The following is a 288,358-nucleotide window of genomic DNA, read 5'->3' on the forward strand; positions in this document are numbered from 1 at the left end:
AGACTGCATAAGATATTAGTGCCCTACCAAAACTGTTTGTCATATTAGTTTAGAAGTACATAATACTTGAGATTTGAATTTACATTGAATTACAGACAAATTAAACAGGTTCTGTTCGTCGAGCTGGGAGCTTTTTTTGCATCACTAAAAAAACGATAAGACCATAATCATACTACCAGCAGACAAAGGCAGAATGACTGTTATACTGGAAAAGTCAGACTACATATACAAAGCTGAACAACTACTTGCAGATACCATGCAAGAAAACCTCCCAGCTCAGCGAACAGAACTACAACGAGCACCCGAGCTACAAATCTTCTCACAAACTTTGAAATTAAACAGGGGTTTGTCTGCAGAGTTAGTATGGATGAAAGTCAGAAACAGGAAAGCAGCGGTCACTTTATTGAGAGTTTTCTACGGACGCCCCAATAACAACAGAGACACGGAGGAGCAGATTAGGATGCAGATTTTGGAAAGACGCAGAAGTATTTCAGGAAAGTGTTTGATAAGGTTCTCCACATTATGCAATTACAGAAAATACAGAGGCATGGGATTGAGGGTGGTTTAGCGGTTTGGATCAGAACTTGACTAACTGTAAGGAGACAGCGTGGTGGTTGATGGGAAATGTTCATCCTGGCGTTCAATTATTTGTGGTGTACCTCAAGGATCTTTTTTGGGGCCACTGCTGTTTGTAATTTTTATAAATGACTTGAATAAGGGCATAGAAAGATGGGTTAGTACACTTGTGGATGACACTAAAGTCAGTGGAGTTGTGGGTAGTGTGGAAGGATGTTGCAGGTTGCAGAGGAACATAGATAAACTGCAGAACTAGGCTGAAAGGTGGAAAATGGAGCTTAATGTAGAAAGGTTGAGGTGATTCACTTTGGAAGGTGCAACAAGAATACAGAGTACTGAGCTAATGGTAGGATTCTTGGTAGTGTGAATGAGCAGAGAGATCTCAGTGTCCATGTGTATAAGTCCTTGAAAGTTGTCATCCAGGTTGATCTGATTGTTAAGAAGGTGTACAGTGTGTTAGGCTTTATTGGTGGAGGGATTAAGTTTCAAAGCCATGGGGTCATGTTGCAGCTGTACAAAATTCTGGTGTGGCCACACTTGAAATATTGCGTGCAATGCTGGTCGCCTCATTATAGGAAGGACGTGGAAGCATTGGAAAGGGTGCAGAGGAGATTTACCAGGATGTTTCCTGGTATGGAGGGAAAGTCTTATAAGGAAAGGCTGAGAGATTTGGGGCTGTTTTCATTAGAGAGAAGAAAGTTAAGCAGTGACTTAATAGAAACATACAAGATGATCAGAGGATTAGATAGGGTGGGCAGTGAGACTTTTTCCTCAGATGGTGATGGCTAGTATGAGAGGGCACAGCTTTAAATTGAGGGGTGATAGACATAGGACAAATGTTAAGGTAGATTCTATACTCAGAGAGGAGTAGGGGCCTGGAATGCGCTGCCTGCAACAGTAGTAGGCTCGCCAACTTTAAGGGCATTTAAATGGTCATTGGATAAACATTTAGATGATAATGGAATAGTATAGGTTGATCGGCTTCAGATTGGTTTCACAGGTCGGCGCAACATCAAGGGCTGAAGGGCCTGTACTACGCTGCAATGTTCTATGTTCTATTTAAAATGGTTGTTGTCATAGGTGACTTTAATTTCCCTAATATTGATTGGAACCTCCCTAGTTCAAATAGTTTGGATGGCACAATTTTTGCCAAGCATGTTCAGAAAGGATTCCTGACTCAATATGTAGATAGGCCAACTAGAGAGGTGGCCATATTGGATTTGGTGCTAGGCAATCTCCTCTTCACCCTTTCTAATGCTTCCACATCCTTCCTATAATGAGGTGACCAGCACTGTACGCAATACTCCAAGTGCCAGCTGTCAGAACTTTCAGTGGGAAAGCATTTTAGTGACAGTGAACACAATTCACCGACCTTCACTATACTCATGGAGAGGGATAGGAGCAGATGGAATGGGAAAGTATTTAATTGGGCGAGGGGGAATTACAATGCTATTAGGCAGGAACTGGGGATCCTAAATTGGGAACAATTGTTCTACGGGAAATACATAACAGAAATGTGGAGGTTGTTTCGGAAGCAATTGCTGATAGTGCTGGACAGGTTTGTCCCACTGAGGCAAGAAAGGGATGATAGATTGAAAGAGCCGTGGGTGACAACAGATGTGGAACGTCTAGTCAAGAGGAAGAAGGAAGCTTACTTGAGGTTGAGGAGACAAGACTCTGGGGGTTACAAGGTAGCCAGGAAATACCTGAAGAATGGACTTAGGAGAGCTAGAAGGGGGCATGAAAAGGCTTTAACAGATAGGATTAAGGAAAACACTAAGGCATTCAACACTATGTGAGGAACAAGAGGATGACCAGAGTGAGGGTAGGGATGATCAGGGATAGTGGAGGGAACCTGCAACCTGGAGTCCGAGGAGGCGGGGGACATCTTTACTGAATACTTTGCTTCAATATTCACTACTGAGAGGGACCTTGACATGTCTGAGGAAAGCATGAAACAGACTGATCTGCTTGAACAGGTTGATGTTGAGAAGGAGAATGTGCTGAAAAGTTTGAATAACATAAAGATAGATAAATCCTCTGGGCCAGACAAGATGTACTCTAGGTTACTACAGGAAGCAAGGGAAGAGATTTCTGCACATTTGGAAGTGATCTTTGCATCTTCACTGTCCACTGGAGTAGTGCCAGATGATTGGAGAGGGGCAAATGTTACTTCCTTGTTCAAGAAAGGGAATAAGGATAATCCTGGGAATTACTGACCAGTCAATATCACATCTGTAGTGGGTAAAGCATTGGAGAGGATTCTGAGAGAAAAGACTTAAAATTACTTGGAAGACCGTAGTTTGATTAGAGATAGTCAGCATGACTTTGTAAGGATCATGCCCCACAAACCTTATTGCATTCTTTGAGGATGTGACAAAACACATCAATGAAGATAGAGCAATGGATGTGGTGTACATAGATTTTAGCAAGGCGATTGATAACATTCTCCATGGTAGATTCATTCAGAAAGTATGGAGACATGCGATACAGAGAATATAGAATTGGCTGGCCTATAGAAGACAGAGGGTGGTAATAGATAGAAAGTACTCAGCCTGGAGCTTGGTAACCATTGGTGTTCCGCTCTTTGTGAGTTTTATAAATGACTTGGATGAGGAAGTGGAAGGGTGGGTTAGTAACTTTGCTGATGACACAAAGGTTGGTGGGGTGGTGGATAGTGTGGAGGGCAACTGTAAGTTGCAACAGAACATTGACAGGATGCAGAACTGGGATGAAAAGTGGCAGATGGAGTTCAACCTGGAAAAGTGTAAAGTAATTCACTTTGGAAGGTCAAATGTAAATGCAGAATATAGGGTTAAAGGCAGGATACTTGGCAGTGTGGAAGAAAAGAGGGATCTTGGGTTCCATTTCCAAAGATCCCTAGTTGATTTGGTGGTTAGGGAGATGTACGATATGTTGGCTTTCATTAGCAGGAGGATTGGGTTAAAAGCCACGAGGTTACGCTCTAGCGCTATAGACCCCTGGTTAAACCACACTTGGAATATTGTGTTTAGTTCTGGTCACCTCATTATAGCAAAAATGTGGAAGCTTCAGAGACAGTACAAAGAAGATTTACCAGGATTCTGCCCGGATCGGAGGACATGCCTTGAGAAGAAAAGTTGAGGGACCTTGGACTTTTCTCATTGGAATGAAAATGGATGAGAGGTGACTTGATAGAGGTGTGCAGGATGATGAGAGACATAGATAGAGTGGCTACACAGAGATTTTTTTCCCAGGGTAGAAATGGCTATCACAAGGGGGCATAATTGTAAGGTGATCGGAGGAAGGTATAGGAGAGATGTTAGAGGTAGGTTCTTTACACAGAGATTGATAGGTGTGTGGAATGAACTGCCAGCAGTAGTAGAGTCTGATACATTAGGGACATTTAAGCGTCTCTTGGATAGACATAAGGAAGATAGTACAATGAAGGGTGTGCAGGTTAGTCTAATCTTAGAGTAGGATAAAAGGTCAGCACGTCATCGAGAGCTGAAGGGCCTGTACTGTTCTGTACTGTTCTATGTTCCATGTAAGTACAGAAAATCTGTCAAAAAGTCAGCAGAAAGATCGAAGAGTTTAATTTGTTTTTTTTTAATTTATTGTAACTCAGCTATCTTGTAAATGATTTAATATTTTCAGTGTAATCTTAGTCCTTGGAACAATGGTAAATTTCTTGCCAAATAAGTCAATGTGAAACCCTGTGATGTCAAATATCAGAGATAAAGACTTATGTTCTATATTGGAGTAGTTTGCTCACACAGATGACACAGCTTTTGAAGCAAAAGCAATAGGGTTTTTGTCTGTCTTGTCAAAAGCATAATGTGGAGTTGCTAGTGTTGGATTGAAGTGGACAAAGTCAAAAGTCACACAACACCAGTTTATGGTCTAACAGATTTATTTAAAATCACAAGCTCTCGGACTGCTGTTCCTTTGTCCTTATGAAGGAGCACAGCTCTAAAAGCTTGTGATTTTAAATAAACCTGTTGGACTATAATCAGGTATTGTGTGACTTCTGACTTTGCTCAAAGCAAGTTGTTTTTGTCGGCAAGGATTTGCCGACAGAGCCCACTTCAAAAATCAAAGATGTGTTGGTGGTCAAGTTGCTACACATAAGGGAAATCTCTCTTGAGCAAAAGCCTCAGCAGAGATACTTCTTCCACAAAGTTGAGCATATATGTCAACAGGAAGTTGGAAAGTCAGAGGCAATGGTCACAGATCTCTTTATCATGTGGGGGTCAGCATTTCTCTAACCTCCTTGATTTTACTTAGGTTGGGCTGGACTCCATGCATCCGAAGAAATGTACCTGGCTGTTATTGATTTTGCAGCTCCTTGTGCTGTTAAATACCAGTTCATATTGTCACACTACTATCACCAATAGGTGAAGGTTGTGGTCATGTTCTGCCTTTGTCTTACCGTTAACCACAATATCATCAACTATACAAATGCAACCAGTTACATTTTCAATAATTCCATCTGTGTGCTGCTGGAATAGGTCAAATTGTAACCATTGGAAATAGTACCATTCAAATGACATCCAAACCACAATGAGATCCTTGGATTCTTCTGCTAAATAGACGGACTAGTCATCTTTCCTCACATCCAGATAAGAAAAAAAATTTGCTCTGGAAAAATTAGGATTTAGTTCTTCCAGCATTAGTATTTTAGATGGACACCTTTTAAGAAAATGGTGCCTTGATTATAGGATACTCTTATAGTGCCATCTTTCTTTAAGGTACAGGTGCTGGAATCCACACCAACGTGTGCAGTGATCTAATTCCGAATCACACCATTTCATTCCATCTCATCTATTTTCGCTCGATGCTTCTCCTGAATGCAAATATTGTATTTCCTTAAAGGAAGAAATGACATTGCATCATCCTTGAGAGAGTGAGGACTGCAGATGCTGGAGAGTCAGAGTAGATAAAGTGTGGCACTGGAAAAGGCACAGCAGATCAGGCAGTATCTGAGGAGCAAGAAATGTCAACTGTCTTGCTCCTCAGATGGTGTCTGACCTATTGTACCTTTTCCAGCACCACACTTTATTGACTCATCATCATTGATATGCAACATTCCATCACCTTTAAAACTCAAAGCAGTCTATGTGTATAGATGTTAAAGATAGTTGACTCATTTACTTACTTGTGGTTTGCTATACCACAATGAGGTTGTTTGAATCTCAGGAATTATGCATATACCGAGACTATTCCATGCTGGAACACTGATGTCTACCAGGTTAAAGCTTTTGGCTATGAAATTTGACTATGCCAATAGGTAGAATTGTTGATCCATCATAAACTGTATGACAGTCTCTTACAGACTATACCATGGAGTGCTAAAGTATGTGCCTTTCAAGATGAATGATAATAATATGTTGCACCAACTCCTGTGTTGCTTTTAGCTTTTAGAGTGTGTCACCATGCCTTTTAATATTTGTGAAAGCTTCGTTTCACCATAAGCTTGTGACCTGGTGTATAAGGATAACAGTGGAAAGCTTGGTTAACCTCTGAAGTTTGCCTTTCATCTGAACCTCATGGTTACATTTAATTTGTGCGCCTCATTGCCAATGATATGGTATTGTACCATCTTGTGTTTCCTAGATTTTAGACTGGATTGGCCTTTGAGACTAGATTTCCTGCACATCTGTATCCAATGTTCTTTCATGCTGCATGCTTTACATATATCCAGAAAGGCTGGACAGTTTTTGTGTAAGTCCGACAATCTGTATCTGTTAGAGATTTTATTGGCTTGGTGCACTTTGCAGAGCACAGCAATAGTGTTGACTGAATCTAAAGAATTTACTGGTTGTTGGCCTACTAGGGTATGCCCATCCTTAATTAGTGCATTAATAATACAGAATAAAGGAGTACAGTGAAATGTTTAGCATGTCACCACACAAGGTGCCAGAAACCTAACTGAAGATAAATATTTGATCCATATTTGGGAACGTAATTGAAAATCAACTAGACAACAATTACTGTGTGTATAGATCTTTGGATCAACAGGGATAGGTCTGAAGTCAAAGTTAATCTATTATGGATTAAAATCTAAATTGTATCAGGTTAGAAAATCCATGTCTCTTTAAATAAAACCTGAACACATGCAGTTCAGATTTAAAAAGAAAATGGCAGTCAAATGCTCCTGATGGCATTGTTATAAAACTCCAGAAAAAAATACTGCTTTAAAAAATACTTTAAAGCAGCGTCCTACACTAAGACACCTTACCTATGTCCAGAGGCTGGTCAATGCTGCATTTTCTTCTGCAAATTTATGCAAAAATAGAGGAATACCAATATATTTGAGTAGGGCTGAAGGACCCATTTCTATGCTAAATGCCTATATGACTGTGGTATCACTCCTTATTGGGTGTGAACACCACACAGAGGCAGAAAATGCTGTTATTACAGATCTGCATTTCCTAAAGGAACATTTTTAAAGGGCCTAAAACTTGGTTAGGCTGAAGCAACAAGAAAAATAAAGGGAAATGCAATAGTACAGAACCAAATTCAGCGTGTAGCATCGACACAGGGTCTTTCAATAACCAGTGGAGTGAGTCTCACTTTCTCATGTTATCTCCATATGCCTGCAATTTTGCTCCTTCAATTTTCTTTTAAAAACTACATTAAATCTGTTTCCTTTCCTCCTTATCTTGCAATGCATTCCAAATTCAAACTGCACATTGCTTAAAAACGACTTTCCTCTTTTTGTATCCGATTACTTTTGCCAATCACCTTATATATAAAGCCTCTAGTTTTACATTTTTTTCCTAACAGTTTCTCTTAATACCATATCAGAAACCCTTATGGTCTTAAACACTTCTTTAAAATCTCCCATCGGCCTTCTCCACTCCAAAAAGAATAACCCCAGCTTGCTCAGTCCCCAGCTACATAAATGAAATTCCTACCGCCTGGGGTCATTTTTGTACATCTCTTGTGCACTCTTTCCACAACCTTCATGTCTTTCCAGAGGTATAGATCCCAGAAATGCAGCAACATTCCTGTGGGGACTGAACTCATATTTTACCTAAATAATGATCGCTTCCTGGGCTTTACAGGCACCAATGGCACCAGCTAGTTTGCCAGTTTCCAGTCCCTTTCCTGGTACCAGCCATTTTCTGCTAATACAGGCATAGGGTCAGAAAGATTTCACATTGCAAGTAACTGGTCAGTGTCATTAGAAGCCTAATTAATCCCTATCAAAGTTCACTTCCAGTTAACAATCGGGGCATTGTCGATGTCTGGAGCTGGAACCCAAAGGTAGGCCACAAGGCCAGCACTTCCATACAGGCCAAAAAGTCCTTCCTGACTGCCTACCATTGTGCCGGTACAGTCACAGGCCACTTATAGAAAGAGCTGTTCCTACCACAGCAGTGGTCTGGATACCTGTCTCTTGCCTAACGTTTTAATATGTTATTGAAAGTTACCATGCCATTTCAAAGCATCCTTCCAGTGACTTTTTATCCATCACACCTTGATGCTGCTGTCAACCTCCGGATGACCCTCCTGATTTCCGTGAGCCCTTCCGCAGCCAGTCTTAATTGGACACCCCTGTTTTTATATCAGTTAAGAGGTCGCATTTATCAAACTCCCAATGAGTGACGGTTACCCCGGGGCAGAGTTGCATCGATAGGGACGGTGGGGCAGGGTGCATTTTTGTTAGCGAGAAACCCACAACTTCTGTTTCTTGTCCCCATAGGGAAAGTCCAGTCCTATGCTTCTATTTCTACTGAGCAGGCTTGCTAATGACTTCTGTCATCTTCAAAAATTGAAGCACAAACATCTCCAAATTGCTTATGTGCCCCTGTCAAATTATTTCATTTAGCTTACTTGTCTCCTCTCTTTCAGCCTACCAACATGTGAACTGAACATGATGTGGAGTAGGATGCAGACTGTGAGGCTTTGTGTGAATTAGATTATTCACAGGGTGAAACAGGAGAGTGAAGAGATTACTAAAAGAAGAAAAACAAGTTGGAAGAAATGACCAGACAATTAAAGAGGCCAGTTATCATTTCAACTTACTTTTGCTAAAGGAATAATGCCACTTCTCTATTCAACACTTCTAATGAATTTAAAATGATATTGCAAAAATATTTCTGGAGTGGAGTTAACAACTATTGTATGTCAAAGCAATGGAAGAAAAAAATAGTTATGCATACTTTAAAAACCAGACTGTGGAAAGTAGCATTGAGTTTTATGAAATGGAGAGGATGCTCTGCAGAGCACACATCATAAAAATCAACAGCCCAGTATTGAACAAAATCTGAAGACTTTTTTTTGTTTCAGACATTAAGATGAATTATTGAGCATATTTATTGTTCTATTAAGCCCATAAATGAGGTTTCAACTCCATATTCTCATCTATCGTAAAGATATCTATTTCCAGGGTTTGTTGCTGAGAAATCGGTGGACTGTGTTCATTGGGTACCCATTCTTTTTGAATACGCTGTATAGGTGATTTTCCTCTGCTCTGCGTATTTCCTCTGTGCTCAGTGTGTGGTGGCTCATTGAAATAATGTTCTAATGCAGCTTCGTTTGTGGCTGTTGCGATGATTGCTTCTAAAGTTCAACATTTGGTCCATGTTATGGTCATTACTTCCTCGGGATCTTTACTTTGAGATCATTTACTAAACTGTCTTATTACATATTACATGCATTATCCATGGTTAGATTCACAACTAGCAAACTGTCCTGAATACATTCTATGAACACTTCCTTGTGGCTACCTCGAGATGAAAGTTAAAGTCACTCATGATTAATGTACTGTCTTTTTTTACGTGACCTGATTATCTCCTGATTTATTCTGTGTCCTGCAGAACACTTCTGTTCAGAGACCTATGGATTATTCCCTGCAGTGCCATTTCCCTTGTTATTTCTTGCCACCACCCATATGGTACAGCTGGGGAAAGGAGCAAGTCAAACAGTCAGGGCAGGCAGGAACAAAGTAGAGAACAAGATAAATTAAACTGAATTTATTTCAAAGCAAGAGGCCTAATAGGAAAGGCAGATGAACTCAGGGCATTAAGAGCATGGCACTGGGATATTATAGCAATTACAGAGACGTGGCTCAGGGATGGACAGGGCTGGCAGCGTAATGTTCCGGAATACAAGTGCTACGGGAAGGACAGAAAGGGGGCAAGAGAGGAGGGGGAGTGGCATTTTTGATAAGGAATAACATTACAGCTGTTCTTAGGGAGGATATTCCTGGGAATACATTCAGGGAAGTTATTTGGGTGGAATGAGAAATAAGAAAGGGATGATCACCTTGTTGGGATTGTACTATAGACCCCCCCAGTAGTCAGTGGGAAATTGAGAAAGAAATTTGTAAGGAGGTCTCAGTTGTCTGTAAGAATAATAGGTTGGTAATAGAACAAAGAACCAAGAAAATTTACAGCCCAGGAACAGGCCCTTCGGCCCTTCAAGCCTGAGCTGATCCAAATGTACTGTCTAAACTTTTCAGTCAATTTCTAAGCATTTGTAGCCCTTTGCTCCCCACCTACTCATGCACCTGTCTAGACGCATCTTAAATGTATCTACCGTGCCTGCCTCTAACACCTCTGCTGGCAATGCTTTCCAAACGCCCACGACCCTCTGTGTGAAGTACTTGCCGTGTGTATATCCCTTAAACTTTCCACCTCTCACCTTGAAAGCATGACCTCTGGTTATTGAATCCTTCACCCTGAGAAAGAGCTTGTCTCTATCCACCTGTCTACACCCTTCATGATTTTGTAAACCTCAATCAGGTCCCTCCTCAATCTTCCTTTTCCTAGTGAAAATAAACCTAACCTACTCAACCTCTCTTCATAGCTAGCACCTTCCATACCAGGTAAGGGATTTTAACTTTACAGATATAGACTAGGACTGTTATAGTGTTAAGGGTTGAATTTGTTAAGTGTGTGCAAGAACATTTTCTGATCCAGTATGTGGATCTACCTACTAGAGAAGGTGAAAACTTGACCTATTCTTGGGAAATGAGGCAGGGCAAGTGTCTGAGGTGTCAGTGGTGGAGTACTTTGGGGCCAGTGACAATAATGCTATTAGTTTTAAAATAGTGATTGAAAAGGATAGACATGATCTAAAAGTTGAAGTTGTAAATTGGAGGAAGACCAATTTTGACAGTATTCATCAAGAACGTTCAAAACTTGATTGAGTGTGAGTGTTCGCCGGTAAGGGACGGCTGGAAAATGGGAAACCTTCTAAAATAAGATAGTGAGAGTCTCGAGACAGTATGTTCCTGTTGGGGTGAAAGGAAAGTCTAGTAGGTGTAGGGAATTCTGGATGGCAAGAAAAATTGAGGTTTTGGTCAAGAAGAAGGAAGCACGTGTCAGGTATCGACAGCAGAGATCGAGTGAATCCTTAGAAGAGTTTAAAGGCAGTAGGAATATACTTAAGAGGGAAATCAGGAGGACAAAAAGGGGACATGAGAAAGCTTTGGCAAATAGAATTAAGGAGAATCCAAAGGGATTTTATAAATATATTAAGGACAAAAGGGTAACTAGGGAGAGAATAGGACCCATCAAAGATCAGCAAGGCAGCCTATGCGTGGAACTGTAAAAGATAGGGGAGATACCAAATGAGTATTTTGCATCAGTATTTACTGTGGAAAAGGACATGGAAGATACAAAAGTGGGGAAATAAATAGTGACATTTTGAAAAATGTCCATATTAGAGAGGAGATGGTGCTGGTTGTCTTAAAACATGTAAAGGTGGATAAATCCCCAGGACCTGATCAGGTGTGCCCTAGAACTCTGTGGGAAGCTTGGGAAGTGATTGCTGGGCCCCTTGCTGAAATATTTGGATCATCGATAGTCATAGGTGAGGTGCTGGAAAACTGGAGGTTGGCTAATGTGGTGCCATTATTTTAAAAAGCCAGAGAACTATAGACCAGTGAGACTGACCTCAGTGGTGGGCAAGTTGTTGGAGGGAATCCTGAGGGACAGGATTTACATGTATTTAGAAAAGTAAGACTGATTAGGGATAGTCAACATGGCTTTGTGCCTGGGAGATCATATCTCACTAACTTGATTGAGTTTTTTGAAGATGTGACGAAGAGGATTGATGAGGGCAAAGTGGTAGTCGTGATCTATATGGGCTTCAGTAAGGCATTCAATAAGGTTCCTCATGGAAGACTGGTCCATAAGGTTAGATCACATGGAATACTAGTCAAAGTACAACGGGATCTTGATCAAATGGGTCAATGGTCTGGGGAGTGGCAGATGGGACTTAATTTAGATAAATGTGAGGTGCTGCATTTTGGAAAGGCAAATCAGGGCAGGACTTATACACTTAATGGTAAGGTCCTGGGGTGTGTTGCTGAACAAAGAGATTTTGGAGTGCAGGTTCATAGTTCCTTGAAAGTGAAGTTGCAGGTAGATAGGATAGTGAAGAAGTCATTTGGTATGCTTTCCTTTATTGGTCAGTGTATTGAGTATAGGAGTTGGGAGGTCATGTTGCAGCTGTACAGGACATTGGTTAGGCCAATACTGTGTGCAATTCTGGCCTCCCTGTTCTGGGAAGGACATTGTAAAACTTGAAATGGTTCAGAAAATATTTACATGGATGTTGCCAGGTTTGGAGAGTTTGAGCTGAACAGGTTGGGGCTGTTTTCCTTGGAGCGTGGAAGGCTGAGGGATGACCTTACAAAGGTTTATAAAATCATGAAGGGCATAGGTAAAGTAAATAGGCAAAGTATTTTCCATGGGTTGGTGGAATCCAGAACTAGAGGGCATAAGTTTAGGGTGAGAGGTGAAGATTAGGGATCTAAGGGGTAACTTTTTCACGCAGTGGGTATTGTGCGTATGGAATGAGCTGCCAGAGGAAGTGGTGGAGGCAGGTCCAATTGCAACATTTAGAAGGCATCTGGGTGGGTATATGAATAGAAAGGGTTTCAAGGGATATGGGCCAAGTGCTGGCAAATGGGACTAGATTAATTTAGGATATCTGGTCAGCATGGATGAGTTGGACTGAAGTGTCTGTTTCTGTGTTGTACATCTTTATGACTCTATATGGATTTTGCATCTTCTGATCCAAGATAATTTCTTACTGTTGTACTTATTCCTCTTGCACTATAAGACTACCCACTGCCCTTTCCTTCTTGCCTGTCCTTTTTAAAAGCCTGAGGAGTGTGATAATCTCTTGGAGTAAAGTGTCCAGGTAACTTTCTCCCTCCCTGAAGTGGTACAATGTCAGTAGTTTGGACTGCATCTCCTCAGCTCGGGTCCAGTGTTTGTTGAGCTGCAAACAGTTTTCGGATGTGTTTCCTCTGTACCATCTTAGTGACCAGCAGTGCCCATGATACTACAGCAGGAACACATCACCCATCCAGCCATCATTGCTTACTTACTCCAGAATTATTAATTACTCCAGAATCCTTATATCTTGCAGTTTGTTGTAATTTTAAAAAAACAGTATTAATTTATAAGAAAACAGAGAAGAGAAAGACTAGAGACTTAAATGCAAACTGATGTTCTTTTACTTACAGATTAGAAACATTCATCAATCCTACTTGAAATCAGCCATGAGCAACATCACTCCACTGTTGGTCTCACTGCAGGAAGGCCTTTTATCCTCCTCCACTCATCTTTCATTCTGGAGATTTTACTTCCTGTGGTAAACCTTAACCAAAGCTCCTCTTTCCCCCTCTTTACTGAATCCCCACTTTGAAACAAATTCTTGCATATATTCAATCTGCTTTGAGGGAAGGAAGCCGCCATTCTTACCTGGTCTTACCTCCACACGCACTGCAATGTGTTTGACTCTGAATTCTGGGCAATTTAGGGATGGGTAAAAAATGAGGTCCGCAGATGCTGGAGATCACAGCTGCAAATGTGTTGCTGGTCAAAGCACAGCAGGCCAGGCAGCATCTCAGGAATAGAGAATTCGACGTTTCGAGCATAAGCCCTTCATCAGGAATAAGAGAGAGAGAGCCAAGCAGGCTAAGATAAAAGGTAGGGAGGAGGGACATGGGGGAGGGGCGATGGAGGTGGGATAGGTGGAAGGAGGTCAAGGTGAGGGTGATAGGCCGGAGTGGGGTGGGGGCGGAGAGGTCAGGAAGAGGATTGCAGGTTAGGAGGGCGGTGCTGAGTTGAGGGAACCGACTGAGACAAGGTGGGGGGAGGGGAAATGAGGAAGCTGGAGAAATCTGAATTCATACCTTGTGGTTGGAGGGTTCCCAGGCGGAAGATGAGGCGCTCCTCCTCCAGCCGTCGTGTAGTTGTGTTCTGCCGGTGGAGGAGTCCAAGGACCTGCATGTCCTCGGTGGAGTGGGAGGGGGAGTTAAAGTGTTGAGCCACGGGGTGATTGGGTTGGTTGGTTCGGGCGGCCCAGAGGTATTCTCTGAAGCGTTCCGCAAGTAAGCGGAAATGCATGCTGGCCAGCCAACAATGCCCACATCCCATGAATGAATTTTTCCAAAACTTATCATTATCGCCAAACATTATCACTCAGGTTATGTCTCCAATCGCACTGACTGTTACTCTTCATGTTGTCTCATGTTTAAGTATTCCTTTACCTAACCATTGTCTGGGAGATAGAAAAACTTTCCTAAAATATATATCATCCAGCTGTATTTTGATGTATATTGAAGTCAGCTTGGGACTGTCAAACCTAATCATTTTTAGCAATCATCTGCTCAAGCACATATTAAGTCTAATTGTTATCTGTCTTGTCTTCAGAATAGTAGTTAAAAGAAACCGAAATCTTAACATGTAGACAAGGACATCATAGGATTATGCACTTTTAAGGCTTCCAACTTACTGCAACTGTGCAAAAATCACTCCTTTTGCAGGATTTAATGCTGCAAGGATGTACTCAGCAACCCTTTTACTCACATTATAAACTGTTTCTTATTGTGAAAGACTTACTTCTGTTTGGTCAGCTGGATCTCAATGTGCAAACATCCGTAGCCAAGCTCCCGAATAATGTGGATGGATACAGTTTCTATTTGCCTGAAATACAGCAGTGTTGTCCAATAAACTCACCACTCACCAGATGCGGTGAATCAGCCAGTAACAAGTGGTGACCCGATGCTTGTCACTTTTCGAGGCCACCCAATAACAATTCAAAGTTGCAATAGCCAGTATGGGTATGGGTTTCACTTGCTTGACTGTTGTTGGTCTCTCGTCCCTAATTGACCAAAGAAGAATTGTTGTTGGATACAACTTCATTTATCAGAACGTGATCCAGTTTTGTGGTTTTGAGCAGTCTAGAAGCAGAGAGGCCCATGAGAAAAAACAGTCTACTTTTTGTTACCTCTTTTCTTCCTGTTCTCTCTGGGTGCCCCTAAAAAATGATACACTTAAGGGTAAGGGAATGCTCAGTAAAATGTAATTAAAGCAGGTTAGGTCTTCAGAAGGTCCAGTGATTCAATTGCTCTCAACATTTTCCTGAGGAATAAATTGGCAGAGTGTACTGGAGATGCTTAATGAAGAGCTGAAAATGTGTTGCTGGAAAAGCGCAGCAGGTCAGGCAGCATCCAAGGAACAGGAGATTCGACGTTTCAGGCATAAGCCCTTCCTGAAGAAGGGCTTATGCCCGAAATGTCGAATCTCCTGTTCCTTGGATGCTGCCTGACCTGCTGCGTTTTTCCAGTAACACATTTTCAGCTCTGATCTCCAGCATCTGCAGACCTCACTTTCTCCTTGCTTAATGAAGAACTTGCTTGTGGTTATCTGGTTCCTGGGGGCTTTCACAAAACAGTTGCAGTCAGTGAACAATGAGCAGATTTGCACGGCTGTTAATGAGGGTTAAAACTTATAATTTTCATGAACTTGAAGTGCAACAATATCCGGACATGTTCAACCTCTTCATAACAGCTTGGATGAAATAAACAATTAAAAGAAATTAGCATAAAAGGAAATTTTGCAGAAGATTGTCCATGAACTAGTAGCCTACTAAATGTCAGAGCTACATTTAGAAACAGAAGGTGACAAAGCATAAACAAGAAAAGAGTTAGAAATCACCTGACGAAGGAGCAGCACTCCAAAAGCTTGTGATTTCAAATAAACCTGATGAACTTTAACTTGGTGTCGTGTGACTCTGACCTTGCCCACTCCAGTCCTACACGTTTGATATTGTATAAGATACGTTTGCTTTGTGGGACAGTTGTATTGAAAAGCCTTTGCAAAGCTGTTTCCTGAGCCTAGCTGTCCGCATCTCAGTTTTAAGTGCTGATTGCTTAAAAACCTGAAACATATTTTATTTTACTGAGTATTTTGTGTCACCTGGTGAATATGGTGACCTGATTACCACAAGCTTGGCAAGCATTAAGATCTGCTAACATTAATAGACAGTCATCACCCCACCCCTGTCAAGGGACAGTCCATTCTCTAAGTCCTGAACGTTTCAGTGCAAGTTAGCAAATGCCAGAGAATGGCGTTCCCAGTGTTCATGGCAGTATTTCATGGGTTTAATTTTCCATTTTAGCAGCACAAAGCATGGGTGACCTTCTTGCTGTTTGTTCAGCCAGGACTATTCTACCCATTACACATGAAAATCAGTCCACAGTGACCACTCCTTCTTAGTTTGATTAACAAGTTATGCTGGCTTATCAACCTTCATTAGTTTCGAGTATGCAACCTCCCCAGTTTAATTACCAGCCACAGGATTGATTGAATTCCTAATTTCTATTACTAAGTTTTAATATTCATAATATTTCTAACTGAATAAGGTTGCCAGTTCTATAATCTCAAAGGATAGTACTAGTTAATCATTATGCAACTTTCAAGAATGAATAGGTTTAGAGGCTTTGAGCCCATCAGGCAAATATCAACCCTAGGAATTCTTTATGAATTGTATAGCATAATGTATCAACACGAAAACATGTTGGTTCTCTGTTGATTACAGTACAAACTACACAAAAATACTTTACGCATTTCTGAAAAATCATTGACTCAAAAATTTTTTCTGTCTCCACAGATACTGTTTGACTTGTTGAGTATTTTCAGCATTTTTGTTTTTATGGCATATTTTCAGCATTTGTAAGCTTTAATTTTAGCTGGCTTTCAGCTTCCTCACTTTTCTGATATTTTGAAGTTTTAAGAAGTTAGAAATTTCTTTTCAAACAATTGTGCACATTTTTGTAGTGCCCCCAATATCCTGCCAGACCTCCTTGTTTTGCATTTTTACTCCATCCTACTTCATTGTCAATTTTTGGTTAGCACCATAAAATATCAGAATCGAGAGTGTGGCCATCGATTCATTTCCAATGTTCCATCCAGAAACGCCGATTCTCCTGCTTCTCTGATGCTGTCTGACCTGCTGTGCTTTTCCTGCGCCACACTCTCGACTCTAATCTCCAGTCTCTGCAGTATTCACTTTCACCACAAAATATCAGGCCAACATAACTCATGGATAACCATCTGGATTCTTCAGTTTGGTTATTAAATAATGACTATAAAGCATGAAAGATCAGCTGAGGACATCCAATGAAGTAATTCTGTTTTACATTTCAATCGTTACGAAAATAAAGTTTGAGTACAAACAGCAGGCTGAATGGTCTCCTTCAGTACCGAATATTTTATGTTTCTATGTTCATAGACATAAAGCATTACAATTAGCCTTTGGGTAATGCCGGGTAAAGTTACTCACGGATTCTGATACTAGATGTCATTCGCACAAGTGCTCAAGGTTCGTCATTAGGTCTCTCTCTCTACCCCATCTGTGGTTGAATACCAATATTTTCTGTCAAGACTTGCCAGTGAAGTGTGACATGACATGGAGGTGATATGCTACTCGCAATTATGGAACAAAATCACAGTTAAGAGTCAAAATTCTGAAGAGAGTAAAAGCAGAAAATTGTTCATTTCAAAAAAAAGTCACAAGACATAATACTATTTCATCAATTTAAATTTACTAGTTTAATAATGATGCTGAGAGCTACTTGTTCAAAGTGATTTTACCTGTTCTTTTGTGGACTACTCACTTTACTTTTTCTTCTTCATTTTTTCAGTTTATTGCAAAATCCTAGTTGGGTTATTAAAAAAAGGACTAAGAACGCCTTCTGTTCATCTTGACTTAACATTATTTTTTGAAACCCTGCTCATGCCTTGATTGTGAATACCTTCTTGTCCTTGTGATGATGAGAACTGAATTTCCGTGCTATTCAGTCACTGTGACATTGAACAGATCCTGGGAAAAAAAAGCTGTCAAACCTGCTACCAGACAGCGAACATGGAGGGTTGAGGATTCTAGTTTCTGTGTGGTTACTGCTCAGATTTCTACAGTAAAATGGTCAGTATTTACATACAATAAAAGCCTTTTCCTCATCAGATTTAAGTTAAAGAAACCCTTCAGTTCAGAACCAGACAGTAGCAGCATTGTGGTGTGAAAATAACATTGTCACCATGTGTGGGGGGTATCAAAGGAGGTAAGGCTATGCATATAGATAAAAACAATGACTGGAGATGCTGGAAACCAGATTCTGGATTAGTGGCGCTGGAAGAGCACAGCAGTTCGGCAACATCCAAGGATCAGCGAAATCGACACTTCGAGCAAAAGCCCTTCATCAGCAATAAAGGCAGAGAGCCTGAAGCGTGGAGAGATAAGCTAGAGAGGGTGGGGGTGGGGAGAAAGTAGCATAGAGTACAATAGGTGAGTGGGGGAGGGGATGAAGGTGATAGGTCAGAGAGGAGAGGGTGGAGTAGATAGGTGGAAAAGGAGATAGGCAGGTAGGACAAGTCCGGACAAGTCATGGGGACAATGCTGAGCTGGAAGTTTGGAACTAGGGTGAGGTGGGGGAAGGGAAAATGAGGAAACTGTTGAAGTCCACATTGATGCCCTGGGGTTGAAGTGTTCCGAGGCGGAAGATGAGGCGTTCTTCCTCCAGGCATCTGGTGGTGAGGGAGCGGCAGTGAAGGAGGCCCAGGATCTCCATGTCCGCGGCAGAGTGGGAGGGGGAGTTGAAATGTTGGGCCACAGGGCAGTGTGGTTGATTGGTGCGGATGTCCCGGAGATGTTCCCTAAAGCGCTTTGCTAAGAGGCGCCCAGTCTCCCCACTGTAAAGGATCATACATCAGGAGCAACGGATACAGTAAATGAGATTAGTGGATTAGTGGATCCGCCGACATTTCCGCCACCTCCAAAAAGACCCCACCACCAGGGATATATTTCCCTCCCCACCCCTTTCCGCCTTCCGCAAAGACTGTTCCCTCCGTGACTACCTGGTCAGGTCCACGCCCCCCTACAACCCACCCTCCCATCCTGGCACCTTCTCCTGCCACCACAGGAACTGTAAAACCTGCGCCCACACCTCCTCCCTCACCTCTATCCAAGGCCCTAAAGGAGCCTTCCACATCCATCAAAGTTTTACCTGCACATCCACTAATATCATTTATTGTATCCGTTGCTCCCAATGCGGTCTCCTCTACATTGGGGAGACTGGGTGCCTCCTAGCAGAGTGCTTTAGGGAACATCTCCGGGACACCCACACCAATCAACCACACCGCCCCATGGCCCAACATTTCAACTCCCCCTCCCACTTTGCCAAGGACATGGAGGTCCTGGGTCTCCTTCACCGCCGCTCCCTCACCACCAGATGCCTGGAGGAAGAACGCCTCATCTTCCGCCTCGGAACACTTCAACTCCACAGCATCAATGTGGACTTCAGCAGTTTCCTCATTTCCCCTTCCCCCACCTCACCCGAGTTCCAAACTTCCAGCTCAGCACTGATCCCATGACTTGTCCGGACTTATCCTACCTGCCTATCTTCCTTTCCACCTATCCACTCCACCCTCTCCTCCCTGACCTATCACCTTCATCCCCTCTCCCACTCACCCATTGTACTCTATGCTACTTTCTCCACACCCCCACCCTCCTCTAGCTTATCTCTCCACACTTTGGGCTCTCTGCCTTTATTGCTGATGAAGGGCTTTTGCTCGAAACGTCGATTTCGCTGCTCCTTGGATGTTACCTGAACTGCTGTGCTCTTCCAGAGGCTATGCATATAGCCAAAGGAGAGAATGGGTGGGGCCTCATTATCTTTCAACATTGTATTTATCAGCACAGACAGAATCTTTTAAGTAAATAGCAATGTGAAATGATTCAATATCTCTCAGAACAGGGGTGGGACAAATTTTTCAAAATGTGACCAGGATGTGTTTCAATTTGAATTCAAATTACTGTTTAAAAATTCACTGATTAACGACACACCCTACTTTCCTTTCACGTCTTTGCAACGGGTTGCTGCGCAATGTGGTGCATGAGAGAAGAAAGGTTTCCTACAGGGCTATTGCATTATAATTCCTGGTGTTTTATTACCTTGGATCACTGCAGTGCAGGGAGATAGGGAGAAATCAGTCTTTTAATAAGGTCTGTACTGAAACGAGGAGTGCCTTTGTCAGCAGCTTTGAGAATGGGTATTTATAACTTAAAGGGACATTTTTGCTTTACATTGGTGTTTATGTCCAAGCAAGCATGCAATATAATAGAAGGTTGAGTGACACTGTTAAACAAGCACAATAATGTTGGACAAGCAGATATTTGGTTAAATCATTCCCTTTAATCAAGCTATGTAGAACTGATCTGGATTAAATGTGCAAGTGGGCATCAAATTCTAATGTATAAAGCTAGGTCTCATTTATTCCCATTACAATGAATCCTTGACTCAGGAATAAAATGCTTTTAGATTACTAGATTTCCACAGCAGAAAAAAATCAATCCATTCTCAAATTTCCATTTGTAGACAGTGGTACAATTTAGAGGACTGATAATTTTATTCAAGTAATTCATGTAAAAATGATTTGCAATATCTTTCTCTGCATGTCAGGCATTCTACCATCGTCTGTTGAAGTGTCAATTATTTGTTTAGATGAGTTCAAATGCTTATAGAAATGCTGGCCAAAATCTAAACGTGTCTAGTTTATTTGCTTTTCTGCATTCAAATATATATCCATACTAATTTTTATTTCATTAATTGCCCATGTTTTCATTCTGCATCACAGATCAAAGTGAGTTGATCAGATATATGTTCCATATTTTGCTATAAATAAATGAAGAAAATGTTAGTGTTAAGCACTATATCAGAGATTTTATAAAGAATTCAATGCCTGACTCTTATTGTTTAGTACAGCAAGCCTTCCTCAAACAGGGGTCAAGAGATAAAATTTTGGAGTCTTTTGGAGTCTGAGGCTCCAACCAAGTTATAACAGCTGTACCCCCACTCAAACAGGCTCCTGCTCTCATGGCTGCCTTACCCCATGCTTACTGAGGGGTCGTGACAGATTTTACTGCTCAATATGGGCTCACAGTGGAAATAAGTTGGGAAGCATGGCTGTACACCATTAGTAATACATTATAGGCTTGGCAGCATCCATTTATTGGGCATTATGAGCCCTTTATAGGTTTCAAAATAATGTCCGCAGCTTACACATTTCTGATGTGAAGTGTTCTGGTCACCATATTGGGAATGAGAAGTGAGGGCACATTGGACATCCACCAGCCAAGATGCACAGCTGGCAGATGATGTCATCCTAATCAACATGCAATGCTGATTCAACACCAGCTCTACCCCTTTGACAACTCACTCACCAGCTGCCATTTGGGCAAGCTACACAGAGCTGACCATAATGTCGAGCTAAATGAAAGCCCGTCCTTTACCAACCAGACTCATTTAAAGGGATCATCAACCACTTGCTGCTTTGTTTCTTCTACATGTTGCTACAATTCTACATGTTGATGGTGCTTTCAGTTGTTGTTTGAAGTTTCAAAAGCTCACAGGGAGTGGTTTGGCATGTGCTGAGGACTTTTGGCTGATTTGTGGAACCAATTGTTCCCAGTCATGGCTACACTAATCGGTGGTCTTCTTGGAATTGAGCATGACCAATGAAAGGGAGAATGAATAAAGGTCATATGAATTAGGAGAAGCTGCTAGGAGAGGAATGGAGAAAAGGGATGTTTACTGGTAGTCATATCTCCCCATGATGTTCAGCAGCATCCCTTTTCCTAAAACTTCAACGATAGCCAATATTTGAGTCATTTGCACTCTTATAAGGATATTATCGCTGAAATCTGGCAATTTCTGCAGCTCCAAACAGAGGGAGTGCTGAGGACTGCATTGCCGGTGTCCATGAAAGTGATTGTGGCTTAGAATCTTTATGCATCTGGCTGTTACCAGTTTGCTACTGCAGACATTACAGTTTGCAATGTGGAAAAACAGGTCACTGAGGGTCTCTATGGAAAGAGAAACCACTTCATTTTCTTCCCTCACAGCAAACAAAAGCTGGCAGGTGAGCCTGAGTGTTTTACATATTTTGCAGGCTTTTTGCAGAATACAATGCTCATCGCTTTGCTAATGCCTCACATCAACTCTAAAAGCAAAGGTAAAGATAAAATTGCCATAGCCTTACCAGACCATAGGGTTGTTCTCTCATGAGAGAAAGATGACTGATGGTGCTTTAGCCTGAAGGTCACCACACCTCAGGCAAGAGGAGGGCTTGAGATGGAGAATCCTTTATGGTAACCTCTACAATGTCAACTCTACCACGTAGCAGAAACCAAAATGATGCGCTCTTTCAATGTGCAACTGATGTGTGACCTGAGATAATGAGCCTCTTCCAGGCTGTACACGAAGAATTAAAACAACTGATAACAAACCCACCGCCCTGTGGCTGAACACTTTAACTCCCTCTCCCAGTTTGCCAAGGACATACAAGTCCTGGGCCTCCTGCACCGCCAACCTCTAGCCACATGATGCCTGCAGGAAGAACGCCTCATCTTCTGCCTTGAAACCCTCCAACCATATGGGATCAATGTGGATTTCACCAGTTTCCCCATTTCCCCTCCTCCCCAACCTTATCCCAGATCCAACCAACTCAGCATCGTCCTCTCGAACTGTCCTACCTGTCCACCTTCCTTTCCACCTATCCTCTCCACCCTTCTCTCTGACCTTTCACCTTCACTCCCACGTTCATCTACCTATCACACTTCCAGCTATCTTCCCCCCCGCCCTAACTCCCTCCTATTTATCTCTCGGGCCCCTTGGGCCACCCCCTCATTCCTGATTAAGACCTTGTGCTCGAAATGTTGACTCTCCTGCTCTTCGGATGCTGCCTGACCAGCTGTGCTTTTCCAGCACCACACTTAAACACTTAACACAAGTATGATACCAGTGTCCCCAACACCAATACTCCACATACCAACTATCTGATCATCTCTCTGTTACTGAGCTCTTCACCACATTATAAAAACAAAAGCAAACATAAAACATACAAGTTTAATACAAATTTATACACTTCTCATCCTAGCTGATGATTAAACTGGGCATATCAGATTCCAGTGAGACCTGGCTTGATAAACCATAAGTTCTATTTTTCCACTTTGTTAACCATGGAGTTTAGTCATTGAATAAAGCTACATAAGGCTGCCAATGTACTTTTAATATTATAACATAAAAGTTAATTATGCATAAGAAAAATAATAATAACTATATTACACTATTCAAGAATCATTGGAATAAATTCATTACAAATATCAGAAAGAAAGCTTTATCCCCTCTTCCCCAGGAATAAACTTACAGAATCTAATCAATCTTGTTCCCTTCACGTACCATGCAATATACCCCCATTATACATTTTTTTGCTGTTTTAAATCTATCTAAACCAAAGGATATAGAGTCATTAGAGCACAGAAGGATACCATTTGACTGATCGATCCTCTCTGTGAAATCTCCTGTCAGCCTTACTCTCCAACTCTATCCCTATAGCTCTTATGGCACCTGTCCAATTTCCTTTAGAAATGATTAATCATTTCCACTTCCAGCAGCCTCTCTGCAGTAAGTACCAGGTCATTACCTGGCTGTATTGAAATGTTCTTCCTCATCTTCCCCAGTAACTCTTTCCCCAAGCCATAAATCTGTGCTTCTCGGAGCTCATGCTATCGTCTATTATTTTTCTTTGTCCATCTTATCTGATCCTTTCATAGCCTTCCACATCTCAATCAAATCTCCCTCATCCACTTTTGCCAAGATTTTGTTTTATTAATTTATGAGGCATATTATAATGCATTCAAGGATAATGTTTCTTTATCCATCTTATGATCATATTTGGAGACTGTTTTTCATTGCATACTAGAGTCTGATGTGTATTTTATGACTATCCAGTGGTGTTTGAATGAAGTCATCCAACCATGATACAGTGTTTTAGTATAAAACTCTTTGGTAATTAGATGGAGTAATCTATTTTCAGTGATCTGGTCAAAATTTTCACTAATTGAGGTATCAAGCAATTACATACGGCCAAGTTTTTGTATCATGCAGACTGATTCCTTCTACTTTTTCAGTGAAAATGAAATCCTTCATACAGTTTCACAATGCTTCTCTGTTCTAAAGGCTCAACCACAGCAGCACCTGCACAGGACTTCCTGATGGAGCCGATGATAAATTGTCACATCGAGGATTTGTTTGAATTTGCATGCTAGGCCCATAAGCTGTCTTATCTTCACCAGTTCTGTTGTGTATGTTAGTTGATATATGTCACACGCAGAAGTCTATCACTTTGTTTATGTTGCCCAAAATAAACTACTGAGAAGTATGCACCTTGAGAATATCTGTATGACTGATATGAATACATATGATATACAAATGCATATCATTACATAAACAAATTGAGCGCCAAAAATAAGTTGAGAATAAATCTACACTTTTAGCAATTCAATTTGCTTGGTATGGATATATGTTTATACCCTCCAAATGGGGATTTCTCACCACCGTATCGACACTTATCCCAGTCACAAGGGCTTCAGTGCAAGCCGACAGAGCCATGGCCCAGGGTTAGTGTTGGAATTAAAATGGTCAAACCTGCATAGGTTCCTAATACAGAATATGAGTAAATTTTGAACTGCTTGTCAAACTTGGAACCTCACAAACTCCTGGAGTTATCTGGAATCCAGTGGGAAAAATCCTGGCCTCTATTGACAGGTTTAATTCCAGGTTCTTCTACTGAGCAAATCAATCAATATTAGTGCATTGAAGCACTAAGAAGCAGCCTGTTTCAGTTTTTGGATACCACAGTTACAACATAGCATTCATTTGGTTTTGAACATTGCTTCTTGGAACCATTTTGACTCCAACGTGACCACACTTACGTTACACTGAAAGAAGATTGTTCCTCATTGGATCTTGCTGATTAAATGGGATGAAAAATGCTTGAGGTTTAGAAATTATTTTGTGCAATGGATATTAATGACTTTGTTTAGTAGATTAATAGATCATTCATATTTTTGCTGATGATAAAGGCAACAATCTAATGCTAAAATCAAGAAGATAATCAGATTACTGTCTCATCGATTTCTTTAAATTTATTGTGGAGGATGTTGTGCTACTGCTAACTCAATAGGGTTTCTACAATAATAGAAATTGGATTTCTCAATAATAGAAATTGGATTCCTTTGGGTAGCTGAAAGTGTGACTCAGATTTTCACCATAATGGACAGAGCCTCTCCATTAAAAATCCTGTCTCCCTTCCCATTTCATCAGGCTGATGGATGTGGGGATTTACACTAAGATCCATCCATGAATAGTCCATGGAAGCTGCTAGCCATTGAAATGATCAGCCTCCTCTTTTCAAATCCGATTTTGGAATCACTGCAGTCTTGAACCCAGATCTGAAGATTAGATCAGATATGAGCAGGTTGGTTGTAAGGGCATTTGTTTTGGAATGTCAGAATACCCATTTGAAAAGCTAAATCACTCCTTTGGATATGATCTCAGGACACCTCGAGGATGGTCATCAGATACTGTCTTGTGGCAAGGTGAGGGTTTTCAGATACACCTGGAGGGTGAGGCAAGTTGGATACCTTTCAGTGGAGTCTCAGGCATGCTTTGGGAGTTTTAATGGCAGAGAAACGTGTAATTCCAGACCCACATTCAGCAATGTGGTTGACTCTCAACAGCCCTCTGGACAATTATGGATGGAAAATGAATGTTGTTCCTAGTCAGTGATGCCCACATCCTGTGAATGTGCATATATATATTACTGTGCATACCATAAACCCCTTGGAATGGTCAAACATGTCAAGTATCAATGGTGTCCAAATGCATTTTTCTGTTTGAGTGTGCTTTTGTCAATACAGTGTAGTCTATAATATAGAGTTTCATATACTATAACTTGTTTTTCTACTGTGTGTGGTTTTTGTGAGTTGGCATAGAAGGTGAAGGAGAAAGGGTGGTAGATGGAATTAGACACTAAATTAGAATGGGATGGAATGAGATATGGATGGAGGGGTATAGAATGGTATATCAGTTATGATGGAACATGGGGCTTGGCTACAGAGCTTTGGATAGTATGTAGGAGCATAGATGAGACAAGGATAGATGGAGGTGTGAGAAGTGTGGGCTGGAGGAGAAAAGAATATTTTATTCTTTTAGTATTTTTTGGACACAGCACTGGAGCCCCAAGGCAGGCTTTCCACTCTGCCCACTTTGAGAGCTGGCAGCCTTCCCAGATCTTCCTGAGTTACCCAGTGTGACCTTCCATCCGGCGCACCTCTTTCTCGACCCAAAACTGGGGAGTGCAGGCAGCCATTCCCATCTGTATCTGGGAATGAAAATCAGGGCCTTTCATGCTCAGGTTACAACAGTCTTCTATCAACTGCAGAGAAATATCTGAAGACTGCCACTCATACGTCAAGACTCATAACTTCAATACCAATTGGGAAAAAGAAGGATCACTAGACCTACAATGAGGTATGCATTAAGGCAGACAATTATCTCGCAGAAATTGGATCTTAACATCTAAGTTTTAAAAATGTATGCATTGCAATGATATTGAAAGTGAAATCGCACAATATTGATGCTAATTTGCCAATGCATGACATGAGTGATATTAATTGTCACATTCATGAGAGGTTGTCAGGCAAAATGAATTGCTTAGGGATAAATAATGCAATAACCAGGAATATGTGAACTGTATTTTTTTTTAATGAAGAAGACATGCAATCACGTTTCCCACTATGATGCCATTTGAAAGTATCTCACAAAATAAATACTCATGGTGTTGTTGCCAGTGAGCACTGAAGGGGCCCTAAAGGCTACCCGATAATTACGCTAATATCTTGCAAAGTTTTCTCTTTTCCTTGTTGGGTCAGAACCAACTATTGGCATTTGGATTCGAATGACTTCTGCTGCTCTGCACTGTTCCTTTTATTTCATCATCCTTCTTCCCCTCCAACTTGATGAGCTTAGTTTCCAAAGCATTGAAATAGGACCATATCTCATGCAGAGATTTACAACAAAGACTCGTGCAATATGTCCAGTGTCCAGTATCAGATAGGATTGTGTAAAAATTATGGAATAAAAGTGAAAACACACACGTAATTTAAATCATTTGAGTTATAGCTGAATAAAGTCACATTTTGTCAAAGCTTTTTGTCTTATATCTTCAGGCCAATTTGTAAGGAAAGGCAGCATTTATACTGTACAGGAGGAGAGTGTTCATTGGTTGATAATCAGACCCTGATTGATAAAAGAGTTGTCATGGAGGACGCTGCAGTTAATGATGACTCACAGTTAACTGCCATTTTAAACAAAAAACAGTTTTCTTCATATTCATTTTGTTTGCAATGAACAGAACCCTGTATATTAAGACAAGTACCTTCCAGTTAGGTTTGCAGACAAGAAGTAACATGTGTATACATTGCGCCTGTTTCAACTCAATAAAATAGTTGGCAGCTGTAGTGATTGTAATTAGGTCAGCCAGGTGGACCTCATAGAATATGAGTTCCCTAATTGGGGCTGTTAATCTGGTTCAATCAGGAGTCCTGGCTGACAGACATCAATAGGAGTGTCAGATACACTGTTCAGAGAGGGAGTTGGATCAGTGTCAAGAGCTCTTTACGTGTAAATAAAGAGTGACTTCGTGATGGGATACTGGTCTCTATGGAATAATTTCAACAGCCATTCTCTGGTTCATTCCTCAGAGCAACGCCTTAACCAGTCAGAGTCTTGGATTAAAATGTAATCAAGTTTGGTTGTTAACTGTCAGCTAACATTAACTGGTGCATTCTCCATGGCAACACCTCTACTAATTAGAGTCCTCTTGCCAACAAACCAGCCAGTGCTCCCATACTAAATAAATGGTGTTTTTCCCCTTACTTTGATTCTTCTCATAAATTGTCCTCATTGATGGAAGATGAAAGACTTTGACAATATCTGCCTTTATTGAGCATTAGTCAAGTTTTATAGTACCAAAAAACTATCAATGATTTGTTTCACCTTTGCTGGCAAGTTAAATGTTGGTTGTTTGATTTTTTTTTAACAATCGTATTACAGAGGCATTGAAGGAGGAACTAGCCAGAGAACAGGCAAATGTACTCCCGTGAAGTCAAAGGGTGGAGCTATGACTGAAGAACCCCGGATGTAAAAAGCTATAAAGGGTTAATATTTTTGACAAAAACAACAAAGCATATGGCGGATATGGAGGGCTTGATATGACAGAGTCCCTAGAAGAGTGAAAAACTGCAGAAAGGTTTTTTTTTAAACTACATAAATAACAAAAAATAATTAGGGAAAGAGCAGGGACCTTAAAGATAATCTCTTCATGAACAATGAATATTTTGCATCAATCTTCACAAGTTGTGGGTTTAGCAGCCTGAAAAGTGAATAAATCCACATGCCAACAGTACCAAAGGACTGGGGAGCTGCTAACTTTGTCCCATTGTTTAAAAAAGGAAAAAGAATAGACCAGGAAATTACAGGCCAGTCTGTCTAACCTCAGTACTGGGAAAGATTTTAGAAATAATCCTGAGGGACAGAATATAGTTGGGACTGCAGTTGGAGAGACATAGATTAATTAGGGATAGTCAATATGGATCTGTCTTGTTTGACAAATTTGATCAAACCTTCTTAGGAGGTAACTAGGAACATTGATGAGGGTTGATTTGCCTACATGGACATTTACAAGGTTTTTGATAAGGTCCCTCACAGGACACTGGACAAGAAAGGAAGAATCTAAGGCAAAGAGTCACATCAGATCCAAATATGGCTGACAGACTAGTGAGATCAATGTCTCTGTGACTGCAAGACTGTTTCTGGTGGAGTTCTGTAGGGCTTCAGGCTGGGGTCTTTGTTGTTTGTGGTGTGCATTAATGACCTGGACAAAAATGTTGGAGGTGGAGTGCAGGTATGATCAAGACATTAGCAGATGACACAAAACTTGGGTAGGGTGGTAAGAGCAGGATAGTCATAAACTGTAACAGATTATCAATAAATTGCTCAGGTGGGCAGAGCAGTGGCAAATGAAACAAAAACAAATTGCTGGAGAAACTCAGCAGGTCTGGCAGCATCTATGGAGAGAAAGTAAGTGAATGTTTCAGGTCCAGTAACTCTTCATCAAACTGTGGCAAATGAAACTCAATCTGGAAAAGTGTGAGATTAGATTCCCTACAGTGTGGAAACAGCCCTTTGGCCCAACCAGTCCACACCGACCCTCCAAAGAGCAACTCACCCGGACCTATTTCCCTCTGAATGATGCACCTAGCTCTATGAGCAATTTAACATGGCCAATTCACCTGACCTGCACATCTTTGGACTGTGGGAGGAAACCAGAGCACCCGGAGGAAACCCATGCAGACACGGGGAGAATGACATATTGCACTTAGGGTGGGCTAACAAGGCAAGGGGTTACACTGCGCTTGGAAGGACCATGGAAAGTGCTGAAGGTCAGAAGGACCTTCATGTGTTTAGTCACAGATCCTTGAACAGTGCAGGACAGGTAGATAATTTGGTTTACAAAGCAAATTGATACTCGCCTTTTTTAGCTGAAGCACAAAGACAAAAGCATAGAGGTCATACTGGTTAGGCAACAAATGGACTACTGGGTGTATTTCTGGTCATCATGTTATAGAAAGTATATGATTGTACTAAAAGCTGCGCAGAGGAGATGATGTCTGAAATGAAGGGTCTGTGCTATCAGGAAAGATTGAGAAGCTGGAACAGTGAAGATTGAGATGGGACTTCATTCAAGTGTATAAGATTATGAGGCCCATAGATAGAATGAATAGGCAGACATGTTTTTCCAATAGTAGAGGGGTTAATACCAGGAGGTACAGACTCACAGTGAGGTAGAAGGCTAAGAGGAGAGTTGAGGAGAGTTCTTTTCACCTGGAGGATGGTGAGAGACTGGAACTCATTGCCAAAAAGGCTAATTGAGTCAGAAACTCTTGCAATATTTATGCAGTACTGTGACAATCTGTTGAACTGCCATAGCTCCCAGGGCTTTGGGCCAAGAGCTGTAAATGGGATTGTTGACCGGTGTGAACACAGGAGGTCAAATTGCTACTTTTACTGTAGTGAATGCTGAGAATCTTGCAGCGCAAAAGGAGGCACCTTGACTTAATTGAACCATCCAATTCCCAACATCTCAAAAGGAGTGTTGACTTCATTCCAGAAACTGGTTGTACATGAGTTTCTAATCACTGACAGGGTTAAAAGTCTTCCAGCTGTCCCTACCCACGAACCAAGAGATTTGGGTTCAAGTCCCACCTTCTCCATGTTATGGACCAGGCCAGACCCCCCTCAAAATATTTCAAGAAGATAGTCCAGACCTTAACTTTTCTAGTTGTTTTAAGCAGGTGTACAGTGGATATTCCAGGAGCGATGCAGCTGGCCTAACCACTTTGTTTTAAACAAAACAGAATTTATTTGCAAGATTACCAAATAAAACACAAACAAAAGCGGACAGAATATAGAATAACTTAACTGTTTAAAAACCCAATCAATCCCATTGCAACTTAATAAAGCTGTTCCAATTGGTTGCAACATCTCCATAAAAAAAACCTCTTGACAAAAAAGGTAAAATCAAATACAGGTTCTTACAGGAGAGATATTAGAGAGAGAGAGAGAGAGAGCGAGAGAGAGAGAGAGAGAAGGGATCAGCATGGACCAGCAACCTCAAAAAACTGACTACTTGCTGAAACCAAATCGAAACAAACCAGAGTAAAGCTGAGCTGAGAGAAATAACAACTCCCCTTTCATTGTACAAGTGTTTTTTTTAAACTTGAAAGCCTTTTGCCTGAGACAGTACCTGTTAGCTCTAATTAAATTGGCCCTAAAATGCATCCAAACCAGACTCATCAGAATCGATACATGTATAACACCTCTGGAAAACAAATCAAGGAGCAGCATTGTCAGTGTTTTTTTTAAACGTTGAGGGTTATTGACAAATGCATTTCACTCTTCATTTTGGATGCTATGTTACATTTTGATTCTCTTGACCCCAAGCATACTAGTGACCTGTTATTATCTTGGGTTTTGGCACATGAAATCTTTTTTTTTACACAAAAAGAATCTTTTCACTAAGCCATCATGATGTCCTACGATCCAACTAGTCCCATTTGCCAGCACTTAGCCCATATCCCTCCTATTCATGTACATATCCAGAGCCTTTTAAATGTTGTAACTGTACCAGCCTCCATACTTCCTCTGGCAGCTCATTCCATACACGCACCATCCTTTGCATGAAAAACCTGCCCCTTACGTCCCTTTTAAATCTTTCCCCTCTCATCCCAAACCCATGTCCTCTAGTTCTGGACTCCCTCACCCCAAGGAAAAGACATTGTCTATTTACTCTATCCATTCTCCTCAGTATTTGCGCTCTGGATTATTCTTTGTACTTTTGCACTTTGTGCTATTTGTACTTTAGCTAACCTCAACTTATGATGCAATGGTCACTGTCCTCTAAAGTTGTTTTTGTTCATACATGGTGCATTGGACCTACATCATCCCTCAGAATGACATTTTTCCTTTTGGACTGGAAAATTGTGCAGATTTAATAAATTCTCCTGAGCATTCTGTAGAACCTCTTCTGCCCCTTTTTTTAAACAACATTCTAATTTAGATTAGCACTTGAAATGCTGTAGCACACAAGGATTTTTATATTATTCATTCACAGGGTCTGGGCATTGCTGGATAGGCCAGCATTCACTGCCTATCCCTAATTGCCCAGAGGACAGTTAAGAGTCATCCACATTGCTATGGGTCTGGAGTCACATGTGGGCCAGACCAGGTAAGGATATCAGTTTCTTTCCCTAAAGGGCATTAGTAAACCAGATGGGTTTTTCCTGACAATCAACAATGGTTTTGTGGTCGTCATTAAACTTTTAATTCCAGACTGTTATTGAATTCAAATCCTGCCTTGGCATGATATGAACGCAGGTCCCCAGAACATTACCTGGATCTCCAGATTAATAGTCTAGCAATAAACACACCAGGCCATCACCTCCCTTACACTATCACTATACCGGTATGGATTGAGATAATTGAAGTCCTTCAATGTGATTACTCTGAAGTTTCACACTTTCCATGTAACTCTCTTCGAAATTTGTTATTCCCTCTAATTGGTTATCTGATATTTCTGATATTTCCATTATGTTCTTTCTCTCCACTGTTGTGATATTCTCTTTAAAGCTTTCACTCCACTTACTTTCTTTTCCTTAAGATTTTATATCGAGGAATAGTAGATACCCAGCCCTGCCCTTTTTTGAATGAAGTTTCCATTATCACTATGACATTATATTCCCTCATGACTCCCTGTGAATGCAAAGTACTTTTTATCAGACTCCATACTTAGGCATACATTCACAATATATCTATTTCTCTCACTCTGCCATCTCCTAATGCTTAATAATTTCTTATTTCTTACCCAATTCTTTGTGCACTTTGCCTTCCTAATGTTTCCCCTGAACTCCTAAACTCCTGCCAGGGAATTTAAATCCTCTTTCATAGCACTAGGAAATCACTCACAGAGGTCCTGATCCTACTGGGGTGTAAACTGTCCAACCTTTAAGCCCCATCTCCCTCAGAACTGGTCCCAGTGTCCCAGGAATCTAAAGTCTTCCCTCTTGTATCATGTTCTCAGCCACACATTCATCTATTTGGTCTCAACGTGCTACCACATGGCACCAGGTGCATTTCAGAAATCATCATATTTGGGAGCTTGCTTGTAAGGCTTCTTTCAGGTTCTGAAAATCTCCATTCAGAACCTTATCCTTTTTCTGCTTTTCTCATTGGTGCTCAGGTGGACCTTGGCTATTGGCTATTTACACTCTTAATAAGAGTGATTATAGTATTCGGTGTTACTACATAAGGCAACACATCATCCTGGATTCACGTCTATGGCTGTAGAAACACATCTGTTCTGACAATAATGAAATTTCCAATCACAATTGTTCTTTATGGAGATACACGTATATTACATCTGACAGATTTTTACCTGTACCTCTACAAATGCCACCTATGATGTCCGTTGCACCTGATGTCGTCTCCTCTACATCGGGGAGACAGGACACCAACCTGCAGATCATTTCAGAGATCATCTATGGGACACCCGCCCCAACCAACCCCACCATCCTGTGGCTGAACACTTCAACTGCCCCTCTGAATTCACCAAGGATGTGCAGGTCTTGGGTCTCCTCCATCGCCAAACTCTAACCACCCATGCCTGGAGGAAGAACACCTCATCTTCTCTCTTGGTACCCTGTGACCACATGGGATTAATGTGGATTTCATCAGTTTCCTCATTTCCCCCCCCCCCCCACCTTATCACAGTCCCAAGCCTCCAACTCGGCATGGCCCTCTTGATCAGTCCATCATCTTCCTCATCTATCTACTCCACCCTCCTCTCTGACCTATCAATCTTCTCCCCCACCTTCATCTAGCTATTGCATTCCAAGTTACCTTCCCCCAACCCCACCCCATTCCCATTTATCTCTAAGCCCCCCAGCTCACAAACTTCATTCCTGATGAAGGGCTTATGCCTGAAGCATCAATTCTCCTGCTCCTCGAATACGGCCTGACCTGCTGTGATTTTCCAGCACCACACTCTTGACTCTGATCTCCAGCATCTGCAGTCCTCATTCTCTACTTCCTGCTACTTTTAGCACTAAATTGTAGTGATTTTACAAAACAAACCAGTCATGATTTCATTGAACAGTGGAACAGGCTTAAAAGGACTGAATGGTCTACTCCTATCCTTGGATATTAAAGATGTTGTGTATACTTATAGCATGCAGAATAAGCATGACTTATTTTTCCAACTGTCTCCTGTCTTCTGAACATTCTATTGATGCTTGGATGCAGTTACATGGACATCTTGCTGCACCTCAAGCAGGGGTATAATTTTCATGTATAAAGCAAGAGAATATGTGTTTATAGAACTGGGGCCTCATAACTGAGCTTAAGTCTATCTCACCTCACATTGCAGCTGGAATCACATTGCAGCAGTGCATCTGAAAACATTGGCTGCTTTATCTCTGATTTTATCTCAGGGTATTTTATCTCTGATGCATTCCATAAATAGCTTTATAGCATTGCTATAAGTATGTGTCTGTAGTCTATCACAACAAAGGTGTTAATTTCTTACAGTCAGTGCAAAGCATCACTTCATGTAGCCAAATAACAAAGGTGAAATATGATCTTCAGAAAGTTAAGCCTGTGTCTGATAGGGGATATCATGATGTAACAACATAAGATTGGATTTCCTTGAGGGTGATGGTGATTAATGTTGGTAGGAAATATATCAGAGGTGTACATGAGCAAAACTGATAACAATTGAAGTATAGTAAGTCTACATTTTAAATTGTCCTACTTAATAATTAATTTTGTTTAAATGTAGTTTACTCCATGGAGCCTCTTTTTTCAGTTTGCATCATCATTTTACATTTTAATGTCTTTTATGTGCTTTGTCAGCATCAATGTTGTATATTAACACAGAGCCACATATTGGAGTTGCATATCATTATAATGTATCTTCAGTTCACTCAGAATATACAGCTATACATGCCATAAAGCAGTCTTTACCAGCAAATTGTTTGAATATGAAATTTTTTTCCAATTCAATATTATTTAAAATCAAATTGCATGAAGAAACACCTTTATGACATAAACACGTTTCACATTACTGAGAGGTACAATGAAACATAAACCGAACATTGCTATTGTGGGCAGAAGTAGCTGGTTATGGTGGACAATGTCACCAATTATCGTGGATTTGGCATAAAAGTTCGATTGTGCTTTTTGGCTTTGGTAGCATCCACCACTGTTTGCCATCTGGCAATATAAAAAGTTGTTATAAAAGCTACAAAAATAAATGTCAGAAAGCAGTTGAGGTGGCTGAATTGTATTTTAAAAGAAGACCTCTTCCTCTCATGATGTCTTGTATTATGTGGTAGGGGCTTGCATCGATTTGGAGAAATTTCTGACTGTACGTGTAATTAAGCAAAATTTGATCCATGTCTCACTTTGTTTCCTATGCTGCTTAATGGGAAGAAGCGTCCTTGTGTAGTGCTGAAACTGAATGAGAATATACTTCTTCCCATCTGCCCTGGTGCATCACACTCGGCTTAATATTTCAAGTCATGTTCTTTTAATGTTTAAACTTGATGAATTATAAAGAACATCAGGTACAAGTGGTGGATTTACTCGGGGGCTAAGAAAATAGATATGACTAACAGTCCTGCTTGGAAGAAAAGATGGTTTTCTTACAATAATTTAAAGTTAAGACAGTGTTAGAGGTGGAAATTAATAATTTGCTTTGTCCAACATTAGAGGTGTTATTTTGGTTTAGTAAGTGATTAAAAATCCTATTAGCATGAACTTGTAGAAATTAAGGCAAAGATTACTGAAAACCCAACCAAAGGGTTTGGACAACTATCTGTGGCACAGAATTAAATGTTTTCTTCAAAGAGTGAAGAATTCATGGGAAGAAACTTATTGAGACAATTAACTGCTGTATGTAGAGATCAAAGCAGATGTGAAAAAGTGATGCAGCATTTCCTGATTGTAAGGTTACAAATTTTAAAAAATATTTTTTAATTTTAGCTGTAAAGCTGAAAAAGTTGGAGAGGGGCATCTGTTGGATAAGTTTGCAGAGAAAAATATGTCAGAGATTAACTTAGGGAAGACGTCTGAAGATCAGGCTTGGGGATCTCTCCTCAGCTTTTAACCATGGAATTATAGCATTATAAAACTATACAGCACAGAAGGAAACCATTTGGTCTCTTTTGCATCTGCTGGCTCTTTGAAATAACTATTTAATAATATTCTATCCCACTCTCCTGTTCCTTTGCCATATCCCTGCTGTGTTTCCTGTTCAAGTAATAGAGTACTTCTTCAATATATAGAGATTTATTTTGTTTTGTTTTTTGTCAGTTAAGATTAGTCAGTGCTCAACATCTCCAGTACAGTATTTCATCTTATGCATTGTTTTTTCCTGGCAAGAAGTATTGGAAGGAATCTGACTCTGACCTTAACATTAATTCCAATGGGAACCTAAGATTCGCTGAAAGTCATGATTTCTAGGAACACAGCCATAACTGTAACCGAAGACTTTCTGTAGGAGCAAGCATTACTTTAAAAATTAAATATAAAGGCTCTGTCAAATGATCTAACTCACCAAATCTCACATTGGCCATTGCAAAATGAATTAAACTGCCTCTGTTATTTCTGCAGTAGGACACTCTTAAAGTGAAAGTAACTCTGAGGTTTAATTCTGTCTTCTTTCTTAAGTCTTCTATTAATTAAACTGTGTTCAATCAAACAATATATAGTGCTGAACCATGCTTTTGTTACTTCCAGACTTCACTATTTCAGTGCTCCTCATTCTCCCATCAGAAACTTAAGCTTATCCAAAATTCTAGTCCTGCTATACAGACTTGTCCAAGCCCTATTCATTCACCATCCTTCTGCTCACTGACATGTATTGTAAATTGAAACCAAGAACTTTCAATTTAAAATTCTTAGCTGCAAGTTCAAATCCCATAGTGGCCTTTCCCCTCCCTACTATTACATCCTCCATCAGATTTACATCCTCGAGGAACTCGGTTTCCCTCCAACTCTTGCCTATTGGTGCATGGCCAACTTCCTTTATCCTCCACTGTTGCTGGCTGCATCATCAGTTGTCTAGACTCAACCAAGTGGTATTCCCTGATCTCAAAATCTTTATCTTCCCTCCATTGTTTTACCTTTAAAATGAAACCAAATTTCTTTGACCAAACATTTGGTCACCTACCTGAACATTACCTTCTATTGCTTGGTGTCAGTTTTTCTACATTTATACGTCTATGAAGCCCCATGGACTATTTTACTGTGTTAAAGGCACAATACCAATGCAAGCTGTTGGTATAATGTGGCATTGTTAACAATGCTTCACTGTAATTGGAATTAGCCTGTGCTGGGTATAATTATAATACCTACCTTAGAGGTGGTAATTCCTGTTGGCACGAAATGGCATTAGCCACTATTTTTAAAGCTGAATGTTCAATTGTTCAACATTGCATGAGATGAGATGGCTATTGATACCAGGCAGAGATACAGAGACAATGCAATCAATATCATTTGTATTGAACAGGCCATTGGACTTCTACAGATATAATTCCAATCACTGGACTTTTAGGTAGCAGCCTCCAACAGCCTCCTACAAGGTTCTGTCCTTTTGTGGATGTCTCCATAACATGGCCTTACAGAGAGGTGTGGCCCCTTGGTACAGTAAGGTCAATGAAGGAGACAGCTCATGGTGAGAGGAACAGGAGATAAGAGATGATGAGGAAGGTGATGCTGTTTAGGTTGTCTTGTGACACAATGATAGTGCCCTTACCCCTGGACCAGAAGTAATGGTTCAAGTCCCACCTGCTCCAATAGTGTGTAATAACATCTCTGAACAGGTTGATTAGAAAAATAGGAAAAAATAGAACAGTGCTTCTTCTGAATGAAGAAGCTGCCTCCTCCTTACACCCCTCTGGAAGAGGACGTCTCTCCTGCCTCTCATGACCCCTAACATTAAATCCAAATTAGCATTGATGAAACAAAGATCACCTTACTCTGGGTGCCAGGTCTCTTCCTCCCTGTGTCATCTCACTTACCTCTGGTGGTGATGGAAATGAAAATTCTCTTCACTCTGACTGCTCCCCTCACTTCCTCGCCCCCCCCCGCCCCCCCACACCAAGATACAGTCACTACTGTATCAATGTGCAACCATTTCTCCAACTCCATCAGTCAGCTTTATATGTTTAACTACATATACAATGTGTCTCAGTGATTAGCACAGTTGCCTCACATAACCAGGGACTTGGGTTCAATTCAACCTTGGGTGATTGTGTTTGGAATTTGCACATTCTCCTCATATCTGCATGGTTTTCCTTTGGGTGTTCCAATTTCCTCGCACAGTCTAAATGTGTGCAGTGTAGGTGGATTGGCTAAATTGCTCCACATTGTCCAGGGTTGTGTAGGCTTCCTGTCATAAATACAGGGTTATGGGGATGGATAGGTGATGGTGGCTTGCTGCAGACTGAATGGGTCAAATGGCATCTATCTGTACTGCAGGAATTCTATAAAAATGCAACGACCAGTCTCTATGCATCACAGGATTATTTCTTCTTGCAGTTATTCTGAAAATATGTTCAGACTTTCAGCACTGGATGGATAGTACTGGAAATGAAATTGATATTTTCCTCATGGTTACAACATAATTATGAGTGGCTGTGTCTGTACTTGTTGGCAGAGGCATTGTTGCCTCTTACAATATAGACCCTCTGGCAACAGTAGCACTGCCTCATGGTTATGTATACACTGCTGCCTTCCATTTCATTGAATTTGTAGAGATTTAAGAAAACCTCTTACATATTCAATAAAACTTGATTTATGGATCGTTGGGAGAAATATCCTGGAGTATCAAATGTTCAGATGTATTAATATCTAACAATATTGTAATTAACCTGACAAACGGTTTAACAATAAATTCTGGATAATATTTTAGCTGATTACATGAATATTGGTTTAATGACTGAATTGCACATCCATCCAACATTTGTTCAGCTGACTATATAATAGGCCCGAATGTGTCTTCTAAGCACTTTTCTGTGAATTAAATATTTAAACAAAGATCTCTGCTGCATTAGCACAAAAGTACATTTTCTGCAAAGAATACATAAAACCAACAACTTCTATTTATTTTGTGTATTTAACAAAGACAAACACTGCAAATCAGAAGAATTAAATTACTACACAAAAGAAGCAAAGGATTATGTGTGTAAAAAAACTCTACTTGTTAGCTGATTTAAAAATATGTGATGAGAGATTACATTTTTACATTGTAATACGGGATTTTCCCAGCTCCCTGACATCTTAGACTCGCTCTAATCCGCAAGCTAAAGTGTAATTACAGTGGGTAACTTTAGGTAAAACCCAGACTTCTACATTTTTGGTCTAGCTCTATCTGATTTGTTGGCTGTTCCTGCTTTGTGCTTTGACGCTCTCCACAGGCCTGTCCTGTTCCTCCCGTCCTTATACTGCATGACATCATCGGCTTTAAATATTCCAGCTGCTTTTTTTTCTCTCAGCGATTTTGTGCTCCACACAATGACCATGTAGAGTGAGCAGAGGAAACTGCTCAGCTCCAGACTTCGCCACCCAGTTCCCCAGGACGTGGCTAAAGAAAGCATCTCACTGAACAGACAGAGGGAGAGAGAGAGCGTGACTGACTGACTGACTCATATTACTACAGGCAGACACACGAAGAACAACACTGTTTGAACAGGCTCAGAAAAGCAAGAAGGAATCTCTTCTCCGCTTCAGAAAGATTTGTAGCAGCTGCTGTGAATTGAGACAGAGAAAAGGAGCAAATCTGTAAACTTGGGAGGAAAGTCCGAATCAGTGGACTATTGGAAATCTTGAAGTTGCTGCATCATGGCTCTCTCGACCCCACAGAATGGAGTGGACGCACACAAGGATCCTTTGATAGAGTTGTTTGTTAAGGTAGGATTTGCCAGAATCTGACTCTTTATTCCAGAAACAGCCAGCAGACAGCTGTCTGACAGGCATTTGGCTCTGCTTGTGCTCATTGCTTTTTCTCACCAGAATAAATCCATTTCTATATTAAAGTAAAGCTGATTCCTATTAAACCGCTGAACAACTGACTCGAGGTAGTTGTGTATGAAAAAGATAGAACTGTGTTCCAAAGTATAACGTTTTGTACTAAACCGGTTAAGAGTTTGAATTTAGTTCTATTCCTGGTCTGCTTCGTGTTGCTTTCATGCTTTGTTACAGTTGTGTGATATTCTCGAGCGTACGCGAAACAGTTGCTGGGCAGTGAATATTTTTTAATGCATTTCTCCACCGCTGCCAATTCATATCGACATTTAGAGAGAGCACGAGTGCCTTTGTGACAGTTTCTTTTTGTGTAAAGTAGTGTTTGGAACTCGTTGTTTTAAGAGTAATTCAGGCACTGGCTCGGAAACTTGTTCCCGCTTTGTGGAAACAAAAGTCATTGGTGACATAAGACCACTCCCCATTCGCCAGAATTCCTTTTCCACAACTGAAGCCAGCTAAGATCAATCTTAGACCAACTGAAAAGGTGTGAAAACGAAGCAGTTTTCCTGTGGTAGGTATGAATTGATCCACTCAGTAACCACAGAAAATGCCCTGTGTTAACCGCTTCCATATACCCAGGCTATGACTTCAGATTACATTATCTCAGCAAAGAAATATTTTAATATTTATATTGTCTGAGAGAGTTTTGGGTGTGGTTTATGATAGAAGGGTGCACCCAAATTACCATTCATAGGGCGGTCATAAGCAAAACGGTAGATTCTTTTCCACCCCCTAAGCAGTTTTTTAAAGAAGTTTTTTTGTTTTCACCTGAAATAAGTTGGATCACGAAGTTCTTCGTGAATCATGATCCGTGTGGCCTGCCGAAGGAAAGCAGTTTATCTGGGAAACTAACGGAAGTATCCGAGTGATTACACGTAACAGTCCACACACACCACTAAATCCACTCCCGTTAACTAACTGCTCCATGGTTCAGTGATGTATCTATTGGCCGGCGAATGAATCATGTGGCCTGAGCTCGTCTAAGTCATTGGGAAATATCTGATTAACTGGCACAGAAAGGGGAATCTAGATAGGTTTTGTTTTTATTCCTGATCCATCCAGTTCCCACTGTGCATTTGTGAGCATAAGGTGAGGTCAGATCTGGTTGCAATGACTATTGACTTATTCGCATTGATTATTGTTGTACCTTCTAACATCACCGGGATGTCCCACAGCCCTTTGCAACCAATGAGGGATGATGTTGGCACACGTGGGGGGCCAGGTTTAGTGTCTTGTGACGCAACGTGGCAGAAGATTTCTGCACAGCAAGCTTTCATAAGCAACAAAGGAATAAAAATAATCCAGCAGTTAGGGCCTCTGTTGTATATGAGACTAAGGGGTAAGTAGGACTGGTGGGGAGATAGATCCATAAAATGACAAGGGGAGTTAACAGTTAGAATGAATACCATCTACTCACAACCATGCCATCTACCAATGGTAGGTGGTTTGCCCTCCCATCCAGAGACTAATTGAAATAGTTTTGAGAAGATTGGTAGCTCAGGTTGAGGTTTTGGATGTAGGTTTGCTCACTGAGCTGGAAGGTTCATTTCCAGATGTTTCATCACCATACTAGGTAACATCTTTGCCTGAGGCCCACTGAAGATGTAGGGTGAGCAAACCTACATCCAAAACTAATTGAAATAATTAAGGGCTTTTCTCTGCCTCCCACTGGCCTCCACAACAGGATGGGGGAGGGGGGAGGATATGGGTGTGGTGGGGTGGAAAGAGACTTGACATTTCAGGCATCAGAAATGTGTGGGGGGGGAAGGGGGCTGAGAGATAAATACGAGGGTGGAGGTAGGGTAGGTGGGAAGGTGATATGTAGATGCAGATGAGGGGTGATTGTGATAGGTCAGAGGGGAAGGTGGAATGGATAACTGGGAAAGAAGATGGACCGGGAGGACAGTTCAAGAAGGCAGTGCCAAGTTGGGGGGTGGGATCTGGGATGAGGTTGGGGGAGGGGAGATGAAGAAACTTATGAAGTTGACATTGGTCCCGTGTGGTTAGCGGGTCGCATGTGGAAGATGAGACGTTCTTCCTCCAGGCGTCAGCTGCCTTGGATATGGCAGTGGAGGAGATCCAAGACTGGCATGTCCTTGGTGGAGTGGGAGAGGGAATTGAAGTGGTCAGCCACAGGGTGATGGGTTTGTTTGGTGTGTGTCCCAGTGATGTTCTCTGAAACATTCTGCAAGTTGGTGTCCTGTCTCTCCAATGCACAGGACACCACATCGAGAGCAACAGACAGAGTAGATGAGGGTTTGGATGTGCAGGAGAATCTCTGCCTGATGTGGAAGGATCCTTTGGGGCCGTGGATGGAGGTGAGCAGCGGTGTGGTTGCAGCTTTTACACCTCCTGCGGTGGCAAGGGAAGCTGCCCTCCCACACTTGCTCCCTTCACCTCCATCCAAGGCCACAAAGGATCCTTCCACATCCAGCAGGGATTTTCCTGCACATCCAAACCCTCATCTACTGGGTCCATTGCTCTTGCTGTGGTCTCCTCTACATTTGGGGATACAGGACACCAACTTGCGGAATGTTTCAGAGACTATCTCTGAGACATATGCACCAAACAACCCCATCACCCTGTGGCTGGCCAATTCAACTACCTTCCCCCCCCCCCCCCCCCCACACTCCGCCAAGTGCATGCCAACCCTGGGGTTCCTCCGCCGCCAAATCCAAGCCAGCTGACGCCGGGAGGAAGAACATCTCATCTTCCACCTCTGGATCCTCCAACCACACGGCATCAATGTCGACTTCACCAGTTTCCTTTATCTCCCCTTCCCCCATCTCATCCCAGATCCAACTCGACACCACCCTCTTGAACTGTCCCACTTGTCCATCATCCTTCCCAGCCATCCACTCCACCCTCCCCTCCGACATATCACCGTCAGTCCGCACCTGCATCAACCTATCGCCTTCACAGCTACTTCATCTCCATCCCCCACCCTCCTATTTTTCTCTCAGCCCCCTTCACTGCCCCCCCATTCCTGATGAAGGACTTATACCCTAAACATTGACTCTCCTGCTCCTCGGATGCTGGCTGAACTGCTGTGCTTTTCCAGCTCCACATTTCTTGACTTTCATCTCCAGCATCTGCAGTCCTCTCTCCTGGTTGCTGTAAAGAGACTGGCAGGTAATCCTGGGTGGTCTCCTGATAGACAGACAGTGGTGGAGAAAATGGGGCTTTTTGGCCCAAAGAAGGGCCAATCCCTACTGCCTGTCCTGACCAAGTAATCCTGTCACCTCCCCCAACTCTCCAGGTTTTGACTCTGTCCACCAAAAGTTACGGTGATGCATGTTCGGCACTGCACTCTCCTCCTCCTAGGTGTAGTCCTAATGGTGACCACCATTCCCAGTAGTGCTGCTGAGCTGATAGACCTATGATTGACCAGCAACTCCTGGACCTGGGTGATTGTCTTTAATAAAACTAGCAGCCCCTCTTCCGTGGTTACGTTAGAGCCCAGGTGTCTCTGGAAAAGGAGCTCACGGTATCCACCAACATCCTGGAGTCCCTCAGGGAGAGGTGGGCGCCGCGGGGAGTGGAGTGTATTATTTCCCCGTCCAATTCTATTTTGATTTAACCCCTGCCCTCCCCTTCACTGTTTGAGCTCACAGCATTGCCCTTTGATGTGAAGGGCACTGTTTGTCACTGGCCACCCAGGTGTTTCCTTTCTTCCTGGTGGTGGAAACTGAATAAAGATTTGTGCACATGTGTCTTAAAAAAAGACTATCAGCCATTAGTTGGCTGTTGCTGACAGAATGCAGCCCCTTGTCCCATTGTCCATTGCCGCTGTTATTTGCTGGTAGTTCGAGGAAGGGATGTTTTCCAAGTCAGGAAGAGGAACTTTGACTATAATGTGATGGATTTTTTTGTATTGGAGTAGGAAGATAGGACCTCAGATTTACATCTCATCTGATAGCTGGCACCTCAGATAATATAGTACCTCTTTATTATTTACTTCACAGATATATTAGACTGTACGTTCAAGCTTCAGCCTATGATCTTCTAATGTAGTGGAAAGAGTGCTGCTATATATCCACCTCTGCAACTGATTCCAAGTCTCTCCCTTTTCTCTGCTGCAGCTGGAACCCTTGTGCACGTTATTGTCCCTTCAATGCCCAGTTTAATGCTCTTAAAGCCAACTATCTCATGCCAAATGTTCACAAATGACAATTCATTTGGAAAACTACTTCAGCTCTCTTCTTCTTTTAAAAGTCTTGGAGCTCCATATATATTCTCTGTTTGACTGACTGACTGACTTACATTTCCCAGAAAGTGACTTCAAGGTACTGTATTCATCTTTTTCAAAGTTTGGATGAGCTCACAGTGTCCTAGCTTGGTATAGACAGCCAGCAAGTTAAGGCAGTGCTTGTTGACATCACTAATCATTTAGGCTGCATTCCAACTGGTTCACCGTCAAATAGTTTGCTTTCAGATGCTCCCTCTCTGTCTTCTGAGATTTCCTCTTTTGGTTCCCTTTACTTCGCTCCTTCATCCCAGCAACCAATGACTGACTGAAAGCCTTAAACCATCCTTTAAAGTACTTTGAGATTTTATTGTATCTTGAGTAAATAAAATTGTAATATTAAAAGAAAATAAGCCTTTAATAACCATTCACAGACTGAAGAAATCTCATTGATTTAAAAAGGATAGTGTCAACCTTGCAAATCCGAGGTAAAGTAGTGCTCAGTATATTCATTTTAAAAGTAAGTATTGGATGGGGAGGGCGCCATGATTTAAAGTGCATTTAAAATATTAAATCTCTAACTTACTATTTTATTAACAAAAGAATATTAGAGGTTCTTGTCAAACTGACTGAATTCCCTTCATTGTGTTTAATCAAAAGTAATGAGAGCGAGAAATTTGAAATTCATCTTGTCACTTCCCTAACTGAAGTCCATTCAGAATAACAAGACTAACATAAATCTGAATGAATAAGTATGAGATTTATATTCATGACCTTCAACATCACTTTAGAAATGGCTACTTATCAAAGTTTAAAATGTACTTTATTGATTAGGGAGACTGGGCAACATGTCTGCATACTAATGAATAATCTGTATTACCTTTGTGTCGTCAGTACATACATTAAACACAAATATGCATCCTTTGAATTTAGCTCCTTGTTTTCCATTTTTTTTGAGGAGAATAAAAATTGTAATGATAAAAGCACTGCAGCCTTGAAAATTCATAAATAGCAAGGGAACTGCACGTACTTCAAATACTGGCCCAATACATTTTCACTGATGTGTCACTTTCTTGATTTTTAATTTTTGTTCTACTTGTCACAGGCATGTCAATATTGTCTTGGCCTTGCCACAGTTACTGTTAATGTCAGCTGACACGATATCTGCCTACTCAGGTGGATGTAAAAGATCTCTCGGCATTACAGATATTTGCAAAGCATGGGAGTTTCCTCAAGTGTCCAGACCAACAATGATTCAATAACCAAGCCAATCAAAATAGAATATCCATTTCTTTTTATGTTGCTGTTTGTGGGACTTTAACTGTATGTAAATTAGCTGCCATGTTGCCATGTTACAAGAGATGATTACATGTCAAGTGTATTTCATTGTTAAAACACATTGGGGTATCTTATAACCATGAGAGATGTCATATAAATACGAATTTACTCTTCAAAAATAAAACCCGAACTCAAAATCTGAATTACGACTGAAGGATTTCAGTAGATCTTGAAATATGTACTTTTAAAATTATACTGACTCGTGCAGTGCAAATGGGAGAAAATGCCACATCTTTCTGCGGGCAGAGACTGAGCACATTCACAGGTGAAAGGAGACTCAAGGGCATTGAATCTTGGTGAAAAATTAAAAGATCCTGTCAGGCATGAGATGGTGAAGTAAAGGTGGAAAGATCAGTAAGTAGAAATATAATACTTTTCAAAAGAAGTGAAAAATAATGAGACCTGAAAATATATAAAATGTAAATGTCGTTTTAAAAACTGCTGCTGCAGAAATATTAATAGCTCTCATCTTTCCATACTCTTGTTCGTTACAAAATTGTTCTTTTCTATTCTGAGCAGGGTTTTGTAGCATTTTCATTGCAATCCCTGCCATTGTAGAACAGAGCAAAATTTGCACATTTTAAATATGTTGTGTAAATTGGTGTCAAAATTTTTGACATCTAAGCTTCCATCTATCAATGTAGATCTTTAATTAGGACCTGTAGAAGGAGGGGTTTGTGCTTATACTGTGAGCTTGATTGAAACTGGCTGTTTGCCAGCATTGAAAGCTAGCGTATTTGAGGCTTCATGGTGCATGTTGAAATATTTGGGAGTAAACCTTTGCACAGACATTACAAAAATGGAAGCCCTGTTTTAAGAGGCTTTTACTGCACAGGAAATGATAATAATATGCAGCCCGGAGGTTAAACATTTAAACTACGTATGGCAGTTTTCACAGCTTGTGCATTTTATATTTTTGGAGTCCAATCTAAAACAGATGGCACTTTAATAGTCTAGTCATTTGGCCAATTCACATCTAAAGAAAATTCTAGTGACCATATTTAAATTTGGTAATCTGTGAGCTTTCTGCACCATGAGAAAAAACTGAAACAATTTGAGTTCCATGCTTTTAGTTCAGTAATACCATTTGCAAAGAAATTCATGTTTCTTGCTGATTTATTTATCCTGCTTTGTAGTTTGGAAATTTGTTATGCAATTGATTTTATAATATAAAGGCAACTAGATTGTAACATGATACTCATTTGAAGTGATCTAGTACTCAAAGTAACAGTAATTCGGATTCGCAAAATGCTTCAAGATGACGTGGGTAGCTGTTCACTTCTTAGAGCAACTTAGTGCTTTCAAAGTGCCATGGACACTGTTTTGCAAGTTTCAGAATTTCTTCGCCCAATTTTCGAGTCTGAAAGGAACAAGGGTTAACTCATCAAAGGCCCTTAAATGGCTAATACCTTCTGTAGGATCTGGTCAAATCTGAATCATTTGATGAAGATTTCAGAGATAGAAAGAGAAAACACAGTACAGAACAACTTTGGATATCTGAACATCAATTATCCGAATTTCGGATTATCCAAACAAGATCTCAAGGCCCCGTAAAAATGGTATCCAAAAGCTTAGCAGGTCTGGCAGCATCTGTGAAGAGACATCCGAGTCAGTCACCGGACCTGAAATATTCACTCTGATTTCTCTTCACTGAGTGTGCCTGGCTGCTCAGCTTTTCCAGCAATTTCGGTTTTTGTTTCTGATTTATACAGCATTTGTAGTTCTGTTGGATTTTTTTAAATAGAAAGGTTAGTTTAACAATGTTACCCCCATGATTGAAAGGTTTGCTGCCTCTTTATTCAGTTTGATTATTGTTCCAGAGATGCATGTGATTGCCTTTTGACAAAGCAACTCAGCGTTTCTTGCCATCCAGCATCTCCCAGGATGAATTATGTGTGTTCAGGACACATGTAGATTGAGATGCCTGAATCTCTCCAAAGTGACAGTGTAGAATTCTGAATGTTCTGTCCAGAAAGCTCACCTGCTTTTGTTCTGTGCCAGATTCCAGTCACTTTGGCTCATTTTGTAAACTACTCCGAGCTGTCATTATTCAAATAGGAATTCATTGTCATCAGGTCAGATTGGAATGGTTTAGATTTTACTCTTGGCAGTAATTCAGAAAACTATTGTTGTTCACTTTAAAGAAAACAATTCACAGTCACTAAATTTTTATTCAAGTGTTGCCAAGAAAGATTATAATAGAAAGATCAGCAGATGTGACCTGGATAACAGACTTTTCCTTTTTTTAAATTTTGATTGAGTGATCAAACTGTGGCCATGATACCCTTTTGGTAAACACTGAAAAAACTGTGGGTGCTGTAAATCAGATACAAAAATAAAAATTGCTGGAAAAGCTCAGCGGGTCTGGCAGCATCTGTGGAGAAAAATCAGAGTTAATGTTTTACGTTCAATGACCCTTCCTCAGAACGTGCAAATCCACCAGGAGTTGGTCCACAGCAAATGGGACTATTCTGGTTATTCCAATATGTAAAGATCAACCGTAGCAACCTTTGTGCTGTGCAAATCCCTCCAAAATATAGGTAAACAGAAGTTTTGAGTATTACTTTATTTCAACTAGGTGAATGTGAATGCTCAAGGGATTCAGTCCCATTATTTAACTGGATTAATTAAAACTGTGATAAAGGGAGAGGGGATAACCATTCAATTCTTGTTACGATGATAATAGCAGTCTTGCTGTTGAGTCAGAAAAGGTTCTATGTTCAAGTCTATCTTCAGAATTTGAGCTCAAAAATGAAAGTTGTAACACCAGTACAGGACTAAGGGAGTGCTGAACTGTCAGAGGTCCTTCCTTATGGATGATATGTTAAGCTAAGGCCCCATCTGTCTGTTTACCTGGAACGAAACGTGATTTTTTTCTTCATAGTTTGTAAAAGAGTGAAGAGAGTTATTGTGACATCCTGGCCGATACATAGCCCTCAATCAACACCACAAAACAAATGACCACATTGCTGTTTGTGAGACTATGCTCAGTGCAGATTGGCTACTGCATTTTCGACATGACAATATTGAGTAAATGTGAAAAAAAATCTTCATTGGCTTTAACATGCTTGCGATATCCGTTGGTCAGGAAAGTGCAAGCCTTTCTTTTCATATCATGCTACGTTGCTTTTTGTTTTGAGATTGGACACAGTGTCCAATGTAATACCAGGTTTATTGAAGTATAATTTGAACTTGAATCTTGATTTTCATTAAAAAGTCTTAAAAAAAATCAATGATTTCCACCTCCTAGATGTGGCAGCAGCATACATTATTGTTATTAACTGCACCATTGCCTTAGACTGTGCATGGATCTGGGTACAGTGCCTGCAGGACTTTGCCATGGTGACAGCAGCCCTTTAATCTCTATTCAGCAACTATTATCCTCAGGTAGCCTAATAGATGTATGATGACTGTGTTCCCTGAAGCAAATATTTAATTCTTTGAATAGCTGGTAATTGAAAAAACAGAAGAAGTTCAGGTTCATTGTATGCATGTGTGCACATGACTACTCACTTGTTCCCATGTGGACATACATTATTAATTCAAGGGATCTAGTCCCATTATTTAACTGGATTAATTAAAACTGTGATTCGTGGGTGATTTTGGTAATTCATGATGTTTATGGATCAGTGGCAGTGATCTGAAGCTTACATCCAGCTGCTTGTTGGACTCTAAAACGTGATGGTTCAGTCATCGTGTAAACAGTTATTGAAAGGTAGTGGATAATATCATATTGCTGCAGGTAACCTTGTTGTGTAATCTATTTTTGGTTAAAGTGACAGTGAGCCAGCCATTGGTGTGTCAGCATATTTACCTACTGAACAATGAAGCCGTCAGGTCGGGGAGACTCAGGTTTGAACCGCAGTCTATGTAGAGTTCAGTTGATCTTGGCCTGGACAGCAGCAACAATGCTGCAATTAACTTCACGTGGCCGGGTCTTTGAATAGCTGTGCACTAAGGGAGAAAGTATCAACTGAGTGAGATTTTGCAGCTTTCCTGGATTTGGGTTGGTGGATGTTTGGCCAGGATGGTTGGTTCTAATATGGTCTAGCAGCATATCAACATTTTAAAAAATTTATTCTTTCATAAATGAAGATGTTCTAGCATGGACAACAATTGGTGCCCATTCTAATTGTACTTCAAGTGAGGGTGTTGCTACTGACCTTGTTAACAGGCAACCCCATATCTGTGAGTATTGAGTCACATAGGAATGGCAGATTTCCCTCTCGAAGGAATTGGTGAATCAGTTGAATTTTTACAACAGACGATAGTTTCTCAGTTACCATTACTGAATCTAATTTTATATTCCAGATTTATTAATTGAATTTAAATTCCACCAGCTGGTGTGTTGGGAATTGAACCTATGCCACCAAAGTATTAGACTGCAAGCCTCCAGGTTACTAATTTAGTGGCATTACCATATAGCACATGCTGACAAACTCAAACACAAAGGACCATTAGGATCAGATATTAGATATTTCAACAAAATAATTCCAACAAAATATCAGTGCCTTCAGGTGGGGATGGAAACTGTTTTTTTAAAGTGGCTTTGTTTTCTGCATTTAGTGATCTTGTTATGTTTGAAGTGTATATTGCAACCAGAACACTCTCTAGTTGGGGAAATCCATTAAGAAAGGCATTGTACTCCTGTTGATAATAGAGAACACTGATGGGAAACTCCGTCTATTGACATCTTGCATTTATTTGGCAACATGTAAAGTATTTCCATAAGTCTGCAAAAGAACTAGACTTTTTAAATAAGCATCTTTGTTTAAAGGAAGGTACAACTTTCAAAAACCTAATTGCATCCAAAAGCAACAGGGAAAGAAAATATTTCATCATTTGACAAATTGTTTAATTATTACTGATTTGATTGAATTTAATTCTTTATGAAGGAGACAAATAAATCAATATTTATATGTGATACATAATTCAATGGAGGCTGGTTAGCTTAACTGACTGACTTGTAGCTAAGAATAACGTCAAAAGTATAGGTTTAAATCCCGTCTTGCAGGGGATGGTGTGATATCTGCCTCCTTGTTCTGCCCCTAAGACTGAAAGGCAATGGTAATCCATCACTGAAAAGATCTGCCAAGAAAACAGATTAGGATGAAGATACCAGTAGATAATGAGCCAAGGACCTGTCTTTGGAGCGAACACAGATACTTGATCATACTTAATTGCGTGTGTTTGCATCTTTTAAAGAGGACAAGAGACCAAATTAATCAGACTCAAAATGCCGTGTGCTTACTTTCCATTTTGATTGCATTTTATGAAGTATGATGTGAAGATGCTGGTGTTGGATTAGGGTGGACAATTTATGAAGAATGGGAGAAAGTGAGACTTCAGATACTGGAGATCAGAGTCGAAAAGTGTGGAGCTGGAAAAGCGCAGTTGCTCAGGCAGCATCTGAGGAGCAGGAGAATCCCAGTACATTCCTTCATCAGAGTTGTGCAGACAGAGGCAATTATTTTCAGTCTAGCCTTCAACACCTTGTGTACCCACTTCCCAGTCCTCTGCCTAAGGCTCATCCAATTTTTTTCACACTTCTTCAGTATCTCATTAAATCTGAAGTCCAGTACCACATCCTACCCACCACCGTGAACACCGTTTTACCTCCATAACCTATTCTGCTACCTCCTACCACGTTCATCCATGGCCTTGTTATCTCTATTACACGTCCCTTGCCGGGTTCCCTTTTTCCACTGTTTGTTCATCAACTCATCTAAAACTCTGCTAAATAGATCCTCACCTGGTCCAAGCCCCATCTCACCATCAGGTCTACATTGTCTTCTCCTTTTACAATTATTGGCTCCAATATAAAATTCTCATCCTCCATATTAAAACCCATTCATTGCTTATCCCGCCCTTAACTGTGCAGTTCTTCCACGTTGCAAAACCGATCCCTGCCTCTTAATCTAATGTTATTTTCCTTCTATGACCCACCCATGATGTTGAATACCCTTTTAAAAACTCAGCTGTCACTATGTATTTCCCTCTCTGCTAATCTTGGCTCTTCTTAAAATGCAGCTTTTTAATCAAGCTTTTGATTGCCTCACCTAATATTTCCTGTTATGGCTCCGCATTTGGTGATGTCTAATTATGTCTCTGTGCAGCACTTTGGGATATTTTCCTGTCCTTTGGGACAATGTGCTGCAGGGAAGTGTGAAAGTACTTGGTAAAGAATCAGATTGATTTCATTCCACTGTGTAAAACTGGGTGTTGAAGAGAAAGATGGCTTAATCATGCTTTTAATGTTTATTTTCTGAATCAGAGAGTTTCCTCCCTTTTATATGCTTGCAAGTCTGTACACATGTACAGAAGTCAGGCCATCGATTTGGATCAATATTTGCATTCGTTGACTCATTTCTCATTCCCGCTGGGTTGGGACTGAAACAATAGATCAAACATTGAAAGGAGAATATCGTCCAAAGTTTTTGATAGATGCTGTACACCCAGTCTCATGTGAAGCAATTGTTAATAAGGCATTGTCTTTGCACAAGATAGCACAGTATGATTGGCTGTATTTCCATTTTTTTTGACCGCCATGCTTTCAAAGGAATCAGATCATTTGCAGAATTCAAAACTTGAAAGGAATCTTTAACCTTTTCATGTACCTGTAAGTGCTACCAACAACAAAAAACTTGCATTTATTTAGCACCACTAACTTGGTAAAGGATCTGAAGGTATTTCATGAACCTTGGACAAAAACTGAACCAAAATAAAAGCAAAATTATCCTGGGGACTTGAAACTCAGTAGGTCTGACAGCACCTATGGAGAGAAAGAGTCCGGTAAGGACTATCCAAAAGAAGAATCATTTTTGACTTAAAAACATTGCTTTTACATTTGTAAGTTAGGACTGTTACCATCTTGCACATGCGTTAAAGCCAGTGAGATGATGTCAGGGTCATGAGCTCGGTGTGAACATTATGTCAGTTTCCCATAATATGATAGGTAAGCAGATGTTGAAATCAATAGTTTATGTACCATTTAAGAAAAGTCTTTGTCTGGTAGCTTAGTCTGTTAGCAAACCAATTAACCTCAATATTACACTCCCACTTTGGTGTGGGCAGGAAGGCGAACGTGAGTCTGCTTTCTCACCAACTGAAGTGAAAACGTGTGAAGGAAGTGGGGTTCATCCTTTCGGTGAGGTTCCCTGTGCATGATCCACCACAACATGATACCCCTTCCTTTGTGACTGCCATCGTGCCTTCAAAACCTGTTTGTCTAATGTCTGTCTTTCTTTCTATGGTACTTTATCCCTGATTGTTCAAAAACCCTGGAATTACCGGAGTCAGGGATCCACTTGTCTCTTCAATGTATTCCCAGTAATGATCATCTGGTATGTACAAGAGAATGCTGCAGAAGCTCAGTAGGTCTAACAGCATCTGTGGACAGAGAATCCGGTTAATGTTGAGAGTCTCTGGCCAGAGCAGGATAGATAGATATAGAATCAGCTGAAACATGGAGGACAGCCAAGAGTATGGTGTGAACATCAATTTTAAAAGATTTAGTAGGTTCAGTCACATTGACTCCATTCTCAGCTTTGGGCTATTTCAGGATGAGGGAAGAGTCGCAATCTGATTGGAGAATGCAAAGATGGAATTCTGATAAAAATTAGCACATATTTGGGAGGTGACAACATTTTCGAGGATATTAAATAATAATTTGGAATTTAATTAGCAAAGGGAGAGGGAAAGGTTTGTAGGGAATAGGGAGATGGAGAATGTACATCTTTTGTAGAAGGGCAACATCATAGCAACTTTGAAGGAGAGAGGGGCACAGTTCGAGACGAGAGAACCGTGTACAATATCAGCTGGCATGAAAATCTGGTGGGAAGATGAGTGTTCAGCAGATCAGTATTAAAACATGGGAGCAGGAGCTGTCTCTTTTGGACCAATCACGCTTGGTTAGGACATGACAAGGAAGATAGGTGAAAATCTAGAGAAAAGTGTTTGTTCAGGACTAGAACAAGGTTGGGTTTACAGGCAACCCTGGAAGAACCTGGGTTTGATGGACTACAGAAAGGGAGGAACGTTGCAGAGGCTGATCACACTGTTGAATCTTAATAACAAAGCTAATGGGTTTCTTGCACTTGTTGGAGGCTAGTGACAGGACAGAGAAATTTGAGGAAATGATTAAGAGCAGAGAAAAGAAAGAGTTAGAGAATCTAATGAAGGTCAGGAGAGCAGCAAACCTATGGAGAGAGAAATGTGAATTGAGATAGAAGCTGAAATCACTAAGGATGAGAAGTCAGTTATCCCTTATATATTAAGGCAACAAAGGTCTAGGTTTCCCCCCATCTCATGTACAATTAGACTGTTGCAAGATTCCTTTCTCAATTGAGCCCCTCACCATTATTGCAATTTTATCATTGTTGAGATAAAAACAAAATATTAAAACTATGATTGATGGGATAGTGCATCACCTAGCTGAACTTGGAATGGAGGCTCAGTAAAACCTGATAATAATTGTAGTTTTCAGTCTTCATATGTCCTTTGAGTAATGCAGTGAGAAGTTTTGCTTGCAGGAACTTTAGATTAGATAATGTCACAGCATTGCAGCCCTGAGGTTTCAGCCCTCAATCCCTGTGAGCTCTGTTTCTTCTGGCTCACATCGGATCACAGAATTCTCTGTTTTTCTCTTGAGGTTTGGATTCCACCATTCAAATGGTGAAATTTGAATTCAATGAAAATCTGGAATTAAGAGTCTAATGATGACCCTGACCACAGTTGATGATAAGAAAAACTCATTTAATTCACTAATTTCTTTTAGGGAAGGAAATTGCCATCTATATCAGTCTGGCCTACATATGACTCCAGACCCACAGCATGTGGTTGACCCTTAACTGCACTCTAGGCATTTAGGGATGGACAACAAATGCTGGCCTAGCTAAAAGTACCCATATTCCATGAGTTAATATGAAACAAAAGATTTTTTGATTATCTGCTTTTCTCCTGGGACACATTGAACCTTCTAACTCTTACAGGGAGTTAATCTTCAAATATTTATGACTTGCACATCCAAAATATTTAGTGCAGATACTCATCAGCATGTAAAATCAAAGATTTATAAGAAATTCATGCACACAAAATATATTTTAGACTGGTCTGGAAGTGTAATCAGAACATATCTGTCATGAATGACCTTTCACCTCTCCAGAAATAAGCATAAACTAAAACTTGTACTTTGTTCTCATTAGTCACCTAACTTGAGTTCTGATCAATAGGAAGCAATCTCTTTAGAATGCCATGTACTGCATAGCAATTGTCCATGTAGTCAATATATTAAATGCAGAAATGAGCACCTTCCAAAAGCAGCAGTAGCTATCCTTTAACATATATTATTTTTGCTACTACAATTAGATAAAGTAAGAATTAAACTGAAATGACAGTGGTAATCAGTACCTAACCTATAATACTGATCAACCTATCAAGCCAGTTCCTTTAAAGTACTTAGTGGCCATTTACAACAGTTGGTAATTTACTTATTGAAGCAGAGCAGAAAATATATTTGTTTGGTTCTATGAATAATTTCATTTTAATTATATGCAATTAATTAGATTAATTCAACATGAGAAACAAGACACAGTGTAGTGAAAAAAATAGTTGCTGCAAAATTTACTGGGAGAAAGAATAGTTAAATGAACATTCAATTTTGATTATAGTATTTGGTTTAACATCTTTCCGCTGTGTATTCATTAGTTATGATGACTGGACTTCAAACAACATGAAGATTAGGTTACTGCTATATGTATTCATGGCTGTGGTACTCTAAAGCCAGTATGTCTATGGAGTCTGTAATTGTCCACAAATGTCTGCTTTGATAATCTGAAGATGATAGTGATTTTGTCAAGTTATAGTGCAGTTAGAATGAAAGCCCTGCTAATGTACAAGTAAAATGACAAGAGGGATCTAGACACTTTGCAATGTGCTTGCTTCTGTTTTAAGAAATTGATAGTCACAACATTTTGAGCAGAAACAACATAATGTACAATTGTGCCCATCCATGCACAGGATCTTGTACCTTCTGTTATACCAACACCCAAAGCACTTCAATATGGCAGCATGGCCAGACTGATATTGCCTGTTGAATTGATGTGTGACATATGTGCTTTACTGATAGTCTGCAGCATTTGTACACTGTTGTTAATTGCTTTGAAACTGCAAATCCCACAGCGTGTGGTTATAATTCCAGGAAGCAGAACACATCCTTGCTTGCTCCAACTCTATCAATCTGAAAGAAAACAGGATCCGTTGTAAGAAGAGAAAACTGCAGTATAGGAAAACAGAAATACAAAATAATCATAAGTCCCAGATCACCTGGGTGTTAATGAGTCATGGAGCAGATGTGGATTTGTCTGAGTATTTATTAACTCAGTGTTTCTAGACAAAAGGGAATTGTTTTGCTTTTTCATTCTGTTACAAAAAAACATCTACAGAGACTTCTAAGAAAGTCTGCTTACAGCCTCCCCTGTGGAATTCTCTTACAGACAGTATTATTGTCTGGAATAATTAAGTTGTCCTAATGAGGGGCATTCATTCAGGGAAGCCTAGTTATGTATGGATGCTAGGCCTCCTAACTCGATCCTAATCTGCTATTTCAAGCTTGGCATCGGTTGACCCTTTTCTTTTCTCTTCTATATAAAGACTATGTGTACGTGCACCCCATTTTATTGCCAAAAGCTAGGCACAGGCTTTGTGCCTGGAAAACTGCCATGCTGCTGTGATCAACTTTCTCATCCGCTACCGCCTGGATTGCTCGGATACATTTGTTCTTGGCTTGACGAGATGCCTGGATTTGGTTGTGGAGATGACCCTAGGTGCTCAATGTATGTGGAGGACAGTCAGCTTTTAATGCCTGGTAATTAGAGATAATTAGTTTGTTAACCTGGCACACTACATCTCATTTACAATGTGTGAGGTTACATTTTAGTTTGAGAGGCCGAAGTCTATTTTTGGAAGTTGTCCAAATTGTAACTGTGGCACCTTGTTCTCATACAGTCATGGAGATGTACAGCACGGTATCAGATGCTTCGATCCAACCCGTCCATGCCGACCAGATATTCCAACCCAATCTAGTCCCACCTGCCAGCACCCGGCCCATATCCCTCTAAACTCTTCCTATTCATATACCCATTCAAATGCTTGTTAAATGTTGCAGTTGTGCCAGCCTCCACCACTTCCTCTGGCAGCTCATTCCATACATGTACCCCCCTTTTTTTATAAAAAGTTGCCCCTTAGGTCTCTTTTATATCTTTCCCCTCTCACCCTAAACCTATGCCCTCTAGTTCTGGACTCCCCAACCCCAGGAAAAATACTTTGTCTATTTATCCTATCCATGCCCCTCATAATTTTGTAAACCTCTATAAGCTCACCTCTCAGCCTCCGACGCTCCAGGGACAACAGCCCCAGTCTGTTCAGCCTCTCTCTTATAGCTCAAATCCTCTAACCCTGGCAACATCCTTGTAAATCTTTTCTGAACCCTTTCAAGTTTCACAATATCTTTCCAATAGGAAGGAGACCAGAATTGCACACAATATTGCAACAGTGGCCTAACCAATGTCCTATATAGCCACATGACCTCCCAGCTTCTGTACTCAACACTCTGACCAATAAAGGAAAGCGTACCAAACGCCTTCTTCACTATCCTATCTACCTGCAACTCCACTTTCAAGGAGCTATGAACCTGCTTCCAAGGTCTCTTTGTTCAGCAACACTCCTAGGACCTTACTATTAATTGTATAACCGCTGTTCATTGTATGCTGCCTGAACTGCTGTGCTCTTCCAGCACCACTGATCCAGAATCTGGTTTCCAGCATCTGCAGTCATTGTTTTTACCTCATTAATTGTATAAGTCCTGCTAAGATTTGGCTTTCCCAAAATGCATCACTTCGCATTTATCTGAATTAAACTCCATCTGCCACTTCTCAGCCCGTTAGCCCATCTGACCAAGATCCCATTGTAATATGAGGTAACCTTCTTTGCTGTCCACTACACCTCCAATTTTGGTGTCATCTGCAAACTTACTAACTGTATCTCTTATGCTTGCATCCAAGTCATTTATATAAATGACAATAAGTAGAGGACCCTGCACCAAACCTTGTGGTACTCCACTGGTCACAGGTCTCCAGGCTGAAAAACAACCCTCCACCACCACCCTCTCTCTCTTCTACCTTTTGAGCTAGTTCTGTATCCAAATGGCTAGTTCTCCCTGTATTCCATGAGATATAACCTTGCTAATCAGTCTCCCATGGGGAACTTTGTCGAATGCCGTACTGAAATGTATGTAGATCACATCTACTGCTCTGCCCTCATCAATCCTCTTTGTTACTTCTTCAAAAAACTCAATCAAGTTTGTGAAACATGATTTCCCACGCACAAAGCCATGTTGACTATCCCGAATCATTCCTTGCCTTCCCAAATACATTCTGTCCCTCAGGATTCCCTCCAACAACTTGCCCACCACTGACGTCAGGTTCGCTGGTCTATAGTTCCCTGGCTTGTCTTTACCACCCTTCTTAAAACAGTGGCACCATGTTAACCAACCTCCAGTCTTCCAGCACCTCATCTGTGACTATCGATGATACAAATATCTCAGCAACAGGCCCAGCAATCACTTCTCTAGCTTCCCACAGAGTTCTAGGTACACCTGATCAGGTCCTGGGGATTTATCCACCTTTATGCATTATGTTCTGTTAACCATTTGGTATTAAGTGCTAGGGCTAGAGCTCATTGTTTCTTCTGGATAAAATACTGAAATTTGGAATGTTGAACTGTACCAAAAGGGGCCAACATTCAGCAGTTCCATTGCTTGAGCAACATCTACAACCGCTTTAAAATTTGTGAAGTTACACTTTTCAAGTGACTGAATTACAGTTTACCAGTTAAGAGCAAAGTACATGTTAATGATATTCAAATTGCAATGTTATTTCTCCCTCTCCTTTGCCTTCGGTGCCCAACGGCCACCTCACCAGAATTAGATGTAAATGTCTAGCTCTGGTCTGTGTTACAGGAAGGATATTATTAAGCTGGAGAGGGTTCAGAAGAGATTTACGAAAATGTTGCTGGAAATGGAAGGTTTGAGTTTTAAGGAAAGGCTGGACAGGCTGGGACATTTTCACTGGAATGTAGGAAGTTGAGAGGTTACCCTATAGTGATATATATATGAGATGAATGGCAGCTATCTTTTCCTCAGGGTGAGAGATTTCAAGACGGGGTGGGGGGGTGTCATATTTTTAAGGTGAGATGGGAAAGACTCTAAAAAGACATGAGGGATAAATTCCTTACACATAGACGTTTGTCAGTGGAATGAACTTCTAGAGGAAGTGATGGTTGCAGCTACAGTTACAATGTTTAAAAGTCATTTCGATAAGTACATGAATAGCAAATATTTGAAAGGATATTGGTCTTGTGCAGGCATGTGAGACTGAGTTAGTTTGGAATTATGGTCAGTATGGACTGGTTGGTCCAAAGGGTCTGTGTCTATGCTGTCTGACTCCATGACTAAGTGGTGATCCAATGGTTTAGGGATAGGCTAATGTGATTTTGGGGTACTTAGATTGAAATGCATAACTAGAGGGCATACGTTTAAGGTGAGAGGGGAAAAATTTAGAAGGGAGCTACGGGTCAAGTTTTTCACTCACAGGGTGGTGCGTGTATGGAATGAGCTGCCAGAGGAAGTGGTGGAGGCTGGTACAATTACAAGATTTAAAAGGCATCTGATTGGGTACATGAATAGGAAGGATTTCGAGGGATAATGGCCAAGCGCTAGCAAATGGGACTGGATTAGTTTACCTGGTCGACATGGACGAGTTGGACCGAATGATCTATTTCTGTGCTGTACATCCCTGACTCTATTGCTGAAGCATCCCCGAGACCTTCGGTGGATAAGGGAGGATTGCCCACTGGAGTCTGCTCAACCTTCCCTGGTTCTTTCCCAATCAATTGCCTGGAATAAAATTCTTACCAGCAGTCCATTAAAGATTTAGCACATTTATTTAAACATTTACTACAGCATCACAGTTACAGAGTAACAAGACACCAAGCTCTAGTCTAAGCAGAAGTTCTAAAACCTCAGCAGAGTAGCAGTACCAGCACTTACCAACCTCTCTCAGACTACTCTGAAAATGGTATTCACAATCTTTTAGTATTTATACAATTTTTGACCACTAAACATGTCAATCAAACTCATGCTGTTCAATGTGATGTCCTCCCCACACTCCTGCTGTGCTTGTGATGAATTTGTTAGTCTTTTGATCACATTACTAGATTAGCAATGACGAAGCTGCCCTAGTACTGACTCAGGTGGTGACATTAAGTGTTGATATCCTCTAAGGTTTGGTCACATACCCATTACCTCATTTCCTTTTTTGTCTTAAACCCATTCCTCATTGTTTTCCACCCCACATGCTTGGCCAGTAAACTCTTTATTCGAACCCCTATTGTCTTTCCTGGTAGGTACTTGAAATGATCTGTCAAAGGCTTTTGTTCCTCCTTAATGACTAATTAAGTTTCATAGCTGCCTGTTACCTTTCATTGTCAAGAGACCTTAACTTAATTTCACAGCAGTGAAGAGTTGTGAAATTAAAACCTTTAGAAGTAATGCACCATTAATTAGAATTATTAATTCTCCAAACACTGTCACAGTTTTACTGGACTGGGGTGCACAAAGTTAGAAATCACACCACACCAGGTTATAGTCCAACAGGTTTAATTGGAAGCACTAGCTTTCAGAGCGCTGCTCCTTCCACAGATGATTGTGGAGAGTAAGATTGTAAGACAGAATTTATAGCAAAAATTCCCAGTGTGATGTAACTGAAGTTATATATTGAAAAAGACCTGAATTGCTTGTTAAGTCTCTCATCTCTTAGAGTGACCATGTTAGTATCAGTTCTTTCATATGTAAATCGCAAAACTTTTTTAAAAAGTTACATTCTCAAGTGCACTTTAACAATTGGTGTCATGTTGGCCCAGATGAAGTATTGATGGTGTTAACTCTTTGTGAGGCTGTCTGTGCCACAATGGTCAGACTGATTCTAATCTAAAAAAATGGATTTTCAGAATCTTACATGCATTCATGCAGTTTTTGAGACAAGTAAATTGTAATTCTAAATGTACAAATTCACCCCACCGACTTTTATGAGTTTGTAGGGGGTTGGGGGAGTGGTTTGATGGGTATGTTATGAATGTCTGTGGGTGGATATGTTTTTGTTTAATTTCAGTTACTTAACACTGGGAACTTTAGCTATAAATTCTGTGTCTTACAATCTTACTCTGCATAATCACCTGATGAAGGAGCAGCGCTCCAAAAGCTAGTGTTTCCAAATAAACCTGTTGTACTATAACCTGGTGTTGTGTGATTTCTAACTTTGTACAGTTTTAGGATTGATTAAATGATGACGCTTAAAAGGTATGACTTCTCTTTCTACACCAGAGACTTTTTGGGCTGGTTACTACAGTTTGTTATTGATGTAAAATCTTTTAAGCTTTGTTATGATAAACAGGACTGTAGCTTAAGAAGGAGCCTAAATAAATCATGTTAGTTGATATTAATATTATCCCTTTGTTATTTTTGAGACGGTGTCTATTATTTTACATTCATACATCATAAAATTTGGCTTCTTTGTGACTAACCTTCTGCCACTAAAAAATACCAGTTCGGTGACAAAATAGCATTTGTGGCATACTCACCATTTTGGTGAGGGCATTGGAGGGTGGGTTAGCCCTGTGAATGCAGATGGGCAGCTAGCTCCAATGCAGATTTCACATCAACATTAACAGCAACATACTATAAGTGTCTTCTCAGCAGATACAGCTGTACACATGTTCAAGAACAGAAAGGATTCCTCACAGGGACTCCACTGTCCGCATTGTTTTGAAGGCATTAGTGTGTGTGCAGAAAACATCTGCCCGATGCAGAGTAGACACATCAGGAGAGTTATGATGAAGGGCTTATGCCCGAAACGTCGTATTTCCTGTTCCTTGGATGCTGCCTGACCTGCTGCGCTTTTCCAGCAACACATTTTCACATCATGAGAGTTGAAGATCTTACATTTCAGATCTATGCAGAGATGACAGAAGGCTGTATGAGTGTAATTTCGATGAGAGGGTTTTAAAATGTCTCCACCACTCTCTTCTTTCTCCAGTTTGTAAAGGCACAGGAGACCTAACTAATCAAGTATAGAGAGCATAGATCAGTCAGACATAGACAAACAAGGAACAATTGAACAGTACGATGATGCCAATTTGCATACTATTTTGGAGCTTATTACTTTTTTTTTTCTTGCTTGCCAGTGAAAAGCAGACAGAACAGGCATACTGTTTTGTGAGAATTGCCCTTGATCTCATGCTGCAAGATGCCATTAACAGCACGTGTGTCAATTTGCAATGCGTGAATTCTGAGATTTTCTTTCTTTTATTTCGCAGGATGTGATTATTGGGGGCTAGGTGTGGTGGTAAGTTAACCTCTTGAACCACTGCAGTCTATATAGTGTAGCCACAACTACAGTGTCATGAGGAAAGGGTTCGCAATTTTTACCCAGTACAAGTGAGGGAACCAAATTCAGAGGGGATTCCACACTGTCCAGCAGTTCACACTTTCCATCTGCCATCACTGCAAATCAGAGACTATCCTTAAGCAAACGGCTTACGCTTCCAATACCCAGCCTGTACTTATGTGAACATCAATCGTGCAATGGCACAGAATATAATACAGCACATAATTAGCATGTTGAAATCAAATGTCACTGCCTGGACAATTCTGGAGGAGCCCTGCAGTAATCAGCAAAGGATGTGTCGGGCTGGTGATGCAAGACTATGGTGGCATCATGGGGAGACAGGTCTACTCCCCAGCTCTGTGGCGACCAGCCAAGAAGCATAAAAAAAGAATGGAGGAGACGACCTGTCCGGCTAACTTGTCTGTGATCTGACTTGGAGTAAAAAATGAGATCTGACTTGGGTCAACCTTAGGTCTTGTTGACCAAGAGTTATGGACTTTACCTCCATCCTGTCACTGATTACCATCCTGTTGGCCATAATTCAAAATTAAAAGCCACCACAAAGTACCCATTGCAAATCAAATTTACAACTCCCACTAAGTTATGCTGCAAATTAGAAGAAATCACCCCCTTATGCATTTCCTTAATATAAGGCACAGGAGCAAAAGTTGGTTGTTCAGTCCATTGAGTCTGCTTCACCAGTTAATGTGATCATGGCCGATCTGAATAATCATCAACTGCAGTTTCCTACCATTTCCCAAGAAACCTTGATTACCTTACTGATTTAAAAAATCTGTCGATCTCAGCCTTGAATATAAGATCAAAGTTTATGAGAAGATTGGTAGCTTGGGTGCTCGTTCTTGTGGTTCTGTTCGCCGAGCTGGGAATTTGTGTTGCAGATGTTTCGTCCCCTGTCTAGGTGACATCCTCAGTGCTTGGGAGCCTCCTGTGCAGCGCTTCCATGAACACCAACTAGCCACGAAACGACACGACCAGCTATCCTTAGTAGCCACACACGCAGATGACAAGCAACATTAATTCGACTGGGACAACGCTACTATTATAGGACAAGCCAAACAGAGAACAGCCAGGGAATTCCTAGAGGCAAGGCAATCATCCACAGATTCAATCAATAAGCACATTGACTTGGACCCAATATACCGACCACTGCGATGGACAGCTGGAACTGGCAACCAGAAGTGGCAGATTCAAACCACTACAAATGCCGGAGGAAAGATCACAGAAGCGCTTCACAGGAGACTCCCAAGCACTGAGGATGTCACCTAGACAGGGGAAGAAATGTCTGCAACACAAATTCTCAGCTTGAATATAAGATGATAAGACCATAAGGTATTGGAGCAGAATTAGGCCATTTGGCTGACTGAGTCTGCTCCACCATTTAATCACAGCTGATATGTTTCTCCACCCCAACCTGCTGCTTGCTTTTGCCTCACAATCCTGGATTTCCTCATTCATAAAGAACCTATCTATCTGTTTTAAATACACTCAATGACTTGGCTTCTACACTCCTCTGTGCCAATGAGTTCCACAGAGTCACCACCCTCTGGCTGAGGAAATTCCTCCTCATCTCAGTTCTAAAGGGTTGTCCCTTCAGTCTGAGGCTGTGCCTCAAGTCCTAATCTCTCCTACCAGTGAAAACATCTTCTCAACATCTACTCTATCAAGTTGTATCAGTATTCTGTACGTTTCAATCAAAAGCCCCATGATCCATTTAAACTCCATAAAGTATAGACTGAGTCCTCAATCTCTCCTTCTATGACAAGCCCTTCATCCCCAGCATCATTCTTGTAAACCGCCTCTGGACCCTCCAAGGCCAGCATATCCTTCCTTTGACATAAGGCCCAAAACTGCTTTCAACATTCCAAATTCAGACTGACCAGACCCTTATACTTGCTCAGCTGTACATTGCTGATGGTGTATTCTAGCGTTTTGAAATGCTAACATTGCATGTACCTTTCCAACTGCCAACTGAACCTGTATATTAACCAGAATTCTGAAGTAGAACTCCGAAGACCCTTTGTGCTTCAGATTTCCAAATCCATTTCCCATTTTAGAGAATAGTGTATCTCTCTATTCTTCCACCAAAATGCATAACCCTACACTTTCCTATGTTGTTTTCCATCTGTCACTTATTTGCCTAATCTCTTAACCTGTCCAAGTTCTTCTCCAGCATCCCTGTCTCCACAACACTACCTGTGCCTCCACCTGTCTTTGTGTCATCTGCAAACTTAAAGAAAATGCTGTCAATTTTTTTGTCCAGATCATTTATGTATAAGTAGTTGTGATTCTCAACACAGATCCTTGCAGAACTTCAGTAGTCACCAGTTGCTATCCTGAAAAAGACCTCTTTATCCCCACTCTCTGCCTTCTGCCAGTCATCTAATCTTCTATCCATGCCAGTACCTTGCTCCTAAGACCATGGGCTCTTATGTTATTTACCAGTCTCTTGTGTGGCACTTTGGATTTGCAGAAGGTCTTTGAACAAACATATTACATCCACTGGCTCTCCTTTGCCTAACTTGCTCATTACCTCCTCAAAGAATTATAACAGGTTGGTCAGGCATGACTTCCCCCTGACTCAGCCTCATGCAAGTACCCGCAATCTCATCCTTTAATAATAGATTCTAAAATTTTACCAATGACCGAGATCCGGGTAGCCGGCCTATAATTTCCTGTCTTCAGCTTCCCTCCCTTCTTAAACATGGGTGTTATAGTAGCCATTTTACAGTCCTCTGAGACCCTCCCTAACTTCAGTGATTCTTGAAAGATCATCACCACTGCCTCCACAATTTCCTCAGCTCTCTCCTTCAGAACCCTGGAGTGTCGTCCATCGGTCTGGGTGATTTAGCCATCTTCAGACCTTTCAGCCTCCCCAGCAGCTTCTCCTCTCAGTGATGACCTCTACACTCACCTCTGGCCCAGAATGTCTTGATGTTCTGGGTATTCGACTGGTGAAGACTGATACAAAAGTACCTATTCCATTCCTCCACCGCATTTTTGTTCCCCATCACTACTACTTCAGCCATGTTTTCCTGTGGTCTAAAGTCCACTCTTTCCTCTCTCTTCCTTCTATATATCTTTTTAAAAACTTGCAATTTTTTTTAATATTGGTATCTAGCTTACCTTCATACTTCATCTTCTCCCCTTATTGCTTTTTTAATTGTCTTCTAGTGGTTTTTAAAGGCTTCCCAATCCTCTGGCTTCACAGTAATCTTCACCCCACTGTATGCCTTTTTCTTTTCCTTTCTTCTTTATGATATCCATGACATCCCTTGTCAGCCATGGTTACATCTTCCTCTCCTTAAAATGCTTATTCTTCCTTGGAATGAAATTTTGCTGTTGCTCCTGAATCACCCCCAGAAATTGATAGAAACATAGAAGTCCTACAGTGCAGAAAGAGACCATTTGGCCCATTAAAACTGTACTGACGATCCAAAGAGCATCCCACTCAAATCCAGCCCCCTACCCTATTCCAGAGCCCTATTTTTGCTATGGTTAGTCCACCTGGCCTGCATATCCCTGGATACTACAGACAATTTAGCATGGCCAATCTTCCTAGCCTGCAAGAGGAAACTGTGAAAAGAAATTAGAGCAAAAACTACAGAAACCCGTGCGGAGATTGTGCAAACTCCACACAGACAGTCACCTGACGCTGGACTTGAACCTAGGACTCCGGACCCTTAATGATTCACCTGGAGCCTGTCCCATTGGAATAGTTCCTTCCTTCCCCAGTACTGGTGCCAATGTCCCATTTCTCCCAAACTCATCTTTTGTTTATCTCTTTTAACTTTTTGACCCTGTGCCAATTTGCTTGTGGTTCCAATAGTAATCCGGGAATTGATACCTTTTTTTGGTTCCACTTTTTAGTTAGCCCTAGCTGCTCATATTCCTGCAAAAGAACCTCTTCCATCTTTCTACCTACATCATAGTACCAAAGTGGACCGTGACAATGAGATCTTTTCCCTCCCTCTCCAAGGTCCTTTGCAATCCAGATGAGGTATCCTAAAACTGGGCACTGGGGTAGGCAACACAGCCTTTGGGAGTCTCGATACTGGCCAGGGATTGAAATATCTATTCCACTGATGATACTATCCCCGATCACAACTACATTTTTCTTTTCTCCCAACCTGTACTATGGTGCTATTGTCAATTTGTTCATTCTTCTTACAGCACACACACTTAGCCACACAGGGGGCAAGAATTTCAAACCCATCAAGAGAAGTGCAAGGGCTGAGGCTCCTTCAGCACTACCTCCTGGATCCCTCTACTTGCATCACATGTAGTCACACCTTCTTGTCCCTGGTCACTGACTGAACCTGAGGTAGTTAATTAAAGAGGTGTGACTGCGTCCTGAAACACAGCGTCCAGGTAACACTCTACCTCCCTGATGTCTTGCACAAAATCAAGTTCATCACCTCTAAACTGGAGTTCCTCAAGCAAACAACATTTGCTACAGATGTGGTCACTCTGAACCACAATGGAGTCCACCAACTCCCACATCAAGGAGCTCCAACCCATTGCTACACCCTGCATCTCTATTTCATATACATAGCTTTTAACTTTTTTTTAAATTTCCTGCTGGTCTTTTGTTTGTAACCAATACATATTTCCCTTATTTACCTTCAGATTGAGAGTAATCTGTAATAGTCAAATTAACAACTTTACCAACCAATGAACTTATGATGATCCTGTGATGTCACCCTTGTGCTTAATGACCCAGCCTCGATAGCCCTCTGATAAAGAATGCCACAAATTTATTCGCCTCTGAGAGAAGAAATTCTTCCTCATCCCTGCCTTAAATGGGCAACCCTTTACTCTGAGATTATATGCCCTCTGGTTCCAGACTCTCCCAAAAGGGGAAGCAACTTTTCCATCTCTACCCTGTGAAGGCCCCTAAGAATTATGTATATTTTAATAAGGTTGCCTTTGATTTGTCCATATTGCAATTAGTACAGGTGCAACCTCTCCTCTTCAAACAGCCTGAACATACCCTGGATCAGCCCAGTGAACCTTCTCTGTACTGCCTTCTATGCCAGTATATTTTGCCTTTGCTAGGGAACCCAAAACTACTCCCTGTATTTCAGCTATAGCCTGACTAGTGCCTTGTATCATTTTAGCCAGATCTCCTTATTTTTATACTCCATTCCCATTAAAGTAAAGATCAATATTCCATTTGACTTCCCTACTACCTGCTGCATTTTCATGCCAAGTTTTTCAAGATTTATTCATGAGGACTCCCAAATCCCCCGTGCTGTAGTTTTCTGCAGACCTTCTCCATTTAAATAGAGCTAAAAATCACAACACCAGGTTGTTGTCCAACAGGCTTATTTGAAAGTACAAGCTTTCGGAGCGCTGCTCCTTCATCAGGCAGCTAGTGGAGTAGCTATTCCACGAGCTACCTGATGAAGGAGCAGCGCTCCGAAAGCTTGTACTTCCAAATAAACCTGTTGGACTATAAACTGGTCGTAGAGTCCTAGAGATGCACAGCAAGGAAACAGACCCTTTGGTCCAACTCATCCATGCTGACCAGATATCCCAACCCAATCTAGTCCCACCTGCCAGCACCTGCCCCATATTCCTCCAAACCCTTCCTATTCATATAACCATCCAGATGCCTTTTAAAATGTTGCAATTGTACCAGCCTCCACCACATCCTCTAACAGCTCATTCCATACAAGTCCCACCCTCTGTGTGAAAAAGTTGCCCCTTCGATCTCTTCTATGTCTTTTCCCCTCTCACCCTAAGCCTATGCCTTCTAGTTCTGAACTCCCCCCACCCTAGGGAAGAGACTTTGTCTATTTACGCTGTCCAGGCCCATCCTGATTTTATAAACCTTTACAAGGTCACCCCTCAGCCTTCAACGCTCCAGGGAAAACAGCATCAGCGTATTCAGCTCCTCCCTATAGCTCAAATCCTCCAACCCTGGCAACATCCTTGTAAATCTTTTCTGAACCCTTTCAAGTTTCACAACATCCTTCAGATAGGAAGGAGACCAGAATTGCACGTAATATTCCAACAGTGGCCTAACCAATGTCGTGGCTGAATGGAACATAACCTCCCAACTCCTGTACTCAATACTCTGAACAATAAAGGACAGCATACCAAACATCATCTTCATTATCCTATCATTGTGTGATTTTTAATTTTATTCACCCCAGACCAACACCGGCACCTCCACAGCATTTAAATAACACTGAGCTCCTCTGTTTCTCCTGCCAAAGTGCATAACCTCACATTTTCTCATCCCAAATTGAATCTGCCAAGTTATTGGCCACGTATTTAACCTGTCTGTGTACCTCTTGTCTCTGTTTTCCATGTGACTGTCTCAATATTTCTATGCAGTACCTCATGGCTGGTGGAAGGCCGCTGACCTTCAGTAAAGGAGACTTCAGGTGGGCTTGCAGGATGTCCTTGAGCTGAAGTGTTGAGTGACCCACTTCTTGCATGTGCAGGACCAGTCTATATTGGTTGGTTTCTGAACAATGGAAAGGGAACCACTGAAGTCGGAGAGACTGGAGGGTGAAAACACTCCTCCTCAGGCAGGACAGTAGTTTTGTTCCCCATGGAACTGTTACCAGACAATTTGACCTCAGCAATATGATTTGTTAGAGGATAGTTTTAAGACTGCTTTGAGACCCTGCAAGCCCCTTTTGAACAGTGGTACCTGTAGTCAATGTTGGCAGCTGTCCGAGTTTGCATGGCTGCATGCTGAGACATCAGCCATTAGGTACTGTGTCACTGTTGGATCTATAAATGTTCTCAAGAAGTTGGCAACCACAGCCACACTGCTCTAAGTCCTGCACAAAATCCTTGGCCATACTCCTACCAGACTCTTTCATGATCCTTCACATTGATCGCATGCCTTCTCCGTGCACAACAGATTAGTTGCTGATTAATGGTTAATGTCAGTTGAGATCATTGTTCTTCTATGTGCCCTCCTAGTGAAGATGCCCAATGCAGTAGAACAGGTGTGCAACCTTGCCCTTTCTGCTGTGTTGTCACATGAGCTACCCTCAACCCTGCCCTGGTTCAGGCCACTTATACCCAACAAGTCACCAAATGCAGATGCTGTTTCTAATCTACCCTGTAAAGTGTGTGCAGTGTTAATAACTGAGCTGGCGGCTGTGAGTGTGAGAGCGAGATGGAGTTTCACCTCCATCGCTGTTTTCCTGTTTATTCCACTGCTGCCTAGCCAAGTTTGAGTTCTTTGATTTCTGAAAGGAGAGAGGCACAGAAGTGAGGGGGAAGAGTGAGGAAGCAAGAGGTCCATTCTTATACTATCTTCAAGGTGTGTTAATAGTGAGTTTTATGTATGGATTTAAACTGTGTGCAACCCACAAAAATGAAAAGCTTAGAGACTGTCATTAGACTGTCTTTATTAGTATAACAGTTCTGTGAGAATATTTCTCCTTTTCTTGAGTCATTATGGACATGTATTGCTCATTATTGACCGGAATATAATGAGGGACAATTTTTAAAGCAAAGCATTAAGGGCTGATAATAACCAAAGAAACAAGTGGATAAGGTGGTCAGAAAGGCATATGGCATGCTTGCCTTGATCAGTTAGCTATGTAGATCTTTAGTTCGGCCACATTTAGAATATTGTGTCATTGCCACACCACCAGAAGAGTGTGGAGATTTTGGAAAGGGTACAAAGATGGTTTACTAGGATGTTATCTTGTTTGGTGGGTATTAACTGTGAGGAGAGATTGTCCTGAAGAAGGGTTACTCCCAAAACATTGATGATTTCTCCACCTCCTGATGCTGCTTGGCTTGCTGTGTTCTCCCAGCTTCCTGCTTGTCTACCTTTGATTCCAGCATCTGCAGTTTTTTTTTGTCTCTGAGGAGAGATTGGACAAACTTGGTATGTTTTTGTTTGAGTGTTGAAGGATGAAGGGTGGTCTGACAGAAGTTGACAAAATTTATGAGAGGCATGGATAGAATAGACTGTCTTTTTCCAGAGTGGAAATGACAGTTACTAGGAGGCACAGGTTTAAGGTAAAAGAGGGTAAGTATAAAGAGGTGTTTTTTACATCAAGGTTAATATGTGCCGAGAATGCACTGCTACAGGAGACAGAGGAGATGGATACAATAGCAACATTTAAAAGGCGTATTGACAGATAAATGAATAAGCAGGGGATAGAGGGATAATTGCAACATTTAAGAAGCATTTGGATGAGTATATGAATAGGAAGGGTTTGGAGGGATATGGGCTGGGTGCTGGCAGGTGGGACTAGTTAGAGTTGGGATATCTGGTCGGCATGGATGGGTTGGTCTGTAGGGTCTGTTTCCATGCTGTACATCTCTGACTCTATGATTGTGTCGAGGCAAAAGGTTGCTAGGTTAGAAATGCATCATCTGTCAGCGCAGTCTTGTTGGGCCGAAGGGTCTGCTCCTGTGCTGTGTTGTTCTTTGTGCCCCTTCTTTATTACCAGGTCAGTCAGGGCTATATTTTCCACATTCGGTTGTGTTGCTTTGTCACATGTCTTTATTAATTCACTTTTGATATTCCATTAATATTGTACCTATGGGCTGTGACTTGTAGTAATTGTTTGAGCTATATTTACAGTAGCAAACTGGAATATGTCATCAAAGTGTTTGATTGGATAACTTTCAAGTGGCTGAGCTTATAGTATCATTTTAAATCTGTTGCCCTTTTATGATCACATCGGAACATTTAGTTTTTCAAAAACAAAAGTTTTAGATTCTGTCTGATAAATTTCACATTTCCTTATAACTGTTTGGTAAGTAAACAATCACAGAGAGCGGAGGGGTGTTTACTATGTTCTGTCCCCGGGTTGCCACCTTGGAATAATACATTACTGGAGGCAGCTTCATATTTTTTGTCTCCTACTGCCCTACGCCTACACTCCTGTCATTTCTCGTCCTACATGTGTGCACTTGTTTGGAAAGTGAATAGACTTTACAATACCTGGTGTGAAGATTCTTCAAGGAATAAAAATTAATATCTAGGTCACTACCACAAGGAACTCTGGAGTAAATTCATAAGAGCTATTACAAAAAATGTTTTTTTTAAAACTAATCTTGAGATTCTTTTTCTATTTGGTTTGGAAATTAAGATGTTTGAAGGATAAGATTAGGGAAGATGGTTGTGTAATACCACTGGTCTAGTAATGCTTAAGGCCAAGGGTTCAAATCCAGCTAGATATTGGAATTTTAAAATTCAGTTAATAAATGTGGAATTGAAAGCTAATTTTGTTATCAATTGTTACCCATCTGGTTCACTAATATTCTTTAGGGAAGGAAAATTGCCAAATTTGCTTGGTTAAGCCTACATGTGACTCCATACCCGCAGTGATGTTATTGCCTGTTAAGTGCCTTGTGCAATGGTATTTAGGGATTGGCAACAAATGATGGCCTTCTCAAGAATAAATAGTAAAATAGAAAACATCATGAGGGACATGGATAGGGGTAAATAGACAAAGTCTCTCCCTGGGGTGTTGGAATCCAGAATTAGAGGGCATAGGTTTATGGTGAGAGGGGAAAGATGTAAAAGAGATCTAAGGGACAACTTTTTCATACAGGGGTTGGTACATGTATGGAATGAGCTGCCAGAGGAAGTGGTGGAGGCTGGTACAATTGCAACATTTTAAGAGGCATTTGGATGGGTATATGAATAGGAAGGGTTTGGAGGGATATGGGCCAGGTGCTGGCAGGTGGGATTAGATTGAGTTGGGATATCTGGTCGGCCTGGATGAGTTGGACTGAAGGGCCTGTTTCCATGCTGTACATCTCTATGACTTTATCACTCTTTATCACACTTCATTAGGGCTTGAAATGTTGAACTCTGTTTCTTTAAGCAGATGCTGCCAGCCTTGCTCAGTGTTTTCTCTTTTTAAATCAGCTTTCCAACATCTGCAGCATTTTGGTCTTACTAGACTGAGCTGTGTTCTTCAGTACGTACGAAGTCTCAGTTTGGATCAATTTAATTTCTGCAACAGAATTATCACCAGCAGAATCAACAATAAAATCCCGTGCTCAATGGGGATAGCCAGATGCTCTGCTCTATATTTGATACACTGGCACAAACAATGGGTGCGGAATTTCTCTCTCGTGTGTCAGCCCGAACATTTGGACCTTGTCTGCAATTTTTTCAATAAGTGCAATATTTGGCTTAGATCTGCTAAGAATCATAAAATCCCTACAATGTGAAGCAGACCATTTGGACCATTGAATTAACACTGACCCTCCAAAGCGCACCCCACCCAGAATCAACCCTCTACCCTATCTCCGTAACCTCTAATTCCCATGGCTAATCCACCTATACTGCTTCATCCCTAGACAGTAGGGGCAATTTTGTATGGCCAATCCACCTAGCCTGCAGATCTAGCAGCAAATTATAAATTCAGAACAAAGACTGAAACAACTTGGATTCTATAAATCAGAAACAAAAACATAAAATGCTAGAAAAGATCAACAGGTTTGACAGCATCTGTGGAGAGAAATCAGAATTATTGTTTTTGGTTGAATGACCCTTCTTCAGAATACAGGGTCAGTAATTGTACTTTTAAATACTATAGTCGAAAAATGTGGCACTAGAAAAGCACAGCAGATCAGGCATCAGAGAAGCAAGAGAGGTGACGTTTTGGGCATTCATCCTCCATCAGGAATGGCCTGTTGAAGGGCTTCTGCCCGAAACATTGACTCTCCTGCTTCTCGGATGCAACCTGGCCTGCTGTTCATTTCCTTTGCCACACTTTTTGACTCTAATCTCCAGAATCTGCAGACCTCATTTTCTTTTAAATACAATAATGTATCAAATGTCCCACTGGCCTCACGCACTGCAGAATGCACCAGACCTACAACATTGACCAACAAACTCAATCACAACTCATACCTGTCATTTCTAGCTTCACCTTATCCTCACATGCTGAGCACTGCTACATGTTTCACGTCAATATTTCATAACTTACACACACTGCCATTTATTAAATCATGGTAAAAGGATTGCCCAAACTGACCACACCAGTTTTACTCATATAATTCTGCTTCTCTTGTAGATGCGGTGGTGCATAACCAAAGGCAACCATCAATATACCCACCTTCAAATAGGGTAAATTCATATTTAGGCTCCTCCTTTACATGTGCTGTGCAGCAGAATTTCTAGGCCGTTAAATTTTATGAAAAACTTCCCAACAAGTGGAAAGAAGCAGTTGTTTCAGTCGAAACCAGTCTTTACGATGTTTTCACCACATGTGAAAGAAGCTAATGGTTGAGTAAGAGTAAAAAGTCATGTTTGAGTTAAGTCTAACTGCAATGAAAACTTATGAATAAATACTGTTTAATCATTCCCATGACATCACATGATGTGTTACTCACTTTTAAAGTTCATTTGTGAATTTTGTTCTGTTATATTTTGAAAATCCAGGTAGTGAGATGATGGCTTGTATTTTCAAACAGAGAGTCAGCCTCAAAATGGCTGCACATGTTCATTACAGCACACTGACAACTTTCACAGCACACCAATCCCCTTTCCTTTTCAAGTAGGAGCAAATTACTGCAGATGCTGGAATCTGTACTGAAAACAAAACAATGCTGGAAATCACAGTGGGTTAGGCAGCATCCATGGAGACCGAGCAAGCTAATATTTAGTGTGTTGATGACTCTTCATCAGAGCTGAGTGTTTTCACCTTTCCCTCCAATCCCACATTGGTTATTTTGTTTGAATTCTCAGTGCTTTAGTCACCAGTTTGTAGTTCCCTGAATTATTACGGAAAACAAATAACCAGCTAACAGTCAGACTAACACGTGATGTGGTTCCTAGTTATTTGTGAAACAAGGGTGTTTTAAACTTGGGAGCGTGTGATGGTGATCCTGGCAACAAAATCCGATCGCAAAGAGAAGAAGCTGCTCATCTGAGATATTCTAGGCAAAGACCAAGATCTCCAAGAACATGCTTTGCATTTTTCTTTTTGCCAAAAGACTGTGCACTAGCTGATATGTGCCCTCATGTATATGACAAATGTGGCATTATGATCAAAATGAAGGAAGTTTTCCAGGGAATCCTACCTTGACTTTGACAATGTATGTAAATGATGAGGATCTATCTATTGGTGGGAATCTGGTTAACTCACTTGGCTGGATCATTGGTTTGCAAAGCCGTGTGATGCCAACAGTGTGGGTTCAATTCTCCACCACCAATTTGAGGTTACCATGAAGGATGCTCCTTCTAAACCTCTTCCCTCACCTGAAGTCTGGTGATTCTCAGGTTAAATCACCACCAGTCACTTCTGTCTCTGAGAGAGCAGCCCCTATGGTCTGTAACGACGATGGTGACCCAACAGTCTATTGATATGATGTATCATTAAGAAAGACTGAAAGAAGACGCCAGACTAGAAGAAGCAGGGAAAGAGGGAGATCTCCGACCTAATTTGCCCAACTGTTGGGTGGGTGGGGCATTGGAGCTGGAGGCTCTGTGTTTGGAGGAGGGGATGGGGCTGGAGAAGGTTGTTGCTGGGAGTAGAAAAGGCTGCTCCCAAGCCCTGAAGGAGCGTTCTGAGGAGTGCCCACTTTGTCCCCTGATTTTAATTTTTTTTTAACTTCTCCATCCAACAAAGCCTCTATTTGGAGGTGCCCCACCCCCCTCCCCAGATCCCTGTGTGAGCATCAATGCTTCAGAGTTTCAAGCAACATCTACCCTTACCCTTAATGTAATGTTGAATCATAAATGATCGATCAGGAGGCTTGCCCCTGGAAAATTTGAGTCAATTCGACTGCTAGAAATTGTGGAGTCAGAATCCACTTTGGTCCTGGTCCAGAAGCCTGTGCTAAAATTCTACCCAATGGCTGCCTTCTGTGTTTTGATTTCTCCATGTCTGTAAGAGAGTGAAAGGTAGAATTTAATAGTCAAAAGAGTTTAGGCAAATGATCAACTGGCAGTACTTCAAGTCACCATTGGTGACATTTCCTTTTCCAGTATATTGTATATCCTCACTAAGTGGCAACACCTTCAGGTGTGTAAAATTCAATTTTGCACTTGATGTTTTCCTATAATTTTCCATCACACCTCGTAAAAGTCAGGCCATTCCTTTTCAAATGGACAGACCTGGACCCACAGTCTTTGCCAAATTGCTTCCCAGAAACACCACCAGAATGTGTAGAAAGTGTATTGAACTTATCAATTTTGCTTCGTGACTCCTCCTGAATGGGGAGAAATAGTGGTAAGAATGCCTTCATTCAAAAGTGATGAGTGGTAGATGTCCTGGTTTGGAACATAAACCGATCTGGTTAGTGATGACATTTAATGGTTGTATTAATGCTTTGTGGATTTGAAACATTATTAATAGCTACAAGCTTAAGGTAACTTTGATTTACAAAGAGTAATGTTGGAGTTCACAGCAAGCTAGTGGCAAATTGTAAGTGAGTTCTTATGAGGGATTCATTTCACTTGAGCTTTGAGCGTATCCAATGTCTGTAATTCACTAGCAGTCTTTGTAGTCATAAAAGATTTGGACTTAGTTCTGTAACAAGGTCCCATTAAATAATTTTCCTTTGCTGGAGGCAACAGCCGACTTGTGGGCTGAATGGTAATGAAAAGGTTTTATGGAGTTCTAACACACACGTTCCATTTCAAAGTATTGTGCTACACCTCAATTCAGTGGAACAGTTACGAAACAGCAAAAACCTTTCCATCACGATTCTCAGTACCATGTGTTATTTTTAACACTCCAAAATAAAAACCTGCCAGCAGAGATAATAATTCCATTGTGCAATCTGTGGGATTGCTGTTAGGGTGCACAAGGAATCACACTTATTCAGGAGTCTACATGCACAGAGTAATAACCGAATCCAGAACAGCCTAAACTTCAGGTGAACTAACGTAAATCCCTTTCCTTTCAGAATTCCACATCTCATTTACTCATTCCTAATCAATGTTAGAATGGAACTCTTTTCATTTTGATTACTTAGATTAGATTACTTACAGTGTGGAAACAAGCCCTTCGGCCCAACAAGTCCACACCGACCCGCCGAAGCGCAACCCACCCATACCCCTATATTTACCCCTTACCTAACACTACGGGCAATTTAGCATGGCCAATTCACCTGACCCGCACATCTTTGGACTGTGGGAGGAAACCACAGCACCCGGAGGAAACCCACGCAGACACGGGGAGAACATGCAAACTCCACACAGTCAGTCGCCTGAGGCGGGAATTGAACCCGGGTCTCTGACGCTGTGAGGCAACAGTGCTAACCACTGTGCAATTGTGCAGTTTCTTTTTTTTTGTAATTTCAACCAAAATTAACAATACTCAGAGAATAATCACAGACTGAGATTAGAATTTCTGAACACCTAAGTTATGGCTCAGAAAATTGTCAATGTTATATGGGCCCACAGTTTCCCACTTCAGCTGAGCCAACAAAATTTGAGTCACAAAATCTAAGAGGCGTTTTTGTTTGAAAAAACACATTAAGTATACACCCTTAAGTTACACTTTTTGTTAATTTTTTGACTTGGGACATTTCCTACTTCCTCTTACAAAAAGCTTACCTGTCACAAAGTTCTTTAAAGCTCACAGCATCCTAATAGATAGATTTACAGCCTCGAACCAACCTCCAGTCTCAGCAGAGAGGAACCTACTCACAGGGCAAGAGTTGATTTTGTAGAAATGTTTGACAGAGTTCCTCATGAAATTCTCTTGACCAAACTCCATTACTATAGAATATAGGAACATTATTAAATTGGATCTGGCACTTACCAACAAAAGTCAGAGCATGGTGTGTGATGGGCATGCACCCTGTCCCAAAACTGTCTAATCTGGAATGCCCAGTAAACTATGTTGGGCCCTTTAACCTTTTTACCGTCCATGAATGACTTTCCCAGCAAGTTTTTAAAACAAGGGTGGATCTATTTTCAGATGACTAGGTTTACACACCATGAAAAGGTCAGGATCACACCAATTTACTGCAAGATGATGTGGAACTGCAAAGTTGGCAGGACCAATGGAAGGTGCTACTCAATGCCAAAAGTGCTATGCCTTATGCACCACTGGCAAAAAAATGATCCATCAACCAGAACATTTTAAGTTTTGAAATCAAGTTCTCCAACAGTTAGCTGCATAACCTTACTTGGAAGTACAACTTGAAAACAATCTCCTATAAAATTTCATATTCAACAGATAATATCCAAAACAAACAGTATTCTGGGATTTCTGAAGAGGAATCTTTGGCATTGCAACAAGAGTTTCAGATATGGGTAACGAGTCTGGGTGAGTTACACTTCAGAGGGTCAGTGTGGACGATTTGGGCCGAATGGCCTGTTTCCACACTGGAGGGAATCTAATCTAATGTAAATGGTGGTCGAATATGGACGTTAGTCTGTGATATCTACACAACTATAGCACAATGGATGCAGATCTATGTTCGTTTCTGATATTGATATAGTGATTAATAGTAATCAGTCATTACAGAGACAGAGAGAGATAGCTGGTGGTGAGTTTAACCTAAAGGTCACCACCCCTCGGGCAATGGGTGAAGTTGACAAGTGGGTCCTTTATGATAACCTCAGCCAGTTTCGGAATTGAACGTGTGGTGTCACATCACATCACAATCCAGCTGTCAAGTCAACTGAGCTGACTAAAGGTTAATAGAAAAAATGCCTTTTTTTTTCCCAAAAGAGATCATTTCCCATCCACCCATAAGATCATAAGACTTAGGCGCAGAAGTAAGCCATTCAGCCTATGAAGTCTGCTCTGCCAGCCAATGAGATCTTCGCCATTTTGACAATCCCCAACTCCACTGTCTTGCCTTTTCAACCAAAGGCTTAGATGGAGCCTCTGTTTAATCTCATTCGAAAAGACAGCATGACAGCACTCCTTTAGTACTACCATGTCAGGGTTTCCGATTGATTTTTGTCTTCAAGCACTTGACTAGCTCAGATTTGAACCCGGAACATTGTTACTCAGAGGCCAGAATGCTACAGTTTGAGTCACTGTTGACTAAAATATCAAAGAGGAAATACCTGATTAGCAATCAGAGTGTAAACTCTTGCCAGTTTTCCTTCACAGTTTAATGACACTAGGACCAATTGAGATGGACCTGTTATTGCTGAATGATATCATCTTTGCTGTGTAATACTATAATTTAATGATTCTAATATGATGCACAGACACCTTGCAAAACTTTGGTAGCTTACCAATTCTGCTATTAATACCAATCAACCTGATTTATAGTCATAGAGTCATACAGCATGGAAACAGACCCTTTGGTCCAAGCCGTCCATGCTGACCAGATATCCCAACCCAATCTAGTCCACCTGCCAGCACCTGGCCCATATCCCTCCAAACCCTTTCTATTCATATACCCATCCAAATGCCTCTTAAATGTGACAATTGTACCAGCCTCCACCACTTCCTCTGGCAGCTCATTCCATACACGTACCACCCTCTGCGTGAAAAAGTTGTCCCTTACGTCTCTTTTATATCTTTCCCCTCTCACCCTAAACCTGTGCCCTCTGGTTCTGCACTCCCCGACCCCAGGGAAAAGACTTTGCCTATTTACCCCTATCCATGCCCTCATCATTTTGTAAACCTCTATAAGATCTCCCCTCAGCCTCCAACGCTCCAGGGAAAACAGCCCCAGCCTGTTCAGCCTTTTCAATAAACTATATGTGTTCTTGTTCATTTGTAACAAGATGAAGGGTTAAACTTTGTAAGCTAGTTCATAAACACTAACTGTTGGAAAGATAAACCACACCTCATATGCATCATGTCAAAACGAGTGACAAATTCTTGGAAGCTTGACAGCGGTTAGTAAAGGCGGAGTAAGAAAGATAACTTTTTTTTAAAAGAAATTGCCTTTTGATGCTTGGTCACATTTCAGAAAGCTGTACCTTTTTAAAAACAATCATTCAGGCCTGTGACCACTAAAGTTGTATCGGCCCTAAAACCTGTTTAATCAGGTGAAAGAGAGGCAGTTTAAATCTTTCTGTTGTCCCTGGAACCAATGGCATGAGATAGCCAGTACCTTATCACTGTTTGATGATGGTATAAAATTTTTGTCTTAAAACAGTGTCACTTTTTATTCTGTTAAAAACCACACAACACCAGATTATAGTCCAACAAGTTTATTTGGAAGCACTAGCTATCGGAGTGCTGCTCCTTCATCAGGTGGTTCTGGTATAGAAGATTGTAAGACACAATTTATATTAAAAGTTTACAGTGTGATGCAACTGAAATTATATATTGAAAAAGACCTGGATTGTTTAATTCTCTCATCTTTTAGAATGACCATGTTGGTTTCAATTCTTTCAAATGTAAATCCCAGAACTTCTTTTTAAAGTTACATTCTCAAGTGAACTTTAACAGTTGGTGTCATGTTGGCCCAGATAATGCATTGAAGGTGTGAGGTGCCCTGTGTGAGGCTGTCTGTGCCCCAATGTTCAGACTGATTCTGCTTCTCAAAAAATGGATTTACAGAATCTTACATGGATTAGGCAGTTTTTGAGCAAAATAAAATGTAAGTACAAATTCACCCCACAAATTTATATGTGTGTGTAATATATAGTGGGGTCACCTATAGTGTGACATGAACCCATGGTCTGGTTGAGGCCATCCCCATGGGTACCGAACTTGGCTATCAGCCTCTGCTCGTCCACTTTGCGTTGTTGCCTGTCCCGAAGTCCAGCTTGGAGGATGGTTACCTGAAGGCCCCTCCTTGTTTTTCGAAACAGAATCAGTCTAAACATTGTGGCACAGACAGCCTCACCCAGGGCACCGCACACCTTCAATGCATTATCTGGGCCAACATGACACCAATTGTTAAAGTTCACTTGAGAATGTAACTTCATAAAAATGTATTGGGATCTAAATTTGAAAGAACTGAAACCAACATAGTCATTCTAAAAATTGAGAGACTTAACAAACAATCCAGGTCTTTTTCAATATATAATTTCAATTGCATCACACTAAACATTTGCTATAAATTCTGTGTCTTACAATCTTATACTCCACAACCACCTGATGAAGGAGCAGCGCCCCGAAAGCTAGTGCTTCCTGTTGGACTATAACCTGGCATTGTGTGATTTCTAACTTTGTACACCCCAATTCAACATCAGCACCTCTGAATCTTGACATTTTATTCTGAAATTATCATATTGAAGAGCTCTTAAGTACTTTTGCCAAGATTTTCTTGATACAATATATTGACATTAATTTATTTCCTTGGTCCTGGGACTTGTTCGGTAAGTCCTGAATTTTTTTCCTCCCCCACTGCCGTTACTGCGACAAACTCCGATGAGCCTGTGAGCTATGCTGGGATATACACCCTGTAACTTCAGTAGTCATGTGATTGAAAACTCTGCTGGAAGGTTGGAGCCAGAACTAGGCAGAGATGCTTGCTGCTAAATCATCATGTACACAGTTAATGGATACTGTTTGTAGAAATGCTCTGAAGTCTGGACTGAGCTTATCTGAACAGATGGACCCATACTAAACATCCCTGCTTCTTTCAAAGAATAAAGTGACATGGGCCATAGTAGGTAGTGGTGTGTGGCATGCTATATGAACAAGTTTCACCATCATCAGTATTTTTGCTTTCAGTCTATTGTTCCCTGTGTTGCTATTGAAGAGGGAGAGCAGACAGTAGACAACTACCAGTTTGATGAAACATGGTATGGCTCACAGTGATATGAGGTCAAATTTTGATTATTCCCTTTTTAGGGAGACATCTATTGCTGTTATTTAATGTCTTGACATAAATTCCATAAAATTGCTTTAGATTTTGCTATATGTAAGTGGCACATTTGAGCTGTATGCCTGCATTTATGTTGCACTTCAGGATCCTCCCATTTTGTATCCCTTAACATAAAACTGAGATTACAGATTCCCAAGGGAGGAAATCATATAGCTACCCAGCACCATACTTTGACAGAGTAATATGCAACATGGATTGTAAAATCCACAGGAGGATATTAAAATATTTATGCATGTGAGGTCAGAAAATCAAATCACAATGTGATCAGGCCCTATCAGTCTGAGTCAGTGTTGTTCCAGCCTTATGTGGTTTTGACATAGAAGGTCACATGTCTGTGGTGTGCAGCTCAAGTTTGACCAAGAAAGGAAGAAATTCAGCTTTTAAAAATAATTCCAGCTATTGCTGATTTCTAGTGACTCAGGCTGGCTTAATTAGGTCATCAATGGAGAGTCTGAGAGTTGGCAAATCACAGGAAAAACTGGCACTCACTACCGACTATGTCTGTTAGAACCTCAAGAATAGTTATTAAGTCATCTGTCTGACTCAAGGTTTAGATAAACTATTCTGCCTGACCTTCAACACCTCAAAAATTAACTCTCCCAGCACTATTCCCGATCAGTTAACTTGTTCAGTAAAATCATCCATGGTTTGTTTTGACTTATTTTGCTTTATTCACACATTTTTAATTGTTTTTATTTCTTTTCTTCCACCGTTTTGAAAGTACACAATGCACAGTTAGGGTTGGTGCTAAATAGTGACAATCAACACTTCTAAATCTGGATTCTGAAGGCCTGACAGTATCTGTGAAGAGAAACAGAGTTTAAGTTTCGAGTCTAGTGACCCTTTGTTGTGCGTGTGTGTGTGAGACAAAAGGAGAAGCAGAAAAAGGATTGCCGATGATAAGCCAGACTTGAAATAAATGTTGAATTGGCACAGACGGGAAGTGTGAATAATGGAAAAAGGGTTAGCTGCGCTGGGAGCGACCCATACAAAACAGGAACTGAGGGGATAGGGTAGCTAACAAACATGAAGGAAGGTGTTTATGTTCTGAAATTGTTAAAAGTTAATATTGAGTCCTGAGGGCTGTAAGGTATTAAGGTAGAAGACGAAGGGTGTTATTTCTCCAGTTTGCATTGCATTTTGTGTTTATGACTCTGAAGTAGAGTTATGCACAGCACAGAAACAGCACCTTAGGCCCAGTCAACCTTGCTGACCAGGTTTCCCTAACTGAACTAGTTCCTTTGCCTTCGTTTGGCCCATATCCCTCTAAACCTTTCCTATCCTGACACCTGTCCAAATGTCTTTTAAATGTTGTAATTGTACTCACCTCTATCACTTTCTCTGCTCATTCCATATAGGCATTACCTTCCCTGTGGAAAAAGTTACCCTTAGGTCCATTTTAAATCTTTCCCCTCTCACCATAAACCTATGCCCTCTAGCTTTGGGACTCCTGTATCGTGGGGTAAAGACCTTGGCTATTCACTTTATTCATGCCCTTCATGATTTTATAAAGCCGCTATAAGGTCACCCCTCAGCCTCTTATCCAGCCTCTCCTTATAACTCAAACTCAATTAACAGTCTCATACCTCCTTTTAAAGCTTTTATTGCATCCTTTACAGTTCAACAACATTCTTCTTCTGAAGAAAAGTAACCAGAATTGAATGCAGTACTCCAAATGTGACCTAACCAATGTCGTGTATAGCTGTAACATGTCATACCAACTCCTGTACTCGGTGCTCTGATCAAAGAAGGTAATTGTACCAAATGCCGCCTTCACCACCTTGTCTACCTGTGACACCATTTTCAAGGAACTATGTACCTGCACCCCTAGGTCTCTCTGTTTGACAACACTTGCCAAGGCCTGACCATTAACTGTGTAAGTCCTGCGAACTAAAAAAGTTATCTAAAGGTTCACACTCTATTTATTATGATGTTTGTTTGAGCCTTGGCTCCAAACTCGATAGAAATATAAATATGAAGTACAGATGGAATGAAAATGAAGATGTGCACTTAAGTTGCAGACTGGATGTCTTGATCCACTTTATAATCAATGAACTTGGAAAAAGTGGGAACTGGGATACTGAGTTGGATGATCAGCACAGAAACAGCCAATGTTGATTGGCAAAGCAGACTTGAAGGGCCAAATGACCTACGCTTAATCCTATTTTCTATGTTTCTAATGAAAAATTTTCATTAATGACCAACGTAAGGGCCTTAATTGGCATCAGAGTAGGAAGGCCACCCATGAGCCTTCCTGCTCATGACTTAATCAGAGACAGAAAGGTGACAGGGTTACCAGACTCCTCACTTGGCATCCTCATGTCTGAATACATGGTCTTCCCCCTGCCCCCAGACTCCCCCTAGAGGATGGCTTTATCTAATTCCATCTCACTTTTACCATGAGTTTGTGAGGGTGTCGGAGCATCCGTGTCAGTCACCAATTTCTTCCACACTGCAGACAGGCACAAAACATAAATTGCCTTAAAAATTCAGACCGGCATTGTTCACCCAGACTATCTCTAATAGCTTTCATTTTCCATCTTTTTGGTATCAGTGTCTGGTGTGACCCTTTTGTGATAATAACTGTGGTGGTTTCTGAAAAACACCCATAGCAAATATTCTCCGAATCCTACACCACAGCAGATGGAAATATTTAATGTCAACCTGATGTCACGTGTCATTTGGGAGTAGCTGGCATTTTCTCAGTTTTCATAATTGTAGATTTGCAGTCATCAAAAGATGGTATCTGCCTATAGCGCAGGCAGTAATGGACTAGCAGACTTCTGCCAGGAATATATTTATTATCTCGAAATATTTTTCAGGATGCTAAACTAAGAAAGTTTATTTTTAAAAGTTTAGCTGGCAAGCCTTGTCTGCCATTTATTTTGGTATTTCCAGTGGCTATTTGCTCCATTAGTTTTTCATTTGGTTGGGTGTATTTCATCAGTCATCCTGACCCCACCTTTTTTTTCAATGAAATCACTGCTGACTGCTCAGAAGCAAGCAGACTGCTAGCAGCCATGTTTTACATGTGTTCCTGGGTCAACACTTAATACAGCACCCACAACTGTTTCTCCCTCTCTTTCTCCCATCTCTAGCTTTTCAGGAAAATACCCACCTTGAGTTTCCTATTCATTGGTTAGTGATTTACTTGAATCAATATTTGTTGTATTTGAAATAAAATTTAATGCATGTGGATAAAGTCAGTCAAAAGATTTGATTGTTAATCCTTCGTGTGCGCACATTGGTTTTGATAATGGTTTAAATACATTAAAAGCAGGTAACTACCCATTAAGAGATTGACATTCCACAGGCTGATACCAAAATGAAGGAAAGCAAAGGATGTGAGAGATTGTCTGTCTGGGTGAGCAATGTATGTCTTTATTTTTTTCAACGGTTGTTTTATTTGAGTGTCTGCAGTATGGAAGAAATTAGTGGCATTCTTTGACCTGAAGAACCTGGCAAAGGTTTATTTGATCCTTTGCAGACACAATATCATAGCCCTGAGGAAATGTGTTGTGGCTCATTCTCCCTCTTCTACATTGCTTTATTGCTTTTAACACTTAAGAAGTATTTATTGAGGTGTTATTAATTATAAATGGTGGAGTGATTGGTGCCTTAAGAGTTAACAGGATGTGCTGTCACCCGAACCCCTGGAGAAGATGAAATGGTGATTAACAACCTTCAGCTCTGTGAAGCATTTTCTTTCAGTTGAAGCTTTGCAGTGTTGGCTCCAGAAAACACTGGGTGTGTACCTTGTTCTGCAAATTATTTGAATTAAGAGTCTGATAGATCGAGTCTCTGATTCACATTCTGTGCCACGCTGTCTTGGAGGAATGTTATTTTTAAGCTGAGCGAAGGTTGTTTATTTTGAGCCCGTGCCACATGACTACTTAATGAATTTTTGTCTGAAATCGGAGCGTGGAAAGAAGGACTGAGCCTTTATGGCTTCTTACACACTGTTTCCCTGGGGTGGGGGGAGCTGGCAGCAAGGGGAAGGGCCTGTGTGACTAAAATAGCCAGCCTCACTTGTCTGCTATAAATCTGTGCCCTGAGACTGGTTTGGGACATGTCTTATTAATATTTAATCCTTTAATTAAAACTGTGACAGAAGGAAAAATCAGTAAAATCTGCAAATGACACACACTGGTCCATCTCATAACCTTCAGACTCGAGTCCAGTATGACCAGAATGTTCATTTCCAAGCATTACTAGCATTTTACTGGTTAGCTCATTGTGAACAGATACCTTTGTTCAGCAATTCTGATTGGGGTTGGGTGTGTGTTGTACAATGAGTTCTGCTGGTGTGGTTTGCGTTTCTCTGTGATACCCCTGTAACATAACAGCCATTGACACACATTGTCATTCATCCATTAAAATAAGGCTACTTGGCCACCTTATTGACTTGTGCTTGACTTCAGGCATTAGTACCTCATCAAAGATTGTTTTGTTTCAGAAGTGAAAATCTTCCCAGTCCCTGAACAATGTGGGCCAAGATGGGAAATCTGGGAAAGTTAAGTGAGAAGTCAAGTGGGAGCAACAAGTCACACTTTCCAGCAGAGTTTCTGTTGTTGAAATTCTCACTAGAGAGTGACAAGATGCTGAATAACAAGGATCATTGTTCATTCCCACCTTCAACACTACACTATTACTACCTAATCTCACCTAATTAATATGCATAAACTCCAGTTTGCTGCTTGCTCCCTCTGATCACTGAAGGCACCTGGGTTGGGTACTTGACTAGCAAGGGTTAGAAGGATATGCTGGCTAATGATGCTAGATTAATTTAGGATACCTGGTTGGCATGGACAAGTTGGGTGGAAGGGTCTGTTTTCATGCTGTACATCTCTGTCTCTATGACCTCCATCTTGGATACCTAGTGCCAACATTTCAGGGCATGTGTCACAGGAAATGACCACATGCACTCTGCATTCCCAAATATTGGCATCCCACATGGACTAGTCACTCTGCTCCCTTGTGGCACATCTTTGAATCACAGTACGCTTTCATGTGTTGATGCGGAATCCAAGATGCCCTGACACCTATTAGTGCAATGTTGCTGCAAGGACATGCTGAACGCAGGCAAATGCACCCAGCTAATGGACTGGACCAGACTGAATCTCAGGGTTATTTGCTTGCACTCTTGGCACTCACTCACTGCCTACCTGGATGCTCATAGCATACCTTTTCAGTTTATGATTTGCCCTTCAACCAGAGCATGAAGGCCCACAGGATGACTGTATTGCTGTGCCATTCAGCTCAGACACAAAGCCAGGCAGCATGTCAATTCTTCTCAGCAGTGGCTAGTCAAGGAGGTGGACAAGTTGCTGTATAACTCGTTAGTATGTCAATTTTACATCTACAGCTCCCTATGTGGCAAACACACGCTATGTGATTCAAGCAAGCAGCCGGCTCTCAAAGGCTAAGGGAAGGGCTCCTCAGTGAAGTTCAGGAATCCAATCATTGATCGGGGATCCCAGGAAAGTAAGTCAAGTGCAGCCTTGGGCATCAGTCTGGGTGCTTGGGCACTGTCGGGGATCTATACAGATGTCAATCAGGGGTCTGACTGTTCATTTGGGTCTATATAGCTGAGTCACTTAAGGGGATGGGCCATGGTCAGACTAGGGTGACCATCCAAAGAGAGGTAGAAGTTAACAGTTTGTTAGTGCTGCTGTTAAGAGGCTGGGGAATGTAATTATGGAGAGTGGAGGCACACTGCTGATATGCAGAGACGTTTACAATTGTGAAGGTGGGGTGTGGGGGCTCCCTCTATAATGGAGAAGACAATAAAGTGTGGGAGGGAAAGGCCTCATGAAGGGGAGGGAGGATTTGAGGAGGTGTGAGGTTTATAGGGTTGATAGTGAGGACTAGCAGGAAGGGGATGTTGATGTTTGGGGGTTCACCTACATGACAAGGTGGACCCTGGAGTGACAGTCCTAGGAATGTCCACTGCTGTCTTCCACCATCTTGCAAATCACAAGTCTGCAATAGGAATGAAAATGAACTGGGCAGGGAAAATGTTTTGATCTGAAAGGTGAGGTGGGGGAGGGGGCAGTGTAAATTCAAATAATGTGAAGCCCTTCAAAAGATATCACCAGTAGAGACACACCCATAGTCTGAAGCTAAACCTCCTCTTGATACCTGAGCACACATTGCGACCTTAGATATTAGTCTCACATGTGCAGTCCAATTCCTTGACCTAAGCCCCCCCGATCATTCCATGAAGGATAATGATTGAACCCCACTGAGATACAACAGCAACATCTCTGCACCTGGATAGATGGAGCTACATTGCCAAAGTTTCAGGCCCCTGTGCAGAGTAGAGTAGTTGCTCACTTCACTCCTTGGTCCATGGAACATCATCTGAGGATCAGACTGGATGATCCTACTACCTTCAAAATTGTATCTGTGACGACACAGATGATGGTGAAAGGTGAGCATATAATTACAAAATGGAGAATCAGTTTGCAACTAGGTGCCAACCATGTGTCCTCAGAAGGTTGTCGTCTTTTTTTCCCTCCAACATCTCAGAGTAGTCCTAACATCTGCACCTGAGGTGGAGGGAGCCTGCTCTTCAGTAGAGCCTGGTGGCTTTGAAAGATTGGTCAGGCAACCCCGGCGGCCATTTGTGTCCTGAGGGCCCAGACATACTGCATGTATCTTTGCCACGTGCAGGCGCATTCTCCTTGGTTTGAACTCCCATTAGCCTGAAGGTGACGGGCAGAGTGGAGTCAGCGACCTCTGGAATGTCTTGAGAGATGGCTGCAGAAGGCAGCCTCACCAGTTCATCCTATAATGCATCCATGATATCTTGCTCAGATGCTGTGAAAAGGGATGCCTATGGGGTGGGCCTCTTTACCATGGTGCTGATGGACATTCCACTGGCACCTGCAAGACACAAAAAGAAAAAGCATGACAACCAAGGGTTATAGGCTATGGCAGCTAAGAAACCCATTGAAGTGTGGTTAGTGTGAGAGTGGTACCGTAATGGACAATATTTGGAGGGTTACACATCTCCACAGGCCCTGTCCCAGTCTTGAACACCAGGCCAAGATCCTCTCCTTGCATGGGGTGAGGAACTTAATGGCAGGCATTGCCCACCTGCCCTAGCTTTCTCGATCCAACTGTAGACTGCTTTCTCTTTGGTGAGAGAAAAGAAGGGATTGACTGAGGCGAATATAGCTGGAAGAGTCATCATTGGTGGTGCAAATAGAGATGGGCCTTGAGTTTGTTTTTTCTTCATTTGTTCATGGGCTGTGGGCAGCATTTATTGCCCATCCCTAATTGCCCAGGGGACAGTTAAGAGTCAACCACATTGCTATAGGTCTGGAGGCAGTCACATGTAGGCCAGACCAGGTAAGGATGTCAATTTCCTTCCCTAAAGGACATGAGTGAACCAAATGAGTTTTCTTGACAATCAATAATGGATTTATGGTCGTGATTAGACACTTATTTCTTAAAAAATTCAAACTCCACCATCTGGAGGATGGCATGGTTGTATTCAAACCTGGGTCCCAAGAACATTATCTGGGTCTCTGGATTAACAGTCCAATGATAATACCACGAGGCCCTTGCCTCCTCCCCAATTGGTCAAAGTGAGTGAGTAGGCAGTGCAAAGAGTTAGTGCTGCAAGAGGCTCAGGTTGGGAGAGAGCGAGTGATCAATGTTGCTGCACTCAATAGTGAGAGTAGTATATCATGACCTTTAGTGGGAGGTGGGTGCAAGAGCAGAGAGGGAGAGAGAGAGACTGAACGTGAGGCAGCAGAGAGAAGATGGTGGCATGCCCTGGCAGGCTGGGAAATGTCATAGACCTCCTTTTGGTATTACTGGACATTCCTCTGGAGTGTATAGGCTCCATTGATCTGGGAAGCAACCCAGAGTTTGGTGCCATGTCTTTTTCTGGTCCTGGGGGGGGAAGGGATGCCCCTCTTCTGTACCATTGGCCCACCACAACTTCCATGTCGTTTTCTGCCAATTTCCCCTTGTTTGCCATCATTTTAACTAGAGAGTGGGCAGCTCAGGACACCCATGTCTGGATGTGTATGTGTCTTTCAAACATGGCACCAGTGCCAATAATGCAGGTCCATTCTGGGATATCCGGGTCATGGCGACAATGTCTGTCCAAGGGAGTGGACGAATTGTGTTAGCATCGAACAGGACAGGTGTGGTTAATGAGGCAAGTTTGGGATGATCGCACGAGTATTTGTTGGTTGGTTAGCTCAGCTTGTTGGTTGGTTAGCTCAGCTGGTTAGAGCGTGGTGCTAATAACGCCAAGGTCGTGGGTTCAATCCCCGCACTGACCATGTGCAGCGCTCGTCTCGTCAGCTGTGCTGTGCCAAGGTTTGTCGTGACTTGTGGGCGGGACGGTGGCACAGTGGTTAGCACTGCTGCCTCACAGCACCTGAGACCCGGGTTCAATTCCCGACTCAGGTGACTGTCTGTGTCGAGTTTGCACGTTCTCCCCGTGTCTGCGTGGGTTTCCTCCGGGTGCTCCGGTTTCCTCCCACAGTCCAAAGATGTGCGGGTCAGGTGAATTGGCCATGCTAAATTGCCCGTAGTGTTAGGTAAGGGGTAAATGTAGGGGTATGGGTGGGTTTCGCTTCGGTGTGGACTTGTTGGGCCGAAGGGCCTGTTTCCACACTGTAAGTCTAATCTAATCTAAACCCACTCGGCCTCAGAGAGATGCCCTTCATGGAACTGGCACTGAGCCAAAACGTTCTGTGTTCTATTTTGGCTAAGTGTCAGTTCCATCCAGTTCCATGAAGGGTTTCTCTCTGTGAGGCCTAGCGTGTTTTCTCATGCAATCATCCCAAACTTGATTAACCTAAAATGTCATCAGGTGCAGCACATTGTAGATAATATTACCAGGTCTCTGGAGACTGACTAGGATTAAAGCTGGAGAGCTGGTAAAATGGTGATGGAAGTTGAAAGAGACAAACCCAGTGATCTATTGGAGTCCTTCTGTCCACTTGCAGGGGCTTGTGACCCTCTTACCCAGCTCTTTATAAAATCCAGCCCATATGTTTATTGCTGAGGTGAAATAATTTCTGTAACACCCAATACATTTTGCACATTTGTATCTTCTACTCTTTGATGTCCTGTACCAGATGTGAAAAGTGACCTCCTCTTTGAAAGGTCTCGTCTCCTAGATGATTTCAGGTTTGTTCAGTCTCTCAAGAACTTTGTTCATAAAACACAGCTTCCATCAAATGCCACAGTCTGCTGTGTCTGGCACGTCAGACATTTTATATCAAGGCAAGAGAATGAATTATACTCTGAGTAAAGCTTAAAAAAAGGTTTTGGAGTTCATGTAGTTCATAATATCACAGATGTGCCTCCCATCCTGTTCTGCTCACACAAGTGTCTTATAGGATATTATCTGACAGGTAGACATTTAAGCAATTGGATAAATCTGTTACTTCCATCAGTGAATGTGTTCACACTAACCCACTAACAGTAGTAGGATATCAGAAAAATCTTTACGCCATCTGGAACAGATTTTTCCCTCAAAGTGCTGCTGTTCTCCTGGGAACAAATTCAGTGGAAGAAATAAGTCATTTGCTTTGCGTTTTACTTTCTCCTTTAATGTAAATAAAATGATTTAGAAATATCAGGTGGATCTGTGACATTTCAGGACCAGAACTAGCATGCTATAGATTATCACTGCTTGAGAGCAAATGCAGTGTAAAATGATGGGAATTTCTTGGTTTTTCTGTCCATCATATAATTGCAATGAAGGTCCATCATCTAGCAACCTTCTGGGAAATGGGGGAGATTTTGGTGCTTATTATCATTTCAACCCCTGCCCCATCCTCCACTGGCTGACACATAGATATTGTTTTCATCATGTATGTGAATTATTTGGATTCAGAATTTTCTATTGGAACTTGCAATTGACATCAAATTAGTAGGGCTACATGGAAGACTGCACCAAGGTAAAGGAAGAAATGAACCAGTTTGTAAAGTGGGTTCACAAATGTCAGTTCAAAATTAATTCAGCAAAGAGTGCATTGGATTATTTTGTTTAAAAAAACTTCTCATTCCTTGGAGGATCAGAAAATAAATAGTGAAGAGGACTAAAGAGATCTTGGAATACAGTGATATGTTATTAAAGATAGAAACATAAAAGTGTACAGAAAGGTTCTTGCTTGATGGAGCTGAACACCAAAGCAGAAAGCTAGTGTTGAAGTGTTAGTAGAATTTTGGTTTGATCAACTTTGTAGTGCACTGTGTAGTTAGTGCTGCTTTTAGATGTATGATACTAACAAGCCATTTTAATTTCTAGCACATTTACAACACAATGTTGACAAAAAACAAAGCTGTTCAAAAGAGAGACATGTTGCTGAAGCTTTTCATTTTGCCACATCAGGACCATTGCAAGAATACCAAATTTCAAATGTCACAGCAGTTTATAATATGGGGAAAAGGATATTAATTGATTGGCAAGTTGACTTTAATTGGTCTGAGGCATTACTGCCATGGACAAAATAACAGGAAGCTAAAGACTCCTTAAGTTCTCAATCAAGTCCAAGAAAATGGTGCAAGTCTTGATCATATTCCCTTTGTTTGCAGAGAATGGGCCCTTGCATATGAATGTAAATCCACCTCTAACAAGACACATTTGTTGCAGGTCAAAGGACTTTGTTCATGTCTTGTCATTTGTTTTGAATTACTTAAAAGCCTCAGGACCCTTTTTCTTTTAACCATAGCAGTGCCCCAGACACAGAGTTGACCTGCAGCAATTAGTACCATTTCCCATAGAATAAATTGTTGTCACCTTTTCAAATTTGGCACGCTTGTGTTTATCTTGTAGAGTACAAGACAAAAAAGATCAGCAACACTTCTGTTTTTTCTCAGCAGTATTCATGTTCCATGAGACCAAGCAGCTATTAATAACAAAGTTATTTTGACATTAATGAGGTTGATTATTGAGTGGAGTATAAAGGAATGGCTGTCAGGGAATCCCTATATTGTGAAAGCGGGCCACTCAGCCCATACCAATCCTCCAATGAGTACCCATCTCTGGAACCCTGGTAAATCCAGCGAGTCTGCACATCTCTAGACACTATAGCATGGCCAATCCACCATTCAAGCACATCATGTGACTGTGGAAGGAAACCCTTCCAGACAAAGGGAGAACATGCAAACTCTGCACAGACAATCACCTGAGGATGGAATTGAGCCCAGCTCCCTGGTGTAGTGAGGCAATAGTGCTAACCACTGAACCACCATGTTGCCCCTAATTGACTGTCTCCCAATTAGAGCTACCGTGCGACATGAATTTGTACTTCTTTGTGTCACAACCACTCTTGGCACTGCCTTACTTTCTGCGCAGCATTTCACTTCACATGTACTTGAGTTTATGGCGACAAAAAGCAATGATGTTGATCCCTGTACTTTTAAGCTGCTGCATGTAAACTCTATAGCAGCTCTTTCCTGCAACCACACCCCAAAAGACTTGCCAATCAGTGTTTTTCAAATATCTGGATCTTTCTAAAATGTTACAATTAAAGATGATTCCATAAAAGCTGGCAGGGCTGAATCACTCGCTGCCTTGCTTCTGGTTGGCTTGCAGCCATTGAAATCTCCACCTTGTAACTCATAGTCACACTCCATATCTTAAAGACAGCACAAAGAGACATAATGTCATGTACAAACGTGTATCATTGTTTAATTAATGTACCCCATTGCATTGTACAGTGGCAGACATTCTTGGGCATGTCTGAAACCTGCATTCTCAGCACAAGAGGTCTAAAGCAGACAGGATAGCAATTCATTCAAAAAAATAGTGGAATGGGATTTTAGCTCATGGTTTTGGAGATATTAGAGGGCAGAAATGTACATGCTTTCAAATTGTGAAGTTGATTCTGATTGCAAGTCCTTCCCAACTACAAGGAATCTGGTCTGCTTTCACCAAAATCATAATGCATATTCCCTGAACAAAGAGAATAATTTGCAGTTATCATGCTTTTGTTCTTGCAAAGAAATAATATTGCTCTGAATCCCATGGGCTAAGTCTTGTCTGTCTGTGCTCTTTACACTTCTCAAGGCTCTTTTGCAGAACAATTATTTGCTGATTCTTTAATATCTCCAGTGTACTCCCAAAAGGAAAGTGGGTACAAAACCTGAATACATTGTACATAGTTAGTGTATACTGAAAAGCTGTTACTCTTCTACGGTCAGCATTTGTAAGTTATGGTGCATTTTCAAAATTGTGAGATGTACAAGGTGCATGAAAAATAGAGGAACAAATTATAGCAGAGGTTGGAATCTGTACTGAAAACAAAAAATGTTGGAAATCACAACAGGCCAGGCAGCATCTGTGGAGAGAGCAAACTAATGCTTCAAGTCTAGATGACCTTCAACAGAGCAAGAAAAATTAAATGCAGTTTGCGAAGATATCACAATCCGCTTTTTACTCTGTGAATTTACACTTGTAATCTCTGCAAATTATTTGGTAAGTGAGGAGGTTATTAGTAGGATATAATTTTACTGGCTTCCTGTTATTATCATAATTCCACCTATGCCATTCGGAAGTGTCTTTTTACCCAGTATTATATTATGGGATTGCTTTTGCCTCTTCACATTTCCTGAACCTTATGGTCATTAAATAAGGATCTGCACTCAATATGATACGTGGCTTCAAAGATCCTTTGGAGTTATGGGTCTGGAATCTCAAATCTGTTTAGATCCATTTAACAAATATGGACTGTAAAATTCAAGAGTTTACCAGTACATGAATATATCATGCCACTTTACTATTCCAATACACTCTTTGGTGGACATACATAATCTTACCCCCTGATAAGCTAGAGATCATCCCTAATTTTTTGTGTCTTTACCTCACATAAAGTCCCATTCCCCAAACATGCCTATGCTCACTGACTTACATTGGCCCCCTAGTGACTCAGTGGGGGGAGCCAGAACCCAGGTTCAATTTAAGCCTTGGGTGACTGTGTGGAGTTTGCACATTCTCCGTGTCTGCGTGGGTTTGTTCCCAGTGACTGAAGATGCGCACTTAGGTGAATTGGCCATGCTCAATTGCCTATAGTGTTCAGGGATGTGTAGGCTCAGAACATTAGTCAGAGGAAGTGTAGGGGAATGGGTTTAAGTGGGATACTCTTCAGAGGGTTGGTGTGGATTTGTTGGGTGAAATAGCCTGTTTCCACACTGTAGGGATTCTATGAATTCAGCGATGCCTCACTTTAAAATTCTCATAATTGGTTTCAATTACCTGTATGACCTTGTCCCTCATTATCCTAGAAATCCTCCACTTCCATTACCCTCCGAGATATCAAATTGTGGCCTCCTGAACATTGCTGATTTTGATTTATCTCCCATAGATTGTCATGTCGCCTAGACTCTGAAAGTCCCTCCCTAAACCTTTCTGCCTCTTTACTTCCCTTTCTTTCTGTAAGCCTTTCTTTCTTTGATCAGATTGTGGCTAATCTGTCCTGATATAACCTTTCATGGTTCAGTGGCAAATTTGCTTCATAATAGTCCTGGAAAGGGCCTTAGGATGTTTTATATTAAAGATGAGCTGCTGTTACAAGGTCCACACACATATAAACCAAGTGATTTTATTTGATCAGTTATTGATAAATTCAACACTCCTTGTTCCAGCGTTTAGTATATTTGGTACAGAATTTATACAACCCGTGATGCTTAATGGCTTTGCAATTACTTGTTTGAATTTAGTAAACACTTTTCTGAGGTTGGGTGGTCATGGGGTGACATGAGGTGTAGGTGACATGAATGGATATTTGTATCATGCAATTAGTAACAGAGAATATTGCTGTGTATTCATTTTGGCATGATGTGATTCTACAACCTCAGAATCTGACAGTACCTGGTGAGGTTCCTGCAGATCTATGCTTTTATGCGAGTATCACCCAAGCAATTTGTAAGCTTACTCATTTAAGAAATGCAATGCCGAACGTTTGAGGTATGCCAATAAAAAAATTGAGATAAAAACTTCCCACAGTGGAATAGCCACAACAACAAATATGCTTAAAAGCGAGTTGCCTACTTTAAACCCTTTGCCACCGACAGAAGAAAGAACAATCTTCCAACAGAAAGGCCAGCTTCCTGCCACCTGCAGGTTGTTGAGGTTACAGAAAAATCCATTCTTGCAAGGGTTAAGTTGACAGTTTCGTGTGACAACTCCCTGGGTTTTCTTGTGATTTATATCATGGTACTTCAAGCCACACACACAAATCAATTACATTAAAACCTCAGCACCAGGAATTTAACTTGTGTTACAACGGACACATGGAAAGAGATATTGGCATCTAACTTCAGGGAGCTTTAAACATGGCCATAATGCACGCTGAGAGATGTAATACCAGAAAGCCCAAGAGTGGTTTCACATAAAATAGATTAAGTCAGGACGACTGCAATAACATTTAACCTTCACTTCAGTTCTCAGTCTTTTCATTTTGCCTCAGAAAAAATGGTGCTCAGAATAATTACAAAAGCAGAAAATGCTGGACAAACTTGACACGTCCTATAGTATCTGTGGAGAGAGAAACCGAGTTTGGCAGATTTGAGCTATATCACCTTCAGTCGAGACATCAGCTATTCCAATGGCCACTAACTTTCCCAGAGGAGAATTGCTCTCTGAACACCTCAGCTAGATATGATCACCTCCTGAAGATCCTTCTCCCATCTACTGCTCCTCCTTCTTTCAGTACTGCTGTATATTGCCTCTGATCATTTTCCCTGTCATGTTGTCATCCAAAGGGAATATAGCAATTGACGTATGGCTGGGAAAGTGCAATTTGTGTGGAGTCCTTGGGATCTGTGCTATACCACTCCAGATAGGCACCAGCAATTTTAAATAATGCCTGAAACCAAAGACGCTCAAAGATTCCCACATTTTCAGCAAGATTCAATAAAACTAATTTGTAGTTAACCTGAAAGTAACTGATATCAGATTCCTTTTGATAACACACGCGAAGGATACTACCATGTGTTCAGTTCTGCCTCTTTAAGAAGTAGCAATAGCTGGAGTGTTCATCTCCAAAATGGAAGCACCGACATTAAATCAGCTGCTACTACCATGTCTACCCTTAATGCGTCTAGCGATCCTGCCTGGCTATACTTTGGAATCTGGTGAAGTTAACACACCAAATGTTTGTATGTGTCACGGATGCAGTCTTGGAGGCAATGCACATCTAGTGTTTTATCTTGTGCTTTAAGCTAGTTCTGTCACCATTCTGGAGAATTTCTGGGTTGAGTTTGTCTGCATATGTACTGTCCCTGAGGCCGTAAGCTCCTTATTTCTAACTATGCTGTTCAACTCCTTATGCACTGTAACACTCCTTCACTGATATCAATAGGGAGTAGTTCTCAAATACGCTCTCTGGTGCAGTGTCTAGATCCTCTCTCTTCACATGCTCATTCTAGGTTAGTGTCTCCCTCTTTCTAATGTCTATTACATGTTACATCATTATTTACATTAATTTCAAAATATCACGTTAGTACTGTGAAAACAGGCACAATGGAGCTCAATATCCATTCAATTGGATTGTGACAGAAAATCCATCCAGTAATATGTGAGAAATGTGATGGGAAGCTAACATTATAAGCATCTTGCATCAAAAAGAGGATACATGTTAAGTGAAACAGGAGTCAGCAACAACTGGGCTGCAATAGCACCCAATGCCACAGTTATTGTGTGCTTACAATTGACTGATGCTATAACATTAAGCCAAATCAAGATATAGGTCCCACATTTTCTATTTATTGTCACCCTTTACCTTTAATAGATAAATTCTTACTTTTCAATTAACTCTGTTGAAAATATATATGATATATATCAGCCCAGATATTTAATCATCTGCCAACCCTGAATGGGTTAAGAATTATCCACTTACCTTTACGTGACTTCTGCATTGGAGATTCCGGGACAGGGCTTCCTGTATGGAATCCATGAATCTAGTGATGAAAAAGACCTTCATAGCAGCTTTGGCCTCCTTTTTGTTTAGCACCCTGTCCTGATTTTATAGTTTAAATGTCCAGTAGCCACAGTAGAAGGGTAAGTACATAAGGTGAGTGAGGGTGTTGGGGCAGATAAGATGCCATGTGGTTCATAGGGAAGAATTCCAGGCAGTAGAGTGCCAGGTGGGTGAGGTATATGGGATGCCAGGTAAATAGTGTAGCAGTGTGTCAGTTAAGTTGGTAAGAGTTTAGTGCCAGTCAGTGCATCTGGTCAGGGTGGCAGGGAGAAAGAGTTTCAGGTACACGATCGGGTGTAGGAGAACAGAGTGTATTGAGTCCAGCAGATTGGTGGTGTTGGTTTGAGTGAGTAAGATAACAGGTCTAATGGAACATAAGAAATAGGAGCAGAGGGGCGGCATGGTGGCTCAGTGGTTAGCACTGCTGCCTCACAGCACCAGGGTCCCAGGTTCAATTCCAGCCTTGGGCGACTGTCTGTGTGGAGTTTGCACATTCTCCCCGTGTCTGCGTGGGTTTTCTCCTGGTGCTCTGGTTTCCTCCCACATTCCAAAGATATGCAGGTCAGGTGAATTGGACAATCAAAACTCTCTTCACACAAGCTAGTCAGACACTTGAGCGTGAATCAAATTACACGGTGCTTTTATTGAGTTAGAACACCAGCCTCCATCTGCCAAACACTAAAACCCATAGTGTTTGGTACATTCATCAGAGGGAAATGGGTCTGGGTGGGTTACTCTTCGGAGGGTCAGTGTGGACTTGTTGGGCCAAAGGGCCTGTTTCCACACTGTAGGGAATCTAATCTAATCTAATCAAAGTAAGCCATTTGGCCCATAAAGCCAGCTCTACGATTCAACAAGATTGTAGCTGAACTGCCCCAGGCCTCAACTCTTTCCTGATCGCTTAGCTTATCGTAGCCTTCCACTCGCTCACATTTCAACAATCTGTCTACCTTCTTTCCAAATATTTTGAGTCATTTAGCCATCACAACTCTGAGGAAGTGAATTCCAGATTTTCACTACCCTCTAGAGAATGAATTACTTTGCATTTCAGTTTTAAATGGTTCTCCCCTTATTCTGTTACTATATACCTTAGTTTGACATCTTCCAACTGGTGAAAATATCTTCTCAACATTTAGCCTGTCAAGTTCTCTCAGAACCTTATGTTTCAATAAGATCACCCTTCCTTGGACTGGCAGTGGGGGATGGGATTGAGATTGCTTCGTCATGCTGTTGTTGAATCTCAGGTCTGGTGAGTTGTGCAATGGGAATAGGTGGTGCTTGTTGTGTCTTGGAGTTAGTAGGTAATGGGTTTCAGGTGGAGGGATATTATATCAGCATTTGGTGATGGGACAGTGTCAGTTCTAGTTGTGAGTGTGGGGGTTTCAGGCTGTAGAGTAGTCAGGGTTTTGTTTTATGTCGTGAGTGAATGTCTAGTCAGAGTGGTGTGAGGGATCGGGAGTGTATTTGGGAGAGGGGACAGTGGTGCTGTGTTGGGGTCCCACATGGTCCCAACTTGCAACTCCAGGATGCATTGTCCTGATATCAGTCTAGCCATTGGAATATCTTTGCTTATATTGTTTGCCTCCGTTAGATTGTGCTTTTGCATCTGCTTCTGAACAAACTCCTGACCTAATATCTCTTAATGTTGTTCACTGTTAAGTTCACTGCTTGCTAGTGCATTAATATAACCTTTTTTCTCTTGATGGGAGAGATGAGGATGGTCGTATAACCAGTGCTCGGTGCCTCTCTGCTATTCATATTAAACATGCAGTATCTCTTTGTCTGCTTAAACATTTGATTATGTTGCCAAACCTGTAGTCCAGAGGATCACTAACCCATGACAGGGACAATGTTGCATCTGATCCTACCCTATCCTGCCTTAGATAGTATCAAATAATTCAGCACATACCCACAGATAAAATGGGGGACAATAATAATCAGTATGACAAAGTGTTCATTGTCTATCACCCAACATGGCCTCCACTCTCTGGCCCATTCAGTTATGGCAATAATGTGTTATGGGTCTATGACCTTTGATACTGCCTAATGATCTTCTGCTGTATCGTGATGCAATAGGTTTAATCCTACAATACTGTATTGAAGACATTTTTGGTAAGAACTATCAGAAGAAAATATAATAAATCTGGAAGGAACAAAGTGCCCTTCACTAACACAACCAACATATGCTGTACCAGCATACTGCAATGGAAAACCGAGTTGTTCTATGGCACTAAGAATGTTTGTTTTTTTTGTTTCATTGTCCTGCAGGCTGGAAGTGATGGAGAAAGCATTGGTAATTGTCCATTTTCTCAACGACTGTTCATGATCTTGTGGCTGAAAGGTGTGGTCTTCAATGTCACAACAGTTGATCTGAAGAGGTAAGGTTGTGAGCGGATGTCCACAATATTTTTAGATTTTAGGCCCAAAGACCTGTGATATACATATGCTGCTGGTGCAATGGAAATAATTGCTACTTCTGTTGCTGGACAAATTAGTCAGATACTTGAGCATGAATCAAATTACACGGGGCTTTTACTGAGTTGGAACACCAGCCTCCATCTGCCTCTGAAAAAAAACTAAAAGACAATGTGAAACTAACCAATTTGCATTATCATCAGTTTTATCTGGGGTGGGATTTTCTCCTGTTCAGTCCAAATGAATTTCTTTGTTGTAACAGGTGATGTTTGCCTATTCCGAAAAGCACAGCATCAATGGACTTCCTTTTACAGAAGTTGCTGTGTCTTAATAACTCGTTTCTTGCATTACAAAAGTGGTTGCACCTCAAAAGTACCTCATTAGTTGTAAAGTGCTTTTTGCCAAACATATGTTGTGAAAGTTGCTATATAAATGCAGTTTTCTCTAGATTGTTCAGTTTGAATTCTGTCACACAGAAGAAATGATGCACAGCAGGGTTAATCCAGATATGCCAGGAGTTTTTAACCACCATTCTTATTTTTACTGGTACCACTCAACAAATGGCAAATCCCCTTCACACAGCTCAGTCCCTTCCAATAGCCTCATCTTACTCATTACAGAAACAAAATCTGATTTGAAAAGGAAGCTCTTAATTAAGAATGTGGACAAAATAATGGGTGGGATTTGTCAGTGAGTGGAAAATAATCTCCATGAGACTTGCTTCTCATGTAACTGAAATGATTCCTAAGTTAATTCTGTCAGTGGGGGTAGTTGAGCTGTAATTCAGTAACATTGTAGATTAGGGAACATCCTAAGACTACTTTGTACTTTGTGTTTCATGACCCAATATAAGCACTGGCTTTGTTTAAAAAAAATCAAAGTGTCACATTAACGTTTTAATATCTGAATTCTATCAGCAAGAAGAGAACTATAAATTGCTCTGTAATATTTATATTAATCAAATTGTTTGAATATTTTAAAATTATTTTTAAAGACTTCCCATTTAAGAATTACATCTTCCAATTTTTTTCATATGTTAAATCAAGGATGCAAGTTTGTTCTTACAATATCCTGAAGTGGATTAGCTGGCAGTACATAAGTTATTTATGCTTGCATTACATTATGCTAACAGGAACACAGCCTTGAATGCTAATTAAATCAGCTGATGGCAGCAAAAAAGATCTTCCATCTGGGGCGAATGTAGTACAAAGGAAGTAGTACAGTACGTAGATATTAATAAAATAGAGCTACAACAGCATACGATGCATTTTTGTAACTTCAGAGATTTCTATTAATTTATCATCGAAAGGTAACCGTTTCCTCACAACACAATAAATTACTTTAAATGAGTTGTTACTGCATACATATGGCTTTTCCCTGCTTGCTAATTTACCAGAGGTGTTAACTCAGTGAAAATAATGCCACCTGCATTAAAACAATAGACAAAAGAACACCTACCAGTATTCCCAACACTAATGTCTAGCATCTGATTAGTGACTCATATAGGTTTTGTGTTTCAGTATTAAGTCATATTTGCATTGCATTCTATGTGGGTTTTATGTCATTCCTAATAGTGGAGTCATATTTCAGAAAAATAAGTTTTTTTTTCAATGATAGAGCATTATTCTGTCCAGCTTTTGGAGTAGGTTTACTCTTTTTCTCTACATGAGGACATTGGTTAGGCTACTGTTGGAATATTGCATGCAGTTCTGGTCTCCTTCCTATTGGAAAGATGTTGGAAACAACGACTCTCTCACTCTGCAATACTCTCTGCAATATGTTGGGCTACTTCACAGAAATAGAGAATTTAAAGATAAAATGAACTTCAAATGCCAAAGCACCCACTCTGTGAAAAAGAATTGATTGCAGTTTTAAAAAAAAACTGTCTCCATTAGAACCTTGTGCAATTCCCACTGGAACTTCAAGATAACATTTGAACAAATAATTCCTTCACTGAAGAACAGTAACTTCTTCTCAATTACACCCTGACTCAACATTAGCTTGGTCTCTTTCCACAGAGACTGCTTGACTTTGTGATTCCCAGCATTTTATGTATTCTGTATAGATTACACATTTTGTAGTTATTTGCTCCTCTCCTCACCCTTACATGCTGGTATGTTTGTGTTATAGGATTTAGGATGGATTGTTCGCTTTTTTTAATTAGTTTCGGATTTTACTTGAGTGAGTTTACAAATTCGTTAATTTTAAATAGTTCAAAGATATGTGTCAGGCTTGACCTTAGTGCATCTTTAAGTTTCTATGGGGGGGGACAAAAAAAGTTTTTAAAAGTTCAAAACATTGTTATTACCAAACTCAGGACTAAAGAGGGAGAAATGTATTCATTGTTTCAGACTTGGTTGTAAACTCCCTCAAAATTGCTAAATAGTTTATCTTGCAATAATTTTTACTCCCTCTCTAATCTTCATGTTTGAATTCCCAAGCTTATATCTTTAATCAATAGGTTGTGATTTGAGCTATCTCATCCCTGCTGTTCAGCCTTGATTCCACCTTGTTCTATGTGTGTACAATATGCTGAACCAGTAATAAATGTATACAAGTACGAGAAATTTAAGAATGCAAAACGCCATTCAACCTATTGACCATGATTGGCCTAGGATACTAACTTTGCCAGTCTAGCATCTAACCATGCTACCATCACCCCATCCAATGCTATTAGGGACCTCTATGATAGAGCTGTATGGTTTGCTATACTTATGACAGAGACATATGATTTGACTTGATAGAATTATGAAGGTCCACTTCTGAATATGCTGGGATTTCAAATTGGGCTGGAAATTGGTCAACCCTGCCCAGTCTGGGTTCAACCAGTACAAACTTTGGTGTCTCCTGCTGTAGATGTTGTGCTATTTAACTACCCTGCCGTTTGGAATTATAGCTCTCCAACTCTGCCTATCACATTCCAGCTATATATTTGTCTCCACATAGAGATTCCTTCTCATGTCTGAGCTAAATTTAAATTCACAATATTTTAGGTCTGACCTCTGGTCTTATCATGCAGCTTTGTTAAAAATTTTCATAGGATATAAATGTGTCAGCAAAAGCTTTTAGTGCCATGGATTGTGCCTTTGTGACAAGAAAGAAACAAGTCCTGCGTAAGACTACAAACAGCGTTGACTGTGTTAGATTTGATTTTTGCTAAAGCCACAAAAGATGACATGAGGAAAACTTTGAATGTTCCTGAGTAAATGCTATTCAGATATTGTAATGTTCAATGGGTGAGGCAAATTCTTGTCCTGATTTTCCTATATTACCCTTCAGTGAACTGTGGATGTGGTAAATAGCAATGGGATTCAACAGTAGATCATAGATTATAGTTCTTGGTCACTGAACGGGCAAGACAGAGAACCCATTCATCAGTCTCCCAGTTCTGCAGTGTAAGGCTTTGTGCATGCACTGAGACCATCTGTTGCCTCGGATTCTTTCCTGTCATAAACACATCATATTTTCTCCTAATTGGAATAGCTGTCTAGTAAAAGCTGGACAAATCTCCAAATCTTCACCTTGAGCATGTGTTGCTCTGCAACCTGCTGTAAGGATTTAGTGTGATATTGGTTATAGCATTTCTGAAAGTATCCAGAAAGCTTTGAGATTTCTTCCCCCTGCAAATCTGTTAAGAAGGTCATTGAGTCTTACGGCCAGATTCCAACTGGAATTAAATAGCTCTTTAAGACTAAAGAACAAATCTCTGAAATGTAGCCCAGTTCCCTGATTTTTTTTTTAAGTTTGATTTGTTACATATTCATTTGGAAGTATTAGGGGTGAGTTCTGGCACACAATTTCATCATAGAGCTATCAGGATTGGACTGACCCTATCCTCATTTGTCAGAAATTGCCAGTTGTGGTTAGGTGTACAGTTAGACATTTTACCACATCACTTTTTTTGTTTCAGCTGTCTAGCCCAGTTCTCTGATATTTCATTGGCCAGGTTGCTGGGTGGGGAGAATGGGAGGAGAGGTTAACAACCTACTTTTATTTTGAATAGAACTTCAAGTAGGAATCTCTACATCAACCTGAAGATAAGGGGGTATTCCGATTAACAGATCATTGGAAAAACAGTGTAGCATTAACTCAGTGCTATACTGAAACTTTAGTCCGAATTTTCATTTCAAGTCTTGAGAATGGGATTTGAAGGCACAGCCTTCTGACTCCAGGACAGGAATGCTACACCATTCAACTCAGCATCAATCTACCTGCAACTTGAAATCTCTGTATTTTGCACTAGTCTGCATCTCCTTGTTATTATGGTTTTATAATACACTTTGCCTTCATGAGTTGTCCATATAAAAAAGTTTTTAAAAATCCTTTCAAATAGGTACAATTTTATATTAAATGTCATTCGTCTACTTTAAATTCTCAATGCTCACCTCTCATGCACTCTAGACAACGAAAGTTTTCAACAGCAATTATGATCCAATTAAGTTTCAATCATGGAAACTTTAGAAATTGCATTAGTTGGTCAAATTTGTATTTGAAAGATTCACTATGTCTATACCAGTATTAGAATACACAAATTTTACGCCAATTTTCTAGATAAAAGGAATTACTGTGGAACATTCAGCATTAACAATAAGAGTGAGCTAACAAGGTAGTTGAAATACTTTCCATGACACACTAGTTCTAAGGCAGTCAGAGACCTTATAAACTGCAAAGAATGTGTAACTTTCCCTGCTAGAAGTTACATGTTAATGAAAGGTAGCAATGTTATAGATCACCTTGTAAATGTTTTCTGTGAGAAGCATTTTTTTAGTTGTGGATTTGGTGGCATGACAACAGGGTGGAGCTGGAAAAGATGTTCCATCGAATCAACCCGAATTTTGCTGCCACTGAAACAAGTGAAGACATTTTTTGAGGGCTGTTTGTCGCTTACCCAGAGGCTAATATGTGAATTAGAGTTCACAATTCAGCCCAAACTCCTAGAGCATTCCTGAATGGCCTGTAAATTGTGGGTAATGCAGGAAACTATGGTCATTTATTTTTGATGTGACTTGACAGAAAAAAAGTGAAAACTGTCATAGTTGATGAATGAAATTCCTGTTGTTTCTTTCCAGAGTTTCAGGAAGTGTCTGTTCTCTTTAGCCGTGGACTACATTGAGTTCTTGAGTAAAGGTTGTGTTTTTCAAAGAGGCCTATGATGTTCCATTAACGTACAAATGTAGACGTTTTCCCTGCCTTAGTATCTGTTTCATGATACATTCTCTTCCCTTTGCTCCACAATTGGCAGCTGATTCTTCAGCTATGTAGGCTCTGCACTCTGGAATTCCCTCCTTACATCTTGCTACCATCTTTGTAAAACTTTCTTGAAAATGCCAGACTATTTGACTAAGCTTTTGGCCACCCAACATTTTGTTTCCTTCTTTGGCTGATCATTCATTTGAAACTGTTTGGCATAATTTTCTACGCTGGATGACCAAAATAAAGTTAATATGTTAAATTTAACACTGGTTGGAGTAGCAATGCTTAAAAGAGGGGCTAAGAGTCCTTGGGAACGTTATGTGTTAACGGTTAGGAGGAGCAACATTTTTCAGTTGCACACTTCCTCCTACTGCTAATGTCAGTGGAAGATTGACTAGGATTAGAAGGCAAGGGTATTATATTACGGCCGTCATGCCAATGTTTATTATAAGGAATATTGTGTGCATTTCAGATCTTGGGCCAGGACTTGTAATATTAGAAGACAAGACATGCTGTCATCACTATTGCCCTTATGTTGAAATGTAGCAGCTAGACATGATACCACAGCTATCACCTGGTACCTGGTTTATTGTGTGCAGTTCTGGTCACCACACTATAGGAAGGATGTGGAGACTTTGGGGGGTGCACAAAGATCTTGCCTGGATTGGAGTGTATTAGCTGAAAGGAGAGGTTGGACAAACTTGGATTGTTTTCACTAGAACGTTGATGCCTGAGGTGGCAAACTGATAGAAGTATATAAAATTATGAGAGGCATGGATAGTAAGAGTCCTTCTTTTCCCCACAGTGGCAATGTCAAATACTTAGGTTTAATGTGAGACAGGAAAAGTTTAAAGGAGATATGCAAGAAAACCTCTTTTACGCAGAGAGTGTTCGGTGCCTGGGGCATGCTGCTAGGGGAAGTGGTAGAAGCAGATATGATAGCAATGTATAGGGCATTTAAACAGATACAAGCAGGGATTAGAGGGATATGGACCATGTGCAGCATATGCGGTTAATTTAGAATGTCATCATTGTGGTACAGATGTGGTGGGCTAAAGGGTCTGATCCTCTGGTGTGCTGTTCTATGTTCTATGTATCATGCTCAATAAGAAGCTATTTGCAAACTGCCTGATATACAGTGGGAGTGAGACTAATCAAATTTCTTTTAGAATTGGATGAGAGATTACATTTAGCTTAATAGTGGCCCAAATTATCCGAAGAGAGGAATCACAGTTGGATTGCCGTTCCACTCATATATTTTTCCGCTGATACTGAGTTCTGCCTTTTTAAACAACAATTCTGATCCAGATTCCTTCAGAAGTGTGGAGTGTAAAATAACATTGTTTGCCCATACTGCAAGATAATCAAGGGAAGTCAAACTGTGCCTTCTTTTGCAGCAGTCAATGTGCTGGTGTCCTGAGATTTAATGTCCAGCTGCACAGCCACAATCTTTGGCAGCTGTTGTGAAATGGTAGGTAAGTTAGTGAGGGTGGGGTTAGCAAGGATGTTGGTTTAGGGTTAGAATGCCAGATAGGTAGGGTGCCAAGTAAATGATAAACTGTTTAGGGCTGGGTTGTGGGTGTTGTCAGACTTGCTTTGGTGCTGATAAAGTTTTGGGCCCCTGAGGGCGGTAGGCAATAGAATGGTGTTAGATTGGGTATTATCAGAGTTCCGAAGGTGTAACCGGTCAGGAGGTGGTGCTGGTAGGTGTGTGTCTAGTAAGTTGGAAGGCCAGCTTAACAGTTAGTCAAGATTTAGGCTTTGTTTTTAATTATCTAACATTTCAGAGGTACGTGTTAGCTTAATAGAAGCAGAGCCTTTCAAAATTCTCTGATATTGTGGGGTTTTTTTTGTCGCGTTTGGATGTAGGGGAATTACCCCGTGGAAACATCATTTTCATGAATGATTCTCCCAGATTCAACTGTGTGTGCAATTCTGAAAGATCCCAAAGTCCAACTTATCTAACTAGTGGGTGGCACAGTGGTTAACACTGCTGCCTCACAGCACCAGAGACCCCGGGTTCAATTCCCGACTCAGGGGACTGACTGTCTGTGGAGTTTGCACATTCTCCCCGTGTCTGCGTGGGTTTCCTCCGGATGCTCCGGTTTCCTCCCACAGTCCAATGATATGCGGGCCAGGTGAAATGGCCATGCTAAATTGCCCGTAGTGTTAGGGAAATGGGTAAATGTAGGGAAATGGGTGGGTTGTGCTTCGGTGGGTCGGTGTGGACTTGTTGGGCCGAAGGGCCTGTTTCCACACTATAAGTAATCTAATCTAAAACTATCTTGCCAAAGGAATATCCAGACTAATATAGATTATTGAGATGATGGGTGATGTTAATGATAAACTGTAGTCAAAGGGAGCAATTAAAAGGGGCACAGCTATAAATTGGAGATTTCTAGCAGCAATTATTTGCACTACTTGTCAGATTTGTCGGGGGCGGCATGGTGGCTCAGTGGTTAGCACTGCAGCCTCAGTGCCAGAGACCAAGGTTTGATTCCAGCCTTGGGTGACTGTCTATGTGGAGTTTGCACATTCTCCCTATGTCTGTGTGTTTCCTCCGGGTGCTCTGATTTCCTCCCACAATCCAAAGATGTGCAGGTTTGGTGAATTGGCCATCTAAATTGCCCATAATGTTAGGTACATTAGTCAAAGGGAAACTGGTCTGGGTGAATTACTCTTCGGAGTGTCGGTGTGGACATTTTGGGCCAAAGGGTCTGTTTCCACACTGTAGGGAATCTAATCTAATCTAATCTGTTGAGTATCAACTTTCAGAGCACATTACAAAAGTACATAGCATATGATTAAGTTTTTAACATTGGAATTTCAAGCTAGGCTTTTTTTCTACATGAATTTTAAGTTTCATAGCAGGATCGTCATCTGTCAATGCTGTTGTGTGCCAATCACCTCAAAACATTGTTTAAGAAATACGTGATTTTAGCATTTTAGACCATAAGACACAGGAGCAGAAATTAGGCCATTCAGCCCATTGAGTTAGCTCCGCCATTCAATCATGACTGATAAGTTTCTTAACCCCATTCTCCCGCTTTCTCCCGTTGACAATCAAGAACCTAGTGAATTCCACTGGTTCACCATTCTCTGGCTAAAGAAGTTTCTCCTTATCTCTGTTCTAAAAGGTCTTCCCTTTACTCTTACTCTTGTTTTGATCTTTTTTGAGTTGAGGGCAGTTAACAACCATTCCAATACTTTTCAGAATAGTAAACAATATTCAAATGTCAGGTGTTGGAGGGGATAATTTCATTGCAGGTGTTTTTCCTACAGTTGGTAGGAAACCTAAATGCTAAATCCATTAAGCAACAGAATATGAAACATTGCATATACATTTGTTTAAAAAAAACAGCTGCCATGAGATACAAGTCTGAAACACAACCTCAGAGTTGCAGCAAACTTATAAATTACTCGTGGGGTTAAGGTGACCTTGACAAACAACTGTAGCACATTTTATGGCAGCCACATATTGTACTTTAATAATTTGGAAAGAAAACAAAATGGAACAGCCTTATTTCTTCCTCCGCCTTCAATGTTTTGTGATTCCGTTGTGATAAACAAATAATTATGAGGTGAAAATATCATTAATTAAGAGGAACAGAAGAAAGGCTTTTAAATCAATAAACAAGGGCAAATTCTCAGACAAATTCCTGTATTATCAAGGGTTCACAGTGAAGACTAGCCAAGAATGTAAATTCTTCTCTGGACCATGGACTGAACAATGATATTACTTGGCCAAACTGGGCTAGGTTCCTGGCATTCTAATTATTCTTTAATGGTGTCTGTAATCATCCACAGTCCATAGCACATTCAGTCTGTTTTCATAGCTTTTAATAATTCAATGTTACATTATAGAGAAATAATCACCAGATTTATTCTAGTTTAAGACCATCTTGCATTCAGCAACTCATTGCAAAACTTACAAACTCACATCTTCAGGGAGGTTTGTGGTGCACTATTAGTGTCCTTACCTCTGAGCCAGAAGGTCAGACAAACATATCCTGACACACCATCTCAAAGGCTAAAGTATTTATCCAAACTGCTTGCTTAGTTGCAGTACTTGGTGGTGGGCCGTGGATCTGTCACATTGGAAAGAGAAATGGGCTGACTGTCGCATCTTGGTCAGGTAGCATCCAAGGAGCAGGAGAATCAACGTTATGAGCCTCACATTCCTGATAAGGGCTTATGCTCGAAACTTTGACTCTCCTGTTCCTCAGATGCTACCTGACCAGCTGTGCTTTTCCAGTGCCACATTTTTTGACTCTGATCTCCAGTATCTGTAGTCCTCAATTTCTCCTGACTGGCACATCTCCAAACAGGAGTGGGTTCCTCATTGGCTTCTCGCATATACTACGTTGAGCTGTTTATGGGACATTGCAGTATCCGTTAGAATTCATAACCAGAAACACTTACTATGCCCTTTCTGCGGTTGAACTCTATCAGAGACTTGAGGGATGAGATTGGTGTGGAGAATGCTGAGCTGCCTTGCCTTAACAGTGTACGATATCAATGTAGAAAAGGTAGATTTTGTAAACTCACATAAAATGAAAATGGTAAAAAGATTATTTTGATATCAGGATGTACATCAATGAAATAATTAACTTTTATGAACTGAATTTATAGAGTCATAGATGTACAGCATGGAAACAGACCATTCAGTCCAACCTGTCCATGCCGACCAGATATTCTAACCCAATCTAGTCCCACCTACCAGCACCCGGCCCATATCCCTCCAAACCCTTCCTATTCATATATCCATCCAAATGCCTCTTAAATGTTGCAATCGTACCAGCTTCCACCACTTACACTGGCAGCTCTTTCATACCTATACCACCCTCTGAGTGAAAAAATTGCCCTTCAGGTCTCTTCTATATCTTTCCCCTGTCACCCTAAACCTATGCTCTCTGGTTCTGGACTCCCCACCCCAGGGAAAACACTTTGCCTATTTACCCTATCCATGCCCCTCATAATTTTCTAATCCTCTATAAGGTCACCCCTCGGCCTCCAACGCTCCAGGGAAAACAGCTCCAGCCTGTTCAGCCTCTCCCTGTAGCTCAAATCCTCTAACCCTGGCAACATCCTTATAAATCTTTTCTGAACCCTTTCAAGTTTCACAACATCCTTCTAATAGGAAGGAGACCAGATTGTACGCAATATTCCAACAGTGGCCTAACCAATGTCCGGTACAGCTGCAACATGACCTCCCAACTCCTGTACTCAATACTCTGACCAATAAAAGAAAACATACCAAACGCCTCCTTCACTATCCTATCTACCTGCAACTCCGCTTTCAAGGAGCTATGAACCTGCACTCCAAGGTCTCTTTGTTCAGCAACGCTCCCTAGGACCTTACCATTAAGTGTATAAGTCCTGCTAAGATTTACTTTCCCAAAATGCAGCACCTCGCATTTATCTGAATTAAACTCCATCTGCCACTTCTCAGCCCATTGGCCCATTGGGTCCAGATCCTGTTGTAATCTGAGGTAACCCTCTTCGCTGTCCACTACACTCCAATTTTGGTGTCCTCTGCAAACTTACTAACTGTACCTCTTATGCTCGTATCCAAATCATTTATGTAAATGACAAAGAGTAGAGGAATCAAGCTGCTAATCCTAAAAGGTTTGAGAAATATTTGGAGGAGGAGGAATGGGGAAATGGAGGCCTTTATCCATGGTGAGTTAAAACCACTTGTAGTGGTTCTCGTCTTTGAAAAGCAATTGCAGGACAGTGGATACTTTCATCCTGTTACTGTATGTTTTTGGAACAAAACAGAAATTGCTGGAGAAACTCAGCAGGTCTGGCAGCATCTGTGCAGCAAAAGCACAGTTAATGTTTTGAGACCAGTGACCCTTCATCAGAGCTGTATTTTCTGGAATTGCTGTCATATGCACTTAAGACAGTTACTTTTTTAACCTCTGTTTTTAATAACCTATTAATTTACTTACATATAATTACAGTCTGACTGACTATTTACACTCAGTTTTCATTTTCGAACATTTTCAATATCACTTTGTTAAAGTTATTGTGATTCCAACATTTAACAATCAAAGATGAACAAGACTTATTCAAATTGAAAATGATTTTTCAGCCAATACTTCAGAATAGACGATGACCGAGTTGTTTCAACGCGTAGATTAATTGCAACATCAGTATATAATATTTATTGCTGTGAAGGCCTAAAACTCCACTGTGCAACAACTGTAAATATTTTTAACTAACTTGATTAGAGATGTTACGATGCATCTCTGGAGCAGGTTGGACTTCACCATTCTGGGCCAGAGGTAGGGCACTACTGCTGCAACGCAAGAGCCCCCGTATTGATTGATTGTATCATTGCTATTTTCTGTAAGCAAATTCATATTTGCTGGGTGACTTTAACCTAAATAACAACCATTCTGTTTAATTTCCAAGAGATGCTTTGTTTTTTTATGTGTTCAAAGGACTGTATTGGGTTATAAGGTAATAAAAGCAATCTCCACATCCTGGTATTTTCTCGAGTGCTGCAGATCTGGTTCAATGATTTAAAGGTTTGGCATTGCTTGAAGTTGGTCCTTTTCTGATTGAATTGCAGATGTCTTTGTGTTCTGCTCACTTCCTCTGTGTGAGTGCATTTCCTTCCAATAATGTTACAATAAGTTGCACATACCAAGATTCTGCTAAGTATATTAAAGTCTTCTATCAGAGAAAGGGTGCTTTTTGATCTCCTTGTTGCCAGCTCACGGCAGTACTTGGTCAGAAAACCATGGAAAGCATCAAAGCACTTAATAATTTCCTGTAATTGTTTACCAAGTTGAAACTTTCTCTCCAAAGATTGACCAGATATGGTTGGTTGACTGTTTACCAGTTGCCTGAAGAATATTGAGGGATTTTCCTTATGTGTTTTGATTAAATAATTTTAAGAATTGTAGGAACTGCATTTTCTGACATGATGTGGAAACATTTCTGTGTATTTGTGAGGACTTCGGATCCATAAGAAGTACAGTGAGGAATCTTATAATTTCTTTAAAGTGTCTGTGGAATTTTTAATTGTTCTTAACAATACTTGAAGGGGACGTCTGAGGTTTGCTCCAGCTGTAAATTGATTGATGTTACTGTTTTTGGTTATAAGAAATACTGGTTCATGCCGAGAGGTGACCTTGACCTGAAAACAATACTAAGAGGAAGGAAATTAACACCTAGAAAGCATGTGACCAGACACAAAGGAGAGCTATAAACAGAGGAGCTGGAGGATGAAAGCTCAGATGCAGACACAAAGAAAAAGTGCACAGAGGCTGAAAGAGGAGCATGCTGAACCTCTTTTGAGAGGAGGAAGCAAATCACTCTCAGGAAAATGTCAGTTTTTCTGATTGTTGGAAAAGAAAGAGGAATACTTGGATGTAATGTATGAGTCATCTAAAATAGTTCTAAAATCTGCAAATTTGTGTGAATAACTTGGGAGACCCTGAAAAGCTGAGTATTTTCCCAGAAATGGACCATCTGTGAACCAGAGTGTTATGTTGGTTGGTTGAAAAGGAATTCTGGAAAGCTCTACCAGTAATGTTGTGACATTAATGGTCTTTAAAAGTTTTACTACAAATCGTCATACTTTTTTGAAGCTTTAATGTGACTGCCCTTGTAAGATAGGGCTCCTGTGTTAGCCTGTGTGAATAAAGAACAGCACATTGTATAACTATACAATGTCAAATTTCTTTGGAAAATCATGTAGGTACTTTTTGGTTTTGTGAGATGAATCTTTGTTGGATTATTTGCCAATTAATTCTTTTTTAATTCCCATGTTTCTGAATCGTGTTAAAGTAAAAGTTTGAAAAAGTTGAATCCTGTTATCAATTTCTTAATTTGTGAGTCATTAAGTAATTTTAGTTTTTCAGGTTTATGATTTTCTCACCGGGATAGTAACAATTATATCAGTGAAAGATGTGCACTGTGTATTGAATCTTGGAACTGGAGTACACAACTATCTCATTAAGAGTTTGACATTCTCCTGAATGAAGATTATTGATTTCTTTTCATTCATTCATAGGATGTGGGTGTAGCTGGCTGGGCAAGGATTTATTGTCACCCCTAGTTGTCCATGAGAATGTGGTGGTGAGCTACCTTCTTGAATTGTTGTGAGCATCTTGTATAGGTTGATCCATAATGCCATTAGAGAGGGAGTTCTTCCTGAGTCATGGTTTTTGAAGGTACTGTGGAAGAACCTTGGTGAATTTATTTGGTGCTGATACTAAGCATTGGTGGTGGTGGTGGGAGTAGATATTTGTAGACGTTGTGCCAATTAGATGGGCTACTTTGTCATGAATAATGTTAAGCTTCTTGAGTGTTGTTAGAGCTGCAATCATCCAGGGAATTCGCAAGTGTTCTATCATATTCTTGACTTGTGCCTTTTCATAGAATCAGAGAATCCCTACAGTGTGGAAACAGGCCATTTGGCCCAACAAGTCCACACCGACCCTCCGAAGAGTATCCCATGTAGACCCGTTCCCCTACTCCTGTTACTCTACATTTCCCTTGACTAATGCACCTAGCCTACACATCTCTGAACATTATGCGCAATTTAGCATGGTCAATTCAACTAACCTGCACATCTCTGGACTGTGGGAGGAAAGCGGAAACTTTTGGATGGTGGACAGGCTTTGTGGAGTCAAGAGTTGAGTTATTGCAGGATTCTGAGCTCTGTTTGACTTGCTCTTGCAACCACTGTACTTATGTAACTCGTTCAGTTCTGTTTCTGGTCAATGGTAATCCTTTAAATGTTGATAGAGAGGTATTTGGTGATGATAATGCTGTTGAATATCAAGTGTAAATTATTAAATTCTCTCTTGTTGGAGAGGCTCATTGCATGGCATTTGTATGGTGCAAATACAACTTGCCACTTGTCAGCCCAAACCTAGATACTTCCTGCAAATGGGCAGGGAGTGTCTGAGGAGTCGTAATGGTGTTGAACATTGTGCAATCATCAGTGAACATTCCCACTTTTGACCTCATTTCGAAGCAGGCCACTCAGCCCATGCAAGTCCACAGCAACCATCCAAAGGGCATCCCACCCCGACCTAACCCCCATAACCCTGCATTCCCATGGATGGTCCACCTAACCTGCATATCTTTTGACTATGGGAGGAAGTGGAGCACTTAGAGGAAACTCTCGAAGAATGTGCAAACTCCACACACAGTCACCAAGGCTGGAATTGAACCTAGATCCTTGAGGCTGTGAAGTAGCAGTGCTAACTACTGAACCACTGTGCCACCTTAATGCTACCCATCATTTAATGTGGTGTCCTATATTTACCAAGAGCTTGATGGACTGTTTTGTTCAAATATGAACTTGTAAAAACAAAAACAACTTAAAATAACTTTAAAGAAAATAAATATGATAAATATAAAAATGGCAAATTATCAAATGGGACATGCTGTCTCAATAGTCAAGGTACATTTTAAAATATTTTTATATTTAATGTCAGGAGGATTATAATATGCTGTTCAGCCATTCTCTATATACATGTCTTGTTATTTGAGCAGAATTAATCAAAACCAGTTATCTATTGGATGAAAATGGTCACCTGGAAATTACAGTCAACAGTGTTCTAGTACAAATGCTTAAAACATTTATCCTAAATTCCCCCAGAGGTGTTAATATTTCCATTTAAATAAAGCAAAAAAGATTTTGGTTGCAGTACAATCATATGTATAAGAATAGCAATGGTTATGGTTTCCACCTTTATAATCAATATTCCTTTTGGGTTTCCCTTAAAAATTGCCAAAATTTTGTTGCTATCTTTTATGCTTTTTAATCTTTAAATTAATTTCTGATAAACTTATAACTTTCAACTGACCATGTTGCCATTTGTTTCTCTATGTAAACTTAATCATCTCATTTTCTACTGGTAGAACATGTACGGCACGGTTGGGCGGCACGATGGCACAGTGGTTAGCACTGCTGCCTCACAGCGCCTGAGACCCAGGTTCGATTCCCGACTCAGGTGACTGACTGTGTGGAGTTTGCATGTTCTCCCCGTGTCTGCGTGGGTTTCCTCTGGGTGCTCCAGTTTCCTCCCACAGTCCAAAGATGTGCGGGTCAGGTGAATTGGCCATACTAAATTGTCTGTAGTGTTAGGTAGGGGTAAATATAGGGGTATGGGTGGGTTGCGCTTCGGCGGGTCGGTGTGGACTTGTTGGGCCGAAGGGCCTGTTTCCACACTGTAAGTAATCTAATCCTGACAGTAATCTAATCGTGGTCTGTATATTTGTTCTTTATATTCCTGAGCTCTCCAGCTATGATCGTTTGAAGCCTCTATTGCTTTTCCTTCGTTAATTATTCTGATTTTGCTGACTTTTTTGATAGTTTATTATTCAAGTATAGAAATATGTTGACATATGATTTATTAATAGGTTTTATTTTGAAATGTGATTTGAACGTCAAAACTTCTTAGAAGCTTTGAACCTCTCCAAAGCTGAATTTGAACAGAGTAGAAGTTTCCTAATTAATGCCATCACAGATTAATTGTAGAAGAATATTGCATGTTACATGCTGTACAAGCTTATTTCATCTTGTAAAGAGTTAACAATAAATATTTGCTTATTAGAACATCCCTGTCTGAGGCTGGTACTAAACAACAAAAGATCCATTGTCAGACTTTAAGTTCACATGCATGGAAAAAAAAGACCAATTTTTAAATGCTATGCAGTCATGTCAAATTAGATTTGAAGAACTAGGAGCAGGGCACTGATTAAAGTCTTTAACTTGTCAGAATTTCAAATCAATGCACTTCAATTTCACTTTCTATTGCCAATTAGAAATGATCCTTTAGTTGCTGTAATTCCTCTTTCCCCTTCTTAAAAGCCATGCTTTATTGAACTGTACCATAATCACAAACAGCCATCGTTCCAGTAATTCCTCCACTCACTTAGTTTCAAGACACTGACTTCTGCTGGTGTCTGCTTACCTCCGCATCAGCGGAGTGCAAGTGTGAATCGAAGTAAGGAGTTCTGACAAGCTACCCATCTGTGAAGTATATCCCAGTTGAGGCTAAAGCTGCCTTTCCTGCAAGATCACATACAAGGAGTTTTAGCAGACCCGTTAAGTTGATTGAGGTTATCACTTTGCCTTTTTAGGAACACAGGAACAGGAGTAGGCCATTCAGCCCCTTAAGCCTGTTCCATCATTTTTGTGAGATCATGGCTGACCTTTGACCTAATTTTATGCACCTGCCTTTGGCTGATGTCCTTTAACACCTTTGTTTAGCAAAAGAAAATCTGTATCTCAGATTTAAAATTAACAACTGATCCAGCCATTTGTGTAAGAGAATTCCAAACATGTACCACCCTTTTGTGAATGGTCTGGCCCTAATTCTCAGACTGTATCCCCTAATTCTAGAATCACCAACCAGTGACAATAGTTTATCTTTATCACCCCGCCTTTTCCTGTTAATATAATGAAGAATTCGGCCAGAGATCCGGGTTCAGTTCCCGCCACAGGCGACTCTGTGTGGAGTTTGCACATTCTCCCCATGTCTGCGTAAGTTTCCTCCAGGTGCTCCGGTTTCCTCCCACAGTCCATAAATGTGCAGGTTAGGTGAATTGGCCATGTTAAATTGCCCATTGTGCTAGGGGCAGGGGTAAATGTAGGGGAATGGGTCTGGGTGGGTTGCGCTTTGGCGGGTCAGTGTGGGCTTGTTGGACCGAAGTGTGGAAACAGACCCTGTAAGCAAGTAATCTAAATCTACTTCAATCTCTTCACCTCTTTAATCTTCTAAATTCTAGAGAATTTTAGAGGCCTGATTTGTGTAATCTTTCCTGATAACTTAACACGTGAAATCCACCCATCATTCTTGTAAACTTGCATTTTATTTCCTCCAAAGGCAATATATTCTTTCTAAGGTGTGGTTCCCAGATCTGCTCACATTGAAGTTGACTAGAATTTTGTATAGCTGCAGCATATAACGTCTATGTTCTTGATTACTTCCTGTACATGTTTGTGACACTTTAAAGATCCATGTACCTGAACCTCCTAGTCTGTTTGGACAGCCACTGTATTTAACTTCATACCATCTAGAAAGTACTCGATCTATTCTTTGGTAACCTCACACTTGCTTACATTGAACTCTCTCTGCCACAGTTTTGCCCATTCCCTTAGTCTATTAAATCCCTTTGTAATTTTATGCTACCATCTACAATGCTGTCTAACAATGTGTCATCAGAAAATTTGGATAGATGACTTTCTATGCCACTATCCAAATTGCTAATAAATAATATGGATACTTGAGGCCTTGGCACCAATCCTTGTGGAACACCACTGGTCACATCTGTCCAATTTGAGTACCTACGCATTTTCCCTATTTTCTGTTGTCTGCCACTCAACCAGTTTCCCAGTGGCATTAGTAAATTTCCCTCCATTCTATGGGTTTCTATCTTATTTAACGGCCTCTTATGTGGGACTTGACCAAATCCCTTTAGGAAGGATGTTGTGAAACTTGAAAGGGTTCAGAAAAGATTTACAAAGATGTTGGAGCGATTGAGTTATGGGAGAGGCTGAATAGGCTGGAGCTGTTTTCCCTGGAATGTCGGAGTTGGAGGGGTGACCTTATAGAGGTTTATAAAATTAGGAGGTGCGTGGATAGGGTAAATAGACAAGCAGTTTCCCTGGGGTGGGGAGTCCAAAACTAGAGAGCATAGGTTTAGGCTGAGAGGTGAAAAACTTAAAAGGGACCTCAGGGACAACCTTTTCACGCAGAGGGTAGTGTGTGTATGGAATGAGCTGCCAGAGAAAGTGGTGGAGGCAAGTAAAATTACAACATTGAAAAGGCATCTGGGTAGATATATGAATAGGAAGATAAATATGGGCCAAATGCAAGTATATGGTGCTAGATTAGGTTCAGATATCTGGTGACCATGGGCAAGTTGGACCGAAAGGTCTGTTTCTGTGCTGTACATCTCTATGACTCTAAGTCCATATGATCAACATCTGTAGACATTCCTCTGTCTATTACCTTTAGTCATCTTTGTCCTGGACATTGGAAGCAGTACTCCCCTTTTATGTTTAGTAGTTTTACTGATTGACAATGGAGTATAAAATCAATGGGTTTAGAGGCTGGGCTGGGGCCACATAATGTTGAGTGGGTGGGTTTCCCACCACTATTCTGCCTAGCTTTGATTGTTAGAAATTTCACAAGACTCGAGAGAGAGAGAGAGAGAGAGAGAGAGAGAGGGGTGGGTGACCTGCTATCCCTTCAGCATACTGAGGCTGGAGATTGGCCAGTCACTGGCTGCTTAAGGATCTCATTTTGCCTATTAGTATTAGGACTAGCATCAGTGGGAGGCCCACACCTTGCAGAAAGTGTGGTTGTGTTAGTTATGCAGCAAAGGTAGGATAGGGGGTGGTTGCAGGTCATGGGCATAGTCATAGAGTCAGACAGAACAAAAGAGGCCCTTTGGCCCATTGAGTCTGTAGCTGTCCTATCTAAACTTATTCCATTTCCCACCTCTTGGCCCAGATCCTTGTATGTTGTAAGATTCAAATGCTCATCTACACACTTTTTAAATTTTGTAAGATTTCCTACCTCAGGCGACAGTCTGAGTGGAGTTTGCACATTCTCCCTGTGTCTGCATGGGTTTCCTCCGGGTGCTCCGGTTTCCTCCCACAGTCCAAAAATGTGCAGGTTAGGTGGATTGGCCATACTAAATTGCTCATAGTGTTAAGTGAAGGCGGAAAATGTAGGGGAATGGGTTTGGCTGGGTTACGCTTCGGCAGGTCAGTGTGGACTTGTTGGGCCGAAGGGCCTGTTTCCACACTGTAAGCAATCTAATCTAATCCTAATCTAATCCCTACTTTTCCTCCCAGGCAGTGCATTCCAGACCCCTCCGGGCGAAAGCCCTTTTCCTCAAATCCTCTTTAAACCTCCTGCCCTTCACCTTCAAACTATACCTTCTTGTTACTGATCCTTCAAATAAGAGGGACAGTTGCTTCCTATTAATCTTTTCTGTGCCCCTCCTAGTCTATGCAATTCAATCAAGTCCCCCTCCACCTTCAGCCTTCACTGCTCTTCAGGCAATAACCCGAGCCAATCCAGCCTCCAACCCAGGCAGCATCCTTCAGATGAATGTCCCCTGCACCAGTGTTGAGTATCTCTGAGGCTATTGTCTATATCATGGGTGCTCTTCCCAGGAGGCAAAGAGAATCTGGCTTGCTGATAGAGCCAAGAGCTTCGCGATACTTGGTGGAGCAGTGATATGCCTTTCTTGGGATCAAGGACATTGTGAATGGAAATCCCACTCCTTGAGAGGAAGGAATGGGTCAGACGTTTGCTCTAAGTGTAGGCAGGTTGGACCAGCTTAATTTGGGATTAAGGTTGGCATGGACTAGTTGAACCCAAGACCCTGCTCTATGACTGCATGCCGATGAGAACTGCAGCCAATCAAAAGCTGGCAGATGGTTTTGCAGACAGCATCACTGGGAGAGTGGTACATCCACATAGAAGCTTTGCATCAGAGATGGACTCAAGCCGCAGGTAACTAATGGTGGGGTGTATTTTTTTAAAAAAAGATTGATTCACGTGGTGTGGGCACTTCTGGCCAGGCCAGCATTTCTTGCCCCTCCCTAATTGCCCAGAGGGCTGTTAAGAGTTTGGAGTCACATGTAAACCAGGCAAGGTAAGGATGGCAGCTTCCTTCCCTAAAGGGCATTAGTAAACCAGAAGGTTTTCCCTGCCAATCAACATTGGATTCATGGTCAGAATTACTTTTAAATTCAGATTTTTTTTTAACTGAATTCAAACTTCACCATGTGACATGGCAGGATTTGAACCCGGGTCCCCAGAACATTAACAGAGCAGCGATTAATACCACTAGGCTATCATGTCCCCTTAGTCATGGGATAAGGGGTCACAGGAGAAAGTGAAGGTTCAGAGGCAAAGACAGGGGCCATCTTTCACAGGGTCCCATCCTTCCTGAGACTGAGTGCCCGATGAAGGACTCCAATGAGGGCCCATGGGACCCACACAACAGCTTCAATTGGTGGTGAGAGTAGCCCTACTTAGAAGTGGGAGGATGGGCTTTCACTTGACACTCTCACACCTGATTAAATGCCCATGCCACCACCAAACCTGTCTTGGTGAAGAGAATTATATCTCCTCAACTTTGCAGTTGGAGTATAAAACCCAAGAGTCGAGGATTGAGAAGCAACAGCAGTTTTAAAAGGGAGAAGAGCAGACAAAGGAAGCACATGGTGAGGACAGTGCAGGAGAGAGAGAGAGAACCTGCACAGTTACTGCCTTTGCTGTTTTTGAATTCATGTGTCACTGGACATCGGAGTGCATCTGGGAAAATTAACAAACAGTGAATTTCACAACTAATCTTGGAGGAACTGTTGGGCGAAGTTCACAGCACAGAATCAGATAAGTTAATTGTTGTATCAAATCTGCCTAAGAGAAAGGCTGTATTAGTGAGTACAGTGGGTTCTTTCTTTATTATATGTTTTTGGAGATAAGTCTCTTGATTAAACTTAAAATATAAGCCATAGCTATTAATTTAACCTGGGGCAGTGTTTGTAGAGGAATAAGACGGTGTTATTTTCTGGATCTGTAGATTGTGAAGGAGCAAAAATAGCCTTTGCAGTGATATGTACTTCTTGTCAGATGTGGGAGTTCAAAGAGAGTTTAAGGGTTACTGCAGATTATATCTGCCATAAATGTTGTTGGGTGCGAATCTTATCAGATCGAGTGGATCGGTTGGAGAGACAGATAGAAGTGATGAGGAATTTGCAACAGCAACAGTATGTGATGGATGGCAGTTATAGGAAGGGGGGAAAGTCTCAGATACAGTCACATAGATGGGTTAACTCCAGGAAGGGTAAGAGAGATAGGCAGCTAGTGTGGGAGTCTTTTGTGGATATACCCATTTCAAACAGGTATGCTGTTTTGGAAAATGTAGGGGGTGATGGATTCTCAGGGGAACGTAGCATGAAAAGCCAAGTTTCTGGTATTGAGACTGGCTGTAATACAACGAGGGGTACGTCGGCTTCCAAGAGATCAATTGTGTTAGGGGATTCTGTAGTCAGAGGTACAGACAGACGTTTCTGTGGCCAGCAGAGAAAAAGCAGAATGGTGTGTTGTTTCCCTGGTGAGGGGCCAGCAGGAGGTCATTGTCCACATTGGAACCAATGTCATAGGAAGGGAGAAGATTGAGATTCTGAAGGGAGATTATGGAGAGCTAGGCAGAAGTTTAAAAAGGAGGTCCTCGAGGGTAGTAATATCTGGATTACTCCCAGTGCTATGAGCTAGTGAGGGCAGAAATAGGAGGATAGAGCAGATGAATGCATGGCTGAGGAGCTGGTGTTTGGGAGAAGGATTCACGTTTTTGGATCATTGGAATCTCTTTTGGGGTAGAAGTGACCTGGACAAGAAGGACAGATTGCACCTAAATTGGAAGGGAAATTTGCTGGAACAGCTTGGGAGGATTTAAACTAGTAAGGTGGCGGAGTGGGGCCTAGGGAGATAGTGAGGAAAAAGATCAATCTGAGATGGGTACAGCTGAGAACAGAAGTGAGTCAAACAGTCAGGGCAGGCAGGGACAAGTTAGGTCTAATAAATTAAACTGCATTTATTTCAATGCAAGGGGCCTAACCAGGAAAGCAGATGAACTCGGCATGGTTAGGAACATGGGACTGGGATATCATAGCAATTACAGAAACATGGCTCGGGATGGGCAGGACTGGCAGCTTAATGTTTCAGGATACAAATGCTACAGGAAGGGTAGAAAGGGAGGCAAGAGAGGAGAGGGAGTGGCATTTTTGATAAGGGATAGCATTACAGTTGTGCTGAGGGAGGATATTCCTGGAAATACACCCAGGGAAGTTATTTGGGTGGAACTGAGAAATAAGAAAGGGATGATCATCTTATTGGGATTGTATTTTCGACCCCCCAATAGTCAGTGGGAAATTGAGAAACAAACTTGTAAGGAGATCTCAGCTATCTTTAAGAATAATAGGGTGGTTATGGTAAGGGATTTTAACTTATCAAACATCGACTGGGACTGCCATAGTGTTAAAGGTTTAGATGGAGAGGAATTTTCTGATTCAGTATGTGGGTGTACCTAAAGAGAAGGTGCAAAACTTGACCTAGTCGTGGGAAATAAGGCAGGGCAGGTGATTGAGGTGTCAATGGGGAGCACTTTGGGGCCAGCGACCATAATTCTATTCGTTTTAAAAGGAAAAGGATAGACCAGATCTAAAAGTTGAAGTTCTAAATTGGAGAAAAGCCAATTTTGACGGTACTAGGCAAGAACTTTTGAAAGCTGATTGGGGGCAGATGTTCGCAGATAAAGGGACGGCTGGAAAATGGGAACCTTTAGAAATGAGAATAACAAGAACCCAGAGAAAGAATATTCCTGTCAGGGATAAAAGGGAAGGCTGGTTGGTATAGGGAATGCTGGATAAGTAAAGAAATTGAGCGTTTGTTTAAGAAAAAGAAGGAAGCAGATATCAGGTATAGACAGGATAGATTGAGTGAATCCTTAGAGTATAAAGGAAGTAGGAGTATACTTAAGAGGGAAATCAGGAGGGCAAAACGGGGACATGAGATAGCTTTGGCAAATAGAATTAAGGAGACTCCAAAAGGTTTTTACAAATATATTAAGGACAAAAGGGTAACTAGGGAGAGAATAGGGCCCCTCAAAGATCAGCAAGGTGGCCTTTGTGTGGAGCCACAGAAAATGGGGGAGATACTAAATGAATATTTTGCATCAGTATTTACTGTGGAAAAGGATATGGAAGATATAGGCTTTCGGGAAATAGATGGTGACATCTTGCAAAATGTCCAGATTACAGAGGAGGAAGTGCTGGATGTATTGAAATAGTTAAAGGTGGATAAATCCCCAGGACCTGATCAGGTGTACCCGAGAACTCTGTGGGAAGCTAGAGAAGTGAATGCTGGGCCTCTTGCTGAGATATTTGTATCATCGATAGTCACAGGTGAGGTGCTGGAAGACTGGAGGTTGGCAAACGTGGTGCCACTGTTTAAGAAGGGCATTAAAGGCAAGCCAGGGAACTATAGACCGGTGAGCCTGACCTCGGTGGTGGTCAAGTTGTTGGAGGGAATCCTGAGGGATAGGATGTACATGTATTTGGAAAGGCAAGGACTGATTAGGGAGAGTCAACATGGCTTTGTGCGTGGGAAATCATGTCTCACAAACTTGATTGAGTTTTTTGAAGAAGTAACAAAGAGGGCAGAGCAGTAGATGTGATCTACATGCATTTCAGTAAGGCATTCGACAAGGTTCCCCATGGGACACTGGTTAGCAAGGTTAGATCTCACAGAATACAGGGAGAACTAGCCATTTGAATACAGAACTGGCTCAAAAGTAAAAGCCAGAGGGTGGTGGTGGAGGGTTGTTTTTCAGACTGGAGGCCTGTGACCAGTGGAGTGCCACAAAGATCGGTGCTGGGTCCTCTACTTTTTGTCATTTACATAAATGATTTGGATGCGGACATAAGAGGTACAGTTAGTAAGTTTGCAGATGACACCAAAATTGGAGGTGTAGTGGACAGCGAAGAGGGTTACCTCAGATTACAACAGGATCTGGACCAGATGGGCCAATGGGCTAATAAGTGGCAGATGGAGTTTACTTCAGATAAATGTGAAGTGCTGCATTTTGGGAAAGCAAATCTTAGCAGGACTTATTCACTTAATGGTAAGGTCCTAGGGAGTGTTGCTGAACAAGGAGACCTTGGAGTGCAGGTTCATATCTCCTTGAAAGCGGAGTCGCAGGTAGATAGGATAGTGAAGAAGGCATTTGGTATGCTTTCCTTTATTGGTGAGAGTATTGAGTACAGGAGTTGGGAGGTCATGTTGCGGCTGTACCGGACATTGGTTAGGCCACTGTTGGAATATTGCATGCAACTCTGGTCCCCTTCCTATCAGAAAGATGTTGTGAAACTTGAAAGGGTTCAGAAAAGATTTACAAGGATGTTGCCAGGGTTAGAGGATTTGAGCTATAGGGAGAGGCTGAACAGGCTGGGTCTGTTTTCATTGGAGTGTTGGAGGCTGCGGTGTGACCTTATAGAGGTTTACAAAATTATGAGGGGCATGGATAGGATAAATAGTCAAAGCCTTTTCCCTGGGGTCCAGGAGTCCAGAACTAGAGGGTATAGGTTTACTGTGAGAGGGGAAAGATATAGAAGAAACCTAAGGGACAACGTTTTCATGCAGAGGGTGGTACGTGTATGGAATGAGCTGCCAGAAGATGTGGTGGAGGCTGGTACAATTGCAACATTTAAGAGGCATTTAGATGGGTATATGAATAGGAAGGGTTTGGAGGGATATGAGCTGGGTGCTGGAAGGTGGGACTAGATTGGGTTGGGATATCTGGTTGGCATGGACTAGTTGGACCAAAGGGTCTATTTCTATGCTGTACATCTCTATGACTCTATGACTGTATAAGTGATATCCAAGACAAAGCCCGCAGCTTCATTCCTGATTCCCTGCAGTAAGCTCTGGTGGGCATGGGCTGGGCTGAAGTGGTTCCCAAAGCAGGACAACCTAGCAACTCACCCAGTCATAGGAATAATTCATCAGCGAATGTGCCAAATTCTGGTGGTCCAGCAAGGCCGTAGAAAGGAAAATCGCTGCTATTATATCTTATCTGATTCAACTTCCTCTTGTTAATCACTGCATTCTTTTAAACAATGGCTTTTCGGAGACCATCTGTGTGGTTCTGTTTGTGCACCTGCATGTCTTGATTGATGACTTTAAGCTGACTCTTGGAATGCTTTCTTTGAAAACTGAATTACTTCCCCTTTTTAAACATAAGCTGCCACAGTGCCTTACACCATGTCCCGTCTGATCTTTTTAAGAAAAACATATTATTGCAGGAGAGCGGTGAATCAGATCAACAATTGTGAATTTAAAAATTCACTGGGGAGACAAAGAGGAACAATTCATCAAGCAGGAATAGATAGTAATTTATTTTCTTAAAAATAACGACGGTAGCTCTCATGTAGCATGAAGCCAATAAAATTTGCTCATTCCAATTATACAACGTAACTGATTTTTCTTTTCCTTTTCTCAGTGCATTAAATAAATATGCAGATTTAGTTTCAATGTGAATATTTTGGCGCATTGAGTAAATCCCAAGTAACAAGATATTTGATTTTTCAGTTTGCCACATGAATGTGCTCATGATTATTGCTCACAATGTTCAGTATGTGAAAAGTGGTCTTTTAGTTTTGCTTTTACATTATGCAAAATAATTCTGGGGAACACAGCAGCAAAGGAACTTCCCTGTGTCTCTTTGTTACTCCCCTTCCCCCGTCTCCTATCCAAACACAGAGATTCGGATTTTTCTGATTCGAAAGGACAGTGTGATCTTGTTCTTTTTGTTTTAACAAATGGAGTTAATGGGGTGCTACCCTTTCAGAACTGTAATGAGTCAATTCATTGAAGTGATCTTGAAAATCATTATTGCAATAAATAGCAACACCTTTGGAGCAGAGCCTGATGAAATGCAGGCTGGATCTAGACCAGGAGCAGGAGCAAGACGGGGAATATTTAACCTAACAACGTTAAAAATCACACAACACTAGGTAATCGTCCAACAGGTTTAATTGGAAGCACACTAGCTTTCGGAGTGTCGCTCCTTCATCAGGTGGACTATCCCGAAAGAGCGACAATCCCGAAAGTTGGTGTGCTTCCAATTAAACCTGTTGGACTATAACCTGGTGTTGTGTGATTTAAACTTTGTACACCCCAGTCCAACTCTGGCATCTCAAAATCATAACCTAACAACAGCCTTCAATAAATATCATACACTGTCATTGAAAGAATCCTTACTGTGTGGAAGCAGGCATTTGGCTCATCAAGTCCACAGTGACCCTCTGAAGAGCATCTCATCCAGACCCACTCCCCTGCCCCTGTGATTCCCATGGCTAATCTACCTGGCCTGCACATCCCTGGATGCTAAGGGAAATTTAGCATGGCCAATCCACCTAACCCATACATCTTTGGGCAGTGGGAAGAAACGCACACACTCACACAATGTGCAAACTTCACATGGTCAGTCACCCGAAAATCGAATCCAACATGGATCCCTGATGCTGTGAGGCAGCAGCACTAACAACTGAGCCACCGTGCTGCCCTGCCTAAACAAGGATTTGTACTTGCATGTAGTAGACTTTAAGAAAGTGTTTATTCATGCATATCATTAATAGCCATCTGGCCAAAATGGAGCAATGACAGTAAGTTGTGAGATTTACCCATATCTCTATGTCGGGAGCAAACATTGAGCATCGGACAAGTAAAAGGACATCAGTCAGCTGTGTTTCAAGTGAAGAGAGGACTACGACAAAGTTGTGTACTGTTGCGAAAAATATTCAGTCTGGACACTGAACAAATATTCAGAGAATGAGATCTACTTCCAGGGGTCAAAATTGGAGGCAAGAGCATGAAAAGCTGTGGTATGTTCAGAAGAAGCCTGGCAAGGAATCACCGATCAATTAAAATCTGTAAGTTTAGAATGTACATTTAGTACAAATACCAAAAAAGGCAAAATCATTTGTAGTGAAAAGGAATACATTGGAAAAAATTAGGGATATTTGTCTACTTCGAGCAAGTGAGACCGGGAAAGGCAGATCTGATGCAAAATTTAGAGGAAGGATAGAACGTGCTAGAAGTAATTTTGTGAAGATGAAGCATACGTTAACGACAATAAAATTCAAACTTGTTCCAAAGGAAAAAAACTTGGGAGACGCTGCATTCTATCTACTTATTTGTCTGCCTCAGAAACCTGGTCAATAAGTGAAGATTGATGAGAAAAAATACAGGCTTGTCAAATGGGAATGCTAAGACAAATGCTCAAAATTCCATAAATAGAATAGAATCGAATGAAGAGGTTCTTGAAATAATAAAAGCAAAAAAGAACTCTTTAAAAGTAACATGCAGCAAATAAAATTTTACTATTTCTGCCATTTAGTCAGAACGGACAATTTACAATGGTCTTCTTTAGAGGGTGAAGTGGAGGCCAGCAGAAAGAGGGGCCCACCTAGTTATGGTTGGATGATGAAGATTACAGAAGATGGGTTATGATGGATGTATGAGAATGGAGCAAGATAGGCCAGTGTTAATACATCGTGACAGCAGGTTTCCAGGCAGGAGGAGGTATGAAAGCAACAATTTTAACTGGTGTACCAGTGACAACTGCTGATAACTGTAAAATTTTGAATCTCAAATAAAATTTAAGTTTCAGGAGCTTGTGTAATTTATAGGACTGACGTTGTATCTGGAGGCAACGGTATTCTATCAATGTAAGACCTGGGTTAATATTCTGCTGCACTATTCCAGTGCAATTCCTGTGACAGGTCGATCATGTAGATTCATAAGCTTTCAACTTCACAAAGATTTTCTGCACTGTCCCTGAATAACTCATTCTCTATCACCAGTGTATTGTCCACATCATTGCTCCCAGAAAGTGACAAGACCCCTCCATCTCTCTTTCTATTTCTGCTCGTCTCTTGAGTTTTCAGGTTTTGTTTTTGGTTTGCTTGCTTCTCTATTTCTCTATGTTTATGATCTTTTCACTTCTCCATCATTTTTTCTTCTTTTACTTCTTTAGTTAACTGGCACTGCTACCTTTTCCTTTGTCAGTTGCTGGTCAGTGAGAAGAATAGCTGATTGCTAATGGAGGGATCTAGCCAGTGTTGTAGGCAGCTTTTAAGTAATTTTGAGTCAGAGCTTAAAGATCAGCAGAGCACAATGTGAAGCAGTTGTGACCTTGCTTATCCTGTTTGTAAAACACAAACACAGATTTCCACCTAAATCGCAGCATGAGCATTCTGTTCCCTCGCTATGAATTCCATGCAGTATTCAGAATGTCAAATTATTTTGCTAATGAGAACTGATGACATTTTCTTTCTTTCTGAATCAATAGGAAACCTGCTGACCTGCAAAATCTGGCTCCGGGAACACATCCCCCATTCATAACCTTCAATGGAGAAGTGAAAACTGATGTCAATAAGATTGAGGAATTCCTTGAGGATATCCTGGCTCCACCCAAGTAAGTCTCACAGTTTAGGAACGCAAGCTTCTGCTTCCCAGAAATCCAGAGAGAACCACAGTGTCAGACTAGGTTTTATGGGTATTGCAGAAGTGTGCTGAGAATTTTGTGATTTCTAGCTGAAGTCCCTTAGCTATAGTCGCCAATTCACAACAAGCGAATAAAAAAACATTGCAATGAGTTTAAAACCTTTTAATGCCAAGCAACGAATTTTGTAAATACCAATAGGATATGCTTTTGTAATGCAGCTTCTTAATCAGGTTTAACTAAGTTGACCTGAAATTTAATTGCATCTATAAAAAAATGTTAATATTGACTGAGAGGAGGAAATAATTGCAATATTCATCTGCTACATGCATTTACAAGTATCAAACTCGACTCCCACACTGGAATACGTGTAGTAGGCTGACATTTTAAGACCTTACTGAGTGGGTGCAGTTTTGTTAAAAGTACTGTCCTTCAGGTGAGATCTGTTCTGTTACGGTTACTTCAGGTGAACATTAAGGATCCAACACTGAAACCTCTAGGAGTTTACTTTGCAAAATGAATGTTACATGTTTATTCATTCACAGCACACGAGTATCACTGCCTAGATCAGCATTTATTGCCCATCCATAAGTGCCCAAGAGGAGGTGATGGTGAGCTATCTTCTTGATCTGTTGCAGTCTAATGGTGTAGGTACACACACAACACTATTAAGGGGGGAGTTCCAGTGAAGGAATAGAAATGTATTCCAGGTTAGGATGGTATGTGGCTTGGAGGGGAACTTGCAAATAGTGATGTTCATATGGTATGCTGCTCTTGTCTTTCTAGATGGTAGAGATCAAGGTTTAGAAGGTGCTGTTGGAGGAGCCGTGGTGGGTTGCTGTAATGCATTTTGTAGATGGTACACAACTGCTGGCATTTGTGTCAATGATGGAGGGAGAGAATATTTAGAATAGTGGTGGCCAATCAAATTGACTTCTTTGTCCCGGTGGTATCAAGCTTCTAGAATCATGTTGAAGCTGTATTCATCCAGGCAAATGGAGAGTATTCCAATACTTTCCAGACTTGTACCTTGGAATCATGCCTAGTATGGAAGTTGTATTTGCCAGCTTTATAGCAGTCTCCACATTTCAAAGTGATACATTGGTTGTGAAATCTTAAGAAACATGAAAGGTGTAATTTAAATCCATATCTTTATTTTCTACTCCTCGGCAGTGATTTCTCCTTCATTGCGCCTACAAACACTTGTGTGTTATATTTGTCAATAGAAATATGTGTTGTCATTCCTCTTTCCTGATAATAAATGCAAAGTACTGTAGATGTGGGAATCTGAAATGAAAACAGCTAGCACTGGAGAAATTCAACATGCTGGCAGTGTCATTTGCTGAGTTTCTCCACACTTTATATTTAACTTCATGTGCCTATATAGTTTTAAGTGTTGGAGGAACAGTAACTAATGAGTCTTAACAAGAAAGGCTCTTGTCTTAAAAGATGTAATTGTTGCATAATAACAATTGGGTACAAGAGCAAGTGGGAGGGCTCTTGTTGCACAGTGGTGGTGCCCCTATCTCTGGCCAGAAGATCTAGGTTCAAGTCCCACATGCCCCAGAGGTGTGTCACAACTTGTCCAAACAGACTGGCTGAAAGAACTTTTAGCTAGTTAGACATTGTTATTAAGACTAGTAGAAGATGTTAATGACACATCTGTCCCCTTCAAGATCTGGAGCTTTTCTGCTGATTTCCCCAGTCAAAAGTGATATATAGGTATGGATATAAGATATAGATATAGAATCCCTACAGTGTGGAAACAGGCCCTTCGGCCCAACAAGTCCTCACCGACCCTCCGAAGAGTAACCCATCCAGACCCATTCCCCTACTGCTCTCCATTTACCCCAAACTAATACACCTAACCTACACATCCCTGAATACTATGGGTAATTTTAACAGGGCCAATTCACCTAACCTGCACACCTTCAGACTGTGGGAGGAAACCAGCAGATTAGATGGAGTTTAATGCAAACTATTACTTTAGACAATGTCCTGGTGTATCCTAGGGATGCATTTCTTCTCAAGATGCATTCGCTACCTCTGGCCTTTATCTTGTACTTCACAAACCCTAATAGTGAAGGACACGGTGGCACAGTGGTTAGCACTGCTGCCTCACAGCGCCTGTAGACCCGGGTTCAATTCCCGACTCAGGCGACTGACTGACTGTGTGGAGTTTGCACGTTCTCCCCGTGTCTGCGTGGGTTTCCTCCGGGTGCTCCGGTTTCCTCCCACAGTCACAAAGATGTGCGGGTCAGGTGAATTGGCCAAGCTAAATTGCCCGTAGTGTTAGGTAAGGGGTAAATGTAGGGGTATGGGTGGGTTGCGCTTCGGCGGGTCGGTGTGGACTTGTTGGGTCGAAGGGCCTATTTCCACACTGTAAGTCTAATCTAATCTAAAAAAAAGACCAGAGCCAATCTTCAAACATTTTTGTAAGCTTTTATTTATAAGAGTTTCATATTATAAATTTGCATCTCCTAACCTAGCTGGCACAGTTTCAGTCTGTTCTGTTACACCTCTTTTGTGAAAACCATTCCCAATTAAGCAGTCCATTTCAAAGGGGAGCCACTCAAATAAGTGAAAGTTTTTAACCACACAAATGATTAGTGGATGACCAACTTACTCTGTAGTCGGGTTTGAACTCAGAATCTACTACTGAGCAGCACAATCTCGAGCAATTGAAACACTCGGGCTCCACCGGCAACTACTCATAGGAGCCACAAGTGATTCCGCAGTTACCGTCCGCCATGTGCAAAGAATTAAATACATAAATAATATATAATTTTTGGCTGACTCCACCAGCTTCACATCTGTTAGCTCAGCCCTAATTGGAAGATCTGGAACCTTGACATTCCACTTAATCCCAAATCCAATCTCGCCTGCGGTGCTGCTAAACCTGTTTTTTTTAAAAAGGCAAAAACACTGTCATATGTCCTTATCTGTTCTTCACAACTAAAATCTTGGACTATATTTTCACCATCTCAAGAGTTGGCATCTCCAATGCATTCTTAGCTGAGCCCCTTCCTTTGGTTCTTCATCACCTTCCTCACCCAGGGTACAGTTCCATTCTTCTATTACCACTGCCATCTCTAAAATGCAGTGACAAACTGACCTGAGCATTTCATGCTGTCAAAATCTTTCATTACCTTGTACTGTGCTCACCCTGTGCTGGTCTGTTACCTGTCCTCGATCTCTTCATGTCCAACTACCGCTATGACTGACTGCCTCAACCTGTCCACCCCTCTCACCCATTCCAATCCCACACCCTCACAATGTGCAGCCCTCTGCTCCAATCCCAACCTCACCATCAAACCAGCAGACAAACGTGGGGGTGCTCATTGGTGGTTTGACATACCAACCTCTACACCACTGAAGCCAGGCGCCAACTCATTGACACCTTCTCCTACTGTCCCCTTGCCCATGACCTCATCTCCCATCACCAAGCCATCATCTCCCAGACCATCCACAACCTCATCACCTCAGCGGATCTCCCATCGACAGCTCCAACCTCATAATTGGGAACTCTGCTCTGCCCAGTTCTACCTCCTACCCAAGCTTCACTGACTGCCCAGGTGACCCATCATCTCAGACTGCTCCTGCCCCACTAAACTTATCTCTGCATGCCTTGACACTGTCCTGTTCCCCTTGGTCCAGGATCTCCCCACATACATTTAGGACACCACCCATTACTTCCATCTCCTCAATGATTTTCATTTCCCTGCCCCCCAACACCACCTGTTCACCATGGACATCCAGTCCCTGTACACATCCATCCAACATGACAAAGGTCTCCAAGCCCTCTGTTTCTCCCTCTCCCGCCAACACAGCCAGTACCCTTCCACTGACACATTTATTCGATTGGCTGAACTGGTCCTCACCCTCAACAATTTCTCCTTTGAATTGTCTCACTTCCTTCAGACCACAGGGATAGCCATGGGCCCCAGCTATGCCTGCCTCATTGCCGGGGAGGTGGAACAGTCCATCTTCTGCAGTTACATTGGCACCATCCCCCATGTTTTCCTCTGCTACATCGATGACTGTATTGGCGCCACCTCATGCTCCCATGAGGAGGTTGAACTGTTCATCAACTTTACTAACACGCTCTACCCTGACCTCCAGTTTACTTGGACTATCTCAGACACCTCCCTCCGCTTCCTGGACCTCTCCGTCTCTATTGCCAGTGACCGACTCAACACTGACATCAACTTTAAACCCATCGCCTCCCACAGCTACCTGGACTACACCTTCTCCCACCCTGCCTCCTGTAGAAATGCTATCCCATACTCCCAATTCCTCCGCCTCCTCTGCATCTGCTCCCAAGAGGACCAATTCCACCATAGAGCACACCAGATGGCCGCCTCCTTCAAAGATCACAATGTCCCTTCCCAAGTGGCTGACGATGCCCTCCAGCACATCTCCTCCATTTCCTACACCTCCATCCTAGAACCCCAACCCTCCAATTGCAACAAGGACAGAATCCCCCAGTTCTCACCATCCACCCCACCAACCTCTGGATACACTCATCATCCTCCGCCATTTCTGCCATATACAAACAGATTCCACCATGAGGGATATATTTCCCTCCCCACCCCTATCTGTGATCTGGAGAAACCAACCCCCGCCCCCCCAACCGGGGCTCCCTTGTTAGGTCCGCGCCCCCCACCAACCCTCTCCACTCTGAGCACCTTCCCCTGCCACCGCAGGTTTTGCACTTCTTGCGGTTCACCCAGTGTCGTAACTGGATCCTCCAACTACATGGGATCAATGGATTTCACCAATTTCCTCATTTCCCCTCCGTCCCCCCTCCCTCCAACCTTATCCCAGATCTAACCCTCCAACTTGGCACTGTCCTCTTGAATTGTCTTACCTGTCCATCTTCATTTCCACCTATCCAGTCCACCCTCCTTTTGCAATCTATCACCTTCACCCCCCCCACATGCATCGACCTATTGCATTCCCAGCTACCTTCCCCCCCCCCCCCAACCCCCCAGCACCATTCCCCACCCCCCACATTTATCTCTCAGCTCTCTTGGGTCACCCCCTCATTCCTGATGAAGAGCTCATGATCAAAACATTGACTCTCCTGCTCCTTGGATGCTGCTTTTCCAGCAACATACTCTCGACTCTAATCTCCAGCATATGCAGTCCTCACTTTCACCCAGTATTTATTACCCATCCGTAGTTGCACTAAAGAAACTGTTAGTGAGCTGCCTTCTTGAACCACTGCAGTCCAGGTGCTGTAGGTAGACTCACAATGTGATTCAGAAGGGAATTCCGGGATTTTGACCCAGCGGCAGTGAAGGAACTATGATATATTTCCAAATCAGGATGATAAGTGGCTTGGAGGGGAACTTGCAGGTGATGGTGTTCCCAAGTATCTGTTGCCATTTTCCTTCTAAATGGAATTGGGCATGGGTTTGGAAAGCACTGTCTAAGGATCTTTGGGGAATTTCTACAGTGCATCTTGTAAACAGTACACACTGCTGCTACTGAGTGTTGTTGGTGGAGGGGGTGGATGTTTGATGACATCTGCACATCTTTTCCAGTAGGCGTCTTTGGAATACAGTCAGGAATTTGTAATGTCTGGAGTTTTCAAGTTAACTTTACTCTAATACTTAAGTCAATGAATTGTTGGACGGTTCATCACAGACATGTAAAGTGACTAAATGCATGATGGGATATACTGAAGAATGCATTCCTAACCTGTTCAGTTTCTGAAAAATGGTACAACAGAGTTAAAGTAGTCAGTATAAGGCAGAAGGTATTTTTAGACCATCAAATTATTTTGATTCATGTTTGGGATGTTGGCCTCACTGGCTGGACTAGCGTTTATTGTTCTTCCCTAGATACCCTTGAGAAAAGGTGATGAACTCTCCTTTTGAACCATGGTAGCCCATTTGGTGCAGGCACACCCACAGTGCTGTTAGGGATGGAGTTCCAGTCCAAGATTGATTGCATGTGCTGTTCATGCATTGTTAGATCAATCAAGGAAGCCACTTACCTTGCACAGAAATAACACTAGCAAGAATTAAGAAGCAGTAACTCTTAGCAGCCAGATATGTGAAAAGATGACAGCAAAAGAACTTCGGTTAGCCAGAAGTATGACATGGTATTCCAGAGTGAACAGGCTGGTCCATGGTCTTTATTGAACATTACTGTTTGGTGCTTAATGTTATGAAGTGAACAAACACATTGACATTTGTTTGAATGTACTCCTGTTTGGAATGATCTTGTAGCGAGTCAGAACTGAAAGACTTTTATGATGATTGAATTCAATCTATAATTATAATTTAAGTAAAGTAATACATAGAAATAAGAGGAGGAGTAGGTCACTCTGCCCTTTGAGTCTGCTCCACCATTCATTATGATTATGGCTGATCATCCAACTCAATCGCCTGTTTCTGCTTTTCCCCTATATCCTTTGCTGCCTTTAGCCCTATGCGCTATATCAGCTCCTCTTGAAATCAAACAATGTTTTGGCCTCAACTACTTGAATAATGATTTCCGTAGCCTCACCGCTCTCTGGGTGATGAAATTTCTCCTCATCTCAGTTATTAGTAGTTTACCCTGTATACTTAGACTATGACCCCTGACTCTGGCCTCCCCCACTTGTATCTATGTTGTCAATGTTAAAATTTTATACATTACTATGAGATTCCCCCCCTTTTATACTTTGGAACACTAGGGAATATAATCCTGATTCAACCTCTTCTCATATATCTGTCCCACCATCCCAGGAATCAGTCAGCACCTTTGCTGCTTTCCCTCAAGCAAGAACATCTTTCATCAGAAAAGGAGACTAAAACTGCATTCAACATTCCAGGTGTGGTCTCACCAAGGCCCTGTATAATTACTGTAAGACATCCTTGCTCCTGTACTCATATCATCTCGCTATGAACACCAACATGCCGAATGTTTTCTTCACCACTTATTGCACCTGCAAGCTTCATTTCAGTGACTGCTGTACCAAGGACATCCAGGTCCTGGTACACATTCCTCCCTTTCCATTTATAGCCACTCTGGTAATAATCTGCCTTCCTTTTTCTGAACAAAGTGGATAATATCACATTTATCCACATTTCATTGCATCTGCTAGCCTGTCCAAATTGCACTGAAGGATCTCTGCAGCCTCCTCAGAGCTTATTCTCACACCCAGTTTTGCAAATTTGGAGATGTTACATTTTGCCATTGTCTTTCCGCCATCATCCCTTGCGTTCCCCAATCATTTCAGACTCAATTTGTGCCTCAGGCAATCTTTATTTCCTCTATTAAGACTCAGGAGCTTAAGTGCAGAATCAACCCCATCACTCTTCTTCATGATGAAGAATTCTATCATATTATGGTCACTCATTCCTAAGGGGCCTTACACAACTAGATTACCAGTTTATTCCTTTATCTTTGCATAACACCAGTCTGGGATAGCCACTTCTCACATTGATTCCTTAAAGTATTAGTCCAGAAAACCATCGCCAATACACTCCAGAAATTCCTCTGCTACAGTATTGTTTCCAATTTGATTTACCCAATCCATACGCAGGTTGAAGTCACCTACAATTACAGGCATTCCTTTATTGTTTGCAGCTCTAATATCTGTTTAAAGCTATTCCCAACATTGCCCCTACAGTGACTAACTTTCTCCAGGACTTACAGGACAAGAAGCCTCACACAGGGATACCAGGCGTAGCAACTTTTTCCAGCCTTGAGGTTAAGCACAGACCCTTTTGTGGCCTCTTTGGCCTAGTTTCACACACAGGCCGTGGCTTTGTTAATGAAGGCAGTTGAGTTAACACAAACAAACAGAATTTCACAGTAGCACTGCAGTACTTTCTGAAGTAGATGAAAGAACCTGCCTGATTGGAGGCCTGCTATGGTCTGTATAATGCTCTATTTACATTTTGTAGCACAATGCTAATTTTATATCTGATGCCAGAAAGCTGTTTGACAGTGTGTATATTGTCGATGCTTGACATAGATCATGTGATGTCAGTACTTACTATGATTAGTTTAAAATCCTCCTCCTTTTGCTGTAAATTCAAGACAGTTTTTCGCTCCTTAATGAAGTGCGGTAAACTCTGGCAATTCCAGGAAATGCTGGCACAGTTCAAACGAAAGCTGTTTTCACCAGCTGGGAGCAGGGAAAGGTCAGAGGTGAACCAGTGATGTGGCAATATCCTGAGATGGGAGTCATATCTCTCCATTCCTTCATCTGAACTAACAGTAACATCATGTCGTAGGCAGTCAGAGCTTGTCTGGTTATTTCATAGTTTGAAAAGTGGTTATAACTATCAGTGATGTAAAAATCTGATTAGATTGAGTTCCACTTAATGACTGGTTTGTCACATCCACCTACCTTGCAGTCTTCATTTAATCAGCTGTGTTAAATTCTAGTCATTATTTTTGCAGATGGAATTAAACTCCATGGCCCCTGAAAATGAGTGCTGGCTTGTTTGTGATGCAGGCCATAAGCAAACTACTTGCTGTCAGGCTCTTATCAATGATTGCTGCATTCATCAAGCACCTAGTGTGGATTGACAGGATGCATCACGGTGAGGTTGGTAGGGCAATATCATGAGAGACGAGTAAAACTTAAGCAAGGCAACATCATCGAATTGTTACGGTGCAGATCGAGGCCATTTGGCCCATAGTGTCTAAACCGCTTCTGTTACCGAATGCCAAACTCCTGCATTTTCTCCATATCCCTGCACACCATTTCTGTACAAAGGTATCTGAAAGCGGAGCTGCATTATGGCTTGACTGATGCAAGTGACTCTGCACCTCTGGAAAAGGAGGTAGAATGCAGATAAGGTGCAACATAAGAGGTCAGCAGGAACTGACTGCAATGTTCAATGACAGCAATCAAGCCATAAGGACCTGGGTGCAGTGCTGCAGGAAGTTCAGTGACTCATGATACTTATCAAAATCAGTGAATTTTCAAATAGCCCATCCAAACAGCTTCAAACAATACTCAATTTACCCACCTCCTGTGCTTACGTACCAAAAACGTACCAACTTTTACCGCTATTCTCAATGCACTTAGCATGAACATTACACCCTCACATCCCTGTCCTTTATCTCAGAGCTTGCAAAAGCAGAGGTAGCAAGAGGTAATGGAAGGGGGTGGTGCGGTTATTATCGATGATGAGTCTATGTTGTGGTTACATGCACAAACCTTTATGGTGCATACAAAGCTGAAAATGTGTTGCTGGAAAAGCGCAGCAGGTCAGGCAGCATCCAAGGAACAGGAGATTCGACATCGAATCTCCTGTTCCTTGGATGCTGCCTGACCTGCTGCGCTTTTCCAGCAACACATTTTTAGCTCTGATCTCCAGCATCTGCAGACCTCACTTTCTCCTGGTGCATGCAAAGGCTAATATTCGCCCCCTACACTTCTTTAGTAGTTAAGCGAAAGTGAGGACTGCAGATGCTGGAGATTAGAGTTGATAGTGTGGTGCTGGAAAGCACTGCAAGTCAGGCAGCATCTGAGGAGCAGAAGAATTGGCATTTTGGGCAAAAGCCCTTCATCACCCTTTAGTAGCTGTCTTCCATAAGCTATTACCCATTTTAATGCTCCTATGCACCACTATTCCAGGGACTGGAGGAAGACTGCTGACCTTCAATGAAAGCAGATTCTTTGAGGACAACCTTGCATCCATTCTCCAAGTCATGCTCCGTTTCAAAAAGGGTCTGGGAGTGCATTTTTATCGGGGAGAATTTTTCAAAGATGACAATTGTCCACCCATTCGAGGGTCTGTCTTTGTTTTTGTGCCTAGAAGATTTGTGCTTGCCAGCTATTCGACAATGGATGGCTTCACTGATTAACTTGGTCATATTCATTTCTGAGCATTTTACAGGGGCCATGCTGAGTCAGGAGGAACAAGAACTCCAATTTGTACCGAGCTTATGAACACTGAAATTAGTTGCCAGCATCCTCACTGTTTCTCTGTTGAACTGGTGTCTGCTAACACTCACCTTCAAGATTTGAAGCAGGTGTATGAAGTGTCACTCACCTATAGGAGCAGCATTCCAATGTGAAGCCAGCCTGTCAGGAGCTAATTCTGAATAACGTCATAAAACAAAATGACAAATGACATTTACAACAGCTTGATAGAATGTCTAACACGATATGTGCATTCTAATATAACTTCCCTTAAATCATAACCTCTTGATAGCTCAGAAAACTTCCAGCAGAGTGTCCCTCCCTAACAGCATTATGCAGGTACCTAGACCAACTGAACAGCAGCGGTTCAAGAAGCTAGCTCACCACCACCTTCTCCAGGGCAACTAGGGATGAATAACAAACACTGGCACAGCTCGCAATGCACATATCCCCCACACTAATTGTTAAAAAAGAAAAAAGTGACAGAATTCTGACAGTCTTGCAAGGAGTGAAAAATATTGTCCTCCTTAATAGATCAATTGTTTTGAATTGAGCTGCGATCATTAAAACACACATTTCGACATGACCGGAGCAATGCAATTAATTTGGTTTCTTGACAGGATTATTAATCATCACACAATAATGTTTCAGTCTCACTAAAGTGTGTGTGCGTGTGTTTAAACTTTGTTACTGGACAGTTCTGTGGGACAGAGATGTGAGTTAACTTTTGAAACTTGACATAGTTTTAAGAACTGGTTTAGCACTCCTAAAGGTAAAATACAAGTTCATTTGGGGGGAAAATCAGACCTGTTTTGAGTTCATTTGAAAATATGAATTATGAAGTTTGAATCTGCATAGCATTATAGGAAAAATTCATTATTATGTTTAAATTGGCAGACGTGCTCAAGAGGAATAAGGCAGAGCTGTGCTAGAAAATCTTCACAGTTTTGTCTGAAACATGAAAACCAATTTCTGTAATAGAACTTCAGTTTTTCTCAGCCTCAGAATGCCTGTAATATATAAATGCTTAATGATACACTACACAGAATCTATTTTCACCTGACAAAAACCAGCAACAAAATCTTGCTAGCTGTCCTTTTTGAAATTCAAAAGTAGCTCTATCACAGGATGTTTCAGAATAATCTTTCTTCCACAGTTTTGCTTAGAATTTTGGGATCTTTCCTATTATGTTGGTTGTTTCAAAACTTGAAAAGCTTGTGAGCAAACATTCTTAAAAATGGGCTGCGTGAGCACTCAGATCATACAACTATAATAACAGGGTTGATGTGCTTGTGTTCCCTTCTTACACGGTCTTTGTGCGTTTTTGTATGGGGATTTTATAGTCAGTGTTTCTTCTCTGTTGCAGCCTTTCTTAATTAGACGCAAGTGCACATAGCTCGCTCTGATTGATCTGTACAATTAACATCCACAGACAATCATAGAAACAGTCACTACAGAACAGCCCATTTATTTCCCTGCCATTTTTGCACACCACTATTCATCTTCCAAATGTGTCTCTGTGACAGCAACAAAATGTTGGAAGGCAACTGCAACCCTGCTCCGTTAAGTGCCTGGCAATGAAATACTACACTGCAGCTACTGCTGCTGATTGTCTCTGTCTCTATCTCTGGTTTCACATTACTTTAGGATGGGTTTCTTGCTCCTTGATGCGAAACGAGATTGTGCTGAAAATTGAACAATATTGAAACACAGTCACAGTATAGAGCATGGGTTAAATGCAGTGCTGAACTGTCCTCTCAATTAGCCTCAACTCCACTCCTACAACAGGATGAGATTTCTGAATAGTATGGAATGCACTCTGTGAGTGAGACTATACAGTGAGTGCCAATTAGCTCTTGCATGCAGTTTGTTTTCTGCTGTATGGTGTCTGGATGATAATTTTACAAGCTCATTTTCACACTTAACAACAAAGGAAATTATAACCTCATTTTCTTGCTTTCAATTTGAACCTAGGGTCCTGAGGGTAAAAAGCACAGCAAAACAGATTGTTACCACCTGTATTGCATTTTCTTTTCGGAAGGGTGAACAGATAATGATATCTTTTGACCTACCAGACAGTGATTTGAAAATGGACATTCAATTTTTAAAATTTCCTTAACTTAATATGTTGAATCCTTATATCAGTGTTCTATCAGGGATATTGACTAAGCTTCTTAGCCTTGTCACCTGGTTGCTGGTGTTTGTAGATGGGCTGTGTGCACTAAAACTCTGGTTGAATGGCAACATTGTGATGTTCTCAATGATCTGCAATTTATCTGACCTCTACAATACAGCACATGAAAGCCCCAAATTATACTTGTCTTTAAGGACGCTTCAGCCATGATGAAGCCAGTACTCCTTTTGGTGCAGTTTGTCCTTCTTAATCAATCAGCTTGTCTTTGCTGGGCTACCTGTAATCAATGTTGTTCTAGGATTTGACAGTGGACTTAAAACTTCACTCAGTTACTAGCCTCTTCAGTAATGGGGAGCCTTTGAACAACAACCAGCTGGTGTTTGGCTTTTCCAACTGCTGTTTTGTAGTCCCATCAGCAATCTGTTTCCTTTTAGTAATGGGAAGGGATTTACAGTGATAAATAACAACAGTTGTATTTTGTTACGGCTAGTCCCTCCATCCATGTAAGGTTCCCCAATTCATTACGGATCTGGATGATATACCTAAAATTCTTGTGCTTCCGGATGGGAAGGGATGCACTGGTTCCCTTTCTTTACTCATCAATCCCCTTGGTTGATTGCAGCAAGGCTGAATTAATAGAATCCTTCTGGATACCTTTCTCCAGTTCCCAAATTAACTTACATTTCAAAAAGAGCCAATTTACTCAAGTTTTCTTGTGTTAAAGAAAAAGTGAATTTTATTCATTACTAAACAGGAAAAGAAGTAATAATGCAACTCTCACGTGCACAGATTAGAAGTGAGAAGTGAGCCCTGTTAGGGTACAAGTTAAGATGTATGGATCAGCCACTGGATTGCTAATGAAGAATAGATAGTGAAAGGTTGAAACTGTTACACTGGAGGATGCTGGTAACTTGGTCATTGGTAGCTGAATAGTCGATTTTGAGATTCATGGCTTTCCAGGTTAGTGGAAATGCTTTTGCCTTGTTTCCCTTTTGTCCATGACTGGCTGATTGACCGACTTTTGACATTCAAGGTAATTGTTTATTTTTTCTCTTTCTATCTGGAGTGCGGGACTGTCTAGTGGGTGTTCTCAAGCTTCAATAATAACAACACACTGGTCCTCACTAGTATATCAGTACACTCATATACACAAGCCAGGCTTTGCAGTTGTTTCAATTTTTCTATTTTCTTGAGATGCTGGTGTTAGACTGGGGTGGTCAAAGTTAGAAGTCACAGAACACCAGGTTACTGTCCAAGTTTCTTTGAAACCACAAGCTATTAGAGCATAACCCCTTTGTCAAATGCTTCAAAAGCTTGTGTTTGCAAATAAATCTGCTGGACTATAATCTGGTGTTGTGTGACTTCTGACTTCTATTTTCTCGGAAAGATAAAGCACAAACATGTCTTTCGATTCATGTCCATTGTCTGGAATACAACCCACAGAAGATATTTTCCTGTTAAGATGAGGTAATGTGATTTCCTTGCACTCCTGTGTTTTGAAGTCTCTATCTTTTTGAAGCTTCCTTGATACAGTACAAGGTATGACATTGAGGTTCACAAAGAGAATTTTTCAGAGCTCCGTAAATTCCTTTCATAGAACTTACGTTATCAGCCAGGCTTGGATGTCAGCCTTTTTTTTGAGAAAGACATGCCTTGTCTAAAAGTTCAATGTGGTTAAGAACAATGACTGCAGATGCTGGAAACCAGATTCTGGATCAGTGGTGCTGGAAGAGCACAGCAGTTCAGGCAGCATCCAAAGTATCTATAAGCAATTTTGGGTTCTAATCTGTCATTGTGACAATTTATAAATCATTTGACTATATTAAACATGCAATTAATCCCAGAGCTCATCTTTTGATGTGAATCAATTGTTGTCATATAGGAGACGTTACTTAAGTAGGAATGATAGGATGGAATTCCTTCCTATTGATGAACTCTGCTGCAGTGCATTATGGTCCTCTCAGCACAACATGATGCAGTCAGTGGTGCCCTGCACCAACATTCTCTCTAAGTCTCATTCTCCAAGGTTCCTCTGATGTTTCGTGCATGCCAACCAGTGTGATCAGTGTGTTGACTTCTTGGAATTAAAAGTAAAATCATCTCTGAACACTTCAAGATTTTGATCCATAGCCACATACCATAATGAGATCCATTCCCATTTTATTACAAGGAGAGATTTTTAAAATATATATAAACAAACTGACCCACACACATTCATTCCTCCAGCCTTGAACAATTAGCTTTTTGGTTCTAAGTAGGTGTCTCTAAGTTCTGTCTATGACATCTTGAAACACAGTAAATTTCCTGGCGAAATGAGTGATTTGTGATTGGTGTCTTTGAAGGAAGAAGTTCCAGTCAAATAACCTGGTGTTCCGTGCATTTAACATTCTCACAAAAGTCATAGGTTATGATCAGCAACGACAGTGGTCTCTCTGTACATGTCTTGGACATATTTCAAGAGCGAGTTAGCAACAGCCAGTAATAAACTACGGCTTTCTTTCTCTCTCCTGTGGAATATGCTTTCTGATGTCTGTTTAGTTTTTGGGGAAGGACCTGGTTGGCCCCTCTATTTTGGATTCACCTTCAGGAAGGAGAACAGCTTCCTCCCCGATATCACTCATATTGCGACGTCCGTTTTAAATATTTGGTTAAAGTTTGGAGCTGTAGATATTTAAGTGGCATTCCACTTTTCAAAAGTTGCCTAATATTTCTCAGTCTACCTGTGACTCTCTTCTGTAATGGGTCTTTCAGTAGCATGGCTACTATACTGATGTTTGGCACAAAATATTCATACATTCCTGGGAGGAGCCTTTTAATTTCCCATTTTGTTGTAGGAATGGGGAACTGCGCTGTTTATCCTTGACCACTAAATTGATCACTTGGGCCTTAACAAACTTGCTATTTGCAAGATGGCTCACCAGGTCAGCTGATTGCATGTATTTGCAACAGGGTTCCAAATTGCTCGAAGTACTTTTCCCAAGTGTTGCTGTACACTAGAAAGTTATCTAGGTACACTTTGCGATTAGATAACCCTGCCAGTATCTGGTTCAGCAACCCTTAAAACATGGTTGAGACATTTCAGTATCCCTTTGGCTGTGGATATAACCCATCTGGCTTCAAAACGGTGGATATTTTATTTGTGTGGGCCGTCAAGAGAAACTCAGTATTGCTTGATTAAATCTATTTTGATAATGTAGGCTGCTACCCCTTCCCAGTTTATGCAGTCTCCCAGTTGGGGTTTCAGATAGTAAAAGGCTGTGGTCACTGCATTTTCAGTAGTCAATGCAAAGCCTATTGGAGTTAACAGGCCTGGGCACAAATCACAACTGAGGACCTCTAGCTCTGTTGCCGTGCTGGATCAGTTTGTGATCTGATATGTATTTAACTTCCTCCAGAATCTGAGATCACCTTTATAGAGGGGCCTCTCCCACATCTACACCATATCGATCTATGTGGTTCATCTAGAGTGGTTCATTCTGGCTTGCCTCTGTATGAGCTGTTGACTGCAGTAAGTGGTTTAACTAAATCTGCTCACTTCTGCACCGAGGTGGGTATTTAAGGAGTATAAATTTGTTGCTATTTCTGTATTAATTAGCCAGATTGTAGAGGGGTCAATGAGGGCCTTCCTTACATTTTCCCCCAAGTTCATTTCTACTGCTATCCTCATCTTCCAGGTTAGTGGCAATGTTAGCTGCTTGACCTTTCACGGTACAGGCATTGCTTTATTATATTGGCAAGACAAAGCCTTTGAATTTTTCATAACCTGGGGTCTTGGTCTGATAACTCACTTCCCCACGTATCTAGACTACTCACTGAATGGGACCTTTATGGATTCACCTGATATAGGTATGAGCACTAACCTGTAGTCTTCTGGCTGAAAGGTTTGGACTTTGACATGTCTGGCTCCCTTTTGTTTCTTCACTGAGAGAATTCCAGGTGTCGTTAGGCCACTTCGCAGACTCTCAAGACTGCTCTTGGGACTCTGCTGCATTGTATCACATGGAGATTCCTTGCTCTGGTTCCAAAATCCCTTCTGAGTGTTGTAGAGGGGCTTTTGCACATGGTGCCCATAAACTATTTCAAACGGATTAACAGATTAGAACCGGTAAACTCTTTTGGGTTCCCTGATGGTGAACAGTAGGAAATCTAATTCTTTATCCCAGATATGGGGGTACTCCTGGCGAGAGGACCTGAACTTTGTTTTTATGGTTTGGTGGTATCATTCTTGTTCCCCCATACGAGCAAGTGAGATGCTGAAAACTTCCGTTGGGTTACACCTAGGTTACTTAATACATCTGTTCAAATTTGGATTCTGAGCCAACCCCCTTGTGATTGCTGCTTTTTAAATATCTCCCCTAGATGTGAGTTTGCTCACTGAGCTGGAAGGTTCAATTTCAGACATTTCTTCACCATACAGTAACCGTCTCAGTGAGCCTCCGCTGATTTGAAGTATTCTTGACACTTTACAAATATGGCTTCCCATAAGATTCTGTTAGGTTGTTATTGAATTTGCATTGTAGTTTTTGTTTAACTGAGGTGACCCTCTTTATTTTGTTAAAAAACTTTGTGCATGTTTTGGAAATAAAAGTAAAAATGCTGATAATGCTCTGGGATTCTGACCTGTCATTATTACTTATATTTTGAAAAGTGGCTTTCTCTGGTCTCACCTTTTTAGTGCTCCCTAGTACAATTTGAATGTAATAGTTTCCACCTATGGCAGGTGAATCATACACTTCAAGTTGTTGTAGGGATCCAGCTTCTATTTTTAAATTGTCTTCATTTCAATCATAAATTATTCTAAAAATTCCCATTTGTGTTCTAATTAGTTTCTCTGAAGAGCAAGTCGTGCTTTTGCAGAGATTAATTACTGTTGAATGATATTGCAAATGTCAGGCTGAATATCTAGGTTAGCTAACTGTAGTAGTTCATGGGTAGTAAATGTTCCGAACTGTAAATGTGCTGTTTAAGCAAATTGGACAGAAGATGAAAAGTCAAGGTTGAATCCCTAGTCTATGCGAAGTAAGCTGACAGCAGCTGAGCTGGGAGTAAATGCTACAAATGCAATGAGATAAGTCCTGTCCACAGGAAAGTGGACATATCTGGGCAAAAGGACAAAAGTAGGAGGCCTTCTAAAAAGACTCAATGTGAGACTGAAGCAGGTATTGTTCTAATTAGGGTAAGATTCTAATTCTCAAAAAGGAAAACAGCCATGGATGACTAAACAGGGAAGTTGCAACATAAAGTTAAAAGGAAAAGCAACACAAGTAGCCATGATTCTGGCAAATTATAAAAAAGATCCAAAGAGCAGAAAATGATAACAAACATAGTAAGAACAATAGAAAGTAGTAGGAATGGGATATCAAAATAAAAACACTTTCTTCTAGTTACATTAGGAAAAGGTTCAGATGCAATCTAGATCCTTTAAAAACTAATAACTGCAATTTCAATTAAAAAGGACATAAAATGACCTAATAATAATAGAATGAACCTAATCAATCTAATGCTGAATCAGTGACCGGGATTTCCCAAAATTAACATAAACAACATAATGAAGTAAATAATGACACCAAGCAGTGACATATTCCCAGGATCACATGGTTTCAATCGAAAGGTTTTAAATGAATTGATGAGAATATTGCAGATGTCCTAATTAAAAATGTTCAAAGCTCTTTAGCTTCCAGGAACATTTTGTCAGATTGTTGCCAGTCACTCTGCCATTTAAGAAAGGTGGGAGATGAAAACCAATAAAGGACAAAATAGTTGGCCAGATGTCTGCTGTCAGGGTGTTATTGAAGTCCAGTTAAATTTTGATTAGTTGAACACTTGAAAATATTCTGCAGCAGGTATTTGTGAAGGGCAGGTTGAACTTGACAAACTTTGCTAATCATTTCTTCAACATATTGCGGACAGAAGAATGTCTTTGCATGTTATTTATATGGACTTAAGATGGATTTTATCAAATGCTTACTTGAAGTGACTGTGAAATACATTACTGTTCTCTCAGTTTCTCATTTTTTTGCCTCTAAATAGCTCTCTCAATATTTCTCTTATTTTCCTATTACACCATGTATTTGTATATTCTTTCTCTCCCTTTCTAATTTTGGGTGTCTGTTTTTGGTGCTTTCTCTATACTGATTTCTGAACCCTCTTTGCTGTAGGCATTCCTCCAGTAATTCTGGTTTTTAACAGTTTCCCTGTAATCGTTGACAGTGCTGTACCCTATCATTGTACATAGTGCTTACATCTTCATTCTGGAGACCCTTAAACAGCTGCTAGAGATTGCTGTTCAGTGCTTTGGGCCTCTGTGTAGCTAATTGCCACATACTTGCTGGTTAACACTGGGGACGTTTCACGCCTGACGCACCCGTAATCACAAGATTTAAAGCTGAGATCAGATCAACAAAAGAGATTTTCTTAACTTCTTTGAAGTACATTATTAGATGGAGCTGGAAATCATAACTAAAATTTCCACATTGTTAGTTCTGGTAAATGTAGTTCATGGTTTTGTGTGAAAAAAGGAGAATCAGGATAAAGAATTCACACTGTAGCCAAATAAGGCAGCATCCTGAAAACGACTTTAAAGGGATTTAAACATGTATCATTCCTGAAGTTGATTTAAACGTTACAAGTTATGAGTTTGAAGAGTGCACATAATTTCATTGTGTGCTGAGAATAGAATCCAAGTGTCAAAGCATGGATGGTGTAGAGCTCACCCGTAATTCATAGCCTTCTTTGCTAATTAATGGAAGGGCATGGGAATAAACCTATGGCCCTGTGTTTTGGATTTGACAAAGTTTGCTTCAGTCTCCTTTTTAATTCATTTATGGGATATGAGCATTAACAGGCAAGATCAGCATTTATTGCCCCTCTGGGTGGCCTGGGAGGAAGTGGTGATCAGCTACCTTCTTGAACTGGTGCAGTTCCAGGGGAGTGGGCATGGTCACAATGACATTAGAGAGGGAGTACCATGATTTTGACCCAGCGACACTGAAGGAGGATAATATATTTCCAAGTCCGGATGGTGAGTGACTTGGAGAAGAGCTTGCAGGTGGTGGTTTACCCATCTATCTGCTGCCCAGTGACCTCCAAGGATTCGGAAAGTGCTGTTGAATGTGTGTTTTTGTTTTATTTCTTGTTTATAGTACATGTTGCTGTCACTGTTTTTCAGTGGTGAAGGAAGTGAATGTTGATGGTGGTGGTGGTTAGGGCTGTACTGTCCTGGATGGTGTCAAACTTCTTGAATGTTGATGGAGTTATATGTATCCAAGCAAGTGCAAAGTATTCCATCACCCTTCAGACTTGTGCCTTGTAAGTGGTGGACAGGTACTGGGGCAATAGGAAGTCAGTTACTTGTTGTAGAATTTCTAGTTCCTAGGTGGTCATTATCTGGCATTTGTATGATATGCAGTTACTTACTATCTCAAGCCCAGAGTTGTCCAGATCTTGGTGCATTTGAACATGCATTGTTTCAGTATATGAGCTGTTACAAACGAAACATTGTCCAATTTTCAGTGAGCACCTACACTTCTGAACATTTGGTGGAGGGTTGGTCATTGATGAAGCAGCTGAAGATGGTTGGGCCAAGGACAGTACTCTGAAAAACTCCTGCAGACATGTCCTGGGATTACAATGTCTCACATTCAACAACCACAACCACACATCTTTCTTTATGCTTTGTATGACTCCAACCAGCAAAGAGATATCCCCCAATTGACTCCAGTTTTTCAAGGAGTCCTCAGTGCCACATGGTCAAATGCAGCATTGATGTTGAGGGCAGTCACTTTCACTTCACCCTGGAGATCAGCTGTTTTATCAAAGTTTGGGCTAAAACTGTGATGAGGTCAGGAGCTGAGTGCCCTAGTGGAACCTAAACTAAGTATCACTGATCAGCTTATTGCAAAGCAAATGCTGGTGATAGCATTGTCAACAACCTCTTCCAACATGATCAAGAGTAAGCTGATAGAATGGTAGTTGGCTGGATTGAATTTGTCCAGCATTTTGTAAACAGAACATACCTGATGGTGTGGAATGTTACCCAAGTAAGTGCTAATGTTGTAAGTGTACTGGAACAGCTTGGCTACAGACACAGCTAGGTCTGGAACACATGTTTTCAGTATTATTAGCCAATGTTTTCATGGTCTGTAGCCATTTTAGTTTCCATTGTCTTCAAGTATTTTTTAATATTATGTAGAGTGAATCAAATTTGACACTGGCATCTGTGATACAGGGACTTCTGTTTGAGGCCAAGATGGATCATCCTTCAGCATCTCTGGCTGAAAATGAATGCAAATACTTCAGCCTTGTCTTTAGCACTGATGCACTGGGCTCCTTCACTGTTGCGCATAGTAATACTTGTGGAACAAAGTGTTATGCTAAAAGAAATCCTATGCTCAAGGTTCTTTCTAAACAGTGTGCTCAACAATAACAGAACCAATTAAATGTGAACGATGCTCTGTGTCAGCAGCATTTTGCTCTTATTTATTTTGACTTTAGTGTAATATTAAAGATCAATTTAGATTTCATGGTCAGATCAGGCTTCTAACGTCCCCAGTTTGGTTAGGACATCTTATGATTTATTTGGTATGTTTTGTTTCCACATGAATAGTACCAACTTTTATTTATAAGCACCTTTTACTGAAGTTAAAAAAAAATCCTTAAGTGGTTCATTGAGCATAACTGGTTGTGAAGTATTGAGACGAGGTCAAAAAATACATGAAAAATCAGAAAAGAAAAGGTAGCTTTTTTGATTACACTGCTATCCTTAATAATTAAAATCAATATGTTATGTATCCTTTGCGAGATGTTAAAATTTCAACTGTCTAATGGCATCAGTATAATAATTATAATTTTATTGCCATGCCATATGTTGAAATATTGGTTAGATATGTGAAAAAAATGGCCATTGTAGTGAGTGAAGTATTTAAATTTAGAGGAAAACAAAAGGAGCAGGAAGGGATTAATGATAAGTAGCAACTTAGTGTTGCTGCTAGGCCTAGATTGATTCTTTGGGAACATAGAGTCGAATCCAATAATGGTAGCTGATTAATAACCAATCTGGAATTTAAAGCTAATCTCAGGAATTGTTGTAAAAACCTAATTGGTTCACCTACAGGTGATCCAGAGCTATATGGTGGACTCTGAGTTGACCTCTGAAATGTCCTAGACAGTCTGAGAGTTCATGAACAATTAGGGACAGTTGACAAATGTCAGTGATACCACTAGCCAGTGATACATGATGAATAACATGTAACCCTCTGAAACTAGATCAAGAGGCAGTGAGAATGCTAAGTTATGAACAGATCCATGTGACAATAATTAAGCTTCCCTATCAGTTACCTACTCAGAATTAGTTTTCAACCAATTTAGAGTCCTAGAGTCATAGAGATGTACAGCACACAAACAGATCCTTCGATCCAACTAGTCCATGCTGACCAGATATCCCAACCTAATCTTGGCCAAATTTGCCAGCAGTTGGCCCGTATCCCTCTAAACCTTTCCTATCCAGATGCCTTTTAAATGTTGCAATTGTACCAGCCTCCACCAGATCCTCTGGCAGGTCATTCCATACACGTACCACTCTCTGCGTGAAAAAGTTGTCCCTTGGGTCCCTTTTATATCTTTTCCTTCTCACCCTAAACCAATACCCTCTAGTTCTGGACCAACACCCCTACCCCCCAACCACCCAAAGGAAATTACTTTATCTATTTACCCTATCCGTAACCCTCATGATTTTATAAACCTCTGAGGTCACTCCTCAGCCTTCAGTGCTCCAGGGAAAACAGTCCCAGCCTATTGGAGCTATCCTTATAGCTCCAATCCTCCAAATCTTTTCTGAACCCTTTCGAGTTTCACAACATCCTTCCGATAGAATTGCACACAATTTTCCAAAAGTGGCCTCAAACATTTTCCAAAGAATCATTTCTCATGAGACCAGATCAAATGGACAATAAAGTGATCTCTCCGGAGGAAACAAAGCAACCCATCTCCCAATCTGTTATAATGATGAGCGTTTATGTGCACTTACAGATATTCAAAATACAACCATATCAGAAGTTAGAGATTCTAGACACCTTGAAGGATAGAATTACCTCCCTCACCATAATCTCTCCAGCCCTTTTTTTGTAATGACCTGAGAAAAGAACATGCATATCAGAAGTGAAAAATAAAGGTTGTTATTGATTTGACCCACTGACAACACAAAGAGTTGCAAGTGAGCATAATTCATATGACTTTTCTATTTTGATTTTTAAAATTGTTCTTGTAACATATTTTGACTTTCTAAATCACATAATTCGGGTTTATTTTCTTTTGGGGTGGGAGGAAGGACAGTTGGAGGTTAGAACAAACCTAAACCTTGCTGCCTCATGGAGTCAGAGCCTTTATTTCTCTTCATTCATAAGATTTGGAAGTCAGATTGCCTGGAATCTGCCAAAACTTGATCTGCATTACCACTAATAATTGTTTGGATTGTATGTTCTCAACTGGCCCCTTGTGAACTATACTCACCACAGGGTTGGGTTTCATACCAGTGCTAATAAAGCAAAGATAGACAGACTAACGCCAGTTTTTAATGAAAGTCAACTTGTGACTCAAATATTTCCACTGGAACCCCAGTGCTCCTCCTTTTGGTTTACACAAGGCCTCCATGCCAATCACTACACCTCACATCACCTCATTCTATTTCCTCCTACTTCCATTTATTAAAAATAAACTCCCAAAATATATTTAAAGCAAGTCTGTATGCATACTGTTAAAAACACACCCATGGGAGTTCAACAAAGCAAGACCTTATTGTGCTGGAACTCTGAGCACTGTTTTTGCATTTGTATTTTAAAATGTGAATTAATATTTAGTCTTGCACTGTTGTGCAGTTTTCTATCTGGTGGGAATTTATACACAGTGTCCATAACTGGCAAATGCAGTGTGAGGATAACAAACTCAAGCAAATATGTCAAATGGGATTTCACAATGACCTGAAGACCTGCAATAGATGTATTGTAGTTAACACCTATTCGAAGGTACAACTGATGAAAGAAAGCTTGGAGGCCAGGCTCAGTAAAAAGTAATCGAATTGTTGAGTTTGAGGTTGTGATGAATATTTTATTAGCCTAGTGGTTTCATATTGTTCCAAGTGATTTGTTAACATGTGAAATGAGTAACCCTGAATACAATGCCTATAAACTTGCATCAAACCAAGTGAATTGCTGTATGAGTTTTTAAATCTGCAGCCTGTGAAGGGTTAACACCTGCCCTCATTATGCAAGGCCCCAGACACACCTTTCAGGTGAACTAGTGATTTACCTATATTTCTCTTACTCCAGTCTACTATATTCGCTGCTTACAATGTGTCTCCTCTATAGTGGGTAGGGGAAGTCCAGACTGGATGACCGCTTTGCAGAACATCTACGTTTTGTCAGCAAAAATGATGCTGACCTTCTTATTGCCTGCCACTTCAACACAACACCATGTTCACTAGCCAACATCTCTGTCTCAGGCTTGCTGCAGTGCTCCAGTGAAGCTGAGTGTACACTGGAAGAACAGCACCTCATTTTCTCCTTGGAAACACTGCAACATTCTGGAATCCATATTAAGTTCAACAATTTTAGGGCCTGAACACATTTTCCCATGTCCCTACCCCAACCCCCACACACTAGGTCTTGTTTATCACATGGACTGTGACCACAAACAATCCATTGTCAACCATTAACGGTCCCCATTAGAGGCTATTCATTCTCCCTGGCTGACCTTTTGCTCATTCCTTTGTCTGCTAAACTGCTGTGTTTTCTCTCTCTTCTCTCTCTCTTCTTTCTCTCTCTCTCTTCATCTCCACCTACTGTTTACACTCCCCACCTCCATGCCATCTTCAGCATACAGTGTATACCAACCTGTTCTGAAGAAAGGTCACTGGACCTGAAAGATTAACTTTGCTTTCTGTTCACAGATGCTACCTGACCTGCTGAGATTTTCCAGCAATTTCTGTTTTGATTGTAATCATTTTTCTGTGGCAGGTCCAATTGTGTTTTCCACCATTGACTCCACCAGAATTTCAGGATTCAATTCAAGGTCACATGATTTACTGGGTGTAGAAGGTTACAACACCTTCAATGCCTACTTACTCCTGAAAGACTGTGTATCTGGCCACCAGTTGAAGGGAGTTTACTCTGATTTTGTGCCCTCTGGACACCATTTTGTCATCCAGGTCCCATTCTGTGAAAAAAATTAAATAGTTCAGCTTTTCCTTAGGGAAAAGACTGCTACCTTAACTTGAAGCTTCTCTTCCCACCCCATGGGAACCACCTGTACCCTTCTGACAGTCAGTATGCCTTGTCTCACAACACATAAATCTTCAGTAATATACCAAGATATTGACAATGCAGGCTTCTGGACATCAGAAGGCATATGAAAGTTTCGCCCAATGGTACCAAACAATCCCAGAATTGTTGGGGATCTGCCCTAACTGTGTCTTAGCCTTTTTCCGGTGTGTTTTATTGGACTCATCAGAAAGTAAGCGATGTGGACTGGAACTATTTCTTGTTAATCCAGTGCTTTCTATACGAGTAACTGAGTTAATTGCAAAAGCAGTCAAGAATACAAAGGGTACAAATTTGAAATCAACCAAAAAACCTGGAAATAATTGTCCTCAACATCCACCAGAATATGATCCAGAATAAGTCTTTTATTAAAAATCAAGATATCAACTGCCTCTGGAGATTATATTTGTGGCTTTGCAAACATGCTGATATTATCTTCTGGTAATCCAGTCTTGATTTACTTGATTTACTTTCAAGGGTTAGTTGAATAGAGTCAGTACACCGTTGAAGGCAACTGAAGGACGTGTTGTTTGACGCTGTCTACCACTTGTTAGGACATGTAGCTGACAAGCCTGGCACATCACATTGGCACTGAAATTGAAACATCACATCACTTAATTGTGTGGCAGACACAATATCTTTTTGGGTTTGGCAGCAACATTATATAAATGGAGAATACAACTTGTGATGTTACTCCATAGTAGCGCTGTGAAATAGCTTGCTATGAGCTTGAATTTAAGTTTGAAACTGAGCAGCCAAAGGAGCTCCCTTTCCTTCTGTGCCGGTTGAGAAATCAGCCTCCAACACTTCCTCTGACAACTCATTCCATACATGCACCACCCGCTGCATGAAAAAAAGTTGCCCCTTAGGTCCCTTTTACATCTTTCCCCCTCGCCCTCTAGTTCTGGACTCCCCTACTCCAGGCAAAAGACCTTGTCTATTTATCCTATCCATGCCCCTCATCATTTTATAAACCTCTATGAGGTCACCCCTCAGCCTTAGACGCTCCAGGGAAAACAGCCCCAGCCTATTCAACCTCTCCCTATAGCTCAAATCCTCCAACCCTGGTAACATCCTTGTAAATCTTTTCTGAACCCTTTCAAGTTTCACAACGTCCTCCTGATAGGAAGGAGACCAGAATTGCACGCCACATTCAGACATTGTTCTAACCAATGACCTGTACAGCAGAAATATGACCTCCCAACTCCTGTACTCAATATTGTGACCAATAAAGGAAAGCAGACCAAACACCTTCTTTACTATCCTATCTATCTGCAACTCTACTTTCAAGGAGTATGAACCTGCACTCCAAGGTCTCTTTGTTCAACAACACTCCTAGGACCTTACCATTAATTGTATAAGTCCTGCTAAGATTTGCTTTTCCAAAATGCAGCACCTCGCATTTATCTAAATTAAACTCCATCTGCCACTCTTCAGCTGATTGGCCCATCTGATCAAGATCCCTTTGTAATCTGAGGTAACCTTCTTAGCTGTTCACTACACTTCCAATTTTGGTGTCATCTACAACCTTACTAACTATACCTCCTATGTTCATATTCATATCATTTATATAAATGACGAAAAGTAGTGGACCCAGGCACCGACTCTTGTGGCACTCCACTGATCACAGGCCTCCAGTCTGAAAAACAAACTTTCACCAACGCCCTCTGTCTTCTACCTTCAAGGCAATTCTGTATCCAAATGGTGAGTTCTCCCTGTATTCCATGAGATCTAACCTTGCTAGTCAGTCTCCCATGGGAAACCTTGTCGAATGCCTTACTGAAGTCCATATAGATCACGTCCACTGCTCTGCCTTCTTCAATCCTCTTTGTTACTTCTTCAAAAACCTCAATCAAGTTCATGAGACATGATTTCCCATGCACAAAGCCATGTTGACTATCCCTAATCATTCCTTGCCTTTCTAAATACATGTACATTCTGTCCCTCAGGATTCCCTCCAACAACTTGCCCATCACCGACATCAGGCTCACTGGTCTATAGTTCCCAGACTTGTCCTTACCCCCTTTCTTAAACAGTGGCACCATGTTAACCAACCTCCAGTCTTCCAGCACCTAACCTGTGACTATTGATGATGCAAATATCTCAGCAAGGGGCCCAGCAATCACTTCCCTCGCTTCCCACAGAGTTCTATGGTGCACCTGATCAGGTCCTGGGGATTTATCCACCTTTATGTGTTTCAAGACTTCCAACACTTCCTCCTTTGTAATATGGACATTTTTCAAGACGTCACCATCTATTTCCGCACATTCTATATCTTCCATGTCCTTCCCCATAGTAAACACTGATGCAAAATACTCATTTAGTATCTCCTCCATCTCCTGTGGCTCCACACAAAAGCTGCCTTGCTGATCTTTGAGGGGCCCTATTCTCTCCCGAATTACCCTTTTGTCCTTAATGTATTTGGAAAAACCCTTTGGATTCTCTTTAACTTGATTTGCCAAAGCTATCTCATGTCCCTTTTTTTGCCCTCCTGATTTCCCACTTAAGTATACTTCTACTGCCTTTATTCTTTTCAAAGGATTCATTCGATCTGTCCTGTTGTTACCTAACATATGCTTCCTTCCTTTTTTTAACCAAACCCTCAATTTCTTTTGTCATCCAGCATTCCCTACACCTACCAGCCTTTCCTTTCACCTGAACAGAAATATACTGTCTCTGGACTCTCATAATCTCATTTCTGAAGGCTTCCCATTTTCCAGCCATTCCTTTACCTGCGAACATCTGCCCCCAATCAGCTTTTGAAAGTTCTTGCCTAAGACCATCAAAATTAGCCTTCCTTCAATTTAGAACTTCAACTGTTAGATCTGGTTTATCCTTTTCCATCACTATTTTAAAACTAATAGAATTGTGGCCGATGGCCCCAAAGTGCTCCTCCATTGACACCTCAGTCACCTGCCCTGACATGACTGAAAGTAAGCTTCCATGAGCCGTGGATGTGCAATTTGGATCTTGTCCTCACTACTTTCCTCCTGAAAATTGTGAGGATCCTGTTTGAAGGAAAGACTTCTGGATTTTGGCCTCTGCCATTGTTTATACAACAGCAGGAAGCTCTCTGTTATTGCTATAGATCAGGTCTATGTTTACAACTGGGACAGAGAATGAGTTTAGAAGGATGAGAGGGAATCTCATTGAAACTTACAATTGCGAGGCCTGGATAGAGTGGACATGGAGAAGATGTTTCCATAGTAGGAGAGACCCGAGGGTACAGCCTCCGAATGATGGGACAACCATTTAGAACTAAGATGGGGAGGAACTTTTTTTTTGCCACAGGGTGATGAATATGTGGAACTCATTGTTACAGAAGGCTATGGAGGCCAAGTCATTGAATTTTATTTAAGACAGAGATAGATAAATTCTTGATAAATAAGGGGACCATGTTATGGGAGAAGGCAGGAAAATTGGTTGAGAAGCATCAGCCATGATTGAACAGCAGAGCAGACTTGGGGCAAATGGCCTAATTCAGCTCCTACATCTTATAATCTTATGAGTTAACTCTTTTTGGAGAAGCAGACTCTGTGATAATTAACTTCAGAGAAATATGATTAAGCATGTGTGAAAGTGTTATGAACGAATGGTAAATTTTGCAGCACTGGAGTAGCCTCAGCCTTGGATCTCTAATTAGTCAGCAGGAGCTGAGTTTTACTTCACATGCAACTGCCATATAGACATTCTAATCTAGTAAAATGTTTGGCAATATTTGAATTTAGATAATCAGACATTAATACAGGAAATGCTACGCATGCATTGTCACATTGCAGTGAAATATCCTCAGTGTAGCTAAAACACTGACTACTGAATAGTTTTAAAAATGAATATACTTGAACTCGAAATCTATTTGGATATAAAATGACATAGGCTTAGTTAGGTAGAGGTTAGTGAATGGCATGTGCACAATGGTTCCTGACTACTAGTTCAATGAGATGTACCATTATTAGGGATGCAGCCATGGTCAAGCTTAAGTATTTTACAGTATGAGATTAAACAGGGCAACTGAAGATGTATTTCATTTTCATGTGAGGTTGTTGGGATATGTACGGGGAGCTGATAACTTTAAGTTTTGAGCTGAGGGTAGCCTGGTGCTAATTAGAACTGCACATCTAATTTTTTTTCTGAGATGAAAAGCACAACAGTAGTTTCCTGTTATTTTCCAAAATGGAGGATTTATGTCTTGAAGCAGTAACTGCTTCAGGCCAGTCTATTTAAGGTTTTGAACTGTTTGTCCCCTTCTGTTTCTTTCTCTTTCAAATTAATGACTAGTTCAAGATGAGAGACATTTGTCAATGGTGAGGATTATGTTGCTGCATTGGAAACTCTTGCAATATTAATATTGGGAAAGCTGTAGTATGCAGAGTTGTCAGCAGCAGATGTTGTTTGTACTGTCAGAATGAGTAATGTGCTACAATAATCCTCCTGTGAAAAAAAATAGTCAGCACTTTAGAGGAAGCTTGAAGTGCTGTTTCTAATTGTATCCATTCAAGAAAGGGAAAAGAGACATTTTAAATGAGGAAACAAAATAGTGTATGTCTCTGCTGTGACATAGGCTGCTTGGATGTGTTAAATCATGGAATTGCTGTTTTTTTGTCAATCTTCTTCAAATCAGGAGTAGGAAACTTTTTTTTTCACTCAAACCTGGTGACATTGTTCCATTGTAATATACTCCCTGAGATCTGTCTGCTGACATTACACAGTCTGGAGGATTGAGCCTGCTTGGGTTAAATGGCTCTGCATTCCCCTGGATGAATTTATGAAGCTACTTTGAGAACACAGTCAAAGACTTCATTAAGGTTACACACCCCCAAAAAGTGGGCAATTGCGAAATGGAAATCTGCAAAACATTTCATGGAGCATGCCATATGTAGCCCTTGATACAATTTATGTTTTATGCAATTAAGTTCAGCAGCTCAATAGAAATGAAATTACTGACTGTTCGGGAAATACCTGACACAAATATAAGAGATATTATATCATCTTAGGGCTGTAAAATCTCATGTCTTGCAAGTGCTTCAGCTAATCATGAGCTAAATCTGCTGTTTCTCCATTGGTAGCAATCCCCACTTTGAGTGAAAAGGTCGAGGATTCAAGTTTACACAGACAATTCACTGCAGTTTTGAAGGTGTGTTGTACTGTAAGGTGTACTGTCTTTCAGATTATAAATTAAACCAAAGCCCCATCTGCCTCTCAGTTGGCAGTAAAAGATGGTGAATAGGGAATTCTCCTAGAGATGAGCCAACATACCTTTGCCAACATTAGTGAAACAATTTTATCTGATCATTGTAACATTGCTGTTTCTGGGTCCGTGCTGTGCAGCAAATTGTCAACTGCCTTTGTGACATTACAACAGGGACTGCATTTCAAAAGTCTCTTAGATAGTAACATGCCTAGGGAATCTCATGGTTGTGAAGGTGCTAAGCAAATGGAAGTCTCAATTGCACCCCTCCTCCCCCAATTCTTACATCCCACATCTGAATTGCTGCTGATTTGATTTTTTTTAAAAAAAAATTAATAATTTAATATGACCTAGTTCATCGGGGTTGAGTTTTGTGGAAAATGGAGAATCAAGACATTAGTATAGTAGTTTAAGCAGCTTCTGTTTTGAGGGAAGATTGATGGTTTTTAATCTGGCTGATGATGCAGTTATACAGCAGATGGTGGCCTGCAGCCAGTACTTGCTGTGTATGCCTGCTCCCATGTGCTCAGAGACATGAGCACAATATTGTATACAGTACTAACAAAAAGTTTCAAAATGACCTCAATAAAGTTTGCCTTGCACTGATACTAACCCAGTGTTATTCAAATGAAAGGAAGGTTAAGTAGCCATAGCCTTACCAGAGCATAGGGCTGCTTTTTTATTAGACAGAGACAACTGGTTGTGCCTCAACCTGAGAGTCACCACGCCTCAGGGAAGGGAGAGGTTGAAAAGGAAAATCCTTTACAGTAACATCAGCTGTTGCAGGAATTGAGCCCACACTGTTGTATCACTCAGCATCAGTTAGCTCTGTTGGCTGGATGGCTGGTTTATTGCAATCAGTACTAAACTAAAATTTATCTCCCATTTTATGTGAGTGTTCTGTTTGCTGCAATGCAGATTTATGCTGATACCCTGGTAGCACATTGGGAAGCTACCTGTACAGCGTCCTCACTGTCAACATTCAAGAATAGCACAGCATTGCTAGAAGTGGCACAATATTAATGGATTTCTTTCTCGTTGTCTTCATTGTGCTCATAGTTCGTGTATCCTTATATATTGTTTCTGCCCTTGCTTTCCTTCATTTCTCATTTTAAACCTGCTATGACCCACATGCTATTCTGTGCAGCCATTTATATCGCTTCCCTGTATCATGCACCAAAGTTGTTCTCAATGTCACCTCTCTGGCTAATTTCTGGTTGTCTTGCTAATTGCAATGGGGCCAAATGATGTGTAGAAAAGATTTTTTTTTAAAATTACTCTTAAGACTAAGCTAAATACTTCTGATGTATTCTCGTGGTAACAGTGCCATGATCTAATTCCAGGTAATATGCCTCTAGCACTTCAAGATGTATTCCAGTTGATGTCTAGTTAGGAAGTAGGCTCATGGAACCATTAATGTTAAAGCAGCAATAATTATGAAATAGATTGAATCCATTTTGGAACATTGCAATGATGTTGCAGTTGCCATTGTTACATTTTGTTTGGATTTCTCACTTATTGTATCTTTTATTCCCAGGTACATGAAGCTTGGCACAAAGCACCCAGAGTCCAACACAGCTGGGAATGATATCTTTGCAAAGTTCTCAGCCTACATCAAGAACTCTAAGCCAGAAGCTAATGAAGGTGAGCAGCACATTTAATTTTATTCTTGGAGAGTTACATTCTTAGAGAAGCTTCTCTCCATTTTGGAGTGTCTGCCAACAGGCAGTGCTCATGTATTTTGGTTATGGATTATATTCTTCCATTTTAAGGGTGTGGATTCATGATTTCTTTGTGTTTAGCAAGATATCAGGCAAGCTGTGATAGAATACATTGAGAAACCAAGATGTTGGGCTAGGGCTCCATTGCAGGACAACACTAAGTTTATAAACAGTTAAAGAGAAGCTGGGTAAGTCAGGAAACTAACTGACCCAGAAGTGTGCTTCTAAAAGCATTTCATTTGTGCTGGAGATAACAACATGGAAGTCTGGAATTCAAAACACTGGACATTCTGAGAAAGTATAAGTTAGAATAAGATGTGTGTGAATGAGAATGATAGTTAGCCATGGAAAAGCCTGCACAGAGAACATCTAGCACAAAGCACACAGTCCTGCCTGACCAAGAAACTTTCCTGCTTGTCAAAGGCATCTTGGAATGGATGTCCAGATTGACTATCTATCTGTTAGGCTGTGTTCACCTCTGTGACCAACAAGACCTGAGGTAGGACTTGAACCTGAAATGGCTGGGCCACAGGTGGGATACTATCACTGGGACACAAGACCACCTCTGGCAAGAATGTAGGACATGTACCAAACCCTCCTCTCCCTTTGAATTAAACACTTCCACCACTAATGATGCTATTTCAGACAGCTTTGGAATTCTGCCTGTTAACTCTATTTCTCTCCAAAGCTTGACCTACTGAGCATTTCAAGCCTTTTTTTGCTTCAGTCATTCTTGTATATTATCCAGAAATGTGAGTTTTTCTAAGAAAAGGTGTCCATAAATGGAAGTTAGTTGCAGTACCTCATGCCTGCTAGTTTCCTTGCCTCAAAGGACCCCTAAACAGAAAGAAAGGGATTGTGTATTAATATGTCTTGTGTGTGTGGCAGAGGGACAAATATGCTGACAATAATTTGCCGAAACAAATATTCTTCGCTTGGCTAGCCCAAAACCACCAAGCTTTAGCTTTCCAACTCCTGCACTGTCCTTCTCTCCTTTACTTGAGTGGCTCAATCCTTATTCAGCAAGACCTGGACAACATTTGGGATTGGACTGATAGAGGCAAGTAATATTCAGGCCATACAAACGTCACGCTAAAGCCATGTCCGACAAGAGAGAGTCTAACTATCTCCGCTTGACATTCACTGACATTACCATCAATGAATTCTCCATCATTAGCGTTCTGGGTGTTGTCATTGACCAGACACTGAGCCAAGTTTAAAAAACTAAGTTTCAGGATGAGATTGACAGATTTACCAAGAATTATTTTCTGTAAAACGACTAAAAAGAAATTCTTGAACTCTAATAAATTTCATTCAAAATATAGTGCAAAATCCACATACCCATACCCTGTGCCCTCATCAGTATCTATTAGCTCCTTGTTGAAAAGGGAATTGATCTAAAGATCCTAATGGAATTGAAAACCGAATATGTTGGAAACATTCAGCAGATCTGACAGCTTTAGAACAGTAAGAATTGTAAACCATGGAGCCTGTAAACCAAAATAACCAAGTGGACTGAGTGAGTGCCACATTGAAAACTGCCAACAAAATTTCACGTTTGTAGTTTATACTTTAACTCAAATCAAAACCAGTTGAAAGTAAGCAGGAGTTAACAGGCAAATGATACCTCAATAAAAAGGTAACTGCATTTTAAATAGTAAATACTTTTAAATTACCATTAGCATTTACGTCAGTGCCTGCAGTCATCTGACACCACACGTACAGTTTTAAAGTTCTGTATCTCAGCCTCTGCTACATTGGACGACTTAATTTCTCATTCAACCGATTCACCACTGAAGTTACTTTCATGCCCACCAACTCTTTGGATTTATCCTCTTCTCCATATGTTGTCACTTGTAATGTCATCTGAAAACTGATGTCACCCAGCTCTATCTTACCACCATCCTCTTGACATTTCCATAGCTGCTAAATTACGAGGCTGTTTGTCTGACATCCAGTAGTGGATGAGGCAGCAATTTTCTGCAATCATCCTGGGGACATTGTGGTCATTGTTCTTGTTTTGTGCACTGAAATTTGTTCTCCAGCTCTTGACTTTAATCCCTCTCCCTGGGAGATTAAGATTAAGCTAGCGTTTGGTGTCATATTTGACTCTGAACTTGAGTTTCTGAGTGCACATTCATGCCGTCAGTAAGGCTGCCAATTTCTGTGTCTCAGATCATCTGTTGCTGAAATCCTCAATCCTGCCTTTGTTACCTCTAAAGTTGACTGTTCCAGTGATCTCCTAGTTAGTCTCCCATATTTGACCCTCTTCAAATAAGACATCATCCAAATCTCTGCTGCCTATGTCTCAAATCATTTCAAGTTCCATTCTCTTATCACTCCTGCACTTGTTGACCTACATTGGCTCCCTTTCAAGCAAGATCTTCATTGTAAAATCTTATCCTTGTTTTCAAATCCATCCATGACCTCACTCCTCCCGATCTTTGTGGTCTTGTTCAACACCACAAACCTCCAAGATATCTGTGCTCATCACAATCTGACTTTTTTGAATATACTTCATTTTAATTCCAACTCTGATGATCAGCCCTTCATTTGTCTATGCCCTAAACTCTTCAATACCCTCCCCAGACTTCTCTGTCTAATTTACTTTCCTTCCTTGGAAGCTACCTCCTTGACTAAGTTTTTCATAATTTAATCTACTACTTATTTATGTGGCTTGTTGTTACATTTTGTTCATAATGCTCATATGATGCACCTTGAGGCATTTTACTCTGTTAAAGGCTCTGTATAGATGTAAGTAGTTGTTCTTGATCTTTGCTTTCTGAAGTCATTGATTTATGCTGAGGAACAGTTCAATGGCTGTTGACATCTCTTTCATACAATCCATTTTGTTTGTAACATAATGTTAAAGGTTTAGATGGAGAAGAATTTAAGTGTGTACTAGAACATTTTCTGATTCAGCATATGGATGCATCTATTAGAAAAGATGCAAAATATGACCTTCTTGTTGGAAAACAAGGCAGGGCAGGTGACTGAGGTGTTCGTGGAGGAGCACTTTGGGGCCAGTGACCATAATTCTATTAGTTTTAAAATAGTGATGGAAAAGGATAGATAGGATTTAAAAGTCAAAGTTCTCAATTAGAAGAGGGCGAATTTTGACGGTTCTTGAGGCAAGAACTTTCAAAAATTGATTTGGGGCAGATGTTTGCAGGTAAGGAGACGACTGGAAAATGGGAAGCCTTCAAATGTGAGAGAACAAGAGTCCAGAGACAGTATATTTATTCCTGTTAGGGTGAAAGGAAAGGCTTGTAATGTAGAAAATGCTGGAGGACTAGAGAAATTGAGCTTTTCGTCAAGAATAAGAAAAAAGCATGTCAGGTAGAGACAGCAGAAATAGAGTGATTCCCCAGGAGAGTATAAAGGCACCAGGAGTACACTTAAAAGGGAAATCGGGAGGGCAAAAAGGGGACATGAAATAGTTTGGCAAATAGGGTTAAGGAGAATCCAAAGGGATTCTACAATACATTAAGGACAAAAGGGTAACTAGGAAGAGAATAAGGCCACTTATATGTGGAACCGCAGGAGATGGGGAAGATACTAAACGAGTATTTTGCATTCGTGTTTACTGTGGAGGATATGGAAAACTTGGATGTGGGGAAATAAATAGCGACCTCTTGAAAAATGCCCATATTACAGAGGAGGAAGTTTTAAAACGCATAAAGCTGGATAAATCCCCGAAACCTGATCAGGTGTCCTCTAGTACACTAGAAGCAAGGGAAGTGATTGCTGGGCCCTTTGCTGAGATATTTGTATCAATGATAGTCACAGGTGAGGTGCCAGAAGACTGGAGGGTCACTAACATGGTGCCATTATTTAGGAAAGATGGTAAGGAAAGCCAGGGAACTGCAGACCAGTGAGCCTGATATTGGTGGTGGGCAAGTTTTGGAGGGAATCCTGAGTGACAGGATTTACCCGTATTTGGAAAGACAAGGACTGATTAGAGATAGTCGACATGGCTTTGTGCACTAGAAATTGTGTTTCACAAACTTAATTGAGTTTTTTTGACCGAGTAACAAAGAGGATTGATGAGGGCAGAGCGGACTTCAGTAGGGCATTTGACAAGGTTCCTCATGGTAGACTGGTCAGCAAGGTTAGATCACATGGAATACAGGGAGATCCTGGCATTTGGGTCCAGAACTAGCTAGAAGATAGTGGAAGAGGGTTCATAATGGTAAGGTCCTGTGGATTGTTGCTGAACAAAGAGACCTTGGAGTGCTGGTTCATAGTTCCTTGAAAGTAGAGATGCAGGTAGATAGGATAGTGAAGAAGGCGTTTGGTATGCTGCCTTTATTGGTCAGCGCATTGAGTATAGGAGTTGGGAGGTCATATGGCGGCTGTACAGGATATTGGTTAGGTCCCCACTGGAATACTGCATGTAATTCTTCTCTCCCTGCTACAGGAAGGATATTGCAAAACTTGAAAGGATTCAGAAAAGATTTACGAGGGTGTTGCCAGGGTTGGAGGATTTGAGCTATCGGGAGAGGCTGAATAGACTGGGGTTGTTTACCCGGGAGTGTTGGAGGCTGAAGGGTGATGTTCCAGAGGTTTATAAAATCATGAGGAGCATGGATAGGATAAATAGACAAGGTGTTTCTCCAGGATGGAGGAGTTCAAAACTAGGGTTTAAGGTGAAGGGGAAAGATTTAAAAGGGACCTAAAGGGCAACTTTTTTACACAGAGGAAGTAATTGAGGTGGGTACAATTGCAACATTTAAAAGGCATTTGAATGGGTATATGAATATGAAGGTTTTTGGCATATATGGGCCAAATGCTGGTAAATGGGAATAGATTTATTTAGGATATCTGGTCAGAATGGATGACTTGGACACCTTTCTATGCTGTATATCTCTGACTCTTGAAGCCTCAATGGTGATTTTCATTATATTTTGTATCACTGCCAAGCCTCCTATTCATTTATAGATTATACTTTCATCAAAAATTGACAATTCCATTTGAGTTTATGGTAAACAATCACAATGTGAAATGATAGGTATTTAAGATCAGCAGCGATTTTAGAAACAGGAATGACAGAAAATTGGATGACAATTCTTGCTCATTGTCATGGTTCTCCAAACTGTTAAATCTGTACATCATCAACAAAACAGCAACCATTTTGTTAGTATAACATGGAAAAGCGATTAGTGAAGGTTTTGTTAAAGTCTGTCTTACGTGCCATAATGAGAGTTCCAGTTGACTAGGTTTGCTGAAAAACGTGGAACTGGATGTTTCCTGTAGGGTCTTGGATCCCGGAGTTGTACTGAAGTTGGGAACAGAAGTACAGGCTGTGTGGGGAATGGTCACTCATTGTGATTTTCCTCAGGTTAACCATTTAATGACCTGCGCCTGGACTTGTCATCTGATCAAACCCAGTGGGTGGGTTCTCCATGTTGGAGGGTCAATCAAGGACCTTCCAGCTTGAATTGAGGTGACAACAGGGTGACAGAGTGAAAGGGAGCTTGAAAATGGAGACCATGCACTTACAATAAGGTGGCCTGCAACAACTACAGCAGCTACACACGGGTGGGGGAAGTACTCTGGAATTTGGACCTGCAGTCTGCTGCGAAGAGGCTACTCTCAATACAACAGTGCTGTGTTATCTTTGGCAAATTGGACACTGACTGGTAAATCCAGCTGTGCCATTACCTATGTCCCTGTCTCAAGGTAGCTCCAGGGTAATGACCCAGAGATAAGATAAATCTGGCAAACCTGTCAGGCTGGGAGCATATTTTGTTGGTGCCTGTCTGATTGCTTCTGCTCCTTGCTCTGTTGAAGGCTCAAACTTCTGACTCTATTTTTCAACCAGACCTGACCCAAACTGACAGCCAGCCCAATGTGACTTGATGGCAATCTTAAACTGGTAGTTGTACTACTGGGCATCCTTAATGGGATTGTACACACTTGGTCTTAGAAGGATTACGGTAATGTTCACAGGAACACATCACTTCCCTTTCAAGTTGCACGTACTGTCCTTGCTTTGGATAAGTGGACTTGTTTATGTATTAAAAACACTTGACGTAAGCGCTATTGTCAGTGAAGTGGACAAAGGGACACAGAATTTGGGTCAACTCGATTTTATTAAAAACATCATGTGAGCATTTCCCAAATTGCCACAATATTTACTCTATATCCAGCTATATCTGTCTGAGAAAGTATATTACTTGCAATGATCCGCGTGTTTTGACTTGAGCCATTGTAATCTCCTTTCTCCCTGACTTAGAGCTGGCTGTCTCCCACAAAGGTGGGGTTTTGCAGGTCAGACGCAGGTCTTGTGCCTTCTTGGGTTGTCACTTTGCCTTCAGCCAAGAGTCATGTTACAAGTCTTCCCTGAGGGGCTTCACTGCAGGGGTGGCTTTCAGATGTCCGTTCTAATCCGCCCTTGCACCTGACCTTCCAGAATGTTCTGTGGTCTTTGGTCAATGTGGTCCTGAGTGCAATTTAAAGCATCCAATGTGATCATACCGATACCCTTAAGAGTTGCCATGCCAGGGAGGTATAAAGTGCACTGGCTGGAAGTTAAGATGCCCAGAGATTTGATTGAAACTTTTCCAATACACAACCTCCAGGCTGTTTGGAAATGGTTCCCAATGAATCTTAGTGACTTTTTAAACCTTGGTTTCCTCTGTTCTCTGTAGCCATGCATGCTGGTTAATTTAGTGCTGCCAATTTTCTGTCTGGCCTGATTTCTCCAGCTGTGGTTCAATTTAAAATGTACAATTTTTGGGACTGTGCTTGCCTCACCACACTTGTGATACCAATTCAGAGGCATCTCACCATTGGGTCAAAATCCCAAAGTTCTCAAGCCAAGAGGACACAGGAAGTAAATCCACCAGGTTCTGGCTGTTTACGAAGGAATGTTTACTGACCAATCTTTCATGGCAAGCCACGGATGGACAATCAAAGCTGGTCTTGCTAACGATACCTCACCTTAAATGAGTAAAAAAGAACTCATGAGAATTTAGAAGTGACAAATCTATCTTTGCTTACATGGATATGATAGATAGGTGTCATTGAGGTATTTGTCTTTTACCGACATGAAGTGAATAAATGAATTGCAATGAACAAACCTATACCAAAGTAAATTTTGGGCCTAATGTTAAGAAGATGGAGTGCAGGCTTAGGTGAGATGCTGAGCTGATGATAATGTAACCTGACTCTGAAGAGATCAGGGTGGTGAATTCCAGATTTTGCGTCCTTATTACTGTATAAATAAAAACATCTCCAAAAGTGTTTTTTTAACTAGAGTACAGTGATTCTTAGATTGAAAAAAGACTTTAAAAATTTTTGAGTGAATTAAATCTATTATGAAAACCCAAACTCATTGCCACAAACTGTAGCTTATTAAAAGCCACCAATCTTTTTTTCTTCTTAGAATCTTTGAATCCCTACAGTGTGGAAACAGGCCCCTCGGTCCAACAAGTGCACACTGACCCTTTATATCAAAGTGTGTAGTGGGTTAAATAATTCAGTCACTGGATTGAATCTGTGAGACTGATCTCATTGCCTTGCAGTCATTGGGTGACTTTTTGGAAATGGAGACAATGGAGTTATTGAAGTCACTTCATCCAAGTTCTGATTGGCAACAAGACCAACAGGGTTGGTGCAAAAGAAAACATTCCATCCTGTGGAGATTAGTCATTGCACAGCTGGGGCTGACAATTCAGGCTAGTCCTTTTCCACAGCAATAATGCTTGAATCCAGTGAAAGTGGACAGTATAAGCTCACTGTCATCTCATTAAAAATAATCAAAGGATATTTCTAGACATTGGAATATTGTTTCAAACCATTTGAGAGTCTAATATAGTATGGAGGAAATTGTGATTGACAGTGGGCAGCAGGTGCTTGTAAAATAAGGTGTTTGGCCTCCCCATTGCATCCCTACTCTCACCACCCCCGACCTCTCTTCCATAATATGCAAACCCAGTCTCCCACACACTCAGACCACACGACTAATGTCTATTGCACTGCTCTTTCATGACTGTCGCTAGGTTAGCTGTCAGGAATTTGTACTGTAAGAGACAGTGACCACCTACTGTTTTAAACAGCCAGAGAGATAACTTAACATTCTCCAAGGCACTGAATGTTTACAGACATTGCTAAGATTTTCCACTGGGAAGGACACATGAGAAAGAGTATAAAAGTGTCATTGATTAATGCTGACTTAGACAGTGAACCTGTCATGAACTTGGTAAGGGGGAGGGGGGTCATCTTTGCAGTGCCAGAGATAGATGCCCCATTCTCTGTCCACGAGCAAAATACAGTATACCCTTCAAACAGAAAAGGCAATCCAGAGAGGCAGGGAAGGCAAAGTGGCTGGGAACAGAGAGGCTCCGAAACCCAAGAGGGTGCAGTAGAACCCATGAGGGTTGGAGTAGCTCATGAGAGGTCATTGGAATTAAGTCAGCAGGAAGCAGTGGAGAATCTGAGATCGAAGCAGTGGAGAATCTGAGATCCAAGCAAGGTTTGCCAGCCCTGCAGGGGACAGAAAGAACCCTGTTGGGTTGGACTGGTTCAAGAAGCTGCAACAGAAAGGGTCAGGACAGAACACCAATGAGCTACAAAAAGCCAGGTTGAGCTTTAAAAGAATGGTAGGAATGTGTCGGGGAAGGTGAGAGAAGATTGAGAAGACAGTGATTGAGATATGATCAACAGAAAGCTTCATGATTAATGTAAAGGGTGACCAGAGGCATGCCAGACAGGACAGGAGAAAATGAATGTGTAGTGTCGCTTTATACAAGAACATAGGGGAGGTTGGTAAATATCAGAAGCTGCGTGTTCAACAGGTGGCAGTAGTGTTCCAGGGAATAGATTAGGGAAATCCCCTAATCAAACATAAGAGAAAAAAGAAGGGAACATATACCACAGCAAGTGTCTCTGCTGGAGATCCCCAGGGGAATACCAGTGAGGTAAAAGCAGAGTTGCCCATTGGGGCATCAAAGGAACAGACCTGAGTCTCAAACCTCAGTTTGAGAAGTTCAAAGAGAATAAGGTGCAGGATGCAAATTCTGACACCCTGTCAGAGATAACCACCAGTTTACCATGCACAAAACTAAACTGGTCATTACCTACCCCACTCCCTCCATCACACCCCACCCCACCCCCAGAAACCCCAACACCAGACCTACAAAGACATGGGGAATTTATTAGTTCATTTGGCTGGATGGTTGATTTGCGATGCACAATGATGCCAGCAGTGCAGGGTCATTTCCTGTACCCGCTGAGGTTGGCATGAGGGTCCCATCTTCTCAACCTTATCCTTAGCCTGAGGTATGGCAACTCTCACCACCAGTCATCTCTCTCTAATGAGAGAGCAGCCTATTGTTCCCTGGGGCTATGGTGAATTTTATTCCATTTCAGAAGGACTCTGGATGCCTCTAAACCTCAAGAGCTGTATTGGCTCAAGAAGGTGGCAAGTGGTTCTGTGAAGGAATAACAAAAGACCAATAAAAACCAAATTTGGAAAAGTGCCTGAATCTGGTACATGGATCATAGAACTTGACAATGGATGGTTAATGCCCTGACAAGTAGCACAGCTCAGGTAATAAGTCTGGCTGTCATTTCCAAAACTGGTTTTGAACCCAGGAAATGATGCAGAAGGTGAATGTCTGTGTGTTGTAGTGCCAATTTCTATATTATTTCATTTCAACCTTGCAATAACATACTCATGTAAACAAGGAGTAATATTGGTCATGTTACTACTTGTAAAGGGCTGGTATCATCCTTATGATAAAATATGTACTACTGATTTTAAAATTTGATTTTAAATGTTTCGTCCCCTTTCTAGGTGACCTCTTCAGTGCAGTGGCCGGAATATAGGGTCTAGGTCGATGTGTCTGTTGATAGAATTCGTGGATGAGTGCCATGCTTCTAGGAATTCCCTGGCTGTTCTCTGTTTGGCCTGCCCTATAATAGTAGTGTTGTCCCAATCGAATTCATGTTCTTTGTCATCTGAGTGTATGGCTACTAGGGATAGCTGGTCGTGTCGTTTCGTGGCTAGTTGATGTTCGTGGATGCGGGTTGTTAGCTATCTTCCTGTTTGTCCTATGTAGTGTTTTGTGCAGTCCTTGCATGGGATTTTGTACACTTCATCTCATGGTTTTGCTCGTGCAACGGACAGCAACTGACAACCGGAAGCGGCAGATTCAAACCAGTTAAATGCCGGAGGAATCAGCACAGAAGCACTTCACAGGAGGTTCCCAAGCACTGAAGATGTCACCTAGAAAGGGGACGAAACGTTTGCAAGAAAAACTTCCCAGCTCGGCGAACAGAACCACAACAAGCACCCGAACTACAAAGCTTCTCACAAACTTTGAATTTGATTTTAAATCTGATTTTAATACCTGGCAACTTCACCGACTAAAACACTGTCTTGAAATGGCCAGAGCAATAGCTAACCACACAGATTGGCTAGATTTTGTGAAATGAATGTTGAATAAACAAAATCATCTGAACTGAAATTAACTTTTTTTGTCAAAAGACACTGAAATTAGTCAGGCATGAAGAAAACCCTCAGTTCCTCTTTTGAATTACGCCTGTATGATCTGTTTGACATATTGAAGATGAAAGACGTTACCTACAATTATCAACCTTGGATACAAGGAATACACAAACTAACTATATTTCTGTGAGTGTGAAGTAGATTCATGACTGGACTCGGCTCAAGGAAGTGCAGTCTGACCCTCCCAGAAAGAAAACATACCAGTGACTGTACTGATTAAAAAGTAATTTCAAAGCACCAAGAACTCAAAGGACAAGGTATTCCCTTCTGATGAGAAAACAGGACATACTTTAAACAACTGTGGTCTCAGGTTAAATCCTTGCACCTCTACAGACACCTTGAAGATTTTAAACTGTATATCCTTTTATCTTCCTTTTGTACTGGGCCCTGTCTTTTTTTAACTTTATACTTGCAATTACATATGCCTGACATTATGTCTTTATTATTTTCTTATTAACAGATAACAAAGTTGCTTTTTCTTTCATTTAAGTGCCTTGTAATTGGTTCCTTATGGATCTGGTAGATGTTGGTCAATTACACTTTTACTAGTGAGAGGTATAGTGAGATGTGTAGTTAATAATGACAGATGGAGTTTAGTTGAATAAATGCGAAGTATTGCATTTTAGTTAAGCAAACAAGGGCAGGACTTATACAGTTAATGGTAGGGCCCTGGAGAGGATTTAGAAAAGATTTACCAGGATGTTGCCAGGAATTGAGGGCAGAGTTATAAAATTATACTGGATAGAAAGAGTATACTGGAGTGTGGAAGTTGAGGGGTGACCTTACAGAGATTTATAAAATCATGAGGAACATAGATAAGGTGAATAGCAAAGGTTTTTTCCCTAAGGTGGGGGTGTTCAAAACTAGGGCACACATTTTTAGGGTCAGAAGAGAAAGATTTAAAAGGACATGAGGGGCAACTGTTTTACACAGTGCTACCCTGATGCACTTTGTATGGTACAAACTGCCTCTAGAACATGCAAAACAACACTTTTCACTGTATCTCAGTACACGTGACAACAATAAATCAAACTCAAACTCAAATAATATCTAGGGGAGGGCACTACTTATGAAAGGTTTCAAGTGTACTGGTGGACTAAGTGTGTTCCTTTGCAGGGACATAGTAAGGCAAACATGAGGTAAACAATTTGTGATCCTCCTCAACAGATCCTATGCTTCTTGGATTTATGAATGAAAGATTTTGAGTTACTTTACACTAAGTCTATGCCATAAATATCAGTACCTCGAATGCCCCCTATTTTCAAAGAATCTAACTCCATTTTGTAGAATACTCCGTCTGAAGGATATGGTGATCGGAGGCTATCTGGTCAGATTCAGCTGAAGCAAAATGACCATTTTCTGACCTCAAATCTTGCATATCCAGGGCAATATATTCGGGCTGCAAATGTGTTGCTGGTCAAAGCACAGCAGGTTAGGCAGCATCTCAGGAATAGAGAATTCGACGTTTCGAGCATAAGCCCTTCATCAGGAATAAGAGAGAGAGAGCCAAGCCGGCTGAGATAAAAGGTAGGGAGGAGGGACTAGGGGGAGGGGCGATGGAGGTGGGATAGGTGGAAGGAGGTCAAGGTGAGGGTGATAGGCCGGAGTGGGGTGGGGGCGGAGAGGTCAGGAAGAGGATTGCAGGTTAGGAGGGCGGTGCTGAGTTGAGGGAACCGACTGAGACAAGGTGGGGGGAGGGGAAATGAGGAAGCTGGAGAAATCTGAATTCATACCTTGTGGTTGGAGGGTTCCCAGGCGGAAGATGAGGCGCTCCTCCTCCAGCCGTCGTGTAGTTGTGTTCTGCCGGTGGAGGAGTCCAAGGACCTGCATGTCCTCGGTGGAGTGGGAGGGGGAGTTAAAGTGTTGAGCCACGGGGTGATTGGGTTGGTTGGTTCGGGCGGCCCAGAGGTGTTCTCTGAAGCGTTCCGCAAGTAAGCGGCCTGTCTCACCAATATAGAGGAGGCCACATCGGGTGCAGCGGATGCAATAGATGATGTGTGTGGAGGTACAGGTGAACTTGTGGCGGATATGGAAGGATCCCTTGGGGCCTTGGAGGGAAGTGAGTGTGGAGGTGTGGGCGCAAGTTTTACATTTCCTGCGGTTGCAGGGGAAGGTGCCGGGGGTGGAGGTTGGGTTGGTGGGGGGTGTGGATCTGACAAGGGAGTCACGAAGGGAGTGGTCCTTGCGGAACGCTGATAGGGGAGGGGAGGGAAATATATCCTTGGTGGTGGGGTCCGTTTGGAGGTGGCGGAAATGGCGGCGGATAATACGTTGTATGCGCAGGTTGGTGGGGTGGTGGGTGAGAACCAGTGGGGTTCTGTCTTGGTGGCGGTTGGAGGAGCGGGGCTCAAGGGCGGAGGAGCGGGAAGTGGAGGAGATGCGGTGGAGGGCATCGTCGATCACGTCTGGGGGGAATCTGCGGTCCTTGAAGAAGGAGGCCATCTGGGTTGTGCGGTGTTGGAATTGGTCCTCCTGGGAGCAGATGCGGCGGAGACTAAGGAATTGGGAATATGGGATGGCGTTTTTACAGGGGGCAGGGTGGGAGGAGGTGTAGTCCAGGTAGCTGTGGGAGTCAGTCGGTTTATAATAGATGTCTGTGTTGAGTCGGTCGCCCGAGATAGAAATGGAAAGGTCTAGGAAGGGGAGGGAGGAGTCTGAGACAGTCCAGGTGAATTTCAGGTCGGGATGGAAGGTGTTAGTAAAGTTGATGAACTGTTCAACCTCCTCGTGGGAGAGCCGCCCGAACCAACCAACCCAATCACCCCGTGGCTCAACACTTTAACTCCCCCTCCCACTCCACCGAGGACATGCAGGTCCTTGGACTCCTCCACCGGCAGAACACAACTACACGACGGCTGGAGGAGGAGCGCCTCATCTTCCGCCTGGGAACCCTCCAACCACAAGGTATGAATTCAGATTTCTCCAGCTTCCTCATTTCCCCTCCCCCCACCTTGTCTCAGTCGGTTCCCTCAACTCAGCACCGCCCTCCTAACCTGCAATCCTCTTCCTGACCTCTCCGCCCCCACCCCACTCCGGCCTATCACCCTCACCTTGACCTCCTTCCACCTATCCCACCTCCATCGCCCCTCCCCCTAGTCCCTCCTCCCTACCTTTTATCTCAGCCGGCTTGGCTCTCTCTCTCTTATTCCTGATGAAGGGCTTATGCTCGAAACGTCGAATTCTCTATTCCTGAGATGCTGCCTAACCTGCTGTGCTTTGACCAGCAACACATTTGCAGCTGTGATCTCCAGCATCTGCAGACCTCATTTTTTACTCCAATATATTCGGGCACCTGTCAATTTTAGAAAATCTTCACCAGTGAATCCTATTGTGAAAGTATAGTTCTACTATTACCTCTTCTGCAGAGTGCAGCATGGGTACATTGCTTTTCATTATTTAGAGAATATAGTTTGCTGTTTTATAGAGAATGTTTATTAGCATATTCTGTTGCACTTAAGAGCAAAAGCTTTCAAGGTCATGCAACATTCTTTATCACTTCTATGTAATATGAGATTGACTCAATGTGAACTGCATCATGAAAAGTAGCAAATTAATGTTTTCATGAAACGTTTCAGCACAGACAAGCTGAATGCTTCAAATGTAATCTCTGTGGAAGCTGTCTTCCTCGAAGAGTTAGCACTTAGCCTAGCCTAGTAGCGATTGGCAGAATGAGTTCGCAGATTTGGCAATGTCAAATCCAGTTGCACGATTATCATATAAGTATTTGGTGTTCTAAATAATCAACAGGCATAATTTCAGTAATGATTAGGTCAAATTGCACTTCTGCTGATTCAAGTAGCCATTTTCCCTGTTCTTGCTGTAACCTCATCCAGTCCTTGAATCTCTCTGGGTAGATTGAGTGGAGTTGTGCAACAAACAGAGACAGACAGCTCCAATGTTGTACATTTTGTTCTGTTACTTTGGAGTTATTCTACTTTATGTCCCTTTACTGTTATCAGACCTACAAATGACATAATCGTCAGTATCAATATTCATGACATCAGTCACTATGGAGACTCTGGGAAGGGAAAGCGAATAAAATTACACTGACATGAAGACCCAAACTTTTTTACTGGTTCTTGTAAACAGAACCAGGAGGATTTCAGTTACGTAGATCTGACCTGAAAAATGGATGCTGCTTTCCTCACTTTCAGTCCAGTGGTAGGATGGGATAGTTTCTGAGCTGGGTGCATGGGAAGGCCTGCCTGAGGACTCTGGCAACTGTGTTTGAACTTTAAAGATCAAAATAAAACATTCCTCTTGCTCCCACCTGTTACTCCCTTCACTTTCCATGCCCTATCCATGCCAATCTGTGCCACCTATTGTCCTGTACCCAACCCCTTTCACTTATAAGGAGAGACTAGATGGGCTGGGACTGTTTATCCTGGAACATAGGAGGCTGAGGGGGTGACTTTTATAGAGGTTTATAAAATCATGAGGAACATGGGTAAGGTGACTAGTCAAGGTCTTTTTCCAAGGGTGAGGGGGTCCTAAACAAGAGGGCATAGGTTTAAAGTAAGGGGTGAAAGATTTAAAAAGGGACCTGAGGAGTAATATTTTCACACATAGTGTGTGTGCCTATGAGATGAACTGCCAGAGGAAGTGGTAGAAGTTAGTACAATTACAACATTTAAAATACATTTGCACTGGTAAAGAAGAGGAAAGATTGAGATGAATATGTGTCAAATGCAGACATATGGGGCTAATTCAGTTTAAGAAACCTGATCGGCATGGACGAGTTGGGTCAAAGGGTTTGTTTCCATGCTGTATGACTCTACACCTTTCTAAACCTATACCACATGCCAACCTATGCCTTTTATGCTACCCAGTGCTCCTATTAGGGACTGTATCAGAGGCAAATAACTAGGGCCAGGTGCTCTACACTTGGGTGTAGTCAGGAGCCAGGAGCAGCACTGGGACTAGCGATTTCTGTCCTTGCACCATCCCAATCCTGCCACCCCTTCTTCCCCCCACCCCCCCCCCCTCGCTTTGAGAACCTCTACCTCCTGTGCCCACCTATCTATACCCTGTTGGTCCCTCATGCTCCCTTAACCTGCAGTGATGTCCATGGCTCTGATGCCAACACAGTGCTAACTCATGGCCCCTCACCATTCTTTGTCATTCGTCCGCCATGTCAACTCACCTGTTGGGCCCTTCAACTAATCCCTTATGAAAGCAAATATTTCTGTTCTGTAAGCCATTCTAGTGATCCATCAAAATATTTGCTTGATAGGCACCCCATTGTTAAAAGTTATAGTTTGTGAAATCAGTCATGCACCATTTAGCCTATAATGGCTTATGTCAGTATTCATGCTGAAATACCTAGCATGTTTCTTTTCCAACTCCACTATCTTGAAATGGCTGTTCCCTGATAGCTATAATAGTTCCTCGTGAGCTTTGGCAGTCCCAATCATCGTTACAATCACTAGCAAATAATGAAAAGGGTCATTAACAGTGTTATCAAGCCACACATACTCAGCAATAATCTTCTCACTGATGCGATGTTTGGATTCTGCTAAGGCTGCTCTATTCTGCAGCTCAAGACGTTGGGCCAAACATAGACAAAAGAGTTGAATGCTAGAGGTGAGGTGAGAGTGACTGGCCTTAACGTCAAGGCTGCATTTCATTGAGGATAGCATCAGAAATCCTTAGAAAAGCTAGATTCAATAGGTATTGGGGAAATCTCGGTTCTGGTGGAATTGTACTGTACACAAAAGAAGATTTTTGTGGTTGTTGGAGATTAGTCATTTCAACCCCCGGACATCTCTGTAGGAGCTCTTCAATGTTCTGGGTCCAGGCATCTTGAGCTGCTTTATTAATGACATTGCTTCTACCATAAAGTCGGAAGTGTGCATTTATCGGCAAAATGTTCAGCACCATTTACAACTCAGACACTGAAGCAGCAATGTCCATATGCAGAATGCCCAAAACACACATTTGAGCAACTAAACAGCATGAAATATTTATGCTGAATGGCCTACTCCTGTTGCTTTGGTGTTAATGCACCTCCACAATGTGTTTTACATGATATAGCAATGCTTATATCATCTCCCAAAACACAAGAATGTGGATGCCATGTATTGAAGACTCCAGAAGTTGTTTATTATTACTGATATTTACGTATGACCATTTTATTCTTCAGATGCATAAGTACTTATGTAACATACTTAAATTTAAATTAGTAGGTTATAAACAGAGGAGCATGCTTCCAGTAGTGTCATGCTTTGAGTGATCTAAGATAAGATGGAATATGAGACTCTTATACTCTCAGATCACATATTATGATATCAAAAGCATATCACATAAAGATAGACAGACACACTGACCGTGAGAGATAAAACATAATCCACTTTTTCCAAACTTAACAACTTATTCTAGACATACGTGGTTGAATTCTGACACACATTGTACATTCAATTCTTAAGCAAACAGGTAAAACTGAGTTTACAAGACAAATAACAACTTGTTCTCATCGGATTGTGTACCCATCTGGAGAGCTGCGTATCAGAGCAAAATATCAAAGAGGAATGTGTGTGAGAAGGTAAAGGCATGTATCATGTGCTAGTGGGACCAGAAGTAGAAAGTTAAAATTGTGAATTTGTGGCTAAAGAGCTGAGATAGAAGAGGATGCTTCAGATATCTGGATCATTAATATCCCTTTGAGGCAGGAGGGACTTGCCCAAGAAGGATGGGTTACAAGAAAGTTGGGATAAAAGGTTCTTTATTGGAATGGCAGCTGGTGACAAGTGGTGTCCTGCAGGGTTCAATGTTTGGGCTGCAGCTGTTCATTTTATATATTTAATGATCTGGATGAAGGGACTGGGGGATTCTGGCGAAGCTTGCCGATGATACTAAGTTGGGTGGACAGGCAGGTATTACTGAGGAGGTGGGGAGGCTGCAGAAAAATTTACACAGTTTAGGAGAGTAATGAAATTCAATGTGAGCAAATGCAAGGTCTTGCACTTTGAAAAAAAGAATACAGGCATAGACTATTTTTTAAGCGTTGAGAAAATTCATAAAGCCAAAGTTCAAAGGGATCTGAGAGTGCTAGTCCAGGATTCTCTGAAGGTTAATTTGAAGGTTGAGTCCGTGATTAAGAAAGCGAATGTAATGTTGGCATTTTTCTCAAGAGGGTTGGAATATGAAAACAGTGATGTATTTCTGAGACTTTATAAAGCTCTAATTAGCCCCCATTTAGAATACTGTGTCCAATTTTGGGCCCCACACCTCAGGAAGGACGTACTGGCACTGGAGCATGTCCAGCAGAGATTCACGTGGATGATCCCTGGAATGGTAGGCCTAACATATGGTTGGCTGAGGATCCTGGGATTGTATTCATTAGAGTTTAGAAGGTTGAGGGGAGATTTAATAGAAACTTACAAGATAATTCATGGCTTAGAAAGGGTGGACGGTAGGCAGTTGTTTCCATTCGACAGGGAGACAAGGATCTGTGGGCACAGCCTTAAAATTAGAGGGGGTCAATTTAGAATGGAAATAAGGAGACATTTCTTCAGCCAGAGAATGGTGGGCCTGTGGAATTCATTACCATGGAGCGCAGTGGAGGCAGGACGTTGGGTGTCTTCAAGGCAGATGTTGAAAGTTCTTAATATCGCAAGGAATTAAGGGCTATAGGGAGAGTGCAGGTAAGTGGAATTGAAACACCCATCAGCCATGATTAAGTGGCAGAATGGATTCGATGGGCTGAATGGCCTTGCTTCCATTCCTATGTCTTATGGTCTTATGATTACCCCTAAACTAGAAGTCACTAATATCTTTGCAGGGAGGTTTGCTAGTGCCACTCTGGAAAGTTTAAATAGTGTAGTGGGAGTGTGGCAACCAGAGCAGTAGGTCAGCATGTGAAGGAGGTAGAGGTTAAGTCAAGTTAGATTAATAGGAAGAACAGGAAGGATCAGGTTAATGAACACTGGGACTAGAGGTCTGAAATGTATTTATTTTAATGCAAGGAGTGTAACAGTAAGGCAGATGAGCTTAGAACATGGAACTATGATATGGTAGCCATTACAGAAACTTGGTTGATAGAAGGGCAGGACTGGAAGCCCAACGTTCCAGGGTTTAGATGTCTCTGGTGTGGTAGAGAGGGATGTAAAAGGGGTGGAGGAGTTGCATTACTGATTAAGGAGAATGTCACAGCTACACGAAGAGAGGACATCTTAAAGGGCTCATCCAATGAGGCTGTATGGCTAGAAGTCAGGAATAAGAAAGGTGTAATCACTATAATGGGGTTATACCATAAATATTCCAATAGCCAGCAAGAGATAGAGGAACAGATATGTACGAGAGTGAGGGAAGATGTAAGAGCAACTGGTTTATTATAATGGATGATTTTAACTTCTCCAATATTGCCTAGGACTGCCTTCGTGTCAGGGACGTGGATGGGGCTGAATTTGTTAGGTGTATCCAGGAGGGTTTCTTGAAACAATTGTAGATATTACAAGTTGGGAAGGGACCACCTTGTATCTTATATTGTGGAATGAGAAGTGATCAATGTTTCAGAAAGGGAGCATTTTGGGAATAGTGATCATAGTCCAGTAAATTTTAACATAGTTGTGGACAAGAAGAAGACTGGTCCTCAGGTGTAAGTGCTAAATGGGTGCAAAGCAAATTATAACAGTATTAGACAGATACTCGAGAAAGTAGTTTGGGGTAGCTGTTTGAGGGTAAATTCACATCTAACATGTGGGAATCCTTTAAAGGCCAGTTGATCAGAATTCAAGTAAAGCATGTTCCTGTGAGGATGAATGATAAGGATGGCAACATTTGGAAACCCTAGATGACAAGAGTCAAAAAATAAAAGGAAGCATATGTAAGGTTTAGGAAACTGAAATCGGACAAGGCTCTTAAGGAATATAAAAGAAGAAAGAAAGACCTTAAACAAGGAATTAAGAGAGCTAAAATGTGCCATTAAATTTTCATGGCAAGTAGAATTAAAAAGAATACCAAGTCATTTTACATATTAGAGTATAGGTAGGGAAAGAGTAGTTGGTGAGAGTGTGTTGCTGGAAAAGCACAGCAGATAAGGCAGCATCCAAGGAGCAGGAGAATTAACGTTTTGGGCCGGAGCCCTTCAGCAGGTTTTCCTGATGAAGGGCTCCAGCACAAAACATCGATTTTTCCTACTCCTGGGATGCTGCCTGATCTGCTGTGCTTTTCCAGCAACATACTCTCAACTCTGATCTCCAGCATCTGCAGATCTCACTATCTCCAAAGGGAAAGGGTAGGACCACTCAAGGACATAGGCTCCATGCATAAATTCAATCCTGAAAATATGGGTGAAGTCCTAAGTGAGTGCTTTACATCAGTATTCACCAAGGAGAAGGACATGGTTGATGCTAAGATTAAGGATGGGTATGATGATATTCTAGGGGATGTTGATATTAAGAAAGAGGAGATGTTGGACAACTTGATAAACATTAAAGTAGATAAGTCTTCAGGGCCTGATGGGATCCATCCCAGGATACTAAAAGAAGAGATTGCTGGAGCCTTGACAGAAACCTTCTTTAGTCACAGTGGGATCCCAGAAGATCAATGAATGTTGTTCCTAAGGCAACAGAGATAATTCAGGAAATTATTGTCCACTGAGCCTTACATCAGTGATAGAGAAATTATTGGAGAAGATTCTTAGGGGCAGGATTAACTTGCATTTGGAAAAGAATGGACTTATTAGGGATAATCAGCATGGCTTTGTGTGGGGGTAATCCTGTCTCACAAATATGATTGAGCTTTTTGAAGAAGTGTCAAAGATGATTGATGAAGTAGAGCAGTGGATGTTGTCTACATGGACTTTACCAAAGCATTTGACAAGATCACACATGGCAGGCTGGTCAAGAATATTAAGTTATATGGAATCCATGGTGATTTGGTAATTTTGATACAAAATTGATTTGGTCATAAAAGACAAAGGATAGTTGTGGATGGGTGCTTTTCAGACTGGAGTTCTGTGACCGGTGGTATTCTGCAAGGATCAGTGTTGGGACCCCTAGGTGAAACTTTAGGTTGTCTGATTAGTAAATTACCAGACAACATGAAAATTAGTGGAGTTGTGGATAATGAGGAAGGTTGGCAAAGGATACTGCAGGTAATAGATCTGTTAGAAAATTGGGCAGAGAAATGGCAGATGTAGTTTAATCTGGAAAAGTGTGAAGTGGTGCATTTTGGAGGGGTCAAATGCAAGAAGATAGTATACAATAAATGGCAGGACCCTCAAGAGTATTGATGTGACAGAGAGATTGTGGGGTGCAAGACCATAGCCTCTTGACAGTGGCAACTCGAGTGGATACGGTACTAAAGAAGGTGTACAGCATGCTTGCTTTCATCTGTCAAGGCATAGAGTGGAAAAATTGATAAGCTGTTTAAATCTTTAATTAGGCCACATTTGGAATATTTTGTGCAGTTCTGGTTGCCACACTATAGGAAAAGATGTGGAGGTTTTGGGAAGGGTACAACAGTGATTTACCAGGACGTTGCTGACATTAGACATTACTTATAAGGAGAGGGTGGACAAATTTTTATTGTTTCTACTAGAATGTCAGATGTGTGAAGCAAGTGCTTTTTACATAGAATGTAGTAAGTGTATGGAATACACTGCCAGGGAAGGTGGTGGAAACAAATACAATAGCGATATTTATGAGACATTTAGACAGATGCATCAAAGGGCAGGCAATCGAGGGATATGGACATGTGTGAGCAGATGGAATTAGTTTAGAATGGCAACATGCTCAGCATAGACATGATGGGCCGAAGAGCTGGTTCCTGTGCGATATTGTTCTTTGTAAGGCACGTGTAATTAGCTGGCAATAGAGATTATAGCACAAGCTAAAACAGCGTGGCTTTGACACAACAAATGAAACCAAAGGTTGAAATGATGAAAGTGGAATCATTACAAGTGGCATTTCCTAGAAACTGATCTGGTTATTTGACAAAAACTCACATTCATAAAGCTGCTTTGAATAACTAAAACACCTGAAAGCAGTTCACAAGAGTATTATCAAGTAAAATTTGACATAAGACATATTACGACAGCTGGCTAAAAATGTGGGCAGGAGCTAGGGTTACAGGGCCATCTGTTATAGGAGAGAGGCACTGAGGTTTAGGGAGGAAATTTCAGATCCTGTAGCCAAATATTTTAAATGGGTTTGGCTTTCTACTACTGTATACTTCTCTGGAACATTTTAATGAATCAGTTACATATGCTGAACTGAAGTTTACTGTATCGTGTTTTCATTCCCATTTCGACAGCTCTGGAAAAAGGCCTGCTGAAAACACTGCAGAAGCTGGATGAGTATTTGAACACACCCCTCCCTGAAGAGATTGACGCTGACAGCATGGATGATGTCAAGGCTTCCAGCCGCAAGTTTCTGGATGGAAATGAGATGACACTAGCAGACTGCAATCTGCTGCCGAAGCTTCACATTGTCAAGGTACTGAGTTGTTTCACACTGTGTTTTGAACCAGTCAACCGTGCAGATGTGTACCAGGGAGGAAAGTATTTGGTGCAGGACCCGGTGATCCAGAACAACTTGGCACCTTGTTTCTCCTTAGGTGTGTTTGCACTCAGACTTAGCACTGCAGTGAAATGGTTTCTAGTACTTAGCCCTTCAATTCCTTCTGGCCAATAAGGAAAGATGAATCTAGTTTTTTTTTCAATAAATCTCATCAGCCTGCACTTTTCGTGGTCCATGCTTCATTCCTGGCAGTTTTGATCAAACTAGGAAAGTGTCATTGCTTCCAGGTTCAGGCCTCCCACTAGAACAGCAGATTGGGTCTCAGTGGTGCAACTGGAGTCCAATCCGCATATTTAAAGAGGAACTTGCTGGCTTGGTGTGGCTATCCTTACCATGGATAGCCAGAATAGGGTAGGAAAGTTTTCTTTAAGTCCCTTATGTTATTGTAACTGTCCCTCATCTTGTTCCCACTAGGCAGAGGGAGCTAAAATCAGGACCTAAATCACTGCCAATCAGTAAGTAGGGGACTTTTTTACTCTGGACCATCCTGCTTATCAAATAAAGTAAACAAGTAGAGAAAATATAAAAACAGATTAGTGATCCACACTGCGAAATAATTTGGTGGTAAGCCAGCAACGTTAACATTATTGCTATCTTTGTGAAGCATCCTTCTTTGCCCTAGCTATCACCATTGTTAACAGAGAACCCGAGAATGCAACGTTTTTAAAAAAAGTTTTGGGATTTACACATGAAAGTGAAACTATCACAGTATTCTAACAGATGAAAGGCTTAACAGACGATCAATTTTTCAATGTATAATTTCAGTTACATCACACTGTAAATTTTTGCTATAAATTCTGTGTGTTAGGATTGAGCCCTCCACTGTCACCTGATGAAGGAGCGACGCTCCAAAAGCTAGTGTGCTTCCAATTGAACCTGTTGGACTATAACCTGGTGTTGTGAAATTTTTAACTTAAATCACTCTGAGCAGCCAATATTTGAACCTCTCTCACAATTTGACATATTCTGCTTTTCTATTCTTTATATCAAAGTGAATAACCTAAAGTTTCTCAATATTATGCTTTGTCTCAATTGTTTGTCCAATCATTTAACTTGCCTTTTATCCCTTTTGCAGCCACTTTGTGTCCTCCCAACTAACATTGTTTAATCAGTGATTAACACTCTGTCCTGCTTTCTAAGTCATTTATAGAGCTTGTAAATAGTTCCGTAGCAGGCATAAAACACTGGTCCTTAACCAGACACCTGGTGTCTAACTGTTAGCCAATCCTCAATCCAGGTTAATGTTAATACATTATTCTCAATCCTTGTGCAAATGTTCTAATCATTTCTGAGCGAAGTAAAGAATGGACAATTGCAAATGATAACAAGGCTACAATCTCATCAAATAGCCCATATGCTTCCACTCTATAACCTAGAGATAAAATGAAAGTCTTGTAATCATTTTTCTTATACCCGTTATTTTCTTTCATTTTCTTCATCATTGTGACTTCTATATCTTTGCAAGTAGTTAGAATTGTGTAACTTAAGTAGAAAGTATATATTGACAGATGATGACATTAAAACTAAAATCGATGGTTCATTCAGTAATATTTCACAGTGCTCATCACAAATCAATAAACTGTTGAGAAATGCAAATTAGATTGAAACATGAAAAATGTTGTTTTGCAGGACTTTTTTTAAAAGTGCTCAGGGCTATCCTGATGATATGAAAAGATAATATATAAATACAAGTTCCTTTTTTTTTGGTAGGTTGTCGCAAAGAAATACCGGAACTTCGATATTCCCAAATCCATGACAGGAATCTGGCGATACCTGCAGAATGCTTACACCAGAGATGAATTCACAAATACTTGTCCTGGAGATAAAGAAATTGAAATTGCTTATGCAGATGTAGCAAAACGCCTCACCAAGTGATGTTGGACAAGGCCAGCACCAAGCATTCACTAACAGAAAAGCTTTTGTTAACAGACTACGCTTTACTTTTATTGCATGGTTTTGCAAGTTGTCAGATATTTTATATTTTCCATTGGATTATAACTTCAGGTATCTCAGTTCTTACTTTTTTATATATATATATATATATAAAAAATATATTTTAGGAAGGGTTTTCAAGGTTCAGTAAAACTAAGCAAGCAGTTGCCCAAGTGAGCAGAAGCACTTGGCAATTGATATCCATCAGATGTTGACGACTTGATATTGAAAGAAAAGATGTTATAGAAACCTGTGCCTTTAAGACCTTGTGCTGTGAAAGGTCATTCTATAAATATATGAAACGTAGCAAAAGAAAATTGCTCAGTTTTAATCATATTTACACACAGGTATCATAAATGTATTTTAGCTTCAAATAATAACAGACTAAAGTTGCCTTCTTAGCTAGTATCACATTGGTTAACAGGACCTAAATGTAAGTGCGACCATATAGTCAGCAAGTAACCTTGAAAGCCCTAGTTTTAGGTATTATGAAACAAATACACATACAAACACTGAACATAATAAGTTACAGTATTCCGCTGAACAGTTTTATCATTGTATTTATAATGCTGCAATAATCCTCAAATCCTCGACTGCTTAATCATAAGTAAATTTTCCCCATTTTCCATATTGTTAAACTTCATTCCAAACTATTGATACATTTTTATCATTTCCTTTTGTTTTATAGACATCTTGATAAGTTAACAAAAGAATCACTTTGCCCTGTATTCATATTATTGAGAGAAGGGTGGCTGAGCAAGAGATTAAACAAAATCAACACTGAAGTAAAAATTGTGATTAGTGGCTGTAGCGGGCGATGCAATAGCCAGTTTTATAGAATTTTTTTTATAAGTTTTTAAGTGGACATTATTGTTCTTACACAGATACACAAGCTCAAGACAATAAATATGGATTAATACATCTCCCTATGGTTTTGTGTAATTTAAAAAGACATTGAGTGGTTCATTTGAATACTTAAGGAAAAGGCAAGGCTAGTTTTACTGAGTGAATAGCTTCATGTGCAACATGTCAATATACAGAAAGAGATGATGCCACTTGTATCCTGGATTTTCTCAAGGGAAAGAAGCAATCTTTTATAAATAGTGCAGTTCTGCACAGTTGCTCCACAGGACACTTAGTGTCAGAAAATTCTGACACATGAATTTTCAAACTTGCCTTGCAATTCTTTGCAATTCTTCCTCATACAATTTATCAGAAACAGAACGCTAAATCCAGGAGTCAGTGGCAGTCTATGTCTGAGTTATGCTCAGTTCATGACTGATATTCAATTTACAATGAAGAAGAACACTTCCACTGATGATTGAGCAACAAGACAATTACATCCTTGCTGTAGAATGCAATATACCTGACAACCTATAGGGTACTCATTTATTAGTCACTTGGTAATGCTGTTGTGATTTATGAAAGATATATGTACAACCTGAAGTTATCTCTTGATTTAAGGCCATTCATCAGTGGCTTTTGAAGGATTTTCTGTGAAGATAAAGCTGCCATTTTTCATAACTAGTAACTAAGTTGCATTTTCAACCACATTATTCATCTCTTAATGGTGGCAGAATTACAAGTGATTAAAAAGGAACAAGATTACTTCAGTTCAGATATTACAGGTAAAAGTGATTGTTGCATCATTATATAAAAAAATACTTTTTTGAAATGCAGGGACAGTGAAGTTACACCACATTGGTTTTAATATACAAGTTTTCACATTTCTGACTGAAGAAATGAAATCACTTTTAAAAGCCAACAGAATTGTTGCCCATTTATGTGGATAACCAAAGTGTAGAACTGAAAAAGCTTTGTGGGTTTCATTGACCTGTGGTCAACTCATTCACTTTAGCTCACACACTTCTCCAGCCAATTAAGTAGAATAGTATTTGAGGGCTGTGTTAGAGAGTCTGCAGTGCAGATAATCACTTCTGCAGGTACCGATTGCATGGGGAGAGAAAATGGCACATCAAAGAATATTGAAGAAAGTGTATCCTTTCCATAAAAGGAAGCAGTTTACATTGAGTCCAAGTCCTTTTGAAACTAACATAGCAAGCTTACAGAAATTTCTGCCAAATTGTAAAAAAAAAACCCAATTCCTTTCCTTCAAAGGTGGTCATATTTTGTGTTCTGCTTTCATCTGATACCGAGCTGTCTTCATTGTAAACATATTTCCCAAGGAGAGAGAAGCAATGGGATATGTCACCCAGAATACTGAGTTCCAAAACATCATTAGATAATTCAAATAATTAGTCTAACATGACACAGTTTACACATGTTAGGCAAGCAAGCATGCCTCTAATTTGAATTTAGTTACCTCACGATGTAACAATAGTACCATAGTTCAAATTGAATTCACGTTGTATTTCTTTGGTTTTAAGCAGAGTAAAATTTCATAAAAATACAAAATGGCTGAATTAATCTATTTTACAGAGTAGATTAGATTCCCTGCAGTGTGGAAACAGGCCATTTGGCCCAATAAGTTCACCTCAACCCTCTGAAGAGTAACCCACCCAGACCCATTCCCCACATTTATCCTTGACTGATGCACCTAACAGTATGGGCAATTTAACCTGGTCAATTCACTTAACCTGTACATCTTTGGATTTTGGGAGGAAATCTGAGCACCTGGAGGAAACCCATGCACAAAATATGCAAACGCCACACATATAGTTACCCGAGGTGGGAATCTAACCCAGTTCCATGGTGCTATGAGGCAGCAGCATTAGCCACTGAGCAACCATGCCGCCCAGTGGTTAATTTTCAATGTGTTATGACTAAAATGTCCTTAAGAATGTCATGTCTTTCTAAGAAATGGTACGCAATGCAAATGTTGCCAAAAATTCTCCAGCTGTACATCATTTGAGCTGCTTAATCTCCTCTAATAAATGCTCATGTTTCTTCATTCTTTTATTAACACCATATTGCAAAAAGCAAATGAAAGTCATGTTCAACAGGTAATGTTTTATACCTATTATACTTGTCAGGAAGACCTGGAAAATCCATCCTGAACTAGAACCAAGGATAAATACATTTTCACCTGAGTTAAACTGAAACATTATAAAGTGAATTGTTAGTGTCAAATTGGATAACAAATGCATAGTTTCAGCAATATTTGTGATGATTTAAGAAAATCAATATTTAATATATTAGGTACCCAATTGATAGCACAGAACCTGAGTACTGCTTAAAAAGTTCAATTTTGTCAAAGCTTTTCATCTTTCATTTATCAAGGCAGTTCTCAAGATTATCAATTAAATGAAAAACCAACATTTATCCTATACAAGAGAGAATTAATCATTAATCCCAGGAGGTGCTCCTGTGAAATATATTTGAAGTGATTGTGCTTTCATTTCCTACAATGTTTGGAAGCTAGACAATGTAAATCTTCCATAAATGTGGTTTTGTAATTTGATTCAGCCCAGTTCAACTTTCTCATGTTCCAATAAATATCCCGCAAACTATTTGTTTTCCCCCTTTTGTAAATACCAAAAATTTGGTTCCACATAGCTACAGGATTGCTAATCCTGTGACAAGCCGAGTTTATTCCACATGTTCCAAGTTGAATTTGTGTTGCATTTCATTTGAGCATATAAAGCTTTGTGCAAATGCTGATCCTGGATTCATAACAAACTAAATACTTTTCCTGGGTGATAGTGACATCAATTCCATATTGCAAGCATTAATTCTTTGAGATTGTGTGTAAAGAAAAAATCTGTTCAAAAATTTGATCCACATTGATAACATGGTAATCAAAAACCTTATTTGCAAATCAAAGAAAAAAGGCTCCTTTTTATCTGATTATTAAGAATGACATTTTTGTGAATCGATGAATCATTCTTCAAATCACCGAAAGTACTATAAATCATGTCTTTTTGATTTCAAAATCTATGATACTAGGTTGCAATGAATCAGATGCCCTAATAGTCAGGTTAGGTAAATTGGCCATGCTAAATTGCCCATAGTATTCAGGAATGTGTAGGTTAGGTGCATTAGTTAGGGGTAAATGTAGACTAATAGGGTAGGAGAATGGGCAAGTGCCGCTGCTGGACGAGGTGCCGCCCCCTCCCGGGGATTACTCTTTGGATAGTTAGTGTGGACTTGTTGGGCCAAATGGCCTGTTTCCACATTGTAGAGATTCTATGATCATTTCCAATTCAACATGAGCTGTCTCAATTTTGTCAGAGTTACTGTATGCTCAGTACTGCTCATTTGTATCTTTTTACTGGATAGTGACCTGTCAATATTTATTGAATAAGGTTCTCCTGAAGCTATAAACAATGTTTTCAATATCAACATGCCAGTGAACATTGCTTTCAATAAATTTGCTTATAGACTGGAGTATAAAGGATATTTACACTCAGTATTTCCCACACAACAGTCAAGAAAAAAAATTATTAACACTGGAACAATTACTAAAATAATGCTTAGCACAAGGGAAAATCTAATCTTTAAGCATATCAGAAGACAGGGTCTGAGACCAACCAATATTGAAAGGAAATAAACTCAAGATTCTCTAAAGATTGGAATGGTGGGCATGTCAACTTAGTCCAGGCTTTCCAATTCCCATCTAATGCATCACCAGCTATACATTCCTGATTGTGAGTGAGATAGTAGAATCAATCCAAAGATCTCGGGGTCTAATTTTCACTTAATCTCTAGACTGATATTACTAGAAATCCGGCTCATCGCAAGGGATGTGAGTGCCTTCTATACTTCCAAACAGATGCTTGGTGAAATATCATTATGCCAATTAAAAATCTACAATTATACCTATGTGAAAATTTTTAATTTGAAACTAGGGTTTTTAGATTTGCAAATGAAAATAAAAATGTTTCCATTTGTCCAAAGTTCATATGACCTTAAATTCCCGACTCAAATCTGTGATAGTGTTCTTTGATTAGTTTCCAATAGTGTTGATAACCCAATGGAGAGTTTTATAGCACACAGTATTTTTATATAAGGAGAAGGGCTCTGAACCACAGTGCACTGTGTTTTCTTGGTATTTCATTGATCAATTGTGGCAGTTCCTGAAAGTTTACTGTTTCATGTGAAAGGGCTATAAATTAAAGTGCTATTACTTGGGTCAACGTTAATTGCCTATTCTCTTAAGTTGTTAAAAATTTGAAGTGGAACATCAGCAAATTTCTGAGCACATCAATCAATTCAAATTGACATTTGGCAAGATGTTGTGGTTGCTTTCAGTAATAGGACCACCAGCAGAATAACAATTGTGTTAGGAGAGAACCCAGGCAGAATTTTCTGGTCCCATATAACAACAAGAGGTATTGTATCTAGCTCCAACTATTAAAGAGTTAATGTCAGTTGGTAGAACTAAGACATTGGACCAGATTCATCCCTCCTGACGTCTTTGAAAGTACAATTTTAAATATGTTTTCAAATAAAAAGCATGTTGAAATAATGGAGATAATGCTTAGAATCCTTGTTACAATGTTAACTGAGTATGTAGTATAACGATGTTTCAGGGCAAACTATGACAACCTGTTCAGACCATACTGTTCTAATACCAGGGGATATTGTCCACTAGATACTGTCCTTTAGAACTAAATAATCAAGTAGAAAACTTTTTTTTGATAATGAACCAATCAAAATGTAGCTCATGGTTGCAATCACGTAACAAAAAGATGAAATATTGTAATTAATTCTAGGCTGCATCGTGAGAAAGTAATACATGATACTATTGTCAAAGATGATCCTTTAAAATTAGAAATGAATTGAATCATCTGAAATGGTTTTTAACACTATTATAGAGTCTTGAGTACTGATTGACAAATCCATGCACGTATGTAAATGTTACTACAGGACCATCTACTGTAGCTTTGTGAAAAATTTAATTCATGTATCATTTCTGAAGCACCTACCTCAATAGAAAGTCTCAGTTATAATAAATAATATCTAAATACAATCTACGCTCTCCTGAAACCTACACATTGGTACAAGTAATATGAAAATAATAATGTTTCCATATTCATTTTCCTTGCAGTTTATAAAATATATTATTATACTCAAAGTGAGTGATTGCCTACAGTGATAGGGTGATGCTTTATCACCAGAAATTGTGAAACTATCTGCAAAGTCATTAAAATAACACTGATTAAACTGAAACCAAGCCTGAGTCGTGTTAAACTAGAATTGGTGTGTCTGTAGATAGTTCACATTCTGGTAACCATGCATTCATGAGATCTTGGGATCACCAACCAGCCCAGTATTTATTGCTCGCCCCCTGTGGGCCAGAAGGCAGTTAAGAGTCAACCATATTGCTGTGGGTCTGGAGTCACGTATCAGCTAGACAAAGTAAGATCAGCAGTTTTCTTCCCTAAAGGACACTTGTGAGCCAGATGGATTTTCCCTGACAATGGATTTATGGTCATCATTAGACTCTTGCTTCTAGATACTTAGAGCTCCATTTCCACATTCCACCATGGCAGCATTTGAACGTGGGTGCCCGGGACATTACTGGATAATACCATGAGATCATCTCCCCTTTAATGCATTTTAGTAGCTACAAGCATGATCGACATCTTGAAATTGTACTCGAAATTTTCAAAATAAAGCTTCTATTTGAAGTTTTTATTTTTCTTTTCAAATGCACTGATTCTGAATGGATCAATGAACAATCCCAAACCAGCAGAGAAAATGGGTAGTTTTTGGCACATTTTGTTGATGATTGCACTTGCTGTAGACTATCTTCATTCAATCGAATTCCTGGATCTGCTCAATAGAACCAATAGAGTCAACAGCTTTGGTTTGGCTAATGAGATTTGATAGGAATTGATGCCTGAAAATGAACCCAAATTGATAAATATGGTTCTGTAGTTTGCAATGACCTTGAGATTGACAGACGATCATTCATCAAGAACAATGCCAGGGTCAATGAAGAACCTGGACATCCTGTGAAAGTAGCATCCTTTTCTCAGCTTTCTTAGTTTGGTTTACAATGAATAACCTTTGTTATATTTACAAAGCTTGACTGTTAGAAGTTTCTAACCACTGTGTTAGAAACATAAACTAACTAACTACTTAAAATGAAGAGGGAACATGAGCCTTAATCCATTAACAATGTAGACTTGTCCTTAATCATTTAGGATACATAGCCTGCCAGTACTAAAAATTACAGATTGGCAGATTAGTGTAACATTTGTTTTAGTTAAAAACAAAGCCTTGTATACAGTTTGGAGCCCATTGCCCCCTCAGGATTATTATTAGTTTCAGTCCCTGTTGAACAGTATGCTTACACTCACTGTATATTGAAAATATTTTACAGAAACACAAGTATACTGCTGGCAGCTGTTAATAAAATAAAATGTATATTTTCACATCCAAAATGTGTTTTCTGTAGCATTTGTATATATTCATACATTATTATAGAAATTAGTATTGGAAATTAATGGAGCACAAATTTGTTCTCATTTCAATTACTTTCAGAAAAAGGGTTGATTCATTTTACCAAGCTATAATAAAGCACCTGAAATCCAGTTTAATGTTCTTCTGTTAATAGGAACATCAAAGAACGATGATTATGTCATTTTGAATCTTGTGGGTTTCATGGGTGTGACTCCATAATTATACAGTGTAATACAACTATCCCCCAATTCTGAATTCACAAAAAATTGACATTTTCCACAACCATACCTGCACCCCCTGCGATAGGGAATATGCAATCTATTGACTGACTTATATGAGGCTCCTTAGAGGGCAGTAACATTACGCTTTACAAACTCATACAGTGCACAGGACTTAGACCTGCAGTGTTACTAGCCCCTGTATGTTTGCTATATATCTCCCTGCCCCAGACATTGCTAGCTACTTCATTCAACACTAACAATTTTGAACACAGAGGCCAAGAAAAAGTTTGACCAAATTGTGTCAGCAGAAATCATTGCCCTGTATACGCCTTGTTTAACTTGCTACGATATGCAGCAGCAGGTTCTCGACAGATGTTGATCTATGTACATGGCTTGTATTGCCATGATGTCAGGCATCACGCTGACACAGTTACATCTATGGCCAGACAAAGACTCAAACAATGTTTTGCAAGCCATTGACATTTATGCATGTGAGATTTTATAGAGAGTGCAATGTTACTGGTTGCCACCAAAGTGCCCTTAAAGTGATCTTCTGTCCCTCCCCTGCAACAATATCTCTGTGTTGTCCCAGGTACTGCAGCTGGGGAGGAGGGGTCCTGGCTCAGCATAGGAGCCCTTTGCTCGTTGGCAGTTTGTTCAGGGTGGGGAGTTTGTGACTGCTCAGGCCAGCTATGCTGAAGGTGTTCTTGCTAGGTACAAGTTGAGTTGGGGTGGGGGGGGGGGGGGGGTGGTGGCAGGCATGATAGAGGTGGAGAGTTTAGCCACTTGGAGCTTCTGAGGGGACTGTATGGTACTGGCCTGGTACAGCCCTGTTGTCTTGTAAGGAAAGGGCACCTGGAGTGAGGTCAAGGTTCCTGGATCCCCTGTTGCTCTACCTTTGGTTCTGAGGACCAACAGTGGGGGTAGTGAGGGCAGGTAATTGTGCATATGCAGCAGACCCTGAGAGTGCTAGACCTGGTTCTTCACATCAGCTACCAAACTGTCCATGGATCACATGCTTGAGATAACTGACCCACCCATACCATGTCCTGCTGCCTCTGAACTTTTCCTATTCATTGTAATTGTACCAGCCTCCACCACTTCCTCTGGCAGCTCATTCCATACACACACCACCCTTTGCGTGAAAAGTTGCCCCTTAGGTCCCTTTTATATCTTTCCCCTCTCTCCCTAAACCTATGCCCTCTAGTTCTGGACTCCCCCACCCAGGAAAAAAGACCTTGTCTGTCCAAATCCCTCATGTTTTTATAAGGTCACTCCTCAGCCTCTGACATCCAGGGAAAACAGCCCCAGCCTGTTCAGCCTCTTCCTATAGCTCAAATCCTCCAACCCTGGCAACAATCTTGTAAATATATTTGTTTGCTGCTCCTGTTCCTCCCTGTGCAGGTGTTGAAATTGGTGATTTCCCACACGACAGGATGCTGTCCTTGCTGAGGCTGAGCAGGTGCCTGGTCTCGTGCAGTCTACTGACTGCCAATGGACTGGGGCAGGTCTTTCTTGGTCGACTGCAAAGCTGTCACGGTGAGGTGCTCACCAGCTTGTGCTCCCACACTTTCGAAGCCTGACGTTTGCACTGAGGTGTCAGTATCTGAGATGGTGGGAGTTCCAGGAGACAGCCTTGCCAACACTCCCTCTGAGACTTATGAACTTGTGTTCCTCTGGACTCGCACATCGTTTTAGAGGCCATGGCAATCCTCCTGGGACCTACAAGAGGCAAAACAGCGAAGGTATCACGGCCAACGGTTAGAAGTAGTGTGTAATGAATGACACTCACAGAGGGGTTACTGTAAGAGTTACAGAGAACAGAAGGTGGTACCTACTTAGTTGGTGAGATGTGGAATATCTTAGCATCCCCCAGGAGTGGTCTTGGTCTTCTCCTAAGAGGCATAGGACTTTCCTTTGCAGGGTCTGAAGATATGGTAATCGGGTACCCATCCAACCACCTTCTCTCTTTCCACCCTGTTATGGGCTGTCTTTTCCTGGAATGAGAGAAAGGGATGGATGGAGTGAGATGAAAGTGGCTGTCACAGTTGTTAGTGCTGGTGCGGGTGGTTGAAAGATGGCATCCCAGGTAAGTGAGTAGGCAAAGCAGAGGCCGTGCCAGGTTAGTGGGCATGGGGATGTTGGAGGCTGAAGAGCTAATGAGGAAAGATGTTGCAAGCAACAGGGAAAATGACAGAGCAAGAGTCTTGGAGGGAGCAGGGTGCAATAGCGGGGATAGACTGAGTCTGAGGTAGCAGAAAGGAGAGTGTGATACTTATCCTGGCAAAGCAGAGAAATTAATTTATCTTCTTGAGGCATTGTTGGCCATTGCTCCACACCATAGATAGGGCACTGCCTTGGTTTATGCTGCCAGGGTCTGGTGGCATGGCTTACTGCCTGTCATCTGGGAAGAGGACAGCCCTTCTCTCGCCCACTGCATCCAGCAGGACCTCCAGGTCCCTATCGGAGAATCATTGTGCCATTTTCTCCTTCTTAGACATCGTTGAAGAGACTCATTTGACAATCAGGGCAGCCTTAGAATACCAGTGCTCATCTGGGTGCACAACAGTCTTTTAGAGGTGGCAAGTATGCCAGCGATACCAACCATTCAACAGACAGCTGGTGACTGGTTCCAGGAGTGGTAGAATGGGGCTAGAATTGGGTGAGAGGGGCACTCAAGGGATGGCTAGGTAGTTCGTGAGGCAAGTCTAATAAGATGCAGAGAGAAGCATTCTATAAAACTGATCAAAACTGACTCCTAGCCAAAACAACAAAAGATATAGTCCCTTTTTCCATGTTCAATCAGTTGAATGCTTATGTTTGAGATGCTCTGCACAGAACATGCCTTCAAACATAAGTTCTGATAGCATTGTTTGCAAATTTCAACAAAAGAGTTGAGAAGCATTAAAGATACAAACAAACTCAAGCAGAGAATGAGACGAAACGATAAATAATCCAAAGGATTAATATTTCCAAATATTCACAACAGAAGATATGAGCAACATACCTTGTCCAAGGGGAAATAGCCTAAGTAAAATGCTTTTGACACAAGAAAGATGAAAATGATAAGGTTAAAAAAGGTTTTTAAACAAATTAAAGTTCCAGAGATAAATGGTGTTTATACTACCTCGAATGCTGAATAAGTATAAATATGAAATCTGAGAGATGCTGACCATCATTATTAAAAGGCCATGGACACTAGATTGGAAATAGATTGGTGTTTATTCCAAGAGAGTAACAAAACAGACTCACAAAAATAAAATAAAAGTTATCATTAGGAACAAAATTATGGATCTTCCGTAAATGAAAACACAGCAAAAACCAATCGGCATGCATTCAGAAGGGGAAGTGACTGCCTGATCAACCTAATCTATTACTTTGAAGTAGTGACAAGCCATGTGGCCTGTGCTAGGCACTCTGTCATGGTGTACCTTGACTTCCAAATAACTTTTGACGCAGTTCCACATGAAATGCTCTTAGTTAAACGCAAAGATGCGAAGATTCAATGTAAACCCTGGTAATAGAGAAGAAACTGACTAAAAAGAAGCAATGATAAAAGTGCAGGGGTGGGGAGGGGGTCATGCTCATAATTAGTAGATTAGATTCCCTACAGTGTGGAAACAGCCCCTTTGGCCCAACAAGTCCTTGCTGACCCTCCGAAGAATAACCCACTCACACCCATTTCCCTTTGACTCATGCACCTAGCACTATGGGCAATTTAACATGGCCAATTCACCTGATCTGCACATCTTTGGATTGTCGGAGGAAACCCCCACAGACACGGGGAGAATATGCAAACTCCACATGAACAGTCACCTGAGGCTGGAATCAAACCCGGGTTCTGGATGCTGTGAGGCAACAGTGCAAACCACTAAGCCACCGTGGCATTAGCAAATCAAAATAGAATGTTAAAGGAGACCCAGGAGGTTATGTTTAATTGACTCTAAACGGAGTTAATGTGCCAATAACAAAACAAATGACGTGTTTGACTATAAATGTAACAAAATCTAAATCAAGGGAGACAGAGATGATTGTTTGCAGAGTGTTAGTCAGTCTGCATTTTGATAGTGCTCCATAGTGTATACCGAAGTACACTGACCCAGAATGAAAATAATGATGGAGTTTGCACAAGAATAAGACCAAAAAGAGTCTGGGTGTATAATTATTAAGGTGAAGGACAAGAGAAAAGTGGTTGCTAACTATGCCGGACTGAGAGCAACAGAGAAAAAAAAAGCATTTTAATTGAAAATGGGAAGATTCAGGTTATAGTTTATGAGGAAACCTTTGAAGATGGGAAGAGATATTGGTGGATAGATAGAGAAAATGCCAGAGAAAAGAACCATGAAGGTTAGAGATGTTCTTTCCAATGGTGAAGCAGGGGCAGTGGAGAGTGAATATGATAACCACAGAAGGTGCAAATTAGGTTGTATGACTGGAAATGATTGAAAGGATGGAGTGGAGAATGTTTATTGAAAGAACTGTAATCCAGAATATCCATGTTGAAATCTATGTGCTGGGGTCTGCAGAACAAATAGTATTCTCCAAGAATGGAAAATAAATGGATGTAATTGAAGCTAGGATGAGCATTGTTAGTGGAGATCCAGATGTGTTCTAAACTGTGTGAAATGCTGCTTGGTTTTGGAGAGTAATCTCTTAGCAAAAATTATTGCTTTGACAGAAAATTCCACTTCTGATAGGAAGACTATATCATTCCAAGTTGTTTTCTGACTTACATAAAGAAATAGCAAATATACCTTCAAGATTTTGCTTTTAAAAAAGTGCATGTTTACTGAAAAGCATTCCACTAAGGTCTATAATGACTTCATTCTAACTCAAAATTAATATGTGCTGCTAGACTCCAAACATTCTTCATATTGATGACCTGGGCTTTCTTTTTTTTTGCATAATTTGTCAAAATATTAATATAGCAGATGCTACAGGGAGTGCTTAACTGAATTTCAGTATTCATGCCAATAAGAAAGCTTTCTGAGGAAATGGCTAACCTGTTATAGCAGAGCAGCTGTTCATGTTTATTGCGGTTGGAGACAGTATTATTTCCAGTTTCATATGAAATCACACGCAAAAATTAAATTTAGCAACATGCACAAAGCTGCACAATCTTTTCTCGAAACATTGGTGATGATTGACTGCAAAATTGAATTCAGTTATTTTATGAAACACCCGAACTTTTCTGTTGCCTGGTCAAGCAAAAAGACATGAAAGCTCAGGGTGTTTGCGACATGAAGCTTTCAACAGGAAGGAAAGTGAATACTGATGTAGCAGTGGGGTTTCTGAAACACAATGAGACTCATTCATTGCAGTGGAACAGACCCAACTCTGTTCTATCAGTACAAATAGAGTACATGGGTTTAAGTGACATATTTCTTGAATTTGACGAACTCTGCAGTACAGAAAGACCAAAGTGGCTATATCACAAACTCAACGTTAGTGTAAATCACAATAATATTAATACAAAGGATAACTAATGGCAAATTAAAAATCACATTAGCTAAACACTCCCTACTTTATTTCAGATTTTCAGTATTTTTCGTTTGGCACAGTAATTATCAACTTAGTATGATTCCATAATGCCTGTCTCAGATTTTCCTTTACCTCCTCTAGATAAGCTACATCCCCAATGGCTGCAGCATGAGAGATGGAAAACAGCTGTAACTTAGTTAGTGGATCATAAGCAGCTCGTGGATCGCATACTTATAAAGGGCCTAACTGTCCCTTAGCCTTCAACTTGCTATATCGGCATTAATACATCACCCTAACATACAAATTTCATAGTTGCTGCCAGATGTTAACTTCCACGGTTAATATTGCACATCAATTGCTCATGCATGAAGTGAAAACGTTTGCAATTCATGAAGGATTGTTTGAAGGAAGACATAAAGCAACATGACTGCACATAATAATACCTTAGACATGAATCCTACAATCTGTGTGAAACATTGAACCCCAAATTGTTTCATTGTGATCCCCAAAGGCAAAATATTAAATGAGTTTAATCACATTTAGTTCTTTGTTCACAGACACTTTCAGAGCAAAAGATTAGAATAAATTCCCTACAGTGTGAAAATACGCCCTTCTGCCCAACAAGTCCATAGCGACCCTCCGAAGAGTAACCCACCCAGGCCCATTTCCCTCTGAATAATGCACCTAACACTATGGGCAATTTAGCATGGCCAATTCACCTGGCCTGCGGGAGGAAACCAGAGCACCCAGAGGGGACGCACGCAGACATGGGAGAATATGCAAGCTCCACACAGCCAGTTGCCCAAGGCTGGAAGTGAACTTGGATCCTGGTGCTGTGAGGCAGCAGTGCTAACCACTGAGCCACCATGCCGCCCCAGAGTCACAGAGCCTGATTGACCACTGTGTTCCTCAATCAGCATCTAACCAGCAATGACACTCTCTGCTGCTCAGCACTAATTTTGAATTAAGGTAGATAATAATAATTCTTTATTCTAACTTTCAACTCACACTTCATACAAAGATTGGATTCCAGGCGATTCAAGGAACCTTTTAGGCCTGAGTCATAGTTATAATCAATGAGCTATCTGGATAACATCAAATCAGATCCTTGGATTTAGAATAAGTCCCACATTGAGATTCTAGGAATGATGGCATGTCACTACTGAACCTTCCTCTGGTGATGCTGTCGAGGCCTTAGACCTGCCCTAGAGAAGGGGACAATGGCCTAGTGGTATTATTTTGAGACTATTAATCCAGAGACCTAGGTAATGTTGTGGGGACCTGGTTTGAATCCCACCATGGCAGATGAGTGGAATTTGAATTCAATTAAAAAAAGTTGGTAGAATCTAATGATGACCATGAATCAATTGTTTGAGACAAACCCATCTAGTCCACTCATGTCCTTTGGGGAAAGAAACTGCCATCCTTACATGGTCTGGCCCACATGTGATTCCAGACCCACACCAATGTGGTTGACTCTTAACTAACCTCTGGGCATTTAGGGATGGGTGATAAATGATGCCCAAATTCCATGGATGAATAAAGTAGTGTCAAAAATGTTCCGAGTGCTACGACCGAAAGAAATTTGTGAAGACTTTAATGATGGGGATCTCACACTATTTGGTATTAATCTACTCAGGCATCAAATTGACACCTATATATTGAGAAAGCAGCTTCTGATTGATGGCAAAGCGCAGCTCAATTGTAGTTGTGAAATGAACTTTATCCCCATGAAATTAAATCCAAATCAATGACAGAGTTTTGAATAGATGCTCATTTCTCTTTGAGAATGTTTCTTCCAGTACAATTTATTCCTTGCCTAGCTTTCAGCTTTGTCATTCTTCATGAAGCCCTCATTACACAGACTAAAATTAAGTGTTTGTCTCTTTATATGAATATGGCAATTCAGAAAGCTGACTCTTTATGGATTTTGGTAGCTTTATATTATGAAGGGTGAAAAAATGAGGTCTGCAGATGCTGGAGATCACAGCTGAAAATGTGTTGCTGGTCAAAGCACAGCAGGCCAGGCAGCATCTCAGGAATAGGGAATTCGACGTTTCGAGCATAAGCCCTTCATCAGGAATGAGAGAGAGTTTTCTATTATGAAGGGTGCTTGGGCATATGGAAAATCCTTGAAAAGCTGTGCCTTTAAAGCATTGAGAGTTTCCCAAAGAGAAACTAATAAAAACAATAAGCTAATGAATTATTATATTGCTGCTTATATCACAGCCTCTTTGCATCCATTCTCACAAATCATATTAGGATGGTACCAAAGCTTCAACACAGTGTTAATTGTAAATTATTTGGTTTTTCACAGAATACTTACAGTGTGTAAGCAGGCCATTTGGCCCATCAAGTCCACATCAACCCTCCAAAGAGCATCCCACCAGTCCTGCTCCCCCATCCTATCCCTGCATTTAGCATGGCCAAGCCACCTAGCCTTTGGGCTGTGAGAGGTAACCGGAGCACCTGAAGGAAATCCACACAGACACAGGGAGAACGAGCAATCTCCACACAGACAGTTGCCTGGGGGCGGAATTGAACCCAGGTCCCTGGTGTCACGAGGCAGCAGAGCTAACCACCGAGCCACTGTAATGCATTCCATGCTGATAGTAGGCATGATTTGGGATTTCAGTTGATCACGTATTAACAGACACTTAAAAAAAAATGTTGACAGATTGAATTAGGAGGTGCAAACTTATAATGTTTACTTCTGTCAATAAATACGAGCATCGACCTTCTCCAACTGGCTTTCCCGATAACAACTTGTGGCTCCTAAAAATATCCTTGGGTTTTAATTTACTTTTGATTGTGATATTGAATGTTGAAGTTAGATTATTTTTTATTATGGGGGCTGCTGTTGCCTCTCTTAGTGATGGTGGAAGGCCATAAACACTGCTTGCCAACCAAATAAGTTACAAGTATCTTGTTATATTTGTGTAAGGTTTATGAAAAGGTTTCAGCTGAAATAGGCTCTGCTATTTTTATTGATTAAAATTGTGACAAGTAACAACTTTTGTATCCAAGCTGAAGTACTCTGGAGAGGCAAACTCAATATTTTAGATTTATAAGCCATTTTTAACTCAGAGTTGCTTCAAAATAAAACTGATCATCCTGTCCAATTTTTAAACCTGTGCTGCTTAAAACCACTCCATTTATCATGCAGAATAATGGTGCTGTCACAAAACTGTGGAACAATACAATTCCCATGGCTACCCTAGAATGAGGAGTTGAAGATTTCTCTAAAATTCTTTACAGCTAAGATATAATTTGAATTGTAGTCATACAGGAAATGTGGCAGCCAATTCTGCATGGTAAGATTTCATAAAGACATAAATGGTCAAGTTAGTCATTCTTCAACCAGTACTTAAAGTGGCTATCAATCAGGTATTCCTGAAGAAAGGCTTATACCCGAAACATCGATTCTCCTGCTCCTTGGATGCTGCCTGGCCTGCACTTTTTCAGCACCACACTTTTCAACTCTGATCTCCAGCATCTGCAGTCCTCACTTTCTCCTATCAATCAGGTTGCCAGGGATAACTCCTTTGTCCATCTTGAAATTGTGCCAAGGAATCATTTGCACCTACCCTGACAGGATAAGTGGGAACTGGGCTTAATATGTCACCCAGATAATGGTACCTCTGACAATGCATCGCTCTTTCAGTAATACATTGAATATTGGCCTAGGTTACTCCCTCAGTGCTACACTGACCTGTCTGGCTCAGTTACGCCCACAGTACTATACTGAAGTGACCTCCTAGGTTACTCCCTCAAGTGCTACACTGTCATATCCAGCTCAGATACTGCTACAGTACTACACTGAAGTATTGGTCTAGGTTACTCCTCTAATGTTACACTCATATGTCTGACTCAGATACTGCTACAGTACTACACTGAAGTATTGGTGTAGGTTACTCCCTCAGTGCTACACTGACGTGTCCGATTCAGATTTTTTTAAATTTCAAAAATATACTTTATTCATAAATACTTTGATCTATACAACTGGACATGCCGTACATAAGTAAACATTCCATTTCTTTGCATACCGAAAGAGAGTAATCATTCCTATTTACAGGTCAGTATGATTACATTTTGAGCTGAGGCGTCAGTGGAGCCCAAATGACTACGTGGGCCCCTCTGTTCTTCTTAGGCAGGCAGATGTTACACGGTGGTCTTTCCCACCGCGCCTTGGCGGCAGCTGCCCCAAGCTTCGGCGCGTCCCTCAACACGTAGTCCTGGACCTTGGAATGTGTCAGTCCACAACACTCAGTCGGGGTCAACTCCTTCAGCTGGAAGATTAACAGGTTTCGGACCGCCCAGAGAGCGTCCTTCACCAAGTTGATCATCCTCCAGGCACAGTTGATGTTCATCTCGGAGTGCGTCCTGGGGAACAGACCATAGAGCACGGAGTCCCACGTCACGGCGCTGCTCAGGACGAACCTCAACAAATACCACTGCATTCCTCTCCAGACTTCCTCTGCATAGGCACATTCCAGAAGGAGGTGTGTGACAGTCACGTCCCCCCCGCAGCCGCTCCGAGGGCAGAATGCGGTGCAGATGAGAGTCCGGGCGTGCATAAAGGATCTCACAGGCAGAGCCTTTCTCACCACCAGCCAGGCCATGTCTTGGTGCTTGTTGGAAAGTTCTGGTGATGAGGCATTCTGCCAAATGACTTTGACAGTCTGCTTAGGGAACTGCTTGATAGGATCCGCCCTCTCCTTTTCCCGAAGGGTCTCAAGGACACTACGTGCTGACCACTTCCTGATGGACTTGTGGTCAAAGGTGTGTTTCTTTATAAACTTCTCCACGAAGGACAGGTGATACGGAACGGTCCAACTATTCGGAGTGTTCTGCGGCAGCAAGGCCAGGCCCATCCTTCGCAACACCGGGGACAGGTAAAACATCAGTACGTAGTGACACTTGGTGTTTGCATACTGGGGATCCACGCACAGCTTGATGCAACCACACACAAACGTGGCCATCAGGGTGAGGGTGGCATTGGGTGTATTTTTTCCCCTGTTGCCCAGATCTTTGTACAGCGAGTCCCTTCAGATCCGGTCCATCTTTGACCTCCATATAAACTGGAAGATGGCCCGGGTGACTGCAGTGGCACAGGTTCTGGGAATAGGCCAGACCTGTGCCACATATAATAGCAATGACAGTGCCTCACACCTGATGACCAGGTTTTTTCCCGAGATGGAGAGTGACCTTAGCTTCCATCTGCCCAGTTTCTGCCTCACTTTGCTGATATGCTCCTCCCAAGACTTGGCGCACGCCCCAGCCCCCCCGAACCAAATACCCAGCACCTTCAGGTGGTCGGTCCTGACGGTGAAGGGGATCGAGGATTGGTCAGCCCAGTCAACTCTTGCTTCGGTTTACCTTGGCCCCCGAGGCCCGTTCGAACTGGTCACATATGCACATGAGTCTACGCACGGACAGCGGATCCAAGCAGAAAACAGCGATGCCATCCATGTACAGGGAGGCCTTAACCTGCAGGCCCCCGCTGCCAGGAATAGTCACCCCTCTCAGGCTCGCATCCTTCCTGATGGACTCGGCAAATGGCTCTATGCAGCACACAAACAAGGCAGGAGAGAGAGGGCATCCCTGCCTGACTCCACATCTTACAGGGAAGCTATCTGTTTCCCACCCTTTGATTGAGACTGCACTGACGTGTCCGATTCAGATACTCCCACAGTACTTCACTGAAGTGACCATCTTGGTTAGTCCCCCAGTTGCCATTTTTGAGACTGTCACAAAAGCTGTTCCTTCTTCTCAAGGTTATCGAGTCCTTGACTTTTTTTCAGAGCGGTCATTAAACAGCCCAGGCTCCGAATTGGCTGAAGTGGTACAGAGATGAAAGGGTTTACTGAGAGGCTTTTTGTTTGCACGTAAACAGATGAGACTTTAGGCCAAGGCTTTTATGTTTAGAAGTAACCTGTGTAATCAAGGGGGCGTGGCCAGCTCTTTAGCTATGCAGTACAATTCAGTTCAGAACTTTAGTCCGTTCAGTTCAGCATTGGTATACATCAAGAGAGGCTGCTGGAGACAGTCAATTGAGACTGGAACTTCTCTCTCTCCTTCTGCCCTTCTAACTTTGACATATAAGCCTCTGTTTCAGTTTTCCTCTGTGTTTAAGGAATTTGTTTATTGGGACTGTTGTGTACTTTCAGAACAGTATAATTAAGTCTAGTTTGGATAGGATAAGTGAGATGGTATTCGGTATTCTGTTCTTAATATTTCATTCTGTAATTTTGTGATTAAATTTTTGTCTGTTTTATAACCTGGTAGTCAACCTCGCTAACTTATTCCAGGTAACTTTCACTGAATAATACACTCACTGAAACAAATAGCAAAGTTGGTCTGGACTGCTTAAGAATGTTTTGAGTGGTCTGGCCTAGTCCATAACAGAGCCATTGTGATAGCTTGATTTTCAAAGGTTAGTGATGATTTCAAATAAGCTAGTGATATAGAATTCAAGAAGGATCGAAAATTATAATCTCTGTCATATAACAGAAACTGTCTTTAATGTGGGGTCCTGTATGCAGTTATTTTTGTACTGGAATCCTTTAAATGTATGTCCATGATAGTGAGCTTGAATTAAGGGATTTATTAGATGGTTAGAGCTGGAACTTTTTCCAACAACTTTGAAATTATTCTCACGACTATTGATTAGATTACTTACAGTGTGGAAACAGGCCCTTCAGTCCAACAAGTCCACACCGACCCGCCAAAGCGCAACCCACCCATTCCCCTACATTTACCCCTTTACCTAACACTACAGGCAATTTAGCATGGCCAATTCACCTGACCTGCACATCTTTGGACTGTGGGAGGAAACCGGAGCATCCGGAGGAAACCCACACAGACACGGGGAGAATGTGCAAACTCCACACAGTCAGTCGCCTGAGTCGGGAATTGAACCCGGGTCTCTGGCACTGAGAGGCAGCAGTGCTAACCACTGTGCCACCTTGCCGCCCACTATTGAATGGCTCCCGAGGACTATACACAGTACGTACAGGGTGAGGAACAATGGAAGATACAAGGGGGTCATGGAAGTGGCACAGGCAAACTGGAATGGGGGGGGGTGCTGGGGTAAGGGGCAAAGTTTTTGAAGCTTTTAAGTATTGCAGCGAGCTGGGCTCAGTCTTAGTGAGCCAGTCAGCGGTGGACTTTCTAACCTCCAAACCTGCACTTGATATATGCTCCTTGACAGTCACAAGACGCACAGTGAGCAGAACCCCTGGGTCAAAAGTCAAAAGTCACGGCTAAAAGTCAAGTATGAAATGTGAGTGTCTAAAGATGTGTAAGTTGGGTACTCCCATGCTTTTGGAAAAGTGGAGCCTTTTGTGCCTGATCTTTGTTGTGAAATGAGTGTAATATTCATCAGTTTCAGGGACCAAAGTCTCATGCTGCATGGTTGCCTGGAAAATGTCCGACCCAACATTCAGGTCCTTCATATATTCGAGAAGCTAAAACCCAGTTTTGCTCCTGTTCCTGGGAATTGGGCAGGCTTCAATGGTTGCCAATGTAGGAACAAGTCTTTTAAAAACTAAAAATGTCTTCAGCTTAGTAGGGTTTTATTGATCCAAAGCCATACTCTTTAAATGTTTGAGCTGCCCCATTGCATAAGATTTTAATGTGGCCTGAGGCCTGATTTGGGGTCAGGCTCAAGCCACTTGGTCTCATTCCAAAAACTGGGCCAGCTAAAAGTCACTATCTTTGTTATTTTGGTGATCAACAGTGGCATCTTCTGGTTCTTTTCAGTATTGACACAAATTAAAATCTAACTCAGTTGTTTGGATGTAGACACTGCACGATGTATTATCTGCTTACTATCACTCAGAAGGCATTCCCTTTAGTGCAATTCCTTTTTTAGTATATGACCACTGACTGCATTCTAAGAATTTACCATTTTGGCAACAGGTTACCACAAGTTTATTAGTAACAGCATATAAGGCAATCGTTAGGATTTCTATTGGATAAACCAATTGTGATCACTCATTCAACTATCACATTTGGCTTATAATTTTAATGCAACATGTGTGATATTTTCACAGAAGTAAAATGAATTTCTTGCTATATCTCGAGTTTTAATGCAGAAACTAATAAACAAAATGAGGTTTTCTCAGACAAATAATCCAATACATGCAAGAATGGATATAATAAGGCATACACCCTTTTGTTTTAGAAGGAACAGTAAATATTGCCTTAGATGGGAATGAGGGTGAGAGAAAGTAATGATCAATTCAAAATATTCTGGCTGCTGTAATCTGAAACACAAAGAGAAGTAGAAATTGATGGAAAAGCATCTGTGGAGAGGAAAACAGAGTTAACATCCAGCATCCGATATCTCTCTGCTTCAGTCAAAGAAGAGTCAGTTCAGATTTGAAAGAGTTGCGAATCATTAAAGAGAAATTTGACATAGAAGCAAGACTGACATTTTTGAAGAATCTTTCATCACCACTAGATGATGCAAAACTAATTAAATACCTTTTTGAAATGCAATGATGGTTGTAACTAATTTCTAGCAAATGCAAGAGCAAATTTGCTATTTATGGGAGCTGGCTGTGTACAATGTAATAATGACACGATAATCAGGTTTGGTGATGATAATTGAAGGAGAAACATTGGTCAGAGCACTGAGGATAACTCCCCTACTCTTCAAACTGACCATGGCATCCTTGCCCAAGAGCCTTGGTTTATCATTCTCTCTGAAATACCACACCTTAAATGGTACAGCATCCCCTCGTGTGATACTGGAGTGTGAGCTTCAATTTTTCTGCTCAAATCCTGGAAATGGGACTAGAATATAAAGCCTTATTACTTAAAGGTAAGATTATCATCAACTGAGTTGCAGCCAATGCAAGCAAAAGCAAACCTGAATAAATCGGTTTGGCTTGACTACTCAATTGTGCCCCATAGAATTGGGAGGAGTCAAAGTTTGATTTTGAATAGATTACTTCAACTGGGGAAGTTGGCTTTTTTTGCTTATGTAATGTTAGGAAGGTTAAGATTTTATAAGACCATAAGACATAGGAGTGGAAGTAAGGCCATTTGGCCCATCAAGTCCACTCTGCTATTCAATCATGGCCAATGGACATTTCAACTCCACTTACCTGAACTCTCCCTGTAGCCCTTAGTTCCTTGTGAGATCAAGAATTTATCAATCTCTGCCTTGAAGACATTTAACGTCCCAGCCTACACTGCGCTCCGTGGCAATGAATTCCACAGGCCCACCACTCTCTGGCTGAAGAAATGTTTCCTCATTTCCATTCTAAATTGACTCCCTCTAGTTCTAAGTCTGCGCCCACGGGTCATAGTATCCTTGCTTAACAGAAACAATTTCCCAGCATCCCCCCTTTCTAAGCCATGCATTATCTTGGAAGTTTCTATTAGATCTCCCCTCAACCTTCTAAACTCAATCCCAGGATCCTCAGCAGTTCATTGTATGACTCTAGCTTGGTGTTCAGCAAACCCAGCTGGATGCATCTGTGTGTATCTGCCGATGAATACTGGAACAAGCTTACCTTTGGTGGCATGCTGTGGACGATCAGATTGCAATCATTCCCTGTTGTAGCTCATTCACAGTTATTTGGGAGAGATGTTGGAGAGTTTGTGTTGGCTATAAAATATCCCATCAAGGGACAGAAGAAATAATAATAATAAACAAAGTAACAACAAAATCTTACATTTTTGCAGTGCATTCAAACTGATGAAATGGTGCCTTACAGCATCATTGCAAACTAAAAATGACGCGCAGTCACATAAGGAGATGTTAAGTCAAATGACTAAATGTTGGTCAAAAAGGTGGGTTTTAATGAATGTCTTAAAAGGGGGAAGTGTGATAGAGAGCTGAAACCATGTAAAGAGAATATTCCAGAGATTGGGACAGAGGTATCTGAAAGTAGAATCAACAATGGCAGAGTAACTAACACCCCCCCAAGAGACCAAAATGAGATGAGTGCAGATATCTGAAGGGGTTGTAGGGCTGGAGGAGATTACAGAGACAGAGAGTGGTGGGCCGCATATGGATTTGAAAACAAGGTTGGAAATTGTAAAATTCAGACATTGTTTGACTGCAAGCCAGTGTAGGTCAGTGGGCCCAGAGGTGCTATAGCAATGGAATTTGGTGCAAGTTAAAGGATGAGAGGATGGAGGAAGGAAATGCAAAGAGGCTTCATAAAATTCATATTTAGTTACACTGTCATCATTTTAATATGTCTGATAATACTGTGAAGAATATTCAGTGTAAAAGCTTGCAAAGAAGCAACACATGATGTGCATTCTGCAACCTCATTATACTGGTTCTCAAGTGTCTTCATATAACACTGAATAGCGCCTCAGACTAATAGGTAAGCGGGATCTTGGGGTTAAGGTAGAAGATGATTGTGTTGAATGTGAGAGAATACAAACAGCTAAACCCTTGCTCCAGTTTTATTTGAGCATTTGAGAATCTCCTTCAACTCTTCTCCTCGTAATCTTGTGTTTCACCTTACGTAGGACAAAAACCTATCTCAGAATGTAAAATCCACAGAAAAAATTAACAGGGAAAATTATTTAATAATGTCTTGCCATGAAGATTGCTAATTACCACAGTGTCAACTGTGTCATATACTGTGGGTGGCTCCCCACAAGCTTTGAATGGGTCAGTTCACTATTACAACAATGTGAGAAGTTCAGTGTGAGAAGTTCAATGTAAACACAATAAATTGTTTAATTCCTTGTAACAAGCATCAGTGATTCACATGGTGTGCACTCAGCAATGTCTCTCTTCCCTTCTCTTGACAGGTAGAGTTGCTTCCATGAGGCAATTTGGCTAAAAAGTGTTAATGCTTTTGTTTACAGAGTTATTTTCTGCTTGATGTTCCATTGCTTCACATAACGAGAAGATGCTGTTATGCTGCAAGTGCTTGTAAGAGTGCACTTATAGAATGCAATGCAGGTTGGACATAGTGGTCAGAAATGGTCAATCAAAACGCCAATCAACTGAATCATACTGGCAGCAGAGATGCCATGGCAATGATGATTGAGAAGCTGTGAGCGTCATTCGTGATACATGACCTCCTGGTCATGGAAAACAGGATATCATTTACCAGCAGGGAATTTTAATATTTCTGAAAGTCCAATGGTATTCAACACAAAAGGACAGCTCCATACCATCTGTCGTCCAAGGGTCAAGTGGAAAGAACAATCCAAACCTTGAAAGCAGGCTTAAAGGAGCACCCTACAGTATCACTGGTTATCAAACTGTCCCGGTTCCTGCTTGATTATGGGACCACCCCACATGCAACAACAAGGGTAGCTCTAGCAGAGTTTCTGATGGGGTGAAGACTTTGCAACAGGATAATCCTGATATTTCCATCAGGATTTTTGGTATTTTTGGTAGTGGGGGAAAGTAGTGGTGGGAGGAGGGAGAGGGTAAGGTGGTGAAACAGCAGCAGGAATGCCATTAGTAGCCAAATGCATCTTCTAAGTGAGAGAGATAATCTAATTCATGGGATGAAGTTTGGTGTCGGAACCAAGAAATGGCCCTGCATGGCAACAAGGCAAGATTGATGTGAGGTCAGGTCCCATGACTTACAAGTTCTGAATACAGTCCTGAACAAACACATGGATCATTTGAAAGCTGTTACAGTGCAACCAGGGCAGGGGGAAAACATACCTGGATCCTCAGAACAGCCAGAAGGACAGGCAGAAACCGTATGTGCACCCCCTCTGTCCAGTGTCAAGGCAACCTCAGAGTGCGAGATGGATGTAGCCTTGATACCATTACTACAGGAAGAAGAGGAGGAAACTCTTCCAAAATGCTCCAGATGCAAGAGATGGGTCACAGTCTGCCATTCATATATCGCCCATGTCTGAGTCCGGGTCAGAGGAACTGGACATGAGGTGAAAACACCGCAAGTGAAGCTACAAGTGAAAGGCTAGGCCTACATCACCAGATTTGGGACTGGGGTGGGGGAGTATAGTAACTGGGACCAGGTTGAACTACTTGACTATGAGATCTTTGACTGGGATTGTTATCCTGGGCCAATCAAGAAAGACTTGGCTGGCCTATACAACCAGGAGAAAGGACACTGCTTTAAAAAAAAACCAGGAGATTAGAATCTCCTTAGTTGAGGACTGACTCTCTGCTGGCTGGCCACAGCCAGTGTACTGTACACTAGTAATTAAAGGGTGACTTGGTGATGGGAATTGGCATCTGTGCAGTTCTTCTGCCATAACTATTTGCTCTATCTATTAACTAACCTTTCTTGATTCATGCATTAGGATTCTCAGATTCCTCTGCGTCTCATAACCCGGAAATCTCTCATAATTGTGATAAAATTCTTCATTTTTATTCTTCCTGCCTAAATGGACATAATATTTTCCCGCATTATACACCATTTGCCGCCCTCCGGCAGGAGTAGCGGCTGTCGTCAGGGAGCCGTTGCTCAGGAATCCGCACCTCCGTGCTCGCAGGTTCGAGTGGCTGTCGGAGGGGAGGGCCGTGGCGGCGAGGGTGACCAGGGTCGGGGACGTGCTGGGTGCCGGGGGCCTGGGCTGGACGTTGCCGCAAGACATAGCGAGCAGGGCAGCGGTAGACGTCCGGTACGTGGCCACCGGCATCCGACGCCTTAAAACGGCGGTGCTCGGACCCGACGTAGTGCACCAGTTGGAGGACGCTCAGGTGTGCGGTGGGATCCCGTCCGCGCTCACCCCTGCCCGGACGGAATTTCACATCGGCCCCAAGGTCCCGTACTTCCCGCGGGAGCCTGTGCCCCACAACCTGAGCCACCTCCGAAATTTTAATTTTGTCCCCTTCAAGGACGTTAAAAGGTGTGCCCTATACCGACTGCTGCTGCACACCGTCCACCTCTTCTCCCTCATCCACCGCCCGGACACGCCCTGGCGTGCCCATTTGCCACCGGGCGGTGGGGATCCCCAGTGGAGGGCCCTCTACGCTGGAGTCCTCCCCCTTTCTCTCGGGGATCTGGGGTGGAGGGTGCTGCACGCAGCAGTCCCCTGCAACCGCAGATTGCGGTGGTTCACGGACTCCCAGCCCAACTGCTTGTTCTGTGGCGCTGTGGAGTCCGTGGACCATGTGTATGTTGGGTGTGGGCGTTTGCACTCCCTTTTTGATTTTCTTAAAAACCTCCTCCTCTGTTTTTGGTTGCACTTCAGTCCCACGCTCCTGATCTTCGGGCACCCGGTGCGGAGGAGGGAGGGCAGGTGTGAAGACCTCCTCGTGGGTCTGCTGCTGGGCCTGGCCAAACTGGCCATAAACAGGTCCAGGCAGCGGGCCGTGGAGGGGATCATTAGGGCCGACTGCCTGCCCCTCTTCCGCGGTTACGTTAGGGCCCGGGTGTCCTTGGAGAAGGAGCACGCGGTGTCCACCAACACCCTGGAGTTGTTCAGGGAGAGGTGGGCGCCACAGGGAGTGGAGTGCATCATTTCCCCCTCCAACTCTATTTTGATTTAGTCCCTGCCCTTCCCTTCACTGTTTGTTCACACAGCATTGCCCTTTGACGTGAAGGGCACTGCTTGTCACAGGCCACTTGGGTGTTTTCCTACTTTTCCTGGTGGTGGAAATTGAATAAAGATTTGTACACCTTGTCTCTCACTGTGTCTCACACCTGCGCACACACACCATGGGTGCTGGGGTTAAAAATAATAAGCACTACCGCAGTTAGGCGGTAGTGTGGGGGTTAGAAGAAAAAAAATATATAAAATAAAACAGAAGTGTCTCACACAGCATTGCCCTTTGTCGAGAAGGGCACTGCTTGTCACTGGCCACTTGGGCGAAAGAGAAAAAAATACACCATTTGCCACATCATTCCCATTCATTTAACCCATTTCTATATCTTTTTGTAGCATCCTTGCATCCTTTTCACAATTCACTTGTATACCTATCATGTTGTCAGCAAATTTAGTAGCTATTCTTTCAGATTAAATTTAATGCTAATTAATGCAAAGCATTTCATCATGAAAGGATGGTTCAAAAATATACATTTATTATGAGAGGGGCTTAAGTTGCTAAAAATAATGTTGATGAGGACCCAGAGTTTCTCTCTATGTATGAGCAGCCAATGTCTGTGCCAAGTTCATGAGCAGATATCAGGGAGAGGAGGATTTTAATTTGATCCAACTTCGTAATAAATTACTACTCAGTTCAGCATTTCAACTGAATTGGTCGCAATTTCAACTTCTTAGTGTAACTATAATTGTAAGAGGGACAATAAATGCTGTCATTTATTGCATGTGGAAACGTCAGTCCACCAGCTCATCTGCCTCACCTGGTACATTGCTACAGCTTTCCTTTCAGTGCTACCAAATGTAAAGAAATGGCCTCCAATTAATCAAATCACTCAGAATTGAAAACAATCTAACAATAACCACTAGATGTCTCTACAATACAGCCATGCTGTCAGTGGTCAAGTGTGCAGTAAGCTGGTATGGTAAAATCTGTAGATAAATTCCTTACATCAGAGAAGTTACAATTATGCAAGTTTGTCCCTAGAAAGACAGTCAAAACTGACTACTTGCAAAAGAAGTGAATGGGTTTCCAACTTTACAGAATGTGAGAGGTGAGAGAGAGAAATATTCCATTACTTAAATATATAGATGCATTCCTCTTTTAAGGGGCACTGATAAAAATAAGCACAAAAATGCTAGCTTTTTGCAAAACATTTAAGGCCCAACTGAAGCAGATCTGGAGTGCTATGTAACTTTTTAAACTGAGATATTTCCTTTGGAACCCTTCTGCCACTCCTTTCTTTCCTGGTATTTTGGAGTACATGCCAAATAGAGTGAGTGTAAAATGGGGCAAATCCGAAGGAATTGTGCAACACAAAATCATTTTCATCTTAACAGGAAAGATTAATCTTACCTGGAAAATATTTTTTCTGAACAATTGCTCTCTTTCCTGTTTCACAGGATGTACCACCATAGGAGGTATTCAGTGCTGAGGCATTTCATATATGAACAAATACTAGGAAAGAGAGGACACATATTAAGCCAGCTACAGTATTTTCCATTCGCCGAAAACATCTAGGAATGGGAAATTCAAAAGAAAACTCAATGGCTCAGTAACCTCTGTATTGCAGTTGTAACTGTGATGAAACTGTCTGCTTTTGCAGTCAATATAGCTGTGAAACTGACAGCAACTTCCTGTGCCTTCCTGCACCTGTGAAGCTAAATGTGGAAATCCTTAGGTTGCTGTCAGTCATTTTCTGCTCCTCCACATAATGTGCTATGTTGAAGCTCAATAGCCAGTTGCTGAAAGAAAACTGGGGTACAATATTTAATCACTTAGCAGTTCTTTTTATTTATAGAGACGTACATGACATGCTAGGCTCCTCCAACAGGAAATCACTCTTTCAGTCTGTTGCTATATGTGTACTTGCATGTATACTGAACTTGAATGCAATTAACAGAAATGATACAAAATTAACATTCTTTTGAAATCCCCAACGCCAATTAATTATAAATAGATTTATGCTTTTTACACTATTAGTCCTGGTGTTATTATAAAAGCTCTTGATTAAATGAGGTATAAATTGGGTTTTTACTGATGCATTAAGACACACCTATTTTCAACAACCTCTCTGTTCCAGGAAACATAGTTTTGTGTATTTGGAATGTCAAATTTAACCACAATAATGAAATAATTATAGATTTATAAAATAATCAAAGCATTTTTTAATGATAGTTTAGCTCTTACCTTAATCTCAGGTGCGTGTCCCAAACTTTACTTTGCCAATTATACCATGAATGAAAAGGGAAGGCTACGTTGTGCTTTTAAATTCCCGGTTTACTACACATGGGAGCTTTTCAATGTGATTTGCTGCATGACATGCTTGATACCCGAACTGATACTGAATGTCACCATTTTCCTTAAGGATACGCTGAAATGAAATTAACATTGGAAAAGCTGAAAAACACACTCCGTAACTAGTTTGAAATTTGTAGCAGCATTTTCAAAGTCAGTAGAGAGTGGTGTCACTGCTCCAATGACCATGAAATACAGGCCAATCTGCAAAAGCAAAACTTGGGTAAAGGTAACCTGCAACTTCAAGAATATAAAAAAAAGCTTACAGAGCAAACTCAATTCCTGGGCTGAGCTTTTGAATTGAATTGAATTGAATTTACTGTCATGTGTACTGAGGCACTGTGAAAAGCATTGTCTTGCGAGCAATACAGGCAGGTCACAGAGTTAAGTAGCATAGATAAGTAAATAATAGGTGAACAGTGGAATAAACAAAAACATAGGTACAGGCGAATGTTAAGAGTTTGTGAGTCCATTCAGTATTCCACCAACAGTAGGGTAGAAACTATTTTGAAACTGGTTGGTGGATGTATTCAGGCTTCTATACTTTCTCCCCAATGGTAGAGGTTGTAGAAAATCATTGCCAGGGTGGGATGGATCTTTGAAAATACTGGACACTTTTCCTTGATAGCGGGCCCTGGTAGATGCATTCTATAGATATGAGGTTGGCCTTTGTGATTGTCCAGTCCGAGTTCACCACTCTCTGTAACTGTCTCCGATCTTGAATGGTACAGTTGCCACTAAGGTAGTGATACATCCAGACAGAATGCTCTCAATGGTGCCCCCTATAAAAATTGGCAAGGGTATTTGCCATCATGCCAAATTTCCTCAGCTGCTGAGGAAGAAGAGATGCAGTTGGGCCTTTGTAATCAGTGCATCCACATGAAGAGTCCAAGAAAGCTTGTTGTGGATGACCACTTCTAGGAGCTTGACACTCTCCAACACTGTGCTGTTAATGTGTCGAGGGGTGGGGGGGAGGGGGGTGCATGAGTGACATCCCACCGAAAGTCAATAATGAGTTCCTTGGTTTTGCCAACATTAAGAGCTAGATTGTTCTCAATGCACTATTTTTCCAGGTCTTTCACCTCCTGCCTGTAGTCTGTTTCATCGCCATCTGAGATTCGACTGACTATGGTGCTGTCATCAGCGAACTTGAAAAACGGCTTTAGTCTGGTATTTGACAAAACAGTCTTGGGTACCCAGTGAGTACAGTAGGGGGCGGAGTATACCTGTGAGAGGCTCCCATGTTGAGTGTTAGTGAGGATGAAATATTGTCCCCAATCTTCACTGATTGTGGCCTGTGGGTCAGGAAACTGAGGATCCAGTTGCAGAGAGTGGGGCTTAGTCTGAGATCACTAAGTTTAGTAATCGGTCTTGAGGGGATAATAGTGTTGAAGGCTGAACTGTAGTCAATGATTCTTACATAGCTGTTCTTGGTGTCGAGATGTTCTAAGGAGGAGTGAAGGGCAAGAGATATGGAATCTGACGTGGATCTGTTGGTCCGATAGGCAAATTGGAGTGGGTCAAGAGTAGTGGGGAGGCTGGTGTTGATTAGTGCCATGACCAGACTTTCAAAGCACTTCATGACCACTGAAATTAGGGCCACTGAGCGGTAGTCATTAAGACATGCTGCATGAGCCTTCTTAGGCACAGGGATGGTGTTGACCCTGTTGTAACAGGGAGGGACACTGGCCTGCTGCAGAAGGAGAGGTTGAAGATGTCTGAGAAGACCTCTGCCAGTTGATCTGCGCATGCCCTGAGTGCACAGCCTGATACTCCATCTAGTTCCATCTAGTTCTTGAATTCACACGTAGGAAAACTGATCTGACCTCTGACGTAGTGACTGTTGGAATAGGTTCATTAAGAGGAAGCCTATGATACCATCTACATATAGCTCCCATGAGAGCTATTTATGATGGACAGGATCAATGGACGACTCCTGTTTGCAAGATCCTTTTTACATCAAGAACTGTTGGAGGGTCAGGATTCTAACATATTGGTGAGTTGACAGAAGGGCCTAGGAAATAAGGCCATTCGGCCCATCAACTCCACTTTGCCATTTAATCATGGCTGTTCGGCATTTCAACTCCACTTACCCGCACTCTCCCTGTAGCCCCTAATTCCTTGGGAGATCAAGAATTTATCAATCTCTGCCTTGAAGACATTTAACGGAGACATTCGACAGAAGGACAGAATGCAACAAGATGGAGGCTGAGAGCTTTATAACCTTGTGTCATATGCCATGATGTCATGAGTGTGTCCCTTAAAGATATATTGCCTGTCCACTGTGAGACACAACACAACACATGTCAACACTTCACATTTCATAATCCAAATCATGTAAAATACATTGACGGAAATGCCACCATGTTGGACAGAAATGGAAGAATGTTTATTAAAAACCGATTTAAACACATGCTAACTTAATCAAGAGGCAATCAGATAAAAAGAAAACACAAGGAACCTCATTGCATGATCCTTGGGGTTCACCACCAAGTCTGCAATATGGTTGAGATTGTAGTAATTCATTGGTGGTGCCTACTGCTCAAGCATGATCCCATCAATGCTAAGACCGATATTGCATGTATAATTCCCCCAGATTCCAGTCCTTGTGTTCCAGAATAAATGAATAAAGCATGATGTTTGCAAAATTAATCAGTTTTTCTCAAGTCCATTTGTAGTTGTGGGGTGGCTTTGGTTGCTATTGAAGAATGAAAATTTCAGGATCCTGCTCAAGTTCACATTTCTGAGGTACCTCAGTATAGCAGATCATGGTATATTAGGACTCGCGTGTATTGGAGAGTGCTACCCTTTCCTGATGTTTGAAGACATTGCAGAGACTTAGAAAGTATTGCAGAGCTAACCAGGTGCTAGAGAGGAAGAACTGTCACAAAGATCAAAGCTAAGTAAGATGTTAGGTAGTGGTAGTTTTACCAGAGACTGGTGAATCTTTGGCCAGAATTCTGATACATGTTACAACCTCATCCCTTGAATGTCTTCAAGCGAGTCTTAGAGCTGGTGCTAACTAGGACACAGATCACCTCTAGGTAGGCACCAGCTAATGCTTTATCGGAGTGGTGTCTGGGTTCTGATTGCGTGAGGGTTGGGGTGGTGTCACAGAGGGATTTTGCTAATGTTTTACTTCCCCAATTGGCTTGGGTTTTCATCTTGTCTGGCATTTCTACTTATTAGATGTGATTAGGAGTACATTGTGATATAGAGTGAGACATGTTGAGTAGACACTTGGTCTTTTCCTGACATTACTTGTATTCATTTTAGAATCTTTTTCATTGGAATTGAGCTAAGGCTGACAATCTGTGCTAATGTAGATAATTGTGGGACTCCTTGCACTACTGGTACACTGGTTCTGAATAGTAAGGTACAGCACATGGTCTTTTAAGCTATTCATTGAAATTCATCCTGGTGAAGAGGGTTCATTTAACTGAGTTCCTTAATATTTTAATCATTTTTAAATTCCATTTTAGTGGGATGAAAGATAACTGATATGCCTAGAAATTGAGTGCAGTTTTGGCCTTGATGCTGTAGAGTTATAGTCTATAATGTAAACCCTGATGTTCATGCTTAGAACACCACCATGGATTTCTTGTAGTTCTTTCCACTGCAGCCATCATGCCCTGACCATACTACTGTGGTTAACAGGCTGGATCATTAAAGAGGGACAGTAACAAGCTTGCTGTTTTTCAAAGATAAATCAGGTTGATAAGCATTGCCAGCACACTGTCAAACTTCAGTCTAGGTCACTGCAGTCCTCACCCTTGCCCACAATTAATTTGTAAATGAATATTACACATTAGTATGAATAAAAATGTGTGGTCATAATCACAGACTTAGTGTACATAAAGAGGAATATCACAATACATTCTTGTGCATTCGAATTGTTCTAGACTTTGCACAGGGTTTATGTTTCCTGTAAATGCCCAAAGCATCGATTCTCCTGCTCCTTGGATACTGCCTGACCTGCTGTGCTTTTCCAGCACCACACTCTTGACTCTGATCTCCAGCATCTGCAGCCCTCACTTTCTCCACAGGATTTATGTTGCAGGAAATGCACATTATAATGTGCAATTTGCTTCACACAGTGTAACACTGTCTGTTCATGCACAGTTACAAGATTATGTTATGCACTATTCAAACAGTTACTAATCATCATGATAGAATGGGCTAGATTGAGTTATTTTTGTACTATTATTAACCAGTTTGCAGTTTTGGAATATGCTATGCAGGGGTAAAAAATGGTTAAACTATCACATAAATAGATTGAAGAATGTAATAAGAAATTTGAAGAAGATTGAAATGTAAGTCAATGGTAATTTGTAGGAGAAAGTGAGGACTGCAGATGCTGGAGATCAGAGCTTAAAAATGTGTTGCTGGAAAAGCGCAACAGGTCAGGCAGCATCCGAGGAGCAGGAGAATCGACGTTTCGGGCATAAGCCCTTCTTCAGGAATGAGGAAGGTGTGCCAAGCAGGCTAAGATAAAAGGTAGGGAGGAGGGACTTGGGAGGGGCGTTGGGAATATGATAGTTGGAAGGAGGTGAGGGTGAGGGTGATAGGCCGGAGAGGGGGTGGGGGCGGAGAGGTCGGGAAGAAGATTGCAGGTCAAGAAGGTGGTGCTGAGTCCGAGGGTTGGGACTGAGAAAAGGTGGGGGGAGGGGAAATGAGAAAGCTGGAGAAGTCTGCATTCATCCCTTGTGGTTGGAGGGTTCCTAGGTGGAAGATGAGGCGCTCTTCCTTCAGGCGTCGTGTTGCTATGGTCTGGCGATGGAGGAGGCCAAGGCGGAGTGTCCTTGGCGGAGTGGGAGGGGGAGTTAAAGTGTTCAGCCACGGGGCGGTTGAGTTGGTTGGTGCGGGTGTCCCAGAGGTGTTCTCTGAAATGTTCCGCAAGTAGGTGGCCTGTCTCCCCAATGTATAGGAGGCTACATCAGGTGCAACAGATGCAGTAAATGATGTGTGTGGAGGTGCAGGTGAATTTCTGATGGATATGGAAGGATCCTTTGGGGATTTGGAGGGAGGTGAGGGGGTAGGTGTGGGCGCAAGTTTGGCATTTCTTGCAGTTGCAGGGGAAGCTGCCGGGAGTGGAGGTTGGGTTGGTGGGGGGTGTGGATCTGACGAGGGAGTCGCGGACGGAGTGGTCTTTCCGAAGACTCCCTCCACGACTTCCTTGTCAGATCCACACCCCCCACCAACCCAACATCCACTTCTGGTACCTTCCCCAGCAACCGCAGGAAATGCAAAACTTGCGCCCACTCCTCCCCCCTCACTACCCTCCAAGGCCCCAAGGGATCCTTCCATATGCGTCAAAAATTCACCTGCACCTCCACACACATCATTTACTGCATCCATTGCACCCGATGTGGCCTCCTATACATTGGGGAGACAGAACGTTTCAGAGAACACCTCTGGGACACCCGCACCAACCAACTCAACCGCCCCATGGCTGAACACTTTAACTCCCCTTCCCACTCCGCCAAGGACATGCAGGTCCTTGGCCTCCTCCATTGCCAGACCATAGCAACACGACGCCTGGAGGAAGAGCGCCTCATCTTCCGCCTAGGAACCCTCCAACCACAAGGGATGAATGCAGATTTCTCCAGCTTTCTCATTTCCCCTCCCCCCCATCTTTTCTCAGTCCCAACCCTCAGACTCAGCACCGCCTTCTTGACCTGCAATCTTCTTCCTGACGTCTCCGCCCCCCACCCCCTCTCCGGCCTATCACCCTCACCTTAACCTTCTTCCACCAATGGTAATTTGTAGTCAAGTTAACGTATACAGATGTCTATCAGTAGATTTGAACAGTTTCATTTCGAAAGCTGAAGTCTGCTTGTTTATTTGTGTAGTTTTCTGAAAATTTAATTTGAATTTGCTAACCCCTTCATATTTTGCTGCTTTAGTGGACCAATTTGCCTAGTTGGTGTACTAGCCTTATAAATAAGTGACAACTTATATTGTATAGAGTGAAGTTTTTTATTCATTCATGCTAATGGCTGGGCCAGTATTTATTGCCCATCCGTAATATCCTAGAGAAGGAGGTGGTGAGCTGCCTTCTGGTAACACTACAGTCCATGTGCTGCTGCTCGACCCACATTGTCATGAGGAAATTCCAGGGGTTTGTCCCAGTGACACTGAAGAAATGGTGATATATTTCCAAGGAAGAATGGTAAATGGCTTGGAGGGGAACACGAAGGTAGTGGTGGTCCCATGTTTCTGTTGCCCTAGTGTTTCTGGATGGAAGTGGTCATAGGTTTGCAAGGTGCTGTCTTAGATATCTTAACTAACAACCTATCAAATTGTATCCTGAGAAAGTGTTTGAGAAAGATAATTCCATTTCATCCAAGGCATGTTTTTGTGCATTTTGGGAGTACAACACAAAAGATTAAATTGGCAGATAACCGAAAAAGGTTGACAGAACCCTGCGGACATTATTAGTTGAGAACCTCACATCTTTAAAGTCAAACACCTTAGACTCCTCATTTGAGCAACAAGACTTCAAGCATGCACACTGAAGTGGGCCTTTAAATTCTTTTTGAGTTATAAAGAGATTATCTCTGTTCTCATCAGTACCTGTGAAAATGATTTTCCAGGAGAAATGAAAGGATTTTGGGAATCAATTAGTCAGACGAGTTGAAATTGAGCTAGAAACGTATTCCATGTTAAGTCAATCCAGTCACACTATTGGTTTGCTCACCCTGAGACTGGCAGGTCTTTCAATAATCTTGAATTTAGAGAAACTGGTAAACGTCAAATAGAATAAACTATGCAGAGGCATCTGAATATTTACTTCACTGACAAGAGTGAGAGAAGTTTCATGTTTGTTCCTGCAGTCGATATTTGGCTTTGAGGGTTGAATAAGTTGCTGTATTTATGCAATTAGAGTAATTATTTCAAACAGTAAATTGGCTGATATATTGCCTGCTGGCCCCCTGTGCATGTGAAGAAAGTCCTGTTGATATCAGCTGTCTGCAGCAGGTTTCACAATGTGTCTGTCAGTGTGCCACTGCCATCCACCATCTTCCATGTGCAGTAACGTCAGCAACAGAGCATGTACAAACTAATGTTGCTTCTGCTGTTTCCTCTCATAAGATCATAGAATCCCTACAGTGCAGGTCAAGACCATTCAGTGCATCGAGTCTGCACTGACCCTCCAAAGTGCATCCCACCCAGACCCAATCCCCACCCTAGCCGCATTTACCATGGCCAATCCACCTAACCTGCATAATTTTAGGACATTACACAGCAATTTAGCATGGCATTCCAGCATTTTTCATTGTTCTAATATCCAGTAATCTCCATGTCAGTGTTGCACATTTTGCTAAAATGATGGATCAGAACCCCCAAAGTACTGTGGATGCTGTTAACCCTTAATTCCAAGATGCATTTATTTAAAAGAGGCTGTTACATATACAGTGATTAAAGGTGTAACAAACATTGTGTGTGAAACTAATCAGATGTGTCTAAAGTATCAAGGAAACTCCAAACAGACTGGACTGTGATCTCTTGTGACTACAAAAATGAGGAGGTGCTAATTTGACAGCAACGTCTCAACAGCAACATACTGCTTGCTGATTATGAGCCAAGTTGCAGACACATTTTTGCAGGTCCCTTTGACTGATAAACAAGAAAAGGAGTAAAAAGCCAGTTCCAAGTCCACTGGAATGGACGAGAGGGATGAAACTCTCTAATATCTATCAGCCTGGATTTGTGTGTTAGCCCGTTAGGAAAGGTGCAGTTGAAGAACTGTCCCCTTGTCACCCCAGCATTACAGGTAAATATTCTAACTCCAAGTGCTGCAAAACCAATTAGAACAGAAACAGGATGTTGAAGGACACTCAGTCAGCCTGAATGCTGGAATTCAATTATGATTAAAATATAACAGGATTGCAGAATCTCAACCAATCTGCAAAACTCATGATCATGGACTTCAATGTTACCAGCAACCTCCACTGCTATCGTCACAGCATTAAACTAATCAGGGAGAAATCTATATATCTATTTTTAAAATTCTTATCTTTGTGGACTCCCTTCATTTCTGAACTCTGTGTATCGTATTATATTTCTAATTCTTATCACATTTATCACTCACTCTTTGTTGATTCAAGACAGCTGGGTTAAGTTGGCTCCTTTACATGATAATTTCAGTTGGATCTGGGAGGAAAGTAACCACAAAGGAAGGGATCCCTTTTAAATTAGCCTTGTCACAACCAACCCAGGGATGGATGAATACATTTAGGCTGACAGCTTATCCATGTTCACATGGGAACTTAACAGTTTGGGATATACCCCCAAAAACAGAAGGAACTGGGAAACTGTGCCCAGGCTCGGGTCATTACTACATACTAGCTAGCCATTGGGTGAAGGAGGCAATGGCTGTATGTGTTTTTGTGAATATGGCCTTACTTTCTGGCCCCTAATTGTAGATCCCAACATTAGAACAAGTTTGCTGCAAGGGCCATTTCCTCTCACTATTTTACATCCTGTAGTGTCATCTTCAAATAGGCAGCTGTTCTCCATTGCTTGAGAATGGCATTGGCTTTGTTGCTGCTCTCTATGCAACTTAGAGATGGTGTCTACATTGCCTCATACAAGATCATCACCTTTCTAATCTGCACAAGAATGTTAAGAATGCCCAATTTAGACATATATTTGTACAGAATGTTAGTACTTTTAGCAGATTTCCCTTGGCGTTCCCTTTTGCTTTTATATTCTTATTGTTTTGATGATGCACAGCATTCCAGAAGGTTCAGGAATAATTTTACTACCCAACATTACTACCCACTCCACTTCCAGCCAATCATTAGTTAAGTAACAAAAGGAATTGTTTATAGTACCAGCAAATGACACCTATTCAACATAATTGGCTCACCCATGCAAACGCTGAGGTGCAGAAAAAAAACAGCTTATCTCCAAACCACATCACAGGAAGGCTTAAAATACAGCTGAGAGATGCTGTCCCTATCATTAAAACAACACTCTGTCAACAATTGCTCTGGCCACGATACAGCAACTGCCAATCAAGGGGAATATTTTCCAGTGGATGGTGTCCTGGAATCTATTTGTGAAATAAGTAGCTTCCTTGCCTTTGCTCTTTTCATCTGCATCATCATTTACGTTGGGCTGTTCAAAGAGTTCTGCAATGTTTAGTTGCATTCACTATTGTGTTGGGCCACAGCATGACTTGATCAAGATTCAGTTAGGAATTATTGGCTTGATAAGAGAAAGAGGTAAAAACAATGACTGCAGACGCTGGAAACCAGATTCTGGTGGTGCTGGAAGAGCACAGCAGTTCAGGCAGCATCCAACGAGCAGCGAAATTGACGTTTTGGGCAAAAGCCCTTCATCAGGAATAAAGGCAGTGAGCCTGAACCGTGGAAAGATAAGCTAGGGGAGGGTGGGCCCTAGCTTATCTCTCCACAGTTCAGGCTCACTGCCTTTATTCCTGATGAAGGGCTTTTGCCCAAAACGTCGATTTCGCTGCTCATTGGATGCTGCCTGAACTGCTGTACTCTTGATAAGAGAAAGCCTAGGCATTGTCCCGCAGTGAGGGCATCACTATGTCCCACATCACAGGAGGTTGCCACTGTTTGTGTTTTAGTGAATCTGTCCTATAAGCGGCATCCGAGGCAGATTCTGGTTTCTCTCTGCCAAAAGTCTGACATCCTGACCTGTCTAACCCACCCCAACATCCACATGGTTCCAGTGAACAGATCGACCATATCCTTATCACTTGCCTAAATGGGTGTCGTCAGAATGATACTCAAAATGTTTGACACAGCCCAGGCAAGAAAGAAAATCTGTCAATCAAAAACTCTGGCACTGGATTTAGCATTCAATTCCCACCTTGATTGACTGTCTGTGTGGATTTGCACGTTCTCCTTGTGTCTGCATGGGTTTCCTCTGGGTGCTCCAGTTTCCTCCGGGTGCTCTGGTTTCCTCCGGGTGCTCCGGTTTCCTCTCACAGCCCAAAGATGTGCAGATTAGGTGAATTGGTCATGCCAAATTGCCCATTGCGTTATGTGCATTAATCAGGGGTAAATGTAGCCAAGGGAATGGGTCTGGGTGGGTTACTCATCGGAGGTTCGGTGTGGACTTGTTGGGCCAAAAGGCCTGTTTCCATACTGTAGGGAATCTAATCTAATCTATCTGTCCCATCCATTAGCAAAATACTGTGACTATATTAAGTGCCACCTCCAGGAGCCACTACAGGAAGTCAGTGATGTTACATTGACAACACTTCCTCACTGAGAATCTCATTGAGAAGCCATGGCTCCAATTCCCACAACCTCAGGCACCAAGTTGGAGCAAATCAATAATACTATCTGAACCTGCAGTTGCCCTCCAAAACAAGCATTACCTGATTTGAACACATGACTGTTATTTCTTTGTCACTGAGGCAATATCCTGGACCACTACTGTGGAAGCATTGCTATCGATCTCTGAGGTCTAGATTTTCACTCGTGATGTGGGTGGCTTCAGTCAGTAAACTTGTTCTATCCTACACTAGGTAACCTGACATTCAAGTTTCTTTCAACTCTCAGAGACACCTTCAGACTTTTTTTTAATGTTAATGAGCAGAGTACTTAAAAAAAACCTTCAAACCAGGACACTTACACAGAATTTACCCACCCTTCTCAAGTGCTTGTGTCTATTTTCATCAATTTGTAACTCAGTAGCAGCTTCTTAAGACCCCTGCAACAGCAGAAGTGGAGTCTGTTTAATTTCAGCACTAAATTCAGCTAGCTATATTGAGTTTGGAGCTTCATCCTTTGTGAATCCCCATTCCCCAACAGGCGACAAAATGAGTCTGTTAAAAATGGGTGTCGCATCCAGTTTGCAGAATCTTCCTGACTTCGGAAAAATCAAAACTTGTATTTCTGTATTCATGGGCCGAGATGGGGAAAACAGGTTCCCTGTTCAAAAACAGCTATCTTGCAAACTCAGTTGTGAAGTATGGATGTCACTTCGGTCCAGGGTGAACAGTTGACCAGGCAGCATTGTCTACTTTTCTTCCCATGCAATCAGAAATGCACTGCATTAACTTTAATAGTTTGAGGTGTCTAGAGTTGGCCCAAATTCATGCCGCAAGGCTTCAACTGGCACTTGAAATATTTTTAGGCTTCCAGCATCTGCAGTATTTTACTTTTATTTTCAAAAATCACTTGGTTTAGTTTACTCATGAATAAAAATGTGCAGTATACTGATTTTAATTTTCCTCAATGTTGTGTTGATAGACTGTGCATTTTACAAAAGAGGTAGGTGTGGATAACCAACCATTTTAACAATCTACTTAACTTGTAAAGAAAATTAGTCTCATGGCAGACACAACTGCAAGAGACATCTGCTTCAAATCCTGAGCTACTTATAGTAACTTAGCACTTCCATGAGCTATAAAATTGTGGAACATTTTGCAGCTGTTTAGTTAAAGATATCAATAACATTCTTGTGTTTAAAAGGTTGCCTAAATATAGATTGCAGCAATTTTATGCTTATTTGCAAAAGGACAATCTGGGCTGTAAAAATGACATTCTCTTAACATTATTTTAATCAAATAAATATTGGAATGATGATTGGAAACAAAAATTTACATTGACATAGCGCATCACAAGCACATGAGGTACTTTTGCAATATGGTCATGGTTGCAATATAGGAAATGTGGCAGCCAATTTATGCATAGCAAGGTCCAACAAACAGCAACATGATAATGATCAGGTAATCTGTCTCTCGGTGTTACTTGATGAAAATAAATTGTCAGGACAATCCTTCTGGCTGAAGTTGTGCCATGTGAGCTGCAATGCCTACCTGAGAAGGGTAGATAGGATCTCAGTTTAAAGTTCTGATAAAAAATTAGCAGCTTTGGGATTGCAGTATTCCCTCAGTAGTGTATTGGAATGTCAGGCTAGATTATGTACTCAGTGTTCTCTGATAGAATTTGACACTGTAATCCCTGCACCGCCACTCCCCCATCCCCACCCCACATAGGTAAGAGTGGCCACAGTTGACACCTGTACTGAAATAGGCATGTTAAAGCATCAAGAACACAGACATTGAGAAGACATTGTACCTTTTAAACTCACCCAACCACTTTCACATCAGATTCCACAAACCATCCTTTTTGCAGAAATATATCTAATTGACTGAAATGCAAGATAAACCGTTTTATTATATTTGCTTAGTAGCTTGTTGCACACACTTTAGGTGTGATGTGGAGGAGCCAGTGTTGGACTGAGGTGGACTAAAGTTAAAAATCACACAACACCAGGTTATAGTCCAACAGGTTTATTTGGAAGCACTAGCTTTCGAAGCACTGCTCCTTTGTCAGGACAGCTCCAAAAGCATGCGCTTCCAAATAAACCAATGGGTCTATAAACTGCTGTTATGTGAATTTTAACATGCTGGATAAACAAATTTGGCTAGTTCGACCTCTCCTATTCTTAACATTATTCCTCAAGTGTTATTACCTTGCAACTGTGGAAGTGTTCTTCCCAACGAAGTGCAGCAGTGTTCTGGTGCCTTCGAGTAAGCATTTCAGCAGTCTTTCCTCTTCCACTAAACACCTCTTAGTTCTTCATTTCTTTATGGAATTTAGAAGTAGTTAAAAAATTAATCATTTCAAATCAAGGTAAGGGACATTACCTCCTATGAATGCTCCCCAAATCATGTGGTATGATTAAGGACTCTCCTTCACATTTCCTTGTGTCTTTACAACAGACTTGGCTGCAAATGCAAAGTAGTATAATGTATTTAAATGGTCATTATTGATATTATCATGTACAATAATTTATAGGAGGTTCTGTAGTTCTGTAGTCCCTATCCTGGGCTAGAAGTTCCAGGTTCAAGTCCAATCTCAGGACTTCATGGCCATGGAATGGATGTCATAATATGGTCAGCAGGTCAATTATCAATCTTTGAATATTTCAATGGCAGATTGTGTGAGCAGCAGGGTTTCCTGGTCAGTTGGAACAATGTGGTAGCTGAAGCCCCACAGCCTCATCACTTTAAAAGATGTTCAGGTTCTTGTGATTAGCAAGCATCTCTCTCTCACACACACAAACAAAATCTGATCTGTATCATTTTAGGTATTGGCTTGGATTGAATAACTTCAGTTTTATTGTGGATATGTTGGTCAGAAGGCCTATAAAATCGATACTTCGACGAGGAAGATATTTCACCAAGTAACAAATCAAAACATCGAACTGATCCATGCTCCAGAAATCCATATTTTCTACTACTGTGCACTGGTAAGATCCTGTTGTGAAATGAACTGTGGCCAAACCAAACCAGACCAAACCAAACCAGGGAAGAAATGTAATGTTAGAGGGTAACTTACAAGCTTGTATGAATCCCTTCTAAAGAAAGAACTTCCTCAACCTGAATTCTAAAGATTTTATAAAGATTGTTATTTCTATTTCTTTTTGTTCCTAGTTCTGAAATCTGTAGCCAAAAGGTGTATAGTTTCCCAATTTTATGCTGCACTGAATCATTTCTTTATTCAATAAGTGTTTATTTAAGCTGTACTAATAAATATTGTAGAAGCCAAACTAAATGTTTGATTGAAATATAAAAATGCTGAAATAGATTAGCAATATATGTTTGACTTCTTGTTTCATGTAATTGTTCATTTGGTACTCAGTTCTCACAAAAATTTATAGTCAACCTACAGTTTGGAGACAAAATTCAGTGGATTTGTGGGAAAAAAATCCTCCAGTTTAAGAAAAGGTTAAGGGTTCTTACTTGGGCTTCTCCATTAGATTTTCCACTGTCTTGCTTTTTTTTCAAATATAAATTAGGAAATTGTACTCATATTTAATTGCTTCTGTTACAATTTCTGTACAAGTACGGTTTGAGGGAGGGGGTTTTGGGTGCTTTATGGAGGTCAGAGGAAATGATTCTGCATTGGAACGGCAAGTTCATTCAGCATTTGATCCATCGTTCCTGTGTTGGTTCAAAGGTATTTAATTCAAACCACTTCCTTGTTATTTCTCCACAAACTTGCATTTTTTTAAACATGAAATATTTATTCTATTCTCTTATGAAAATTAGTTTTCCATAGAATTCATACTGTGCGGAAACAGGCCATTCAGCCCAACAAGTCCACGAAGAGCATTATCCCTCTCCCCTTTCCCTGTAACCCTACATTTCCCATGACTAACACACCTAACCTACACATTGCTGAAAACTATGGACAATTTAGCATCACCAATTCATCTAACCTATACATCTTTGGACTGTGTAAGGAAATTAGAGCACTGTACAGACACGGGGAGAATGTGCAAACAGTTGCCTGAGGGTGGAATTGAACCTGAATCTCTGGTGCCGTGAGCTAACTTCATTTATTGTGAGCTAACCACTGAGTCACCATGCTACCTTTTTAACCTGCAAGATTAAGGCATCCAAATTTGGTCTCCAAAAATGCAGATTTCTCCAGCTTCCTCATTTCCCCTCCCCCCACCTTATCTCAGTCCCAACCCTCGGACTCAGCACCGCCTTCTTGACCTGCAATCCTCTCCACCCCCACCCCCTCTCTGGCCTATCACCCTCACCTTAACCTCCTTCCACCTATTGCATTCCCATTGCCCCTCCCCCAAGTCCCTCCTCCCTACCTTTTATCTTAGCCTGCTTGGCACACCTTCCTCATTCCTGAAGAAGGGCTTATGCCTGAAATGTCGATTCTCCTGCTCCTTGGATGCTGCCTGACCTGCTGCGCGTTTTCAGCAACACATTTTTAATCTCCAACAACGTTGGCAATGTGAAAAATATTCTCTGTAGCAACACTCAGCTTTTAATTCCTAAAACCAAGCCTGTGGTGGAATGCTCTCAAGAAGTGTGTTCCATATCATAACTCCCTACATTGAATCTCTCTTTAATTGTCCTAACATTTTTCAAGTACCTCTAACTCACCTGAAAATACCTCCCAGTTTCAAATGTTTAGAGATCACCATTGACCAGAGTTTTAAGTGGACAAGCCTTGTCAATATAATGGCTGCAGGAGCTAGGCAGAGGCTGGGTACTCTGAAATAAGTAGTCTATATCCTGACTGTTGAATGTTTTGTCAGAGCTCAAATAAGGAATATTCTCCACTCACCTGACTGAGTTCAGCTACAACATTTGAAAAGCTGATCATCCTCCAGGAGAGAGAGTAGTCTGGCTGATTATGCTCCTGGATTCAATATCCTCTTCGTCATCAACTTTCATGATGTACAGTTTTACTGCAATATCGTGCCAAGTTTAATTTGACAGTGCCTTCCAGTCCTGGGACTAATACCAGTGAAATGCATCAGATTAGCAATATAGTGGGAATATCATCAGCTCCCAAGCTCTTTGCTAAATTATAAAGCATCCTGATTTGGACACACAGTAGTGTTCCTCATACTACTTGGACAATATCCTGAATTATGTATCTAATATTGTTAGGAGATCAACATCACTAATAGGACCGCACATTTTTAAGGAATATGCTATGATCATCTCATGATATAGTTAGGAATGGACAATAAATACAGCCTTAACGTTGCCAACATCTTGATTAAATTTATCAAAAATCTGCATTGGCAGCCCTAACACATAAAACTGTTGTTCTGCTTTCTCTAACATTATTTAAAATTAGAAGCTTGTATTAACAATACATTCAGTATAAAGACCCATACTTATGAGTGGAATGGCTTCCAAACCTGAATGTTGGCTGATCTCTCGAAGTGTGGTCATAGTAAGGCAGGGAATGAGGTCAGTCATGAGCCAATGTTCCCCAATTTATTGTGGCTCCAAATGGGATACTTGAAACTGTTAAGCTCCTGAATCAGGAGGAGTAAACTAGTTCCTCTTGGTCATCCACCTGCTTCCCTTGGTTGTATTAATGTTCATTTTAAAAGGATCTTTTCCCTTGTGGATACCTTTCTCTCAGGCCTAAATGAACAATTAGTGATAAAACACACATGCACAGAGACTAGAAATGAAATATGAGTCCAAAAAGATAGAAGTTTAAAAAAACCTGATCAGTTCCTGATTTTTTTGTGTAGAGTGGATCGTTAAATGTTGCTGCTGTTACAGTAGAAGCTGCTGGTGATGGTGACATCGGTAGTTGAACAGGCAATTTCAATAATTCTGACATTGTAGACTGATTGTAATTCTTTTGTCCTGATTAGTTTCAATTAATTGGCTATCTGACTTTGAGCTCCCAGACCAAGAGAGATCCTCCTGTTACCATCTTTCTTTTTGATTGGCTTGCTGGCTAAATGGTTCCCAACTCTCAGGGTGAGGTATTGCTTTTCCCTTTTCATTACCTGCATCGCAGAGGTGTTAATGGCTGTTTTCAATACTGTACCCAGCACACTCGCCCACACATTAAGATGTCAGGCCACTACCACACACAGGCTAGCATTGAAGTTAGCTTTAACCCTTGTTTTTGCATCTCACTAAAAGGATAAAACGCAAACAGCTCTGCAGGATGTGGCTGCCTGTTCAAGAGGGTTGGATAGTCAGCATCTTGTATTCACATCCTTTTCAGACTTTCCATTTGAGGTTGCCTTGTTCTGCAAATGTTAAGGATTTAAGAATTTCTTCCTGTTCCTGTCCGAATTTACATCCACAGTCAGCTTGACTGTATCACTCCTTTCTTTAAAAATTGTATGCTGCAGTTAAAGTTTGGTTTGTCCATAAGTGACCTATTGTAATGAGCTGTGACAATGAAAATTGTCTTCTCACAATTGAAATGTTATTAACAAAGAAAATCATTCAAAAAATAAGAGAGACATTGAAAGGACATATGTGCTATTTTTCTTATATTAAATATTTTATAGAGATTTTCCTTATTGGTTTTCTCCCAGATGTTAGGGACACACATACATATATGTACTCCCCCCAATCACTAATTCTAATTGAGCATACAGCAATGAACCTTAATTCTGGAAAAGTATTCAAGAGAATCAAGAAATAGTGCCTGCCGATTCCTGTCTGGTGGGATGTTCTTCAGAGGGTTGATGCAGACTCAATGGGCAAATGCTGATTTCTGCACTATAGGGGTTCTATGATTCTATCTCAGGGCACCTTCCATGGGCACCACACAGTCAAAGATGCTGGCATCTGACATGTGCCACCCTCTAAGAATCTTGACAGCACATCTCCAATCCATTTCCAGGGCACGTCTGCACATCAGTGCTACATCTCAGGTTGCATGGCAACTCTCATTTTAATGCTGCAGCACGGACACTGTGTGCTTAGGGAACTGCTCCCAGTCATGGACCAGGTCAGGCTGCAACTCTGGCCTGTTCTCTTACTGTCATCATGCTCATTCACGCTGAGCCCACCTGGATGCCCTCAGCATTCCTACGTTGCATTGCCATGCCCTGCCTTTTTTCATTTTGCACCTGCAGTCAGAGATACCAGGCTCCTATTAATTCTGACTTGCTTTGCCGTTCAGGACAGACACAGAGCCAGGAAGTGTGTTTTGGTTGTTAGCAGGCCTCAGTCAAGCCAAGAGATTTCACCTTCAATAAACAAGTGAAGCTCTGGGCATCTCACCCTAACATAGGCTACATACCCTAGTGTAGAAGAGCTTGCAGATGGGTACAATTGACTTTTATTTCTTCAAATAAGACAGCAATTTCGGCAAAATTCCAATTGTTGAAGTGCTACATTTTGTTTTCAAGCCTTTTACAATGGAAGCTGGAACCATTAAAAGGCCTCAAAACCCTTTCAAAATGTTCAATAGTCATGAAAAAAATGAAAATGTAGCATACACACTTTGATTGCTAGTTGCTTGAAACTTAATTCACATGAACCTTAGTGCTTAAACTCTAGTTAGGCAAGTGAATCAACATTATTTGAGCAAAATAATAGAATATTGCATGAAGCATATCATAATATTTTGATTTATTTCAACATAAATTATTTTAGGAACAAATATATGTCAGGTCAATGAATCAAATCGGGAAAAAAGATTAAAGGGCTTTCAGGACAGATATTAAATTTACTGTCCAATTGGATTCTTTGATGTATGCCACACATCAGGCAAATTTGACTGAAAAATGTGCATTTTTAATATAAAAACAGGCTGCAGAATAAGTCTGGCAGCACCTGCAGATGTACAGGCAGAGTTAATATTTTGAGACCAATATGATTCTTCGTTGGAGCCCGAAAAACAACTTTTATCTCAGATCTCCAGTATTGGAAATACTTTGCCTTTTTGTTGTTCCCTTTGTTGGAGTCCCAGACAGACCAGAAAGTAAAGTAATGCTGATTTCACGTATTGACGCGGCTACATGTATAAAATGCAGTCACTTTGTGACAACTCATGCTCAGTCAGTATTAAATACAGCTGGAAACCATTTGACTGGTGTTACGCAGTTGCTTTGTGGTCTCAGTGGAAAAGCTTCTTCTATTGCCCACTTATGCCACTAATGGGAAATAGCATGAGACTACAGTTTTCACAACAGCTCAGTCAATCATAATTAATGTCCAAGATAATAAACATATAATTTGATGAGTTAAACTTTAATTACTTCAAGACATTTCAGTTGCGGATCATAATAACAACCTTCATCAGCTGCAATGAGGTTCAGCTGCCAGTTTAGTACGCATGCATTGTTGAGTGTTCTGAATTAACTTTGAGACAACCAGTGGTGTATGATCTAATTCATGCAGATTTGACTGGTGATTTCTATCTGCCCACTTCCTTGCTGTTTTACCTGGAAGTGAAATATGAACCACCCATTAACATATAAAGAGGGACAAGATAGACAAAGTACCAAACTGAAGACTACAACAGACGCTCTAACTAAAAGGAATTCAATCAGGTATCAATAAGAAACAGAACTTTACGCACAAATGGATCAGCCACCATAATAATGTTAAAGAAAAATCACAGTCAGGAGAACAAGTCAAAGAAAAGCTGGGATTTGGATAACTAGTAGTCAGTACAGTTACTGTTTTTTTCTCGACACATAACTAGAGCATATAGAACATAGAACATTACAGCACAATACAGGCCCTCGATGTTGTGTCGACCTGTGAAAGCAATCTGAAGCCTATTTATCCTACACTGTTCCATTTTCATCCGTATGTTTATCCAGTGACGATTTAAATACTCTTAAAGATGGTGAGTCTACTACTGTTGTAGGCAGTATGTTCCATGCCCCTCTCTGAGTTAAGAAACTACCTTTGACATCTGTCCTACATCTATCACCCCTCAATTTAAAGCTATGACCTCTCATGCTAGCCATCACCATCTGAGGAATAAAGCTTTCACTGTCCACCCTATCTAACCCTCTGATTATCTTATATGTCTCAATTAAGTCACTCTCAACCTTCTTCTCTCTAATGAAAATAGCCTCAAGTCCCTCAGCTTTTCCTCATAAGACCTTCCCTCCATACAAGGCAACATCCTAGAAAATCACCTCTGAACCCTTTCCAAAGCTTCCACATCCTTCCTATAATGTGGTGACCAGAACAGCGCATAATACTCCAAGCGTGGCTGCACCAGAGTTTTGTACAGCTGCAGCATGATCTCGTGGCTCCGAAACTCAATCCCTCTACCAATAAAAACTAACACACCATATGCCTTTTTAGCAACCCTATCAACCTGGGTGGCAACTTTCAGAGATTTATGTACATGGACACTGAAATATCTCTGCTCATCTACACTACCAAGAATCTTACCATTAGGCCAGTACTCCTTATTTCTGTTGTTCCTTTTCACAGTTTTCCACATTAAACTCCATTTGCCTTCTCTCAGCCAAGCTCTGTAGCTTATCTATGTCCCTCTGCAACTTGCAACATCCTTCAGCACTATCCACAATTCCACCAATCTTAATGTCATTTGCAAATTTACTAACCCATCCTTCTAGGTCATTTATAAAAATGACAAACAGCAATGACCCCAAAACAGATCCTTGCGGTACACCACTAGTAACTGAATTCTGGGATGAACATTTCCCATTAAACACCACCCTCTGTCTTCTTTCAGCTCGCCATTTTCTGATCTAAACCACTAAATCACCCTCAATCCCATGTCTCCATATTTTGAGCAATGGCCTACTGTGGGGAACCTTATCAAACACCTTACTGAAATCCATATACACCACATCAATCACTTTAATCTCATTTACTTGTTTGCTCACCTTCTCAAAGAACTCAATAAGGTTTGTGAGGCATGATCAACCCTTCACAAAACCATGTTGACTATCCCAATCAACTTATTCTTCTCTAGGTGATTATAAATCCTATCTCTTATGACCTTTTCCAACACTTTACCCACAAATTACATGTGTATCACACTTTCAGAATCTTGAGATTTCACAAAATGTTTGTAGCCTATTATAATCACCATGTTAATTTGGAGGAAGTAGCAGCCTGTTTGCAAACAGCACCATTTCCAGAAACAGCACAGAGAGAAGTGAACAGATAATCTGTTTTAGTTGGTTGGAGCATAAATTGTGGCCAGCAGGGCTATGATGCCCTTCATTGAGTACCATCAGAGTATTTCTTACAGTTAGTGGGCAGCACGGTGGCACAGTGGTTAGCACTGCTGCCTCACAGCACCAGAGACCCGGGCTCAGTCCCTGCCTCAGGCGATTATCTGTGTGGAGTTTGCACATTCTCCCTGTGTCTGCGTGGGTTTCCTTCAGGTGCTCCAGTTTCCTCCCACAATCCAAAAATGTGTAGGTTAGGTGAATTGGCCATGCTGAATTGCCCGTAGTGTTAGGTGAAGGGGTAAATGTAGGGGAATGGGTCTGGGTGGGTTGCGCTTTGGCGGGTCGGTGTGGACTTGTTGGGCCGAAGGGCCTGTTTCCACACTGTAAGTAATCTAATCTAAAATCTAATCAACTAGGAGGATGTAGGAGGTCTAGTGAGAGTTCTTGTGGTGTAGTGGTCCTGTCCCTACCTCTCGGCCAAAGCCCTTCCATTCAAGTGCCAGCTATTATAAAGTCTTTGAATAGGTTGATTAGGAAATATCCATTGGTGGTCTCATGGCACAATGAGTAACAATCCACCTCTGAAACATTAAATAACTCTAAACCCCAAGTCCAACCAACACTTCTCCCATAAACATTTGGTCAAGAAAAGTCTTGGAGTAGGCATTTAACAAATGAGGAAATATTTGCTAGCTATACCCAATGATATCTATCCAAACGGTCTTGATGTACAGTGGTAGTATCCCTGAATTTGACAAGATGATCTGAATTCAAGTTTAAACTGCTGCAGAGGGGTGTATTGTGACATATCTAGATAAAAATACTACTTTTTGTCCTGTGGTAACTCTGTATTACAACAAATTACTCGTACATTGCTAAATACTGAATTGTGAGGCTCCATCCATATTGGCATTGTATTGACAGGCAGACCTGATTTTTAGGTGCCTAGACCAATCTGAGAGCAAACTATGATAGTGTATGCACCATGCTATAGTCATAGAGTCATAGAGATGTACAGTATGGAAACAGACACTTTGATCAAACCCGTCCATGCCGATCAGATATCCCAACCCAATCTAGTCCCACCTGCCACCACCCGGCCCATATCCCTCCAAACCCTTCTTACTCATATACTCATCCAAATGCCTTTTAAATGTTGCAAGTGTACCAGCCTCCACCACATCCTCTGGCAGCTCATTCCATACATGTATCACCCTCTGCATGAAAACGTTGCCCCTTAGGTCTCTTTTATATCTTTCCCGTCTCACCCTGAACCTATGCCCTCTAGTTCTGCACTCCATGACCCCAGGGAAAAGACTTTCTCTATCTATCTTTTCCATGCCCCTCATAATTTTGTAAACCTTTAAAAGGACATCCCTCAGCCTCCGACGCTCCAGGAAAAACAGCCCCAGTCTGTTCAGCCTCTCCCTGTAGCTCAGATCCTCCAACCCTGGCAACATCCGTGTAAATCTTTACTGAATCCTTTCAAGTTTCACAACATCTTTCCGATAGGAAGGAGACCAGAATTGCACACAATATTCTGACAGTGGCCTAACCAATGTCCTGTACAGCCGCAACGTGACCTCCCAACTCCTGTGCTCAATACTCTGACCAATAAAGGAAAGCATACCAAATACCTCCTTCACTATCCTATCTACCTGCGACTCCACTTTCAAGGAGCTATGAACCTGCACTCCAAGGTCTCTTTGATCATCAACACTCCCTAGGACCTTACCATTAAACATATACGTCCTGCTAAGATTTGCTTTCCCAAAATGCAGCACCTCGCATTTATCTGAATTAAACTCCATCTGCCACTTCTCAGCCCATTGGCCCATCTGGTCCAGATCCTGTTGTAATCTGAGGTAATCCTCTTCGCTGTCCACTACACCTCCAATTTTGGTGTCATCTGCAAACTTACTAACTGTACCTCTTATGCTCATATCCAAATCATTTATATAAATGACAAAAAGTAGAGAGCCCAGCACTGATCGTTGTGGCACTCCACTGGTCACAGGCCTCCAGTCTGAAAAACAGCCCTCCACCACCACCCTCTGTCTTCTACCTTTGAGCCAGTTTTGTATCCAAATGGCTAGTACACTCTGTATTCCATGAGATCTAACCTTGCTAATCGGTCTTCCATTGGGAACCTTGCTGAACGCCTTAATGAGGTCCATATAGATCACATCTACTGCTCTGCCTCATCAATCTTCTTTGTTACTTCATCAAAAAACTCAATCAAGTTTGTGAGACATGATTTCTCATGCACAAAGCCATGTTGACTATCCTGAATCAGTCCTTGCCTTTCCAAATACATGTACATACTGTCCATCAGAATTCCCTCCAACAACTTGCCCACCACCGAAGTCAGGCTCACCGGTCTATAGTTCCCTGGCTTGTCTTTACCGTCCTTCTTAAACAGTGGCACCACATTTTAATCAGGTCAATGAATCGAATCGGGAAAAAAGATTAAAGGGCTTTCAGGACAGATATTAAATTTACTGTCCAATTGGATTCTTTGATGTATGCCACACATCAGGCAAATTTGACTGAAAAATGTGCATTTTTAATATAAAAACAGGCTGCAGATTAAGTCTGGCAGCACCTGCAGATGTACAGGCAGAGTTAATGTTTTGAGACCAATATGATTCTTCGTTGGAGCCCGAAAAACAACTTTTATCTCAGTCTTCCGACACCTCACCTGTGACTATCGATGATACAAATATCTCAGCAAGAGGCCCAGCAATCACTTCTCTAGGTTCCCACAGAGTTTTCGGGTACACCTGATCAGGACCTGGGGATTTATCCACCTTTAACCGTTTCAAGACATCCAGCACTTCCTCCCCTGTAATCTAGACATTTTGCGAGATGTCACCATCTATTCCCCGACAGTCTATATCTTCCATATCCTTTTCCACAGTAAATACTGATGCAAAATATTAATTTAGTATCTCCCCCATTTTCTGTGGCTCCACACAAAGGCCGCCTTGCTGATCTTTGAGGGGAAGTGAGATCTTTGAGGGGCCCTATTCTCTCCCTAGTTACCCTTTTGTCCTTAATATATTTGTAAAACCCCTTTGGATTCTCCTTAATTCTATTTGCCAAAGCTATCTCATATCCCCTTTTTGCCCTCCTGATTTCCCTCTTAAATATACTCCTACTTTCTTTATACTCTTCTCAGGATTCACTCAATCTATCCTGTCTGTACCTGACATATGCTTCCTTCTTTTTCTTAACCAAACCCTCAATTTTTTTAGTCATCCAGCATTCCCTATACCTACCAACCTTCCCTTTCACCCTGACAGGAATATATTTTCTCTGGATTCTTGTTATCTCAGTTCTGAAGGCTTCCCATTTTCCGGCTGTCCCTTTACCTGCGAACATCTGCCCCAATCAGCTTTTGAAAGTTCTTGCCTAATACCGTCAAAATTGGCCTTTCTCCAATTTAGAACTTCAACTTTTAGTTCTGGTCTATCCTTTTCCATCACTATTTTAAAACGAATAGAATTATAGTCGCTGGCCCCAAAGTGCTCCCCCACTGACACCTCAGTCACCTGCCCTGCCTTATTTCCCAAGAGTAGGTCAAGTTTTGCACCTTCTCTAGTAGGTACATTACATACTGAATCAGAAAATTGTCTTGTACACACTTAAGAAATTCCTCTCCATCTAAACCTTTAACACTATGGCAGTCCCAGTCGATGTTTGGAAAGTTAAAATCCCCTACCATAACTACCCTATTATTCTTACAGATAGCTGAGATCTCCTTATAAGTTTGTTTCTCAATTTCCCTCTGACTATTGGGGGGTCTATAATACAATCCCAATAAGGTGATCATCCGTTTCTTATTTCTCAGTTCCACCCAAATAACTTCCCTGGATGTATTTCCGGGAATATCCTCCCTCAGTACAGCTGTAATGCTCTCCCTTATCAAAAAAGCAGTGGCTCATAAGATCAAATGTAATAACTTTCAATGAAAGCATAACAAATCCTTTTCCCTAGTTGCAAAAGAATCATATGCAGTTCTCTGTAGAAATCTCTTATAACTTACCATGAACTCCAAAGCTTCCTAGATCATGCACTGTTACGCATCTTTTCTTTACAATGCAACCCACACGCTATCATTCCTGTTGCTTGATAAAACCTCTCAATTAAATTTGAAACTTCCTTTGATCCCAATTATTGGCAAAGCCACTGCAGGAAAGGACTTCTAGTTTCTTGAACCTGTATATTCAACCTTTACCTGTGGTGTTTTTGAGTGCATTTTCGGGTTCTTCAGTAGGGATTCTGATTACTCTTGTTTTCACCTGACTGGAATCATTCTTTTGAAACTTGACAGGCTTCCAAAACCCTGTTATGGTGAAAAGAAAGTGGGCACATGTTTCCTACAACAATAACAACTTGCACTTTACATAGCACCTTTTGGTTTAGTCAAATGCCCCAAGGTGCAACACAGCATTCTACAAAATGTGATGCACAGCCGCTTGGGAACTATCAGAATAAATGAACAAATGCTTGGTTAAAGAGGTAGATTTCAAAAAGTTCCTGAAAGAGGTTAAGAAAGGTAGATAGGCAGAGTGCAGTAGGGTAGGAACACCACAGCCCTGTATATTGGTGATTGAAAGTTATGGCCGTCTTTAACGGAAGCCCTGATGTGGAGGTGCCGGTGTTGGACTGGGGTGTACAAAGTTAAAAATTACACACAGCACCAAGTTATAGTGCAACAGGTTTATTTAGAAGCACTAGCTTTCAGAGTGCTATGCGCTTCGAAAGCTTGTACTTTCAAATACATCTGTTGGATTATAACCTGGTGTTGTGTGATTTCTAATTATTAATTGTGCACTTAAAAACAACCAAAATTGGAGGAACACAAATATGTTGGAGGTATGTAGGCTGGAGAAGAATGGACGGCTTTCACCTTTCTACACAAGGATCTCCAGGTCCTGTAGACCTTGATTTCTTTACTGATGAAGAATCTGTCTATCCATCATAGCCTTAGATATATACAAGTCTCTGTAGCAAGCATTTTCAAAGATTCACAACTCTCCGAGATATTAGAGATGTAAGAAACAACAAGGAATAATTAAAACTGACTGTTTACAGCTCTGTACCATCTGGTGAGTAAGGATGGCTTTGGAGTTTCCAGCTTTTGCTGTTGTGGAGATTCATGTGATGTAGATTTCTATATTTTGTCCCACATACTATATACCCACAGAGACGGATATCTTGAAGCTTATCAATTAACATGACATCTCAGACGTACATATACTGTCTGCACTATTGGTTTATTTATATTACTAACACACTATATGTATAGTTGTTTGACTATCCAAGTGATTGGCTGGCTATCAGTTCAACTGATTGACTGCCTGATGATTGTTGATCGCACAGTGAAAAAAATGAGCATTTTTCTTCTAAAGCATCGTATGTGGTGATATCATCTAACTGTCTGAAAGTTATCACACAGCAAAAATGAAAGATAACATGAGACAGAAATGAAACATTTTCCAGTCTCATTGTCAAAATTATGTGCTAGCTGCAGAGTTGAACAGGAAACCTGAATAAATGACAGCAGAAACTCTGTTAACAAAACTGTAAAAAGAGTGCTGCAAGCCAAATTGCACGTCACATCTCACTGAGGAACAGAAAAGCTGGACTGCAGAATATTGAAGGCCTTAAAGTCCCATTTTGAACCTACTACTAATGGCAATTACTGGCAGCATGTTTGTAACATCAGAGCTCAGGAAGAACTATTTCTAGAAGGGATAGCAAAAACATCAAAGTCAGAATACAGAATGTAAATATTATAGTGGACAACACACCAAAGTAAAGGAAACATGCCCAGTGTGGAGAAAGCAATCATCTAACTATCAGAAGCTGAATCACCTTGTACATAAGTGTTCAACTGGAAATCAATAAAGTAAGCCTTGAAAGATGGCAGCTGAAGAAAGTTTGGGTGATAATTAAGTCCATAAAACCATAAGAAATAGGAACAGAAGTAAATCATTTAAGTCTGCCTTGCCATTCAATAGGATCATGGTTAATCTGACATTCCTCACATCCACTTCCTGCCCTTTCCCCATTATCTGTGATTCCCATCCTGATCAAGAATCTATCTATCTGAACCTTAAATATACACAGTCCTCTGTGGCAGAGAGTTCAAACTCACAACCCCTTGAGAGAAAAAAACTCTTTCTCACCTCAGTCTTAAATTGGTGCCCCTTTATTTTGAGACTATGTCCTCTAGCCCTGGATGCCTTCTGGTCTATCCTGAGTACCAACATGGAGGAGCTGGAAAAGAAGAGAGTAATTGAGAAAGTGACAACTCCTACACCTGAACTCACAGCATGGTAGCAGTGAAAACACTTGGAAAGTTGAGAGTGTGTGTAGGTTCAAAGGATCACCATAATGCTTTGAACACATCTCACTACCCCATGTCAGTCATTGAAGAAATGTTGCCACAACCTTCCAAGGTAAATGTCTTTGCTACTCTAGGATTCACAAACGTAACTGAAGATCAATGAAGCACCAGTTTTTGACAACTAACTGGACATAATTTGGGAAGTGCAGATGGTTCTACATGTTGCTATGATCCCAGCTAATGTTACTTCAGGACATATCAGCGACTCAAATCTGGCATGACAGAATATTCATTTGTTTTGGTGATGTATTCTGTTAGTGAAAACCAAGCATGCAATACTCTAGATTTGATATTAAAAATGAAACGGAAGTTTATTATTCTAAGGAAATTATGATAAAATAGAATGACCCAAATTATTTATGTACAACACACGTTTAAAGATTTTGAATCTAAAATACATTCCCATTAATCTTAACACACTCCTTTACCGTTCTCATACCAGAGAAAATTCCCGTCTCTATCACATTTTTAGAACATGGATTACCTGTGGCTTTAACTCCCAGTCTCAAGAGTCTGATAGCCTCTTCCTTGAATCTTCATGCAATTGAGTTTAGACATTTTCAGCTTCAAATACCCTTTAGGATGTTAAATAAACACTTCTGATCTGGAACTTTCAAACTGAGGTAACATTTGATTAGGGACAGCCAGCACGGATTTGTGAAGGGTAGGTCTTGCCTTACAAGTCTTATTGAATTCTTTGAGGAGGTGACGTTTTCTCGTTGGAACGGCGAAGGATGAGGGGTGACTTGATAGAGGTTTATAAGATGATCAGAGGGATAGATAGAGTAGACAGTCAGAAACTTTTTCCCCGGGTACAACAGAGTGTTACAAAGGGACATAAATTTAAGGTGAAGGGTGGAAGGTATAGGGGAGATGTCAGGGGTGGGTTCTTTACCCAGAGAGTGGTGGGGGCATGGAATGCGCTGCCTATGGGAGTGGTAGAGTCAGAATCATTGGTGACCTTTAAGCGGCAATTGGATAGGTACATGGATGGGTGCTTAATCTAGGATAGATGTTCGGCACAACGTCGTGGGCCGAAGGGCCTGTTCTGTGCTGTATTGTTCTATGTTCTATGTTCTATTTCTAAACTACCTCCATTCTTCAAGAGAACAATCTTACACATCCAGTTTCAATCAAGACCTCTGCAAAACTCTCAAACTGAAGCAAAAAGATGTTTCCTAGCCATGTGTATTTTCCCTAAGACAAAATGTTCTGAATTCTACTTTCTAAAACAGAATGCATGACTGCTTACCCTGCTTGCTCAGAAAACTCACTCAAATGAAACAAAACCCCACTATACTCCAGAAGTTTCTTTAAGAAAATATCTTTTACAAATAAATTATTCTGACTATCGTATGTTACCTGTATTCTTCCAGAGCAAGTGAAAATACAAAATGAAATTGTGATGTAAGGTGTATGATTCATATATATAGAAATCATTAAACCTGTTCACACTGAAAACCTACATAACACCAATTCCAGGTTTGAAAGTCAAAAATAAATGAAATTAAAAAATATATGTATCATACACCTTACATCACAATTTCATTCTGTATTTTCACTTGCTCTGGAAGAATACAGGTAACATACGATAGTCAGCAATTTTTCTGGAATGGATGCTATTATGAATCATCTGCTAATCTATAATATGGAAATACAATGGAAAAAAATTATTGCAGACCATGATTAGAATCTATGGTAATTACTAGAGACAGTTCCCAGATGAGCCTGAAATGAATAAGAAAAAGGTGCATTCAAGATGTATATTGTTCATACACTGACAGCAAAAAGACTTATCTAGACCCTCATAAGGTGTGAGCTGTAGTAGAACTGCAGTAACCAGAAGTGAAGGTGGTGTAATGATTTGTTGAACTAGCGAACTACGTAACTAAGATCATTCTGAACATGTCATCAGATTGTTATCTCTATGCAAGATCACTTCTGAAGGATGCGCAATGGTATTGGGGCACAGAATAGGAAGCAGCCTTCACTTGAACCAAACATTAGTGAAACAACATTACTGTTGAGATACTGTAATATCATTGATGTAGTCACCTTGCAGTGAGACAGGACTTGGAGCAACCCTCGTGCACCAAGGTCAATCATATGAAGGGCTTTTGCCCGAAACATCGATTTCGCTGCTCATTGGATGCTGCCTGAACTGCTGTGCTCTTCCAGCACCACTGATCCAGAATTTGGTTTCCAGCATCTGCAGGCATTGTTTTTACCAAGGTCAATCAGTTGCACTCACATCCGGAGTATTAACATAAACTGAATAATGCTACACACAGATTGGAAAAGAGTGCTTCCTATTGTTTTTGCATGTGAGCATTTACTCAGTACCTGTTTGGGAGAAACAATGGGACAATAGAGTCCAACTACAAACTACTTCAGTACATTTTTCTGAAAATGCTTCTTCCAGCTTTAAAATAACTTAAATAATTCTGCTTTATTTGCGGAGATATCATTTGATAGTGGCATACAGCAAGGGAAGCAGATGAACATTGCTGATTTGCTGTTCAAGAGCTGTTCTTCTTCTGAAGAAAGTTAAGGATGCTAATACTATATGTGAAATCTTACAAATACAAGGAGAAGCAACTGCATGACATTGACTCTGAAATTCATTAACAGTGTAGGGACATTGAATCTGAAAGACAAACATTTTGCTCTGGTAAAGCACATGAGATGGGAATGACATTACTTGGAGAACGAACATCACACCTGGATCAAGCAAATACCAGGTGAACAGACAATACCACCATGGATGTTTACAACTCAGAAGACTGGAACAATGTAAAGATTATGTATACACTGCCTGTACAAAGATGGATGGAAGTGGGACAGACTGAAATTAATGAACAGTTTTTATTCATGAGTGTCAATCTATTGATTGACCATTTATCTTGGGTGATTTGTAGCTGCAAATGATAGTGCTTGTAAATTATTTTGTTTTTATGAAAAGGAGAATGTTTGGAGAAATATATTTTTAAGGACACTATACATTTTGAGTTTTCATAATCATGTGACCTCAACTGTAGATGATTTCAGTTTTAGTGAGAAAAGCTATAAAAGCCCACATGCACCAAGTCTGAGCTGCGTTGAAGATACTGATGATGTGGTGAGGAAAGCCAAAATTTCCTAAGTCTGCCTCAATTTTTACTTGCCCACAACAATGATACTGGAATTGGGTTGATTGAGGTGCCAGAAAAGCCATGGATTTTATTAACAAGACAGCCTATCACACAATGGGGAAATAACATTCTGGATAAATTCCAGACTACATTGCGTGGGTGATACCTATCGATTGAAGTTCATAATCATAAGATGATTGCTACAGATTTTTGTTACAAGAGTTAACATATTGACAATTTAAAATCACGCAAGTCCTTTGCACATTATAGATAACAGAATCGTAAGGAATTTTAATTATCATTCTGTTTTGTATAGTGAACAGATGAAATCCTTACTTCATTGTGAGACCATATAAAAAAGAATCTTTTGATGTAATTTCAATCTATCCATTACGAGAATTGAACACTGTTAATCAGCTCTGTATCATTCAAGTTTAGGAATGAATAAGTTGGAGTTGGATATTTGCTTTGGTCTTGGTAAAACTAATTAATGGGGGAAATGGTAAAGGAAATTAGAAGTACTCAGTCCTTTAATGTGGCTACTTTCATAATTTTCTATTTGAACAATTTTTGATATATCTGCAGTAATTTTTCTGTTGTACAAAAGCCTCTTAGGTTACCTGCAAAGAACCCAAAGGAGATTAAAACACGAATGAAAAGATCAAATGAAAAGATTAACAAACCTACCTCAAAGTGCTTATCTTTTAAAAGAAGTAAAAGCAGCAATTGGTAGAATTGGTAAAATATTTTGGATGAAATTAAAAGAACCAATCCTCAAGAATTTGTATTTACAAGGAATTTAGCAAACTGTTAACTGATAACAATAGGCTAAATAATGGAGAACTCATGCTGGGTTTGTTATACATGAGCGAATCAGCCGTATGTTTGGAAGAACTGAAAGAACAGCTGGAGTTGCAGATCTTTAATAATTGTGGGCTGATCTATGCCTCTCATCTTCAAAGTACCCATTATCTTTAAGAACTTGCTGCAGTTGCATAATTGAGAAAATGTTAAACATGTTGCAAAAATTAAGGAGAAAGTGAGGTCTGCAGATGCTGGAGATCAGAGCTGAAAATGTGTTGCTGGAAATGCTGCCTGACCTGCTGCGCTTTTCCAGCAACACATTTTCAGCTGCAAAAATTAAGGGGCAGTGTAAATACATTTTTAATGAGAAAGCTCCCGCAATACCAATTGACCTCTATAGCCCCAGGTACAATTTATTTCAGTGGTGGAGCCTCAGTTTTGGAGATTTTTAATTTATTTTCTTCTGTCAATTCCCTCCCTTGCTTAATCTCCACTTGCTTTCCTTTCATTACATCTCTGTACCTGATTTAAGCATTATTCTCCCACTTTGGTTCTTTTACAATCTTTAGATTTTCATCGATTCAGGTTATAAACTGTTGGTTGTGCTCTTTGTCCTGTTGGCCACTGCCCTAGATGACCTCACACTTCCAGCATATTAAGGTGCAAAATAGCTTCAAGCAGAGGAATTCAGGAAAGTCCCAACAGTTCATGTTACAAGATGTACTAGACCAGCTATTTCTGGTCCAATAAGCTAATGTTCCACTAACATTTTTACAAACTTTTCCTCCATTTTTTTAACCTGCCTTCTGCGATCACAGATTATAGTCACTCCAGTTTGCCTTATTATGATCCAGCATAGTGCATTGTATGACAAACCTTTTTGCCTTAGATTTGCAACTTATTTTAACTTAGGGACTTTATGAGCTGTGTGATGTAATCTGATATGTACACCTCCTTGGTGAGGGAGGAGAGTTTCATTAAACATTAAATTTTCAACACAACAGTTGGTTGAGGAAAATGTATTTATAGGATGTGAGGGCAAGCCAAATGATATCTTTCCATAATATAAAACTGATATAACATTTCCATAACTTCTGTATTTTTCATTATTTAATTGTTGCAAGCATGGTTGGAAGCTAGCAAAGAAAGAAAGGAAAACAGTGCCTTTTAGGACCACAGGGACTTCCAAAGCACTGCACAGATTGTTCTGCTATAACACGCGTTTCATTACTGTGATTTCACCTGAAAACAATTGACAAATTGGGGACATTGTTTCTAGGGCGCGAACTTCTAAAGCATGTATTGATTAAAACAGCATTCTGGCCCTATCAGTTTTCTTAGTACAACCATTACGGGATTTTCTTTTAACACAGGATCACACAAGTACAGAACTACCGTGTTATAGCAGAACTGACTGTATACCTAGTGAAGTACTTTGCAAATTAATTCACTGTTGCAGGGCAGGCAATGGTATTACTGTGAGACTATTAATCCAGAGCTGCAGGCAATGGTCTGGGGACCTGGACTTGAATCCCACCATGGCAGATCACGGGAGTAAGATTCTAATGATGACCACAAAACCATTGCTGATCATTAAGAAAAACCCAAATTGTTCACTGATGCCCTTTGAGAAGGAAACTGCCATCCTTACCCAGTCTGGCCTACATGTGACTCCAGAAACACAGCAGTGGTTGACTCTTAACTGCTCTCTATCAATTAAGGATGGGCAATAAATGCTGGTCCAGCCAATGATGCTCACATCCTGTGAGTGAATAAAAGAAAGTTGAAAAAGCAGCAGCCAATTTGTGGATTTGTGCACAGCAAGCTCCCACAAAAAGCAATGCGTGAATGGCTGTGGAATCTGTTTTGTGTTGCTGATTGAGAAATAGATATTGGTCAGGAGACTGGACACTGACACTTCTTTGTAATGATGTCATTGTAATAATGGATCTTGGGTGTTCATTCAAGAGAGTAGACAGAGTCTAATTTTAATATTTCAAGCTGATTAGCACAGTCTTTACCAGAGGTGGCCTATGGCTTGTGTGCATATCCTACACCTGGCATTAGGATACTCACTGGGTTTACCTGGCAGATTGCTACATTGCCAGTTAATACCAGAAATGGTAGTATAGAGTCCTTTTTAAGAGGATGTTTAAGTGTTTCATTTGTTCTCCATTATGAGAATCTGTATTGAAACCTTCCTGCTTTGGACCCAATCAGGGTAAATAAGGAAGACAACAGATCTCCATCCCAAACTACTCTTCCTGATTAAATGGGTTTCTATGGCTCCCAGCCTCTTGGGTGTTGATGGTGGTAGTGGTTTGGGGCTGGGTGGGGGTTGGGGGTGGGTGCATGGGTTGCAGAAAAGCCCGCTTACTTTGTCACAATATCCTGACCAAAGAGTGCTCTGTCTGTGTATTCCATCAATCTCCAAGGCGTATTTTATTTGCATTATTAATTTTAAGCAGCAACATTGGCAATAATTCCACCATCATTCTGGTTGTCAGGTTTCTGAATCCCTCTGTCACCCATATCTAGGTTTTATGGTTGCAGGCGTTGATATAAGGATGGGCTCATCCAGTATAAATATGCTGCTGAAGGCAAGAATCCACAACATGGTGGTTGATCATGATAGCCATGATTTGGAGATGCCGGTGTTGGACTGGGGTGTACAAAGTTAAAAATCACACAACACCAGGTTATAGTCCAACAGGTTTAATTGGAAGCACACTAGCTTTTGGAGTGACGCTCCTTCATCAGGTGAAGGAGCGTCGCTCCGAAAGCTAGTGTGCTTCCAATTAAACCTGTTGGACTATAACTTGGTGTTGTGTGATTTTTAACTTTGATCATGATAGTAGCACAGTGGTAAGCAACAGTGACCAGTTATGAAAGTATCCAAGATTTTCACTGAAAATCCAACAGCGCTGAACTTCAAAACATTGAGAAAACTAACAGCACCAATTTCTGTGAATAGGAATATCCAGATTAAACAGCCAGGAGGCAAACCTATCTTCTTTCTGCTGAAAGTTGAAGTTTCACAAGTTAGAAGTCCCATCTCTAATTTCCAAAAGAAACTATCAGCCTGCTTTTCTCTTTAACACTGAATGAACTTAGTGTTTAAAACACAAAAAAAACAATATAACCCAAAAGCATCAGCCTCATTGGGTTTGTTGAGATTGCCCAATTGTCTACCCAAATCTGTGCCAGAACAGAGAGAATTCTATGTGATGCCATATTTGGTACAAACACATTGAGTGGCAGAAACATGATAATACAGGCCTGTATTTCTTAAAGACACCATCTCAAAATTATTAAACCCTAATGAAAGGAGATCCAACAATGAAAAATAAAATTAAACAGAAGCAAAAGAGGAAAAAGCAAAACAAACAAGTAGAAGAAACAAACAAACAAGACCTATGTTCTACTTCAGTTAAAATAGCAGCAAACTTTCAATGAGAAATGGAAGTCAATCATCTCTTTATGTATTGGCCAGAGAATGATATCTTTACAGAACCACAACATTTGTTGCTTTATTTTTCAGATCAGATGATATATTATCCCAAGAAGAAATTTCTGAAATTCTTACTTTCTATCCACAAGGAGGGGCTTTGCAGAATGAATGCATCCAGTTTTTCTATGGAAGATCAAAAAGATCCAGAGAAGAATAGGAGTATTCTCAAAAATTGGCTCGTTTAGGAATTACAGCAAATTTTTAACTAACTGGCATTTACCGGACCGGGAATGTACCAGTTGAATCAAATATTCCGGTTGATCAAGAGAACCACGTAATCCATGTACATACACATACTATTGTCATTGAAATGTGATGCAAGGGGGTATACATATCACAGTTCAACTTTATTTACAGCATAATTTACTTAAATAAAGAAGCAACTTTGCCTTAAATAAAACTTACTGACAGGGAGCCTTCTCACTCACACCCTCAGCTGACAAATCAAACATCGTAGAAATCATGATAATACAATAAACATCCGGTATCTCAGGTGCATAATTTTTGCAAGCTTATCAAGAGTGCCAGTTCATAAGGTGCCAGTTAAAATAAAGTTTGCTGTAACTGCAAGATCAACAGACTCAAAATTGTAAGAGTTTCTTGGCAAGTTTGTTGCAAGATACTATAATAAAGGGTTGAATGTGATATCTCAGGAGAAGAATTCTCAGAGTACCTGATTGACTAAGTAATTAAATCTGCATCAATTAAAACATTCAAAAAGAATATTCTGGCAAGAAAAAGGGCAATCATAGAATCCCCACAGTGTGGAAACAGCCCAGTTGGCCCAACAGGTCCACACCAACCCTCTGAAGAGTATCCCATCGAGCCCCATTCCCCTGCCCTATTATTCTACATTTCCCATGCCCAATGCATTTAACCTACACATCCCTGAACACTATGGGCAATTTAACCTCACCAATTTACGTAACCTACACATCTTTGGATTGTGGGAGGAAGCTGGAGCACCCAGAGGAAACCCATGCAGACACGGGGAGAATGCGAATACTCTACACAGACAGTCGCTCAAGGCTGGAATGAAACCCAGGTCCCAGGCACCGTGAGGCAGCAGTGTTAACCACTGAGCTAATGTCATTGTTGCCTTGCTTGAAGATGGATGCCGGTGATTGCCAATAATAATGCATGCTTTAGGTATCGCCAACATTATTGCTATGGTCAGCAAAATTCACCCGACCAACAAGATCTGTAACAGATGTGGTCTTTGCATCTACTCCAAATCTATCCAGTATTCTATCACATCTGCAAAGCATGTAGCATCAAAGTACATTGAACATGCAAGTGCAGGAAATATGGTTCCAAAAGCTAACCAGATCCAGAACAGAATGCAGGTGACCAACAAGATAACAACACAAAACTAGCAGCAAGTAAGTCTTAAAACTGTGCACAAATGGAAACATATTGATCAAGTGCTCAGGCAAGTGAACAAAAGGCAAATTTTAGAAGATGACCAGGTTTTCATATTGATTGTCACACATGGCATGTTATCAGTATGAGGCAATGAGAACTTTTTTACCACCATTCACATACGTTCTGAAAAGTCAAGACAATATAACCTAGTAGCACAGATCCACTCAGAAGCTAATGCCAATTTAGTACCACGATGCATCTTGGAAGACTTATCCCTCAGTAATTGGCTGTTCATGGTACAACCAATGAAAGTCAAAAAGTGTGGCACTGGAAAAGCACAGCCCATCAGGCAGCATCCAAGGAGCAAGGGAGTCAATGTTTTGAGCATAAGCTCTTCATCAGGATTGTGAGGGTGGAAGGGGGTGTGGAGCCAAGGGCGCTCAGAGATAAATGGAAAGGGAGTGGGGCTGGAGGGGGCAAGGTAACTAGGGAGGCAATAGGTGGATGAAGGTGGGAGGTGATGGTGATATGTTGGAGTGGAGGGTGGAGCGAATAGGTGAGAAGGAAGATGGACAGGCAGGACAGTTGAAGAGGGTGGTGCCAAGTTAGAGGGTTGGATCTGGGATAAGGTGGGGGGAGGGGAGATGAGGAAACTGGTAAAATCGACATTGATCCCATGTGGTTGGAGGGTCCCAAGGCAGAAGATGAGGCATTCCTCCTCCAGGCGTCAGGTGGCTAGGATTTGGCAGTGGAGGAGGCCCAGAACTTGAATGTCCTTGGTGGAGTGGGAGGAGGAATTGAAGCGATTGGCCACAGGGTAATGGATTGTTTAGTGCACGTGTCCCAGAGTGAACAATTGCGATCAGTAACAGCTGAAGATGACCATCCAGAAGAATTGCAAAAGAGCTAGGATTGCTACTCTGAATGTAGCGGAAAACATTCATTCATTTTGACCATGTAAAGATGAGCTGAGTATACCTCTTCATGTCTTTTTCAAGGCCAAACAAGTCCTAATATCAAAAGCATTACATTAAGGTATTATGATCATATTACATCAGGCACACCTGTGTAATGCACAATTGGCTAGCTATCAACAATGATTCAGAATATTCAAAGACTTGTGAATACAGATGAGACATGCCAAATGTTACTACCCCAGCTATGGAATGAATATTTACATGCACAACATATTCCATCCAATCCATGGATGAAAACTGCAACTCTCATAGAACATAGAACATCGAACATTACAGCGCAGTACAGGCCCTTCGGCCCTCGATGTTATGCCGAGCTGTGAAATTAACCTGACACCCATCTAACCTACACCATTCCATTATTATCCATATGTCTATCCAATGCCCATTTAAATGCCCTTAAAGTTGGCGAGCTTACTATTGTTGCAGGCAGGTCGTTCCATGACATCACTGCTCTTTGCGTAAAGAGACTACCCCCGATATCTGTCCTAAATCTATCACCTCTCAATTAAAAGCCAAATCCTTTAGTGTTAGGCTTCACCATCGGAGGTAAAAGGCTCTCACTGTCCACCCTATTTAATCCTCTGATTATCTTATACATCTCAATTAAGTCACCTCTCAAGCTTCTTCTCTGCAACAAAAACAGTCTCAGTTCCCTCAGCCTTTTCTCAAAAGGTGTTCTTTCCAAACCAGGCAACATACTTGTAAATCTCTGAACCCTTTCCAAAGCTTCCACATCCTTCCTATAATGCGGTAACCAGAACTGTACACAATAATCTAGGTGTGGCCTTACCAGTGTCTTGTTCAGCTGAAGCATGACCTTGTGGCTCTGTAACTCAATCCCCCTACCAATAAGCGCCAACACACCATATGCTGCCTGAACAACCCTATCAACCTGGGTAGCAACTTTCAGGGATTTATGCACCTGGACACCGAGGTCTCTCTGTTTATTTACACTACCAAGAATTTTACCATTACCCAAATACTCTGCATTCCTGTTATTTCTTCCGAAGTGAACTACCTCACACTTCTCCACATGAAACTCCATTTGCCCCTTCTTAGCCCAGCTCTGCATTTTATCTATGTCCCTCTGTAACCCACAACATCCCTGGCACTATCTACAACTCTGACTACCTTAGTGCCAGCAGCAAATTTATGAACCCATCCTTCTATGCCTATATCCAGATCATTTATAAAAATGACAAACAGCAGTGGCCTCAAAACAGAACTGTGCAACACAATACTGGTAACTGAGCTCCAGGATGAACATTTGCCATCAACCACCACCCTCTGTCTTCTTTCAGCGAGCCAATTTCTGATCCAATTAGCTAAACCACCTTCAATCTTGAAATTCCATAATCTGTGCAGTAGCCTACCATGTGGAACCTTATCACAGGCCTTACTTAAGTCCATATACACCACATCAACTGCTTTACCTTCATCCACCTATTTTGTCACCTTCTTGAAGAAAACAATAAGATTAGTTAGGCAAAACCTTCACAAAACCGTGTTGGCTATCTCTAATCACATTATTCCTTTCTATATGATTATAACTCCTATCTCTTATAACCTTTTCCAACACTTTAGCTGAAGTAAGGCTCACTGGCCTATAATTACCAGGGTTGTCACAACTCCCCTTCTTAAAGAAAGGAACAACATTTGCGATTCTCCACTCTTCTCGCACTACTCCTGTCGACAATGATAACATAAAGATCAAAGCCAAAGGCTCTATAATATCCTCCCTGACTTTCTGGAGAATCCAAAGATAAATCCCATCTGGCCCAGGGGTCTTATCTATTTTAAGATCTTCCAAAATTGCTAAAACCTCCTCGTTATCAACTGCAATACCATTTAATCTAGTAACCTGTATCTCCATATTCTCACTAATATTGCCCTTTCCAATATGAATACTGACAAAAAGTATTCATTAAGAGCTTTCCCTAGATCCACATACAACTTTCCACTACTATCTTTGGTTGGCCCTAACCTTACTCCAGTCATTCTTTTATTCCTGATATGCCTATAGAAGCTCTTAGGGTTTTCCTTGATCATATCCTCCAACAACTTCTCATGACCCCTTCTGGCTCTTCTTAGCCCTCTCTTTAGGTCTTTTCTGGCTAACTTATAACTCTCAATCCCCTTAACTGAGCCTTTGCGCCTTATCCTCATATAAGCCTTTTTTTTCTTGACAAGAGCTTCAACTTCTTTAGTAATCCATGGCTCCCGCTCACAACAACTTCCTCCCTGCCTGATAGATATATACTTATCAAGGATCCAGAGTAGCTATTTCCTGAATAAGCTTCGCATTTCAAGTGTATCCAACCCCTGCAGTTTCCTTCCTCATCCTACGCATCCTAAATCTTGCCTAATCACAGCGTAATTGTCACAAAGCTAGCCCCTTTTTCCCCTAAAAGCTGTTTCTTGTCTCAAGGATACTCTGTCCTTGGTTTGTTTCAGTGGGGTAATAAACCAGGCTGGGCTCCAATCAGTCTGGTTTGGTACAGAGATGAAAAGGATTTTGAGACTTCAGGCCAAAGTGGTCATGTTTTAGATGTGATCTGTATAATGAAAGGGGAGTGGTCAGCTTTCTAACTGAGCAGTTTTGTTCAGTCCTGAACTGGTTAGGAATTCAACAATGAGCTGTCTGGAAACTCTCTCTCTCTCTCTTTCTGCCCTTCAACTTCAACCAGTATAAACCAGCATTTATACTAGTTTTTAAATGCTTATTGGGACTGTTGTGTATATTTGGAACAACATACTTAAGTCTAGTTTGGATAGACTGAGTTCTGTAGGGGTTCTTTATTCTGTTCTTTATGTTTCGTTGCATAATTTTGCGAACAATTTTTTGTCTGTTTTAAAATCTAGTAGTCAATCTAGCTAACTTACTCCGGGTAATTTTCACTGTACCTCACTGAAACAAATGGCAACATTATTGTCTGTGGCTGCCTGCTTAAGAATGTTTTGAATGGTCATAACATAATTGCCTTTCCCCCAGTTATACCTCTTTCCCTGCGGTATATACCTATCCCTGCCCTTGGTATTGTAAACATAACCGAATGATTGTCACTAGCATCAAAGTGTTCACCTACCTTCAAATCTAACACCTGACCAAATCAGAGAACACAAGAAAGATTACATTTTTATGACAGGTTACTTCTCCAAATTTTAATTGTTTAATGATTTAGCAACATAACAAGAGCGACCATTCCTACCATAAGCACTATTTTTAGTTTATTTGGTATACTAGTACAATAGTGTTGGACAACAGACCAACACTGCACCTCAAACCATTTGAAGACATTTGTGCTCAGTAGGAAATGACCTATATCACTTCTTCACCCAACTCTCCTTGCTCAAACAATCTAGAAGAACATTCAAGATACACTGTCAAATCTGTGATCAGTTAAGGATTCTGGGTAATACAAGATGGAGGAGGGGAAAAATTTCTGGCTGTAACAGCTGCATCTTTTTTGCAGTACTTTAGATGTTGGAGATGATTTTCTTGAATTCCAGAAGCAGCAATTACTATTTTGTATGCTGTTGTAGTTTTGGAACTTTGGAAAAAAGAAGTCAAAACAACAGCCGTTTTAAAAGGGAGAAGAACAGACAAAGGAAGCACATGCTGAGGTCAGTGGAGGAGGGAGAGAGAAAGAAACTGACAGAGCAGTGAACCTCCACACAGTACAGCTGTAATGCTATCCCTTACCAAAAACACCACTCCCCCTCCTCGCTTGCCTCCCTTTCCATCCTTCCTGTAGCATTTGTATCCTGGAACATTAAGCTGCCAGTCCTGCCCATCCCTGAGCCATGTTTCTGTAATTGCTATGATATCCCAGTCCCACGTTCCTAACCATGCCCTGAGTTCACCTGCCAGCCCTCTTAAGCCCCTTGCATTGAAATAAATGCAGTTTAGTTTATTAGTCCCACCTTGTCCTCGTCTGCCCTGACAGTTTGGCTTGCTTCTGTTCTCAACTGTATCAGTCTCGGATTGATCTCTTTCCTCATTATCTCCATGGGTCCCACCATATGCCACTCCCCCACCCCCCGCCCTCCACCCCCACACACCTTACTAGTTTAATCTTCCCAAGCAGGTCTAGCACATTTCCCTGCCAGTATATTAGTCCCCTTCCAATTTAGGTGCAAACCGTCCTTCTTGTACAGGTCACTTCTACCCCAAAACAGATTCCAATGATCCAAAAATGTGAATCCTTCTCCCATACACCAGCTCCTCAGCCATGCATTCATCTGCTCTATCCTCCTATTCCTGCCCTCACGAGCTCATAGCACTGGGAGTAATCCAGATATCACTACTCTCGAGGACCTCCTTTATTAAATTCCCGTCTAATTCTTGGTAATCTTCCTTCTGAATGTCAACCTTTCCCTTTCCTATGTCATTGGTTTCAATGTAAACAATGACCTCTTGCTGCCTCCTCTTCCCCTTGAGAACATTCTGCACCCTCTCTGAGACATCCTTGATCTTGGCCCCAGGGAAGCAACACACCATTCTAATTTTTTGCTGCTGTCCACAGAAATGTCCATCTGTACCTTGGATTAGAGAGTCCCCTAACACAATTGATCTCTTGGAACCCGACCTACCCCCCATTGTGTTAGAGCCAGTCTCAATACCAGAAACTTGGCTGTTCGTGCTACATTCCCCTGAGAATCCATCGCCCCCTACATTTCCCAAAACAGCATACTTGTTTGAAATGCACATAGCCACAGAAGGCTCCTACATTCGCTGCCAACCTCTCTTACCTTTCCTGGAGTTAACCCATCTATGTGACTGTATCTGAGACTTTCCCCCCTTCTTATAACTGCCATCCATCACATATTGTTGCTGTTGCAAATTCCTCATTGCTTCTAGCTGTCTCTCCAACTGATCCATTCGATCTGATAAGATTCGCAACCAACAGCATTTATTGCAGATATAATCCACAGTAAACCTTCAACTGTCTTTAAACTCCCAAATCTGACAAGAAGCGCATCTCACTCTATCAAAGGCCATTTTTGCTCCTTCACAATCTACAGACTCAGAAAATAACACCATGTAATTCCTCTACAAAACACGGTCCTAGGTTAAATTAATAGTTATGGCTTATATTTTATGATTAATCAAGAGACATATCTCAAAAAACATATAATCAAGAGAGAACCCACTCTACTCACTACTGCAGGCTTTCTGTAGGTCACACTTAAAAACAATACAATACACTTATCTGCTTCTGTGCTGTGAACTTCGGCCCAACAGTTCCTCTAAGACCAGTTGTGAATTTCACTGTTTGCCAATTTTCCCAGACGCACTCCAATGTCCAGTGATACAGGAATTCAAACAGCAAAGGCAGTAGGGAGGGTATTCCTGGAAATACATCCAGGGAAATTATTTGGGTGGAACTGAGAAATAAGAAAGGGATGATCACCTTATTGGGATTATATTATAGTTCCCCCCCCCCCCCCAATAGTCAGAAGGAAATTGAGACAAAAACTTGCAAGGAGATGTTGCAGTTGTATAAGACTCTGGTGTGGCCTCATCTGGAGTATTGTGTGCAGTTTTGGTCGCCATAGTACAGGAAGGACGTGGAGGCATTGGAACGAGTGCAGAGGAGGTTTACCAGGATGTTGCCTGGCATGGTAGGAAGATCTTATGAGGAAAGGCTGAGGCACTTGGGACTGTTCTCACTGGAGAAAAGAAGGTTTAGGGGAGATTTGATAGAGGTGTATAAGATGATTAGGGGTTTAGATAGGGTTGACAGTGAGAACCTTTTTCCGCTAATGGAGTCAGCTGTTACTAGGGGACACAGCTTTAAATTAAGGGGTGGTAGGTATAGGACAGATGTTAGGGGTAGATTCTTTACTCAGCAGGTTGTGAGTTCATGGAATGCCCTGCCAGTAGCAGTGGTGGACTCTCCCTCTTTATGGTCATTTAAGCGGGCATTGGATAAGCATATGGAGGTTATTGGGCTAGTGTAGGTTAGGTAGCTTTGGTCGGCGAAACATCGAGGGTTGAAGGGCCTGTACTGCGCTGTATTTTTCTATGTTCTATGTTCTATGTTCTATGAGATCTCAGCTATCTGTAAGAATGATAGGGTGGTTATGGTAGGGAATTTTAACTTTCCAAACATAGGCAGGGATTGCCATAGTGTTAAGGGTTTAGATGGAGAGGAGTTTGTTAAGTGTGTACAAGACCATTTTCTGATTCAGTATGCGGATGTACCTTCTAGAGAAAGTGCAAAACTTGACCTACTCTTGGGAAATAAGGCAGGGCAGTGACTGAGGTGTCAGTGAGGGAACACTTTGGGGCCAGCGACCATAATTCTATTCGTTTTTAAATAGTGATGGAAAAGGATAGACCAGATCTAAAAGTTGAAGTTCTAAATTGGAGAAAGGCCAATTTTGACGGTATTAGGCAAGAACTTTCAAAAGCTGATTGGGGGCAGATGTTTGCAGGTAAAGGGACGACTGGAAAATGGGAAGCCTTCAGAAATGAGATAATAAGAATCCAGAGAAAGTATATTCCTGTCAGGATGAAAGGAAAGACTGGTAGGTACAAGGAATGCTATACTAAAGAAATTGAGGGTTTGGTTAAGAAAAAGAAGGAAGCACATGTAAGGTGTAGACAGGATAGATCGAGTGAATCCTGAGAAGAGTATAAAGGCAGTAGGAGTATACTTAAGAGGGAAATCAGGAGGGCAAAACAGAGACATGAAATAGCTTTGGCAAATAGAATTAAGGAGAATCCAAAGGGTTTTTACAAATACATTAAGGGCAAAAGGATAACTAGGGAGAGAATAGGGTCCCTCAAAGATCAGCACAGTGGCCTTTGTGTGGAGCCGCAGGAGATGGGGCAGATACTAAATGAGTATTTTGCATCGGTATTTGGAAAGGCAAGGACTGATTAGGGATAGTCAACATGGCTTTGTGCATGGGAAATCATGTCTCACAAACTTGATTGAGTTTTTTGAAGAAGTACCAAAGAGGATTGATGAGGGCAGAGCAGTAAATGTGATCTATATGGACTTCAGTAAGGCGTTCGACAAGGTTCCCCATAGGACACTGGTTAACAAGGTTAGATCTCACGGAATACAGGGAGAACTAGCCATTTGGATACAGAACTGGCTCAAAGGTAGAAGACAGAGGATGGTGGTGAAGGGGTGTTTTTCAGACTGGAGGTCTGTGACCAGTGGAGTGCCACAAGGATCCGTGCTTGGTCCTCTACTTTTTGTCATTTACATAAATGATTTGGATGCGAGCATAAGAGGTACAGTTAGTGAGTTTGCAGATAACACCAAAATTGGAGCTGTAGTGGACAGCGAAGGGGGTTACCTCAGATTACAACAGGATCTAGATCAGATGGGCCAATGGGCCGAGAAGGGGCTGATGTAGTTTAATTCAGATAAATGTGAGTTGCTGCATTTTGGGAAAGTAAATCTTAGCAGGACGTATATACTTAATGGTAAGATTCTAGAAAGTATTGCTGAACAAAGAGACCTGAACAAAGTGCAGGTTCATAGCTCCTTGAAAGTGGAGTCGCAGGTGGAGAGGATAGTGAAGAAGACATTTGGTATGCTTTCTTTTATTGGTCAGAGTATTGAGTACAGGAGTTGGGAGGGCATGTTGTGGATGTACAGGACATTGGTTAGGCCACTGTTGGAATATTGCGTGCAGTTCTGATTTCCTTTCTATCAGAAAGATGTTGTGAAACTTGAAAGGATTCAGAAAAGATTTACAAGTATGTTGCCAGGGTTGGAGGATTTGAGCTATAGGGAGAGGCTGAACAGGCTATTTTCCCTGGAGCGTCGGAGGCTGAGGGGTGACCTTAGAAAGGTTTACAAAATTATGAGGGGCATGGATAGGATAAATAGATAAAGTCTTTTCCCTGGGGTGGGGGAGTACAGAACTAGAGGGCATAGGTTTAGGATGAGAGGGGAAAGATGTAAAAGGGACCTAAGGGGCAACCTTTTCATACAGAGGGTGGTACGTGTATGGAATGAGCTGCCCGAGGAAGCGGTGGAGGCTCGTACAATTGCAACATTTAAGAGGCATTTGGATGGATATATGAATAGGAAGGGTTTTGCAGGGATATGGGCCGGGTGCTGGCAGGTGGGATATCTGGTTGGCATGACGGGTTGGACTGAAGGGTCTATACGTCTCTATGACTCTATGACTCTAAGTGTTAAGCAACAACAAGAATTTCATATTGACTTGCTGCAGTTTGATGCAACACCAATGGAAAAGATATTACCATCCAAAGAACAAATCATGCTCAGAAGGTAATTGTGATAATCTTGCCTAACAATTAATTGACTGACTATTCTGAGATGCAGAATATTCGAGGTGCAATCATTGAAGAATGAAGCAGATACATGACTAGTGAACAGATAGAGAACACCCTCTAATGTGTGCTCGGTAGAAAGTGGGTGGCAGAAAATCCAATTACAAATACCAGGAACCCAGCAAAGATTTGTAATGAGCTCAAATCATAGAAAATCCTTACAGACCATGATACTACATTGAGAAGAACAGGCTCAGACCAATGTAAACATATAATCATACCCAAAGACAGTCAGAAAGATAACTGATGATGATTGCATGGTGATGTTGAATGATAGCAACAAGCTGCAGGATAAACACGATGTTAACCAACAGCAAATGAAAACAACAGGGACCTCTCCAGGCAGATAGACAATCACCAGTTCAAGATGAGTTGTCAAACCTCATAGGTGCAGCATTGAAATTTGAATTGTTAAACTTGCTAACTTTGTTTTTACCTGTTTGTACAATTTTAAATTGACAACACATGCTTATGTCTGATCATGTTTATTTGGGATTTATTTTGCATTGGAAAAAGGAGTTGCTATGTTATGCCTCAAAGCTGCAGATTATAGTATGTAACCTGAGGATATAAAGATGCTGGACTTCATCTTAACTGGGGTCACTTGAAACATGACTTGAAACTGTTTGTAACCAAATAGGTTACTATTAGCCCAGAGACTGCAAAGCCTGTGACTGTGATGTACCTACTGGGAGCTGAATAAATATTTATGGAATCTTTCATCACTATGTTATTCATGTCCAATTATTATCTAATGAGAGCTAATATAAGCATTGGCCCATTAAATACAAAAACCCTGCTGAAGGCAAAAGCCCATTATATAGCGGCAGACTGTTTTGGAATTGCTTTTTAGAAGTGTTTTTAAATAGCTTTTGAAATTTTAGTTACCCAATCATCTGCAAGTCCTGAGTATGCGCTTCTCAGCAGCGTGCTTTGTGGCACAAGTTTGCAGAAGGTAGCCTATGAACTGGCTCCCAGTACATTCACCATCCAATTAAGGATGACGAGTGGAAGAGGAATGTGAGGCAGAGAATGGAAGGGCCCACAAGAATGTCCTGCTGGGAGCCTGATCGGGAAAGATGAGTGCTGCTGGGAAGGAATGAGATCTGGACGGTACTTTGAAATGAAGCACTTCCAAAAGCTTCAAAATGTGTTTACTAAAAAACAGGGCGGCACGGTGGCACAGTGGTTAGCACTGCTGCCTCACAGCGCCAGGGACCTGGGTTCAATTCCCGCCTCAGGCGACTGACTGTGTGGAGTTTGCACGTTCTCCCCGTGTCTGCATGGGTTTCCTCCAGGTGCTCCGGTTTCCTCCCACAGTCCAAAGATGTGCGGGTCAGGTGAATTGGCCATGCTAAATTGCCCGTAGTGTTAGGTAAGGGGTATATGTAGGGGTATGGGTGGGTTGTCGCTTCGGCAGGTCGGTGTGGACTTGTTGGGCCGAAGGGCCTGTTTCCACACTGTAAGTAATCTAATCTAAAAAGGCCAGGAATTATAAAGGTTCCCAGAATGGACGAGGCGCCTCTGTAAGAATTTCTGTGAATTAAAATAAAATATTAAAAACTCTAGACAGCATTGGTGGAATGCAGTCATCTTCTTTGCTTGCCTCTCTCGAGCTGTGACATTTGTGATCTCAGAATTATTGCAGCCTTGAAGGAGATGGCATGGCCCATCATTGTCTGCACCAGCGAATGGGGCTGCTCAGTTAATGCTATTCTCTCACCTCCTCCTGTCATCCTGCACATTCTTCATTTTGACTGAGTCCAGTGGCTTTCAGTGGCTTTGATGCGAGACCACACTGAGGATTCAGCCTGAAGACTTTTCCACTAATTTTATAGATCCAAGTATTCCAAACCTTCTTGTATGGACCCATACAAATTCTTCTTTGTTCTCATTCCAGTCCCAACTCATTTTCTCTTGCCATCAATATGCTTACATTTAAAAAAAAATCTTTAGAAGCTTTCTACCAATTTGAAATATTATTTGTCCTCATGATTTAAAAAAAACATTTTGGAGTTCAGTTTGTGCAGTTTCCTATTCTGGATGTTCAAGGCGCTGTACGGTTGATTTCTAAAAAAAATTACAACTGAACATTGAACTAATTTAATAACCTAAACTGGTTTCTGTAAGTTAATTCTATGTTTAAATTTCTATTTCAAATTGCTAGCATCTAAGAACTAAACAGACAAAATAATTGTGGTGAAATGCCATTTCATTGTCCCCCCCACTCCACTTGCGTAGGGGGAGTTAAAATCTTCATGTGGACATGGTCAGTAGATGTGCCATATAGAGGTTTAATTTCTCCTTGGCGCCTAATGTCTGGACTGGAGCCAAAAAAGCAAAGGTAAGTGATGTTTTTGAAGCACATATCTATACATGATCTTGCTACCACGGAACACAAGTGGGAGGACCGCATTCCACCAATGCTGTCTAGGGTTTTTTTTTAAATTTTAATTGCAGAATTGTGACTGTAGTCTTTAAAGCATTAACTCGTTTTCCACCCACTCCTGCTGCACGGTTAGCAAATAAGCACCATGTTATAACTGGTTATTTCATATCTGATGTTTTTGGGATACTATCAGTGTACTCAAATTTTCCAGGAACTGGAGATGTTTTGGGAGACCAAAGCAGGCTTAGTGAGAGATAATTAACCCCCTTTTTGAATGTGAGGAAAACACACATAGCTGATTTTTTCCAAGTGGAAAGTGAGCCTACTGGCTGACTTATGTGAAATGGTAAGTGATCGTTAGCTACGTACCATGTTTTTCCACTTCACCACTGGATTCCATAGTTCTGGCATTATCTTAAGTTGGAGAGCAAGGAGAGTCACCACTAAATCCCAGTTATCCATGTAATGTATTGGAATGGCAGTACACATCCTTTAGACTGACCGACTATTTCCCTGTATGATGTTGTCTGAGCGATTTACTTGATAATATCTTTCTCTACTCCCCTAGCAGCAGCTGACCGGTTAACCTCCCACTTGCTGATATCTGTCTGGGATTTATCCATAGCACTTGTATTGCTTCAATACACAATATCTGCTGTATCGAAAAGGCAATAGCTTCTCAAAATCTCAGGGATTAAATTTTCAGACGGTTCTGCCTGGGTTGGATTGTGGTTTTCCAATGTTGCCAGAAACTTAGAACTTTCTTTTGATTGGATGTGGTACAGGAAGTCTCCTGAAGGGTTAAACAGGAGAGACGGGGATTTAGCTTTGCTGACGGACACCACTTGTGAATAGGTGAAAAATGCCCTCTAGGACATATTGGTTCTGACCCACGAGAATTTGGCAAGCTGTTGTTCAGACACAGTATGTAAATTAAAAATAGCAATGTCTAGATTGGAAGGTGATAAGAAGCCACAGCCACATTTTTTCTGGCATCTGCGCCCTATGGGCTACTGAGGGAAACCAATTCTCTTAGTTGAAAGGTTCACTGTTTACAGCCAGGAGCTGCTTTCTTCCCATTTAACAACCACAGCACGTGGAAGGTAACTGTTTTGTTTTCCGCTGTGCCTCTGATCTGAGAATTGCAGGTTTACGGCCACCACAATACATCATCTTGCTTTAAGGTAGGATCCAGTTTGCCAGTCACAGGCAAAAAAGAACAATGAACCACTGAATAAAACTTACTTGATTAGCAACTGGTGCCAATGACTGATAACAATCACAGCCAAGGAAAATAACTCTCTTCATTGATGGCCACTATTTTCCTTTCTGTTGCTGACACAGTCTTTCAAGCATTAGACATAAAGTTTATTGTGCTTTAATTGCATACAGGGAGACCTCTCTACCCCCTACCACCTCCTGCAGACACACACACACACAACACACATAAATGTGTGTTGTATGAAAATGACTATAGAAACCATGTGTTAGAAACCTCATGGTGCACTCTTTTCCATTCTCACTTGTGACAGAGACATAAGCACTGTGGAAATACTCAGTGATTGTTGCATGTTGTCCCATGTGTCCAATTGCCATACGAGTGGACTCCATGCTGTCTGCCCTGATGTACTGGCCATCATCTTAATGCAGTCCTTTCATTGCAGCTCCTTACAGTACTGCTAAGGACAAGGATAAATAGCTGTAATTATTTGTCTAGACAATAAAGAACGAGGACAGGATATTAAAAGTCAGGTGTGCCTACTTTTAAGAGCACCAGCAGCTCTTTTGCATTATTCACTGAGAACGGTTGTGAAATGAATGCAAAGTAATCTCTCGTCATCAGCTCTGCTTGTGAGGGCAGGTGTGACCCAGGCCCTTTAAAATGCTGAGAAGTAGCCATAATGGAGGCTATTTCACTTGAACTCTGACTGTGGATCTTAAGAACATTAATTTTAAATTAACTAACATCAAGAAGGAAAACAAAACACAAGGTAACAACTGTGTGGGAAAAATAATTGTGATGTTCATTTTAACTCTTCCAGCAAATGCTGAACCCATATGTGGCATTAGCTGCTTTAACAATATTGGCTTGCATTTACAGTACAACCTCGATTATTCAAACATCAGTTTCCGAATTTTGGATTATCTGAACAAGATCTCAAGGTCTCATAAAAATGGCATTAGGCAACTCAGCATTCAGTTATCAGTTAAATGGCATTATGACATGCATTGCTGGATAACCGAGGCATGTTCGGATAACTGGAACTCACAAATTACCTCTTGTTTATTATCAGATCAGATATCCGAATAAAATACTCCCTGCCCGTCTAATTCAGTTAATTGAGGATATACTGTATATGGTACCTTTGATATTGGAAATAATATCACAAGCTGATACACAGAAGCAACATATTTTTTTAAAATGGACATGGATATATTAGGAGGGACTGAGCAAAAAATGAGACAAAGATGTCGACTTTCAGGAAGGTTTTGAATAAGGTGAGAGAAGTGGCGCAGCAGAGAATTTTGGAAGATAATTTCAGAACATGGGCCTACTGACTGAAAATACAACTAGGTAAAAACAAGGATTGCAGATGCTGGAAACCAGACTCTAGATTAGAGTGGTGCTGGAGAAGCACAGCTGGTCAGGCAGCATCCAAGGAGCAGGAAAATTGACGTTTCGGGCAAAAGCCCTTCATCAGGAATAGAGGCACGGTGCCTGCAGAGTGGAGAGATAAATGAGAGGGGGGTGGGAGTGGGGAGAAAGTAGCATAGAGTACAATAGGTGAATGGGGGTGGGGATGGGGGTGATAGGTCAGAGAGGAGGGTGGGGGAAGGTAGCAAAGAGTACAGTGGGTGAATGGGGTGAGGATGAAGGTGATAGGTTAGAGAGGAGGGTGGAGTGGAAAGATGGAAAGGAAGATAGGCAGGTAGGACAGGTCATGAGGGCGGTGCTGAGCTGGAAGGTTGGAGCTGGGCGAGGTGGGGGAAGGGGAAATGAGGAACCTGTGAAATCCACGTTGATGCCATGGGGTTGAAGTGTTCCGAGGCACAAGATGAGGCGTTCTTCCTCCAGGCGTCGGGTGGTGAGGGCGCGGTGGTGGAGGAGGCCCAGGACCTGCGTGTCCTCTGTCAATGGTGGATTAAAATTAAGCCAAGAATTTGAAATGAGCAGAAAAGGAGAGTTTGGGCATGATTTTGGGAATGTAGGAAGTTGCAAAGATGGGAGAGTCACAATCATGAAGAAATTTCTACGCAAGATGACATATACACATTTGGATTAGAAGCAGAAGCAGGCTTATTTTACCCTCAAGCCTGCTTTGCCAATCAATAAGGTCATTGCTGATTTGTTTGTGTGTTGAATTCCATTTTCCCAGTTTTCATTCTGTTGCCCAACAATAAACTATCTGTCTCCATCTTAACAACATTCAATAACACTGCCTCCACCATATTCTAAGGCAAACTGTTCCAAAGTCACATAGCCCTCTGAGAGAAACAAAGCTTTGCCCTGTACTTAGGTACACGTGACAATAAATCAAATCAAATTAAATCTTCCTCATCTCTGTACTAAAAGGGGGACCCTTACTTTTAAAACAATGTCTCTTAATTCTGGCTCACCCACATCTTTTCCATGCCAACATTGTCAAGACCATTTTTCAATTAAGTCACCCCTCAGTCATCTAAACCCCAATGAAAACAAGCCTTGGTCTCACCAACCTTGCCTCATAAGACAAACTACTCATTCCAATCTAGTCTGAGTTTTAGGAGAGCAGAATTTAGTGCGGGTTTGAGTATGACAAAGTTCTCAATGAGCTGACATTTACAGAGGGTCAGGGATGGGAAACAGCCAAATATTATTGGAGTTATCAAGAAGGAAGCAGAGGAAGGCAAAGCCATAAGTTTCATTTGAAGCTGGAGTAAGGCATTGGAAGAAGTCAGCATCCATGACCGATTCCTTAAATTTCCCTTTTAAAGTCAATAAAATTCTAGCTTTTCAAGCTTTCTGTCATAAATGTAATCTTTCAATCCTAGAATAATTTGGTTAGTTGTTGTTTTGTGGCCTGAAGTTATTTCATCTGGCCTAGCTAAGATCATGAAGGTGAAGTCCAAAGATGTGCAGGTTAGATGGATTGTCCATGGGAAATGCAGGGTTACAGGGATAGGGTAGAGGGATGGGTGTGGGTTGGATGCCCTTTGGAGGGTCAGTGTGGACTCACTGGACCAAATGGCCACTTCCACACTGTGGGGAATCTATGATTCAATTAAAAGTGCTATATAAATACAAGCCTTTTTGTATCAGATTCATTATCTTTAGAGAAACTAAGTGCAGCTTTTAATTATGTTTTTGTCATCAGTTGAAAATATTACTGAGACAGATAGGAAAAAGTGTCAGAAAGGGAAAATAAAATTGTTATGGAATGTGAGATAATAATTTATTGGGCTGAAACCACTGGTTGAGTTTTAAAAGACCTGACAGGAGCAACAGCTTTTATGCTGGCTAATCTTTAATACAGCTCTACTTGAAAATTACAAAATTCTTATAATAAGGCAGAGTGACTAGAAGATCCCATCAGAAACAATTACAAGATGAATGTAACAGACCCTATTTCTTAACCCATTCATTGGACAGCCATAAATAGGTATGGAACAAGACATTACACGCATTCACTTTGGACAAAAGATCTAGTTGACAGAAGGGAACTCTTCTGGCTAAGATCTAACAGCATCTAAACTATCGTCCTGGAGGAAAGTTGCAGTGACTGTGTTTGGGAAACTGGTCAATTGGTGAGAGGAGGTCATGTGATAAGTCAATTACCCCTCTTTTAATAAGCTGTTTTTTTTTCTGGGACATAAGGAGAGATGCCAACGAAGCATAATTTCTCTCCACTCATCCTACAAGCTTGAACCCTGCCTATTGAATAAACAGCCATGCACCACAGTGTTTTAAGAATCAACCCTACAGCTGCTTTTTACAGAAGCAAGGTAACAGGTCATCAGTCAACATCTTCATCAGGTAATACTCCTGATGAAGGGCTTATGCCTGAAATGTTGATACACCTGCTCCTGGGATGCTGCCTGACCTGCTGTGCTTTTCCAGCGCCACACTCTCAACATCTGTCAATTTTGTTAGGACTTCTAATGCAAAATCCAGAAAAATCATAAGGTCCATTCTGAAACCATTTGAATCACTAATCGACAAGATCTGTATACTATCGACTTATTTTGGACTCTTAAGACCACACTTTGAAATTTAGTTGTGCGTTTATTCCATGAATGTGTCAGAGTCAGCATTTTCATTATTTTTATTAAATTTGGGTGTTAGTTACAATAATTACTATTCTTCTTTCTGGCTGTCTTTGTTGTGGTCAGTGGCAATAAGTAAAGAAGGAAGTCATTCCAGCTTTTCTAAGTTGGCCATAACAAAAACAGATATATCATTAAATCTGACATTTTGGAAACCTGCAAAAACAATTAAAAACTGAAGGAACGAGACTTTACAATTTTAGCAGTTAACTTTCGATGTCACCAAAGTCAATTGACAGATATGAACACTCATTATTTTGATAAAAAGGTAATGACAAATCTTAACTTTTTGTCACGAGTTTAGTTTGTACCTACTACTTTAATCTAGAAGCTTCATCACCATTCAATGTGTGTTAATGGTTTTTGTAAAACTATTGGCAGCACAATTTGAGCAGAAAGTTTTAAATATTATTTAACTCCACATTGTCTGAAACTGCTTATGCTTAAAAAAAGGATGGGTAACATTAGCCTCATTGTCTTAAGTTTTAAATATTATTTAACTCCACATTGTCTGAAACTGCTTATGCTTAAAAGAAGGATGGGTAACATTAGCCTCATTGTCTTTACAGCAAAATCTGTGTCAATGGAATTCGGACAAATCTATTTTTTTCAAGAATGGCTTTAGCCTAAAACAGACCTCTCCATCACACACTTCACCTCAGATTTGATTGGGATTTTATTAGAGTGTACTTACATTAAAATCAGAATTGCTTTCCTATGCGAACCAGTGAAGGTTTGTCCTTATCAAACATTTACATCTGGATGTGTTTTTAGCTGGTGTTGTCATCCATCCCCTACCCCTAACTTCTCACCATAATTTAATTGTTGCAAACTTAACACAGCTAGTGGAGCTGAGGCTTCTTAGTGATACACTTGTCTCTGAATTGAGTTTAAGTCCCACTCCAGAATGTGAGTTATCACTCTAGAGTAATACTGAGGGAATTCTGTACTGTCATGGGTGCCATCATGTGGCATAGTGGTATTGTTCCTACCTTTGAGCCAGAAGGTCTGTGTTCAAAGTCTCACCTACCTCTGGATATGTCATGTTAAAAATAGCAAGACAAAATGTAAATCTACTGGACTACTTGAGTTGATGCTTTTGTATATTGCTCAAATAGAGAAGTTCTATGTTAAAAGTAGTCTCAGCGTCTATTTTCCAGCTACTGTTGTGAAATGGAGGTGCAGTTGAGATGGCATCGGTGTGTGAATCTCTAATTTGATCACTCAATATATTCAACGTTGTATGAGAGAAATATGTTGATCTGAATTATCATTTTACATTAAGTATTTAATACATAGTAATTTCACCTAGTGTTCCATTATGCTGCTTCTGGTGCATTTTTCAGATATTTGTGTTGTGGTTCAATACACAGTAAACCACAGATGTAATGAGATCTTAACCACCACCTACCACTTAAAAGAATATTGTACACTTGATGCAGCTGTGTGAACTTACTGACACCTCTGTTTTAATCCATATGGTAAAAGAAGTATTGTGCAGAATGACACTTTTGAATACATTAGATTGCTTGTTTTGGGGAGATCACTCTTAAGTTTAAAAACTGCCTTCACATGCAAGTTCTGGCAAAGCCATGTTTAAGTCCCATCCCAATCTCATTTTACAAACCTGTGCTTTGTTTGAATGACAAACTCTTTACTGCTTTTTACTCACAGCTACAACCAAATGACAATATATCTTCATCACGTGATCTAACTAAAACCTTGTATTTGACTGGATACTGTCCTGCAATTAAATCCAGATGGTGCATTGTTTGATTTATTTGAGTTTGACTGGCTGAAGAAATCAAAGATAGTTCTATAAAGCATTAGCATGATCTATTTCTCTGGAAGTTTGAAATTGGATATTATGCAAACCACAGATTCAGATGGAGTCTCACCTTTCCTCCTCAAAGGCAGTCCCTTGATATTATGGATGACTTTATTCCACACTGGAGTTGTGGGCCCTGAGGTGGATTCTTACACCAGGCCCCAGGTTGGGCTGGATGCAGTAGATAACACTAGTGGGATGCTTATGTTTTTGCAAGCTCCTTCCACAGTTTACACTTGGCCTACACCAGGGCTTGACTTAAACTGGTTGTCATCTTTCTGGATGCTTCTCTACCATTTTGAGAAAGAGATTCCCACGAATTGGTTGGGGATCTTGTATTTTTTCAGAGAGGCTTTGAGGATGTTTTTCAAGTGTTTCCTCTGGTAACCACTTGCCATGATGAAGTACAGAGTTCAGAGAGCATTATAGGAGGCTGTGTCAGATATGCAGACGGTGCGGCCCATCCAACACAGCTGACTTATCATACTCAGTACCTGAGTGAGGGACACTGATATTGGAGCCCCTAACCTGTTACCAGACTCGCAGGAGTTTGAAGAGGCATCACTAATGACGTTTCCTTTGTAATTTGAGATTTCTGCGAAGCGTTCAGAAAGGCAGATAATATCACTATACTGTAGACCATGAGCTTGGTGCCAAGTTTCAAATCTTTATCTTTTAAAGCTCTGTTCCTCAGATGGTCAAAGGCTGTACTGACACACAGGAAGTAATACTGAATTTCATCATCAATATCTGCTCTCGTTGAGCAGAGGGCCCAGACATATGTGGTATTAATCCACATTGTCCAGTGGCTCCCTGAAATGTGAGAATGTGAAGTGTGAATTTGTAAGCTTATAACAGATGAGTTTGCATGAAGTGTATCAAATATTTTTGGACTATTCAGTGCAAAGAATAAAAATTGCTTTTTACTTTAGTTAAACAACTTAGTAAAAAGTTTTTTTTTAAGTAACATCCTTATCCCTAACATTTTTTGATCCATTTCTGTCTCATTTCCATGTATCCTACGTTAACTGATAGAGCCTACCCACATCCTTCAGGAAAGCAATGCACTGAATCAGGCCTAACAGGTTCAAGGGTTCCTGATCCAATATTTGCTCAGCTACTGCAGATACAGCATGGAAGGCAACAGTGGAATTAGCCTCCTCAACTGTTGGTAGCAAAATGTGGATAGAATCAGCTTATTCAAACTAATTCACATTTCCTGAATATCACAGTAACTGGACTGACTTCCAGGAGTTATGAAATATGATACAAAAACAATATATTGCAGATGTTCGAAATCCAAAATAAAGAAAAAATGCTAGTTCTACTCAAAGGTCAGGAAACATCAAGACAGAGAAAACAGAGTTCATGTTTCAGGTCAATGACTTTTCCATTTTGACTATCGGTCATCAAACTAAACATTATCTCTGTTTCTCTCTCCGCACGGACACTGTCAAACTGCCAAGTATGTCCATTGTATCTGTTTATATAGGAAATCTGAAATCATTGAATTAGATCATTTTATACTTGGCTGCAAACATCAATTGACAAGTCCCACTTCAGCTCATTCCTCACTGCTATCTTGTGTTCTGGCTGCCAACCACTGTGGGTAAATCTATACTACATACTATTATAAGGTCGATAAACATCATTTATCTAATATGAACTTCTTTCTTCTGATTGTTATACCGTGAGCTTTGATGGACAAAACTGGTTAATTAAAAGGAAGAAAATTGGACTCAAAATTGTTGAAATGGTCTCCTAGCCATAGATTGAGGCAAGCTTCATAAGATCCATATGGAATAGACAAAGCTGTCTGCACTGAAGTCACATTTTATCTGAAGACATTGAAATCAAGCCTCTGAATCAGTGTCAAACAATTCACATCTCCTGTTTAATTTGCATGTGTATGATAATTTCCCATATCTGTAGTTCAAAAGCCTGTCTGCCAATCAACCATATTGGAAAGACAATGCAGCTAGACTCAGGAATATACATTGGACTATATTTCAACAGCCCATTTTGAGCAAAGAGAGAAGAAAAAAAGAATTTGTGACAACAAGAGCTGCAATTCTCTTTCCTAACCTGTTTCTCTCATTATTTCAGAAAACAGTACCCAGTTGAAAAGCAGCTTTGGAAAAATACATGTACCAAGAACTCAAAAGACTGATTGATTCTGCAAATAATTCTGTGATTTATCAACTGTGGCCTCAAGTTTAAAATCTAACATGTCAAAGCCTCTCAGGACTTTTAGAATATATAGCCTTATTTCTTCTAATCGGTACCAAACATATTCCCTTTTAAAATTATTATGTGAGTTTGCATGTGAGAAAATTTCATCATTGTTGTCTTTTTTTATGGTTAACAATTTAAAAAAGACATTGTCACTCAGGAAACCATTGTTCATTTGCTCTTTCATTTTCTAGAGAACTATGTTTTCATTCAAGTGTGGCAGCTGATTGCTGAATAGAATTGTGGTTACAGACCAAGATTGGGGTTAAGAAAAGAGAGCTGATTTTCCCTCTTCAATTAGTCAATATAACTTTTTATTGCATTTATCCTTTTCTGAGATGTGGGCATGACTGACAATGGGGGCATTTACGTCCCGTCCATAATTTCCCTGCATAATTGTCAGTACAGAATTTCAGGATTATTATTCAATGATGTGAAGAAGATGGTGATAATTTTCCAAGTTAAGCTGGTATGAAGTTTGGAGGGAAACATCCAGGTACTGGCGTTCCCAAGCATCTGGTGTTTTTGAACTCCTAGGTGGCAGATATCATTGGATTGGAAATGGCTAATGAAGGAGCCAGGCTGAGTTGCTGCAATGTGTTTTTAAGATGGTACATACTGTTGTCTCCATGCATTGGGGTGGAGGGAATGAATGTTGAAGGTGATTACTGAGATGCCAATCAAGAGTGTTGCTTTGATTGAAATGATGGCATGATCCTTGATGCTGTTGGAGTGGCATTCATCTAGACAGGAGGACAAAATTCAATTATTCTCCTGGTTTGTCCTAGTAGATGGTGAGTAGGTATTATGGAATCAGGAGGTGAATTACTCACTCCAGAATTCCTTGCTTCAAATTTAAAGGATCAGTTCAGGTTGTGAGAAATTATTCAGGGGGTCTATGTAGGAGAAACTGATTAGATGAGGGCAGTTCAAGTAGCTCAAGAGGGAGCCCCAAATAACCGATGTCAATTCTAGGAAGTGACTAGCTTTTAAAGTCACCAAGTCATGCTCACTGCCTGTTTACAACAGGAGATGGCATGATTGATGAAGGAAGAGTTGGCCAATTTTGCTTCTGCTCCAAACTCAATGTTGGAAGCCAAAGTAGGCCATGACATTCCCCTTCAAGAATATATTATCACTCCCATAGAGATTGATTATACTTGGTCTCACTTCTTGGCTTGAATAAGATCAAGGCCTACCTGCTCCTGAATGTCTTTTTTAATCATGAAGGAGTTTGATTTTTTCTGTTTATCTGATGACTGTAACTTCTCACTCCCTATTCTTTAACCATGCTTTCTGCTCTAGCTTTAAAGTTGACCAAGGTTTCATCCTCTATCTACTAATACACCACCTCCACTGCTTTTTGCTGTGGCTTTTCACTAGTTGTTTTACTTCTCATGGTCTGACGTTTAGGTTGAGGTTATGTTCTAAAACTGATACAACTGCTTTTAACCTCTTTCTCTCTTAGAACTCAGCTTGCAAATGCATATAACTCAGTGGTGTTACTTTGTAATTGAATAAAGCTAATCCCGATCTGCATTCCAGTGCATCACATTCCTCATTGCTCTTTCCACCACAAATTTGGCAATGCAAAATGGAATCCTTCTTGTTTTGCAAAATGCCTGGCCGCTGTCCTGGTTGTCATGCTCTTGCTTTGCACTTTATGATACCTAAATACTCGGGGAGGGGGTGGGGGGTGGGTGGGGGAGGGGGGTCATGGTGACTCAGCGGTTAACACTGCTGCCTTTCAGGGTCAGGAACCCAAGCCCGATTCCACCCTTGGGAAGAGTTTGCCCCGGTTTCCTCCAACAGTCCAAAAATGTACAAGCTAGTTGGATCAGCCATGCTAAATTACCCAAGATCCAGGGATGCATGGGTTAAGTGTGTCAGCCATGGGTAATGTAGGGTTATAGGGTAGGAGGCGGGATGCTCTTTGTCGGGTTGATGTGGACTTTTCGGGTGAATGGCCTGTCTCTACATTGTAGGCATTCTATGATAGATGCAACCTGCCCTGCCACATAGGGCTTCTGTAGAAATACTCTTTGCATCAGCTTGGGTATAATCATTCTATGGTTGTATACTGATACATTTTCCATCATTGTTCCTTTCTAGCACTTGATCTTCTAGGCTATAGTTCAACCATTTTTGCTAACTGAGTTATCACAATTGTGCACTCCTTACCAGATTTTTGAACTCCTTAAATTTCATTGACATTTTCCTCACTTGCTGAGAAAATGTCAGTTATTGCTGTAGAATTAGACTCTATTTCTTCTACAAGAATAAAATCAACTTTTTCTACTCAATCCACTGCTGTCCTTCATGGTTAAAAGCACTTTTAGTTTCTTTTGATCCTAATAATGCTACTAAAGACTTCTGGTTCTTTTCATCTGGAAATTCGGTTTGTGAGTAATGTGCATCCATTTCCATATAACTGTTCACTCTCCCTTCTCTGTTTATGTTCAGTCTCCATCAAAGCTTTTGACATAAAATATATTGGTTTTCACATTCCATTACTATGCACTTGGATAAGGACTATTGTAGTTCTCAGAAGATACATCCACTACTGCAATGAATAATTTGGATTGTGATGTGCTGAAACATCAATAGAAAATAACTTTTATTCTTCTCAAAAGATGCAGTCTACTCTTGATTCAAATCATTGGCTTTTTTTTTTCAAAAGCTCTCTTATGCACTGAGTAAGATTGATTATGTAGATGTAAGATTTCCAACTTGATTCCCAGTGCCTAAGAAGGAATGTGCAATTTCCATACACTTCAATGCTACGGTCTCACTTTTTCATCCTTGGATTCACTATGATACCTTGTTCTTCGAGAAGGTGCAGTAGGAGTGTTATGTTTTTCTAGATAATTGGCATTTCTCACAGAGAGTAAAGCCTGCATTCTGTCTATCTTTCCTGAAGAAGGGCTCAGGCCTGAAACGTCGATTCTCCTGCTCCTTGGATGCTGCCTGACCTTTTCCAGCAACACATTTTCAGCTCTGATCTCCAGCATCTGCAGTCCTCACTTTCTGTCTATCTTTCACATGATTCTGGGTAATCCAAGATGGAGGACGGGAAAAATTTCTGGCTGCAAGAGTTGCTCCCTTTTTTTTTGAGGTATTTTAGGTGTTGGAGGTGATTGCCTCAAATTCCAGGAGCAGCAATTACTGTTTTATATGCTGTTGTATTGTTTTGGAACTTTGGAAAAAAACGTCAAAACAACAGCAGTTTTAAAATGGAGAAGAGCAGACAAAGGAAGCACATGGTGAGGACAGTGCAGGAGAGAGAGAGAGAGAACCTGCACAGTTACTGCCTTTGCTGTTTTTGAATTTGTGTATCGCTGGACATCGGAGTGTATCTGGGAAAATTAACAAACAGTAAAATTCACAACTAATCTTGGAGGAACTGTTGGGCGAATTTCACAGCACAGAATCAGATAAGTTAATTGTAGTTTTAAGTCTGTCCAAGAGAAAGGCTGTATTAGTGAGTACAGTGGGTTCTTTCTTGATTATATGTTTTTGAAGATAAGTCTCTTGATTAAACTTAAAATATAAGCCAGAGCTTTTAATTTAACCTGGGGCAGTTTTGCAGAGGAATAAGATGGTGTTATTTTCTGGGTCTGTAGATTGTGAAGGAGCAAAAATGGCCTTTGCAGTGATATGTACTTCTTGTCAGATGTGGGAGTTTAAAGAGAGTTTAAGGGTTACTGCAGATTATATCTGCCAGAAATGTTGTTGGATGCGAATCTTATTAGATCGAGTGGATTGGTTGGAGAGGCAGATGGAAGTGATGAGGAATTTGCAACAGCAACAGTGTGTGATGGGTGGCAGTTATAGGAAGGGGGGTAAGTCTCAGATACAGTCACATAGATGGCTTAACTTCAGGAAGGGTAAGAGAGGTCGGCACTGAGGGCAGGAGTCTTTTGTGGATATACCCATTTCTAACAGGTATGCTGTTTTGGAAAATGTAGGGGGTGATGGATTCTCAGGGGAATGTAGCACGAACAGCCAAGTTTCTGGTATTGAGACTGGCTCTAATGCAATGAGGGGTACGTCAGCTTCAAAGAGATCAATTGTGTTAGGGGATTCTGTAGTCAGAGGTACAAACAGATGTTTCTGTGGCCAGCAGATAACAAGCAGAATGGTGTGTTGTTTCCCTGGTACCAGGATCAAGGATGTCTCAGAGAGGATGCAGAATGTTCCCACGGGGGAGAGGGGCCAGCAAGAGGTCATTGTCCACATTGGAGCTGAAAATGTGTTGCTGGTTAAAGCACAGCAGGTCAGGCAGCATCCAAGGAACAGGAAATTCGATGTTTCGGGCCAGAGCCCTTCATCAGGCTCTGGCCCGAAACGTCGAATTTCCTGTTCCTTGGATGCTGCCTGACCTGGTGTGCTTTAACCAGCAACACATTTTCAGCTGTGATCTCCAGCATCTGCAGACCTCACTTTTTACTCGAAGATTGTCCACATTGGAGCCAATGATATAGGAAGGGAAAAAGTTGAGATTCTGAATGGAGATTACAGAGAGTTAGGCAGAAATTTAAAAAGGCGGTCCTCAAGGGTAGTAATATATGGATTACTCCCAGTGCTACGAGCTAGTGAGGGCAGGAATAGGAGAATAGAGCAGATGAATGCGTGACTGAGGAGCTGATGTATGGGAGAAGGATTCACATTTTTGGATCATTGGAATCTCTTTTGGGGTAGAAGTGACCTGTACAACAAGGATGGATTGCATCTAAATTGGAAGGGGACTAATATACTGGCAGGGAAATTTGCTAGAACTGCTTGGGAGGATTTAAACTAATAAGGGGGGGGGGGGGGGGGGGGGGCGGGGTGGGACCCAGGGAGATAGTGAGGAAAGAGATCAATCTGAGACTGGTATAGTTGAGAACAGAAGTGAGGCAAACAGTCAGAGCAGGCAGGGACAAGGTATGACTAATAAATTAAACTGCATTTATTCCGATGCAAGAAGCATAACAGGGAAGGCAGGTGAACTCAGGACATGGTTAGGAACATGGGACTGGGATATCATAGCAATTACGGAAACATGGCTGAGGGATGGGCAGGACTGGCAGCTTAATGTTCCAGGATACAAATGCTACAGGAAGGATGGAAAGGGAGGTAAGAGAGGAGGGGGAGTAGCATTTTTGATAAGGGATAGCATTACAGCTCTGCTGAGGGAGGATATTCCCGGAAATACATCCAGGGAAGTTAGTTGGGTAGAACTGAGAAATAAGAAAGGGATGATCACCTTATTGGGATTGTATTATAGACCCCCTAAGAGTCAGAGGGAAATTGAGAAACAAACTTATAAGGAGATCTCAGCTATCTGTTAGAATAATTGGATAGTTACGGTCGGGAATTTTAACTTTCCAAACATCGACTGGGACTGCCATAGTGTTAAGGGTTTAGATGGAGAGGAATTTCTTAAGTGTGTACAAGACAATTTTCTGATTCAGTATGTAGATGTACCTACTAGAGAAGATGCAAAACTTGACCTACTCTTGGGAAATAAAGCAGGGCAGGTGACTGAGGTGTCAGTGGGGGAAAACTTTGTTTTAAATTTGTTTTAGATCTATTCGTTTTAAAATAGTGATGGAAAAGGATAGACCAGATCTAAAAGTTGCAGTTCTAAATTGGAGAAAGGCTAATTTTGATGATTTGATTAGATTACCTACAGTGTGGAAACAGGCCCTTCGGCCCAACAAGTCCACACCAACCCGCCGAAGCTTAATGGAAAGGTCCTAGGGAGTGTTGCTGAACAAAGAGACCTTGGAGTGCAGGTTCATAGCTCCTTGAAAGTGGGCTCCAAAACACAATCCCTCTGCTAATAGAAGCTAACACACCATATGCCTTCTTAACCCTACAAACCTAGGTGACAACTTTCTGGGATCTATGTACATGGACACCGAGATCCCTCTGCTTATCTACATTACCTAGAATCTTACCATTAACCCAGTACTCTGTATTCTTGTTACTCGTTCCAAAGTGAATCACCTCACACTTTTCCGCATTAAACTCCATTTGCCACCTCTTATATGAGCCCACTTTCACCTTAACTTACTCATTGAGATGTTGTATTTTCTATCAATGGGTGAGGAATTTTCCTTGGTATGCACAAGCAAATGATTTTAACCTCTTCTTACAGAATAATGTGATACTCCTGCTTCAGCTGGTCAAAACTTTGGAATAACTTTGGAAATGCTTACCAAAATTCTGTCTTACCTTCATTCTAAAGTACTGTACTTTATTCCTCACTATGTATAATGTTTTACTGACATTTCATCTGGATGACTTAGTTTTGTAGTGATTAGTCCATGCACCTTAAGACATGTGCCTTGCGAATCTTGGAATTTTATATTAGCTTGACTGAATTTCACAAGCTTCAACCACGACAAGATGTCTACCTATACTGAAACAGTGGCTCTTGCGTTGAATTTAAATTCTATTTCAAACGTTGCCCTCACTTTTTTTTTGTATCTTTAGTTTTTCTTGTTGCATGGTTTCCATTTATTTGGAAATTATCCTTTTCATTTGGCAGGACATTGCTTTTTTTTTAGGTTATGAAGGTGCAGAGAACTTGCAATATTTTCCCATGTGTTCCAACAGGCCACACTTAATGCATTCATACCCTTCTGTTGGAATGGCATTAACATTTATGATTCTATTCAGGGCCACATCTTGTTTAAGTCTAATGTGATTGATGATGTTGACTGGTAATTTGGCAGGCTTTTGTATTGATGGTGACACCATCTTGAAGGGTGAGATAGATATATTCTCGATCAGTTGGGAAACAAGGCTTATATATAAAGCACAGGCTAGTGGATGTGAGGAGTGTCAGATCAGCCATAATTCCTATTGAATGGTGGAGCAGGTGCAAGGGGTCAAACAGCCTATTCCTATTCCTATTTCTTGTGGTCTTATCTTGATGCCTATCCATCCAACCATGTCCTCAATGGTTCCTTGCAATATTGACGAAATTTAGGCCATGATTTCTGTGTGCACAGTGAATTTGTTTGTCTGTTCCAATGTAAAATCCTTTTTGGACGGAAAAAGAGGAGGAGATGGCCTAATGGTATTATCACTGGACTGTTAATTGAGAGACTTTAGATTAGAGTGGTGCTGGAAAAGCACAGCAGGTCAGGCAGCATCCGAAGAGCAGGAACATCAACGTTTCAGGCAAAAGCCCTTCATCAGGAATGGAGGCAGGGTGGAGAGATAAATGGTGGGGGAGGGGGCTGGGGAGAAGGTAGCAAAGAGTACAATAGGTGGATGGGGGTGGGGATGGAGGTGATAGGTCAGGGAGGGGGCTGGGGAGAAGGTAGCAAAGAGTACAATAGGTGGATGGGGGTGGGGATGGAGGTGATAGGTCAGGGAGGGGGCTGGGGAGAAGGTAGCAAAGAGTACAATAGGTGGATGGGGGTGGGGATGGAGGTGATAGGTCAGGGAGGAGGGTAGGGGAAAGTAGCAAAGAGTACAATGGGTGGATGGAGGTGGGGATGAAGGTGATAGGTCAGAGGGAAGGATGAAGCGGATAGGTGGGAAGGGAGATTGGCTATTAGGACAGGTCATGAGGATGGTGCTGAGCTGGAAGGGAGATTGGCTATTAGGACAGGTCATGAGGATGGTGCTGAGCTGGAAGGGAGATTGGCTATTAGGACAGGTCATGAGGATGGTGCTGAGCTGGAAGGGAGATTGGCTATTAGGACAGGTCATGAGGATGGTGCTGAGCTGGAAGGGAGATTGGCTATTAGGACAGGTCATGAGGATGGTGCTGAGCTGGAAGGTTGGAACTGGGGTAAAGTGGGGGGAGGGGAAATGAAGAAACTGGTGGTAATTGAGAGACCCAGGTTCATTTCTCCCCACTGCAGATGGAATTTGAATTCAATGAAAAACTGTAATTAAGAGTCTAATGATGACCACAATCCATTGCTGATTTTCAGAAAAAAGACCCACATGGTTCACTAACATCCTTTAGGAAAGAAAACTGCTGTCCTTACTCTGGTCTGGCATATGTGTGACTCTAGACCAACAGCAACATGGCTGAACAATTAGAGCTGGGCAATAAATACTGGCCTGGCTAGTGCCACCCTCAACCCGTGAATGAATTAAACAAAAAATGCAATACCTTCTCATCTGCATGATCCCTCATTAATTAATCCTTCTAAATTCAGCAACAGGCTGCTAGATGTTATTAATCTATTAAAATGGTATCATAAATACTGACATTACTGATTAACATCTGTAACTAAATTTCATTAGAGACAAAAAACGTAAGTTGAGTCAATGCGTCATTCACTGCAATACTTTCTTCCATCTTTGATTTACTAGAACATCATCGTCATACAGAATTGACTGACATGACAGCACTGCTTCTTCAAGCCATTCTATCACACTGAAACTGCTACTTTCAGAATTCCCACTGGATTACTGTGAGCCTTACACCTTATCATGTAGTTGAGATAATAGCAAAGTCACTACAGGAGCTTCCATTTCAATACTCTATCATTTCTGTTTGATATAGGTGATTATTTGGGCTTTCCTTTAATGTTGAGATGTTTCAATTGTGTTTTTTTTTGGTCTCCAGAGTATGGACTGGCTAGGTTTCAAAGTCATTTCATGGAATCATAGAATCCCTACGGTGAAGGAAGCAGGCCATTAGACCCATCGAGTTCATAATGACCTTTTGAAGACCATCCCACCCAGACCCACCACTCTATCCTAGTCCTGTGACCCTCCATTTCCCATGGCTAATCTACCTAGCCTGCACATCCCTAGACACTATGGGAAATTTAGCGTGGCCAAATCACCTAACCCGCGTATCTTTGGATGGCGGGAGGAAACTGGAGCACCCGAAGGGAATCCATGCAGAAATGGGAGAATGTGCAAACTCCACCTAGACAGTCGCCCAAGGTTGGAATTGAACCCAGGTTCCTATAGCTTTGAGGCAGCAGTGCTAACCACTGAGCCACATGCTGCCCAGTTGAGGTCCTTTATCCTGCTCTTCTAAGTCATCTTTCTCTCTAGGTCGATACTCAAAACATCCTGAGGTGCTTTCCCTGCCTTTGAAGTATTCTCCTTTTGCAGGCTTCTTCTTCTCAAAGTCTTCCAAGGTGCTATGCAGCCTTGTTAATGTTCCTCTTGCAGCTGTATCCCTTAGCCTATGTACTAATTTTAGATTCTAGCTTTGGATATTTCTCCCTTAGCTATCACTATACTTTATGCCAATACTGTTATGTGCACATTGATACACTGGTCCAGAATTCCCAGGCTGTTCATATCTGAGACTGCTTGCTCCATATCTTTAAGGAAGACCCTTCAACTCCTAATGTTTACATCTGTACACAGTAGTTTAATCACATATAGCTCGAAGACCGCTCTCTCCATGCTCATTCTAGACTGTGTCTTCTCTTTTACGGATGCTGGAATATACTGATTATTATGATTTACATGGAACTCATTATACCACATGAATATTCCTCTATTTCAAACATTGGGATTGAGCTTATCAGTTAAATAAGTAGCTTCATCTCCACATCAGCATCAATAAGAGCATTTCAATTTTTTCTTCAAAGACACTGGTAAAGGTTGAAGTGGATTGAAAAATCACCTCCGGTTATCAAGAGTGCTGACAAATCTGCTGGTTGGATCACATGGATATTTTAAGCCCTGCTCATGACCCTATTGGCCAAAGAACTTTCAGGAAGGTCCAAGATGAGGGGTCCTGAAAGCCACCAGTTCAATGAAGAACCGCAACAAGACTCATGGCAGAAGACAGTGCAATAACCCAAGAAGATGCAGGAGAACATCCACCTGACCTGCAAGACCAACCTTCGTGAGAGCCAGCCCCACATTAGAGAAAAAGGAGAAGTCAGCAGCTCAGCTTAAACATCTGGATCGTCATTTCTCAGACAGATAGAGCTGGGTAGAGAGTAAACCATGTGGGAATTTGGGAAATGCTCACATAATGTCTGTAAAGAAGTATTTCATTAATAAAATCTAGTTGAACCACAAACTGAATTCTGTACCTCCTTGTCCTCCTCACCAACACTAGTGCTTGGGTCAATTGTTGTTCATACATAAACTGGTCAAAATGTCCAAAACATGGACTATGCTATACTGTTCTCTACTTTCCTAAATTGTTAAAAATTGGTTTCCGCTATGTATAAAGACAAGTAAATGCATGTCGCAGAAGGAGGCTGTTTGACTCAACATCTCCATGCTGGCTGAAAAAGCTATCCAGTAAAATTCCACCAAGTCACTTCTGGTCTGTGGAGAAAAAGGCATATACAAATGCAATGCGGTTTTTGCCTCTACCACTCTTTTAAGTAATGAATTTTAGAATTCACACCATTCCCAAATAATAAGCAACAATTAAAATAGCAAACCAAATTTTGTTAAGAGAAACTGAGACAAGGTATCACTTTTGTCAGATTAATATGATATATAAAAGATTTACTTGATTTAATCAAAATATGATAAAGGAATTCTATAAAAAATACTTTAAAAATAAAATACAAATTTCAACTTTCCTGTGGACTTCTTTAGTATTTAATAAATTGGAGAAACATAAAGCCTGAAAAAACCACATAGGGCAGAGAGCTAGCTATAAAGAAGGACATGAACACAATTGAACATTTCTTACAGATAACAGGTATGCTCACAATGTGACTTTTATAGATCACTGTCTCATATTGAAAGCTGATGATCCCAATGGACAGCAGTAGGCAAAATTTCTTGATTCACAGCAGGGTAGTGATGAAATTCATCATGTGTTCTTCAGAGACAACTTCATTAGAATTTAAGGCTCAGGAGGAAGCAGGTGGATATAAAAATATGTTGAGACATTATTCAAAAAAGAGTGTGGAATTCTTTCATTGTCAGCCCATGATGTATGCCTCCACATACATCACTGAAAAGAAAAAGTCGTCACTTACATCATTACAGTTTTTCTGTGATAAATTACCTATTTTATTTCAACATATCACAATCATGGCTATACTTCAATAATACTTAATTGGTTGCGAAATGTTTTAAGACATCCTAAGGCCATGGAAAGAGTTATGTTAATGTAAGGACTTCCCTCTTTCTTGCTTATGGAAGATTTAGAATTGTACCAACATACCTTCTATCTCCATCCCCTCCAGAACTTGCCCAAATACTTCTGAAGGACTTGGGTCTTATCTCCTCAAAAAGATTTCACTTTGTAGTCTTCATACAGAGTCAACCTTGTAAACAAAGAAGATGTGGCTTCTGTCTAATCACATTTGGACCACCACTGAGAAGGATTTCCTTGCTTAATCCCTTTGGACATAACTGTCAGCTACTTGATCATGGAAGTGTTCAGATTTGGTCATAGTGGGTGAATATGATGTGCACACCCGGGAAATGCATGTCTCCAGTAGTTGTTTTCCATCTTTGTCCCAATCATTGAATAAAGGCTTGCAGATGAAATTAGAATAAAAAAGATAAATCAAGGCAATCGTACTCTGCCAAAGCAAGCATGAAAGATTTATTGCAATGCAATGGGTCACATATATGTGGAGACCCTGGCACGGAGGGAATACATGGCCAGTAGGAAGAGTGGATAGTCAGGGTTCTTTATTCCATTGTGATTTGTCTATGAATCTAACCCTATTGTAAACCAGGTAGCTTTACAAACCATTAGAATGATCATTATCATGTTATTTTGATAAATCTGATATTTAATATAGTATTGAATAGTGTGAAACGTTTTCTCAACTGCTGTAGTTGCCCACTGGGCACCAGTAACCTACTTGTAGGAATGTAGGTCCTTACCTGGCTTCAGTTACAAACGACCCATGGTGCCATACTAAACGTGTCGCTCCACAATACTACTGCTGCAAAAGAATCTCGTGAAGCCAAACAAAAGGTCTTTTTTGCTGGTGGAGTGTTAATGTCATCCTATAACATTCTGTTTAAAGTGCAAACCTAGGCTTGTGTGAATTGACAAGTTAAATCTTATTTGGCAGTATACAACACTGCAACAGGTTCAGTTGCTAGATTCTATTAAGCCTGAAAGAGATGATTATTCTTTAAGCCTTCGGGTGATAGGCACTGATAGAAGCTGTGCTTGTTGGTTCACTGGCACCCTGTGATTAAGATTTCTGGAAGGCATACATTACATTATTGCACGTTGTTTGCATCTTTTTTTTAAACTGAAATTCCAAAAAGTGGCATAAGAACAGAATGTTCTCAATAATATTCTATACTGGTATTTGATCTTGCCTCATGATTTTGCGCTTTACATTTCAGATCTTTCCCTCAACCACGACTCGGTTCTGGCGAAATACAGCACGCTGCCAAGAATATATCATTTCAATCATTCTAATGTCTTACAAAACGTCCTGCCAACAACAAAGATTCGCAGACTATCTCTGGGTTATAAATGTTGTTTTTTTTTTGTTGCTTACAATGAGGACTTTGGGATATTGGCCAAAATGCAAAGTTAGGCAGATGTACAATAGTTTGATGTACTGCATGAAAAATAGACAGGCTCCATTCGGGCTACAAAATTTCCTCCAGTACTGTGTCATAAAATGGTTCAGTTATTATTTGGCATGTCAGAGTGTTGTTAGTTGAAGATTAAATTGGTTCATGCTGAAAAATTCTCCTCGAAACAAATAGAATCTTGATAACTATGAACAAAGCCCCATTAAAAGAAAAACAATAAATTGATGTTACATATACAAATGAGTCTGAAATTGTGCTTAAACACAGGAGATCAAATAAATAATTGACTGCAGGAACCAGACAACCACAAAATGTGGATGTGAGATGTCTAACCAGGAAATGGACATTTGAGTACCAGTCTGAATTGGCATTTTCACTCAATGCTTTTATTTTTTGCCAGTCTTAACTGCATTATTTGTTGAAGAGAACAAAGATTGTCTGGAAGAATATCCTTTTCCACACTATGCAGATATGCCTGTGTAACATTGACCAAGGAAGTCTTGGGGTTTTAATGTCTACTGGGATCAGACTGAACAAATGAACAATTAAAAGCCTTTGGAGCCATTAGTTTTCCTATACACAATTGAACTGAGCAGAAAAGTCAGCAACTATTTCTTCTGCCAACTCTGTACATCAGTCACACTTTGACTGCTATTTTTAGTTCTCTGAATAATGGTCCATGCTGTTAGAAAATATTGTAATGATAACGAATCAAAATCTGTTGCTTGATAAAAGGATGGTCACTTAAACCAGATATTTAAATTTCTTCCAGATGCATTCTCGTATCAATGTCCTATTTAATACGTGATTGTCCCCAGTCTTCTGGTTACCCATCCATTTTAACATTAAGAGTATTATGAAATCAACCCAAACATTTAGCCCCTGATTATAGTTTTGCATTTTGCATTCAAAGTGCTTGGCCAATTCTCTTGCTCAACAGAACAATGAATGCCCAAGCCAAGTATTTACTTTACCATTACAATTTTCTCAGAAAGATAGTAGTGAAAGAAACTTGCATCTCATAGAAATTATAACAGAGAATGGTCCAAGATGGTAGCAAATGCTATTGTTTCCATTAATTATTAACCAGAGTACAATGGATATGATATTTTATTACAAAGAGAGATTGGGAGGAATAACATAGATGTGTTGAAGGGGCAAGAGTAATTCCTGAGAGAGAAGGGTGAAATAACTCTATTGAGGCCAGTGTCCAGTCACTAAGTCACCCTTTACTTACACATGGATAGTACTTAACACTGGTCCAGCTTCCTGAGAGTCAGCTCTCAGAATGAACAGAACATTTGACATTCCTGTTTATATCCATAAGACAGGGCTCCCTGATTGGACCAGATTAACAGCTCCACACAGGTGACTCATTTTCTAGGACATTTACCTGGCCAACCTCATTATAATCACTACATTCCTCCCCCTCTAAGTGCAGGGACATAGACCTGTTCTTTCTCTTGCGGCCTCTCCTGCGGTGTTTTCACACTGTGTCTGGGTCCTCTGACTCAGCCTCAGATATGGGCAACATGTACCTGACCATAACCCACTTCTTATGCCCTCAATGTCTCAGAAGAAATTTATCCTCTTCTTCAGGTGATAAAAGTGTCAAAACTGCAACATCGGCTGTGTCCATCTCAGATGCTGACATTTCTTCAAGATTAAGTGGAGGGGGAGAACCTATTGGTTCTAGCGACTTTTCTGGATGTTTTGAGGGAACAGGTGTGACTTGCCCCTGCCCTATTTGTGAATTTGCAATTTTTTTTGAGGTCCACGTGCTTGTTCTGGACCACCTCACCTAGCTGACCCTTGTATGTCATGGGATCTGATCTCGCGGCGACCATGTCTGTTACCTATGTGAGTCATTTCCCTGGTTTTGGCACCAAACTTCATCCCCTGACATAAACTGTGTCTCTTGCTTGGAGGGGTTTTATGTCCAGCATTGGGGTGTCCCTGAAGCTCTTTCACCATCCTCTCCAGGTCCAAGAAGATCAGATTAAACCTGGTGCGGAATCTCCTCCCCATTAGCAACTCTGCTGGAGTAATCCCTGCAGTCACACGAGGGGTAATCCAATAATCAATTAGGAACTGGGACAGTTTATATTGAATGAAGATGTAGGCTGTTTCTTTAAGCCTGCCTTCAAAGGTTGGGCTGCTCTTTATGCCAGACCATTGGACAATGGATGGTATGGAGCTGCCTTTATACGCCATATGACATTTGACTTTAGGAAATAATCGAATTCCCTGCTGGGAAATGATGGCCTGGTATCTGTGACCAATACTGCTGACAACCTGTGCATTGAAAAAGTTGCTTGCAGTTTTTTTATTGCTGTGCCCGTGCTTAAGTGGGCATCCACAATGACAACAGCATTGAGACCTGGAAAGGGCCAGCACAGTCGAAGTCTAACTGAGTCTAGCGTTTACTCAGCAATACCCAGGAATGTGGGGAATGGTTGGTGGTCATTTTTGCCCTTGTTTGCACTCTGGGCACTGCCCACCAACACAGCAATGTCTGCTTCAAATCTTGGCCACCTAAAATAACATCTCGCTAACATATTCATTTTGGACAACCCTGAGTAACCTTTGTGGGTTCAGCAGTTTCTGGCAGCTATCTTTTCTCGGAAAAATCACTCTTACTCCCGGTAATACGATGCCTCCCTTTACTGTGATCTGGTCTCGGTGAGTCCAGAAAGATTTCAGTTCTAGTTGTGACAGTCCTTTTGTCTCCCCCATCACCAACAACTGTGTCAGTTTTGCCAGTTCCGGATGTTTTTGTGCCCACAATCTGATATTATCAGCACAAATTGGAAGAGCGTCCAGAAAGATTAAAACTAGAAAGGATGTGTCCAGTGGCAGCACATCAAAAGTGTATCTGCCAGTGGCAGGCAGCTCAAGGCGTCCACATTAGCTTGTTGGCCTCCCAGATGGTGTTCTAATTTGTATCTGTACGCCCTTCGAATGAGAACCCACTGCTGAATTTGACCTGAAGCTATGGGCAGCATGGCCTTGCCCTCTTTGCGAACCCAACAGGGGCTTGTGGTCTGTTACTATTACAAACTTATGTCTGTAAAAGTATTGGTGAAACTTCCTCACACCAAAGATGATCACCAAACCTTCCTTCTCTATTGGGGCATATTTGCACTCTGCATCAGCCAAAGTCCGGGAAACATACACTCTGGGATGTTTCTTGCCAATGGGCCTTCTGTGAGCCAATACTAACCCAATACCATACAGGTCTCACATCTCAGCAACAGATAACACTTGGAATCATAGTGTATCCACGCCTTAGAAAACACTTCCTTAAAGGCAATGTCTTGGCTATGAGACCATTTTCAAGGCTGATCCTTTTTCAATAGCAGATATAAATGTGCCAGGGTGGAAGCCAGGTTACATATGAATTTCCATAATAATTCACCAGTCCATGGAAAGACCTAAGCCCAGGTACAGGCGTGGGAGCCAAGGAGCCTTTGATCACGCTCACGTTATCGTCCAAAGAGTGAAACCAAGTCTTGTTGACTCTGTAGTCCAAGTAGGCCACTTGAATGTCTGGAACACATTTTTCTTTTCTAAGATGTATGCCTGCCTAGAGAAATATCTAAGGACTCTGTCCAAGTTCTATAAGTTCTCTTTGTTGGTCTTCTCTGTTATTACCACTTCATTTAGATAAATAGCAGCCTGGGTTAGATCTTGTAAAATATTTCCCATTATCCGTTGAAAAATGGCACAGACTGATGATACTCCAAATGACAGACTTATATATTAGTACAAACCCTTATGGCTATTAATTGTAGCATATTTCTGGGAATCCTCATCTAACTGCAACTGCATGTATGCATGGCTCATACCCAGCTTTGTGAAGGACTGCCCTCCTGCCAGCTTTGCATTTAAGTTTTTTGCAAGGGATTGGGTATTGATCCAGCTGCGAGAAACGGTTTGCTTCTTGAAACCCCACAAAGGCAAACCGATCCATTGGGCTTCACAATCAGTACAATTGGTGCTGCCTATTCCACAAACGGTTCTAGTTTAATGATTCCTTCACTTTCCAGCCTCCTGATTACTGCCTGTACATTTGACGGCAAGGCAGTGGCACTGGGTGGGCCCTGCAGAATCATGAAATTGCTTCTTAGTCAACATGCAAGGTGGCCCTAGCTCATTTGACAGTCCATTGATCTTACTGGAAAACATCTGGTTATTTAATAAGGACTTCACTCAGGCAGCCATCTTCTAATTGAAAAATGTTGGGCCAATCATGGTGAATATTTCTCAACCAATTTTGCCCCATTAAGCTTAGGCTCAAGCCTTTTACTACAATCAGTGATAACTGAGCCATCTGCTTCTCATATGAGACCAGAACCGAAGTTGTATCCTTAAACAGTAAAGGTTTCTTGGCATAGGTTCTCAGTGGAGTCAAAGTCTTATGCAAACTTAAAGAGTCCAGAATGAATTTTGTTAAAGACTGGTTCTGCAATCACTAGTACAGCCATGCCGGTATCAACCTCCATTAGAACCAGGTGACCATTTAACAAGATGTTTACTTTGTTTGATTCTGATATGGATGTTGTCATAAATTTAACTGTTCCAAGCCAGATGCAACGAGGCTTTCCGGGGTGTGCACACTCTTGGATACCAGTCAATGAGTTCTCTTACTCAATTCAGGCCAAGTGAGACTGTTTTGCTGTCTCCGGACGGCATACCAGCAGCAATTACAATGGCTTGCCAGCCTGAATCCTGAAGAAAATGTTAATTGTTTTGGCTGAGTTTTGACCTTGGTTTGGGGTTTTTGCTGTGGGTTGACCTAGAGTCCCTCTATTCAAGATATATCCTGAGTGAAGCTACACAATTGCTTTCACTCAAGTGGTGTCTCCCAAGCTCAGCTGGCCTGACGAGGATATCCACTTCCATTGCCATACCTTGTAACTCATATGCTCCTCTTGCTGCATTTTCCATTGATAAGTGAGTTGTAGTGCCTGTTTGAAATCCAATTGGGCTTCAGCTAGTAGGCACTTTTTCATAGTTACATCATTAATCCCACATACCAGACAGACTCTCAGCACCTCGTTAAGGTTTAAGCCAAAGTCACATGCCTCTGGAAGTGTCTTTACCTCATCAAAAATCCCAATACTGTTTCCCTCGGTTCTTGAACTGCCCAGTAAAACTGATAATGTCTAAGAATTACAGAAGTCTTGAGTTCATAATATTCCTTAAATGAATTCATCATCTCTTAAAAGGTTTAAGTATCTGGTACCTTGGGGAAAGTAGGCTCCGAATAATTGAAAAAGCTGTTGGCCTGCAAGCTGTTAGGAGTATTACTTGTTGCTTTTCACCTGCCCCAATGCCATTTGCCCAGACAAAATAATGCATTCTTTCCACATACTGGGCCTAGTCTTCGATAACAGCAGCACGGTGGCTCAGTGGTTAACACTGTTGCCTCACAGACCCAGGATTTGATTTCAGCCTTTGGTGACTGTCTGTGTGGAGTTTACACACTCTCCCTGTGTCTGTGTGGGTTTCCTCTGGGTGCTTCAGTTTCCTCCCACAGTCCAAAGATGTGCAGGTTAGGTGAATTGGCCATGCTAAATTGCCCATAGTGTTAGATGCATTAGAGGGAAATGGGTCTGGGTGGATTGCTCTTCGGAGGGTCGGTGTGGACTTGTTGGTCCAAAGGGCCTGTTTCCACACTGTAGGGAATCTAATCTAATCTGAACAGCTTTGAATGAAACAAACTTCCGAAATATGGCATGATGCCAGAATTGCTTACCCCAGCTCAAAAGATGACTGTTGTGAGTGAATTTCTTCAGGAGTGTTTTTTTTTCCCTGTGGTTGCCACTGAAATAACTCCGCAGAGGCCAGTATCCAGTCATCAAGTCATCCTTTATTTACACATGCATAGTACTTGACACTGGTCTGGCATCTTCAGGGTTATCCCTCAGAGGGAACACAACCTCTGACACTCCTGTTTATTTTTTTTCAAAATCTCTGATGCTGCTGTTCTTTCTTCTATCTTTTTTTTCTGACACTCCTGTTATTTTTTAAAATTACCCCCACACTACCTCCTGACTGCGGTAGTGCTTATTCTTCCCCCCGGCACCCATGTTATGTGTGTGCAGGTGTGAGACACAGTGAAAGGCGCAAGGTGCATGAATCTTTATTCAAATTTCCACCACCAGGAAGAAAGGAAACTCCCAAGTGGCCAGTGACAAGCAGTGCTCTTCACATCAAGGGGCAATGCTGTGTGATCAAACAGTGAAGGGGAGGGCAGGGATTAAATCAAAATAGAGTTGGAGGGGGAAATAATGCACTCCATTCCCTGCTGCGCCCACCTCTCCCTGAACAACTCCAGGGTGTTGGTGGACACCGTGTGCTCCTTCTCCAGAGACACCCGGGCTTTAACGTAACCGCGGAAGAGGGGCAGGCAGTCGGCCCTAACGACTCCCTCCACGGCCTGCTGCCTGGACCTGTTTATGGCCAGTTTGGCCAGGCCCAGGAGCAGACCCACGAGGAGGTCTTCAGACCTGCCCTCCCCCCTCCCTACTGGGTGCCCGAAGATCAGTAACTGAAGTGCAACCAAAAACAGAGAAGGAGGTTTTTAAGAAAATTAAAAAGGGAGTGCAACACTCCAGTTTATATATTTTTTAAAATAAACCCCCACACTACTGCCTAATTGCAGTAGTGCTTATTCTTTTTCCCCAAGCACCCATGTTGTGTGTGTGCAGGTGTCTGACACAGTGAAAGACACAAGGTACACAAATCTTTATTCGGTTTCCACCACCAGGAAGAAAGGAAACACCCAAGTGGCCAGTGACAAGCAGTGCCCTTCACATCAAAGGGCAATGCTGTGTGATCAAACAGTGAAGGGAAGAGCAGGGATTAAATCAAAATAGCGTTGGAGGGGGAATTAATACATTCCACTCCCTGCAACACCCACCTCTCCCTGAACAACTCGATGGAGACCATGTGCTCCTTCTCCAAGGACACCCAGGCTCTAATGTAACCGCGGAAGAAGGGCAGGCAGTCGGTCCTAACGACCCCCCCCCCCCCACCTCCACGGCCCGCTGCCTGGACCTGTTTATGGCCAGTTTGGCCAGGCCCAGGAGCAGACCCATGAGGAGGTCTTCAGACCTGCCCTCCCTCCTCCGTACCTGTTATCCGAAGATCAGGAGCGTGGGACTGAAGTGCAACCAAAAGCAGAGGAGGAGGTTTTTTTAAGAAAATCAAAAAGGGAATGCGACACTCCAGTTTATATCTGTCAGCCAGGGCTCCCTGATTGGACCAGGTAACAGCCCCAGTCAGGAAACCCATATTCTATGACTTCGTTACAATCATTAAATAAGCAGATTCAATTACATGTGGATATATTTAGATAGATAGAAATAGAAGTTAGTTTCATCGAGCCACTGGTAAACACCATTTGGACCAATATGTTAATTTAGAGCTGTCAATGTTATGCAAAAATTTTAAATCACTTTCAATGAACTTATAAACAGATTGCATGGTAATTAATTACTGAAATAACAATGACAGGAATATTATTATTTAAAGCTCTAAAATAACATTCACAGCTCTAAAATAGCTCATTGTTTGTAAGATCTCACTGTATTGGATAAATATGGGCTAATTGGTCTTGTGATCACTCTAATTAGCTGTCTGTCACTGCTGGGCTGGGAGTTGTCCTCCAGCTAAATGCCATTTAAGTTAGGAACATGTTGAGCATGCAATGTCCAAGCTTTCCCACCCCATCCCTCCCACACTCCAAAAACACTTCCAAGTGGCTAGGACAATCCTAGCCATCAACTGAGGGGTCTCCTATTTCATTCAAAGTGAGAGTGTTTGGAGAAGTCCACTCAAAGAAAGGATAGTTTTTCAGAAGCATTTAGCTCCCCATCACTCTGGTCAGCTTCACTCATCTTCCATTTGTTGGTCATTGGGTTTTGACCATTCTTAATTAGCAGGAAGTAAGAGGCAACCAATTTGTACTCGTGTTAAACTTGTTTCAGAGTCTGGTAATTACTTTTAACCAAGAGATCATAATCTTACCCTGTATGAGGTCCAATGTGCTCTCATAATCCCCCTCCCCTCTTCCATATATTTTTGGGTATCTTTTAAAAAGATGAATTAGTCTGTAGAATAGCTGTTTGCTAATATCTTCTGGTGTTTTCTGCCTGAGTGAAGGTCCTTGATCAGACACAGAGAAATAGTTTTCTACTGCAGTATGAGGAGGCAGGCTCTGAATGTACCTCAGCCAGAACAGAGATCAAGCCCTATGTTGTTGGCATTAATTTGATCCACTTG

General features: G+C 41.1%; 1 protein-coding gene and 1 non-coding gene across 2 annotated transcripts; both read left to right on the forward strand.

The window, feature by feature from the left end:
* The first annotated feature begins 38,879 nt into the window (after positions 1-38,879).
* clic4 (chloride intracellular channel 4) lies at positions 38,880-182,932 on the forward strand. Its single transcript, XM_060847649.1, has 6 exons — positions 38,880-39,301; positions 98,401-98,510; positions 126,655-126,780; positions 157,858-157,964; positions 179,814-179,995; positions 181,790-182,932. Exons 1-6 carry the CDS (start codon positions 39,233-39,235, stop codon positions 181,952-181,954), a joined length of 759 nt encoding a protein of 252 aa, XP_060703632.1. The 5' UTR covers positions 38,880-39,232; the 3' UTR covers positions 181,955-182,932.
* Positions 88,403-88,476, forward strand: trnai-aau (transfer RNA isoleucine (anticodon AAU)). Its single transcript has one exon. It is a non-coding gene; the product is annotated as a tRNA-Ile (tRNA).
* Positions 182,933-288,358: the final 105,426 nt, after the last annotated feature.

Source organism: Hemiscyllium ocellatum, chromosome 30 (assembly GCF_020745735.1).
Source record: "Hemiscyllium ocellatum isolate sHemOce1 chromosome 30, sHemOce1.pat.X.cur, whole genome shotgun sequence".
NCBI lineage: Eukaryota > Metazoa > Chordata > Chondrichthyes > Orectolobiformes > Hemiscylliidae > Hemiscyllium > Hemiscyllium ocellatum.

Excerpts from the sequence above, each read along its gene's own strand:
- clic4 (XM_060847649.1), top strand. The coding sequence starts at position 39,233 with ATGGCTCTCTCGACCCCACAGAATGGAGTGGACGCACACAAGGATCCT. Across the intron at positions 126,781-157,857 it reads GATATCCTGGCTCCACCCAA|GTACATGAAGCTTGGCACAA; the intron begins GTAAGTCTCACA and ends TTTTATTCCCAG. Across the intron at positions 157,965-179,813 it reads TAAGCCAGAAGCTAATGAAG|CTCTGGAAAAAGGCCTGCTG; the intron begins GTGAGCAGCACA and ends CCATTTCGACAG.